Source organism: Amblyomma maculatum, chromosome 1, assembly GCF_055883805.1.
Source record: "Amblyomma maculatum isolate TAMU_Amacu chromosome 1, ASM5588380v1, whole genome shotgun sequence".
Lineage (NCBI taxonomy): Eukaryota > Metazoa > Arthropoda > Arachnida > Ixodida > Ixodidae > Amblyomma > Amblyomma maculatum.
The window spans coordinates 382,817,222-383,105,579 of record NC_139344.1 but is presented as its reverse complement, the minus strand read 5'-3'; the positions used below and the strand labels follow the sequence as shown (position 1 = coordinate 383,105,579).

The 288,358-nt window shown below is 45.1% G+C and overlaps 1 protein-coding gene across 1 annotated transcript; it reads right to left on the bottom strand.

Annotated features, from left to right (window-relative positions):
* Positions 1-58,937: 58,937 nt before the first annotated feature.
* jeb (low-density lipoprotein receptor domain-containing jelly belly protein) lies at positions 58,938-216,049 on the bottom strand. Its single transcript, XM_084587268.1, has 3 exons — positions 215,704-216,049; positions 84,482-84,642; positions 58,938-59,000 (listed from the first exon to the last, which is right to left on the bottom strand). The coding sequence occupies exons 1-3, from the start codon at positions 216,047-216,049 to the stop codon at positions 58,938-58,940; spliced, it is 570 nt and encodes a 189-aa protein (XP_084443394.1).
* Positions 216,050-288,358: the final 72,309 nt, after the last annotated feature.

Genomic DNA, 288,358 nt, shown 5'->3' with positions numbered 1-288,358 from the left:
CCCTTGCCCTGCCCAGGAAGGGGGTTCTATCCAGACAGGGGTCGCATCCGCAGCTTTTGCAAGGCAGAGGTGAATTTCTGCCAGTGCCGCTGCGCATAGACCTGTTGTGTTCAAGGGCCCGCTTATTGAAGCACCGACCTGTTTGGCCGATACAGTTGTCATGCCTTATTATCATTGTCTATCTCTTAATATCAAAAAAGTAGCAGGCAGATGTGGGATCCGTGTTGTATTTTCGGCACCTGTAAAGCTGAAAAAAGTTTGCCCATTGCTTTCAAGAGAAAATGAACGAAGAGACACAGAGCACAGCGCGTGCAGGATAAACAATCAGACCTAGTTCACCAGGTGTGCCTCTGGGGTTATCTACTTGATACCTCTATCTTGCTTCCGGGTATACATCGCCAAACAGGCCGGTGCTTCTATGAGCGGGCCCTTGAACACAATAGGTCTATGTGCACCGGCACAGGCAGCAACTTTCCCCTGCATTGAAAAAGCTGCGGATGCGACCCCTGTCTGGATAGAACCACCTTCCTCGGTAGGGCAAGGGACAAGACTGAAAGGGAGGTCATAGAGGACTTCCTAATCGCCAAAAAAGGTAACGACTGCGTCAGTTCGCCGTCAGTATCGCTATCGAGACAGGATATAGAGTATCTAGAAGGGCATGTTCGGATTCCACAGTCGTTTTGATTCTGCCATAATGTGAAGTTGCAACTGTCGAGCGGTTTTCGCGTAGTGTATTTGTTTTGTTGAGAGGCTATATAAGCCAGCTGTTTCGTGAATAAAGCTAGTTGGAAGTCTGCGCCTTGTTTGTGCCTGTGCGTTTCTTACGTCCCGTCTTTTTCGCGCAGTTTTACTCGTTCAATTTTACAGTTTTATGATATCATGTGATCCCAGTGAACATTAACAATGGGGGTACTTGTCAGTTACTTGCAACCGTTTGTCGCGCCACCGATGATGCACAGAAGCGGTAAGGGCCGCTCCTGCCCGAATCCGGTGCGCGGATACCTCCGCCTTCTGAGTGAGAAAACGGGGGAGAGGCTAGAACACGGAGAAATTAGAGCACGTGTTCGCTGGTGCGAAGCTTGTGTCTTGGTAACATGGGGCAGGAAGGGATTAAGGGAATAGGGGAAAGGGGGAGGGGGTGATTGATATGTAAGGGTGTGTCATCGTATCCACATGAATATTATGCGGATCGTGAGCTGGGGCCGCGAATTCAGCGTATAGGCACATGGCTGGGGTATTTTGACCGGGCGTTGTAGCTTCTCGTTCCTCCATTACCTTTTGTGTAATGTTTCGTTAAATTTTCCTAGTTGACTCATAATTACAGTTGGTACCCAAGAAAACCGGCCGTGCAGGCTAATGCTGCCACAATGGCGTGACACCTGAGAATCATTGAGCTGTAGTTTTGTTTTCTTCCACGTATAATTGTATTTACAGGAGCCTGCCTCTACACTTATACAATATCATGCGTGCAAGCCTCAAAATGGAGCAGTACAGATTACCTGTGTAGCACGTGTATGAAAGGGTGGAAAGGCTTGCCATCGGGCACTTTTTGTTCTTTCTCTTCGTAACCTGAAACAGAAAACACTTTGAGCATGATTAAGGGAAAATGTGCTGAGGTTTATCGCTCATAAACCTCTACAGAGCGGCAAGCAAACTTTGTTAAATGATCAGACGAGTCGTGACGACGTCAACGAAGAGTTTACGCACTCGGTCCGGTGTGCGCCCAGTCCAAGGCGGGACTGCCGGAGAAACCGCCGGCGACGCAACTGTCATTTTACCCTTTCCTGGTCACGTGGTATTACAGGGATGGAGCTGGTGAACGCGAAGCGAAGCAACTGTTATAACTTCTCCTTGTCGCGTACGATCACAGTGGCGGAGCAGGGCGAGCGCGCACAGCTGCGCCTATCCATAGAGGGTTTGGCAGGTGGGCGAAGAAGGAGCGCCGCTGGCTCCGCGCGCCGCACCTACGGTGAAGGTAAAACGCTTGCCAAAGTTGATCTTGCCAAACATGGAGTCGTTGAGTTTTCTCCCTGAACATAGCACTTTCAGGAAAAATTACGAGGGACTTCAGCGACTAAAGTAGTGACAGGCGAAAGCCTGAGTGACGCATTCTGCTGCGCAACTGGCACTAAGTAGTAATAAATTAATCCGTCAATTAGGTAATGGAATAATTAGTCACTGGGTACGTGATCAACTAATTAACTAATTACTTAATTATTAATGATTAATTAGTCAATAATTGGTTTAGTCAATAATTAGTCATTAATCCGTGATAGCTAATTGATTGCCCTATGATCTTATAAGGCACGCATTCGCGCATACACTGGTGGTGCTCCGTGATTGGTCGAGACCTCTATGACGTCAACCAGGATCGGCCAAGCAGAGCCGCCGCAAAAGCGGGACAGAATTTGTCCTCGACAGCATGAGCCAATAAAGGTTTCCCCTCAATACGGCGGAGTCTAGGCTGCGAAATAACTCAGCTTGACAGAAAGCGAAGTACGCTTCGCAATTCACGAACTCAACAGTAACTCTGCAGCCGGCCCCGATGGTATCACAAATCTGGCTCTCCGGAGGACGACTCGGTCACGTTCCTAACGCAACAAATCAATGAAGTCTGGAAAACTGGCCAACTACCTGCAGAGTGAAAACATGCCAATACGGTCCTCATCCCAAAACGGGGCAAGCCGCTGGGCGTACCCAACCTAACGCCGATCTCACTGACGTCCTGCCCAGGAAAGCTAGCCGAACACGTCATCCTGAATAGACTATCGGAATACGTAGAAGAAAAGGAGTGCTTCCCTTACAATATGATTGGCTACAGGTCAGGTCTCTCAACGCAAGAAGCGTATGCTACGAATCAAGAAAAGTCTGTTGGATCGCCTCACACGAGACACCAAGGCGCTACTGGGACTCTACGTGGAGCAAGCTTTTGACAAAATCTAACATCAAGCCATTCTCAAAGCCATATCTGACCACAATCTCGGAACACGCTTCTACCACTACGCCAAGGCGTTTCTGGAGGACCGAACGGCCGCTCTCCGGATAGGCGAGCACGTCTCGGAGAGCTCTAATCTGAGCGATAAGGGAACCCCACAAGGCTCAGTACTTTCACCATTCTTATTTACCTTGGCGATGACAAAGCTTTCTCGCGCACTAGGTGAAATTGCTGATGTGGAACACACCATATACGCAGACGATGTTACCATCTGGAGCACCGGTGGCAGCGATGCGGAATTGGAAGCGCGCATTCAAGAAGCCATCATGGTTACCGAGGCCCATCTTGCCCCAATGGGACTTCGCTGCTCTTCTAGAAAATCCGAGCTACTCATCTACCACCCCCCAAGACCAGGGCGCCCGTCCAACGACTGGCGCCGACACCACACACTATGCATAGAGTTACACGACAGGGATGGAAATCGCATACCCACGGTCGACAAAATACGAATTCTAAGATTAATCATTCAAAGCAACATCCTGCAGTTACCTAAAGTCGTGCGAGAAGCAATCAAAGTGTCCCCTTTCCCAAGAAACGTACACCCAATCCACAATCGAGGAAGAAGGCTCGCTCGCTCCAAAGCCCTCGCTGCGGACGCGGCACAGTTTCCCGACCAGACAACTTTCGTGGTTGCAGCGTACATATCGGGAAAGCATGCCTACTCGGAAGCAGTAGTCGACGGACACGGGCGTACGCTCAACTCCCTCACACTTTACACCAAGAAGCCAGAGGTAGCTGAACAGGCAGCGATAGCACTAGCTCTAAAAGACTCGAACTTCACAACTGTATACAGCGACTCTAGAGCAGCCACTCGAGCTTTCGCCAAGGGCGGGATAGACAAGACGACGCTACGGATCTTAGGCGGAAGTAACATCACCGATCACTCCATCGTATGGTTCCCGGCACACATGGGCCCCTTAGGGGGCGGCCTGCGGAATCTCAATGAGATCGCACACGAGGCGGCGCGAGGACTCATCGACCGCGTCCCTCCGGTTTCCCCTGCTACTCCACATATCGAGTACAGAGATCAATTATTCACGTACAACGAGCTCACTGAGCACTTTTATCTAGGCAGACGAGCATTTCCCCTCCCGGATAAGAAATTAACCCTCAGCCACTCAGTCACGTTACGCTTGCTCCAAACTAACTCATACCCCAATCCCTGGCGTATGAAGCACATCGACCCAGACTACGATGGACAAAATGTGTGTGAACGGTGCAGTGACCGTGTAGACTTAAACCATATGCTGTGTGGTTGTGCATCGAGCGACGCCTACGCCAAGAACAAGGAACATTGGGACAAAGTGTTAAAAAGTGCTTCACTACATGATCAGCTTCGGGCTGCCCAGGAGGCCCGCGCGGCGGCGGAGAGCTTCGGGCTCTCTGTGCCGACGTGGGAGCTGCCCTCTACACCTGGCGCCTAGCCGAGTGTCCTTCAGGACCCCTACTGTGGGAAATAAAGTTTTACCAAACCAAAAATTATGCCTATGCACTTGCTTTGGCGCCGTGGGTAAGCCGTTGGGAATGTGTTTTGGTTAAGTGGTATTAAAGGGAGTGTCAGAGTAGTCGGGTAATTTTACCAGTTATGATGAGCGACCTAGGGATGTAGAGTAGGCGTGTCATACGTATATATACCATGATGGCGTCATCCGAGGGACATGCTTAGAGACAGGAATTGGCGACCTCTTGTTAAAAGTAGATGGTTAGAGGGGTGGGATGGCACTCGGATGGCTTCCCTGACCTGCACGTTATTCAATGAGGGAAGCTGTGCGTGGCGTCACTATCTTTGGAACGATCAGCGTGGCAGGCCGCCATAACGTCACCAATGACATAAGTGCGCTGGGGCCAATATGCTCCCTTTTAGCTCTCCTTCACCATTTATTCATGCCATCCTTTCATATCACGCATATATCTATGCCGCAAAATCATGCAACTTTGCCTCAGCAGCTGTCGCGCCATAGCTGCAGCCCCCCCCCCCCCCCCCTCCCCCTTCCTCCCTTCCCTCCCTCTCCCACGCCCCTCTGCCCGCCGCTGCCAGCTTTTTGCTCCGTGACTGTTTTTTGTTCATCCGCTAAAAACGTAGCTTCATATTCGCGGTATAAAGATTACAACCGCTAAATCAAAATCAGAAAGCGTTACTGTATCACTCGTCGCTTTGAACATTCGTTTAGCGAGCAAATGAGCACTCAGGATTATTAAAACAGATGCTTTTGTTAGCGGAGCAACGGCTCAGCTAACGCGGCTCATGTGATGAACAACAGTGCCCATAATTCTGGCGTCTAGCGGCTGACTCGAGCTGGCGAGAATTTCTTCTCACGTACGGCCTTCGATGCAGTATAGCCGCTTGCCTCCACACCACGATATTTACTTCCTTCACGGCAGAGCAGCATCGGCTCAGAACGATTTGAATAAAAGATACTTCCTCGCCGAGACTCGAATTACTGAAATCACGTCTGTCACAAACAGTTATTTAAAAGCGCGCGTTGTTCTTGCTGACCGCCATCTGACTTGTGCATGAAGAGGAAAGAGGTGTTAGAAAGTGGCCGAAAGCGCGAGCTATAACAAACGCGGCTATATTTGGCCGTTTTGAGTCTCGTAAAATCTGCCCATGATATTAAATTATATTTGGAAACAAGCGCTGCACGTAGATCGAAAAACGATAACATTGAAAGGATGAAACTGAAATCGTTGGGCAAGAAGCATCTTTTCACGTAGCGCAATAATTATTACGGCGTCCAAATATTTTTTCATTCCTGTGACTCAGGCGACTAATGCAATTGTAGAGAGGTGCGTCAGCCGAAGCTGCATTTTGATGCACCTGAAAAATTGAAGGGAAATTCTAACCGTGTCCATGCGGCCAAAATTATTCCGAAATCATTCACTACGGTGCCTTTCAAAACTTTCATTCATCCCTTTTCTCGCCGCTCCTGGCAGCTGCCTACATAAAGTTCGCCGATTACGCGTTTGCTTTCTTCGGAAAAGAATTGCGTATTGTTCATTACTACTCCGTCTCGACAGATTGTGCCCGGTTTATATAATTGTCGCCTATTGCAGCACGACATGAAAATGCAGGGCTTACACGCGAAATAATTAATGAAATTGCTTCAATAAGTCAGTTTTTTTGTCGTAACGAAATGAACAAGACGCCATTAAAGACATAACAGCAACTGCGAGTCACAGGCGTTGCTTTGCCGATTTCGCTACGCCTTTTAGAAGAACTTGTTTTGACATAATTAGTGCATGACGTTTTTCTTGACAACGCGTAGCGCGCGCAGAAAAAAAGCAGCCACAGCTAGAGAACAACAAGGATAGAAATTACGCTCTTTCTTTCCACGTCGTTTTCTTCTGTGCGCTAAACTCGTGATTAGGAAAAACTCTGCGCCTTGGAAGAACTAGGAAAGCAGGGTGGGCTCACAATGCTGCTTTTGATGCCATCGAAGCGGTGATGAAGCCCCCGAGTGTCCCAAATGCAGAGACAGTTTCTAAACCTGCCCAAAATACCAAAGCGTATCCTAGGGTCTTGCCCCAGGCCAACGAGCTTTATAAGGAGCAGATGCTACCATTTTTACGAAATCAAAATTTCGCAATGACTTTATTATCTTCTGGCGTATGCTTCTTTCACTTCGAAGTGACTTCTGTTACCAGCTCAATGTCTATTGTAGCCGGCTATGCCACCTGTCACAGCGAGTATCATTCTTGGCTGTTACCCGTTGAGCCTGTCACAATAATGAGTGAGACGTGATTTCGAGACATCCTGGAGCAGGTGCACAAATGTGAAATAAGGAAAATGAAAAGTTGCTTTAATTTACGACAGGTTAAGTGGCACACTGTAGTGGCCTGATTCAAAGAGGATAGCATTAAGAGCTATTTATCCATATAAATTTCGTAGAACCTTCAAATTATCTGTAATGGTCTAGCTCGCACCGTTTATCTAGAGTTACCTACGCTAAGCCCAGTTCCTATCGACGACTGAATTTAGCAGCATTCGTTAGTAAGTTCTGCGATTGAAGAATGTTGCCGTCCTGTGTTGTCTTCTTGTCTCTGGCCGGTCATTTCTGCGGGTTTGTTCATTACGATGTCCCAGCAACCGGCATACAGCCACGCTCTACTAACTTCTTGTGATACTGAAGCCACGACTTATCGCAGGTTACCATGCACTTACCACCCTAGTTTTCTAACGGCGGTCTTGTTTCTTCGGCTACATGCATATGAGTACCATATGGCTGCATCCAAATTTAACTGCGCGGGATTGAGCTATCGGGAATATCTGGAAAAGTATTCGGTGGTGATGTCAGCTTTTGTTAGCTGTAATGGGCACAGGGATTATGTATGTATGTATGTATGTATGTATGTATGTATGTATGTATGTATGTATGTATGTATGTATGTATGTATGTATGTATGTATGTATGTATGTATGTATGTATGTATGTATGTATGTATGTATGTATGTATGTATGTATGTATGTATGTATGTATGTATGTATGTATGTATGTATGTATGTATGTATGTATGTATGTATGTATGTATGTATGTATGTATGTATGTATGTATGTATGTATGTATGTATGTATGTATGTATGTATGTATGTATGTATGTATGTACGTATGTATGTATGTACGCACGCACGCACGCACGCACGCACGCACGCACGCACGTACGTACGTACGTACGTACGTATGTATGTATGTATGTATGTATGTATGTATGTATGTATGTATGTATGTATGTATGTATGTATGTATGTATGTATGTATGTATGTATGTATGTATGTATGTATGTATGTATGTATGTATGTATGTATGTATGTATGTATGTATGTATGTACGTATGTATGTACGTATGTATGTATGTATGTATGTATGTATGTATGTATGTATGTATGTATGTATGTATGTATGTATGTATGTATGTATGTATGTATGTATGTATGTATGTATGTATGTATGTATGTATGTATGTATGTAATTTCTTCATACTTCCGTGTTTCGGAACTTGGGAAAGGTCTATGGCAAACTATTTACAAGCAAGAAATATCTACGACGTGTTTACAGGCTTGCAGTGCAGAAACTTTCTGGCCGCCCCTGAACTCTGCGCGGTTACTCGAGCCCACATAGCTCTAGACAAGTCGACAATAAAAAAATTGTGTGGTGGCACTCAAATAGAAAAATATCTCTTACTTTCTGTGTATATAAAAGTAAAATATACACAAGAGCTCTCTGTCGTATCAGTTTGGAGATTCGCAATTCGTCCAAAACGATGTCAAGACTTTTTCCCCCTTCGTATTTGCTTAACGTCGCGTAGCACACACACACAATAGTAACTGTGCGAACATAATTGTACACTCACCTCTGGATTGCACAACATCGCTTTGCCGACAGCCATGGGTCAGGCGAGTGGTGGGGAAAGTTGAGGTGCATCAAAACAGATCGGATGACAGATGCCAGCGCGAAAAGATTTGAAGCCACGCTCGCTGGCCGATGCAACCGTTCAATTACCATGCGCCACCGTTAAAAAACCTAGGCCATCTCGCTGACCACGACAGAAGAACGCTTTACATTTCCGCGTAGCAAAACATGAGTCTGGTTTTCTGTTCTGCTCGCGGACAGTTTCACAATAGAGGATAAGACACATAAAAAAAGAAGAAAACAAGGCACCGAACGTTACAGGCAGGTCACCACAATACAAGGGGCGTCGTTGTTCTGACGCCTGTGCAACATATCACCTCCCAGCTGGCAAGAGCTGCCTACCAGCTGCCTTGCTTCGTACATCGAAGAGCCGTTTATCACGGGTGAAAAGTAGAAAACGAGAGAGGGAGAAAATTTTCGTTACATTTTGCAAAGAAGAGGTCACAGACGCGAGAGACTAGAATATTGGCAATACTCGAACATATATTCAGAATGATCGCCCCTATTTCTCAATAAAAAAAAAAGAATTAGGTTCAAAATGCATAAAAACATTTCGCAATCACAACTTTATTTGCTGCCACAAACTAGTCGTCACACTTAGTACACACACCTTAAATACGTTGTTAACGCATACCTCGATCGCCTCATGAATCGTGGTCGTTTTTTGTGAATATCTTTTCTTTTTTGCGCAAAGGCCTCACATAGTAGGGGTAGTAGCTTAGAAACGATGTTGAAGTTAAGACACTGTAAAGCACGAAATAAAGAAAGGTGCCTCAGGCAGTGAAGGGTTACCGTGCCTCGTGCATAGAAGCTGCAGGGTAGGGTCCCTTGAACGGACTTTACAAACGTAGGGTCGACAAGTCGACATCCCTGGAAGAGAACACGAGCAGCACCTTGCATACGATGATCGATATGACTCATTATTTGAGAGAAAGGTGTCACTGGAATGACATAATTAGTGAAAGCTACGCTCTAAACTACTACAGAATGCGACAGTTAATATTACAATAAAAATTTAAGTAGACAGAGGTTAAGCAGAAGTCTATGGCCCACTTACTCAATGTACAAAAGACTTTAGCGATTTAAGCACATATTATCACGTTAACATTGTCTAACCAACTTCTATTATTGATCCCTGTAAAAAGCTGTAGTCTGTCTAATTGTGGGCAATTCCTGATGAATTTTCACGGAGAGCAAATGAGCACGCGAGTTTCTTCGTCGTAACATGATCGCTAAAAGCACAACTGCTCAACAGAATACGGTGAATAATTAACGAAGCTATTTTTATGCATCGCGATATGCGGGCTAGCCCATTGTAAAATGTTAGTTTTTCCAGCTGCTCTATATCGAGGAAGTGAAACAGAGAAGCGGCTGTTTTGAACACTCACTTTAATCTCCATCGCGATATTCCATTCGTCAACCTTTACGTTTCCGTTTAATTTCCATTAGCTCCTCATGTTAAGCTAGCTGCCGAGTATTCACTGCATGGCTTCATAAAATGTTAAGTGTATGCTTGCACGTGGAAGACACCTGATATCTCTAATTTCTGCTTATTGATAGCCCCATCTGCCTATGTTTCTGAGTTTGATAATTACACGCGAAGGCAGCACTGCAGAGTACCAGGTTTCACAGGGATCAAATTTCAGTCCAAGGGAACTCTCCTTCTAAGCGAAGGTTTCATATTGATTGCAATCAGTTATTCTTTGCCGTTGAAGTAAACACTAGCACGAAACTCTTCGCGCGTCGACGCCGTCTCAGTACGCCGGTCCTTGCAGGGTTCCCGCCCTTGACACCTTGCTCTAAAGGAAAACACCATATCTAGGTAAGCAAGGCCTTACCAAATCTTACCCCTATCCCTATTCTCCAAGAGTTTGCACAGATAAATACGTTGACAGAATTATTTGACAAGGGATATGAAGCGAAAGAACGTTATGCCCATAGCATCCTTGTACAACGAAGTGGCAGTTCAAACATCACCAATGGCTGATTCTGACCCCCCTCCGTGGGAATTCACCACTATTACGACTATTACGCCCCCTTTTGATGCCCGCACCGCTGTTCCCATCTTAGCATCCTCTTTAAGGAAAAGTAAACGTGCCCTCATTCCCCCGTGCACATTCCCACTCCCTCGTAACTTAACGAGATCGGTGGAGGTTTCCCTTAGAAGGATAAGAGCTGGGGCGGCCCTTATCCCGTCGGTAACATGCCCGATGGGAATCTCAAGCAGACATCGGACCATGTCCGAAGCGTTCCACACCAGCTGCAGAAGTGGATGTTCGCCTCCTGCTGTGGACTTGTGCAGGGACAAGGGCATCAAGGACACAGGTGCTGCGCGAAGTGGGACTAACCACAACAAGGGAAGAGGACTTCTCTAAATGGTTCACCGACAACGACAAGAGTGGGAGCCTGCTCCGGTTCCTTAGGGAAAATAATTTACATTGTAAGAAAGAAGATGATACAGCACCGACACTAACGACGATGAAGACGCCGATCAGCTGGCGCGCGCACTGAGAGCTCGGACTGCCTTGTTCGGACGATATTGTGCCTCGCTCTACGATCGCCGTCTCCAGTCCTCCGAATAACTCCCAATAATCCCCTCTTCATCTGGTGGAGGTGCGGGACACGACCCTTAAACGGTCACCGTGGAGCTCCGCAGCCGTACGATACCTATGGCTACAAACGAGGTAGGCCGACAGCCAGTGGCAGCTCCTTCACAGTCCATCTTATGCTCCGGTACCATTCGGCAGCGAGATCCCGAAGTTTTCAGCGGGCAGGGCGACCAGGACGTTGAAGATTCGTTGGTCTCGTACGAGCGGGTGAGTCGTCATAACAACTGGGATGACCTCATGAAGCTCAACAACGTCATCTTCTACCTGAGTGACGTTGCTAACCTCTGGTATCGAAATCATGAGGCAGACATGCCAACTTGGCCCAACTTCAAGGCAAAGTTCACGGACCTTTTCGGTCGACCCACAGTGCGGAAACTACGCGCTGAAGAAGCCTTGCGGGTACGAGTTCAGCATGAAGGGGAAACATTCACGAGCTACATTGAAGACGTCGTGGATTTATGTAAGCGTGTCGACCCGTCTATGGATGAGGCTACCAAGATAAAGTACATAATGAAGGGCATTGATGTAGATGCATTTCACATTCTGTGGGCAAAGAGCTCAACCACAGTGGCTTCAGTATACAACATTTGCCAGAGTTTCGATGAAATGCTCAAGCAACGCCTCTGCACTCGTCGCTCTCCCGCACCTGCTACGTCCATATCTGACCTGGCTGTGAGCAGTGACCTTTTGGCTCACGTCAAATATTTGGTTCGAGATGAGGTCTCCCGACAGCTTGGGCTTTTGTCCACGCCCGTCGTCTACAGCCCACCTACTTACCCCTGCGATCCGACGAACCATCACGCAGGAGGTTGCCGATCAGATGGCGCCAGTGAAGACGCCGATCAGCTGGCGCGCGTACTGAGAGCTCGGACTGTCTTGTTCGGACGATATTGTGCCTCGCTCTACGATCGTCTTGTGTCACCGGTCGCCGTCTCCAGTCCTCCGAATAACTCCCAATAATCCCCTCTTCAACATGAGTTTCTATAATACGCCTTATGGCAAGCTTGCGTAAAAAAAAAAAAAAAAGTACGGTGGTGTTTTCTTTTGGGTAAAATGTGGCACTGAAGCTACAAATGAATGAATGAATGAATGAATGAATGAATGAACGAATGAATGAATGAATGAATGAATGAAGTTAGCAGATTTTGCTGATGTATAAATTATTCTCTTTTTTCATTTGACGTGACAGCTTCTGGCATCACCTCCTAGAACTTCACAGGGCATGCATGTTTCAACAGCGTACGTCATGACTACAGGAAGCGTGCCTTGAGGGAACAGTGAATGAAGCTGCGTGATCCTATCTTGGATGGATGGCTGGAATGAAATATAGGAGTGTAACCTTTGAAACGGGGTGGTAGCAGTAGCTATCATGCTCATTTTTCTCCCTATATCTTAATTATTGATTTAGGTTGGTCCACTAAACCATCATTCTATTTATTAAATTTTTGTTTCTACAGTACTAACATTATGCCACTTTTCTGATTTTAAGCCATCAATCTTCCAGTCGTTTTTTCCTAGTTTCCACCGCCGGTTTATTCACCCGGCCACTGGTATCTCTAAACCCCAGAGTTTCAGGAACAGTGACTGCGCCTGCATCAACTTCCGGATGGATACCATTACATTTGAGTATGATATGGTCAATTGTTTCACTGGAGTTACCACCTACAGAACATGCGTCATCTTCTTGTTAAATTTGTTTTTGTAGCTGCGTGTTCTAACGCACCCTGATCTAGCTTCAAAAAGTAGGGCACTGCCTCTTGAGTTATCAAAGAAAGCTTCCTTCCTGATCTGCATTTTCCACTTTCGGCATAATTCTACACTCTGTTTCTTTTCCATCAAATTTATCCATTTATTTGTAGTTTTGCCATGGGCACCTAGTGCTAATCGTTCGACGGATCTCTGATTTATTGGCAATGTCGACTGTACCTCTGATTTTAGGCACAAAACCGAATTTCCGAAAGTAAGCCCGGGCACCATAATTCCTTTCCAAATACCCCTCAAAACCTCATACCTGTTGTATCCCCACAATGCCCTATGCTTCATTATCCCGGCATTCCTTCGCCCTTTGGCCTTAAGTAATTGCTCATGCTTTCCAATGTATGCCAATCCTTCGTTTACCTATACCCCCAGATATTTGTATTCTGCTACTCTGGGTATTTCATGGACTTGTATTTTAAGACCCTGATCAGTTGAGCCGTTGAAAATCATCAGACCCGACTTAACTGCGCTAAAACTGAAGCCTAGAGCGTTCCCTTCATCTCCGCAATAGTTAACTAGAATTTGCAATTCTTCCAGACTCTCAGCTAGCAGCACAATATCGTCTGCATACATCAAACAGGGGAGGCGCTGCTCTACCGCCTTTCCACCTAATCTATATGACAGGTTAAAACCCAGGTTACTGTCTTGTATCCTCCGTTCCAGGTTTATCACATAAAGCATGAACAGCAGCGGTGATAGAGGACAGCCTTGTCTTAATCCTTTGCATACTTTAACATCTTCCGTACTTCTTATCCCTTCCCATGTAATTTCTACTTTGTTATCCCGGTATATTTCCTGTAGGAACTCTATTATCTCATAACCGATACCTTCTTCTTTTAATATGTTCCACAGGAGTTCCCTGTTTACGTTGTCGTACGCCCCGTTTATGTCCAGGAAGGCCAAATACAAGGTCTATTTTCCACTCTAGATATTTCGATGCATTGGGTTCGCACGAACAGGCTATCATCTAAGCGCCTACCATTTCTAAAGCCGTTCTGAAGTTCTCCGCGTATCTTATTACTTTCTACCCATGCTTGCACCTTTAATTTCACCGCCTGCGTGGACAACCTGTACATAACAGATGTTATGGTAATCGGCCTGTAGAATTTTATGTTCATCCTTTCTCCTTTCCCTTTATAAATCAAATTCATTTTACTCTGCCGCCAGCTGTCCGGAATTTGCCTTTTCGTTATGACTGTTTCCAGAGCTTTTAACAACGTTTCCTTACTTTTTGGACCAAGTTCATTAATCAGCTTGATCGAAATTCCATCTATTCCCGTAGATGTGTTTTTAGAAATATTTTTGCGAAAGAGGGTGGGGCATCGGCCCTGTGAAGTTCTTGGTGGCGACGCACCCGGAGAATGCAAAATAATTCGTCTACTACATAGAACATCAGTTGAAAACAAGCTCACAGGGCGCTGCAGGACTGATCCGCTTCCACGAGTTGGTAGATTCGCACGCGACGTGCCAAGTGTGTGCAAAGGGATGTGTGCTTGCAGAGGTCGCAGTCTGTCGCCGATACGAACTGCGTGTATGCGGTACAAGCAAATGGTTTTCTTTTGAGAGTTTAACTTGCTTTTAAGCCTAACCTGCAAGGTTCAGTTAAGGGCGGATGGAGAGAACCACTCATGGGCGCAGCGACCGTTTGAAAAGACGGATTCAGTGCTGTAACTATACAATGTCATACGTTACAGCGATGGCGCGTCTTTGGCCATGAAGCCTTTAGAAGTATGCCGCGGGGTACCATGTGAGTTCTGAACTATGGATGTTCAGCAGAACGCAAAACCAAGTAATAGTTGTTGCAATGTTGCGAGCACAACGCTGACTTCATGTGCATAAATGTTCTTCGTGACATAATCGCTATAGAGCCGCATTTGTCTCCCAGTTAAAATTCCATAACCTCGTATATATTCCATACTTGCTTTTCGGCAGTAATATTTGCTCGTCACAAATAACACCATCACCTGGTGCCTCACGTTTTCTGCCTTAAGGTGCCCTCTCCGCCATTAAATCCGGAGCCCTATATACTATATGCCAACAAGCATACGGTGCACAAAGTATGTTCGACCGGTTTATTGAATGGGTTACTTATCCCGCAGCTCTATGTCCGTTACATATATTTCTTTTTGTTTCACATCTTTTTTTTTAATCCTGAGTTAGCGGCCTACTTATGCACCGTGAACGCAGACACCTATCGAATAAGTAAGCCACCTATTGTGTCTCTTTTCTGTGCCTGCTTCGCTTCCTCCTGAGCCCATCATTTATCGTCTCGGGCCCCCAGCGGCAAGATAACCAATAACAGTTATATGTTTCCAGTACTTCTTCACGATATTAAGCAACAGTGATCCTAACTAAATGAGGCTGAACAACCATAGGAGAACAGAGCCACGTCATATAAGTCGGCCAAGCCATCTCAGAGGTGGACCCGGGGCACAGTAATTCAGAAAGCCCCACGCGGCGTCGAGGCGACCAAGGTATAGGCGGCCGCCACTACTTGTTGCTAATGCATGTCGGTAGAGGTTCGGCGACCCGCTCGGCGCGTTGCAGGCGCGTCGGGGACCGAGTTCCTCGGGGTGCAGTGAGCTCGGCGCAGGTCGCAGTTCCTGGTCTACGCGCGTTAATATTCATAAGAGCGTGCACAATATATGGACTGCATCCGGCGCGTGCCAAGATAGCCGCAGTATACTATAGTATGAATAATGCGCCCGTTGAAGCCCGCCCTCGCTCCCTTCACCCCTGCACGCTGTTGCTTCTGCCCGGCCTCGCTGCGTTGCGACGCAAGGCAAACGAGCGCGAATTGCTCTGCCTGCCGGGTCAGGGCTGAAGTGTTCTCGAAACCCGCGAAGCTTGGGAGCTAGCGGGCAGGCTTTTTAGCCTGAGTCGGGCAAAACTTTGTCAAGGGCGCGGGGAAAAAGTACAGAAAAAAAAAAAAAAAAGAAATCGATTCAGGAAACGGATGCAAAATGCTGAGGAAATTTTTCGTCTTTCCTTGTTTTCGGGACCTTTCACAAGTACCGAGTTTTCTGAGGTTTGAGTATGCATACGACCCTTTTGGGGACACGCAGCGTACATCTGTTATAGGCACGCGGTATATAGAGTAACGGAGATACCAGATATGATTCTTTCCCTATTTCTTTGCATAACTTCAAAATATCCTGAAACATTATTTCTGAAGAAGTTTTGATGCAAGAATGTCTTTTTCGTTGGCCAGTAAATGTCAAGGGCGTAACCGTTTTTCTTCAGGTTGTTTTTAATATTCGGCATTACATGGATGCTGTGCATTGCGTTCATTTTTGGCACATCCCTAATAAATTATTCGCAACTTTCGGTTGTCGTCAAGGGATATATTTTGCAGTTACAACTTCTGATGCATATTTCTGGAGGCGATCTGCAAACTGCGAGGTGCACTTGGCGACACCAGGAAACCGGTTGAAATTTATTCGGTGCAACAGTTCGCAGATGGAACATTGCCAGCGTCGAATGCGTTTTGAAGTAGTGCAGTTCGGGGTTTCAAAAGATTTAAGAAATATAAATTCAGATGCAGAGGGCTATGGAAAGAAAAATGGTAGGGAAGATAGGAAGCGTGCAGAGTGGGTCAGAGAAATAACTCAAGTTGCTGACATTCTAGTGGAACTTAAGAAGAAGAAATGGGCATGGGCATGACATGTGCGAAGAGAGGATAACCGATGGTCGCTTAGAGTAACAAACTGGATTCCAAGGGAAGGAGAGCGTAGCAGGGGGCGGCAGAAAGAACTCCTTAACCTCATCCGCGGATGAGGTTAAGGAGTTCGCAGAAGTCAAGTGGCTGCAGCTAGCACAGGACCGGGTTAATTGGAGTAATATAAGAGAGGTCTTCGCCCTGCAGCGGGTATAGCCAGGCTGATGATGATGAAATTCAGGTGAGATTTGTGTTTTTTTTTCTACTTCACTGGAATAGCACAGTTCCACCAAACGAATTGCCTTTGAGAATACGGTTCTCTCGAGCCTAGAAAACAATTAGAAGAGTTCAATGCTGCTGAATCGAATATTGAGCGAAAGCAATAGCTGCGGGTGACCGAGCATTCTTCCAATTATTCTTCTTTCCCAGCCCACACACAAAGCCCCGCTTTAACCAAGCCGTATGAATCTACCTTAGTGGCCTAGAGGGGTAACGAAATGCCAAGGTCCTGGCAGGTTGATTCTAACATAAGCGTCCTAGGTGAAACGAGAGACCCAAGTTGGCAGCTCATGCCAGCCCACATATAAAGCCCTTCTTTAACCAAGTCGTATGAACGTGTCTTATTGGGCTCTAGGAATAACGTGAATGCCAGGGTCCTGGCAGGCTGATTCTGACCTAACCGTCCCATGTGAAACGAGAGACTCAAGTTGGCAGCTCCTGCCAGCTTGGGGTCGTCTACGGGGGTCGTCTAAAGGTCAAAGATCAATGGTGGTCACCGCAGGGTCACGCTGACGGCTCAAATTGCGAGCAGTATTGCTTTCGCAATAGAAATATCAATTGTCTTATCATTTCCCAAGATTGGCACTGGTACGAGGTTCTACAGTGACTCCCTATCGTTTTCTACACTGTAATACGCTAGAGGTGAGGAGTCCAGCCTTCTAATGAAAATATACAGACCAGTGATAATACCTGGACTTCCGGGATGAGTTATGCAAAGAAACCCCTGCCATGGATTATGAGTGACCATTGAAAAATTGCGAGGGAGACTTTAGCTCTGTGTAAGGGCATATCACGACAGTGTTATAGGTTCTCGAACCAGGATCTCATTCACGAAAATGCTCTTTACATGTCACCTAATATGTTCGCAATGTTCCACTACCATGTCTCACATATATTCACTAGCGTGCGGTTGTAAGTGACACTCACACACACGCTAAACGACCTGCTTGGTCGCTAGATGTATGCACAGGTAAAAAATGCTGCATACTGCTTCTAGTTGAATTTTTATCTTGAAATCGAGATATTTAGAGATATCGCGTTAAAAGGCGGGTTTGGTTAGAGGAGAATTTCTTAAACAAGAGTAATCGAATAATTGCTATCGGAGACAAACGTCTCTGAAACGCGCGTCTCGAGGTTTTGGACTAAAAGCGCGATGTGAATTATTAATTGCGCTGTTTCTCTTGCGCACGTGAGAGAATTAAAGTCCAAGTTTCACATCCACAAGTACGGTCCGAAACTATTTAACATAAACGCTCGGCACTTTGGTTTGCCTTTGTCGTGTTTAAGGGACTTCTTCCGCCATAGTACGTATATATAGTTCAACTTAAATTCATTTGATAAGCACGTCGTCGTAGAGGTAGCAACGTAGTGGCACAAGGATGATTTTTCTTTCATTGGGTTTGTCTCCTTCAATGAATCCCAAATATCATGAGTGAATAGAGTATTGCAGCAATGGTTGAATGTTTGTTTATGCTTCCTTAGGCTGTCAAGAATTAGGGATCGGATATGGGTTTTAACAGAATGACAAGGCGGACAAGTTCGCTACTGTTGTGAAAAAAAGAGTTGTAGAAGAGCACGAGCCCTCTGCGGAGTAGCTAGGTTGGTCGCTTTAGAATATTAGAATTGAATATGATTGAATAAGCTTCGTGCGCCTTCCGAACCACAAGAATCTTGACTACATGCGTTGGCGATGTCAAGCAGTGATCGCCTTAGAAAACTAGCGCGTGATGTCCAGACGGAATTAGGTTAGGGATGAGTGATGCCCTGGTATTTGGTGCCGATAATGCGAATAAATGTTTATTTTGCAGCCGATTACTTGACATAGTGCATAAAGCAGTTTTTGTCAATTCCAGCTTACGGGGACATCATATTACTTTTGAGACAGCTGTAGCATAAGGTTTGATTACTATTATACAAATGTAGGGGAAGCAACAATTGTTAAGCTTCCGATTCATGAATAAAACTTGCTTTTAAAGTTTTATTTGCGTTTTAAGCAACTAATTAACACTGTCATAAAAGATCCGGTGAGGTGCTCTTTTCAGAATAAATAGCAAAAAAGATATACGCTTCTGCCGAGGGAGGATGTGCGATATATTGATTTGATGTCGGGCATTTATACAATACTTAAAGACTTTCCTTTAGAAACTCTTTCCTAGAATTTTCACAATTACTGGGCATAAACGACGTTGCCAAAAGAAATAAAAACAAAACTGCCCAATGAGGCAATATTGATTGCTATAGCGGATAGAGTATGTTATTGTCTACCTACAAAGCTCACGTGCAAGTGCGCCACAGGTGGCATCGGCCGACGTGACGTGGGTCAGAGCTCCCCAAAAGAAGTCGATGAGTGTTTTGATACGAAGCTGTGCGCACGTGCGGTCGCCATCTACTCGGGGTGAAGAACGCACCAGCATGTGCACGCGAATGCCAAAGAATCGTTTTTTCACGACTCTCCGCGACGCGTCCATCAAGTAACAGTAGCGACGCGTCACGCAAGGCCCCTCGTTACTTTTTTGTATTTTAGAGATATACTTGTATGACGCACTCTCTTCGGCACGTGCTTCGGCAGTCTCAACACAAAGCCTATGGGCCCTGTAGCCGGGCAAGTGGTTCAGTTGTGTGTCATCAATTATTATTGTGGCAGCTGCGGGAAGAAGGGGAAACAAATTGGAGCTCTAGCTAGTGGAAAGGAAGGTGAGCAAACTTCGGTCCGGTTTCGACGTTCGGATATGTCACGTGGTGGTGACAAGGTCGATGACACAAATGAAGAGTCGGTGATTGCGCTGAAGAAATTCCTTATGGGCTGACTTGTGACCGCAAAAGAACTAAGCAACTCGGCGGCGGCGATAGCAACAAACGTGCTTGTCGATCGTCGAACAAAGAATGCCCGTCGCGCTCGTCAGCGCTTAATTCAAAGGCTGCTCAGAACAATCTAGATAACGTCGCAAACAGCTACCAGCACAAGCTGGAACATTGTAGAAACATACGCAAGTGATCGGAATCTTCGAGACAGATCTCGGTGCATCTTGCGCTACAGCGAAACTGATAAAGGTGCGACTCGCGACATCGAGTATTAACAAACAAAGAATACAGAACCGATACGCGATCCAGAATCAGAGTGATACGGCCGCTTGCCGGCGGCTGCCAAAAAACAACAAATAAAGTTTTGAAGGTTCCGCGGCATAAAATGAGATTGTGCCGAAAAAAAAAATATTAGCAATGTTTTATTTATTATTGCGTGAGCAATACTACGCCAGGCTTCAGCCCATCGCGTAAACACGGACAGTAGCCACGTTTTTAACCCTTAGTGCGACCATGTATGGGGCCCCTCTTTCAAGCCGTCGGGCAAACCCGGTCGGTAGCCACGCCGCGCCGCAGAAGGCGCATCGTTGCCATAGCAACAAGAGCGACCGCAGATGGGCCACCTCTTCAAGTCGTCGGGAAAACCCGGTCGGTAGAGCCACGCCGCGCCGCTGCCTAAACATATCGCACCACACTTGACTACACTACATGCTGAACTTGCGCGTAGCCATGCAGCATTGCATAGTTATGCAATCTACCGGGTTTAACTAAAGCTAAACCCCAGCTAAGTTTTTTTTTTAATTTCATACATACTGCCCACTGCCCTTTGCCAGTCAAGGCAGGAGTAGAAACAGTTCAAGAGAATTGCAAAGTAGCAACACCAAAATAACAGCAACAGTGTGAGGACAAAAATTTATGGCGACCAAGCGGAGCAAAGATAATTGAGGCAAACCATCGGACGTCACCCGCACTGAGTGAACAGAATAAAAAGAAAGAAACCGATGTGCAATATACACTACACCCACATTACTCCAATTAACCCGGTCCTGTGCTAGCTTCGTGCCTCATTGAGCTTAACGCAGAACATAGGCCTTTTTCATATACGCTTCTAATAACCCTGCTTTTCAAGAGTGGTGGTCGCCTTATCCTCATAGACCTCCTGTGATTATGGATACGTAAGTCGTTTTGGCCTCCGAACGGCCTCTCCTTCACAGCTCACGGCACCATTTTTATTTACGTTTTCTACTCCTTGCATGCGGGATAGAGCTCACATAAAGGAACTGGGGGTGCTAGTGCAAGATGCTTGCTTTTCTGTCAAATGGTTGATCCATATTCAGAACGTGCAAGCAACACTAAATAAGAACTTCCATAACCGGGACACATATTTTTTCATGCGTACCCATAGAAGCTTGTTTCCTCCATCCCGCTTGAAGTTAATGGCTGAGCCAGAACAAGCACCTCAGGAAATTACCTTTCAACTGCGTATGCGCAGAGCAAGAAATAGCAGCAGTTGCCTTGGATAACTGCCCGAAATAGTTTATACGGTCTTAGGTTTTTGCTGTGTTATTGCTTGCTTATTAGTGCAATGTTAAATAAAACTGACTGTACAAGCCTTGTTATGGTCAGAAGAAGACGTCATCCAAACTCACCCCTCCTGCTTCTTTTATTTTATCGGAATAGCAAGCATAGTTTCTTAGCATAGAATTTTTTTTGCGCGCAGAAGCCGAGAGGAAGGAGCATGAGGCTCATTTTAGTAGAATGTTCCGCTTTTACTTGAACCAGCTCATTTTTGTTAATGCTAAAAAAAAAAAAGTAGCAGCAGGAGTGCTGTTGACGACGGGTTTCCTCTTAAAACTCATTAAATTCTGCTAGTGGGATCTTGTACCATTCTAAACGCTAAACAATAATAATAATAAAAAAAAAAACGCTTACATGACTTTCGCACTGCCCAGCACGCTACTTAGGTTCTGCCTCTATCCTTCCACCACCACTTCAGCAGTTTTCATGTCATTCGACATTGAAATGTATCATATTGCATTCCAAACTGCAGCTGCAAAACTGAAGCAGCTGGTAACAAGAGTAGGGCGGGTGTCTCTTTTTTTTTGTATTTTCAGCGCTCGAAGTACTTTTCAAGTGAAATTCAGGCTCGCCTAGAAAATGGCCAAACCTAAAAATTGTCCTTTTTATCACATAAATTTATATCACATAATAACCTGTAGTTAGAGCTTTCAACATTACTAAACTCGTTTGGTGATAGAAAAGTACTGGCACACAGTTGTAAAGAAAACAAACAAAAAAATTGCCGGCGATTACATTACTTCCTAATGCGAAATTTGAGCACAGCTCATCAGCTGTTTCACCTTTTCGGTAGATTAGGCAAAAATTTCAGTAAGACACGCATGTACAATTACAGAGTTTCTTTTTTAATTTTTCACACGTATTTCTTAAAGAAACACTCCACTAACAGTTCTTGGCTGTCATGAAAAAAACTTTGTGGTCGGAGAAATGAAGAGAGCAATTAAGCTATCAGGAGGTTGCGGGAGGTAGCGCGTGGGCTCATAGAAACGTTGCGCGACGAACAGATAGCAGCAACTGAGTGATGCCGCTGACGTCGCTTGCGAGTGAAGCAAGTGAGAACAGGATGCACGCACCGTGATCAGCCGGCGTTTCGGTAACCGGAGAGCACCTTCGCCGCCACGCAGGAAAATGGGGGGGGGGGGGACCCCCTTCTCCTCTTTCTGCATGGCGGCGACGGTGTTCTACGCAGTCGGGTTGCCTTGACTCGCTAGCGGCGTCGGCGGCATCAGTCAGTCGCTGCTAGCGCTGCCTCCGGCGCACCCCCCCCCCCCCCCCCCCTTCCTTTCCTCGTGTTCTCCGGTTGCTGCGCGCGCTCCTGCCCCCATCGTTCACCGCTGAGTGGACCCCCCCCCCCCCTCTTCCTGCGAGGCTCCGGTTGCCGAAGCGCCGGCTCGAACTGGGGGTATGAAAGGGGGGCGCAGCCGGTTACGAGGCCGACGACACCGACGACGACGCGAAACCCAGGAACGGGCGCCAGAGCTGCGCTTAAAAAGCGCTTGCATTTACGCAGGCTCTCTGTTCAACAACAAAGGATAGCATCTAAATGGTAGACGGAGTAGCGCAGAGTATGGAGAAAGAAGTGAACCTGCTCTCTGCCCCATTTGTTAATCTTGAAGATGAAATACGTCCTATGCCTTCTTCTAATGAACGAATCAGAGGAAATAGAAGTAAGAAAAGAAAGTAACATTGAGGAACAAAAAATCAAGAAGGCAGGAAGAAAAGAAAGATAGGCAGAAGAGAGAAAACAAAATAAAATCTAAAGCAAATTATTTACGCGAAAGCACACAACGGATGCATCCTGTACTGAATCCATAAAAATGTCTGTTTTAAACTACTGGCAATAGGGAGAACTTGCTTTGAGAAAATGTTTTTTTTCCCTCACATACAGAACAGGGCCCGCTTGCACAAAACAATCTTAAGACTGTCTTAGCTAAGTCCAGACTTAACTGGAGCCTAAAGAATGGGCCACTTGGCCGCTTAAGACTGGAGTCAAGACTGGGCTTCAGTCCTGACTTAAATAAGTCGCTTGTATGATTACGACTCTAGTGCTGTCTTGGTTAAGACACAAGGACGCCAGGTGTCTAAGTAGAGAAATTAGGGAAATACAGGGATGCGCTGTCAGTGTCCCTGCTGTAAGATGTACACATTCCGTCAACGTTGCGTTGTGTAAAATCCGTGCCATTGCTTTTTGCGGCTTAAGATTGTGTTACGAGGAAAAATGCCCCAAGTGGTTGCTGAGGCCGTTCTGGGAAGCCACTCTGGTGAACATGAACCCTAAGCGTTCGACGTTCGGAACACGAGCCGTCTTAAACAAGCTTGGTCTTTCTAAAGTCTGGCCTTAGCTCGGACTTTATCGTGCAAGCCGGCCCAGGTTTTTTCGACAAGAGAGCAGTCACTAAAGGTGCCCTTAATCGTTGGAGTTATGTCATGCCGTTTACATATGCGCCGTAAAAGATAATAATAATAATAATAATAATAATAATAATAATAATAATAATAATAATAATAATAATAATAATAATAATAATAATAATAATAATAATAATAATAATAATAATAATAATAATAATAATAATAATAATAATAATAATTATTATTATTATTATTATTATTATTATTATTGCGAGGCGCTTCAGCGACTAAAGTAGTGAAAGGCGAAAGCCTGAGATTCACATTTTGCTACGTAACTGGTACTAACTAGTAATTAATTTCAATTTGTCATTAGTAGTGAATAAATTAGGCATTAAGCAGGTAAATAATTATTTTTAATAATAAGTTAATTAATGCACTAATCATTCATCCAATAATAATTTATTAATGATTTATAATTAGTAATTGGTCATTGATTGACATATGGCCATATAAGGCACGCATTCGCGCATACTGTGGTGGTGCTCCGTGACTAGTCGAGTCCTCCATGACGTCATCTCGCCTCGGCCAATCAGGGCCGCCACAAAAGCGGAACGCATTTTGTCCACGACAGCACGAGCCATTAAAGGCTTTTGCCTTATAACAAAATTGGAGTCATTCCTTCGCTTGAAGCAATTAATTGTCTCTTGCATAATTATGGCGCGATTTTTTTCGATAAAGTTCTTTGCTCTTGCCACTTCTCCGACTTCAGCTTGCTGCTTTCTCGCAATTTTCGCACCAAGTGAGTTGCGCCGACGTACTAATCTTGAGCCGTTGAAGTTTGACATCTGATAGTTTGTTTCGTAGGCAGACCGTGGAACAAACTCGTATCCTAGGCGGGTAACGCAGAAAAAGTACTAAAGAAAGCGGGAATGAATAGAATAGAACACATGAGGATCGAAAGAAGGAAAGAAAGCAAACGGAACAACAAAGAAAAGGAGGACAAAATAATAACAGAGAAAGAAAAATTGGAAAGAATGGATAGAAAAGTGAAGGGAGGGAACCGAGGTGTAGAAAGAAATAATGCACGTATAGGGACGCGTTAGGGAAAAAGGGGAAGCTATAAAGACTTACTGTCGCGCGACTCGGCGGGAGTAAACAAAGCGGAATGACGGCGAGACCGCCCACAGACGTTGCCCTGCGAAACAGTGTGCGGGAGCAACAGGATACGCGGGAAGAAAGGAAGCAGGGAAGAAAAAGAGGGAAAGAAGAGGGCTAGGATCAGAAAAAGAGGGGCCTGCGTGTATGCTTGCAGAGAAGCGAAAGGCCTCAGCGGCAGTTTGAGTTCCTTAGTCCGGCAAACCAAATTACAGGAACGCCTTTGTTTGACTCAATTAAGTGGGACGCCATTTATTTTTGTCCTCATGTCCCTTCTGTTTCTAACGCCGCGTTTTCGCAACGTCTGCCTTTCTATATACCTCTCGCTTCTCTGGTAGGAGCGCTGCGTACTTCCCTTTTACCTCTACTTGTCCTCGGCTACAGCCATAGTTCTTTTTTTCCTTTTTTCTTTTCACTTTACCTTCATGCTGTCGTTCCAGGTTGTCCTCGGCGCGAGCTTTGCTGACCTTATCGTTGGCTTGTTCTTTCAATTTGCTGTGGCCCGCAGCTTTGCGGTGCTATAGAGGTGAGGACCTTCTGCTGGAAGCGCTTAATACGGTCTGAAAGACTGCGGTGATCTGGAGAAACGAAGAGAGAAAAGAGGGTGAGAAAGGTAGCGGACGGGCACGAATAACAGGTGCTTGGCAACAAGTCGGGCAAACCTTGCTGACTTTGAGAGCACTCGTTAAAACACTTGTTCTGCCAGCTCGTTTCCTTTTTTTTTTTCCTGGGGGACGAAAGGGGGGGGGGGAGGAGTTCTTTTCTGATTGCACTTTTTTGGCGCGTTTCTTCATCATTCAGGTCACTTCGGCCTTACTGTCGAGCACTTGACACCGGCGGTCGCTTCAAACACGGGTGGGTCGGAATCGACAAACAAGCGAGCGGTCTGGTGGCTTTGATGTTTCGTCTTTGTCTTTTTTTTTACCACTTGAAGGAAATTAAAGAACGCGAATGACTCTCCTCTCTTTGATGAACAAATTAAGATATTCTGTGACCGTTCTGGGGGAAAATTAAGACCGAATGGCTCAGGCAAGGCGAAAATGAACGCGTTCGGTAATTGAATAATCAAAGGAATTTTGCAACAATGCATAGTAAATTCCGAAAAAATTATTGAAAGAAGAAAGAAAATGATGGAGTTATTTTCGGACTCACCTACCAGCATATCCTGTCGAATTGTGTACAAGGATCCAATGACGGAGTTTCTGTAGCATAGCCAGCAGAAAACTAATTTCAAGGGCTGTACGAATTAGTCTATGACCTTTCGTGTTGACACTCAGCCCTGATGCTGAAGGGCGCAACAAAGTCGAATACATAAGCTTTTCGTGAGGTACCCTCGAATTTGGCATTGGTCGTACATAAAAAAGGAAATGAATATGTTACATGCGTCTGCTTCGCAAACGTTCATGAATATATATATATATACATATATATATATATATATATATATATATATATATATATTAAATTTCGGTAGCTCCGCTTAAACTATAGAGCACTCGTCATGAAATATTTCACTTGGTGGGATTATGTATGAAAGCACGTTGCGTACGTAGGTGGATACATTCGTCGTAAGCTTGCCTGATAAGAGAGGAAACATGAAATGCTAAGAGGATTTCTTTTTCTACCTATTCGAAAAAGCACCCCCACAAGATCCGCGATGCTCCCCGTGTTTTCAACTGTGGATGCGAAAGAAGCGCTGACACCGGGTGTGGAGCCGTGTCATCCCTGCCGCTCGCTCCCTTACCTCATTTCCCGAGTCATCTATCATTGAGAGAATGTATGCATGATGCAGCCCCGCAGCACAGAAGGGTGACTCCATTTGATTTAAAAGTGGCTCCCTCTAGTGAGCGGCCTTAGCTCGGAATTGAAGCTCACGTCCCTGAGGAAGTTCTCCATCGCTCTTTCTCGTGTTATAGTTTCGATACATCCTGGTTATGGGAAATGCGCAGCAAAAGCAGCGGGAATCGAAGCTCACAGTGGCAACCGTAAAGGCACGTAGCAACACGCATACCTTCTTAGGATCCCCTTTATATGTCGGAATTTCTTGAAAATCGGGTTGCCATCCGCCCGAATGGGGCCGATGTTGCATTTCAATTTGAGCCGCATCGGACTGAGAGAAATGTACCGCGATGCACAACTGCCATAGTGATATATCAACGTCTTGCGTTTGGAAAAGTAAAATCCAGAATGTTTTTTCCTTCTCTGTATACAGTTAAAATTTCTGTGCGATAGTTGAAATTACTCGAAGACATTGCTGCTAAATCATAAGCCCGAACGACTAATCTGCAAAAGTACTGACTTCCACAGGGAACATTTTCTTTAGGCTGTGAGATTTCATGTATTCTGCGAGACAACAGGTTTGGATTCTTCTGTGCGCTGTGCCCTGTGCTTTAGTGAGAACTGGATGGGGTGGAGGAAAGACTTTCCTTCCTTCCCTGCAACCTTTGGTTATCTCACTATATGCTTTCGAGATTTGGGTCTAATCTTTTTTGGAAGGTAGGGGAGGGGGAACAGGTTAAATTGAATGCAGTCGCCCTGTTTGGATAGGCCTGGAGGTAGCCTATGAGCCTCCTTATTACCAAATCTCCCAATTCGCGACTTTATTACTGAACTGAAAAATACAAAGCCTTAATTGTGCCTTTGCAAGCTTGTTTCTTTCTTTAAATTAGTGGCTGGTTTTTGTGAAAGAACAGGCTTATAATTGGATCCCAGCTGAAGATAGGCACTATTAAAAAAAGAAATCACAGTCTGTTAGTCCTGACTAACCAAAGGCTGTTCAGTGCCGCGTAGACTAGTGTATATAGTTTAGGTCGCTTACGTACATCGCATTGAACATCCTTGAAGCGCAGTTCAACCGCCATCTTACTTTCTTTTTTTTTTCGAATATTTTGAAGTGATACAATATTTTACATGAAAAGAGGAGGATTTTGTTTGATCTGTAAATGTAAGCCAATTTGTCGCAGCCTCCGCCCGAGTTACTCATACTGATGTATAAAGAGGGCGATACGCTGGCTGCTTTAAGTAGGTAAGAGGATTGCATTTCGCCGCAGTGTACTTTGAGCTGGGAAGGTATTTCTATCCCAAAATGCAACCCTCTGGCGATTTACTGAGAGCAATGGCTGGAAAAAAATTTGATTTGGCGTAAGCCTAAAGGAGGGAACGCTAGCAAGCCGTTGTAGTCTCCGCTGCTTGTCTTTCACAAGAGCGAAGTTGAAGGCTTGTGGTTATCGAAAAGTCAGCCACTTTAACTTTGATACAGTTCAAATATTTCTCATGACGTAGCATCGGTGGGGGGATATTTCCATCCCGGCATGGGTAAATATGACGGTTTGTTGTGGGCGATACTAGAATTACCTCTTTAGGACGAAGTCTGAATGAGAGAAGGCTGAAAAGCCTAGAAGCCTTTGTCCACTCCGCTGCTCTACTTCAAACAGGGATGTTTTTAACGCAGTGGCCACGGTTATTCACCGCGAGATCGACCTGGAGGTGCGCCACCGTCACTCCGGTAGTGTGGATCGGCAGCCGGCGGAGCTCGCAGAAACGCACGCTGCGTAGGTCAGCTTCCGAGATTACGGTGGGTTTGTTGGCGATTAAAACGTGTCTTCTGCAGTATTTCTGCAATATTGCAGAAATAAATCCAAGGATTTCGCTAATGCAGCCGAAGAAGAGCGGATTTTAGGAAAACAAAGCACGCAACCACCTGTCTTCTAGACTTACTTTGCACGTTTCTTGCGCTGTACCGCGCTCACGCGTCTAATGCTTGGGCTTGCCTAATGACAGCTTTGTTTTTCTTATCGATTTTTAAACAGTTTGCACGTGTCTCATGCAAGTGAGACCGGCGCATTTAGTGTCAAGCCCACGCAGATACAAGGTTCATGCTCTGACCTTGAATCGAAGCAGCCTGATTCATTATATCGTACTTAACTCGAGGATTAAGCAGGTTAAATGTAGCATTGGCAGTGCACTGCATGGCGAGTTGCTTTAGACTGAGTGCACATAAACTCTGGCCCAGACAACCACGCACAAGTATTCCCCAAAAGAGATCACGCCGACACTATACAGGAAACCTCGCCGCACAGGAAAGCTGATTGTTCACGTGTACAGCGCTGAGTGGATTGAATTTGCCGATATGCTTTTTGCGGCCACTGTCATAGAATGCGATGGTGTATTAATGCATGCGCCACTAACTGTAAATGATTTCCTGAAACCGAGGAAAGTATAAGGGATTTCTGATGTGTGTGATGTTAATATATAACGGTAAATTAGTAGTGTAATTATTTAGTTTTGCAATGCGAATAAATTTCACCCTGTGAGAGAACTTTTACACACTTGACAAAATTTACAATAATCAGCGATTAAGTTTCAGTAACTTTAAAGTGCAAGCTACGAATTACTCGCTGCGAATACATCGTTATAAACTGCGCATGGGCACTGTCATGTTCTGGGAAGCAATGTTACAGGCTGAAAATTTCTTTATCACTAATTATTTAGCAGTGACTAAATCTTATGCGAAGTAAAATATTAGGGTTGCTTCCAAAACAGATGCCGGATATAAAACTATTCCGAAAGAAATGGAGGACATCTTATCATGCGACTATAAAAATGTATTTATTCCCGAACTAAACACTGATATTTAAGCCCACATGAAGCTGTTTTACTCCCCTTGTCAGAAACGACGAGTTTTGTCGGAAGACAGCACTGGGACGAAAAGGGATTATAATGATTATAATAGGCTACCAGTAAAGTACCTTGATCTAGGTGTATTATGTAATATTTAGGGTAACAATTAGGTGCAGGGAATATGTTTCCCAAACATTCGAGCGTTTCTCTAAAGCAAAATGTGCTCACTAAAACTTTTACGGATGCACAGAAGCCTTCAACAACAAAAGAAAAGAAAAGAAATGCATATTGGCCCGGGTTTAACGCATGAAAGCGGCATCGGGTATGACGGATGATTGCACAGGCTGGTTTTGGTGTCGTTTTTTTTTTTTTTTTTCATTATTAACACCACATTTACCACGTGGGATTGTTTACTGTGCAGTCAAATCCCCCAGCAGAGGAACGCCTTTCGAAACGGTTGTAATTGAATCCCCCGTTCTCGAAATCAGCAGTCGAGCGCCGTTACCATTGAGACACCGCGACAGAGGTTTAAAAGAAAAAAAAAAAATAAAATAAAAATAAATAAATAAAAATAAAAAAAGAAACAAAAAGTACTCATACAACTCTATCGTGCATACAGACGGCATAGCAGGCATAGAGTCGTCTGTTCAAACTGGATTCTGCTGTATGAAGCAGTCTGCGGTGGCATATGTTTTAGTAGCTGCGGTATTCCAAACAGAAACGGGAATATGCGATTTCTGAGCGTTTGCATTACCTTTTATTGACGGCAACGACCTTTTTTGCTTTGACACGGCGGTAACGACAGTACCAGTTCGTTTGAGACATTGCATGTCAAAGGATCTCAAGCGCCAAAGACCGCGATGGATGATGTCCATATACAAGCATGACATGCTCGATACGGACAAGTATATATTTTTTTAATGAAGCGTGGGGTTATAGACTTCATATTTATTTTGCAAGAGGCATATAGGTAAGCAAAAACTCACAAGAACTGCGAAACAAACAAAAACACTCCTGTACACGCCGCATGCGCGCGCGTAAATCACTGCGGGCTGGCACGCGACGCGAAAACGCATCCACACTGAGTAGGTTTCGCCGCTGAGCCGCAAGGTGGCGACTCTGCTCGATCTCGAGGCCAATAGAAAAGCTAGCAAGTTAAGATTTCAGACATGTACAGTACTTAACCAAACTGAGCGCGAGCGTCAGGATATGTAAAGAAGCATTTAGGTTGTCTATCCTACATGGTTCTCGCAATGGCGAGGGGTCACGCGAAGGAACCTTCGTATTCCAATAACTTCAGCTGAAATCTTGCCTCGAGATGCTTAGAACAACGCCCAGAAGAAAGCACTGGTAATCGATGATGGCTACGTTTCCCTGAGCCATTTAGAGGCAGGGTTCCGAAGAAGCGTTGTACTTCCTCCACTTTCTTCGCAGCTCTTTCCCATGTCCAGTGACTTTTCACATGAGTACGTACTGCCGATTTGTCTGTCGAAAACACCGGTACAAAAGATGACTAACCACCTTTGCTCGTGTTTGTGCGTTAGAGTCCGGTGAGGTTTCAAATCAGACCATTAAGGTGTATTTTACATCAGAGAATAACTCCTGTGACATTATCCTTTATTCGTCCGAATTAGATTCCGTAAAAAGCCAGCTGCTTAATGAATCAGGGCTCACTTATAACAAAAACCCGTCTTTCGTTCAAATTATTGCCTGTGAAGACACATTAAAGTGGCGTAAGCAGTACTTCACTGAGACTTTTCACCTCATGTTTGTATCAGCATATTGCGCTGCTTTTCGAGTTCTGGCCTCCCTCTTGCGAAAGCAAGCATGCTGGTTCTTGATTATTATTGCGACAGCAATACTGCGCCAGGTTTCGTGCGGTCGCGTGGCTCTGGCGAAGGCCACGCTTGATCTTTAACAGCCGAGGAGGAGGAGGAGGAGGAGGAGCAGCAGCAGCAGATGAAGAAAAAGAAGAAGACTGGTAACTTACCTTCTTGCATCATACTCTTAACAATGAGTTTAACTGTCCCCAATAACGTAGCACCTTACACTGATAGGGAGTGATAGGGGAATAACGCAGCAGGCAAAAGAAGCTTCCGCCGTTGCTATCGCAAATCAACTAGGGTTAAACAGCGTTGAACGACAACTAATTTTCATCCTAGACATGCGCTTTATTCCTTACTTGTTGGCGGCGTAAAATCTCTAGCATGCTTTTTCTTTTTTTTTTTTTTTTTTTTTTAGCTCTGGAAACGATGTCTCCGTAGGAAGGCAACAGCTCGGGTGCTTGTCAGCGCATAACTGTCCTGCCAAACGATTGTTCTCTGCAGTTTCTATATACGACAACCGTCCCCACTTCAATTCCGTGAATAACATTCCTTCACTCTGTGATGCCATTCCGTAGCCGATGCTGTTACACACCGCAAGAGAGAGTGGCGTTAAATGAAGCGGCTTTGAGCTCGCTGTCAACGCGCAATGACAGCGAGCATCGGGTTCCGACGCGGCGGCAATCTGCGAGGCTGCGACGCGAAGCGAAGCTTGCAACGGTACAGTAGTAATGCCCGCATAGAGAATAGAAAGGCGCATTTGCCTCGGCTGACGTTAGAAATGTGCCGAAAAGCGGAGGCCACAGCTATCTACGCCAGATGCGGATGCATCATCTTCCCTACGACGGGAAGGTGCCTACCAGGGTCCGTATTTCGAGTATGCGTCGTTATCGAAAGTGTCGCTATCGTCCCGACCTCGAGTCCCTCGATTCGTGGAAACGCCGGAACCGGAATTGGTGGCAGTTAAACTTACATCCAGTTCCAATGTTTCCACCAATCCGATGACTCGACGTCAAGCAGATAGCGACACTATAACGATGGAAACTCGCAGTCCGGACCTAGGGTGACGTACATATTTAAGCTGGTAACACCGACTACAAATTTCTTCATCGAATTATTTTTCTCTGGAAAAGCGTTTAGAAGGAGAGCTCTGACGCTGTAAATACTTCAGGTACTCTGTGCATACATTAAAGACTAGAAAAGTGAATTAACTTTTCTAATTTGCAGAAATAAAAAGTGCCGACCCTCACTTGGTGCGCGCCCTAATCACCGGAATAGCACCAGGGCTAAAATAATGCAGAGCAAGTTACCTGTTGCGAGGCGTACTTCCGCATCCGCGAAAGTGCGAACCAGACGCCACGCCTTCAGCGGACAAAGAACCCCGAGGCGAGAGTACAGGAGCGTTGTTCGCGTTTATCGAACTCCCGCTCAGCAGACATTCGATATATCAACTGTGCTTCGTGCCCCTGAAAGAGCCGGTGCTCCTAACAGCCCTCCGACGGACACTTAGTCTCTTCAAAGTGGCTTTCGGCCCGGCGTGTTTTTTTTCCTTCTTTTTATTATTGTTATCTTTTTACCGCGATACCGTTGTTTTGCGTGGAAGCAGCAGTTCGACCCTCCGGGTGCCTTGCGGTGAAGCCGGCCCAGCTGACTGAAGACGCTTCCTATCTCTCCTTTCATAGGGCTCCATTAATCGGCTTAAGCACTGTGGCGGTGACGGCAGTGCATGGCAGAACGATCAAGAAGCGTACGGGGCCACGAAGAGGGGCTGACCTGACAAAAATGTGAGGCAGCGCGTTCGAGTGCTCCCCAAGTGGGATTAGGAGGGAAATGCCATGAGCTGACGCCGCAACACTGTAATGGGCTTGACTCCAAATTCCCGAATGCGGTTTGAACGACTTCCGCAAAACCGTTCGAGTCGGATAGTGTTTTACGCGTTAGTGTGGTAGGTGCTGGGTGACATCTTTGAGAAAACAGCGGAAACCTCAGAGAGCAGAGAACTAGTCTCGGGAAATCTCGTTCAATCACAATTGTCATGTGCCAATACCCGGATGAAGAGAATAAAGTGGCCAGATTAAGAAAAAATGGCGCCCGAATGAAGGAGAATCAGTGCTGGGATGTTCACTCTCGGTGTGTGCTCGACGCACTTTGAGGTCGCTGACAACGGGACCTAAAGGCATCTCATGCTTGAAAATTCGAAGATTGCTTCCCACACGCGGAGAGTGAGTAAGCATGTCAAATTTGGCGAGGGGAGGGGGGGGGGGGTGACACATAAATTATAAATGGCAACGTTCGATTGTCCACAGTCAAATGAGTGTGGACCTTAATTTTGGTCAGACTATAAAGAAGTACAAGGTAGAGGGTTTGGTCGGCCAGCTTAAGGGGGGGTGGGGGGAAGCATCTATTTGAAAGGCAGTACTAAGTTGGCCTTAATAAAGTAGGCTGACAGCCAATTTTGGTTAAGTTCGGTCGAAGTCAAATTCTGAAGGTCCAGTGGGACAAATTGACAAATTTTGCGTTCGGCTCCCTAGATTTGAAATGACACTACTGAGCTCGTAATAGCGGAATAAGGTTGGACACCCCTGCTAGGGTGGTGCAGTGGTTACGGCACTCGACTACTGTTCCCAAGGATGCGAGACTGAATCCCAACCTCGGCGGCCGCTTTTCGGCAGGGCGAAAAGCAAGGCGCCCATGTGCTGTGCGATACCAATGCATGAACCCCAGGTGATCGAAATTTCCGCTGAAAAAAAAAAAAAAGGGAAAAAGGGAAAAGAAAGAATTTTGTCCCAGAGCTGGAAAACGGGCTCTTTGAAGCAGTCTTGAGGATACTGAGGACAAGCCAATCAGAAGAACAGAAACTTGAAAGAAGACACGACATCGTGGGAGCACCGCTCAAAAATACGCAATGAGTAGGAGAGAAGAGTTTCTCTACTCAAGCACCGACAGCCTGACAGATACGATGGAACCGCAAAACTCAAAACGAGAACGTAAAAAGAAGAAGACCAAGAAAACTACCAAACAAAGAAGAAGGGACACCTCTTCATATCAAGAGGAAAAGGATCAAGAAAGGACAACATCAAGTATTGAACAACGGAAAAAAGAAAAAAAAGAGAGCCAACAACTCGCAAAAAACTCAAACGAAGAGGACAACGAGCCAAACGAAGAGGATAATGAGGAACAGAACGACCAACAATGGAGGTCTGGAGAAGACGAGCAGCCACTGAATCAAGAAAAGCTACATGAGCCTCCCAACAACTCACCAATTCGAGCCGAAACTCCTGGGAGAAGTAATGCAAGCGTCGCAAGCGGCGCAAGCGACAAAGAAGATCCATCAATTACCCCATGGAGAGAAGACATAAAGTCCATTACAAAAAAAATGGCAAAAAGTGATCAATCCATCATGAGAGCCCTCTGTAGGATTTCGGTCATATCAGAGGGAGATGAGACAGCAGCAAGCCTACTCGATGTTGTCTTGACAGAAGTATCAAAACTGAAGCCTATGTTGCTTGAAGCAACACATGAAAACCAATTTCTAAAAGGACAGATTGCAGGGCTTCAACGACCAACTTCCCCTCAGAGTTATGCAGAGGCCATACAAAAACCCGTGGAAAAGCCAGAAATGAAAAGGCAAGAAACAACGGCAGTAATCGTCACGTCGAAAACCTTGACGAAGGAAAAAATCATGGACGTTCTAAAGAAGGAAATCGATCCAACGGAGCTAAAGATAAAGGACACCACATTGCGGCCAGGCAAAGAAGGAGTGATCATCACATCAACAGATGCCGATTCCATTGATCGGTTGAAAAGCTACATCGAAGAAAAAGAAAAGTTAAAGAATTTGGACATAAAGAAGCCCAAGGGTCGCCGACTTGAACTTAAGCTCGTTGGCATCGACAAAGACTTACCACAGGAAGAAGTCGTAGACAAACTCATCTTTCAGAATGACCTCAAGTGCAACCCTGAAGACATCGAACTGAAAGAGCAGTACCAGGGTCGCAACGGCACTACGGTCATTCTAGCGGTAAATAAGAATGGATACGAAGAACTCCGAGACAGGCGCACATTGAATCTGGGCTGGGTTAGAACACCTGTTTTTGACAACATCATCGTTAACAGGTGTCTTAAATGTGCAACGTACAATCATGGATCATTTGGATGTCAAGAAGACCCAAGATGCAACAACTGTGGGCAACACGGGCATCAGAGCCGAGAATGTGAACTCCAGGCATTTTGTCCAGTGTGTCACAAGGCAGGAGTGCCGGCAGAAAAGGTCCACCACTCTATGCTTTCATACGCATGTCCGGTATACCTGAAGAAAAAGGAAGAAGAGAAAGCAAGAATAATTCAGAGACTTGCATAAAACTCTCGTCAACAACATGGCACAGAATACATCGGTAGCAGGCTACTCTAATACTAAAAACACATCACAACAAACTCAACTATCAAATAAAACAGTGCAAGTAACAAATGACAGCAATATGCTAAAAATTATACAGGTTAATCTAGCACGTGCATTCAAGGCAAATCAAGCACTTAAAGATTTTAATGATGAAAATCAGCACAATATTTCAGTAATTCAAGAGCCATATCATTACAATAACCAAATAATACCATTACCCATCAAACACAAAATTATAGCATCCACAGATAATCCGAAAACTGCAATAATTATTCATGATGAGAATGTACAAATCTTTCCAATCAAAATCACCAGTAACATAATAATAGCTAGAATCACAAAAGGGAATAAATCAATTATAATATTCAATTGCTATTGCCCACCGAATGACGACATAATTCCAGTTATTAATACTTTGGAGACAGAAATAGTGAAATTCCAGCAAGAAAACATAATCATCATGGGCGATTTTAATGCAAAAAATACAGTATGGGGTAGCAGAGAAAATGATAATAAAGGCGAAGAAATATTGGAATTCATTATCAGGAACAGCCTCGTCATATTAAATGAAAGAGATTCACCACCAACTTTCAAAACATCGAGAGCAAAAGGTTGGATTGATATAACAATAGTTAACGAACAGTTTCAAACAGAAGTAAGTAAATGGGAAGTATTGAAAGAGATAAATTATAGTGATCACCGTTATATACAAACAACAATTTCGAATGTTAATCAACCTGAAAAATATCACTTAACCTTAAAAGCAAATCAAAAAATTCTTGAACACTTAAGCAAAGATAAATGGTTTAACAAAACATTTGAACTCGAAACCCCAGAAGAAATTGATAATAACGTCGAAGAATTATACGAAAAAATTGAAACACTACAAAATAAATATAAAACGAAACTAAAAGACAGTAAGCATAAACTAAATTCATGGTGGTCAGTTGACCTCGAAGTAGAAAGGAAAAGAATAAGAGCCATGAGGAGAAGATATCAGAGAACAAAAGGTGAACTGAGGCAAATTTTAAAAAAAGAATACTATAGAGAACACACAGTGTATAATAATATGTTACAAGATGCGAAAGATAAAAGTTGGGACAGACTTTGTCAAAAAATTGAGAAAAACCCGTTTACACTCCCGTATAAAATAGCGAGAAAACAATTGAAAATTCCACTTCAGATTCAAAGTCTAGTAAAACCAGATGGACAAAAAACAAACACTTTTACGGAAACAATTGAATACATTTTGGATGCTTTATTTGAAACAGGAAGAAACGAAAAGAACCAGACAGAAGATCACGCAGATGGAACGGATGACTTAGACTGCAACAATTTGATAGATGACAAAGAGTTCACTGCAACAGAGATAGAAGGTGTAATAAAAAACCTAAGAACTAACGTGACTCCAGGTCCTGATAAAATCAACACTACCTTCGTACAAACATTATATAAAACACAAAGCAAATACTTTAATAACCTATTTAATTCCTGCTTAAAGCTAGGATACTTTCCTAAGAAATGGAGAACGTCCAAAATTGTATTAATACCAAAAGGAGATTTCCAAAAAAGAATAGGAATAGAGAAATATCGCGCTATAGTAATAAATTCAATTCTAGGCAAAGTATTCGAAAAGCTGATTAAAGACAGAATTTATCATTACCTTCATAAAAATCATCTATTTGAAAAATACCAATATGGATTTAAACATACAACATCAACCACAACAGCATTAAAGGAAATCAAAAAGAAAATAACTGAAGCAAAACTCGATCACCTCGGCATAGCAATAGTTTCTTTAGACATTAAAAACGCATTTAACTCTATCAGACCAACAATTGTAACAGGAAAGCTAAAATTACTGAAATGCAATAACAATTTAATAAAAGTAACTGATAGTATGTTAAGACAACGGAAAATTATATACGAAACCGAAACTGGAAACATAGAACGAGATTTAGATACAGGATCACCTCAGGGTTCTCCATTAAGTCCCCTTTATTGGAATTTAACTCTTAATGGTATATTCCATATACAAAAACCACCGGAAACACATCTGCAAGCTTTTGCAGATGACATTATTGTTACAATCAAATACAAATCAAGAAGAGACTTAGAAAAGAAAGCAAATGATATCTTAGAGAGAATACATGAGTATGGAACTACGCATTACTTGAAATTTAATCCGGAAAAATCAAAGGTACTCACAATAGGTAAAGATTATGGCACACATCCACCAAATATAAAAATGGATGATGCAAAACTCAAAGTAGTAACGGAACTCAAAATATTGGGGGCAATATTTGACAGGAAAATGTCATTTTTACCACACTTAAAATATATACAAGATAAAGTTCAAACCTTAACAAAAAATTTAAGTAGGTTCACAGGAGTGAGAAAAGGAATCAAAAAAGAGATATTACGGAAAATTTATTTACAAGCAATTGAGCGACAAATAGTATATGCATCCCCAGTTTGGTATGATGGGAGAGTTTATAACAAAAGAAAACTAGGCGTCATTCAAAGAATTCCATTAATCCTAATAACAAAGGCCTATCGAACAACTCCAAATGTAGCTCTTAATATACTAGCAGGAATTCCTCCCGTTACCTTAAAAATAGAACAAGAAAACGAACTATATTCAATCATGCAGACGGAGAAACTGTTCAAATGGGCAACAATGGAAATAGCAAGTGAAGAAATTGGAGATAAGCATGATATATGGGAATATCACCCATCAGAAAGACCGAAATTTGAATTCCAAGAAGAAATTACTGAAACAGATATCAACATTTTTACAGATGGATCTCAAACTCAAAACAAAGATGCAGAAGGAAACGTAATGGAAGTAAAAAATGGTGCAGCATTCGTAGTATTTGATAAATCAGGGATAATGTTAGAGTACAAACAATTTAAACTCCCCAGTTATAGTAACAACTTTGTAGCAGAGACAGTTGCAATCAAAGAGGCAGTACAGTATATCAACAATAAAAATGATGGAAAAACTTACCAAATAATAACAGATAGCCTCAGTACTCTAAAATCACTCAATAATCCAAATAGTAACAATCCTTTTGTTCAAGAAATAAAGCAACAATTACTAAAAAACAAAACATCAAAGATATTTTTGACATACATAAGAGGACATAGTGGAAATGAAGGTAACGACAAAGCAGACGAACTAGCAAAAGGAGCTTGGGATAAGGGGGATGAAATAGCTGTCCCCATCACAAAGCAATTCATCAAAAAACAACTTAAAAAAGAAATACTAGAAAAATGGAATATCATATGGAACAAAGATGGTAAAGATACATATACTTATGATTGGATCAAAAATGTTAAACATATTCCGGGACATTTTCCAACTGATCACTACCAATCTCAAGCATTAACAGGACATGGTAGATTTCCATTTTATTTAGCCAGATTTAATATAAGCGATAACACCAGATGTTCATGTGGCAAAATACCTACAAATTTTGATCATTATTTAGAAGACTGTTCACTGACAGAGGAACAAAGGAAAAAATTAGAGAAACTCGTAGGGAAAAATCCAGTGAAACGAAAACCAGAAATATTAAAAACAGAAAACAACATGAATGTTATCAACGAAATGGTAGAGATAATATTGGAAAAATCATATGATTAGGCACAGTTTTGGCACCAGAAGTTACCCCTGCGGCCTTTGGCGAGGGGCGAGCATGCTTCGGAGGTGGCAAAACCTATACAAACAACACAAACAACAGAATAACTATAGAACAATAAACAGACAACAAAAGAAGTTATCGAAAGAAGTCAAAGATGACAAAGTCCGAAAACACAACGTAGAAGAGGAATGTTGTAATGAGAACAACTGAACAGAAGCAAAGAAGAAAAGCACGAGATCAAGAAGAAAGAAAACAAGACAGGAAGACGTGAAGATTAGGAAAAGACCGTCTTCGAAAGGGAAATACAAGATCAGAAGAAACAAGACAATGAAGAAAAGAGAAAAAAAAAGGAAAAAAAAAAAATTTTTTTTTCTTATATTTGAATAAATGCCCGCTGATCCCTGTTCGTTCCCTTGGCCGTGGACGTTAGATGGTGCCACCTCACATTTCCTCCTCACAATCCCAATCTTTCCTACATTTATTTTAATTTATTTCCTTTTGACAATCTGTCATTTATTTATTTTTGTATCCTATTTTTCTCACCTTTCTCTCTACCCGCGATACATTAGTGGTGCGGGGAGTCTACTCCAATTAGACTCAACTACACTCTGTAATGCTTACCCAAAAGTTGGGAAAGTCTTCATCAGTCAATCAGAACGATATCTTCTGTCCACAATGTGTGAGTGAATTTCGAATGGACGAACACGCGAATGCGTTCTAAGCAGTCCAGGTGTTATCATTACAGGGCACGCTTCAACGATGAAAGTGATTTCTAGCCTTTTCTATGAAGATTTTAGAGTTAATGCATATATCAGCGCAAATCAGTTGTCCTATAGTCACTGGAACATTTTAAGTTGTCGTTTTCCTCAGTACCCCCTAGTAATATTACGCCAAACTAGGCGAATTACTGACTCGTTCTAAGAAGTCGGCAAAGTTTATTGTCACCATTTTTAAAATGGCGTCTTCGAATTTATTATGCACCAAACACAGACGCAATGTGGGCATTTGATGATTTAGAAGTTGATTCAGGCGACAATACCACGCCCGGGCGACGCCTTCCTATAAATGCGCAACGAGTTAGATTTCTCGAACGAATAATTTAGATATGATGCGCTCAGCCAATGCCGATTAAAAAAAAAAAATTAAAAAGTGGACCTACATTTAGCGCTGGCGGCTTTCATTTTTGATATATAATATAAGACCAAAAATACGAACATTATATAATTTTAGTAACTTTCCCCTCTAATCCCTGAGTTCTATATTATATGCAATGTCCGGCTTGTCGTTTATCTGAACGATACGTCGATACGAATCGGCGTATCTTTTATAGCTTTTGAAAGAAAATTTGGTATTTGATGATTCTGAATGCCCTTTACAACCGCGCGTTCTGGTTTGATAACATTGCTTATGTGAAGAGCAAGTAGGTGAGACGAGAAAAGCTGTTTTTCCTCAATGAGGCTTTCGCCGATTGGCGTTTATTCCTGCCCCCGCTTACCAGAAAGCGCGACATGGTTACTTTTATAGACAAAAATGCCATCCAAGCTTAATGCAATACGGTTATATGAATGCTATCCTGCTTTAGGGTCCCTAAATATTGCCGTATAAATGCACAAGTACGATAAACTCAGCGAAATTAGCAAAGGAGTTACTTATCTTCGTAGATCAAAGCTAACTGATCATTTTTGTTTGATGTAAAAAGTGGCAGTCATTTCGAAAGAGGAAAGAAAAAGCGCATAAAAAAGGAATTAAGTCGGTGCATGTGCTGTGCTTCAGATATGAGTCTCACGAGATGCATAAAAACGACCTGAACTAGCACGGGTAGGCGAGATCAAAGACAGAGCAGCTACTGTAACCCACTTCATGTCGATTTCGGGTGGCGTTATTTAGCCTGCAGTGTTGGTACAAAGGCATTCCGCTCAAAGGCCCGGTAGGGCGAATTCTGTTTTATTCACAGTTCACAATTTATGCGAAAGTTTGTAGGTACCTGGCTCGCCAACACTGCCGTGCATGGATACGATTCTTTACCAGAGGGAATCTGAACGTCGGAAGAGGACGTTCGTCGGTCCCGATCAATGGTAGTGGGAAAGTTGGCGATCGAAGAAGCGCGGGATCTATTTTTAACCCTTTCGCGATCGCCTATTGCAATCCGATGCCTGGTGGGCACCTGTAACAGAAACACACTTTCGCTTTCAAATGTATCGCTACTCACACGGAAGCAGTTTCCGTCGGTACGTTTAAAACGCCATTGGGACGAACCCCTCGGCTGATAGGAGCTGGTACAGGATGGCCTCAGAGACAATTCCACTGCGAGCACGCTATTCGGTACGTTCAGGGATTCACGTAAGTCAATATTAATGCATTTTGATATTTCGTAGCATTCAAACAATCAAAGGGGCTATATTTAGTATAGCTGTTTGCACGCGTAATGACGAACGGTGATAGCTGACCTGTTCGATCGGAAAGCAGAGACAGTGAATTACACAGCACAAGTTGGGAAGGCTGCATGTTCTTCGATATATTGAACGCTGTGTTTGTTTCTTGACGACAGGAATTCGTGTCGAATTGGTTGCACATAATTTTTAGGTGGCCGCGCCTTTCTGCGTTGTCCACAGAAACTTCAAGGCGTCGTTACAGCCACTCGCGTACTTAAGAGGAGGCATGCTAGGCAACCTGTAGACGTCGTGTTTGGAGGAATAATTGTTGAGACAGTGTCACGAAATCAGCGCTTCGACAACATTGGCGATGACTCGCTTTTCGCGCATTGAGAGTGCGTAACTTGGCATTATCTTCTTCCTGTCACTCGGAGGCAGCGGTGACTGATTCACCGGAGGAGAAGACGCTAGTAGTTCCAGACATTTCCGCCGCGCCTGACCAATCTGTCGCCTGTTCCGCCGCGTCTGTGGTGTAATCAAGGCAACCACAATGCATGCCACAGATGCGCAAGGAAGTGGCACCATTCTTCGGGATGGCAATAGCGTGACTCTCAAGACGTCGGTCTGCGGTAGTGCCCGATAAACAGTTTGGTGCCTATTTGTTCCGGCTCTCTCGTGTATTGTTCATTGTTGTTAAGCCTCTCAGTGTTTGTTAGTATTAGAGTCTCTTTAGTTGCACATTCTGAATTAAGGAGTCTCTTTGGTTGCACATTTTGAATTGGTTTTTCGGACTCTTGTGTATTTTGTGTTGTCTGTTGACTCTGACTCCGACCCTTTTTCTGGCTTTAATGGGTTAAAGGTGGGCGTCAAACGGTCACCCCCTTTTATCTCTACAGGTAGCTGACTTCCGGCTGAACTTCTGATGCAATTCGAGGTCATCTCCTTTGTAACCAGAGAAGCTGTCCAATAGACTATAAGTGTGTCTGGGAGTGTGCACACTAATGAGTGGCGCATCATTAATAAATTATAGTTTTTTACAGGTGACACAGTGGACCTAGTAACCAGGCTGCACGGATTGCTCCTTAGCACTGTAGTCCAGTGTTCATGGAACATCGCACAGTCTTAATAACTTGTACGGGAAGAAACATACTCACCCTTTTCCCGGAAGAGCTTTTTTTTTCTCTTTTGGGAGAGATCAAGTGATTTAAACATGGCTCAGAAGCAAGCGCTGAAGTCTGGTTGCTTTTGGCGAAAACGGTACATTCATAGCGTATCTCAGCTATCTTGGCTTCAGTATATAGATACTTGTGACCTACCATTTATTATTTGTGCATCAGCACTGATGTGGGCGGCAGGCCAGGAGTGGCGCTTCAAGGAAATCACACAAGACACAGTAGTACTGCTTTGGATGGTTGAAGGCATAAACCCATTTATTTTGTCGTCATAGAATTTTTTTTTTTTACAATATACACACCTAATTTAGGTTACTCGGCTATGTGTGTCTGCGTGAACATCTTCGGGAAATTCAGCAGGATCAACTACTCGGAGACCTTAGTGGAAATAAACGAAGATAAAACAAAATTGATGCTAAGTAGCCGAATAAACATCGCGTTCGAGTATTTTAATGCTTTCTTCATAACATCTTAGACAAACATTTCACCGGGTAACACACAGTGAAAAAAGAGCAAGAGTGTTACAAAAATTACGGGGGAAACACTCAACACAGCATCAATTTCTTCTATGGAGGCACAGCAAAAAGCAGCAGCTTTTGTTGTGCCCAGCACTCAGCGACAACCCATTCGTCAATCTCGCTTTGCATCGCATTAATACACCATAGAATCAAGACTGCCCCAAGGTCGTTTGGTTTACGTTCAAGACTGTTCGAGCACGAAAATATGACAAGCCTCTAGCGCAATGCCACGGTCCACTCTGACTTCTGCCATGATTCGTGGCACGCTTTTTTTTATAACAAAATGTCGACAGCGAACTATTTTGGATTTCACATTCGGAAAAGTGCAATGCTTGCCAAGCAAGATATTATTGTCAGCTAAGCAACTGACGTAGCATTCATTTTATAGTGTAAAACAGATCGAATTTAAATCACAGCTTGCGTCCGCACTATGCCGAATTCAACGAGATATGACCGCTCTCAAGGTCAGCAAGGCAGGGCACACTTCGACAAGACAAGGGTTTCACATAAAAGACATGGTTTTCTGGAAATATGAACAGCGATAAAAAGAAGACTAACACTCTTGAATTAGAATGCGAGCTAGACACAACCGTTGCATGATCGATTGTACAAGTATCGATCATGTATCTGTTTAGAACCTTTAAAACATTCGAGACAGCCCGAAAAACCTGAAAGGAGGAACTCGACGCAAGCATCGCACGGACCCTGTGCGAATCGCTTGTTAAGACGTTTGGTGCGAGTACCTGTAAGCGCGAGTGTCCAGCAGGGGCGGTGACGGTGGTTCCTTGCAAATTGAGTGCTCCTTGAGGTAGTTCTTATGTCAACAAAGGTGCGGCATGAAAGAAACAGTCATGCTTATGCTGAAAACACGACTGCGGGCTTTGGCAAGATACGCACACTTGTCCGGAGAAACTGAACAACATTGGTGCCATTGTGCACTTTCTGTATGACTAAATGACCAATGCCTGGGCGTGCCAAATTTTCACTGAGATTAAAATACGCCTTGGGATGGCGTCATCATCTTTCTCGCTTAGCTGAACTTACGACCAAGTAGCTCTCAACGCGTGCACTCTACCCAGTACGGCTCTGAAGTTGTTCGTAAACAACTAACGCTGAAGCCCTTGTAGAAACTAAATAAATTCATTTGAGATGCAGCAAGAGTAATTTTTTCACTCGTTATTTGGCTTTCGGGTCGAAAAATGACCAACAAAATGTGGTACTAATTTAATTTATTTTGAGCCTCTTGAACTCAAAAACAAGGTGCGCTATGACGCCAGTCGGAGATTATGAGTCATAAGAGAAAGGTCAAAATGTGGAAAATAAATATTAAGTCATATTTTTCATTATCAGAAAGTCCGCCTACGCAAAAATTATAAAGCTCTATCAATAAAGGAGCGATCAACGCGGCATCAAAATCGAAATATTCGTTTGTCGCCAATTAAAATGTTGGGGAGAAGTATCTGCCCCAGAAATAGAGGAAATCAATCCAGCAGCAGAGGACTAACGCTCGTAATATACTCCGATTAGAAAAGAAAGCTCAACAAAAGTTGTATGGGTAAGTCTTGCTAGACAAAAAAAAAAAAAAAAAAAAAAAAAGAAAATGCTAGTAGGAAAGAGGAGGGGAGGGGGGTTGAACGTATTACGAAGTCAGGCGCGCAGATAACGAAAAAAGAAAGAAACCTGCGCTGGAGGTTCTTCCTCCACTTGCTCATTAAAAGTGGACGGCGCACAGTGGATAAAAGAGGGCCGAACTCAAGAGTGAGTTGAGGTGATGACGCGACTGACTTTGTGATGAGTGCTGATTCCCTTCGCGTGATGAGGAAGGCACATGGCAGACATGCCCCAAGTTCTGGCGCACGCATGGACGAGCGCTCTCGGCAGCTCTGCCTCGACGAGAGGGGCATGAAGTAGCAGAGGTGAAGAATTACTTGATGTTGCTCGTCTAACACCTTTCGGCAGGAGGATGTCAAGTGTCAAGAGTTGCGTTTAACCATTACGTTAGAGTGACTCGTGTGGAGCGGTGGCGGCCTTGTGGAAGAGTATCCGCCTTGCATTCGGGAGGTATCGGGATCGATATCCGGTGCCGGACTGGTATCCATTGGGTACAAAATTTCCCCCGCCGGGATAATCGGCTCTTCTAGGGTGAAATGCTTGAGGAAGGGGGCCACGCGCCAGAAATGTTTGTTCAGAAAAAAAAAAACATTGCCTCATAATTGGTTTCTGCAGTACGAGGCGATGTTATGGTTGGCGATGGCGGAACGAATCACTGGCCCATCAGCGCAACATAACGTAACAAAATTGGCTAAAAACGAAGTATAACCAGCGATTCCATCAGTTGCATAGTCCTGCGGTGTTGTCCCGGACGAAGTCTATCTTTTATTTATTCCTGTTTTGGAAGTGCAATTTTTGACTTCAGATTTATGGACCGTTTGCGTATCTCAAATTCATCATTTCGAATTGTTTTAATGCGTGGTTAAAAATAGTTTTGTGCATAGTTGGAAACTTTCAGCTCGAATTTACGATTTCACTCCGCTATCCATCACAACTGTATTGCTGGACAGCTAGTTAAAAAAGAACGAAATCATTATAATTCAAAATTTGATTCAACTACATTACGTTGGTAACTTGGACGCATCGCTGCATTAGAGCTGCGATAGGACTCTGTTTCATGTGCTTCAACAACAATTAGCGTAGTGCTGTGAGTGAGGTCGTGCCAGACGCGGCACGAAACACGGTGTTAAAAGGGGATGCCAGAGTTGGTAATTACCAAGGTAGAACAATGCCTGAACTGCATCAAGCCGGATAACTGATGCCATAGACATTTCGTAAATGGGATGTTCAGAACAAGACCCTTACAGGTGATGGAAATGGAGCCAGGGCTTTCATAGTGTCTGAAAACTAACTCTCTCTGTTCGTAACTCACTAAACCCGGTGATGCGGAGAGAGCGGGGGAAGTTTTAAATGAACTCGACAAAAGAAAAAGGTCATCCCGGTTGACCCGACACCCACCTACCGAGGAAAATCGGGACGCGCAAATGGACCCGTGTATCCAAGGAGGACAGATTAACATAATTCCCGGGCGCCTTCCCCGAAGCCGGAGCGGTCAACCGACTCTCGTACCTTCACGGCAGAGTGCGGGCTCGCGGCCCTTGTCAAAGCATTGTCGCACCGTGAAGGAGACCTGCACGAAATAAGTATCCACCTATTTGAGGAACTTTTTCATTCTACGTCGGATCCGCTCTCCTTTGAGCAGGCTGCGTAAGGCGGCTCAACTGGAATTAAGGGCCGAAATTTATCCGAACCAGCTGACACTGCTTTATTGAAGCCAATTTGCTTGCAGAAGGAGCACCCCTTATAGCAGCAGCTTGGTCGTACACGTACGGTTTCGAGTTTTTCTTACTCTACAGCCATATTATACGCCTGAAGCGCAAGTAAAAGTAAGCTGAATTTTTTTGAATTTTTCTTAGTTTATTCCGGAAGGCCCTCTAGGACTTAGCGAAGACTATATCCATTTTGTTTTCTTTCCCTGTCTTGTTTGTCTGGAGAAGCAGCTTGAAAGGACGCATTTTAAAGCACCCGTCGGGAAGAACGGGCCGCATTACGGAATTTAATTATGGCGTTAGATGGGTTGTCACGGAAGAAAAGAATTGGTTTTTACCAAGCAAAGACGGTGCACCGGTGCATTTGCTTTTCTTTTTCTATTTTCAGAGCGAGTATTTCCGAGAGTACAAGATTCTCTGGAGGGTTTGGTGAGTGAAAAGAGGCCCACATTTTAACACAGGCGTGAAAATTAAATTTACAATGCTCGCGTTCTTGACGTCGTCACTATGCAGAAGCAAAAAATTAGGAATTACAAAGTAAGCAACGTTGGAAGCTTGGAGGACTGAACCAAGTGGCAGCTAGAGATCTCTTATTTTATTCAACAATGATTTGCTGCGCACAAAACAGAAACATACCAATAGAAAAGCAACTGAAAATTTTTACAAATTTTCAAGCCGGCACTTCAAGCTGGTTCGATATAGGAATGAAATTGATGGCGTTAATAACAGGCAACCGCAACATTGTTTGTCTGCGCCAATTTAGTAAAGTAAATCACGCAGGATGAAAAGCTAGCGAGACAAAAATTAATGCTATGTATGACCATCAGATGTATGAGCTGTCTAAATGAAATAATTTGGCATTATAGAAGCTATAGAGCCAAATAATGTACGGCCGAACGTAGAACACTATTCGCGTAAAGTGTACATTGTATCGCTCCCTTTAGACGGGTACCTACCGGTCAGCCGTTGACTTTTGTGAACTACTAAGCAAACTAGACCTCCATTTAGTTGATATAAATTATAGCTGTCCAATAGCATCAGGTTAAAGCTACCTTCCTCGTCCAGTGCGTAGCGAAAGGTCTTCCAGTATGAATATATGTACGGACGAGGAAGACCGAACGCCGAAGAAAAAGAGACAATGGGGGAGAAAGCACTCAGAGGTAAACGGGCAATTGCGACACCGCAGAAAGAGTTTCCTTCGGAAGTAAGAAATGACAAACAAAGGAATGCGGCCGAGATGGAGAGAGAAGCCTTGACGATATGTAGTTGGAAATTCACCTAAAAAGATTTCATGCAAAAATCAAGCGAAAGCTTCGTGCACAACAGAAACGCAGTGCTGGTGAGGAGGAAACCCTGCAGCACTGAATGACACTGGCAACTTGAAAACATGTAAAGAAAAAAAGAAAGAAAGGAATGTAGCACTAAAAAAAAAATTAACGTTGGAAAGAAAGGAAGGACAGAGTACGCGGGAAGCGCGAAGCGTGCTGCGAAAATAAAAAGGGTAGCAAAATATAATAATTCCCGGGGACCGCTTTGAAGAAGCCGCGACGAGAGGCGACGCGTTCCTTGCTGTGATTGTCTGGGATGCAATTGTCTGAAGCGGTGCGCGCGTGCCGTCCTTAGGAGGCCGTCGCACCGAGCTGTCGCGTTGCGCTAACGCTGCACTGTTTCGAGCCCTTCTCCCCCACCGTGGGTCGTGAAAGGAGCCTAGGGAGCGCCGCGAACCTAGAGGGAAAAAAAAAAAAAGAAAACTCGAAAGGGGAAACAGCACCGTTCTTAGCGGTTATGAGGCGCACATATCTCAAGACACCGGCGCTTTTCGTTGTCTCAGCAAACAAGCTTATACGTACTCTCTCGTTTCGAGTTGTTGAGCTTTCTCCGTGCTTTCTCTACTGCTCGTCGTTTGAAAATGTGTAGGTTGCGGAATGATGGTGAAGCAGAAATTTTGAAATCGCTGGGAAAAGGAATTCGTTCTACGGAGTCCCCGTCGACAGTGGGGCGCCTTTTCCTTTTCCTGCTAGCAGCATATACACTGCAGTTCTGCGTTTCGAACGCCTCTCCGATTTGACGAATTTCTTGTCTCTGTGGCGACAACTTTGTATAGTGTCGCCACGTAGCGGTTGTTTCTCGAAGAACAACGTATCTACTTGTTCGTGTGTATATACGCCTGCTGCCACTCGAATTAGCGTTTCGCTTCCCCATTGCACTTATGCTAGCGACCCTCTATATAATGCGAAACTGGGAAGGTGGCCGCTGTTTGGACGTTCAGGCGAGGGCATTCGCATAACCTGTCAATCAGAGATATGCGAGCAGTTACCCTAAGACCGGCGAGCAAATAATTCTTGCAAAAAAACAAACAAACAAACGAACGAACGAACGAACGAACAAACAAACAAACAAACAAACAAACAAACAAACAAACAAACAAACAAACAAACAAACAGAAGGAGGTGTACGAGGATGGCCCGCTTTATCCTCAAGCATGTTGCGAACATCTACGTGTTTCTGCCGCGTCCGAATGGATCTCACTCATCATCGGAAATGGTTTAGTTTACGCTTCACTGCCCTCAGAAGGAGAGAAAAATGAATTACGACGGCTTGTCTTTTCCCGCTAATCGGGCACAGCTGTTGGAAAGAATCGTGTTCATGGCCTTGAAGTCAAAGAAAGGGATGGCGTCGCTGTTCCAAGGGAGAAAGGAAGAAAGGGGACTTTGAAATCGCGTCCTGTGAAGTGTTTACTCGCAAAGAGGAGATCATGTCGGAGCGGGTGGTCGGGGCTGAGCGCTGGGACTCGGTGAGGTGGTCTCAACGGGTGTGCGGCTTCTACCGTGCTCCGCGGTTCCGGCCGGGTGTTTGCTCTGTGGTATTTGCGCTCTTGACGAAGAAGATGATGTAGAGAATCGGTTTATTTGGTTTGCCCTCGCGGTATTCCTTGGCGCGGATACTGTCGCGCTGTTTTTGTTTTTCTTTTTTCATCTGGTTGCTAGCCATAGCAACGCGCCTTTTCTTTTTCACTGATGAAGTTGTAACTGCTTGTGCTCTCGTGAATGGGGCCTTTTTTTACGTCTCATATTGCAAGAGTAGGAAGAAGCTTCAGTCATGAATAACCACGAGGACACTAAAACGATGCGGTATGGACAGACATCAACGCTGCTTTCAACTATTTTTGTGGTTGTTTTTGGGAGCGCTGTTTTCCTGTAATTGCTCTCATAATCAAGTAGACCAGCGACGTGTTTTAGGCGACGTGCTACACAGCACAGCTCATTTAGAACCCTGATCAAGATTCAGACGCTTGAGGCTTTCGCGGAACTGGCCACCAGCACGGAACAGGGTTTTAGGGCAAATAGTTTCTGCAGTTGAACGCCACAGCGGCATTCGGTTGCAACTCTAGGGCCAAGAAACTTATAGGGGTGCGGTTTTCATTATTATACCTTCTCGGTGGCTCACGACCCATATGACTAAAATATTTCCTTGCTACGATATTCACTGGTTTTATAATGTCTGACGAACTGGAGCGTTATCTATAATGCAGCTAGAGCTTTCCTACTTTTACGGGCGGATTTGGTACGCGCAAAACACGGAAAATATAAGTGACCCTGGGAACTTTCTGGATGTAACAACACGATATAGCCCATTGCTTTTGTCAAGAGCTTCCGACCTTAATTAACAAGATTTCAGGAGTTAGAAGCTGGCTGGTCATATGACCTCTTTTTAATGTTTAAAATCCCGCTATATGCTCAAAAGTCCAACGCACGAGAAAACAATAATGATGTTTGTCCCTTGTGAGCGTCAACGCCTGTCCATCGTTACTTAACTTTTTTTTTTTAAAAAACACTTTAAATCCGACAAATTTTGTTCACGCGAGCTCGATGAGCGGATACATTATGCGGTTTTCGAATACCGGTGCTGAGAAGCGCTGCACCGCTCACCAAGCGATATACACTGAAAAGGACATTCCTCCATATTTATGGAGCTTTCAGACTTTTTTTTTTTTTTTTTTTAACGTTTCGAGAATTCTCGCAACAAGGTTTTGACTGAAGGCATGGTACGATTTCTCCCATTATCCATCTCAAGTTTGGCTGCTGGTATGTCTAAGGCGTTCTTTTGGAAAGCGAGAAGTTGGCAATGCAGAGATCTCTGCGTGAGTCTTCTGTCTGCGTAGTTATTTAGCCAGGATTATGCGTCCCGTGACATTCTTTCATGAGAAAGGGAAATACTAGCAGACTTGCGCCTATAGAAGACTTGTCCGCGAGGTTGAAGGAAAGGACTTAAGAGAAAGTGTTGGAAGAAGGGTCGAGCGCGAAGAGTGAGAGACGAGGTAAGGAAATGTCCTGCTTACTGAGTGACGAGCCATGATTTGCACTTGTACATCAGGGGTGCTCTAATGTCGGTGAGGGAAGCGACCGCGCCTTGAAAGAACCGCTCTCGAAGAGGCGCGTGCCTTGAACGCAAAAATACAAGTGATGACGGTGAGCGTGTGACGCAAGAAATAATAGCTGGTGTGATGAGCGCGCATGATAGGGTAAGAAAAGTTGAAAAGAAATATGGAATAAAGAAAAGTGAAGTCGTAACAGGGGACGCAGTGAAAAGAGCACGAACAGTAGTGAGTGATCAGGGCACCGATTTGGGCGCATTTAAAACTGTAGGGAAATTGGGCGAACTTTTGTTTCGGTTGTGCTTTACAGGCGAACGCATTTTTTGTAGTGTCCGCTTGTACATTCCGCCAAAGAAACATATTATAGGTGACTGCGAGGAAGAAAAAAAATCAGCATTCATTCTTCACGGACGCAGGTTTTTCTGCGCTTGGCTGCCTGCTAGTTAGATAACATCGGTTTAATCAATGCTAGCAGCACCTTGACAATCTGACCTTTATCTTCTACGAAGTGCTGGGGACATATGCAAAGTAAATAGGAAAATCAGAAAGCATTCTTCACGAATAGCGTCTGTTTAATCAGTGCCAGCAGCACCTTGACAATCTGACCTTTACCTTCTACAAAGTGGTGATGATATAAGCAAAGTAAATAGGAAAATGTATTGCGCAAAATTTTATTGCTTTAGTTCTCAAACCTTCGCGCTTTAGTCGCCAGGCTCATCCCTGATTCGTTCGTGATATAATGAATTGTTTTATCGATTATGCGAGGGGTAGAGCGAATGCTTATCGCGCATCAGTTTTCGAAAGTCGCCGCCACTCAATTCTCGCGAATTCGGTTACATCATAAAATACGCATTTAAGAAGGGCCGTGCTGCCTCGTTAGACGCATTTGTATGAACGTTTCAGCATAATAGTGCAATCATTAGTATCAGTGGCTGTCGTTTTGAAAGCATGCTGTTTGACCACTGCGAAAAAATTTCAACATAGTTGTTTTTCTATTACTTTGTTTTCGTCTCTTGCCAGATGACGACACCATCCCACAGCGCTGAAGAGCAAAGATGACACGAGTATTGCCCTCAGACAAGTTAGCTAACTTTCGCGCAGCACATTACCCATCACAAGAACATTCGGCAACACTTCTTTGAGACATATCTAGAGTGCGCCAAACGAAAAAGCATGTTGCGGAATAGAGAGCACAGCAGCGAAGAAAACGAAACAAATAACAAAGCACCGTGAAGCGCTCCCAGTTTGAATTTACCACTACAGAATGGACTATCGCCTTTTCGTGAAGCGATGGGAGAACAGGACTGAGCATTCAAAACACAGCACATGATTTGATCTTCATTTAGCTCTTTCTACAACAGTTTTCGCTGACAAGGACAGATTGAGGCGAGACTTGCAAGCTATTCGCAGCTCGTTGGAATACAGTCCACTTGGCTAAAGGCCAATTAATTACGCAATAGTTCATTCAACATGAACTCAGCTCGTTAAACAATCAAAAGGTTAAAGACATTTGATGGTTCTTAACAGTTTGTAAAACCAACTTTAAAGACGGTGATGTCGTTTCAGGCAGAAGGGAAAAAAATGCAGAAATGACATAGCAAGCCATACCATGATCACTTGTGAATATCTGCAGTTCAGTTCCGTTCAGGCGTTCAGTCGTGTCCGACTCTTCTGCAGTACCTTCACATAAACACAATATTAAACAGTGCTTTCAGAAGGCTTCGTTTGTGTGATACGCGAGCACGTCTATAGGCGTACATCAACCACCAGCATAAGTGTACACCCGGGGACAAAAGTCTTCAAACCAAAATTCCTGTTTAAACGCTGTGCGTCTTTGCGCCCAGGATATAAAGCTTAATAACATCTAGCAGAATTGCAACGTCCGAGTTTCGCATCAATAGCAGGTTTGGTCGTGAGGCCTATCCCGGTGTTGAAATCTATCAATTTTTGTTGTTCGCTCCTAGATACATACTTCGGCTGGTTACGATCTGGCGACGTTTATCCCCGGGCGTGTACAGTCAATTTGAATTTCAGTAATAGTAAGTTGAAAGCATGTTGAAAGCATGTTGAAAGCATGTTGAAAGCGTGTTGAAAGCTTGTTGAAACCATGTTGAAAGCATTTCACTAAAGCAGATTGAGCACCGATTTAACGAAAGCACCGTCCAAGTTTGTTGACTAGCTATTAAGCTTAAACAATTGCACGAATATGTGTGCGCAACTCTTCCTTGGAAGCAGGCGTGCAGAAGCACACTAGATTAACACCGTAAGCAAAATAGAGAATCTAAAAAGAACGCCAGCAATAGGTCAAGCGCATATAATGTTTTGAGTCGCGGATTTCTATTCTGTGGTTTCCACTGGCTCAGATCGTGCAAGCAACCTGCACCAATGTTTGAGTTCTTCCGGGAAGTTTGCGTAAACTATGGAGAAACCACGGGTCCACGTTTTCCGCTAACGATTGAAATTAAAGAACCCGTCACGCACGCCTTGCAGGAGAGCACGCCATGGAGGCTAGAGTCTTTCGATCGATTTGGAACGTGTTAGAACGTGCGTCTTCGGAACGTGTGTCTTTGGTTCTACGTGAGCTTCCCGGCCACCAAAACACGTACGGTGACATTTGTTCGAGTCTTCAATGGCGCAGTACCACTTCTACCGAGAACGGCGGCCGAAAGACACGTCATTTGAGTCGTGGCCGATTATTAGACCCTGCAACGTATGTAACGCATTCGCAGACAGCTCCGCCGCACGCAAGCGAGCAATCGTTGGGTTTCCCGTTATACCCCCGTTGTACCAAATCCAACGCCTCCTGGCGATTCAAAGCTGCCCGGCGGAGTGCGAGACATGACGTGACTGACGGCTTTTTGGATGGGACAAAGTGTTGGGACAGGTGGAATTTGAAGCTTCGTCTTCTGCGGTACCTTGCGTGGGTTTCGTATTCCTTCCGAACCTAGCAGGCCTGTTTGATGCGATCGCTAGAGGGTGCCCCAGGTGGCTCAAGAGTAAGATAATGTTAGTGACGCGGAAATCAACTTGGAGAGTGCTCGACTCACAATCACGGAGGCCTGCTACAAGCGCTGCGAAAAGCTCTTTCTCTCTCAATAATAAGCCGATGAAAGACAAAGAATCTGCAAGTCTTGGTTGCGCACAATCACAACGTTTCAGAACGCGGAATTCGCAAACTTCCGCCATTGCGTAGTTTTGTGCGCTGTATGCAGAACGAAAGGTCAGGCTTGCTTCATTGAGCAGGTTCATGACATCGCTCACTTTTAAACAATATAAACCCATTGTTTCTCATTAAGTTTTTTTTTTTTTTTTTTTTTTTTTCACGTAGTATGGCTGTATTACCCAGGCATTCTACATTATGGCGCTTAACGATTTTATACGGAAGGTTACTATGATGGCAACCACAACTGCGTTATTTACGATTTTGAACAGAATGGACCACGTGGACATGAAGCCTTTGTGCGTATTAGGAGATGGAAACGAAAATAATAAGAATAATTTGATTTTGCCTCTCAGTTTCAGCACCGCTTGCCTTAGCGCGTGCCAAAGCACTAGTTTGACTAAAGAACTTACAGTTAGAGTAAGCACCCCCCCCCCCCCCCCCCTTGTTTGATTTGGTCTCTTTTTGGAGGCATTTTAAGGGGAAAAATCTACATCTACATGTACAGACGTCCTGTTCATAACTACGAAGTGACCCGCCGCTATAGACTATTCGACACTGGGAGTTCAAGTTATAGTGTACACCATAAGAAAATAGCTCTTTCTGCGTCGCCCCCTGGACGTTACGAAAGAACATTTCGCGCGCCGCGGACAACACACACCTACTGTCGCTGCTTCCTTTCCCTTGTGTCGAGGAGAAACACATGCTAAGTCTCTTCATCTCAGAATGGGACGGGGTTGTGGAACACGCTGAAGATAGAAAACAAAAACAAAAAAAAGAGGGCAGCTCGGTCGAACATGGAACGCACGTTACGCATCCTATACGCGTCCGAGAAGCAGTAACTCTTGAACACAGTTGTGGACACAGTTTTTTTTTTTTTTTAGTTCTCGGCCCATCTTTTTGTGCCAGAGGACCAAAGCCGCACGAGCTTGTAGCAGCGAACGACAGACACCGCTTCGAGGCAGAAGCTATCTTTTCCCTATTACAAGCTCGGCAGAGCGGTGTGCGTGATGTAAAATATATTATGTATATATGCCGTGCCTTTGAAAGATTGGCGCGGTTTTGTTTTCTTTCTGTTCGTCACCGCGGCACCCGGTGCTCAGAGCGTCCGAGGTTATTCAGTTAAAGCGAAATCTATAGAGAGCAGCCTAGAACGAAACGTGGTTATCCACACACGCACACACTTTCTTTTGTCGCAAGTAGCTGCAGGCGAGCTAACTCTTCGTGTTTGTCTTTTTAATTTCGCAAGTCCCTGGAACTTCTGAGCGAGTTCACTCATTTACTGTGTTTGGCGACGAAAACATATCTTTCTGAAGTTAAACTAAACGTGTGTGACTTCGGGCTTCTCTGTCTTTCCTACCCCCGCTGCCTGTAGAGAAAGAATAGAAATCGTTTCCATGGTGCGTTACATTTGCATATTAAACGGCATTCTCGATAACGGGACCAATATGTAGGACCTGCAACCAGTGGTTGCATAAAGAAAGGCTGGATTCACACTCCGCTTCTGTAAACGTTATGCGTCTTATTTTCGATCGCTCGACGCAGCTTTTAACGCACAGGAGCCCACAGTGCTGCCGTATACTTTGTCTTGATTGTGTCGGCAATTTTAAAGTTGTAGACACGCTTGTCTGAAATTACGGCCTCTTAGTAATTGTATCACATTTGTTACGGCCACACACGTTCTGGTTTGGTCTTCTAAACAGAAAAAAAAAAGCGTCATTACTGTGATTAAGGGAGAGGAATATCTCACGATGGAACTGCGTTCGGCACCCGTCGAGGCGTGGCGCGAAACGAGCGACCTAATGCGCGCAGATGAAGCTGCCGGTCTTTTTTTAACGGAACGATAAAGTTGTCACCAGATGGGGCCACTTATCACTCTTTATAAAGCGCCGTTTTTCTTTTTTGCTCTCGCTCGTAACAGTGTGAGTGGTGCGCCCGCCTTAGGTCAACTGTGTGGGACGTAAGTATGTATACATATAATTTATCTATATATATTTATACGTGTATATATATATAGACTCATCTGTGTACAGACATGTACAAGAGCGTAGTTTGCACAACCCGCATGTATTGCATACGTATTTACATGTAAGACGGACCAACCTAAAGACGAGATGGAGGCGTATATCTTCGAAGGGGAGGAGGGAAAACGCAGATGAGGGATATACGCCAAGGAATAAAAGCTTTTATACGATATTTTATCGACCGGAAAGAGTTCACGCATCACTGAAGAAATTGTCAACATTTTGAACGACGGAAAGCTGTCTGGTGGTCTGCGGAGACAGATACAGAACGCAGTACTTCTTTTAGGATTCCTTACCTAGTCATAGTGGATAAAAAGGCAAGGTATACAGGCTGAACACCTTTAGTTGCCAACATGCTTGAAAGGCTTCACTCCTGCTTCCGATCAGTACTTATAATTTTCCACTTTCACATACAACGGGACGATTCAGAGAGAGAGAAAGAGAAACCTTCCAACTGACCTGTACAAAACTTGGAGAGACATGCGAGAACCAGGAAGTGTAACTGCCCCTGCGTTATGCCGACAAGCAATCCTCGCCTTATTTTCGCAAGTTTAACTGAAGGACGCAGACATCGAAGATTTGCATTACTCTAAGGTCTGCGATACCCAATAACGAATGCCCGTCGGTTCACACATCTGGTCCTAACTACGGCAAAAGCGCTCACGGGAAACAAGATTCGTGCTAGGCAGAGAGAGTTGCATGTGTCGGAGAGAACGGCACACGGATTTGAGACAAATGAGATAAAAAAAAAAAAAAAAAAAAAAAAAAAAAACGCTCCAAAGGACGGGCCGTCATATCTAGCTATGGAAAGCTCGGTGCATGGGCCGTGGCGGATATGAGGAGTTGAACACATGGGGGCTTCCGCGAAACGACTGTACGGGACTGTCATTTCGAGTGTTGGGGGACAGAGAACGTCTGAAGATGACTTGGGGGGTCTTCTGTGGGAGGAGCTGTTCTTAAAGCAGTCGAGAGAGTCACCGAGCCCAGAAACTGGACCAAGGTATCTGCTATTTTGACCGTATTGTATCAGGTCCTAACGAACATTTATATTTTATCAGCGGGGTAGACAGTGTCGATTTCCACAACGACTGAATCCCCGAAAATTTTGCGCGTTGCGTTCTGCCGAACCTAACTCCATCTGCATAAGACGGAGTAACTCCATTTCCAGATTTCCCTGTTCATTATGAGAATTCGAAACCACTACTACCATTTCGTGAAATGAAAAAAAAAACAAAAAACAAAACAAAACAAAAATGTCGAGCATGGAGGAAGGAAACAACTTAGGAGAGGCCCTGACGTCATTTTTTTGAAGCCGGCGCGGCCGCGCCGCGACCGGAAGCTGCAACGCCTCTCCTCCCCCTTTACCCTTTCTCCGCGACGCTCACGTACCTAGGGCCCTTAGCAACGCTGTTGCTAGTGGCCCGAGTTTCCATAGCAACAGCGTCGCCGTTGCTAATGGCCCGACTTGGCTAACCCTAAATTTTGACGTCACTTCCGCCACACTTTCTCCAATGCATTGGGAATGGCAAGGGCCTCTCCTAAGTTGCTTCCTTCCTCCATGATGTCGAGGTTATCGGCTAAGGGTTCTCTGTTCCCGGTGACTCCCGCTCTAGGTTGGGGAGTAAGGTGACTACCTCATTTTCTTTCCCATTGAGAGAGTGCTTTTGTTATTCTTTCTCTTCTTTCATTTCACGCAGACGGGGTAACACACGCCACCAGAGTAGAAAAATAAGCTCAACCACGCACGAGACAAAGAAACGGAGCACAGAACAGCGGCGGCGGCGCAGCGCGGATTGTCGACGACGAGTTCATCTGTCGCTCTCTTTCCCGGGTGTCGGAGGGAAGATAGGGAATAAACGAGGGAGTTTCATATGCGCTGGAACTTGGTATACAGAACTCGAGCAGCTTTGGAATGCCTAGAATAACCGTTGCCTCGCTCCTTCTTCGCTCCGATCACTTGTAGCGGGAAGGGACGCACGGAGGATGGGGAGAGTGCGAGCTGCCAGCGAAAAGGCAGCGCTTAGCGAGCAGCGTTGGAGCCAGGTGGCAGCCTCAGTATCTCTACTCCACATGAGGTGGTGGCCCAGACGATCCGGAATTCTTCACTTGGGACCTAATGACATATTACGGCGTTTTACTTTTAACTGTTTCTCTCTTCCTCCTCCTCCTTTTATTTAATGGGATTAGCCACTTCAGCGTGATCGCCCTGCTTGGAGAAATAAGATCCTCGTTCCGAGGCTAAATCCAGTGATTTAGTCCGATCGTGGGGTTATTTTACGAACAGTGCCCGGACGTAGCACTTAAACTTTGGCTTTTTGATTGTGTCCTCTTACGGACAAGCGAGTAAATTTTCCACAACTGTTCATGTCCCCTAGATTTATAAGCAGGACTTGGTAAGGAAGTGAGGGAATAGACTCTTAAAAATCACCCTAATAGCAAGGAAACAAATAAATGATGGCATCTGCAGTAAGTAGCCATCAGGAATGAAATAGGAGGATCCCAAGGGTGCAGCTCAACCTCTGTTAGCGACGATCACACGCACATACTCCCGACACCCTTGTTGTCGTCTCGAATCGAGGGCATTTACACAGGAGACAGAGAGAGAGACCAGTGGAGGGTGCTGCATGGTTCCTTCGCGGCTCGCGAAGTAGTGGAGCTCCGATGTCTTCTCCCGGACGTCGCAGCTGGGTCAGGACGTTGTTCTCCGGACTAGTGACGAAACATTTGGCGGCGAACTTGAGTGACCGCAATTTTTCGCACTTGTGCGGTTGTGGCGAAAAGCTCGAATCCGTAGAGGCGACGAGGAAGCGAAGCTCCCATGCTCTGTGGCCTCTCCGGACTCGACCTTGACCAGCCAGGCGTTGACCTTTTGTCGGTGTGGGGTGCCCCGTCGTAGGTGAGGGGCCGTGTTCAGTAGCGGCCTCGGGCCCACCTTAGGAGCGCGTCGGCTAGCACGTCCAGGTGAGCCTTTGTCTGCGAAGGGTCGGGGCCAAGGAGGTAGAGGAATAAAAAGAAAAGACAAATTTAGTGCAAGCAAACCTCAGTCTGCTATATTGCATCAGTCAGCAAAACGCTGTCAAATACCATCGGGCTCAATTTATCACTGCAGTTGGTTAAGTGAACGTATACCTCAGGGGCACAGCGTAATAGAAGGGTAGTGTTTTGCAATTAGTTTCACGCCCTGTCATTTAAGAAAAACAGTCTTGACATTTGTAGACGTATATGAAGAACACGTACGAAACAGCTCAGCAATTCTGCAATGCTATCGCTCTTTCGCTACGAAGTAATCTAAACTCGGTTGTTTAATGCGTCTGAATGGAAGAAAACGTCTTTTCGAAGGAAAAATGAATATATTGTCCAAGGCGAAGGGAGAGATTATTAGAGAGCGAGTTGATATTAATATATACATGAGAACCTTCCCGGCTACGATACCATAAAACTCGTCCAACCAGCAGCATATTGGAGGAGGAAAAAAAACTTACAACAGGGGTACTTTGCATTACGTCGTTATGTAAATGTTCTCCGAACATTCACTTTATGAATGCTTCGAACAAATGGCCCATACATTTTAATTTCAACATCCGCTTTGTCGAGGTCTAAATGATGATAAACTGTGTCAGTACCGAGCAGGCGGTGTAGGTTGCGTTGGGGCTTTTGCTTTCATTTTTTCATGGGTGTGCCTTGAGAGTCCCTAAAGACGACAGAGCAGCGCTCTAAGGAGCCGGTAATGAATTGAAACGGCGTACATAGGCGCTCAAAAATATTTTTTTTTTTTTTGAAGAAGGCTTCAAAGCGATGAAGATTTTCGCCGAGCAGAAAGAATTATTTTCCGTTGCCTTGGCAATGAGATGATTGGAAAACGAACTGCTCGATTATACTCGCGCATAAAGGAGTGCAACTATTTTTCCTTGTTCGAAAAGGAGAAGCTTGCCTGGCCAGTATGCTTGCTGATCAGTCGGAAATATTGGTTTACAAGGTCGCCTGTTTCGAAAACCGAAGTTACAAAAGAAGGGACTGAATTTAAAAAGGTATAATAGTTAAACTAAGCATTAAGGAAGCACTAACGAGCTGACTTCCTAGCCCATCCACATGCCAGCCTAATAACTCTCACTCACTCACTCACTCACTCACTCACTCACTCACTCACTCACTCACTCACTCACTCACTCACTCACTCACTCACTCACTCACTCACTCACTCACTCACTCACTCACTCACTCACTCACTCACTCACTCACTCACTCACTCACTCACTCACTCACTCACTCACTCACTCACTCACTCACTCACTCACTCACTCACTCACTCACTCACTCACTCACTCACTCACTCACTCACTCACTCACTCACTCACTCAATTAGTGATTCTTAGTTACCTCTTGCTCATCAACAAGTAAATTATTCCATGCATATGCCACACTCGTAAGTTTCCGAAGTCCTTGGCGTTGCCAGGTGCAGCATACCGTCAAGCTTGGAGAAGACAAAAATAATTTGCACACAGTACCGAGTCGCTAGTACAGATTGAGTATATTTTTCCAACAGCTGGAGTCCCGTAAGAGACGCGGCGTTCCAGTGAATCTGCCTTGTGCTTCGTACCGCCCATTCTCTTGAGGCGCGGGGAGTGAGTTCCGTTTTCAATGTTAATTTGCTACCGCCATAAGAGAATGCCGCGTCTCCAGGGAACGAGATGAAAGTGAAAGACTAGCATCTGCAGCGCCAAGGAAACGGTATCGATGAGTGATGCGGCCTCTCCTGTTTTCTCCTTTTCGCATTTCTCTTTCTCCTTGGAGAGTTGATTCAACGGGACGGAGCTCGCAGAAAGAGAATGGATTTGTTTACGCCCTGCAAATAACTGTCAGGTTTGGAGCAACCCTCCTTTACCGTTTTATTTTCCTTCTTTCGTTTTTTGACAATTATTCTGCTTTCTTTTCAGCAAGAACGTAAGGTTGCCGAGTGAAATGTCATTGCGCATGGTGTTCTGTCGCTTAATAATTGCGTTGGGAACAACACACGTTCATGATTTGGGACTAAGAATTTCATAATAACCTAGAAAAGCAGAAAAGGAAGTGGAAAAAGCACATAATTATCCCCAATGTCAGCTGGAATTTATCAGAGGAAAAAAACTGAGGAAAGAGCGTAAAATATTGGGAAGAGGTAATAAATAACATAGTGGGGCATGCCACCTGTGCCTCATCGTAACGTGAAACATCCGTAAGAGCAGCGCTATTTCTTATTGAGATGTGCTTGCATGTAATGTCCAAGGTGAATCGGGAATCAGCGAATCAGAGCTCAATGTTAAAGTCGTTCTGGCATTGGAATGGCTCGTAATTGGATTGCTCTTAAGGTGTCACAAGTGACGCTGGCCAATAGTGCAGTAATCATGACTGCGGCCTATCGCGCGTCGAGAAAGTTTCTGATTTCAGGTACTGTATGGCTTGCTGTTCTCCGCTGTTCGCTCCCATACGGTGCGTGTTGTGACTTCAGCATTGCAATTGAGATGGGCAGCTTAAGTACCATGGCGTGTGCTTTTTGGTTCGTTTTATGTACCTGAGAGGGGTTTCCCATTTGGCAACCGCTAGCGGTGCGCTCGTTTTTGTACTTTAGGGCCCGGTGCCGTGACCGGAAATGTGTGATCACTCATTACCAGAGTTCAGACGAAGAAAATTGGGTGTAGCACTGATGCTTCGAAGGCATGCAGCAGTCGTGAACTATTGCTAAGTGTGCGGCTGCACAGCTCTCCGCTGAAGCTTTTGGAGAAGACACGAATGCAAAATGGGATCATCGTAGGGCGACGAGTTAAGAAAGTAAACTGCTACCTATGAATACAAATCGACGCAACCAAATTAAAAAAAAAATAAGCACGGAGATAGCATTGCTTAGCGTCAATCAGATAACAAATTTTGTTTCTTACGGTGCGGGTAGTTTGCACGAGGCGGTCGATTAGATGTCACAGCTCACGGTTTAAATAATGTTTGAAGGTTCGTCGGTTGATAAAATACCCATTAGAGATGCGCCTTGTTGAAATAAAGAGAGCGCAACCTAACTCAGCGCTAGTTTGCCACGCCTCATGACGTAATAAACGTTTATTTCACAATGACGACCGAACTACTCGCAGGCGTGTCCGTAGCAAGTTAGCCAAACAGTACGTGTTTGCTAGGTGTCGCCCACCGTTCTGGCTGTAAATTCGTTTACCTCGATTTTTCGTGCCCTTTGCGATGGCGGTTGGTTGACGCCGGCGCATCGAAGGCGAGATCTGGGTTTGCCGCTATCGGCCCCGTTTCCTGCGCGATATGCACTTAGCGCTCCTCGTTCATGCGAATTACCGCATATGTCCCGCTGGTCATTCGTAAAAATGAACAAATGTCGCTACATCAAAGCAGGGAACCAAATAGTGCCTATGAAATGCGTGATATGCCGCAGTGGCTCAATGGTGAGGTCGCTCGGTTGCTGAACCCGGATTCAATACCGGCCGTGTTTTGGTGGAGGCAAAATGCAAAACGCCCGTATGCTCTGCAATACGAGTGCAAGGTAAGGAAGCTCAGGTGGTCGAAATTGCCCGGCGCCCATGCATTAAGGCGCTTATAGCCTGAGACGCTTCGAGACTCCATAGACCCCGGAAACGAAAACAAATCCGTGACCTTAGTAAGCAAGTATGTGGCCTTATAATAATAACTCTAGACAATTTGTATGCGCCGCGTAGTTTTCTCTTATTTTAATCGCGATATTTATTTCGTTCGCGCTCTACATTTGTTGAAACAGATTGATGGTAACATATATCTTTTATTCATTTTGCCTTTCGCGACCCCTCAAGCTTGCCCAGTTCTCGTGATTTGAGGGTGCGTCTCAAGCATTTTTCATATGATTGAGGGTGATAACGTTTAATTGAAAGAAAAAAGTGACCAAATAGTGCGACTGGAAGCCACGTAGGCTATTCAGATATGCTAAAATAAAAAAAATCAAAGAACGCTTAGTTTTTCAACTTCAACTTCAACCCCGCTATTCGTATTTCTTCTCGGCGCGCATATGCATAGGTAGTAATAAGATTCAGCTATATATATTTATATATCAGACAACTTTATATTTATTGGAACCTCATTACAAGCGCGACGGCAATAAATTCAAAATGCGGAAACCGTAAGCTCCGCGCTGTTTGTATTTATTTTTATGGCTATAGTCTCTAAAATATTCCAGGCAGTATGCGAGAAGCATCCACTTCTAAGACACCGAACACATGATGGTTTTCCAGCAAGCAGCATCATTTCCTCATGCCGAAAATACTCGTCCAGAACATCCACAGATGTTAAACCGCATTGTGAGGCCGCGACGTCGCGGGCTCGCGCTTTCTGGGTGGATGCTTGCTAGTGAATAAAAACAAATCCGGCCCGAATTGATGCACTCGCGATGAAGCGTCAAAGAGGATTGTAACATCACTAGCACAGCCCGGAGCAACGATTGAAAGACACGCCAGAACAGCGCCGACGCTCGTGGAGCGGCTGCTTGATCGGCGGCTCCTCCGTTGGTGGCGCGTATGTCAGTGCGCTGGTGGCGCCGCCCGACGATTGCAGGTTCCCTACTGGCGCCTCGTATGTATGTATGTATGTATGTATGTATGTATGTATGTATGTATGTATGTATGTATGTATGTATGTATGTATGTATGTATGTATGTATGTATGTATGTATGTATGTATGTATGTATGTATGTATGTATGCGTGTGTGGTTATGTATGTATGTATGTATGTATGTATGTATGTATGTATGTATGTATGTATGTATGTATGTATGTATGTATGTATGTATGTATGTATGTATGTATGTATGTATGTATGTATGTATGTATGTATGTATGTATGTACGTACGTACATACATACATACATACATACATACATACATACATACATACGTAAGTGCGTATGCCGGTCATATTGTAAGAATTAGTTAAAACGCTTGCTACTATTAAATTATATACCTTACGGATATACTCATAATTTTATCCGCCATAGCGAGAACTTCCGGTAGGGTTAACAGACGTGCCTATTCTTGAATTAGGGAATACTGGGGCAAGAAGGAGTTGTAAACTTTGGTGTTTAAGTGAGCGGTGTAACTTTTTTTAAAAAATCTGTATGATCCAAATTTTACCATTATAATTATTCTTGATACTGGGCAGAAGTTTTATTTTTCGTTTTCCTCCGTTCACTTGATGTAAACACACACACACACGCACGCACGCACACACACGCACACACACGCACACGAACGCACACGCACGCACGCAGGCACGCACGCACGCACGCACGCACGCACGCACACACACACACACACACACACACACACACACACACACACGCACACACACACACACACACACACACACACACACACACACACACACACACACACACACACACACACACACACACACACACACACACACACACACACACACACACACACACACACACACGCACGCACGCACGCACACACACACACACACACACACGCACACACACACAAAGGATTTGAAGAGAGAGCAACAAAGCGACCTTTTTGTGAACGCCGAAACTGGCGTCAACAAACACAAAGGCAAACTCAAAAGTGCGTCAGAACGAACAAAGCGGCACGAGAAAGCAGAGGTCGCTTCCTTGCGTGCAAAGCCGCGAGATTTTCTTGAAAGATTGAAAGGTGTGTGCAAACAGGGAGCTGAGAACGAGGCTCTGACAGTGTGGCTGTGGGTAAACAAGGAAGTAAGGTTGGGACGAAGGAACTGTGAGTGCAGAAACAAAATAAAAATTTTTATGCATGGCAACAGACGATTCTAAGTGAAGCAAAAGGCATGAGCCGTTTGTTGCAGTTTTATCAGGAACACTCTGCTCGTGAGTGGAAGGAAACTGACTGCGGGAAGGTATGAACACCTTATACAAAAAAAGTATTTTGCAAGTTTGAACACAGGTCGTAGTAAAAGAATGAAACACGCATGAAATTCACAGCGTCTTTTAATGTTGGTGTTATATCAGATACAAAGAAAAAAAAATATATATATATATATATATATATATATATATATATATATATATATATATATATATATATATATATATATATATATATATATATATATATATATATATATATATATATATATATATATATATATAGCCCGCTGCAGGTTGAAACGACGAGTACAATAATATGTTTCTTTAAATGAAGCGTACACTTCGCTCTATAATTTTTTAAAGCGGCCGAATACGGTAAATGTTCTCGCATATATATATATATATATATATATATATATATATATATATATATATATATATATATATATATATATATATATATATATGCGTGTTATGTTATTGTGTAACAGATATGCATATATACATGTTAAAGATCTAGATATATAAGCTGTCGACGTGTCTATCTACCTAAAATACATTTGCGTCAAACGAAAAGTAACTTGTAGCAAGGTGGAAAGTCGGGCCAGGTATAATCTGATTCACAATGTGGTTTACACTAAAAAGGAAGGCCAAGGTTGTGGTGTGAGGATCAAGGACGTGTTGTGTCTCTCTCCCAACTTGGTCCTGCTTTTTGGAGCAAAGTATAAAATGAATCAAAACTGAAATTTGCAATTTAATATTTGTTTGGTATGTTGGCACTCGTGGGATCACAATTTTCGGAAGTAATCAGGCTCGCATGTGTGGGAAACAATATTGAATTGCCATTTCGACTACATGCGGCAATAAATCTCTGGACTTTTTGTGCATCCTTCACGCGTTGTCACAAATAAACTGGCTAGGATTTGACCGCCAAATTGCGAAAGTGTGCCTCACAAATGTACACGGTTGCAAATATTTCTTAAACTCAATAAATGCCTCGTTAGGGATGAATTACTTAACGAAATATTTGGTATGTTGACAGAGAGTGAACGCCCTCGAGTCAGTTTTAAGATTTGCGAGATGCTGCCCGCATTTTGTTTGCTGTCATTTTGTTTGCTGTCATCAGCCTGACTATACCCACTGTAGGGCGAAGGCCTCTCCCATATTTCTCCAATTTATTTATTTATTGACAAGGTACCGCAAGGTACCTTGTCAATAAATAAATCAGGCAACTTTCTGATCGGTGGCCGAAACCCCGCTCGGCAAGAACTGTAGACTTGTTCAAGTACGTGCCAGGAATGGCGACAAATGGCTTTTTCGTTCTAGACAACTGGCTTAACGCGTTGCTTTCGGCTTCCTCCTCCTGAGGCACGTTGACGCCACGAAAAAGCAAGCGCCCGAGTGTGTGCAGCCCAGACATGTGGATGAAATAGTAATGCCTGCAGGCTGCATCTAGTCTCTCAGAGTGGGAGAACCGTTTATTCTGGAGTTTTCACAATTTCCTCGACTTTCATCTCATTTATAAGCTGCGGCCTCTTCAAGGCTTGGAAAGACGTATTACTGCCTTCCCTGGTGCGTCAACAAAACCCTGTGATTCGTTTCAGAAACCTAAATACAAGATGCGCCGGAGTGAATCCTGGCGCAGTCCCACGGAAAAAAGAGCGATCGAAAGACAAGAAAACAAAGAGTGCTTGAAGTAGCAGTAATCTGTTGACGACCTCAACGATCCTGAAATCAAATTGACCACCTCCGTATGGACGTTTGCTTTGCCACAGCACTCAATACGTTAGCAGTGAAAACTTTCAAGCTTTGATAACCAACAAAATAAAAGACTGGTGCAGGTTTTTATTGCTCTCGTTCACAGGTGGGCGCCTTTGACAGAGAGCACATGGCACCTTGTGGTGCACCCATGTTGCCAAAGTGGAAGCAACAGCCGCTGCTGTTTAGATTTTGCGTACATGCTTGGAAGCTGGGTAGCGCGGTGTAGCGCAAATATATTCCCCTTTTTTGTGTTCTGACGGAGCTGTTCGTGCATCGTAGCACGTGCAGGCGCTTTCGTTTTGCCTACATTATCGGCGAAAGTTCTGACAGGATTACAAAACTGAAGAAGTTGAATAGGAGATGAGACTTGAAACGCAGATTTTTTCCGTGTGCGTGCATATGTTTGCGTGTAGGTGTATGTATGTATGTATGTATGTATGTATGTATGTATGTATGTATGTATGTATGTATGTATGTATGTATGTATGTATGTATGTATGTATGTATGTATGTATGTATGTATGTATGTATGTATGTATGCATGCATGCATGTATGTATGTATGCATGTATGTATGTATGTATGTATGTATGTATGTATGTATGTATGTATGTATGTATGTATGTATGTATGTATGTATGTATGTATGTATGTATGTATGTATGTATGTATGTATGTATGTATGTATGTATGTATGTATGTATGTATGTATGTATGTATGTATGTATGTATGTATGTATGTATGTATGTATGTATGTATGTATGTATGTATGTATGTATGTATGTATGTATGTATGTATGTATGTATGTATGTATGTATGTATGTATGAGGACACTTGGTAATCATCTCAATGCACTAAAATGACGGTTAACAAGATCAACCTTTGCTTCTACTATGTGCGTTTTGTGATAATTACAGACGAGGTTTCTTAGGCTTGGTGCGGATAACTTGAAGGGTTTGTCACCGCGATTTATATACATCTGTGAAAAACACCTGCCTTCCGTGTCTATATTTCATTTCGTGCGGCGAACATGAGTGTTAAACTCAAAACACGAACATTCCTAATAGTCTAGGACCGTAAAATTTCAATATTGCGTGGTGTGTCCAGAGACAAAGAATACTGGGGACGATTGCGATTCTCTGTGCGGAATTCGAGCGTAGGGATTAAGCGTTCTTTTTGTGATAATGAGGCGAGAATTTTGAGACGTGTGTATGTTTAGCTACAATTCCACTATTAATTTTTCTCACAAGCCAAAGAGGATTTCTCAGAAGAAGAGAAAAAATAGCCATGAGTCACGGTATGGACGATAAACGTTGTATGTAGAGACCTGACTGCAAGGTGAATAAAAATCCTACATGAAATGCGTAATGTGTGCCGTTTTAAGCGAAAGGCTTGTTTGTGTTATGCAACACAACTTGGGCTCTGAAGCTCACCTTGAAATTACTCCTAAATACAATGTATTAATGATGGAGTCGGTAGATTCCCTTAGCAATGTGGGATATCTCAGTGTTTTTACGAGCGGATTGGCAAGAATCTTAGAAATTTCGTGAATGTTGCGCTGACACGCATGTTCACGGCGAAGCACCGATTCGTGTTTCACCCTTGGTGAGCCGTAAAGTGATGTGCGCTTGTTAGTAAAACAACGTATGAACATGCCTTGTGAGAGACAACGAAGGGTTACATATAAAAAGGAATAAAGTTCTGAAAAGTAGATGGGTTAGTATATATAAAAATAAGTGCCTTTTCAAAAAAAAAAAAAAAAAAAAAAAACAAATCCCATGGACGAAACGCTTCAAATGAAATGTGCACTGCCAGTGATGGCTGAGTTCCTGCGGTGAGCATTGCATTGCTGAAATTGCTGCATTGATCACCTGTTTGGTAAAAAAAAATAAAGAAATGCGAATGAAAAGTGTAAGAGGAGAATAGAGATGAAAATGACCGCAAGTTTCGATGTGCGTCCCTTGTTCAACGAACAGGAGAAAAAAAAAAAAAGGAAAGAGAAGGGGGGGGGGGGGGGGAGGGTTGAGGCGAAAAATTAAATGTGAGGAAATTTTCCATTTTTGGATGTCTGCGCAAATTGACCGTCAGCTGTCCGAAAGCTGTGCATACACTGGTGCCATCGGCTCAGGGGTAATTCGATTTAGGCGAAGGTTTTTTGAGATCACGTGAATACAGATGGAATGAAAATGTTCTATTATTTTTTTTTTGCACAAAAATGAATACTCCTTCTTGCCTCGCTCTTTACGCGTTTCAGAGAAGCCATCGCTTTTATAGGCTTAAAAAAATAAAAACAAGCAGCAAATTGCGATACCACACGGAATTGCCGACATTTCTTGCGGAAAGCCCGCTGCTACCAGTCATAAGTGGCCATTGAAATGGATGTAGAAAACGAGCAAAATCAATAATGACTTTCCTAGAGCAGTTGTGAATACGCTGAGTGTTAGGGGTAATGTTTTACTGCAATTCGTGCATGACACACCGTTTCTTTTTCATTTGCATGGTTATTCTAGAAGTAAGGACGAAATGTCCTTGCTTGGTGATGTACGTCAGGAGAGGAACATTTTTCAGCAAGTTCTGGTGAGGCCTTGCAGCTTTGTATTTTGCTCCGTATGCGTTAAAAATGCAGTCTTCCTCATATGCCTGCATAGGTGAGCGGGGTTAGAGTGACTCTGATGTTTTGAGTAACTTCGAGCGAGCTTCCTGGCCTTTTATGAATACCTTGACGGCATGAAACGGTATACCGCCAAATCCGTACCGACAGTTGATGCGGCATCTATCAAGTGATTTGCATTTACATACAAAATGTGGCAAAATATCTTTTCTAACTTGCTTGCAGAATTTACGGCACATTTAGGATATTTAGTACCCGAAACCACGCCACTGACTTAGATAGCCTTCATCAAACATTTGTCTAAAGCAATGCTAAAGCGGGCAATTAGTCGGCAATGTAACAAAAAGCGGTTTTTGCCTTTCGTCCACCGCTATTACAGCGTCAACCTGAACTAAATTATCATCGGTATGGCTCGACCAGTTAGTCTAAATGATATTTGTTAATATAAGCAATTGCGGTTGCGCCTGCGACTGAAGGTTCCATCATCAATATGTAAAATGCACAAAGGAAGAGCACAAACACACGCACCAAGAAGTCTGTCCTTTTTTGACGTCCAAAAAGCCACCTACTCTTGCCACACCAGAAAGACTTCAATTGAAAATGAGTCCAAATGTATACGACTTCCTTGTTTCCGTAAATTGGTAATCCTTGATAACTTTTTATTTCTGTCCGCAAAGAAAAGGGACACACCGTTTATTCTCTGTTTTACGTACTCGTGATATTCCTTTTATAAAGAAAGCATTTCTATTGTTGCAAGATTAGCCTGCAGCTATAGTTAGGTGGGTGAAAATTTTAATAATCTTCTTGTCGAAGAGAAGCGTAGTAGCACAATGCTTTATGACGCAAAAAAAGAGGGAGGAAAAGAACAAAGAAAAAAATGCGAATGTCGGTAACGAAAAAGGATTCGAGAGAGTCATTTTGAGTGCCGCCAGGAGATGACCCTGACCGTGCGCCCTTAAGAGATTGCGACGCGGGTCGCTATAAGGCCGTGTTAAATGGTTGCCACGGAGAATTGGTCCTCAGCGAGAATAAAAGGTAGTAAAAGGAAAATGAATGGGGATATGTGACAACAACGTCCAGGCTGCGCTGAGTTAACTCGAGTGCCGGCATCAGAGACGAGCAGCGGAAAGCCATGCGCCCGCGCTTTCGTGTTAAAAAATGAAATCAAGAAATATAGAAGCCTGGAAGAGTAGAAAGGAGGGTGCGCATCAAAATGCAAAAGAAGATCAAGACAGAAATATGGAGGCATCCATTAAAAGGAGTCTCGCACTGTTGCTTAAGCGGAGCTGACAACTTCCCCAGAAACGCCTTCTTATATCCATCCAGTTGCCTTCGAGAGGAGAGGGTAGGGGGAACGGTGGCCCCCGTGGCGTGCACGCGAAAGCACACGGACCCTTCCTAACGACGTTCCCTGCTCTCGCAGCAACACGGGTGGGTAAAACAAAATGGTGTAGAAGTGTCGGATGAAGTTTGGAGCAGAAGATCAAGAAAGGCTGAGAAACGCGAAAGGGGGGAGGGGGGGGGAGGAAAGAAGTGGGCAAAGATGCATTTTATAGATGCTTTACTGCAACTACCCATCATCCCTGTCGCTAGCGCTCTCACTTGTCTCTTTCTAATGCACGCTCAAGCGCACTTTCCTTGGGCGACGATAACCGAGCTTCTTTTTAGCCTCTTCGGGTGCTCGCTGCCACTGCTGTTGCACGTTTTCCGTTGGGCACATAGTTGCGAAGCGTCGAATATATATGTGCGCAAAACCATCCGGGCAGGGATGAGCTAAAAGAAAAAGAAAAGAAAGCCACTCCGAAGCGTTTCTGCTTTCCTTTTGAGAGGAGCGCCAAGAGAAAAAAGAATAGCGAGCGACACTAATTTCACTTTTAAAACACAGGCGTTGCGAAAGAATAGCGCGATGTCATGATTTGAGCCATTTTCTTTTTTTTTTTTTCACGTGAGAAATTAATTTGGACTAATTGCGAGCGAACAGCGAAGGCTAGAGAAAAACGAGCCAGCGTACAAACAAGAAAAGCGAGCGTTTCGTATAACTGCACAAAAGGAAACACTTTGTAGAAGGGCATGGTGAAATGAGCTCATATTTGCAAATGTTGCTCCGTGCTGACTGTTGCGCCATCCTTGAACTTAACAAGCCCCCTCGACACCATCACAGGGAGCTTATTTTTGCTTTTCTTATTCGGAGAGCGAGGACGGTGTGTCTCTGGAACGGTTTATTTACAGGAGGCATGGAGGTTGCAGTTCTGCTGGTCGGTGAACATCAAGGGATTCTGAGTAAATTTCGAGCGCGGGCCGGTCGTTGCGTAAAGCATCGTTCTAGGCTTGTCTTCCGAGATATAATGTGGGCGAAACTGTGCTGTTTGCTGGAACACACTCCATGACATCGTATTGCTAACCCTGTGATTGTGGTGATTTGTTTGGGAAATATGCATGAGAAAGGCTGCTTTTGTTTTTTTATTGCAGCAAGGAAAGTCCCTTTCCGCCCCGCATCAGTTCACTCGTCCTAGTTTTGAGTCTTCCGGGGGATGAAGAAAAGGGGAGAGTAGGGAAGAGTGAACTATTACGAGTAAACCTGAATACAAGTTCTCAAGAAAAACTACCTAAAAGCCATCATTGTTCAGACCAGCTTTTACACGAATGTTTAAATGTACTATGATCTATGTTAATAGCTTACGGTGACTATTATTCTCTTACCCGTGTAGCACTTCCCTTTTTCATAGCAGGCCTTAAGTTACGAAGCTAATCCTCAGATCTTACTAGTGCGAAGTGATCTTAGGACCAGTGGGCACTGCACAATGATGAAATTGAATTTATGTTGACCATTTCTTTTTGTGCTATCCTCCTAGCTGCACTTAAAGGAACGCAAGGACGTCACACGAGTAGCTGTGCAAGCAATAAGGAAAAAAAGAAGGAAAGTAGATTTATGTGCTCATATCGGCTACATATAAAACAGGTAAATTAATTGAACTCAGTAGAAATCATATACTCAGCCGAGGCCAGTAATTTGAGCATCGCATTCAAACGTCAAGAAACAACAAAAAAAGCTGTGTTTTTCACTGGTGTTACTGTTTTAACTGCAGGCACACAGCCGAAGAAAAGCAAACAACCCAGAAAGGTTTCTATTTCGAGACGAGTTTTCGAAACGTTTCTTTCGCATTTCGCTGCATTAACGTGCTGAAAGAAAAGATCCGGCCCATAGCCTGTGCGCATTAAGAAAAAGATGAATCAGGCACAAAAATAACCACACTTTTTTAAAATATACTTTCGGGACTAAGTTTTGCATCAGCTGTAAAGTATGGAGTATTGTAGGAGCGTTCCATTCCGGTTAAAACCCGACTTAAATGCAGAGAAACTGGATTTCTGTGCATAAAATTGGGGGAAGCAATTAAGCTCTGCGCTCGAGGGTATGACACGGCAACATCAAAGGCTCCAGTTGACTGCTCCGCTTGCGGATGCCCGTTCGATTACATGCAAGTTCGGTGTTCACTTAATGATTCCTTCCCTAATTTGGGCTTCTATTTTCTCGCACATACTCATTAGCATCCCATTGTAAGATACCCCATTATGTGAAAGAGCAATCGACATAGATATAAATCATTCCTTTAACGAATCCGTACGGATACGCCTCTGTTGTCTAGGGGTAGCCAGATCCACGTATTTCTCAAAGGAATAAATGACACTGCTCGGTCTAGTCACGTACCAACTATAACCTGACAGAGGAGTGCCTGTGATTTTTTTTCCCCTTACAATGGCGAAACTTGGTTTTCTCGAGAAGGGTGTCTTTAACGCTGTCACTTTAAAACGCGTTGTCAATTAGGCATAGTTCTGTAGTGCATAAGACTGGTTTGGTTTGGTTTGTGGTATTTAAAGTCCAAAAGTGACTCAGGCTATGAGAGACGCCGTAGTGGAGAACTCCGAAATTTCGACCACCTGGGGCTCTTTAACGTGCACTGATATCGCACAGCACACGGGCGCCTTGCCTTTCGCCTCCACCGAAAAGCGGCCGCCGAGGCCGGGATTCCATCCCGCGTCCTTGGGAACAGTAGTCGAGCGCCGTAACCACTGCGCCATCCCGGTGGGGCGAGTGCACAAAACTGAAGGTACCGCCCGTAGTTTAGCGGATACATTGAGCTTATTGGTCAGTGGCGTTTGCTGTAAAACCTGATAGTTTTAAGCCTCCTTTAACTTTTACTAACTAGGATTCGTCGCATTTGAGGACGAGCTACCTGAGTGCGTTTTAGATGCGACAGGTGGACATAAGGTTTCAGAGCAGAGGGTGTGAAAACAGGTTGAGTGTCCGCAGGGTGCCTTTAGTCAACCCTGTGGATTCTGGGCGCCCTTGCGCAACGCTTTGCAGCATCATTATCCAATTGTTTGCTTTGTTCCAAGCTTTTGAATGCCATTATGACAGTGATGCGCAGCTTCGTTGGCTGTTTATTTCTGACCATGTGTAACGTCTCCGCCTTTTAAAGTATGTCGCCACTCTTCTATGTGTGGCGGTGCTGTTGTCTGGAAGAATATTTTTCCATTCATTCTGTCGACGTCACAATCCCGTGAATCCTCCTTCACCGAAATGTATTTGTGTCCTCGTTGCCAGCAGCTTCATAGGCTAGTCGTTATAGACGTCATCACCATCATCACTCGCTCGACTCGAGCACCTCCCCATCAGCTTCAAGTAAGCCGTCAGCAATGTGTAACAGTGACCAGAAGTAGCCTTCATTGCTGAGGGGGCTCATCATTCCAGAGGTTTTGCTATTTCGAATATTTCTCTCTTTCTCTCTGCGTAGCCGGTTACTCACTTGGCATGATTCATCTACCGGAAGTGGCACTCAGGGGAACAGGAAATGGCGTCACGGCGCCCCGAGGCGCGCACGAACTTTCTCTCATTGTGGCAGCAGTAACCGGGTCTCGCTGGTCAGAGAAAGCAGCGCTCTCTGAGACGCCTCCGCATTCTTGCCGGTGGCCGGGGCAGAGAAGAAAGCGAAAGGAGTCACCCTTTCTTTTTCTTCAGACCTCCCTTCAGTTGCTGCGAGCCGGGATTTGCGGTGATTGATGGCTCGGATTTCCGCAGATATTCTTGCGCGGCCCACCAACGCCGGCCTGCTGCCGTTGCTGACGGCTGAGCTGACGAGCACGGCGTGATGACGCGTCCCTTTCGTCATTTTGCACCCTCTACAGTCGCGTCGAGGTCTTGGTAGCCGGCGGATTATTAGCCCTTGCACAAGTTTGCCACTGCAGTGGCCGCTGTAGGCGTCGTCACCGGGCTGCGCCTTTGTTCGTGGACGCTTTGAGACCAAGCGACATGGTCTGAAAACCTGTCTTCTCCGCCGGTTGCCTCTTTTCGTCTTTCTTCTGTCAAGAACCCCTAGCCCGTTATACTATGTGGCACGGGCAGAGGCTCTTTATTTTTCTTTCCTTTTCATGCCTCAACATAATATATGTCAAGAACCCCTGTCGAAGCGCTGTAAGGCTCTTTCTTGTGTGGCTTTGAAAAGAACAAACATGGAACCTTGCTTAACAAATGGTGGGTCTGTAAGTTTGTTGACAGGTTGCTTTGAGAGACAGATAGTGCGAATAATATTCGAAAGAGGAGCGCTTCGCGTCATTGTTCCATGGTTGGAGGAGGACCGGAGTTCCTAGGCCTGCCTGTGTGTCTGATTGTTGTAATTTAGAAAAAACATAAATCTACTGACAGCACCTGGCGCATTCTTTGGGTCACCTTTTTAAAACTAAGCTCTAAATACGCTGCTGTTCTAACGCCATAGCGCCAAGGATGCCGGGTCGCCGAAAAGTTGGCATCAGCTCCGTTGGTCGTGAGCAAAACATCTTGATTTGCCGGAAATGTTGACGAAACACGGCATGAGCGTGCTTGGATGCTTCATGCTCTCCACAGCACTCACATTAAACATGACGCCAGGCATAGAAAATGTATTCAGGGCATGACTCGTTAGCCAGATAAAGGCGAGCGAGCATTACCGAGCAGCTCATAACGCGAATAAAAATTTTCAAGAATTTTCGTTTTTAAAGTGCGAAGTGGAAGCGGAAGTTATACTGTATTACTGCACGCTAATTTAAACGTGTGTATTTTTTGCCAGAGACCATTATTATTTCATACCCTCAACGCGGAGCCTATATAACTGCCCACCCATTTTTTTTTTTGTAGTAAATATACATAATATACATTATGTTATAAGAACCTTGTTCCACATTATAAAGCTATGGCGTTAACTGCGAAAATTTTTACGAATCGTACGTTTAAAAAAACAATGATGCTTGCTAGTGTTCAAATATTCGTTTTATTTTAAAGGACATCTCATTATTAGCTCTATTTAAGAAAAACTGAGTACTCTTTGGTATGTGTGCAAATACCTCCGGCGTGAAAGGAAATAACCTGATTTCCTAAAGAGACGATTGCTTTCGTTGTGTTTCTGTGCTAAAGTTGAAGATGATTTTCCGACAGTATAGGTCAGATGGAAAGCTAGTTATAAAAGGAAACATTGGGCTTATCAAACCTAATATTATGAATGACATAACTCGCTAGCCGAATGTCTTAGACATAATTCTGGGCAAGAGAATTGTATCTGTACACCCTGCCGTGCCCCTAGGGCCCTTCGCTAGGCGACATTACCGTTTTTCTGCAAGTGCCACCATGAAATGAGGTGTCCAGGGCTCTTACAAAAATTCGTCACGATTAAATCGAAAAGGCAGACAGGTAGGGCGGTGGGGTGGTGACGGGGTGGGAAAGGTGCGGGTGGAAGGTGCGGGTGGAGTTGTGCTAGCGATTCTCGACACCGGGCGAAAGAAAGGCGAAGCCTCGGGACATGCGAATTAAAATGAATGAGGGAATAAGGGGCGTCGAACGAGCGAGGAGTAAAGTCGTTGAATGAAGGCGATGTGCGCTTTACGAGCGTGGCTCGAGGCATAAAAGGGAAGGCAACTGGAAAGGAGGAAGCTGGCGTAATACAACTACCAGTTGAGCCGAGCCTTCTATACGAAACTCGAGGCGTGCGCTGAGGACAGTGGGAGGTGGGTGTGTTTGGGAGTATAAGGGAAAAGGGGTAGCGCAAAGTGGTCCGACTGACCAAGACGACGTGGGAGAAGCCGCTCCTGGTTTTACGCCGGAGCCTACTCGTCGCGCGCATGGTCTGGCAGTTCTTAAATGCCGTCCCAGCTCGCTCGTGTTCTCCCCAGCGACGCAAAGTGCTCCTCGGATAGGGGGAACTTCTGTCGCGGAAGCGATTCGCTGAGCGGCTGTTCCTTAATTGATGCTTGCGCCTTGCCGCCTTGCTTCCCTCTTCACCTCAACCTCGTCTGGAGCTTTGCCAACCGAAGATCCGGCCCTTGTTTGAAGTCGCCGCTCACCGTACTAAACACGCAAAGGTCACGGACGTGGCCGATTTAGGACAAAGATCTACTCGAGAAAAGGGGCTAGCAGTAGGACGTGAGAATAACGAGGAGTTCTGTAGAACGCGGGCTGTAATTTATGCATTTCGAAAAAAAGTAAAAAAAAAAGACATTAAGTACAAATGACCTGCAATAGTTGGCGTGATCACTGCATTTTTATTAAGCACTGTCTCGTATAGAAGAAAAATTTCAGCACTAATTTGAATATCCTCACTCCCCTGTTTTGCTTTCTTCCTGTCGCCCTTGAATATTGCACTGATTTTTGCGCCAGCTAATTACCTCAAGCACGAAAACCTTCGGGGAGTTCAAATTACCGACCCACTTTATATGAATCACGCGTGACATTTTTGTCGGACTGCAAAAGCTAATTTAAAGTTTTATTTCCTTGGGAACCTCTCACATTTATTTTGCGGAAATAAATGCCAGGTGCTTCCAGAAGCGCACGGAAAATTTTGACGTCTCTTTGTTTCTCTTCCTTATTTCTGTCGCTTTTTTCCAATCTGCGAGACAAGATTGGCTTGGACCACAGCAGTCCTAACAAGCGAAAAGAAGTGCCACTAGCTTTTCCCCTGGGCGAAGAGAGTTGAATTCGATAAACTTTCTTGAATGGCGGAATGCACCTATTATGCCTGGGACCCAGCTTCAGCGGCCCGGTGGTAATACGAAGGTGACTCGCTAATCAACTTATCGCAGTTTTCCGGCTCTTAACGGGACTTATAATCCGATACTCTGAATCGGCAAAAAGAAATAAAGAAGAAAAAAAAGCGCTGAAACTAGCGATAACCCCTTTAGAACTTATTATACCTCCCCTTCGTCTCTGCTGCGCGTGCCTTAAACGTGACACGTAAATGCGGCTATGGCTCTACGTTCACGGAGAAGGGGTGAGCCCATACAAGCTCGGCGCACGCCTGTCGGGCACGCGTCGCGACTGCCGACGCAAACTCTCCCTCGGTGCCGACCCAACCACGATGCTCTGCCGAATCGAGCGTGGGCCGTCGCCAAAACGGCTCCTTAAGCCTCGAGGAAATCCGACGAAAATCTCCCTGCGGGCCTGATGCAGCCTCCGTCGCGCCAAGGTGTGCGGGTCTCCTGCAGGGCCAACCATCGGCTGGGCGTAATTGACAGGCAAACACAGCCTCACCGTGCCGCGGCACATATTACTCGCGCTGCGAAGGCGGTGGCGGCGGCGCCGGGCTTGGCGCTGTTATTGGCTCGCACTATAGCGCGCGCCAAGACTCGCTAAAGCTTCCTCCACAACCCAAGACCGTGCAGTCGTTCGGCGCAACCTTAGCCGGGGGAGGAAGCCGAAGACATGGAGAGGGGGTTGCGGAGTGCATCGCGGGGTTCTTTCGATCAATAGGTTCACCAAGAAACGACTATATCGTGCTGGCAACTACCGTGTTCTCGCTTGTCTCGCTGGAGTTCCTGTTTTCCTTAACGAGTGCGCGCTGCGCTGGCCTTTGGCTGGGCCTCTTCCCCCCCCCCCCCCCCCCCTCTCCGCTCTTCAATGCGCCTGGTCGAGTTGCCGTTCCTACTAACCGTTCTCCTGTGGTGGCAAGGAAGTCCCCCTGGATTTTTGGGGGGAAGTAGGGAGGAGGGAGCGCAGGAGGGTTATCTTGCCGACGATAGGTCAAGGCTAAGTCGGCTGCTTTTCCGCCTCAGTTAACAGCGCTTTTTTCGCGCCCCCAGGTCGTGGGACACCTCTGCGGGTACAATAATTAGCGTCTCGCGGCAGAACCGAGTTTCGTAATACGTCGGCGCTTGTGCTGCCTCCTAGTAAGCAATGTGAAATTGAATTAAGGATAATTAGGAAGCTCCAAATAAGTCGATGCAGAGTATATACTTTTGTTTTCGCAGAGGAAGAACATTAAATAGACGAAGGCGCCTAGTTACAACAGACTCAGTGACAAAATTTTTATATTTTAGGACACTGGCTCTCAGTGATGATGTATGCTATTAGTGTGAAATACATTGCTTCTCTGCGGTGCTACGGATAATCTCAAGCTGTTTCGTGAGCCTACTCGCACTTTGGTTTTTAAATAACATTTAGATTTTACAGCATATAGGTGACTTGTTCGTTGCAATACTTTGCACTTACCCAATATATCTACATAGGTGCAGAAACGCGACCTGGAGCAAGAAAAACACAACACAAAAGGCACGACGAACAAGTTTCGTCTTTGTTTTCTGGCGCTAGTTTTCAGCTTGTACTCCTGCGGCGATGTGATATCAAACAAGTAGTATGGATCAGCCTTTTTTTCTGGAACATAGTGTTCCATCAGTTGTATATCGTTAGGCTTTGGTAGCTGCCCTTTCTTAATCTTTGCTTGCCGTGCTTCACAATGGGCTGCAGTATATGGAATTTTTTTTTTGAAAGTGAAAGTGAAAGATTATTAAATGGAACATATTTACAAAGTGCATAAAAATACAGACGGGGGTCCCATAGTCAAAAGACTGCACCGGGACCCTCGATAGATAACTACAACAAAATAATAACTGCGAATTGAAATGAAAGTGAAATGACAGACGCTCTACGCACAGTTCATACTTATAGTTACCGCGAAAAGGCCCCTTCGTCGCTATCACAATAAAGAGAAAAAAAATCCTGTGAGCCTCAGCTTTTTTTTAGGGAGAAAAAAAAATATCACGATACTAAAATTTTACTCCATTCTCTTCACTTTATTTTCCCGCCAAAATACAGCACACGCACGCAATCTTATACTGACCGCGTTTGCTTTAACAGAATAATCACACGTGGTCAGCATTCCAAAATGGCTCCAGATGAAATTCGGATGAACAGCATTCTTGAATGGCGCAATGTTAACGATGTGGGTTTTGATGACGAGTGTTTTTCGCGTTTATGTCGGTTCCGTGACATGCTTCTAACATGCTCAGTAACATGCTTTTCTGGCCGCCAGCTAATATTACAAACAGCGCACTAGACAAAAATTTATTTCATTTTTTTCTTTAAAAGGGCACAAAAGTGAGTTTTTAAGCTCAAGCGCCAGGAGACCTCGTGGTCATTGTCTGCATTGGGGGACTTCGTTACTGGACAAAGTCGAATGAACGATGAGAATCAGACTTCAAGATCGAAAAAAAGTTTACATGATCACCTTTAGGAATCTAACGCGCAGCAGAAAGTTTACCCTTAGAGATTCACGCAAGGAAACTGGTCTGGGCCTCATAGAAATTTGCTGGCGAAAACAGCCGCTGGTGGCAACGCGCGTGTTGCATTTTTTAGAGTCCCTTCTAGCTTTCCAAACTCAGTTTCCAGGGTATATAACTTCTCTTAGAAGGCACTAACCTTTAGACATAGGTCAACTTAATCGTCCCTAAAAAAAATTAGTTTGTCAAAGTCTTTCTCCACTGCACCTCTCCCCCCCTCCCCCCTCCCCCCCCCCCCCATTCCCCATCCATCCCATCTTTTTCCTCTTGTACGCAGCCATTCAGTGCTGAATATTGTGTTACATTACGCGACTGATCCCGGGGAGTTTTTACCCTAAGTATGATCTAGCGATAACGTTTTTACACATCGTGTTACCCTTGCATCCCCCTCCTTCTCCTCCGGCTCCGCATCTCATCTGCTTCTAGACGCGCTGGCATTCGCGCAAACGTCGAGAAAGCGGTGCGTGTCCTCGCAAAGGCGGCCGACATGGGCCAATAAGCGATGCAGATAACCGAATCGATCAATCTTTCTCGCCAACGTGCGTCAGCGGGTGACCAGGGGTGCCCCAGGAGGGTTCCAGAATACCGGCCGGTGATCGAACTGCACGGATGCTCGCACGCAGTCCAAAGGGACCGCTGCTCCTAAAGCATGAGGGCATCAAGAGGCCACACGCGAGAGACGCGGTTCTAAGTAGCGACGCCGCTCGCCTGTGGCGCTGCAAGCAGAACTGAGCCTAGGAAGTTCCCGATAAATGCGAGTGCACGCACACAAGTAAGCGCGCACGCTACCGCACACTACCCAGTGCAAGGTATGCAGATAGCACGTTTATTTCCAACAGTCGTATGTATGCAGGGCTTGCCAGTCTGTATACTTTAAGCGCGTAGATTTCAACACACACACACACACACACACACACACACACACACACACACACACACACACACACACACACACACACACACACACACACACACACACACACACACACACACACACACACACACACACACACACACACACACACACACACACACACACACACACACACACACACACACACACACACACACACACACACACACACACACACACACACACACACACACACACACACACACACACACACACACACACACACACACACACACACACACACACACACACACACACGCACGCACGCACGCACGCACGCACGCACGCACGCACACACACACACACACACACACACACACACACACACACACACACACACACACACACACACACACACACACACACACACACACACACACACACACACACACACACACACACACACACACACACACACAGCTCCATGGTTACTCGCGTGTGGCTGTATACGTATTATTGGGAAATTTAGCATAATATGATCATTTATCGCGGAGAGTTACATTTTCTGCCTGCTGGCCTTTGCACTGTCGTCAAGCGTATTGCCGGTGTTCGCAGCGTGCAAGTGTGGAACGGGAAGAACGCTTGGATAGTGCCATCATCGGAACAAACGAACATGGAGTAACCTTTTTGCAGCCCTCTGTATACACTTGCCGAGTAGGCATCTCGAGAACCTTTGAGCGGGGCGGTGTCGTTGCATTTCTAAATGAAGGATTGGTTGTTTCTTGTGACTGCTTCATGATGGACGCAACTGCCCTCTGTATTTTGGAGAGCAGCGGCTCTGGAGGGCGCCATGGGAAGCTAGACAACTACGTAGAAGAGCCATCCCGATTTTGTCCTACTCGGATCAACCCAGCAAAGGCTGGAGGTCACTGAATAGTCCAAGGTATTTCGTTTCTGCCACTTGAAACGGGCATTCGGCAAATAATACACGTAGCCCGGGTTAAAAATTACTCGCATTCGAGTGTTCCATCTCTTTGGCGGGAGTATATGGAAATATTAAAATTGTAATAAAGAGTTTTCTTTATCGTCTTCCTGATCAAACGTCAAGTACGTGTAATCTACTATAAAAAGGGGCCTGTAGTTACGGACGCTTGGGTGTTGTTTCGTTTGAACAAACGTAAAACATATGAACGTACTCTGAATAATGTGGCTGCTATGTACTGGCGTTCTGCGGAATTGGTCTCGACTGAATGTAGAGAAAATGCAGAGCAAAGGACGTCAATCTCAAAGCTTGAGTGCTGGCCGTCACGTAACCAAACGCGATTCAGCGTCGGAGCGCCCGCGCATACCCGTTTTTCGAAAGAAAAAAAAAAAGAACGAACGGAAACAATAAGCGCACAGTGGGGCCGGAGCGGCCTCTCGCACACGCGTCATCCTAGCCTCTGCGTGTCTCGGGACCATTTCTACAGGCATGGACGTGGCGCAGTACATACAGCACTCTATCGATACTCAGCTGTTGTGTGCAGCGTGGTGGTAGTCGCGGTTCATCTAATCAGGAAAGTGAACCACGTCAACTAGTGCAGGCTGATTTTTGGCATCTCACGTTGCTTTCTTTTAGAGCACAGTCATCATGTGGCTGTTGAGCTGCTTCGCCGTTGGTGTCGCTGCCTGTGTAATCGAGAGAAAGAGAGTTTCGAGCAATTTCTCGGCAGAAGAGAAACAAGAACCCCGAGCTCTGTACCACTCTATAGTCGCTCGTTCGTGGCTCTTCTTTCTGTTTTTCTGAGAAATTGTCATTTGCTCGTGAGAAAAATAAAGTGCTTTGTATCTCTACATACATAAATACATACATTCCTTGAATTCTTTGTCTCAATATCTCTAAAAAAAAACAAACAAAAAAAAAGAACTCCTAAATAGCTGCCCTCAAATTTCAACGCAGATATTTCAGCGGGTTGGTGTGGATACACAGATGACATGAGAGCCCTAACACGGACAAAGAGATAATAACAGGACACTACAAGCGCTTCCTGGAGTTAAAAAGAAGTTGAAGTGAGCGCTTGTTATGTCTTTATATTCTCTCTGTTTCCGTGTTTACGCGCTCGTGTTAGCTGCGCACTGAAATTTACCGTAGGGAGTATCGTAATCGTCCGTAGTTTTTTTTTTTTTTTTTTTCTCACAGAAACTCAAGTAAACTCGTGAAATTATTCTAACTACGTGCTTTATAGAAATCCTCACTAACAGAGATCTGATATGTTATGCCAGGAAGCACTGAGCACCTCGGTTATCATCTTTGTCAGTCTCTGGGTCAGCATAACAGCAATCGTTTTTTGTCGTATGAGTTCACTATAGGTACTTGTTCTGGAGCTCGAATGCTGCAGGATAGCGATTACAAAGCACTGTCAGAAAAATCGTCTGTCCGAAAAAAAAAAAAAAAGACTTCCTAGTGGTAAAAATTATCGCGAGAGAGAAAAAGTATTCAATCTTCCGCGCGACTAGCTTTCGCTGTAGTGCACCGAATTAGGCAGGGCGCGGATATCCTGCCTCCGCACTGGAAGAGCCAGGCGCACAGTCTCGTTCGGTCTCAGGCCCATCTTTGCTGCCGGGCCTAAACGGCGCTCCGGCCTTGACGTCAGGCGGGACACTCTGGAAGAATTGTGGCATGCTTTGTTCTTGCTTTTCCATCTTTTTCACTGCTTTCTTTGAAAAGTGTTCTGTCTTGAACCGTCTACTGGCGGCCGAAGCACTCCGCCGAGCTCACGTTCGGGATATAAGATTGCCAATGCGTTCTCGTGATATTGCTATTCTTTTGTCTTGGAAAAGACGTAAACACACTGGGGAGCCTGAAGGCAGCTGGCGAGCACACGTCTGTGTGGCTGTTTGTTTTTTGATTCAGATGGAGGTGACGGGAGGGAGCGTGTTTCACGCACCAGGTCAGATGTCACTGAAATAGGATGCCCCGTGAACTGGGTTCTATTCTTGGAAGCTGTTATTAGATGTAGAGGCCCACTCAAAAAGAAAGAAAAGAAACGTGTGGAACGGAACATCCCAAGAGTGGTTCCGATCAGTGATTACACAAAGGGGGGCAAGATGGAATGCCCTACTCTGTGCCTTGTATGACATGAACCTCGTCCTTTTGCTGGGAACAATAATGTGAACTGTTTTGATGGATATACCGCTCTCACTCACTCACTCACTCACTCACTCACTCACTCACTCACTCACTCACTCACTCACTCACTCACTCACTCACTCACTCACTCACTCACTCACTCACTCACTCACTCACTCACTCACTCACTCACTCACTCACTCACTCACTCACTCACTCACTCACCAATCAATCAATCAATCAATCAATCAATCAATCAATCAATCAATCAATCAATCAATCAATCAATCAATCAATCAATCAGTCAGTCAGTCAGTCAGTCAGTCAGTCAGTCAGTCAGTCAGTCAGTCAGTCACTCAGTCAGTCAGTCAGTCACTCAGTCAGTCAGTCAGTCAGTCAGTCAGTCAGTCAGTCAGTCAGTCAGTCAGTCAGTCGCTCCTCTGAAATCAATGCAATAACGCTTTTTAAATCAATAACAGCATCGCGAGCCTGAGAAATTCACCTGTGGTGTTTACTTTCCGACCGGATTCCTGAAACAATTTGTAAAAAATTAACGCAAGAGAGCGTTCAACACATTATATTCGTGCAAGCACAGGCGTGGGAAGTCGCTGTAAGCCCATGCCCTCGTTGCTCGGCAGCGATTGCTGGTTCCTGTTTGTGGTACTTACCGTCTTGTAGAACATGCAGGACATCCGGTCCTCGTCCTCGCCCTGCGGGCAGTCTATGAATCCATCGCACAGGACGTGGTCGTCGATGCACCGGTACCGTCCCATCCGGTCCGGAGATGGACACGCGAACCGCTCCATTCCGTCCTCCGCGCTGGGACACTCTGCACAGGAAACGAGATGCGGGGAATCGTCACTTCCGGCGGCGCAGGGGCGTCGCTCTTGCTACTGCTTGTCTCCTCAGTGATCTCGAATCTCGTGTCTATGCTCGACATGAGATCGCAACGCAAAGATTGTCGGCAGTGGGCCGATAGAAACCAGCAGTCGTACGAGCTTTAGGTCGGTGCGTATAGAATGCATCAAAGCGAATGGGCATCTTTTTGAAACTACAAGTCGTAGGAAAATTGGGAAGACATTTTGGGGTTTAAAGATGCAAAAAACAGAATTTCTGGTTCTATACTGTGTTTTTACGCCACGTCGCTTGTTGCAAGGATCGGGAATAATGCATCAATCATGAGGCCCAGATGCTTTAGCGAATTTCGTAATATATATTCTTCTTGCGAAACTCGAGACGCAGTAGTGCTGCTGAAAGTTATTTCTTTCAAACAGCAGTGTGATAAATAAAAAAGTTACCTGTCCATCGAACGCCGCATACCTGAAAGCATTTGTCCGAATGCATAATAATAAGCAGAGAAGAAATCAATATATCAGCAAAATGAGGTTAATGTGCGTATGAGCTTCAACTATCTCATGATGAGCAAATACCACATTAACTAGTGAGTACGTTACGCTTACTTAGTTTTACATGCTTCCTTTGATGCTTTTCTGCGCACAGAGCGTGGTCGTCGCTGGGTGTTCCTTGAAGAACATTGGCTATGTAACTCAAGCAAATACTTTTTGCGTGATGGCTTCATATTTCTGTAGTGCGCATGATAAAAATTTATTTTAGGAAATAATAATTTTTCCTGCAGAAAAACGGTAGAAGTTTCACGAGGAATCTATTAGAAATTATGGCGCCAGCAGCTATAGGATTTCATATTAAAGCGAATGAGGCTGAAATATCATCTATTCCCGCTCCCGTAATCAAACATTAGAATTGCGAAAACAGCAACCAAATTTGCGAGGCGGTAAAGTATCATTGTTCTTATCTTTTAGGAAATGCAATGCCATTTTCCTAATAGATTCCTTTTTATGGGCTTGTCAGCCTCGTTTTAAATTTAAGCCCGTTTCGATACAGCGATATCACATTTCTCCTATTATTCTTGCTTATACCCTTAATCGAGATTTCGTGTTTCTGAGTCGTGTTCAGGATTCGTAATTGTAGGTGGATGATTACAGGGTATCATTTTGCTTTCGTGCACTCCCCAACAGAAACTGACGAAACATTAGAGCAGACATCGGAGAGGCGACGTTTCATGACACGCATCGAAGGTCATGACAATGATCAGAGCTGAATGCCCGGAAAACGCTACGCCTCGGTGCACAACACTGATGAAGCCCCGCTGTTGTAAGCGTTAACAGCAACGCCCCCATCCGCGTCTTCTTCGGCCGTCAGAGCACCTGGCGTCTTCCATCAGCGCCCGCGAAGCAGCCGCACTGCGGCCAGCCGCGGTGCTAAGGAGAATAATAATGGAATATAAAGAGGAACGGTGGTTCTAAAATGAATAATGAGGCCACGTCGTGCTCCAAGAAAGCCCGCAGAACTCCGCTCATTTGCTACTGAGGTGGCTCGGCCAACCAGGTGTTTTCTTTTTCGGTGTCTTTCGCTTCTTCATTACCTCTTTATTTGTTCCCTCGTTTCTCAATGCTTGGCTAGCCGGTGGACAGGTATCGTTCCGTGCTTCATCTTCTTTTACTGGGGCTACCCTTCCCCTTCTTCTTTACTTTCCCCCTTTCATTCTAACGCCGGCGCTCATGAATAATTCTCGGCGTGTCGAAAATCAGCTCGCCCGCGGGGCCAGGTGCGGAACACACATAACGCACGGCTTCGGAAACAGTGGCCAAAGTGAAGATAGTGGCTATAAAAGGAAGGGCGAAAATACGATGTATATCGAAATGGAAGGAGCAGAAGGACGCGTCGATAAATGGACGTGGTAGTATCCTACCTACTTTGGGCTTACTTCCGTATATAGCTTTATTGTTAACATTTTTCTGACTGCATCTTTTTTACGAAAGAGCCCAGAAACGATTCAGACTGTTTTTTTTTTTTCTTCTAGCGAATAAAAAGTTACGAGACTAGTGAGGAGGCTGGAAATTTCGAAATCCCCTGTCCTTGGGTCTCGCTACTTATTATGGCTTGAAGGGGGGCTGAACACGTATGAAAGTTTGATCACTATTCTGGCTATTGAGATGAAGAAATGAATAGCTTTCTCTCGCGAAAATCGATGGGACAAGCTAGTCGACAAAAAGAAAAGCCGAATAGGTGGTCTGTGACAGCCACTTGTTTATCAAAAACGAAAGGAAGAAGAAAAGGTGTTTTTTTTTTGTTTTTTTTTAAACGAGGGTAACAAACAGGTCCCCTAGGTAAGATACAAGAACAGTGTACTACAAGCTCAATTACGATGTGCACTTGTTAGCGCAAATTGTTTTTTTTTTTATTTGCATCTCTGCTTAGCGCTAAGCAAGAAATTTCATAAAGTTAGATCTAGGTTAGATGCTTAATCCTCCTTTAGTCTTGATAACCTGCTAACAGTTTTTTCTTATTCGAGTATTAACCTAGGGAGCTGTTTGCCGCTCGTGTGTTCTAGTTTATGCGAACGGCTTCGGCATAATTTTTTCCCTTTGTTCTCGAAAGAAATTACTTTGCGCGCAGCTTTTTCTTTATTTTTATTTTTTTTTTTTTTTTTGGTAGTCTCGTCACTGCACGACAAGAGGTGCTTTAGATAGATTAGGCTACTGAAAAGAGGGGACAAGAGTACGTGGGTCTAAGTCATCAAGACCGCTCATTCTTTTCGGAGCGTTTCGTTTCTATACGAGCAAACAAGTAAGACCTCTTTACTTGGGCAAAGTGTGTAAAATAGTTATCTCGAGAAATGCAAGGAGAGGAGCGTGAAATTTGGTTCGGTTTGGTTTATGAGGTTTAACGCCCCAAAGCGACTCATGCTATGAGAGACGCCACAGAACTTGGCTGTTATAACGCCGGAGGTCTGAAACCTATGCAGGATGTCACAGTTTCCTCCTTAGAGAAGCAGCTGGAGCGTATGCGCTGTGAAACAGGCTCGCGTAAACTTATTCGATAACGAAATACAACTATAAAAAGTGAATGCGTGAGGATTAACGTCACCACTTCCTCGCACGAGGGGGGGAGCAGCTTGATTATCAGCACCAGCGCAGGTCAGCCGCTGGAACGTCTCAGGTATTCACTACCCACGGGACACCAAATACTCCCGGCATCCCATTTACCAGACATCAGTAACCTTTTACAAACTGTGTCTATCCCCAGCAACCTGCAGCGTGCGTACCAAACCGAAGGAAAGAAAGCCTCAGCCAAGGCACAGGATCGTATCGACAGCCAATTTCCATAATTCCCTTACATTCACGCGGGTCATTACACCGACAGAAAAGCTGCCACTATTAGCATACTTGACCAAATGCTTGATCCGATCCGGACCACATCAGTGAAAACAGACAAAGCTACCCTCAGAATAAAGGAAGCAGACATAACGCTAGCCATCATCTCTAGACCACCGATTACCACTATACACGTCATCACATAGCACCAGGCAGTTCTATCTGTAAACAAGTCTGCTCCAGCATCAACACTTCAGCAGGCAAATCTATCGACCTGAAGAAAGAACTGTATCTGTAATGATTCCTGAAGGAATAGTTCCTTCCTCTTTCTTCCCACTTGGAAGGAGACAAATTAGGTGATAGGTAAATCAGGTTGAAGTTATATAACTACAGAAGCTTGAAGTTTTTACCAGGTTATATATAGGGAAACACATTATATATTTATGTAGGCTGGTAAGAAGAGCGCAAAACCGAGGAAATTAACCACCTGGTTATAGCATTCCCGCCTTCGTTCTTGTGTACTTTCTTCCGCGCAGAGAACGAAAGAGGCAAACGAAATTGTCGCTATGTGCTCTTAGACTGGTTGTGCAACTTTGCAATCGTTGGCGAGCTGCATGCTGACAAAAGCTTCTTGTACGCAGCTGTTTGCCAAATGTGTTGAATATGTTGGGCGATGGATGTAGCAGATTCATACCCGCTCGATGCAGGCTGTATATCAAGATTGAAGCTTGTGAGTGGGCGGCAGGGGGTGAGCTTATGTAGACTACCGACGGCTGGCTCTTTAAAGAATAACAAAAACCCAGAAAAGAGGTGGTAGACGCCGGTTTCTGATTAGAAACAAAGTGCACAGAGGATAGCAACAGCTCAACTTTCACATAGCGCGCACCGAGCAATCAGTAAGAGTGTTCTTTGTATTTTTATGCTTCCTTAGTGTGTCCCTCAATCCGCGCCACGACATCGTGGGCGTTATGGGAAAGGTGGGGGGTAGTGTAAGGGGAGGGGGGGGGGGGGGGGGGGGGGGACTAGAGCATCCGCCGTTTCGCCATCGCCGGCAGGCTTCTGTGTACTTTTATCGCCAGATGTGCCAATGTCGTCCCACAGCTTGCCGCTTTTTCTCTTCCCGGCACCTCCTTCTCTGCACCTCGGCTTGGAGATACATATATTCCCACGCTAAGGGGCGGAAGAGTAAACCGACTCCATTTGCTTCACTCAGAAAAAGCGAAAACAAAATTCCATACGAATTTCACTAGAGTTTGCAGATATATATGGCGAAGGATGAAGAGAAAAGGCCGAAAGCAACAGCCTCCTTCGTCTGAGCCAGCATTTCGCTCGTCTTCCCACGCCAGGGCCTGTGCCGCGAATGAAGGCGATGGAGGTGCGCGCGAGCCGCCGGAGATGAAAGCCTCTCGCGCGCTGATAGGTAACACGTATCGGCGGCTGGTGACTAGCTTCGCCATTCGCTCTTGGCGCACTGCTACTGAAGTAGCGGCCGGTCCTATAGGGCTGCACAAGTAGAGTCGAGGAAGGTGAACGCATGGCTTGCCATGCGTGCGTCACGCACAAGTCGTTAACGAACCGATTACCGGCGACAGCAGAAGTGGATCGCCCTCAAAAGGTTCCCGTATAATCTGCGCTCTCTCTCTCTCTCCAGGCTGCTTTAAATCGATGCGAAAGTAGCTTGATTCCATGGCCATATAAGCGTGCCGCAAGGGTGGTCCGCTATCCGAGGATGATCACTTAGGTCCTCTGACGCCACTTGGCTCGCGCCGGTGCCGTTTGTAGGGTGCTCTTTTATTGTGTCTGGTGTTGCTGAAGAATGTGAATGGCGATGAAGTATCTCTTACCTTGTTCTTTCAAACAGCCGTTGTACTTTATGGGACTGAAGAATTAGAACTGTCTGCCTGCACTGAGCGCGAGTAACATTGTGAACGTGCTGCACGAAAGATTCTTTAAACTTTTTGCAGGGGAAGATCTCATACAAGATGATTGGCCATGCAACTATTTATTACACTATATAATCTACAGCGTCAGAAGTAAAGCCTTAATAATACTTAGTGATTAGCTGCCTCCTACCGTGGTGGGAATATATTTATTTAAAAGACACCAATCTAAATTAAACTCAATTCAATTCAATTGCTGATTGCCGCGTCTTCTTATTCATTTTGTACTCGTAGTCGAACAAACGCAATGTCCCTCAAGCTTGAATAAAAATGCACAGCTGTATGTAAGCTGGAGCTTACTTTCACATATCGTGGGTTGAGTTCGCGAATAGGGTTCACGATGAAAGCTCGCCGTGATTGGCAAGTTTACTGATACCCAAATGGCAGCTTCCTTCGTGAATGGTTGCGTAAAGTTCGAAGCCAATTACGAGCCGTGCTTAGGTGTGTACGCCTTGCTAATGCTAATCGTGAACACCTTGCTAATGGTTAACACTCTCAAGGTTCGTATACAGACAACATTAATACCCAAGAAAGTAGCAGGTGGGAGAGCGGCCGATGTAGCTCAGTTGGAAGAACACCGGACGCAATATTCGGAGGTCGTGGGTTCGGTCTCCACCATCAGCACGTTGTTTTTCCTTCTACTTTGTGTTTATCTTTCCCCTAGACAGATTACATTACTAATTTATGTGATTACCGAAGTAAAAATTAAAAAAATACATAAAGTACAACCCCCAATGCTTTCCTTGGCCTCGCCGATTGTTGGCTTCTTTCCTTTATACATACATACATATACATATATATATATATATATATATATATATATATATACATATAATGTTTTATAATATAATTTTTTTTAGTAAGAGCAAAAGTACAAATAGAGTGGAGAACCAGTTGTCTCCCCCTTCGCCGCGACCTACCGGGTTTAGCTAAACCCCAGCTAATTGTGTTATTGATCTCTGGAGACATGAGATGTTTGCTGCATTCTTTCGCTCTAACACATCTTTCTCATGTCTGATAATTATATGCACTAGTGTCCTTTTCCTGTCGTTCCTCATATTTCAAGAAAGGCACGTTCTGTTTGGTAACTTATTTTCACTGACCGTAGTCATATGCAATGCTAGAGCTCGTATAGCAATGTCGATGATATCGCAACCATCTAACGCAGACCTGTGGTTTGGGCATTTGCATCTAACGGAACAGATCCACCTTGCGATCAGAATGAAACAATTTAAGCTGCAATATTGCACTTATCACTCAAAACTTACTAAGGTTTTGCTACAACATTCTCAACTCTGTAGCACAGTACATCCGGCAAGTCAATCTAACTATATAGTGAAATTAACTTCGAGCGTAGTTAGCTGTTCTTGTATAGATGTACTTATTTGTTAGGTATTGCTAGCGTGGACCTGCAGCGTAGCCACGCCTAATTATAAAACGTTAGTTCATATTTTGCGCGCATTTCCAAGAATCGATATGAGTTGAAGCCAGCAGTTAGACCTTTTCAGCAGCGCCTTTTTCCCATTTCACTGAAATAAGAATGGCTTTCTGATTGTGGATCTCTACGTATCTACACCCTTGTGCTGGAAATAAACCAAAGCATCAGTTCCTATATTTAACGGGAAATCGCACTGGAAAAACGAACGGCTACACGTGTCTTTTAGTTGCGCAAGACAGGGCTGCATGTCTAATGAAAAGCTGATATTACGGCCGCATACCCCAGCACTACTCTGTTAAAATATTCATTGCCTGATATGGGGCTGTCTTCGTTCCCAGGCGATTTTTGAATGCCCGCTAGAGTCGTTCGCTGCACTTACATTGTTTGTAAGATATTCGTTATTACCTTTGAAGATGTACAAAATGACCTTCTATAGTCAGCATGCGATACGTAGATTCGAAGGTAACTACGTTTTCAATCTTCCTTGCGAAAAGGAAAATGTTTTGTTCATGCTGCGAAAATAGCGTTCGTGCGCCATCTCCTGTCGAAAACATGCCGATGAATTGAAGTTTATGTACCAGGCGTGGGCGGGTGCTCTAAGCATTGTCGAAACTGTACTTGTAGACGTCTAATGGGGTGCGTTCTTTATGAAAGCAGGTGCCAGGTTTCTAAGCTACTGAAACGGAGCGGTTCAAAAAAAGCCCCATATGTGCATGCCCTTGTGGTAGTCTACTTCGTTGTTCTATATTGGGGAAGAATATTATTGGGAAGCATAGGACGGCAGCAAAAGCTGAGCATAGAATACACATATAGATTTGTCAGATCAGTCAGATCATAGTGTTGAGTTGCGAATTCACAGTAAAACAGCCGTCAGGGTGCAGAACGCCGACAGATTTGTAATTTTTTGAACTGGTGGTAACGCGTAAATATGAAATCATTGAATTTTACCCCCCGTAAGAGTATTCTTCCTGAGCGAAATACATATTAGCGTTATTGGTCAGATACTAAAGAAGCGAAACTCATCTAGGCGGTTAGATAACCGCCCATCATCATACTAAGCAATTGAGCACCGGCAGACGTTACTGTTATTCATTTCTTTTTTTAGTTAATACCTCAGGCATGTTTGCTTTTGTTTCTCGCTGTCATTTTAATACGCTCTTAGCAGTTGGAAGGAAACGAGTAGAAACTGACCCTGCAGATATTTTTAGCCAACTGAAGCTGGTTTCACCACTGCCGTGCCTAATGAGCCTTCATCGACCTATAAAGCAAAGCCTAAAAGACTGCAAAAGATGCAAGTTCATATTATTTTTGCTCTTTTTCTCAGAGAGATCGAGTAAAAACAGAGTGGATACTCGCGGTTGTTTTAATATACCAGACATAAATAGCAGAAAAAAAGAATTTCTTGTGGACAAAACTACACCTGCAGCGTTGATGGTTCGTTTCGCCTAATCTTCGTTATTTTTGAAGAACCAGCCAATGAAGCCGCAGCCGCAAGCGTTGCTTAGGATACGAAACAAATGCATCTGAATTATGCCTGATTGGTACTGATCTATCAGATGGCCTCCAAGGCATCGGACAGCTGGCAAACAAGAGCGCGCAAGAACACGAACCAAGAACTTTATTGCCCAGCACATAGAAGAGGAAATACGTACCTTATCCTAATAATCCTTGATTCCTAATTTCCAAGTCGACGGGCTGAAGCAAGACAATGGTGTCCCTTAGAGTGCACCGTCTTTGTCTAATGTAATGAGCCAAAAAATAAGACGGAAGCTTTTTTTTTTTTTTTTTGTAATACCTTTAGCTGTTTTCTGCTTCAGGGGGATGTGCGTGTTAAGAAAGCAAATATATTTGTGCGGTGAGAGGCTACTTATTGTTTTCTTCTGACTTAGTGGTCTGCACCGAAGAGTAGCATTTTAAAACGTAGAAAACAATACGCGAATAAGGAACCGTGCAGGACACTTCTATAAGTGAACCAGCATACCATATTAACATGCCTTTCTGACCCCCTGCCGGCGTGTATCCAGACGAAAGTCGCAAGAAAATAACAAAGGGAGGTCACATAAAATTAGTTGAAAACAAGAGCGTGTCTCTCCTGCTTTATGCGTCGGCTATAGTATCAAAGCCTGGGAAGCAAGGCAGCAGGATGCTGGCCAGAAGGAACTGTTACCAATAGCAATAACATGTCAGCACATATAAAATCGATGAAAAAACCAAAGCAGAGCGAATCATGAATAAACGCACAAACGAACATGGTGTAGAGGGACCTCGTTGCCAGAGCCATCTGTCTCGTACGCGATAAGAGAAAGGGGCGCTAAGGGCAAAAAAACGGAACGAAAGATTACCGAAGAACGCACATAGGCACTGTGGTCAGAAATAGGACCTCACGATGCCAAACTTTCCCTTTTAGAGAACACAGGAACAAGAAACCATTTGTGTCGCAAAACAAAATAGACAGATAAGAGCACGTTTCAAAACCATTCTTCGTGTTCAAAGCACAAAAAAAGTAAAATAAGCCAGGACTCTTGAAAAACGAAACGTCACATCAGGCTTGCATAGAGGGACGCGAAAATTGAAACCATAAACGCTTTTCTTAATGGCAAAATCTGCAGTCAGCTTGGGCGAGGTTGTCTTACCGTGCATAAAAATCTACGATGCGTGAGAACCGGGCACCCGAATCATGCCTCATAACGGAATGTGCAGAGAAGCACGAGACAAGCTTTTATTTCCTTCGTGTTTCGCCCCAGTGCCATATGAAGAGAAAAAAAAAATACATAAAAGAGAACCGCAGGATGGATGAACGGTCCTGTCGGCTGTGCCCAGAGTTCAAAACACTGTTTCAACGAAAGCCATAAACAGCAGCGCCCAGGGGGCCTCTCCCGCGTTTATTTTGGGAACGGTCGCCCCGTAGTGCGTCGGTGTAGTGATGTCCACGTGGTCGTGCGGTTAGAAGAGAACACGTTCGCTTTGCGACTGCGGACGGTGACGGAGGGGGGGGGGGGGGGGAGGAAGCCAAAGAGGTGCATAGGGAGACGTAAGAGAAAATCTGTGGGGAAAGAGGGGCGTACGGCGAGAGAAACACAAGCGAGTGAAAGGGCTTTGGTCTCTGTTTTTGGTGAGTGCGGCTCGACGTGCCGGTCCCGACCGGTCATCTATTACGGGATCGGCGACCGCAAATCACGCAGCGGAACGCAGAAACAAAGACGTGAAAAAAGCGAGGGAAGTGAACAAAATGAGCCCGGGGTCCAGCGTATAGTTAAACCTATGCATGGCGAGTGCCATAAAAGAACAAAGAATGTATTTTTTGCGGTTGTTACTCTTTGAGTTTTCTTGCAACGGTTCAGAAAATACGCAGATTGACGACAAGCAGAAAGACGGTTGGAAGGAACTGTCTGCGTGCACTGATTTTATGTTTTTTGTTTATTCGTTTGTCGCATTATCATGGTTGCATTATTTTGCACGATGGTTGTATAAATTGTACTTATTCAATTTGTGCAATCGTGCAAGAAGAGTAGAACATAAATATTTATTGTAGCCGGCAAGTTCTGTAATTGAAAATGGTTATGTCAGACGTTTTAAAAGTGCCCACAATACACGGCACAGCCTAGGAAGATTATATTTTGGGAATAACACATCTTTAGAATGCTATTGGTTTATTCTGAGAATTGCATACACTTACTATTCCGAAAAATTCGTAAGTGGCTGCGAATTGCACTCAGGTTTCAAAGACTTAACGCACCGTTACTGCCGAATACCGGGAGTCCTAATAAGAAGTGTAAATTTGGCGTCGCCATAAAAAAATGACAGGCTGACTTGAACCTGCAGAGGTAGTACATTGCTCGTCTTTACAGAAAAAAGTATACATGCGTACTAGGTCGGGTTAAGACTTGTCACTTGTGTTAGTATGTAAAGAAATGTACGCGTGTGCCTTCTTTTATATCGTCTCCATTGTGACACATGCACTGCCGGTTATAGTTTACTATAGTCATTATCATGTATCCCGGATGGACTTTGTATACGTATGCAGGCTTTGTAGAAATACCCTCTCACACTTCAAGCCCGTTTTATGCCCTAATGAGCGAATACATGTGGAGATCTTTCTGTTATAGGTACTCCACGTTTATATGATTACAAGAGGAGATAATGTGTCTTGCAACGCTACTGACGCGCTGCCTCATCCTATCTGTATGTAAAGGTTGTTTCATTGCACTGCGTTATATGCTAAGGCAGAGCACGCTTTACAGGATGAAGTAAATGGTGGGTAGTAAGAACTGGCAAGCGTTAACGCAAATACTAAACGGCAATTTGATAAGTAAGCAGAAGAAAAATGACCAATTAATGTAAAGGTACCTCGGAGATCTATCTGTTATAGGTACGCCACGTTTATATGACTACAGGAGGAGATAACGTGTCTTGCAACGCTACTGACGCACTGCCTCATCCTATCTGTATGTAAAGGTTGTTTCTTTGCACTACGTTGTTTGCTAAGGCAGAGCACGCTTTACAGGGTGAAGCAAATGGTGGGTAGTTAGAACTGGTAAGCGTTAATGCAAATACTAAAAGGCCATTTGATAAGTAAGCAGAAGAGAACTGAACGATTAATGTACAGGTACCTCTTCATTGGTCACAAAAGTTGATCAGCTGATAATATATTCATTGCGGAAGGGCAATGAAGGCCTGTTTAAGTACTTTGGTAATTGTGTAGTAAAGAGCAGAAACATGAAAAGGGCAAAATCTCAACACGGTCGCTTCGGAGGGTCGAGAAAGGTTATTCGCACTGACAAAAGCTTAAAAGCGTCCATAAACGCCTTTTTTTTTTCGGTCAAATGAAAAAAAGAGCGCCCCCGCTGCGTTAGTGGAAAGTTTCGTCATCGTAACCTCACTTACGTTGTGTTAAATACCGCTTTCATTCCAGCGTAGATGTGGCGAACATTGTCACATAATGAAACTGCCACGTCGCGATAGTTTGCGCACATAATGTTTGTTTATTAGAACTTTTCTAACGGGCTGGGAAGGCTGTGGCTTTAACCATATGGGCTTAACATCGCCAAATACATCTATCCAATTTACTTTAACGAGAATGGTAAACGATTAATCTCTGTATGAAAATGAGTGGCATCTCGCAGGAATGTGCGCTCAAGCTATTCAACACACTCGAAGGAAAGACGATAATAAAACTCAGTACAGAGGAGGCCAGACCCTAATGCATTGCCATTAACCAGTGCATCTGTTGTTAAGAGCTTTCAATATTCAACGTGAGGCAATCCATTATTACCGTCCAAATGGCAGGCATGCTGTGACCTTTCCACCCGTCACTGTCTATCTTCTGTTCGTGGGAGGTGCCTTCCGCTGAATAATTAAGCGAGCGAAGCTTCGAGAGGACTTCGGTTGCCAAGACACGGATGACAGGTGCTCGTCAAAAGCAGAATGAAACTAGCAGAAAAGGAAAAAAATATCCAAGCTAATGGCTCGTGTCGGACACTTCGTTACCCTGAGTGCGCAGTTTCATTAAACCGCAGCCACTGTTTGACATGAATCTCGTGCATGAGAGTGAATAGACGTGGCGCGAACTCGTATCCGGTATTACGAGGTTTGGTCACACTTTCTTCTGTGCGGTTGCAGCCGGTTCCTTCTACAGTACTTTAAAAAACAATCGCTTTAGATGCGTGGTATTTAGCCTGATGCGCGAAGCCGCTCGGGTCTCGTGCGCCTTCCGATGGTCTTGTGAACAGCATTTCATTTTCCACGCCGTTTGCCCAGCTTGGTACTTGTATTCCTAGTAATATTTTTGAGTGAAAAAATTTCGCGAAGAGAGGGTATTTATATAGTGCCTTCAAGAACTTACTCCCACCAAAGACATCAAACAGGCGTTTTTACCAAAGGCATTGTCCGGAGCGGATTGTTGTGAAATTTTAACTCTTTTTCGTTATTAACTACAGCCGACGTAAATCTCGTTTCGCTGGCTGCTGGTTATAATTTTGGCACAACAATATTCCTTCGCGCTGAGTGCAACGCTACATTAAACGAAGCAACGATGTGACAATAAAGGCTCTTGGTGCGTAACCACAATAGAGCCTGCTTTTAGGTCGTGGAACAACAAAACCGGTTCACTTAGGACATCTATAAACTAGCCGTACGGTAAATTATGATGTGAATAAAGCGACTTAGATTACGTGGCATTACATGATTGGCTGAGCGTGTTAAATGGAAGTATTCAGCCGGGAACATTAACCTCCGATATTAGTTGCCAAGGGATGAAACATCATTCAAAAACCTTGCGGAAGGGTCCTACGCGTTGCCTTGGCAGCGAGTAGTGTGTTTTTGCAGTTATTTACGGATCTTTCCCGTTTTACAGCTAATGTTCGTTTCTTATCTCACAGCGCGATTCGTGGTTCCAGAGACAGAGGACCACCACGCCTTTCCTTTCTTCGCAACCTGCTACTCCTCCTCTCCAGCTGACTACAGGAAAGCAGCGCTGCCGAGCTGCGGACTATTCAAAACTTGCTGCGATGCCTTCTGACAGTTTTCACTTCCGCGACACTGCTGATGAGAATCTTGCAAGTAACCTAATCCAACGGCTAACGCTCGTTTAGAGAGTAACCAAAGGCGCAAAGACTGACGGCAGGACGCGCGAGAGTCCTTCGCCTCCTGTTCACACTTGCGTTCCTTCACTGAACAGCGTTTGCACAGCGTTCGCGCCGGGACACCGGGCGGAGTTCTATTAGGAGCGAGGCAGTTACGTGTTGCGCCTTTGGCGCGGCGGCTGCTGCTAGGGAGCGGCTCGGGTCACGTTTCCAGCTGCTTCCTGTGCAGCTTTGCCGCCTCACGTATAGCCCGACCCATATAGCGCTCGCGAAGAGGCGCGCCGCACCGCTGCTGCCTGACACTGGCATCGACAGCACCATTACCGCCTGCTGGGAGAGGGGGTGAGAGCGGGAGGAGACCGTTCAGCGTCGTCAAGCCTCCTCCTATTCGTGGCCGGCGGCCCAGCCTGCCGCGTTATCATAACAGGGCGGCCTTTTGTGTCCCGTGGAAACACGGGCGCATGTTTATGAAACTCCGGCCAAGCGTGTTCGAGCTCTCTTTGTTTTGTTTTCTGGGCCCGATGAAGAAGGGAGAGAGAGTGAGAAGGAGCCTTTGGTGGATGAGGGCGTGATTGACGTCAGGTATGAGACACTAACAGCACTGGTCAGATAGATGCGGGTGGAACTAGCGAACGCTGAAGAGGGGGAGGCGAAGTACGGAAGGACGAACTACTGCTGTGGTGCCGTCTCGTCGACATGCCACACTGGTTGCCATCGCACGTGTTCTGGTAGCACGAAGGCAACGCTTGCTCAAGCTCATGCGCGCATTGTCGATGATGTGTCACGTGCGAAATGGAAACGAAGACAATGCGAGCGACGGCTGGTCGACGGTCGCCGCGGGGGTTTGGCTTTGCTGCAACGCCGCTACGGGAGGCAGAACGACACCAGTCCTGGACAGCCTAGAGGTTAAAACGGGAAAAAGGGCCAAACTGCACGACTGGGATTAGATATTTTAGATGCATTTAGTTTCTAAGTGAGTAATAATTTTTTTCAGTGTCCGGCATGGTTTGACTTTTGTTTAGAAATTTTCGGCTGCTTGTGCAAATTCTCAACAATGGCGTGGTCGGGCATTGTACGTACAGGTGGCAATAATTTGGCTGCCCCTAACTGTGCGACAATTTTCGACGAAACATCACTTGTATCTTGTTTGGTTACGATTTTTGTCGATAGCAATGCGTAACTTTATCCTTGTGTCAACCACGTGAGACGAGACCAGTCTTCTTTCGAACGAATGTAAACGTAAGCAACATTTTTTTTTACATCAGATATTGATGTTTGTTCCAGGCACATCATGTCACGTCACAGCCGCCTACAAGCGAGCTAATGCCCGTAGCGGTGGAAACCAATTTTTTCTACAACTACAAAGCGTATTTGTGCTGTCACCATCACCGGATGCAAAAAATTACGAGGAACTTTAACAACTAAAGTAAGGAAAGGCGAAAGCCTGAGTGCCCCATTCTGCTTCGCAACTGGTACTAATTGATAATTAGTTATTATTTAACTCTATAACTGATTACTAATTAAGCAGACAATTATTACGTAACTCATTAACCAATAATTAGCAATTTATTGATTATTTATTCAGTCACGAATTGCTAATTAATTTATTCAATAATTATTATTGATCATTGACATATGGCCATATAAGGCAAGCATTCGCGCATACTGCGGTGGTGCTCTGTGATAGGTCGAGACCTCTATGACGTCATCCCGCCTCGACCAATCAGAACGCCGCAAACGCGGGACACATTTTGTCCACGACAACATGAACCATTAAAGGCTTTTGCCCTAATACTTCTGAGGCGCAGCCTCACTCTTATTAAAGACTTCTGAGTTTGACGCAAGTCTGCCATGCCTCCTTGCCGTTCCTTCTGATGCCACTACCGCGTGATGGTTTACCCCGCGGTCGAATGCACCGACTACAGGAGGTCAGGGCCACGTAAATTTATCGTGAAATTGGGGACACGCAGTAAGCAGCAATGCACAAGGAAAGATAATTACAGCAGGGCTCTGTATTTCACTGAGACGTTGATAGTTCGGTCATGGCTTTGCTTTATTATAATGTCTTGGACGCAGCGAGTACAACCAAAAGTCAAGTTGATAACCTGCACCTTTGGTCTCAAAGGTAAATGCCCACGTGCAATATTTAACCACATTGAAGGATAACGTTTCTTTCGCTCTACCAATATAGAGAACAACAGCATTAGGCAATGAGTTGAATGAACACCGAATGGAAACTTTCGTCGTTTTGAACTGATAAGGGAAGCATTTGCGTTGTAGTTAGCACTGCTTAGAAATGTTGCCAGTTACATTGATCTTTTTTTTTTCCCCTTGGAATCGACTGACATATTGGCCTGGTATTTTATGTGTCTTTTTCATGGCGTTTTTTTCCTGTTCCTTTTCGCCAAACTCGAAGCGCTTACTTTATTTGAAAGAGGACCAAACGCTGGCCTAGTTGCACAACTGACATTGACTGAAGACCAAGTCTTTCTAATAGCTGAAACCCTCACTGCTGCATTTTCGCCATTAACGATTATTTAGGTACAGTAGAGAGGCCTGCGCCATATATCGCCGTTCAGGCCTCACTTTCAGTACTTTGCTGTTCCCGTCTCCTTGCAATGACCCCAAAGTATAGGCTCAGAGCCTGGTGCGGAGACGACGCAACGGAGTTAAAAATAAGCCACTTGTGTGACAAAAGCGGGCCTGCAGGCGAGCGCTGAGCGTTCGCACTTCGGAGAACACAATTAAGGAGTGAAAATACACACAAAACGAAACCCTCGTTGCATGCATAATTCTCGGCGCTGTAAGTTCTTAGCGCGTGGAGGGCACTGGGACTCACGAGAGAGCGGCCGCATTGAAATTCATTGAAGCTGCGCAATACGAAGGGGCTTTCCGATAGAATATTAGGTACGTACCTCGAACAACGTGCTCATTTATGCATGCTTCGTATCCAGTGTCTCGGAAGAATTGGTTTCCAATAAGCTCGCTGTCTTTAGGCCTCAGTATATCTCGTTATGTACGCCCATGAGCCGAACGTTCATGCTGCAGACCGCCCCCCCCCCCCCCCCCCCTTTCTTTGTCGTCATAGAAACAGTGCGGTTGGATTTCTAGAAAAGGTCCGAAGGAGAGGAGAAGAGAGAGAGAGAGAAAAGCTTGTGATGAATTTTAGTAAAAGTGCCCAGTCTTGGCCGTTGGATTAGCAATGCACGTTGAAGCTTTAGCTCGGGAAGGTGTTAAGGTTGCCCAAGATATAGCTAACTTGTGGTCCCCAAGAACAAACTCGAGGGATTGTGCAATCATCTGATGCATGGCCGACAGCGATATATGTTCTGGTAAAAGTTTTCTTTAAAAAGATAATCTTGGCAAATGCTAAAGAAACCTTTTTTTCTTTGCAAGCGTGGCGACAGAAACCACTTTGACAATAGCAGGAACCTTAATGCAGCAAGCATGTTTACTGCGCTTAGTTGGACAATAAATGGTCAGAGAACAACGTCGGGGAGTGTGTAGGCTCCGAGTACCGCCAGTTTTTATGCACTTGTATCGGCAGACTTAAGATAACAAATATAAACCATTGTTACATGATTACTACTATACCTGCGCCGAATGCAATAACTTCTACGCAGTAATAAATAATAGCGATATTTCATGCGTATTGAGTTCCATTACTTATCTAATTGTCAAACTAATTTTCTTACCAGAATTGCAGGGCTCGAAGGTGCCAGATAGCGTCGCCTTGTCCCATATGTAAATTGACCTTTTGAAGAATTTTTTCTCTACTTTTCAGCCAACTACTGCAAAAGTGCTGAGTGCACGGAGATTGAACTGCCCCCTTTATTGGAGCTTAATAAGCAGTATATTTAGTCTCTGTAGCAATCGGTGGCGAAGCCACTAGTCTGCGCATCACTTCTTCGAATTCGGCCTATTCTAATTATATCGCTGCATTTTCGCTTGGGTAATGCGCCAAATCAATGAAGCACTCTTGGTTCAGTCATTGCAAGTACCTGTCGGCAGGAACCTCGGCCCAGAGCGACCGCAAGGCCTCTTCGAGCAAGCGCCACTTCAGCTTATGCAGTATGCAGCTGAGCTTAGTTAGCTCTTTTCTGTGCCCCGTGCCTAAAGCTTCGAGAACTGCTTTGTATCAGCTGCACTGTAGGAGAGCCCCTGTCAATGCTTCTCCACTCGCTTTGGCATCCGCAGGCTGTTTGTGCTTCGCTTAGAGGTTCGAGAGTTTTAGAGGGCGTCCTCCTTTTTCGAGGTCTTTAAGGCCGGCAGGTTATAGAGAGCTGCAGAGTGGAGTTTATTAGCAACCCTTAGGGGTTTTTGCTTTGTGGACAGTAGCAGTACGCCTTGCCTTAAGCAAACAGATCTACTGACAGATGCTTCTCGCGGGATACGTAATTCAAGTACTCTCCTAAATTTAGGACGAGGAGAATGCGAAAATATCGGAATGTAATTACCGCTCTGCGTGCTTTCCACCTCTCTTGTGATTACTTCAGCTTTAGGAATGGCGTGCGCGAACCTCTTTTGCCAACTAATTTTTGTTTTGTTTTTTCCAAATACGAAGTCTGACACATTTAAATTAAGCTTTGCTCATGTGTCAGTTCCTCCAACATTTGCGACTCCTTCTAGGTTTGGGGGACTAAACATCAAGAAGGCAACGTTTTCACCGAGATTTGTCACTTTAAAGGGGCAACTATTATAGCTAGCAGAAAATAATCACTAAGCGCTAGGTAAAGCTACCTTCGCTTTGTAACGAAATTGTGTTAGAGGCTCCCGTTCGCCGTAAGTTTGGCGTCGGCGCCGTCTTTTACGTTGTGAGTAAAAAACCACGAGAATGGATCTGACAGGCATATCTGGCAGCTGATATGACCGTGCACTAACTAGATGTAGGGCTAGCTGACGTTGCGTTTGGCAGCAGTTGCCAACTCTGGCTTCGTTTCATATAGGAGGGTGATATCAGAATCAACCTACCAGGACAATTGCATTCAGGTTACCCTATAGGCCATTGCATACCCGTTCATACGGCCTGCTTAAAACGGGTCTTCATATGTGGGCTCGTAGCCTACGCTATCGCGTCATACCCTTAAAGGCGGAACTTAAGTGTTCACCATAACTTTTTGTGTTTTCCGGTTGACTCCTTTTCATGTGGGATAGAGATGCAGACATAAGTTTGTAGCTTAAGGGCGATAATTGACTATCTCATTTTACATTATTCGCACCGTACCTGAATGCACTCGAGTCAAGCACATACAGCTTTTGTCGAGAGCGGTTGATCCACTGTCGTTATTTTTTATTGTATTTTATTTGAGGCATTCTTTCAGACACAATTGGTCTTGGATGACAGGGCAAAAGGCAGATAATCTCTGCCTGACGAGGGCCCTGTCATCCACACAGAGGACGGCAAGCACAAGTGGTGGATTAAATGGTTATACAAGTGCTAATGAAAACACGAAACACAATTACACAAGTTTTCTCCCACGTATACATTTGTGGCATTTTAAGACGACGGAAAATACTCACGGCATTGAAAGCGATAGCATGTAAGTTTTGAAGGACTTTTTAAAGCTACTGATTCTAGTAGTACGTAGCCCCATTACGTTTTGATACCAATCCTTAAGTTTTGACCAGTTCATGTTAATCATTCTGCAAGCAAACCTCGCGTAAAAATTTAGAGAACGTTCTATCATATCTCACCCACTGTATCGCCGCGACCACAACCGCAGCAACGTATGGCATGCTGTACGGCCTGCATGAACTCTGATGCGGCTACGGAGCACTTACTGGGCGGAGTCAGTTTGGCCCTGGTCGCCGCACAGTGCGTGTGTGGGAGCCACAGAACAATGAAGTGCGCGCGGTCGCTTCATCACACGGACCCAAATAAATCCGAGTGGCACTGCCTCCGCCCACGAGTAATATATGCCGGGCCGCGAGTGGGTTGCTGAGCAAGGCCACTGGCACCTTTCGCGTTCCGCGGACACCGCTTCGTCGGCATTGCCTTGGGCGCTGCCTTGAGACGCCGCTTTGATGTGGCTAAAAGAGATATGCGAGGGCGTGGTGACCCAAGGGCCCGAGCCCCTAAAAACAAGATGGCGTTCCTCTGGTCCGAGGTAAGGACGCATCCGCGCGGAGGCGAATTTACTCTACTAGTACAAATGTCGATCCATTTGTGATCCTTTCTTGCCGCAGACAAGACAAAATTGGTACATGCACTGATTGCGCCAACCCAGCATATTTGCAGTACATTTTTGTACAATTATATTAGCAGCAAAGCACAAAAAAGCAAGCTTTGTTGGGGATATCCAACACAGTTTATTTTTTTATTTTTTTTGCTGAAGGATAGAGTGTTTGGAATTGTATATTTAAACTGTTTGTTTCCTGATTAATTTCTTTTGCTCCTCAGCCACTTGAAGCTTTCGCCTGGGAAGTCAAGGATCAATCCTTTCTTACATTGTCAGACGCTGGCTCTGCTGATAAAAGCACAGTAGACCAAAAATAGGAAGTGCAAAATGATTGTGCGAAAGACTAGCTCCCTCATACATCCACCCATCATACTCTTCTGAGATAAGTCCCTCGAAAGTATGGCACCTGATTTCGTTTTCCACGCGCACCTTCGAGCATGGAGTAGTATGGACGTATTTATCAGTCTTAGAACGCAAACGAGATCAAATGTAGTGTGATGAGGACAATATGAATAATGTGGGCGGTGAGTAGTTTTGAGCTTGCTCAATAAATAATGAAACAAAAAAGCGGAGTGTTTGATCTACTTGCGAATAAATGCCGTGTTTTTAATGCTGCTTTCAGAAATGTGAAGGCTTCTACTTCTTTGTTAAATACATTTCAGTCGCAGTTTCAACGTCTTAGTGCCATTTCCAATGCGTAGTTTGCTTGACACTCCATAGGCACAAAATATAGAGAAAATTGTATAATTGTTTTGTGTCAAAGACTGCCGAAATCTGGCTCCGAAAGTGATATTTCCCCAACGCTGATTGTATATTTAAAGCGACAACCTGGAATCACATACTAAAGAAAATGCTTGGCATGATCACATGCGTAGCTAAACGCCTTCACTGGCATCAGGGTTACTTGCGGAAAACGTTATTGCACACATTTTGCATCCAAAATGATCGCGGAAAAGGAGAATTCGGAACAATGCTTCGCTTCTTTCGAGTTTATTTACTTCCTTTCTGTGTTCCCGACTAGCATTTTGGGGGGAAAGATTACAAAACTAAAATTTCTGCTCCGCCCACCCCCCTCCTATGTAAAGTAAAGAAAAGTAAAGAAATCGGAGGCGGTGAGAAAAATTCAGGAGGAGGGTAATCAGAGATGGACAGATGGCGACTAAATATCTTGAGCCAGTGCCCCTGTTTACAGTGCTTCTCTTCCTTGAAAGTACAAGTGGTTAGAGCGCCCGTCGCGGCAGCGGGAGGTGGTCAGTTCGAAACCCACCGTCAGACACCCAACTGTAAAAATGGCTTGAAAGTACAAGGCTTGTAAAGGCTTGAAAGTACAAGGAAGAGAAGCACTGTAAACAGGGGCACTGGCTCAAGATATTTAGTCGCCATCTGTCCATCTCTGATTACCCTCCTCCTGAATTTTTCTCACCGCCTCACTGATTTTTCTCACTGATCACATCACGCAAGAGCTGTGATGTGATCAGGCCGAAACAAATGATGATGCAAAACTGCCGTAGCAATAAACAATATACTGAGAAACCAACTGATAAATTGAAGGAACGAATAAATGGATTAATGAGTGAATGAATGAATGGATGAAAGAATGAATAAATGAATGAATGAATTAATTAAATTATGAATGAAATAATTAATGAATGAATTAGCAGAATTATGTTGAAGAAAGATTTATCAGGAACATCCGATCAACAGCATGACAGCTGCTGGAGAGCGGCAAAGCATCAGCATCAGCTGCTCATGCCTTTCCTTTCGTCAGTGTCAACACGTTGAAGAAATGAGAGCTTTCTTAGCTGCCCAGCACTGTGTACGTTCACATAGAGCGGCGCCGCTTCCTCCTCCGTTGAGCAAACAAAAAACGCTTTCAAACCTGTCGTGCTTGTATGTCAGTGCCAACGACCATGCACGGGTAAACTAAAGGGTCAAACAAGAAGATAAGATATAAAACCAGGGACAGGAGAACGAAGGATGCAGACACGCCCGGACGATTACGCCATCTACCCGCTTTCATATCCTTCCGAGATGGCACCACTCGGACTAGAATTACGGGATATCACGCAGGGCCTTCAGAACGACCCCTGTCTAAAGAAAGAAAGGCAGCGGAAAGAATGAAAAGGAGAAAAGGTGCTGCGATCGCTGCTCTCTGGGACTAAAACGGCGGCGGACAAACCTTGGGACCAAGACCTCACGTTTGAGCACTAGGCTTTGCTTCACTTAGTACCGTGCAGTGTGGTGGAAGCTGCAGCTCGCATCAGTGGGTTGGAGATCGATTTATTAAAGCCGTTTGCATTCTGATTGGCCACTAGCTCGATTATTGTACAGCACATTATTGTCTTTGGAGAGCGGATAGATGTGCTCATCAGTGCCGACCAGTGTTAACGCGCCGGCAGGTTGGCGAACTGAGCCCCATATTAGCTCCCGTATGCGGTAGCTTCCAAAAGCCCACGATGGTTCTAGAAAAAAAAACGAAAATAAATAAACATCATTGAATCCACTTGCAAAAACGTCTCCCGGGCGCATTTTCGACTCTTTTTATTAAAAAAAAAAATTCCTACATGCTAGAGCGACGCAAAATAGAGCAGAAATAGCTTTGTTCTTGCTATTTCTGGAACTGTTCTTCAGACAGTACGCATACGTGCACGAGTGCTTTGGATCATGCGTGCTCACTCGCCATTGCATGAATACTCGGGTGATTCAAGGCTGCCTGATGGCAGAGAGCAGAAGAGGAGGACGAAATGACGTCTCCACTTAGGGAAGTGTGGCAAAGCTTCGGAAAAAGGCATTAAAGCGCTGTGCGTGTTTTGAGATCTGATGGTGTCGCGCATCGTCTTCGGATGAGCAGTTTGGATTCTAGAACACCTAGTTCGTTTTTTTGTAATTGTTATCGCTTAAAGCCACGACTTAAACAAATGCTAGAGAATCATGCTGCTGCAAATATATTTAGTATCCTCTAATGGAGAGGGCTCCTGGACTAAGGGGTCCTCCTTGGAGTGCTCATATTATTTTATTTAAATAAAGTTTTTCCTCCTCCTCCACCTCCTCTGATGGCCCGAATCCTTTAAGGAATATGCCGCGCAAACACTATAATTTGAGCAGAGATTTATAATGATGATGAAATAGAGAGAAAGAGAGAGAAGTTAGGCCTTGGAATTAGATAAAAGAGGGATAAACACAGCATTGGAGGTGAGATGCTATTAAAAATGAATTACCCACAATTCCGCCATTCACCATCTGCTTGAAGGAAGCGAACAAGACAAGATGCACAAAGTTACTTTTTTTTTTCCCCTTTTACCGCTGGAAGGCTTCAAACAGTATCTGGAGGAGACGACGACGCGCCTGCGTTGTGTACTGAATCGATAAAAAAAAATAAAAAAATGTGAGGGTAAAAAATAATCAAAACAAGAAACGGAGTAGAATCTCGAGGTTTCTCTCCAGCCGACTGGGCAATCGGACACCCCCATCTCTCAAACACGCGCAAAAACGAAGATAGAAACACGAAGCCTGTCTTGGACAAACACCTCTTCACGGCTTCTCGGGTGTGTTGACGACGACAGGTCCTGTCTTCTTAAGCCCCCCTCCCCCAAATCAATTTTTTTTTAATTGGATGGAGCAACACTTCAAGTCTCGTTGCTGAAGGAGTTATCTCCTACGTTCACAAGGTCTTAGCAAAAACAGCAGCATAAAAAAAGGCAAGAAATTACCTGTTTTATAATTTTTTGTGGGCGCAGATAGGATAAAAATGCGTCGGAAAGCAAAGTGTTGTGGATAAGTAGCTTATTTACAAAAATACTTTGTAGGCTAAGTATAATCAAGGCAAGCATATGTAGCTGAATAACTGAATTTCAGTCTGTGTGCTGATATGGGTTATGAACCGTTAGCTCAGTTTATCCCCAAGCAAGTCGGATGTGACTTAGTATAATAGGGCTGCGGGACAGATTATATCAGAGTAACTTCTTTGAATATAAAGGTAATAAATAAAATGAAAAGGCAATAAGGTAAGGTAATTCCCAACTAGTCAGTTTCGATCCGGAAGAAACAAGCTTTGAAAACGCCTTTTTCGCCAATAGCAATTGAGAGTGGTCACTTCGCATGGGCAGAGGCAAGGCAAATACTAGATTGGTGCTGTAATGTGCAAACGAAGTGACATAGTGTCCCTCGTATGTTTACTCCGCCTCGTAACGAACAATATTTCGTACCGTTATTTCGCCTCTTATTCACTTGTCTAAATGCGACGGCTTCCCGCCCCGTTGACCTGAACAAACATTTGATTGAAGAATACACAGCAACAAGTGTTGAATGTCGAAACTGCTAAAAATGCTGTATTGCTTTCCTTGATGGGATTGAAATGATGGCGCTGGCTTTTAGATAAGAACATTGGAGTGTGAGCGCTAGCTATCATTAAGCGAGATACAAGTCGATCGTTCGCAAGGGTCGGATACGTTGCGAAACTGCCACACGGTTCGCAAAACAATTGTCGTCCAACCCAACTGGAATAGAAAGAATTGATTTGTTTTGCTCCTACCATCACCTTTCAGCTCTTCCTTTGTCTTCCACTTTTTTGTATAGCTATTTTCTGCCTCTCTTCGTCGTTCGCTCATGCAGTACCGAATGAGTGCTCTTTACACCAATACTCTTTTGGTTTAAGGCTGTCCGCCTCAAAAACCTACCTACAATTTTCTAAAAACTTTACCGACTTTGTCAGACTCGCCTCATTTCTGACGCCTTCAGTGTTTAAAGCAACTGTCATATTCATGCGTAATAGCTAGCTGGATCCTATTCATTTTTAACATTCCCTAGTTTCTACTTCCCTTCTGTCGCTCTCGTTTCGATTTTCATTTTAGGAGCGGGTAAAATCCCACACGAGCAGACAGACAAGTATTTGAGGAAAGCATTTTCTCTTGCTTCCTCCGTCAACACTGCGAAGAACAAAGCCGTCTCTAGTAAGCTACAAAAACAAAAAACAAATCCCAGAAAGTTCTTCCACATTAAACTATCGACAAAAGCTGTCTTTATAACGGTTTTGTCGAAAGCAAGGTATACTTTGAAACCTGCCTTCATATAAAGTACTCTTCGTGTACAGTGATATGGAAGCAATTTTAAGTTGTCCGAAACGATACTGTTGCTTGCGGTACTTTTTTGATAACATGATGGCCCTGGCGTCATTGTGCTCTCCGACGCCGGATACAAACCAACAGAACGTCACCGCAAACCAATGAATAATAACGAACTTTTTTCATTCTTACTGCTGCCCGGAGTCAACTTGTTCGCTATTCCTGACTGTTCCGGCCAGTCTTAGTTTCATGTTTTATGTTTAAAAGGTTCATTATTCCTTCCATCAGCAACAATAAATAAACACGAGGCCAGTGCTCCTTTCTTACACGTGTAGCCGAAAAACACCTCTCCTGACTAAGAGGGTTATGCACTAGCAGCTCTCACGGAGGAAAAAGATGTTATCGGCCTCAAATAAAGAGTCCATCTAGCGACAGCAAAAAAGAGAATCGGAAAGAACACGCGTGAGCAAGCAAAAGCAAATGATTTAAAAGCGGCGCACAAGTTTGGTTTATTTCTCTGTCCAAAAGGAGAGGAAAGAATCAAGAACGCGGAGTGTAGCCAGTAATATCTCTCTCGCCCTTAAGGTTGCCAGCCGTTTCCAGTAACAATGGAACCACGTTTCCGAGTCGTCGGTTTTTGCGGAGCGTGCCTCAAACACCATTACGCTCGGTGATGTTGCGCGGGGCTGTCTCTCCATTGTTGTTTTCTTTCCGAGCCACGACCAATAGGCGATGTTCAGCCGGCGGCACAGCGAACCTAGTCGATGCGAGCTTCCTTTCCAGACACTTCTTTGAGATTCGCTTGGACAGGGAATGAAAGCAGCGAGAGGAAGTGGCTTTTTCTTTTTTTTTTTTTTTTTTTTTTTCAGCGAGGCGACGGAAGATATACCACAAAAAAAAAAAAAGAACAAGCATTCTTAATCGCCAGCACCGGCGATAACAACTATGGGCCTTTTTCACCCCGCACCCCGCTCACCCCCCTCGCCCCTACTCCGCTCTCTACGTTGCTTTCGTACAGCCTGCACCATTCTAAAGCTTGAACAATGGTTTCCACTGACACGGATCAGCACTCAGCTTTTGTGAATCGCGCACTCTCACCAGAGCTTCCGCAGGAATGAAAGCGTCGCTTAAGTGTGCGCGGAGGTCTTCTTCGGCCGAGGGTAGATGTGGATGAGATTTTATTTGCACTTGGCAAATTTTTTTCGCTCCTGCTCGTAAATAAAACAAGAGCGCCGTTAAGAGCGACGTGACAGGGGCGCAAAGGAGACAAGACTCCGCTTGTCAATCGCGGAAACTGTTGTTATTCTTGTAGCGGACTGTGCGTGTGTGTGTGTGTGTGGGGGGGGGGGGGGTGCTTCGCGTTTGCTACTCGTGATTTTTCTTTCGCTGGTTTTTCTCTTCTTGTTTGTACCCACATCTCAATGTTTTTCAGCCTTTTTGATTGACTGTTTCTGCGCAACATCTGTCAGAGACACATGCTCGTTAGCGCTAATGAAGCCTGAAGGTTTTCGTTGTGTACCAGTAAGCAAAAAGCCGAGCAAGAGAGCAAGCGAATGACAGTAAGTTCATGAGTGAGTGAGTGAGTGAGTGAGTGAGTGAGTGATTGAGTGAGTGAGTGAGTGAGTGAGTGAGTGAGTGAGTGAGTGAGTGAGTGAGTGAGTGAGTGAGTGAGTGAGTGAGTGAGTGAGTGAGTGAGTGAGTGAGTGAGTGAGTGAGTGAGTGAGTGAGTGAGTGAGTGAGTGAGTGAGTGAGTGAGTGAGCGAGCGAGCGAGCGAGCGAGCGAGCGATTTACTAAAAGAACTAATGAATGAGTAATTTCTTAAGTAAATGAGCTAGTCAGTAAGCGAGTAAGCGAGTGAGTGAGTAACGGGTGAATGAGGTACTCAGTGAGTAAATGAATACGCGAGTGATCTCGTAGGTGAACGAAAGATTGAGTCAGTGAAGGAGTCTGCTGGGATAAGAATTTAGTTGCTTCTTGTAGAAATTTACGTCACCAAGTTCTGAAGTCGATAGTCCATCACTTCAACGCTGATGCTTTGCAGTAAGTTGCCGGTGATTGACTGCCATTACCATTTCTTTACGCGAATAAAATCGGATGAAGCAGTTATCTCTTCCATGGGATGAAGTTTGCCAACGACTATCATACCATGCATGCAAATGTTTGAGCCCAACACATCATTCCTTTAACAGTATTTGATCGATCACAGTTCGTTCACATCAGACTGAACTGTACAATCGAAATGTAAAAAAAAGAAAAAGAATAATGCCCGTTCTGACGGATTTCTTAAGATATTTGCGTTTTTGGAAAACCCTTTTGCGAAAGAAAACTTGCGCACTTCCAAAGTAGCGAACCCCACCGGGAATAGTTATATTTAATCTCAAATAATTGTCGTTACTTTAAATAGGTTACCTTGACGTTGCTAGAAGATTCGCCAAACGTGAAAAATAAGTAATATTAAAAGAAGAAACTCAGCACCTGTAGAAAGGGTAAAAACAAAGCCAGATTAAAGGTTTCTTTGTGAGAAGGTCAGCCGCAAATTCCGCGCCAGCGAGTGACATTCGTTCCGATACTGCTGAAAACTCATGCTGGAGGGCCCAGCTGGCGAGCGGTTGTGAAATTCCTCTCATGACAAAATGCCCTGGTGATGGAATGACAGTGGTATGTGCAAAACGCTAGCATGCAGAAAACAATGCGTCAAGGAGAGGATCGATCCCACACACTGCTGAATTCTTTCACAAGCGAAAAGGTCGACGACTTCGTATTAAAATCGGTGAAATTTCCTTACCTCCAGTGTGGCGCCTGCTTTGTGTGTGTGCGTGCGTCGGCTTGAAATTTTTAGTTCGCGTAGCAGTGCCTATTTTCGGACCTTCACTTGAGGGATTGCTTGTTCTTAGGGTCAGTGGCACCAGGCTGGTGAATTATTTGCCGGAGCCCCCCCCCCCCCCCCCCCCCCTTTCTTCCAATCGAAACGCTTCGATGCTGTCATGGTCTGGAGCAAGACATTGCACGGGATGCGGAATATTCGGACGCACTTCGGACGGTCGCATTTCGCGTGCAATGACCCAAAAATACTCCTTTCCATTGCAGTTCACAGCCACTAATGAATAGCAATGGTGCAATTTTGGTTTCTGACCTGTTAATTAAGATCATTGCTAACCAAATTGAAGGATTAATTTTCTAGACTGCCTTTCCTGGTGGGCTGCTCGTTTTTCTTTCTTTATTTCCGGCCCTTAATATTTTGCCGGTCGCAGTAAAAAATGTTTAGTGATTTTCTTAAATATTGCTTCGTTTATACACCAGGTCAATATTTTTGTTTACTGTTGACAGGTTTACGTTTTAAAGATTAGAATTAGTGTTCCTCATTTGCGACTCATCTATAAACTATCTTCTCTCAGCCTTGACCCATTAATCTTACCTTGGATTAAATGCTTCCTCACCGACCGCTTTCATTTCACCATCATAGGAGGACATTCTTCAGCTTCAACCAAGGTTTTTTCTGGCGTTTCACTAGACTCAGTTCCTGGGCCGCTTCTTTTTCTCGCCTATATTAACGACCTCCCCTGTGGCATTTCATCATCAATACGCCTCTTCGCAGATGACTGTGTCCTATATCACCGCGTATCATCTCATATTGACCAGACCATGCTTCTGGATGACAACTTTAATAGAGGACTGATGTGATAAGTGGCTGATGCAGCCTAATATTTCAAAATGCAAGTTTATTCAAGTTTCGCGCAAACGCCCTAACATTACACACGCTTAAACTTTAATCTCAGTTAATATTCTACAAGCTCTAACGTATCGTTACCTCGGTGTATTATTCTCTGAACAGATATATAAAATAGTCGCTGAGAGCTCTAAAACACTGGGATTTATTAGGAGAACATTATCATTGTCCTCCCCGTCCGTCCGTAAACTGGCATATGAAACCTTCGTACGACCCAAACTCGAATACGCATGCGCAATCTGGTGTCCACATCAGATTTACCTCAACAATTATTTGCAATCAGTGCTGAAACGCGCCGCTCGTTTTATATGTTCAAAGTACGACTACAAAATCAGTATTAGAAGAATAAAATCGTCACTGGATATCCCCCTATTGATCTTCCGCCGCAAGATATCACGCCTATGCCCCTTCCGCAAGATATTCTATCATTTCACGCATCTACGCCAATCTCTTCTTCACCCACCAGTATGTTCCTCAAATGCTTAAGTGTACAGCGCCTACATGGATCAACACCTGCTTTTATAAATCATTTTTGCCAACAGCAATACAGGAATGGAATGATTTGCCAGATCCTACTGTCATGAAAAGTGACCCTATCAAATTCAAAGAATGGTTACTGTCTGGCTTTGAACATTACATTTGTCTACAATTTATTTTCCCATCGATAGTTTGATTGATTCACTTGCTCTCCTTGATCGCATTTTTTTTTATTTTAATGGTTATATTCGTTGTATTTCTTACTCTCATTGTATGCTAATATATATATATATATATATATATATATATATATATATATATATATATATATATATATATATATATATATATATATATGTTTTACAAGATTTTTGTTGTTTTAACATCTTTGACTTTCCTCATGTACTGTTTTATAATGCAAGTGGCTCCCCCCCCCCCCCCCCCAACCCTTCCCTCCTTTATGTAATACTCTGTAAAGGGTCCTTAAGGGTTCAGTAAATGAAGATGATAATGACCAATTTCTTTCTTATAAATGTTATCGATCTGTGGACACGTTCTGCGGTTACATTCCGCTGATGCACACTTTTGCGCCCTATGATCCTTTCTTGTGGATTAAACCACGAAAGGCATCTCGGTGCTGTCTAGGAAAGCGAGTTGTAAAGCAAGGCGCTCAATAAATACTTTACGGAGTCTAATAAAAACATAAAGAAATAATTAAAAGTGGCCAATAAAGTCTGTCATTTCAACTTTAAGGGCCAATATTTCACTGGCAAATTAAAAGACGTCAGCATCTAGGCAGAGTTCTCGTTTCAAATTTTCTTAACGGCAGTATGGCTCGGAATATCGGAAATGTCGTTGAACTGGCTTTCACACAATGCACATTTATGAAATCACATTGCTACTCTTGGTATTAGCCTCAAAATCACGTCAAATTCTTCTATATCTTCAAATACACGGTCATTATGCGTATTTTATGAGTATAACATGCATACGATGTCATTTTAAATATATGCAATGCGTCAAAACCAACTCAAAGTATTTTCGCGTGGCTATTTTTTACGTTTTGGTATTTCGAGCCGCCTACTGTTTAAATGTTTTTCTACGCAAGTGAAATCTATGTGTAGTTCTCCGCACATAACGGACACATTGTGTTTGAACGGCTGTAGAGGTCAGTAGACTATATTCTATTATTTTAAAGCAACTTGGCTCTCGTCTCAGAAGTGTGCAGCAATTGCTATTTTCAATGCATGATCTTTCGCGTTAGGAGCAAAGTGTTGCTAAAACTCGAATGCCTTATGCTACGAGCCAACAACTTCGAGCTTACAGCATTTCACGAACATCTCTTGAAATATGTACATGTCATCAGTTTACAGTCAAAGCCTGCTCGTATGCATCATTTCTTCGTATACCCTCGACAGCCGGAAGAGTCTGCTCTACAGATTGCGCTTACTGTGAAGCGCTTTGAGAAGGCCTTCTATGTTATATTCTCCCTGCTCTTCTTGATTTCTTGCTGACAAGCATAACACTGCTCGATTCCATGGAAGCTGACACCTTCATGGTCTACCTCAGTACACCGAAGGACACCTTCACAGTCGATACTTCTGCAGCAGGCAGACGTCTCTCTCTCTCTCAGTGCAGCTAACACAGGAGCTGCTTCGTGAACAAGTGCGATTTGTGGCGGGTAAACTTAATAATCTGCCGGCAGCTTAGAACATGGTCGAATTCCCCAGCCTACTGTCGAGCAATACCAGCGCGCTCTCAAATCTTCGCTCCTGACTGTGATGTACGTGTACTTTTCGAGCAAAATTTTAGCCTTGAGTACGGCTTCATAACAGGAGAGGGTTTACATGTATGCTATGTGGTCAGCTAACTTTGAAGCAGAACTCACGAAGATACATTATTGCTTTCACGTTTATTAGTCGTAAATGCCCCCTACCCCTCCCCCATCCCCCGAGTTTAACCTGATGTGAGGCAAGGACTCTGGTGTTTCCCCATTGTGGCATCCAGACTCTATCACTGCTGCTGGGCTTCAACTAAAAATCTCCATATTTCTAATATTACCGCTTTCCAATTGATTTCCTCATACTCCACACTCTACCCCTTAGAAGTGACATGCTACCGGTGATATATTGAGATGTTAAGCACGTTCTGGTGCATTTGAAATGATTTAGTTTAGTTTACAAGGTTTAATGTTTCAAACTTACTCCGGCTATGAGAGACGCCATTGTGGAAGGCTCCAGAAATTTCAACCATCTGGTGTTCTTAACGTCCACTGACATCGACAGCCCAAGGGTGCCTTGATTTTCGCCTCTATTGAAAAGCTGCCGCGGCGGCTAGGATTCGATCCTGCGTCCTTGATTCAGCAGTCCAGCCGCTTAGCTCCTGAGCCACTGCGGCAGGGCGCATTTGAAATTGTGAAAGCGGCACATAATAAATATTGCGATATTGACCTGGCACTGAGAGGCTTCAGATTACGCCATAAATTCAGCCTCGAACAAAGCTCGCCTCCTATCGTTACGTGAGTGGCTCAACTGTCTATCCCTAGTATTGATTTCTACCTACCTTGGATTGCGCGGAATGAAATTAGATATTCCTGAAATGGCAAGGTATTCCAAAGTTTGTTCTCAGAACCCATCGCTTACTTACTGTTCGGATGTCGCGTGATATACAAAAAGCACCCCCTTCCCTTACACCATGCCGCAATGAAAGGTTCTTGCTCCCCACATACAGCCTACTATTTACTTGCTTTGACACACTCACTTATCTACACGCCCAGCATGCGGCCTGAAACATTTCATCTAGAGGCAATATTATAACCATACACAAATACAGGTCAGCATACGCTATCTATTGAAACAAGAGCACGAACGAAGTCATTTCAGAGAACATGCGGTGCAATTTGTCCGGCATTCACGGGCCTAGTGTTTGAAAGGAGATTTTGATTAATTTTTATGTGCTCATATTTTCCCTCTATCTTTTCTCCGTGTTTGCGTTTGCCCCGAGTGTTGTAGCAGCCACGCGCCGCCTGAATTGCCTGCACGTCTCAAAATCAATATTCACAGGTGTGGTGCTGCCTGGAGTACACATTATAGACTTTCCAGAGTTCGATCACTGGCTGTAGTCCAGAGTCCTTCCCTCGATAGAGCTGGAGTAGCGTATGGCCGAAAGAAACGAAGCCCATGAAAATGTGAATAAATATTGGCATGTAATTACACAGTAGAGGATGTCATCATATTTGCAAACTCTTTTCTTTTCGAGGAAAACGCAGTGGCTAGTGTTTCAGTTAGCTTTTGATGTGCGTGACAGGAGCCACCTAGAAATGGCCCACCTCTCTTGTTCCATGAGTGTCGGGAAGAGAAAGTAGGCGATTACACGGCTTGTGTATATATATATATATATATATATATATATATATATATATATATATATATATATATATATATATAATTAAAAGGAGCGAGCAGTCTGTGAGTCTAAGGCAAACTTTGGGGGTATTTTCTTTTTATGTTTTGTTTTTGATATTGACAAGAATTAGTCTTATGATCATTTTAGGGATAATAGCCAGACCCTCATATTCCCTTCAACTGTATGCTATAAATATATATATATATATATATATATATATATATATATATATATATATATATATATATATATATAGAGAGAGAGAGAGAGAGAGAGAGAGAGAGAGAGAGAGAGAGAGGGAGGAAGGGAGGGGAAAGGACATCGGACAGAAAGACGGAACCATGATGAAAGATGCGAATAAATCTGTTTCGGCGATGTATCTCTGTATAAACAGCCAAATGTCAATCAACCCTGTTTCAGTGACACGCGTGCCTGTGCGCTTGTCTCTCTGTGTGTAAGACAGGCTCGATTAACAGCTTAGGCCTTGTTGCGATAAAAGGAATCTGAACGAGCCGTGAAGAGTTTCTTCGCATTTTCGAACGCAGTGATTGCTACATAGACATGTGGTACGGATTACATTCCTTTCACGTATGAATGCTGTTACAAAACAAAGGCGTCAAGATGTCTTTGCCGCGTTAGATTTCACGGCGGCTGTTGCATTCAGGCTTGTTGGAAAAGAAGACGGTGTATTTTCGTCACGCAAAAGAAAAAAAAAAACGAGCGAACGGGGAATGCGTTGTCAGGAACAATGCATTTGTCACCTTTACACCACGCAGGTCACGTCGGTGGTGCAGTTTTCGAGCACTGTATCTTCTTTTTTTTTCTAGTCAATGGAGCCTTCAAATAAATAGGAGCAACACTGGAGATAAGCGGTAGAGAGGAACTTGGAAACTCAGAGCTCCGTGTTAGAAGGCTAAGCAGGTCGCGAACAGTATAAATTCATAGGATGTACCTCGGACGTACTTCGGCACCAGTGTGTGAAGTCCTAGTCGGGATATTTGCGGGCAATAGGTGAGAAAGCAATCATCATGAGATGATGGGAGGCAGGAGTGTAACAGAAGAAAGGCAGGATGATCAACGAGTCAGAAGGAAAAAGCAGAAGAGGTAGTGAAGTCCTCCATCTAAACCATCTAAAAATAAAAAAAAAAGAGGCAGCGATGGTTGAGGCAATCGCAAGCAACAAATCGACACTCGCGTTGCGTACGCGATGAATTGTGGCACCTCAGTTTCCAACGGGCGTGGGCTCCCTCATCTCGAGCGCTTCATTTGTTCATCGGGCAGCCGTTGTCAGCGGGCGGGGTGCACCACGGCCGGGGTGAGCAAACATGGCGAAGACGTGACCCGCTCAGAGCCACGGGCTTTTCTTGGAGCCGTTATAGTTCCCTTATTTCTTTATTTTCTTACTTCTTGCATTTAGTTTTTTTTTTTTTTTTCATGTGTTCGCTGCATTCGTCTGTGCTGTATTCACTTGCTTTCGCCTGCTCCTGATTACGCCGTCGAACTTTCTCATACCCTCTTCAGAAAATTCTTACTTCGCCGCAATCGTATTTGCAAAGTGCGAGTCTAGAGCCAATGTCCGAATCAATAAGACATCAATAAATGCAGCGAAGTCATGACACACGTGCAAAAGCGATGGGATGGCGAAAGAGGGCAAGTAACGGGAGAAAACGGCAGAAGAAGTTCGAATTTGAGGGTATTGCGAAATAGGAACCATGTACGACGAAAAAAGTTTCAAGCTGCCAAAGTTAGACGTACCACTCTTCACGTCCGCACTCTCAAGCTCCATATAGAAACTCGTTTTTCGATTGTAAGCGTCCTCGCTGCCGGCGAAGTTGGCCTTCGATTGTGAAAATCGCCTGTGCACTAGAGACATGTCGAGGGCGGTTTAGCAGTACTCTGGTTAGCATTAGACCACGTGTGCCACAACTTTGATCACAGGTTATTGAAGAGGCAAGGGGAGGAAAAGAGGAATGTTTGAAAGTGCTTTTTATACACTTTATTCTTGTCCGCAATAGAGCCCGTGAATTTCGTCTTATTAGGTTCTTTTTTTCTTTTTCTTGACAAGCACATAAATCAAGTTACCCCTGTCATGTTTCGACTTAGAAAACTATGCTATAAATGCTAAGCGTAGAAGCTATGAATATCTTTTTACAAAGGCCAGTAATAAATAATGAAAATGTTATCCGTTGAAGAAAATGATTCTAATTAGTGGCAGAAATGACTTGTGCACAGAGGGATAACAAATACTTTAAAATAAATTCAATTCCTGTGGGAGCATAAATGAATCGGTCACAAAGTATGAGACAGAGATCCATACTTTGTTCCCTATTGTTTGGAAGATGTATCTAATCAGCGCTCGTATGCAAGCGTACCTCCTTGTACCTGCGCAAAACCCACCCACTGACTCGAATGATAAAAAGAAAATAGACGCACTCGTTTGTGGGAGATGATATCGGGGAATGGTTATTGAACACTCGTCTAGGCGGGCACTCGCATACAAATGATACAGGCTACGATCACATTTGCCTATACGTCTTTAGCTACCGAAACGTTGCTTCGCAAAGTTGGACCTCCCAACGCTGCCGGAACGTATGCGGAACGCAGGCTTGCGTTAAACAAGGCCAGTGCCGTTGCTCTTTGATGCCGCAGCGAAGGAGCACGAGGCATAGCGAGCTTGGGCAAACGCGACCAGAGAGAAAAGAAGTCGCGGCGGCCCTAACTGGATCAGCATGGTTCGCCAGCGACTGAACACACGCACGCAAGCACGCGTCTCCCGAAATGTGGCGGCGAAGAGGGGCCAACACCAGCCGCCTCGTTCGACGTGACGTGCTTCTCTCTCTGTGGTTGCGGCTCGCTTATTTGCCGGCTTCTCAACCTCCGAGTCAGCCGTTGGTCTAACGAACACTTCCGAGCGCCACGCATTTTCGGTTCTGTGACCGAAACTACAACCCTCTCTCTTTCCATTCTTTATAGACGCGTACCATCACCCATTTTTTTCTTGATTTGAGGAGGCAGTAAGAGCACAAGCGAGAGGGAGCAACGAGAGAGAGAAAGCAATGCCCCGAAGAACGGAGCAAGAAAAGGGAAAGAGTGGTTGTGGATGTTTTCGTGACTCCAGGGCATCGGTGGAGTTGATCGCTGAATCCTCTTCCCCCTTTACCGCTCCTTCGTCTTCTGGAGCTGCTGCTGCTGCTGCTGCTGCTGCTGCTGTTGCCGCTGTACTGTTGACGGTCTTGTTAGCTCGCTCGGGCTAGCTAGACAGTTCGATCGGGAAACAAATCGAAGGCTTTTCTTTTTTTTTTTTTTCAGTTGTGGAAACGATGTCAGTGGCCCGCTGACCATGGCTAATTCGAGCGTTGCGTCTTGTTGAACTCTCTTGGCTAGCCTCTACGTTTCAGCCCCATAGGTGAGTGCAGGTAAAATGCAACTGTTGTATACTTTCCTCTTGAGCAATACCGGTAGGCTGCTAACCATATTCTGCTAGCCATAACCTGGTATAGTAGGTGCTAACAAGCAGCTCCCATAGAGCAGTCATTGTCAACATTATTTAAAGGACAATGATAAAAAGTTTAACAATTTCTTCTTTCCCCAGTGCTATTGTTCCCCAGCAGCTAAAAGTTGCTCTTTCGCACAACAATTGCTTGTTTTACTATATTTCCCCAGGGCTGAAGGCGAGACACTGATACTTTTTCATGTGGAAGCATAGAACAGTTCGACCCTTCACTGACATCGGATTCCTCAAGCCTAGTTAATTTGTGTTCCCAGAGTTATTGGCGCATTATTGTTGTCTATAATAGGTGCCGACCTATGGCTCATTCGGAGTCAGCGACGACACCACTTGACTTGTCTGGTAGTTCCTGAAGCTGAAGGTGCTATCTTGGATGCCTACATACAGAATCACCTTTTCCCCTTCTTCACAGGGGCGTCATCGCGCTGTTTCTTTCCCTGAAGCATTCTCAAAGTCAAGATAATTCTTTCTGAGTCTTTGTACGAGAAAATTGTACATCATTGTGCGTGTGCGTGCGATAGTTGTAATTACAATATTGAGACGCTACCGTCTCCTTATTTTTACATTCGTTAAGAGAAAACGCGTTCGACGTTGGTTGTTGTGTGGCACAACCCGTAGACATTTTATCTTGTACTATTTGTTTTTAATGCAAAAAGTCCATGAACATCGAGTTGGGCACACGCAGTTTCTTGATACTGAAGCGTGAAACAGGAAACAGAGCAGGTGAATAATGAACGAGGCTTAGAATGTCCTGGTACTGTCATCGTCGCGACACATTCGTAACCCACACTTCATTGTCCCTTCATTTCAAAAAGAAATTTTTAGCAGAATTAGACAACGAACAAAGCGTCAAAAATCGAAAACAGGAAAATGAAAAAAAAAAAAAAAACCCTGCATACTTCATTTTCTAAAGAAGCTATGCGAGTCTTAAATCTCGACAAATCGTTGTCGGGTGTTTGGATCAGGAAGGGTAATAAATTGAAGACGCGACATATATTGATAATAAAATACAAACAAATGAGGAAGAAAATTGTACCATAAAGTAGAAAGAAGGTAGAGGTGGTGTAAAAAACAAGTAAAACGAAAGCTATCTTTCGGGGACTTTCTGAGCCTGCGTTGCTTTTAGCCCATTCCTTTAAAGAGGATCGGGACACAAGGAAAGAAAACATCCGAATGGCTGGCGCGGTGCTACTAGCCGGAAAGAGGATTGGGGAAGGTGGGAGGAGGAGGGGAGTTTCTATTTTGGGTCAAGAGAGCTCGAGATACGCCTCACGCGCGCAGTCGCAGGCTCCTTCGCCCCAAGGCTGATCGCCCTTACTAGCCGACCCTTGAGCGCAGTGCGATTGCATTCCCCCTTTCTCTTTGTTTGCGCATTCTTCATCCCATCTTCTTGCCATTCACGTTTGGGCACTTGGCTCCCACAGTTTGATAACGATTCATTTCTCGTTTTCTGTGTCTATTTTTCAGACCCCCCCCCCCTCCCCCTCTCCTCCACTGCCCCTTCCCGTCTCCTACATCTCGCCATCGACGGAATTTCTTTTCTTTTTCCTAACGATATCATCTGGGTCCATTACTGCAAACAAGAAATAAAGACCCAAAGAATAATGGTAGTGAGACAGGCTATGCGAAAACACGCTCGTGGTAGAAAAGTACGAGAGAGCACAAACAAAGCAGCCGCGAAGCGTTGCGTGCCGCAGGGTCTTTTGCGAACGCTGCTAGGAGAGAAAGCGGGCCTTAAAGAAACTGACCGGGAGAAGCGGTTCTGAAAGCGGAATGGCTTGGGACGTGCTAGAGACCGCTGCTGAAAATACGTCGAATACTAAGGCGGTCGTTTTACTGTACGTTTTCGCTGCCTTCCCTGAAAAAAAAAAAAAAAGAATTGCCTGCGCTGCTTTTAGAAGGAGGTATCAATGCATGCTCTATTTCAAACGTGGTCAATAATGTATCGCCCCATCTAGTGCTACCTAAATTGGTGCTGAGTTTGAATTGCAAACAGGAGAGCCTTATAAAAAGCATTATGTACAAGCGTGGAGGACACTGCGCCTACAATTTTACGCTGTTAACCTCATTAGAGAAACTCGACTACAGGATAGTATTTAGTCCTGTTTTCGGTGCCTTATTACTTTTGGACTATGGACTGGTTCCACGGTTTGGTGCGAGACTCACGCATATATAGTGAACGCCAGCAAACCATGCACAAAACTAGGCAAACTTGTTTTTCTCCTTCAGAATGATCCAGGCAACACCGGAAAATATGATGTCACAGATTCCCCGTTCCTGAAGAACGAAGTGCAGACAACTAGCCCCAAAATGATGTTATTATTTATAACCTCGCTCACGGCTTATTAAAGAACCTAATTCTAGATGTTTAGCATGTTTTCTCCGGTGGGATGATTTGGCGCTAGTCATTTCGCTATTTTAAGATTAATTAGTTTTTATCGAATGGCTTGCACCCGTGAGAATTGTGTCTTATTTAGAGGTTAAATCCAAAATAAGCTGCGTATATATATAAAACTGCAATCGATAGCTGAGAAACTGCGCGCGGGGCTTACAGTTGCGGTAACTTTGTTCTAACAAGTTGTCTACAATACGGACCTTGCTCGACTGCGTATGATGCAAGCTTAGAATCTGCGCCATATCGAGAAACCGAAAACCGCCCTTGCAGGGAAGGGCGGCGGTGGAGCAATGTGTCGTCTGCACAGACGCATACGTTTGCGGGTTTCCATCGATCGCTACTGAACCAGGTAAGTAAGCAACACTGTTAAACGTATTGACGATAGAAATGTCACCGCAATATGCGAGCTCCATGCTCGGCTTCACCGCAAATGAACCACCGAGTAAGGCGAAAACGTTTTGTGCATTAGGTGCACTAATTGTCTGACGCGAATTTCGAAAGACCGTTAGTTGGGCATGTATAAACTGAGAAAAATAGATGGAAGCGAAGTAGTCTGTAGTCATGTAGCTTAGTGCCATGGCCAGTGATATATTTATTTTGCCCGTGTGTGTGTGACCTCCTCACAGCGCTTCATGCGCCAATGATGAATTAAGCTGGACTCTTGTCGATCGTTGCTGCGTGAAGCTTCTTCAAAGGTCAGATTCCAATAAAATTGTCATATGTATACGTATGTATTTAGCCCACTGACTGAATGACACGCGAAGCTGCAATTATTTGCGATGTCAATCTTTGCGTGATTATCCGTCCACCTAGTGCTTGCTCAAAAGTGAACATCCCTCGCTAATGCCCACAACATCACGGCTGACGCCAATTGTTTGATTCCTTTAGCCGAATCATCTGTGAAAAACTGGCTGGAAACGCCTGACTTGGCTTTCACTATTCGCTTTCTGTTTCCTGAAGGTGTCCGCATGAGCACACCAGCACAAAATTGTAATAAAAAAAATAAGGTCGAGTTCATCCTAAAGAGCACCATTCTTGATGCCCTTCAGGCAAGGCAAAGCGGGGAAACACATCACTAATCAAATTTATCTCTTAACGCAATAAGTGTTGCTTATCTTCTAGTGATGCTTTCTTGGGGTGGTTCGCACACTATGAACAGTGTCTTGGGCTCATTTTGTACCCAGTCGTGACTGAAGGCTCAAATAATGTCGCATGTAGGTCATAGAAGCTATATTTACGGAAGTAAGAATTTCTGAGTACTTCTAGGTTTGTCTGTTCGGTGCCGCAACTCGTTTCATAGGAGGTTAGTGATTCCTCCTCGATTCTTTCTCGATTGGCATATGGCCACATAAGGCATGCATTCGCGCATACTGTGGTGGTGCTCTGTGATTGGTCGAGACCTCCATGACGTCATCCCGTCTCGGCCAATCAGAGCAACCGCAACAGCGTGACACTTTTGCTGACGACAACTATGAGAAAATAAAGGCACGATAATGAATTGCAGGCCGCTAGTCCTTGGAGCCGCTGTTGATGCCGGTCCGAGGAGAAAATTTGATGAAAAGTTTACGCACGAGCTTGATAAGGTATAGCATGTTCTCCACCTACGCTTAAATAGGAGAAAATCTCATACGCGTTCATTCGGCAAGATGTAAAGTAAGGTCATTTGATATTCTAACTTTCTTGAGTGGAAGGTTCAGCTCTCTTTGTGAATTTGTTGGCACAGCATGTTCCATGGAATGAAGCAGGAAGACCCTACGTCATGTTTTCTTCCCAGTTCGAAAGCCGAGAGTAAATTGAATTAAGTAGCAACAATACCCTTCGTGTATTGACAGAACTACAATAAATTGAAAATTAGAACCACGCAAAAACTGACGAATATCCATGAAGCAAGTACAGCCGGTCTTTGATACTGCACACGAAGGAAACCTCTGACCTTATTCCTTCTCCAGAGGTGTCGATAAGCATGATTAAGGCGTACGCTGCCTTGTTTCAAATACGGGAAAAACGGCTTATCTTTGAACTCACGGTGAGGGTAATAAGGCTCCCGCGCTGTGTAAAACGCGAGTCTCCTTTGTTATAGCTTAAGCGGAGGCAAGTCGTCTCCGCACAATACCGAAAAGGGGGAAAGGCTGAAAGCAAGCACCCGTAAGTTGCGTCTTTGAACGAGCCCCGCTAACTACCGTGTGTGTGTATTAGGTTCGCTTGTATTGTTTAAACTTGTCAGGTACGTGTCGATATCAGTGTTTCAGTCGTGCGTGCACAGCGTCGCGTAGCAGGCATTGAAAATGTTTGATAAATTAGCGCCTTTAGTGACTTTTCTAAAGAAATAAGAGCCTTATCTTTGCCTGTCGCTTTCAAATGCTTCTGAGAATCAAGCTTTGTCGGTTGCCGAGGTTCAACAGTACGTTCCCTTAGCATTTTCTTGGGAAAATTGTTTCGTTGAGAAAGGCACGACTTTCAGCTTTCTTCATAATATGGCGGCGTCGTCGATCAGACGGTCATTGAACACTTCATGAATGACCGTGAACGCACTTGATTACGAGAACACGCCCACAGCGCTTTTTAGTTGCAGCGTCGTCTGCTCGGCTGTTATGCTGACATTGCGCTGTCCCTGCTGCTTGGCTCTGTTAGAGCACTAGAGCTTCTTTAAATTACCCGAAAGGGAGAATGGTGCCACTGTCTGTGCGGGTTTCTTAAGAGGAACTAACTACTTCGCCCGCGGAGAGAATTCCTCGAAGACGCGGTTTCACATTTGGCTAGGCTACTGCATGGCCGAAAACCTGAATTACGTTAGGCGTGCCGCGATATGCTGACAAAGTCTAGCCACCTTGGTCGGCTGTCTTTCGCTCTGTGCAGATGAAATTCTATTATCCCTATCACTTTATTTTAATAATAATAGAAAAATTAGGGCTTAATCCCCGTATCAAATTGTCAAATACTTTTTTAAAGAATCGCCTCCACACACACACACACACACACACACACACACACACACACACACACACACACACACACACACACACACACACACACACACACACACACACACACACACACACACACACACACACACACACACACACACACACACACACACACACACACACACACACACACACACACACACACACACACACACACACACACACACACACACACACACACACACACACACACACACACACACACACACACACACACACACACACACACACACACACACACACACACACACACACACACACACACACACACACACACACACACACACACACACACACACACACACACACACACACACACACACACACACACACACACACACACACACACACACACACACACACACACACACACACACACACACACACACACACACACACACACACACACACACACACACACACACACACACACACACACACACACACACACACACACACACACACACACGCACGCACGCACGCACGCACGCACGCACGCACGCACGCACACAAACACACACAAAAGCATTTTTACGCTTGCGTACAATTTTCCGACCCAAGATAAGCGACAGGCCATGCGAAACCACTTCCCGGTATTTCCCCTGCATATGAATTGCCCTATGGCCATCCTGTAGGTATGTATGAAAAGCTCTATGGCTCAAGAAAACTAGTTGCGTGGTTTGCACCATGTCAACTACTCAGCAATCGAGCAGACGAAGTAGCAGCTAGTAGTTCTTTGTGCGCATGTTCTTCGTTTGGTCCGGGTCGATGTTGCCATGACGTCACTAGAAACCTGATAAGCTCTACTTCTCGAACCTTAGCGAGGCCAGCGTTTAAACGAGTCATTAGGTTTATCGCGCAATGACGTAAGTACCGGAGGGAATAAAATATCGCTTCACACTTATCTAGCTCCATCCCCTCAATCTTCCCGGTTGTTTTACTGTTTTGCGGAAGGTATACTGAGCCGTAGCTTTTAAGAGCTAATTCCAGTTAATCCTGAAAATTGGCAACCTGAGTTTAAAGTAATGATTTAAGCCATCGATAACCGCTTTTGAATGATTGCTTCGTGTCCTAAGTTAGTTCTTTGAAGGCTACATATATTGTTGATGACCAGTAATCGTTCACCTACTCCATTAACCTAAACAGCTTCTGCGATTAGAGAAATTGTCTTTTTTTGCAGTTTTACTCTGAGCAGCTTGTATAACTATTGCGTTAGGCACATGGTATCAAGCGACAAGCTTAAAAGCAAAACAGAAAGCAGCGGTTAAATTGGTGATTTAGGCTCATAACCTGAGTTAGCTGCACTTAAAATATTTATAACCCCCAGTACCTTCCCTTCTTTCTTTTTTTTTTCTCGCGATATAAATCCCGCATGGAACAATTCTCTAAAAAGCATCGTGGTGAATATCGAACAGAGCTTATTTTATGCCGCAGGTTAAGTTAGTTTCCGCGATGTGATTAGAAATAACTTCTTTCGTCCAATGAAGCGATGCGATGTTAGTGATGGTTTCAGGTCGCAGCACACTGAATACAGAGCGATAGCAATTGCTTCGTGCTAGAGGATGACCATGTATATCTGCAGCCATGGTCGGAGCTGGTCAATGGCGTAGCGGGTCATTTCCAGACTTCACGGGCCAGATGAGGGCAGAAAGAGCGGGAAACACCGGACATTGCATGCACTGCGAGCCTAGCAGGGCGTGCCATCACGGCGGCACCAGTCACGGTACATTTCTCGCGCGTCACACCTCTCAACTGTACGACAACACAGACGCCAGAAATAACCATGGGTCCGAAAGCAGCTGCCAGCCCAGGGCCGCTGACGTACGCATGGGGTGTGCTCTCTAAGTGTGAGAGGACCTAGGATACAAACAGCGATAGCGAGGGCGCGAAAAAAAGTAAAACAACGCGACGTAAGTGAAGAGCGGCATTCATAATCGACGTAAGGCTGTAATTGCGAACGGGCAATTACGCAAACTACGTCGCAGCTGCATCGTAATTTTTTTATCCTCTTGCTCGGAAAACACTCGGAATTGTTCGTTTTATTTTTCTTGTGTGTTTTTGCCGGCAAGATGAATTAGCAGGCTTCCCGGAAAAAGTGCTTGCGTAGGTAATTCATTTGGAGGCTGCCGGACCGTGTCTATCTCTCGGTGGCTCCTGTGTCGGCTGCGCCACTCATGTGCTCCATTTATTCACTTATCCCGTCTCTTGCCTACTCTCCCATATGCAGTTGCTTCGTCCGTGAACCATATCGTTCATTACGAATCAACTAAAATACAATTTAAGTTAAGCCCATCATCGAACAAAGCCCCATTTTTATGCTCATTTATACGTTTGCTTTCGTGCTGTAGTAGCTTCCTCTAAATATCCACTCCTTTCTTCATGTCGAAACTAGTTTAGCGTGATCTGACTGCCGTTCAGTCAAATAAGTAACTGTAAAATGTTGCGCCTTTAGCAGCGAACAATGCAGATTTTATTCATTACAGCTATATGACGCTTTAGAGAGAAGGAAGGCGACATCGATACGTTATTCCTTTTTTTTTCTTCATTATATGTAACAAGGACGATGGAGGTTGAGGCTCTTGCTTGTCATGTTCCTAATGCTACTGAAAGAACTCAATGAATGAATGAATGAATGAATGAATGAATGAATGAATGAATGAATGAATGAATGAATGAATGAATGAATGAATGAATGAATGGTTGAATGAATGAATGAATGAACTACAAAGTTGGCCACTGGTTTCTGGCTGTCTTTATGCCTACTTATCTCTTGTGGCTCACATAATTTCTTACAAATAAAATTTACATATCTTCTGAGTCGGTCATCAAGCTTATTCTTTCGTTCTATGTGTCATCTTTCTGCCTTCGCTGAAATTTTTCGGGAATCAATGCTAAAAATACATACGGGTAATTAGCTCTCGCTTTATAAATAGCTTTGCGTGCTTTCCAGAAATAGCCTGCATGAATGTTTTCGAGAACTTGTAAGAGGGAGTATTAATTTCCCGCAATTTGCGTGTGCTCTATACTCCTCTGTTTTTTTTCTAAATATTTATTAGCTTTTGTGCAGCATTTAGCAGTTTTTAGGATATACACAAGGCAGTTAGCTTTTTGTTTTATCAGTAATTTCTACTTATTTCTTTTAAAGTTACATAGTCATTAGCTTCCATTACTTTGACCTGCGCGCTTTTTTTTTCTCCGCCCACTGGCATGTTCTGTTGGCGCACCATTAATATCGAAACACGCAGGCTCTTTGAATAGCAAATGTCAAAGGCGGTGCATGCCAAATAAGTCCTAGAATCTCGTCTTTGTGCCCAGATGACGAGATAGCTCAAGAAACGCCGCCGTGCAGAGAAACCGCGCCGAAGCGGGCCATATAAAAGAGGCGTATCCAGGGGGCGCTCTAGAGATCGAGATCGCAAAAGAGCTACACGGACCAAACAGCGACACAGCGTCGTTCACCACGGGGCCGGGGCGAACGTGCAGAGAACGAGGGGAAAAACACAAACGAGGCCCAAGTAGGAGGAAGGTCGCTATGACGAGAGAGGAGGACGAGCAGAGACAGGGGGGCGGGAGGATTTCCTTTTGCGTAGCCTCGGTACGACGTGTGCAGAATTTATTTGCCAATATCGGTAATGGATGGCCACCATCGCCCGGGGGACACAGCCACTGCGGTGGCAGGGAGGCGCGCACTTTTTCTAATGGCACGCTGAATTGTTTACGACCGACTCTTCTCAACCCCTTCTTACCGTCTCACTCCACCGTGTCTATACACGATGAGGCTGCCTCATCGGCAACGGTACTTCGCAGAAACCACAACAAGCGGCGGCGCTCCGCAAGCACTAATCCCGCTCCGCGGTGAGAGGTCGCACGACAGTCCGCCCCATCACGGCCGCCCCTCGGCGTCGGGAGTCGGTATTGGGCCTGCGTCTGACGGTGGCCTTAATGTAAGGCGAGCTGGATAGCCCGATCCTTTCTTGAAGCCGTTGTTGACGAAGAGCGATGGGCAATGAAAGGAGACTATCCGAGACAAGATGTTTGGTTGGCTTCTATGAGTGGGACATGGATATAGCCAGGTGGGCGTTGTTCAAGACGGCGTTGGCTTACTCCGTGTGGGTTGAGAAGGAAGACCCCCGAAGTCGGATGCGACCTCTTTTCGAGCGTTTCTTCCAGATGAGGAATTAAATGAAGTATAAATGAAGGGTGATGAGAAAACAAGCGATATGCCTCGAGATTGCATTTTTTAGTTTGCTTAGAGAACGGGACATATTTTGTGTTGGCATCAGTGCGAGCGCACGCACGCACATATTTTTTCTAGGTTGTTACTGAATTAATGACACTGGACTATATGTGCTGTGACACAAGCCGTTGTAAATGTGCTACAATGTACTAAGTATTGTGCTGTGGGTATTAGGTTCTATTATTTATGGCCTAATCAGTCGGCTTGTCTAACGCGCGTTGCTTACTGCGAGATCAGTGGCAGTAGCTGGCGTGACCTAGAAAAACGGATAGCTAAATGAATGAACTTTACAGCACCTTTTTCAAGGTAACCACCTATCTGGGCGACTAACCCGCTCGCGCTATGACAGCTTATTGGATAAAAAAAAAAAAAAAGGAGAGGAACTTATCCATCCCTCTCTTTCCCCGATTCTTCCCTGCGCCACTATTGCATCGAAGGTAAGAAAGTAAACCATGTGTTGGGAGGACACTTAGTCGACGATTAAATCTTGCAGTGCGATAACCTGAAGCCTCGTAAACAAAAATGGCGGTTTTTCTCTGCAGCAGCCTCTGAGAGTAAAGCTCCAACTTTTAGAAGCACCCTCCCAATGACATCCCCCTCGGTTGCCCTTCAATGCATAACATGTTTCGACCTACCACCCCATCTCATTTACGGCCTTCTTCATCCGCCAGATGTGTCATCTTCCTGTTCAGCTCTGCCCTGAAGAAGTGCTCTATCTCTCTCTCTCTTCTCTTTGCCTAAATTCACCATCCGGAGAATTTCTGGTGCATGGGTGAAGACTCGGATTAGAATACAAATGCTCATTACATTATTCCAATGAAAGTTGTCACCAAACTGCTGTCTCAGGATTGTCTCTTCAGGTGTCAGATTGCTAGTAATTTTTCTATCAGCTTGCACTGCTAACACTGTTCCAGTCGCCCAGGCTTGCATTTGGTGACGAAGCGACAACCGTCAGCGCCAAAAAGAAAAAAAAGAAAAGAAAGAAGACGTTAGGAACCTCAGCGCAGAGTGCGTATTTGATGTCTTACACGAAGTGCTGTGACGCGAATGCTCAAAATAAAGTGAGCGTATACTCCGTTTTATACCTCAAGTGAAGCACGGTCAAAGATAGAGCCCTTGTTTGCGTTCCCGGCGTCCGTGATGAAAAATAGTGCCTGCTCTTGACGAGAGGAAATAATAGTTGCTTTGTCTGCATTTGCCATCAACTCCACAAAAAGTGCCTTTTTTAAGGAGAAAAGATCGGATTCGGCGAGTTTGTATGTTTTGTTTATCGTTTTCATTCGTGTCACGTTTTCGCTGCTCCGCGTTTTCGTTCGTGTCGCGTTTTCGCTGCCCCGCCACCCTGCCAGCAGTGCCCTCCACGCAGCGCAACGCGGCGATCTCGACTGCCTCTTCGGAGCGGATTTTTTTTTCTATAAGATTTGCACTGCGAAGATGTCCAGGCACGCGAAGCAAGTTATTGCAAACGTGTATGCTCAGAATAGAGCCCGTTTCCGCAGAAACCACTCGGCCACGAAGCGAGAGCGTAGTGATACGCTTCTTTTTCTTTTCTTGCGGACTACTTGCGTAGCTTTCGCTGCGTTGCACATCATGTATGAAACAGAGTATAGTAGCATGATCTTTACCAAAAAAAAAAAAAAGAGAAGCGAAATAAGTGCCTTCTATTACCGCTGCACAATTCATTTCTGCAGCGGCAGTCGTAAGGATGCGTGCTTTAACGATACCTGGTTGCATGCAAAAAAAATCTCCAATTCCACAGAAGACAACGAAAGTTTAAGCCAAGAGAGTAAGTAAGCGTAGTCGGCAAGAAGGTTATGCCGCTGGTTCAAGCTATGCCTAGTCCACCATAAAAATGTACCAAAAATTGATTCCTGGTTTCTTTGCAGAACAGCATTGCTGCAAGAACTCGGATAGAAGGAAAAAAATAAAATAGAACAAAACGCATTTTCCTACTTAACTTATGATTCGAATTTAAAAAAGTGTGAGAAGGTGAAAGAGGCAAAAAAAATATTTGCGAAAACGTAATCTTAGATTAGACACAAGTCATCTGCATGTTTTAAGAAAATCTTAACATGCCGTTATCATCTGACGACCCTGAAATACTTCCAAACATCACTTCAACTATTCCGGGTGAGCTGAACTAGCGAGTAGTGTAATGAGCGTCTGCTAAGTGTTATCGATGACTAACTTGAAGATCTGCTTGCATGCAGGTGACCTAAATAGAGAGCTGACAATGCTGGCTCGCGAAGGATGCACCATATCGTACTACACTTACCTGCGAGCTGCTCGCAGGCACACTTGCTATTATAGCGAGGGACAATTTATGATGAGATCTTGGCTTGCGCACATCCATTAACTTAAGGCCAGCGAGATTTTCATCCCTATACGTCCGGACCATGACTTTTGTCACTGCGTTTGCCCCTTTCTTGCCGCGCTTCTACAGTAGCCATATCTCTGAGGACCTTGTACTAGGCGTCTGTAGGAACAGAAGTTCTTCAGGCGGCGCGGATGCTTGCACGTTTTTTTGCGCCTCCAGAGCCTTCCCTCCCTGCTGTGAGTTAGGCGACCCAAAAAGGTTGTTGCATATGTCCCTGTATCTCCTGTATCCTCATCGCCGCCATCATACCCATCTTTGCTTTATTATCAGTCCTTGTGTGGGGCACCAGTTCAGATGATGAGCCGTCAGAATGACCTCTCTCCTTTTCTCTTAGGTACACCTCTCTCCCTCTTGTACTTGATGAATTCTGTTGCACAGGCTCATTAATGACTTGCGAAGGAGCAACTCTTCCTATTTTACGGCGTGGGTCTTAACCACGTACTAACCATCGACAAAGCCGGCCTATAGTTACGGTTAACGTTTGGTTGTTTATCACACACCGCTCTATCAAGTAACCAGCTAGCTTCGAAGCCTTTTGCGGTCTTGCGAATAATGCTAACAAAGAGACAGAAAAAAGCAATACAGTGCTGATACACTACTGGAAGACAATTCTTCGGGGCAAATGCTTTGCGACGCGGTTGTTTGTGTTCGTTGCACTAAACCCTCCTTCATCATATCACCACAGAATATGTTTTATTTTTAGTCTCATGCTTTTGTTCGCCTTCTTTGCCTGTCTGCCGGTATGGCAGCGTCGCACCTGTTTTTCTCGAGGTGGAGTATCGATTAGAAAGCGAAACAATACACGACGCTCGTCCTTACGAGATCGATGCTATCCCGCAACAGGCGAGTGTACCGTGTACTGGCTACATTTCGATTCTTGTACCTGGAAAGGCCACGGTGCAAACTGGCTCGAGGGTCTGCTTCCTGAAAGCGCAGGCCGCATTGAAAAAGCAATTTAGGTGCGGGTATACATTTCCTCGGTGTTTTGCTGCATCACTCGCTTCGTAGATTGACGTGCCGCTAATAATGCTGCCGTTCCTCTGTCTCACTGGCACAACGACTTATCGAAGCGATTAACTCTTGGTAAAGGTTGCCTCTTTTGTTCTGAGCGAAGCGCGCGTTGCGAAGCTACTGTATAGATGTTTGTTTCTCCACATGATTGAAGTCATTGCTGCAAATTCGTTTGCCAGTTTTCACGACATATGTCAGCACTTGTTGGTCCCTCGATGTTTAGCTTGCCTGTTTCGCTCACTTTAACAATGTAAACGATTTGCTTGGACCATATTTTTGAGCCGCCAGCTGCTTGTAAACTACCTTTTCACCGTAGCTGGCCCGACTTGCAGTCTTTCTCTGCTACTTTTCAAATACATTATGCAGGCTAAATAACAACGAAGACAGAAGGCGGCACAGTACATGTGGCACCATCTTTTCATCAGTATAACTAGCCGCAATCGTTTGCCGGCCTATAGAAGATGGCCCACGTCCTACCTGTTTAATTAACAGTTCCTAATGACGGGGTATGTTGCAAACAAAGCCACGGTTATCATCGTCTAACAATGAAACTATAAACAATAGCTTCTACCCTCTATGCCTAACTGTTCAGGCACAGTTCGCACTCTTCTTGTTTCCCCCTTATTACGCTTGATGTTCCGCGATTTCGCCACGCGATGAAAGAGTTGGAGCGCGTGATCGGAATAGAAGAATGCCCTCCTGGTACTGGCATCCACTCCTCGACGCTTTTCCATGCCTAGCACGTTTCCACCACCTTGAATAGGGAGACACTGGCTAGTCCGGCGCCCGGCCGTGATAAACAGTCGGTAAACGACCCAATTTATTACTCGGTCACGACTCGCAAAGCCTTCGCTGCTGTTACTGCGGACAGAAAGTCGCACGTGGTGGCGGTCCCTACAGCAGTGCACTGTCACAACCGAAGTTAAAGCCGGATGTAGATCCGCGAAGCCATAGCCTTAACCGAGCGTTACGTAAATAAGCCCACGAGCAGCAAATTCCAGACAGTTTCCCAAGAGTGTTTGCGTACTCCCAATTACGAGAGAGTTCTTTAATATCATGACCGAAAAGAAACCCGCGCTAAGCGGGCCTGAATGTTTAATGAGCTGTTAGCTCTCACGCGGGTTACTGGAAACAACCAGGAAGCCGCGGTTGTTTTAATTTCGTTGAGTAAAAACAAGCCGGTTTTCTCCTTAACAAGCTCTTACGATGCTAACTTGTTTGGAAACGCGTGAGCGCATCAGAGGGACGACACGAAACTGCAAAAAGCAGCTACAATAAAAAATTGGAATCGATACTGAATTGCAGCATGTCTTCACAGACGAAAAAACCTGGATGCAAACGAGGAATGGCATATCGCTTCTGTGTATCTGCTATTCTTATTTTAAATACATGAACGTACCTCCTTTCAGTGTACACAAGACTGTTTTCCTGGCGACAAGATGACCTTATTGCCCGCAAAATATTAAACTTGTAGACATAATCCACCACCAAAACAATAAAGAGAGAAAGAAAAAAGGTTACGATCTCTAATGCTTTGCGTGGATTCAGTGATTGCTATTAATCATAATTATAGTTATACTTCTTAATGGCGGGATCAATCCGTGGCTTTGATTAAGAATAGACTTCTCAAATTTAGTCATCTCCTCCTGTTAGAGGCAGTGTTGCTTGTAATGATTAGCGGTGGCTGCTATTCCGTCGGTGACATGGCGGTGGGGCTCCCAAATAGATGCACTACCGCGCACATTCCCTAAATTCTCTACGCTGGCCCCTGCGGTGGGTGTTAGTCGTCAATGATTAAGGTGTGCAAGAATGCAAACCTCAATAACAGTGAAGTTCGGTTACAGCCTGGAGTGAAGCCTCTCCTTGCGGATAACGACAGTGCTTAGTGCTGGAGCCTGCTAGGGCTTCTGGAAGATAATACATTTCGCGACCTACTCTAGCTTATCCGCAACCTCGCTTCTTTGAAATGAGGAAAGAAAAAAAAATCATAATCGATCAGCACAAGAGGGGAAGCAGATGGTACAGTACATGCGCATAATCGTTTTCGTCGACTATCCTGGCGCGGTCGCCTATTACCTTTGAGCAAATTGTCTCCCACTTTCTTCTATTGTAGCCGTATGGCTGTGCTAGGCTGGCAGTTATTGAGTAATTACTGACTTATTGCGAATCCTGCTCTACCTTGCACGACCCCTCTAAAACATTGCACACAATCTAGGGCGTTAGTCAGGGCGACTTCCGTGCAAGCCGACCGGAAGTGACGATGCAGTAGGGAGAATGCCGCTTCTGGATGCAAATGAAGACGTGCAGTGCACTGCGTGGGATGCTTGTCCCGTCCCATCTCCGCTTCTGAGCGATGGCTGATTATAAAGCGAACATTGTCCCTCGGCTGTCGTTTCCGAAAAAGCACAAAGCGCTAGCCCGAGCGTCTCATTGTCGTTGCGGTAGTATCCGGCTTTACGCCCGTCAGTGCTATTTTATTTTGACAAGAATTATCCCAGCTATTTCACAACTGAAAGTATCTCCTATACGTCTGCTCTTCCGATAGACAATTTACTCTGGTGCACCTTGCAGGCGTCTGGACAATATGTCAGCCCTACCTAGATTTGTCTAGTAAGAGTTGCCTTATTTTTATTCGTTGCTGCAAAAAAAAAAAAGTGTTTTATAAAAACTGAGACAAAACTGTTATTCACTGACGTAATAGAGGGCGAGATTAATGAAGCATGAAAACTAAAAAAAAAAAACGCATTAGGCTTAATTTATTTTGGAGAGCCGAAGATTAATGTAAATCGCATAAACTTCCTCTACCTTTTGTTTAGTTCAGGCCCCTTCTAATAGTGAGCTCATTTTATCTGACGCTTTATTCTTCGTTTCTGCTGTTGAATTTTTACCTGCCATGTGGAGTAAAAGGATTAGCCTGCCGGCTTGGGCGCCATTTAATTGTATTGTACAGCACTTACGAAAGTAAACCGTTTTTCTTATTATTTTCCACTTGTAGTCGGTTGAGCGCACGTGCTGAGGAAAGCGTTCTCTGTTTTTTTTTCTTGTTTTTACCCTTTTAGGGCCTCATTCAGAAAATGCTGCTTTATTTATTTTGTTGCATTTATGCTATATATCTCACTGATTTTAGGAAATTTAAGAGGTTAAGAAATGTGCTCGCTCTTCATTTTGGCTTAGAGCGAAACTGTCATTGCGAAGGTGGAGTCACAAGTACAAAATTTGTAATGAGCCCGACATAACTCGGAGTTCAGCTGAAGATATTGCCACGCTACTGGCGACGATGAAGGATTGGGATGGTGTGGCAGAAGAAGAAGAAGAAGAAGAAGAAGAAGAAGAAGAAGAAGAAGAAGAAGAAGAAGAAGAAGAAGAAGAAGAAGAAGAAGAAGAAGAAGAAGAAGAAGAAGAAGAAGAAGAAGAAGAAGAAGAAGAAGAAGAAGAAGAAGAAGAAGAAGAAGAAGAAGAAGAAGAAGAAGAAGAAGAAGAAGAAGAAGAAGAAGAAGAAGAAGAAGAAGAAGAAGAAGAAGAAGCGTTGGTTTCTGGGGGATAGTAGGCTTCAACTCGCCCCGCGGCCACAGCACTGTAAATATACACCCCATTTTTTATTTCAGCGTAACAACTTGGTGGAAAGTGCTCCGTTCGATCCCTACCTACGGCGCAGCAAGACCAACTCGAGTTTCGACGTAGTCGCTGTCATTCCTGGACTGCCGCCGCTCCCAACAATCATTGACCACACCGACTCTAACCGTGCAAGCCGCGACGCTGCAAGCCAGGATGGCGACAGGCCTGCCCCCCTCGAGCCCTATTCCGTCCCAGCCTTACCGGGAACCACGGCCGTTTGCAGGAGAAATTGAGGACGTTGAAAAGTGGCTGCTTCATTATCAACAAGTTAGTCGGTACAACCGGTGAGACCCTGTCAACATGCTTACAAATGTCGCTTTCTTCCTAACTCACACGGCGATGACCTGGTTTGAGTCCTTGGATGGAAATTGCTAGATTGTAATCTGCGTGGACTATCTCACGCGTTACTGTGAAACCGCCGCTCTTCCATCTGCTACGGCGCATCAGGTGTCGCTTTTCTTGCTGCACTCAGTCATCTTACGATACGGGCCGCCACGAATCAACATCACTGATCGGGGCCGACAACTAACCGCTGATGCTGTTGAAGAGCTCATGCGTTTATACGCCGTAACTTCCCGGCACTCGACTCCATACCATCCCCAGACAAATGGCTCGACTAAGCGCGTCAGCAGAACGCTTATAAACATGCTAGCCATGTATGTGGATGCAGGGCTTAAGAACTGGGACACCATACCACCCTTCCTCTTGTATGGGTTTAATACCGCCACGCATGAGACGACTGGGTACAGTCCATTCTTCCTGCTGTACGCCAGACCGCCACGCTACTCCCTGGATACTATCCTGCCCTTCTCAAGCCGTGAAGATCTCTGTCTGGCTGAGACCCTCTGTCTTGCCGAAGAAGCTCGGAGAATCACCCGCTTACGGTCTCGTGCTTCACAAGAACGTTCTAAAGTACGATACGATGCCAGTCACCAGCGTGCCACGTACTCTATAGACGATTTAGTCTGGCTGTGGCGTCCAATTCGGCGCCGCGGCCTAAATCAAACTGGTGGCCCACTATGACGGCCCATATGTGGTTTTAAAACGCATCAGTGAGTTAACGTATGCAATAGCCTGCCTGACAGCATCGGGTCGTCAGTCTGCCAAAACCGAACTATGTCATGTTGCCCGCTTGAAGCTGTGTCAGCCTCGCACGATTGACGAACACGCCCAGAAGGCTACTGCTGAGTAGAAGGGAAATGTCCCACTACTGACGACGATGAAGGATTGTGATGGTGTGGCAGAAGAAGAGGAAGAAGCGTTGGTTTCTGGGAGCTAGTAATATTCACCTTGTCCCGCGGCCACAGCACAGCAAATAAACACCTCCTTTTTAATTTAACCGTAACAGTACGTTTCAAGAAAGAGATTGCTGCACTGAGAGTACCTAAAAACTGAGATATTGCTGGTGGTGGCGAACAGTTATGAATGATGATTAAAGGAAGAGGTTGTATCATTAAATTTTGTTAAGAAAGCGATTTTTGAAATAAAGAAAAATTATGAATTTTCGAAGTGCTTATAAGACCTTGTCCATTGATCGAATGTAGCCAGACTGCTAGTCATAATATTGGGCGGAGTACATGTATAAACAACGCTTGTTGCGAGATAAAAACCTGCTTCGGCCTTCTCCTTTCCACTTTCACTCCCACCTTCATCCCTTCTCTTACGGCGCGGTTCAGGTGTCCACATAGCAAGTGTGACAGATACTGCGCCTTTCCCTTCCTGTGAAACAATTATTGTTATTATTATTATTATTATTATTATTATTATTATTATTATTATTATTATTATTATTATTATTATTATTATTATTATTATTATTATTATTATTATTATTATTATTATTATTATTATTATTATTATTATCGCCCAGCACGCGCTGTCTTGCATATGACGTGAACAAGCGCACAAATACACAGAGATTTTTTAAATCTTTTGTATAGACGCTGCTTGTATAGTAAAAGCATTTCCATGTATCACATCGAATCGGCTGAGCTTTTTGGACACATGCCTTTTAAAGGTAATTTTCGCTGCCTGAATGGTGCTTCGAGCTTCGAGCAGTCTGCGGCGCTGGACAGATCGTGTAAAAAAAGTACACTGCCATTTGCCTTAACCTTTGTGCCAGTCCGTACGTCTGCAAATTGTTTCGCCATAGAAAGTTCGACACTACAATAAAACTTCCCAGCAACGTCGAACGATACATGGGGAACAACATTATTGGAAAGCGCACAGGAACGGTTGCCAAACGCATTAAATTATAGAGCATATTCCTGTAACTAAGTGAAAACTTCAACGAACGATCTCCGCGATTTTATTTTTGTTCATGTATCGCTTACGCAATAATATATATTTTTTTTAACTTCTCCCGTTGCACTCTACTTCCTGTGTAGCGAATCGATTTCCCTTCTATAGAAATAGATGTGAAATGGTAAACAGCTTGTACAGAGTTTTGTGGATCATATTTATCAATGCGCCTCAGTGTCGATTCTGCTACGCCCTCAAGAGGCGTTTTTTTAAGCAATGAAATGCCACTTAGGCTAATTACGTCCCTGGAGTTGTCAACAAGCATACAACTGTGCGACAAGTTGCCTAGTTTTTCGTTCTGGGCTCGCGAGGATACATAAAACCGGCCAGTGATTTTGTAAACAAGAATAGAGTTTACGGAGTTCCCTGGAAGTTTTCTAAAAAGTCAATGTCTATAAAGCGTAGGTGTACGAGTTCTTTGACTTAAGTTCGTACGCTGTGAGCTTTGAAGAGGCTTAGGCCCTGCATTTCTATTTCAGGAGCTACCTGTGGTACTCAAAATTGTTTACACCGTTCATGGTGGCCAAAATCTTCCCAAGACCAACAAGAAGACGTGATGGGTCCGGCTTAAAGGTCTATGGCTTGAACTTATAAATTGAATTGAATTGATTAAGGTAATTTTTGAAGCCTCTTTTAAGATGTGTTTTTGTTCATGCAATTCTCATGGCCGTGGAGTATACCACGCCTTTCCGATAGCGTTGGAGGACGTTTCTACGTTATTTCAGTTGGACTGGGTAAAGAATCGGACCAAAATGCTGTAAACAGAATCTCGAGCTCTCTCGTGGCCACGTAGAATCACCTGCTACATTTTAAGCCCGCGAAAGCAAACCCTATATTTAGGTAAGAAAGCAGGTGTCGGGATCTCAAAGCCGTTTAGAGATTCCTAAATCCTTTCAGCGATCAACAGAGCGGTGACAGACAGACACACACACACCCACACATGCGCGCACGTATGCACCTACACCCCCCCCCCCCACACACACACACGCACAGAAAGAGAGAGAGAGAGAGAGAAGCCCCTGTTTCTTTTAGCATGACGTCATTGATAATCTCGTCGGGGTTCGCATCCCGTTTGGCTTTAGGACGCCGATCCAGGAGGAATGGGGTTGTGAGGTGTTTCCAGTTCCTTGTTTCTTCACTCAGTTTATGTGCAGCCGGAATACACTACTATGATTCATCACTTCTGCGTGGAAGATTTTATTATGTGCAGCCGTGTCTTAAAGTTCCGTGACTTTTGAGTCGAAATGTGGCGGAAGGTTAAGTGAAAAAAAAAAAAAAGGAGGCCTATGAAGTCTATTCATGAAGGTATAACACAGCAGCGTCATGTGGCTCCCCTCCGCGGATCCCTTTGCGGATCATCGCACACGTACAGTAGATGTGCTCGACGTACATTAGCATACATTGGTAAGCTACCAAACTTTATACAAGACCACCTGCATAGACAAAAAATCCCACTCTAACGAAGCCGTCCGAAGCTGCCTGCTGACGTATGAGTAATGTGTCGGAATCGGGACCGAAGTGTCCCTAGAGCTCGATTCCCATATCAGCCGCTTATATCGAAGGAGCTAACCGAGTTGGCAGCTCTTACCAACCGAGCCATAACAGCGGTCTAATGACGTCACACAAGCCACTGAGCAACCAATGCCCGTCCTTGTCACCTTTCGACTACCACCTGTCAACTACCACCGGCCAGAGGTATGCTCGTATTTTTTTCATCACTGCATCATACACATAGACCGACTTTTCTTTTTTAGTGCGTAGCACTACTAGCCGCAATCACTGATTTCGCCGATATCTGTCCGAAGCTGCTCACTCTCTGTCTTTTCGTGAGCTTCACGTGGAGAAAGAGAAGGCGGCGACGCGCGCATTGCGCGGCTCAGCAGTAAGGAAGTGGAGCGGCCGCAAAGCTGCAGCAGAAGCCGCTCTCTGTCCATCCGTCTCTCCGTGAACTTGAAGAGGAGGAAGGGAAAGTGTAGACGCCCGCATCACGCGACTTAACATATGAGTGGGATAAACGGTCGCATAAATACACTCAGTGAAAGAGTAAGAAAGTGAGAGGGGAGCCTGTCAGTAGCGGATTTGGCGGCCGTCACTGGGCAGCGTTGCACAAGCGCGTGTTACTCCGGAGTGAGCAGTCGTGTGTCGCTCGCGCGTCCTTACCTTCGGCATCTCCGCCTGCATCAGTCACTCCTCAGCCTCACGGACAGCAGACTTGTACGCGCGGTGCTCTTTGGTCCTCGGCTCCGAGCTGCTCGCCGCGTGGAGAAGCATCTTGTGCTTACCTCCGCGCCTAAGCAGTGCAACGCACCTAATTCGCATTTCAGTTACTATGCAAATCGACCGTAATTTTTCTTTCTTTTTTTTTTTTGCGAACGGCGCCCTTAAAGTTGTTGGAACTAAAATGACTCAAACATTGTGCTCTGTCACCTGTTCACTACGCATAAAGGTTTGATATTGTTACGGACGACAACGAAGAAGAAGCAGGCAGTGGCGCGGGCAGGAGCGCTCGCGCTAGGCCTGCCGCGAACATTCATTAAACGTCATCTACCATCGTCATCGGTCATGTTCTGTTTCCTGTCTTCATCGGCTTGCCGCTTCGTAACATTTGGTTGGAGGTGCGGCGTACGACATCCCCATCCTCGCCTTGGAGCATCGAGGCCATCTTCAAGCCGGGACCATCACCGAGGGCCCAGGGACATCGCCGAGCAGCTTCGCCCCAGCCCTTCAAGCCCAGACCTGAACAACTACCACCGCCTAGCCCCCAGCCCGGACCTGAAGACAAGGAGAACAGACCAATCAGAACCGAGATGAAGGACCCGAAAGACCCGAATGGCCCGAAGGAACCGATGGACACGAACACGCAACCCCCGCCCATGCTGCCCGACGTGACCTCGAGCCATCGTTCCCATGGACTCTGGTGACGGATGGTTGACAGCTCCAAGGGAGGCGGATCACCCACGCATCAGACATCGTACCGGCAAGCCATTCTATTCTTCCTTCTTCCTCTTTTTCTTCAAGCATCCGGACACGCCCATCACCACGCCATAAAATCATTAACATCGCTAAACTTCCTCGTCCACGATCGGGACGATCGCTCGGTGGCCCCGGGTCATGTTACGGACGACAACGAAGAAGAAGCAGGCAGTGGCGCAAGCAGGAGCGCTCGCGCTAGGCCCGCCGCGAACATTCATTAAACGTCATCTACCATCGTCATCGGTCATGTTCTGTTTCCTGTCTTCATCGGCTTGCCGCTTCGTAACAATATGCCGCGCAGTAAACAAGCGGTTAAATGAATGGGCAGTTATAATAACCAACACGAGGAAGAGTGACAACATCGGTGGTTAAAACGTCGCGTGATTGGCACACATGTTACTCCTGACTACCCGGTTATGCTTGTGAAATTTCAAGCTTTTCTTGCGAAAGCAATATTGCGCCGGGTTTCAGCTCGTCGCGCATGCCGTGGCCGCGAGAAGAAGAAGAAGAAGAAGAATGCTCGGTCACCCGCAAGTAATGCTTTATGTCCACATTCGCTTCAGCAGCGTTGAACCCTTCTCATTTTGTTTTTCTGAAATTGTGAATTTTTGTGAGATGTGTTTATAAACAGAAAGAAAATTTCCCGCACATGTTCGACGGAGACACAAAGGAAGAACCTGTATTTGACGTTACTCACAGCGTATGTTGCATGTGTGTGATCTTGGCGTACCTATGATATCTCAAAATAACAGCTTGAGGGGCTAGTTGGTGCTGCATAATAACCAGAAATGCGGCGCAACAAACACAAACACATGCGAAGAGACACAACACACGCGCACCGCAGTGCGCGTGTGTTGTGTCTCTTCGCATGTGTTTGTGTTTGTTGCGCCACATTTCTGGGGTATTACCTATGATATGTATACCGAAAGTGATATACTTGTGTTGGAACTTTGTAAGAATGAGACCACTATTATAGCCTGTGGTATGCTGTTGGTTTGGTTTGGTTTGTGAGGTTTAACGCTCCAATGCAACTAAGGATACCAGAGATGCCGTAGTGGAGGACTCCGGAAATTTATACTACCAGAGGTTCTTTAGCTTGCACTGACATCGCACAGCACATGGGCGCTTTGTTTATCGCCTCCATCGAATAGCGGCCGCCGAGACCGTGATTCGATCCCGCATCCTTTGACACTGTTGTCAAGCGCCGTAACCACTGTGCCACCCACCGATATACATTGCTTTTGACTACGTTTCTTTAGAGCCTTATTAAATTAAAAAAAAAATCCACTTATTTCCTTACGCACGTGAATCACCAATGTGAGGGTGATTCCTTTTAGTTAGTTTTCTTTTTTATTTTTGTATAAACTACACGAACTCTTTCAGTTTACCAGACATCAAGAACGATCCATTATTAACCACGTGTTTGAGAAACCGAGGAGAAATATCGTGCCCCTCACACACCTTTTACCTGAGGCTGCTACAGCTCACTTACGCCTGCATTTTCGGAAAGAATCGTTCGACCTTACCCGCGGCAGATATTAAGTGTATGGCACCGAGGATTATCTTACTTTTCCTTTCCTCCCTGTCCCTCCGATTGTCTTCCATTTTCGGGAAGCCGTAATGACCTTTTCTCACAAGCGACTCACGTATTGCTGAGTGTGTTATGGGGCGCCTTATACGCACTTGTCTCTGCCGGGAACATTTGGAACCGCCGTTCCCTTTGGGACCCATCACGGCCAAAACCGTCGACGCACTTCTGGCGAGACGAACGGGCGCGCAAAAGCGGCAGCGCCAAATTAAAAAAAAAAAAAAAAGAAAGACAAAACAAAAATAAAACAAAGGAAATTATTTGTTTGCAAATACAAAGAAATGGAGAATAGAGGCAGCCAAATTCGCCTTGGGCATGTTTTTAGCTTTCATGAACTTTCTTCATATCAGAGAAATAAAAGATGTAACTAAAGTGGAAAGAAAAAAGAAAAAAAAAAGAACGAAAGGAAGAAAGAAAAAAAGAAAGACTGGATGGAAAATAAGCTGGAAAAGAAGCACGGACGGGAGGAGGAAAGAATGAAGGAAGGAAGAAAGGAAGGGAAACAAAGAGGAGAGAGAGATAGAGGAAAGGAGACAAATGAAAAGAGAAGGAAAAGGAAGACGGAAGTAGACGATGAAGGAAAGAATGAGAGGAATAAGGGAAGAAAGGAAAAGAAGTAAAGAACGCATTCGTGGGAGATGAGAAGAGTGAGCGGTTAACTCGATTTCTGCAGCGCTCGATTCTACTTGCAAGAGCGGGGCCAGCTCGAAACTGGGTCGCCGCAGTGCCCAACAGATAGACGCGTGCATCCAGGGCGCTTGCCTCGAAAAGGCAAGGCATCGCAGCCCCACGTAGTTGTGCCGGGATGTGAGAGCGGTTGTGAAAGATAAGAAAACCCTGAAACAGGACAATATGGAACACTTTTAACAGCCGTGCAATATAAGGGCCGAAAAAAAAAAAAAGATTCAGAGAGTGTAAAAAAAAAAAGAAAAGAAAAGAAGCCAAAGAGCCAAATGAACCCGGAATAACACCACCGACCAACGCGTTGGTCACGTTGTGAGAAGAAGCTCAACTTTGAGGAGTGGTGCCGCTTAGCCATCTTTACTTGAGTAGATCTCTATGTTTAGTGGGAAACTGGTCTCTTCGCGCACCCGCCACCGTTGTAGCCCCAGCTGACGTCAGCAGCATGCTTCCGATGAACCTGTCCGTACGCGTTCGGCATGTACGCTACTCGCTTTATAAACATCCGTGCCGAGCGCATAGGCACAAAAAGACTTTCCTTTGGATACGTAGGACAGAGTAGGGTACAGCACGACTCGTAGTGACGCGAGAATGCCAAGAAGTAATAGAAGGCGGCTGTCGTCGACGTTTCAAATGCGCTATTCGTGTTACTCGTCTCGCCAGAAGTGGGATACATTGCTCGGGGACTCTTGGCACGAGGCGGCAGGGTGGGCTCCTAAATGGATCACTTGGCATTGACGTTGCGGAAATGTAGGTAAAACTATGGCAGATAAACGGAACTCTTTCTAAGAGCCTTGTAAACACTGCGAACTATTTTTTCTTGCTGAAGTCTAGCAGTCCGGGTGCGTGGAATGCGTTAAGAGAGAAAGTGGTTCCGCGTCATCGGGTGCTGTTGGAAGAAATGTTGCTGGCTCGAGCAATGAGGAGAGACCCGCACGCGATTATTCGATACGTGTGGAAGTGAGGCCAGTCTTTTAGTTAGCCATTTTATCGATTATTTTAGAAGAGGCTGGCCATGCATGCGGTCCTCAAGCGCAGGAAATAAGATCCACAGAAGATCAGTGACTTGAATATAGCACATACATGTTGGCTTTAGTTTTCGACAACGCCCTACATGAAGTACGTTATTGGCTATTAAAATATGACATGGGCAGGAAGCTTCTGGTAAATAGCGTTGACTAGACGGCACACCAATGTATCGAGATGACAGTCAGCTGCTGCTTTCGATTCCTTTTTTGCCCTCTTTCTTATCAAAGCGTTCCTCACATTAGCCATTTTCCCTCCCCGATCACCACCTTTTCACTGATGCAACCTTAGCCTCCTTTTTTCCCCTCTCACTTGCTGCCTCTTTCCGCACGTTATCTTTCGCGGCGTTTCCTCTCCACATGACAGCTTTATAAGCTTCCCCCGCAGAACCGACTCGAATGCCGGAGAACTTCTTTTTCCAGAAGGGGTGGTTCCAGATGCCACCAGCGAGTACATCTTTCAACTCAATCATGTGACGTGCTTACATGACTTCACGCATCCCATCGACCAGTTAACGCTCGGCCACCTCACATGAGTCACTGGCATAATCGAAACAACAGCGAGGTGTCGTACAACGAACGACGACGCTTGCCATTTTTTTTCCCGAAGTAAGGATTATAAGGCTAATGCGCTACAATCGGGGGAGGGGAGGGGGGCAGACTTAAGCTTCGTTTATAAGAGACTGACGCGCCAGCATTAATGGCTCCGTTTGCCGACTTCTCTTCCAGACCCTTTTTTGCGTAAATGTGCACTTGCTCGTTAGCACACACACACACACACACACACACACACACACACACACACACACACACACACACACACACACACACACACACACACACACACACACACACACACACACACACACACACACACACACACACACACACACACACACACACACACACACACACACACACACACACACACACACACACACACACACACACACACACACACACACACACACACACACACACACACACACACACACACACACACACACACACACACACACACACACACACACACACACACACACACACACACACACACACACACACACACACACACACACACACACACACACACACACACACACACACACACACACACACACACACACACACACACACACACACACACACACACACACACACACACACACACACACATATATATATATATATATATATATATATATATATATATAAATCCTCGCTTTAGCCAAGCCTTAAGAATGTATCTGTGCGGCTTAGGGCAGCGTGTATAATAAGGTGTACAATGGTGTTGAATGGCTGGATGCTGATTTCACACTCCCATCTTAAAAGCGGAACTGGAATTGGCAGGGCCTTCGAATTCGGGTTTGCCATTGTTATCTTCCCAGGCAACACAAACCACAGGTCCTGTATTGGCAATGCCCGACACTCCAATATTGAGCCGATGGCTGGTGCTGTCTGGGTTGTGACGTCACACAACCCGATGACCAGGCAATGCACGGTCTTGAAACCTGCCAGAGCTTTTATCACTGCCATGACCTGTCAGAGTCATGGCAGTGATTTGGTAATTAAAGAACAACTGCAAAGAGCGGAAACAACCGTTTAGAATCATGCACGAGCATGTGGACTAACCTGTTCTCCCAAAAAATGTGAACTCCTAGTCATCCTCCAGAACAAACATCAGGCCACCATCGACATCCACGTTGACAACTCACCCATCAGGGAAGTTCAGACCCTCAAGATACTGGGTCTGTACATAAATGACAAGGCCAACAGCCTCCTCGACATCCAGAGACTCCTCCTTGTCAGCGAGAAAGTCGCTAGGATGATCGCCAGGATAACGACGTGGAAAGCAGGGATGCGAGAAAAATATAATCTCCGACTGTTGTAGGCTTTCGTTGTGAGCCGCATTGTCTATGCAGCAAGGCACACCTCACTACACAGGTGGTACGGCTCTCCACGACTCGGACTGGCCGACCAGTCTTGAACAGTTTGAACATCAGTTGCCCCAGGCAGCTAGGCCCTAAAAGCGACATCCCAGCCTCATGGAGAGTGGACGGACTAATATTTCCCAGCCAAGGCACGCTGGTTGCGGAAAAATTGGATATTGCCCTGGCTGCGACCAGCACTACCTCAGGATACATTCTCACATATTCATAGACAACATATTACAATTACCTTAAGGGCAGGACTGCACCGCTAGCAGCTAAAATCCTGCAAGCTAGTAACATTCGTGGCTACCCCCCCCCCCCCCCCCCGCCCCATAAATACCTAGTATGGGTATTAGGTCAACAGGGCATTCCAGAGAACGAGAGTGCATGCCTCAGCTCGAGAATTTCTTCCCCGTACACCCAGTACGGATCTCGTGGATCCTCCTACCCTATTGCTAACTTACACTGAAATACTTCAGCACGTATGATTATCTCGCCGGGTCTACCCTACACCGTTCAAGGGGAGGAGGAGGAGGAGGAAATGCAGCGAGGCTAACCCGTAAAAGAGAAAGGGGAGGAGCTATACCTCCTCAAGCTACAGAACAACTATTTAAACAATGCACGAAGACTACACGCAATCGATCCAGAATCATTTGACTCACAATGGAAATTCTGTGGAGAGAAGGCGGACCTGTACGATATGGTGTGGGCCTGCCAACAGAATCAGACTATCGTTATTAATAACCAGCCAACGCAGGCGGGATGGGAGGCAGCGTTGACCAGCTCGGACGCAAAGAGTCAAAAAGAACTCGTCGAATGAGCGCGGACAGCAGCCTGCGCCAATGGGGTTCACGACTGAGGACTCCAACCGCCGAAATATTTTCATTAAAATATTTTCCCTACCACACACTCACAAAGTCCATCAGCACCGACGCAAGATTTTCCGAAGAAAGAGACCATTAACGTCGTCTCGTTAAAAATACCACTTTAACCCCGAGATGGCATTCAAGTCTTTGATTTCGTCCCTCAGGACCGCGGAACGTACATAACCATTCCCACTAGCATTGAAGCGTCAGCAATGGGCGACAGCTATTGGCATGAAAGGATGAAGGGGCATGTAAGGGCTCTGACAAACAAAAGGCACCGTCGAAGCTGTTCACAGCATTTTGCAATGCACTCCAATTTTGCCAACCTGGTAAAGACGTTCAGCAGATCCCACGGTATTCCGTAGAGCAGGTCATCGATCATCAGATTCGATATGAAGTCGGAGAGGTGTAGGATGGTACATAGTTGTGCCGAGTATTGCGTACGACTGCCTTCTCATCGCACGCTGTGGTGAGTGGAGCACGGAAAGAGCGTTCTGGAAATACTCAATATAAGACTACGACCAACGATGTTGTCCTTATTATTAGATTAAGAGCGCTGTTGAATATGTGCCCGTATTTCGTCAGGGACGATGCTTGCGGAGTTTGCCCAGGATTTGCCTGCGGGCGTTGAAACAGAAAGTACAGGGAATTCAATGCGTGTGTGCTCATGGCGCCGTAGTCGAACCGTACAATTGGAAGCTACGAATTGTTTGCAGTGCTAGCTTATGATGATATAGGGTTTTTCAGAGAACATATTAGTCGGTCGCTACGCAGGCGGAAATATTTCTCGTTTCTCGAGCAGAACAGCCTGGAAGAGGTTGTTCTCGGCTTCGCAGCGTAAATATTAAACTATTAAACTGACACTAGGCCGGAACTTCAGTACAACGATAGCGATCGATTCACATATCCGGCAGGTTTAACAACAAAATTTCAGCCTGTTGGCATTATCTGCAACCTGAGCCTATGTTTGGCCCTTATTGTTGTAAATCAGGAACAAATTTTCTATTCATACAATAACTTTGTCTTGAAAAATAACTTTAATCTCGTCAATGCAGGGGCTCGTTTGTGGTGGTAAGCATGTATTGTTTGAAAGAGTGTGCGCTTCGATGTTTCATAAATTTCTTAACTTTAAGAGCATCATATTTCTTTTTTGAGCTTTACTTCTTTCTTTCTTTACTTCTTTCTTTCTTTCTTTCTTTCTTTCTTTCTTTCTTTCTTTCTTTCTTTCTTTCTTTCTTTCTTTCTTTCTTTCTTTCTTTCTTTCTTTCTTTCTTTCTTTCTTTCTTTCTTTCTTTCTTTCTTTCTTTCTTTCTTTCTTTCTTTCTTTCTTTCTTTCTTTCTTTCTTTCTTTCTTTCTTTCTTTCTTTCTTTCTTTCTTTCTTGAAGGACTTCAGTCTTCCCCTGGTAAGTATGAATAATGTGTCCGATGGTCATGCACTCGCTAAATCCATGCAAAAATGGTCTATGCGCTTCAAATAAAAAGTTTATGGTCAGCTATGTCTATCTATGCAATTTTTTATAGTCAGCCATAAAGTGCCATAGAAGTCTCTATAGGCAGCTATAGAAATTTCTATACCCCTTTGTCTATAGCTTCTGAACCATACAGAATACTTTAGCTGGCTATAGAAAAGTGTATGCTTTTAAAGCTATAGACTAGCAGACATGCAGTTATTTTTAGCCTTCTATAGAAATGTCAATGCCTCTAAAACTACATACTACAAGACAAATAAGCTGCTTTAACTCGCATATAGAAAAGTGTATGCTCCTAAAGCTGTAAACTAATTGTCGTACAGTTTTCTTTAGCTGTCTATAAAATTGTCAATGCCTCTAAATCTACAGACTGCAAGCCATATAAGCTGCTTTAGCTGGCTATAGAAAAGTGTATGCTCCTGAAGCTATAGACTAGCAGTCATTTCCCCTTTATCAAGGTACAATGTATCGTCGGTTCGAATCCCTCCTGCGACTCGTCCTCTAGCTTGATTAAGAGTTCTGTGCTGTATGCAACGAGAAACCATATAACATCAACCGCAATGCTGTACGACAAATCCAGTGCGTCGCAATCTTGGTTTAACTGTTGGGGGCACTGTGGCTGCATCGAAGTCCACCCAAGGTGTGTATCTCGGACACACGGTGCTTTGAGGCGTGGAGACTGCTGGCCAATTTTCAGTTATTTTCGGGTCGAATTGAAAACAAACGTCCGGTGATGTAGAACATCACACACATGCACGTGTACACATTCGCATGCACGCACGCTCATACATACACACACACATATATACATGCGTCTGCGAATTTCCTATAGCTGACAATACAAAGTACTAAGACGGCAATGCATTACGATGCCAAAATTACTCCATAGGTTATAGATTTCTATAGCAAGGTATATATTTTGGCCCAACTGTCTACAGCCGACAATACATGGGACTTTTTATAGCTGAGCAGAAAATTTTGTACGCCATCACAGAAAAGTCTAAATACTACAGTACATAGGCAACTACAAGTCTATAGAAACGATTACACACTTCTATAGCACAGACTACACCAAAACCTAAAGAATACCATAGGAACGGCTATAGCTTTTTGGGCCGAATATCTATAGCTGACCATACAAAGGTTTTTGTATGGCTGACCATAGGAAATTTTTGTATGGGAAGGTAGGTAATAATTTATTTACCCCTCTTTTATTGAAGTTTATAAAATAACGTGGACAGAAATTTTAAGCATTTTTTTTTTATGCTTGCAAAGCGCTTGCCTTTTGTCAAATTTAAGTGCCGAGCAAGAATCCATCCGAATGGGAGGGACGTATCTCGAAATGTGTCCGTACATTCTTGGGGTCGATATGTTTTCATAATTCAATCAAAGTAATACAGCAGAACGCTTCACGACATTGGAACAATGGCAATGTATTGTTTATGTCCGGGAGGCCCACTTTCGTCGCAGTTCGAGCGCCGGGCAGCGGCGAGCCATGAAGGCGCCTCTACGGACGCCCTCCTCGAAGTTTCTTACATCTCGGCGCTTCGAATCCTTTTCTGAAATTCAAATTGCTCGGAACGTATTCGAAGACGACGAAGCCTTCCGTAGAGGGAACAAAAGATGCCGGAAAAGGCGACAATAGATGGGTTGATGAAAGAAAGTATGCCGAAAAGGAGGCGGAAGCTTTTAAAACAAAAAAGAAAGCGTGAATACACAAAATCAAGACCTATGATCAGCAAATTCAGATTCATAATGTGAACTTCCCTCTGAGACCTGCGAACGAAAATGTGTACACTGAAACCTTTCGGCCACAATGACAGCTCCCTTTTATTTTGACAACGTCGACGATTAACCTTCATTGTTGTAGTCTCCGGTAGATGGAGGCGTAGCATCCTAGCCGGTATACATTTACGCCGTTTACGCCGAGTTTGCATACAGTGTCTGTGCCTTGAGGTTATTTTTGGCTTACAATTCGCTTTCGCTTTTACCGCGACTGCGAACTACTAGCGTGGCGTATTCTTTGCGCTGCTATCTTCTGCTATGACACCCCTAGCGGAAGACACACCGTTCATTCTGGTGCGTTGAAGCTGGCCCAGCGTTTTTAGTATGCGGCAGACACTTGAGCCGCTCAGTTCGAATTTTGCTGCGCTTCATTTATACACGTTGCGTTTCGTTTGTTTTTCTTCCCCGGAAAGCTCGGAAGGTTGTGGCAGTCAGCCGTGTCGAGAGCAGCGAATCCGGCCTGCGGAAGAGTCCCAGATTTCTCGATAAAGCGAAACACCTAAGTATTTTTCTCGGTCGGTGCCTCCTCTAACCGCGGAGTATTCATGGGCCCATAAGGCAGACTCTTACTCCTATTCTTCCACATCGTAAAAGAAGCTTTGGCGTGCCGTTTTTCCTCCTCGCTAAGCCGGACGCAGATCATCCTTCACTGATGCTCAGTTTCAAGACAGCTGAAAAGACAAGAAAAAAAAAATATATACGAGTGGCCATAGGAGAACACGCGAGCTGCGCACCGCGCGGTGCATTTTTTTTTCTTTTCCGCGATGACAAGCACTGATCGGCTACGTACGTAGGTGCCGGCACATGGCTGGTGCACTTTATTGTCTTTCGCGTTTTTAGCGGCGTCCGCTTCCGTTTCCGGAGTTCGGCATCCGGTTCGGCGCGTGCCATCCCGTGGCTTCTCGCGCGGCTTCAATCCTTCGTTGTTTATGTGGGGCAGCGGCCGCATTCTTGGTCAGTGCCGCCACTTTTACGTTTTTGTTCTCTGTTAGGTAGCACTGGGCCTGTGCTTAGTTCTTGTTTAGGATCGAATTTCGGGAACCGCGCTAGAAAAGTTCCCGTACTCGCAGAAGCATTTTATTTTCAGCCTGTACGCGGTTGCTCATGCGGGGCGCGGGGGGGGGGGGGGGGGGGGGGGGGAAGGGGGCGTTGATGTAAGGTGCAAATTTTAGTTTCGGAATTTCGTCGACATCTACCATCTTAATGTCACTAGTTCAAAAATCACAATGAGAAATTTATGGGTGGAGGAAAAGTGCGCCTGTTTTAATGAGTTCCTGTTTACTGGGCAAATACTGTAATCGACGCTAAATTAAACTCGCCTGCGAGAAACTTTGAAATATTTTATTTCTACCAGTGGGAGGGGAGGGGGGGAGGGGGCAGTGGTTTCTCGCATCAACGGCTTTATAGGTGGATGTATTTGGCGTGTACTCACGACAGCTGACAGCTAGCGCCAAAGAGTCAAGGGCAGGGTGCACTGATGACTGCTGAACGGTTAGGTTATTCCCTCCCGTCTCAAGCGTTGTTTACAAATGCTTGCGGCGCATTGAACAGTTCTGGAATGTGTTCTTTTCGTCGCTGAAGACACGCTTGTAAATGGGAGGAAATGCTGGCACTGCGAATCAACAGACATTTAGCCGTTGAAATATGACAGCCACGGACGCCGATGACAATTTCACTCTACTGAATATCATTAAATACTGACTCAAAAACCCTTTTTGATAGCGAGTGATATTATAATAATCTTGTATCTTTTTCTGCTTGTTTAGGCAACCTTTCTGCCGGCGGTCACGCCAATGTCAGGGCCGCAACAAATGGTACAGCTCAAGGCCTTAATAGTACGTTCCGTCGGTAGTACTGCCGACCTATAATTTGAAACTTGAGGTCAGTAGCCTACAAATATCTGCAGCTCACGCTCACGGCAGATTTCTCCCAGAGGTGTGGTACTCGCCACAATGGGAATTGCGCTTGCTTCCTGGCAGCCAATTCAGCTGGCTCGACCTGAGCGTTACACGGGTCGCCCTGTAGCCAACACCAATACGCCACTGACCGTAGGTTTGTCGGCACTGGACATCATTTCAACGGGCTTAGTTCGACCCGTGTACATTCTATGACTCTATGACGCAGTCAGAGAGCCCCGTTGACATATGCCTGATAAGGGAGGTAATGAGTATTGCGGCCGGCAGTCCTGACGGCACGCTCCAGTATTATCTGATGCGACCCCGTCGTCCGGCACAGCTCTCCTGTCTTTGACACAACTACAATGGTGCCGAGGTGATAGCGACTGGCCACTCGTAGGTAGACGGGTTACGCGCGCACACACGTAAACTTGCACGCACACACGCATTGGTGCTCATCTCTTTCAAATTTCGAAACATTCGGTTATAAATAACGGAAAAGAAAAAGCGCACACAAAAGAGACTCGCACCGCGCGCTTGCGCAGTCCAGGCGGCGGACAACAGTACACAAGAGGCGTGCGCAAACAGTGAGCGAGCGAGCGCAGCCTGTTGTTGTAACCTCCGCAGCTCAGCTCATGCGCCGCCCCCTGCCAGCAATATTCACAAATGCGCAGAAGTGCAACGTGGAAAAGGAGTGGATGAGGGGAAAGGGGGCTTGGTCCACGCGCCGTCTCCGCCGCACGCATCGTTCATCGGCGCCAGAACGCACTGTTTACCAGGCGCTCGCTTGCCTCGGTTAGGTTTTTTTTTGTGTGTGTGTCTGTGGGGCCTGAGTACGACCCCTTCCGCTCTCGGCAGGCCTGTTGTGCTTGCATTCGCGAGGGGGCGTTTGAGAGAAATTGTGGAGTATTGAAGGGCACAAGTGATGACCGTGGCAAAGGCGCGAGGAAGTTTTCTAGGATGGAAATCTGAGGGCTGTCGGCAGTTCGGGCCGAAAAGACCCTCACGAAGCGCACGCGTGGGGAAGAGAGATGGGAAAGAGAAAGAGAGATGGGGATTGTTCCATAATTTCAAAGTCCCAGCGAACGACGTGTATGGATAAGCATGTAAGCTTTTTCTTCCGTCCGCGTCGTTTCTTGTCGTAAGCACTCGTGCATATCTGAGGTTTTTCGAGCCCGTTTCGCTGTTTACGGTAAACAAAACGCCCCGATAGGTACAACGTCCGAGGCGTTTCTAAAGAAAATGAAATCAAGGGCAGCAAGAGGAATATTTGTGAATGCACACATGCCGAGCACGAAAGCTCATTATGCAAGTTTGAAGATGCGACTTTCCGAACAAAAACACAGTTTTTTTTTTATGCATTACTTATTAATCCTCTTTATTTCAGCATACTCATTTATTTAACCAGGATTATACGTTTTTTCCTTTTCTGCTCGTAAGAGTGTCAGAGAAGAGAACAGTTACTTTCTATGCCACTCTAACATTATTTTATATTGTCCTTTGAGCAGCTTTTCAATCGAGTCGAAAAGCAAGACGCCCGTGTACTCTGCGATGTCAGTACACGTTAAAGAACCCCAGGTGGCACAAGCATCTAGAGTCCACCACTACGGCGTTCCTCACAGCCTTTGTAGCCTTGGGGCGTTTTACTCCACAAGCCAAACCACTTCAAACAAGATCAGTCGAAACCAATTCAAACTAGTCCAGACTAACCATACCTAACCTATGCCAAACCGCATCGAACCGTAACCAACAGAATCGAAAAGAAACGAAATGAAACAAAATAATAGCCAACCAAATCAAATAAAATCAAAACGAACCAACCAAACTCACATGAAAGCAAACCTTTAAGACAGAATCTCTTTAAACTATATACCACAAGAATAAGACGAAAAATACTATCAGTGCGCATCTGAGCTATAGCCTTGATCAGAATTTGTATCTAAGCCGTCTCAGTTAACCATTCCGGTTAAGAAGGCCTGTTTGCAAATCTTTGTGTACAATCAAGTAAGTGTACAACCTTTCTGCGTTCAAGGAAGGGCAAGGTGACCAGCGCAAGCAGATGAACCAGAAATGAGGAAACCCAAACCATTACTTCGATCTTTGATGTGAGAGCGCTAAATATTTTCTCGTGCCTATAATGCCTGTAAAGCTAAAGCATCATTTGGCGCAAAGTGATTGGTCAGCATATTTGGGCTTGTGCTGTAACATCAAGAGACTGTTCGAATAACTTCGCCCAACATCATCCGACGATCTACGAGCAGTCGTCGCTGGCCTGTCTTTCCGCTAGCTTTAGCGCGGGCTCAATGATTAGCACTAGTTAATAATTAATAATTGGTTCACAGGAAGGGAAAAGCGCAGTATCTGTCACACTTGCTCTGTGGACACCTGAACCGCGCCGTAAGGGAAGGGATAAAGGTGGAAGTGAAAGTGGACAGAGAGAAAGGGGAGCCGTAGTGGAGGGCTACGGAGTAATTTCGACCACCTGGGGATCTTTAACGGGCGCTGACATCGCACAGCACACAGACGCCTCTTCGTTTCGCCTCCATCGAAACTCAGCCGCCGAGGTCGGGTTCGAACCCTGGCACTCCGGACAGTAGTCGGGCGTCTTACCACTGCACCACCCCGGCGGGGCAAATTTAGGAAATGCTGTAAAAGCAAATACTCCTATATTTGCTTGTACAGCGCTTCCTAATTGAACCAGTGCTAATAATTGAGCTAGCGCAAGAACAAGCTTTCCGTACTTTCGATGAATTTGCATGTTACAGCGAGCAAGAAAAAAATCTAGGTGGTGGGGCACGACAGCTGGGGAGGAAAAAAAAACAGCAGTTTTATTTCTGCAGGTAGATTATGAAGTAACTCGGTGAACTTTCCCGGCGGCTTACAAGGAATAATCAGCTTACGGCACGCATTCTGTACCCCAAATTAAGGTAAAAAAAAGTCGCGCTAGAGGCAATCCTGTTTGGCAAATGGCGGAACAGGTCGCTCCAGAGAAAGGCGTCCCGGTTAGTCGCTAAAGCTGCTTTCGAGAAAAACAACACGTAAGACAGTCTTGTCACTTGAAGCATTGTCGAGCAATAGCTGGGCGTAACAAAAATGCCTAAAATAGCTCCCCTGACGACTGCTTCGTAAGAAAAGAAAGTCAAAAAGAAGCAAAAGACCAGTACTGATAATGCGCTCTGCCTATATTGTTGTCGTCCATGTCTACCCGGTTATATATCTTGCAGCATATTCAGGGACGGAGAGGTAAATGCGGGCAATCTCCGCACAAATGAGGAACCGTCACAGTTCATCCGCGGTATTGTTAAATTGTCGCTACGTCAGCGGGCAGACTTGGTTACGCTGGCGAATGAACGGTCTGTAGTGCTGAAAATAAAAAGAAATAGGATGGGAGTCACGGCAGCTCGCATGTTGTGTCGGTGCAAAAATGAATGGGGATTATTTTTAATAGCGGTAAACAGCTCATTCAGTTACGACATCATGAGTGCGCTTGCTTAATGCCACGGCCTGTTCGTTTACGACATGCTTGTCGGCGCTCTTGTTTTCCTGCGCACCACTTTCGGAACTGCGAAAATATTTGCTTTGCCACGAAATCGCTATTGGTCCAAAAAAGCGCGCGTCATTTGAAAGAAAAAAAATAGGAAGAAAACTTTGGCGGCCACATGTGACAGTTGCATAATTAACCCATGACATTTAGCGTCACGAGCACGTGAGCACCCTTCGCATTCGTCCAGGTTTTAGGCCCCCTGAGCGTTTTGGTGCCGACATGTGTGCATGAAACAGAGCTGACAGGCAACTAGCAAGGCTTCAGTTAACGGTAATGTTGTGTAAGTAAATGTATCAATCAATCAATCAATCAATCAATCAATCAATCAATCAATCAATCAATCAATCAATCAATCAATCAATCAATCAATCAATTAATCAATCAATCAATCAATCAATCAATCAATCAATCAATCAATCAATCAATCAAACAGTCAATCGTCGATGTCCAGATAGTCGCACTTTCAGTCAATACCGGATCTTGTATCCAACGCCGTGTCGTTCCATATATATGGAATGAATTCATTAGGATTGCCAACTGATTCTATTCTCGTCAACACGGGCCTCGTCGATGAAAAAAGATTGCATAGTGTTACTACGAGGTGAGATCAAAACTTTATTAATACGCCTGCATATGGTTTACTTAATGCTGAGCACCTGCCGCTTGGATTTCTGGATACTGATGCATTGCAGTACAAGCACACAAGCAGTTAGCCGTCACCATACTGTTTTGTTCGTGAATTCTCCCAAACTTTACGTATTTGGTTGTTGCGCAGGAGTTTTACACCGGCTACCTCGTGAACGGCCAAAACCTGTTGTCAGGAAGGCACTGCATCCTGGTTGGCATGCTTGAAGCAGTCGTATCAGAGGATTGGGATGAGATCTTCGGCATTGTGAGGACCTGCACCACCGATTGAGCATAGGCAACCATGTATCCAATGTGTACAGCCCAAATATATGTTTTCATTTGTTACTTATTGTATTTTAACATATCATTTTCTGGTCTTCGTAACACCCCCAAGTCGCCATACATGTACGCTAGGACTTCTTATTCTGTATTTACTACTGCGCGTTGTCTACGCATGTTTAGCTAAATATGAATAAACTGGCTGTGAAACTTGCTGCAGTGATTACATTCTCAACTCCGCGCTGTCGATATTATTCAAGTACTGCCTATTGCGCAGTTAATCTGTTTCGTTGAAAATATATCAACGCCGCATATCTGTGTTCCCGAAAGTAAAAAGCTCCATCATGTGAGCAGCTCATCGTGGAAAGAAAAAGAACCACATGGGATAGCAATGAAGAAATACTAACAGGATAGAAAAAAATCATGGTCGCACTTCGTCTTCAGTCAAACTAGAGCAGTAACAAAAAATTGCGAGGGACTTTAGCGACTAAAGTAGTGAAAGGCGAAAACCTGAGTTCCGCGTTCAGCTACGCAACTTGCACAAATTAGTGTGTAGTTAATTAATTAGTGATTAATTAAACAAATTTTTATTTGGTTAATTACCTAAACTGTCAATAAGTAGTTAATTAGTGAATTACGTATTTAGTCTACAATTTTCTAAATCATTGACCAATAATTAGTAATTGATCATTCATTGGCCTATAGCCATATAAGGTACGCATTCGTGCATACTGTGGTGGTGCTCTGCGATTGGTTGATAACTCTATGACGTCATCCCGCCTCGGTCAATCAGAGTCGTCGCAAAAGCGGGACACATTCTGTCCATGCATAACAGCATGAGCCATTGAAGGCTTTCGCTTTAAAAACAGCTGCCCTACAATGCATCACACCCGATCTTTCCCCAATGGCGGCATGAAAACTTGGACTAGTCGGTTGCTTCGCGTCATAAAAATCAAAAATAACTTCGTCTCTAACGCTATTTCTAGTTATGATGTTTTCATAGAAATCACATGACAGAATTTACAAGCTAGGTAAAGTTCTCTGTTTCTGTGTTGGCGCAACTCAGAGGCAACACAGTCCTGGATCCCAGTATGTTTAGCCAGACGACGAACGGGAAGTTTATAACTTTATCGCTATCGACGTTTACATGCTCAGCGCTATCGGCAAAACACGACGTGTCGTGCCGATAGTGCTAGCAAATGAGAGCATTGGCCGTTGAGAACGTTTCCGCCTGAGCTATCCATTAAAAACTCCCACACTTTCTTTAGCTCAATTCATAGGGAAGAATCCAAAGCCATTCGTATCCGGATTTATCAAAGCAACATCAGAAGTGCATCCGAGGCATCCGGCCTATTAGTACCGCACTCTGTTCAAGGTCACTTGATAATTGTTACTACGTGGCCGCTGAATGGTAGTGCACCATTTATGTATTTATATTGCAGCAGTAATTCTGATTATATTGCAAATTTACGGCGGCAACACAAAATTTACTTCTATGCATTTCTGTGGCGTCCATGCTCACTATAGTCTTTTCTGCAGATAAAAATCGCACAACCCTAAACTTCGACTTACGATTGGTTAGAACAAAGAGCGTCCTCTGAGGCAAAGTGACTTCCTGACCGGTAAAGCTTATTTCAGGGCCGTTCTTAATGGATAAAAAAGTAGGTAAGCTGTATGCTAACTTTGCTGCTAGTTCGAGACGAAATGTTTTGCGATGTCCGCCCCGAGCCCTCGTTTATTCACGAAGTGTGTGCGTAAACACGTTCCTCGCCCCGGCAGACGCATGGGGAAAATATTCCGCGAAGTCCAGCTGCGCTTCTGGCGGAGCTGGCATACAGCGGGGCTAACCCTAATTTCGCTTGCACTTCCTAGGGTGGGCTTTGGCACGCTGACATTATTTAAGGGAGGTAAGAGGATGAATAATTCATGCCCCGCACGTCACAGAACAGGGGACGAGTGAAACGCGTGTTGGCTCGCGCGAAGCCATGCATCGAGTTCCAGAACCCCAAGCACGATCGTGTGGGTGTTCTGCATGAACTGGCAAAGAGCAGGGAGGGATAGGCGCGGCTTACAAAAGAGAATGCTTAGCTTGACATCTGCAAATCTTGCCGCACAGACGCAGCGCTGGGTAACACAACCTTACCTCGGAGTGGAATCCTTGCTGCATACTTCCCAGAGCAAGGATATTTCTGAGATGCGAAGACAAAACAAACAACTGTGCCAATAGAACACTCAGCGGAATGCGTTTCCGTGCAGTTGGTTCATGACAATTGTAATGTACGTTGCATACACACAAAAAAGACAATCACAACAGAAGGCAGGACGAGCCGAGCGCAAACTTTGAACTGAGGTTAATTCGAAAGGAAAGCAGCCATTCATAGTTTTATCAGCTGAGTCTCAAAATGGTGTAAGTAAGCAGATATGTGGAAAAGCAACAGGGGTGGGGAGCGAAAAGGGAAGGGAGAGGAGGAAAGTCAAAGCAGCAACATTTTTTTAAAAAGGTCATTACACTTTTTTAAAATCTTGACTGACCTTTCCCTGATGCAGATTGTACCTCTTTTGATGCAATGTGCTCCTAGAAGTTATCGTGCACTTGCGAGGCATCATAGTTTCATTTTGTAAAGACCTACTATCGTGTGCCAGGCAATGTTTTGGCATGTGACGTGGTTTAGGTGCTTGAATCTGCCTTTAATGCATTCCCAGCAATGAGGCCGTCGAGTGCTACCTTCTTGGATTACATTTTTATACATCATACATTTCCATAAAAGCAACGTGCATGACCCACGGTCTACGCAAATAAAAGATATCAGCAATATTGCAATACATTTACTTGTCGCTTATCTGGTTGTGTGGCACAGGATCCTACCAGATGTCATTTTCGTTCTAAAAAAAAAAAATATTTTATCACCTGTACAGTGTATATTTTGGTCGAGGTAAAGACAATGTGTCAGTTTTATAACGTGAAAAAACATTTACAAACATGTATAAAGTAATGTAGAAAGCGCCATTGGTGAAAATTGCCAGTCAAAATGTCACGATTTTTCAAGAAAACACACGAAGGATGTTGGGATCAGTTTCTATATTAAAAATGTATAAAGTTGAACATGGGGGATTAAATCACGTGATGTCATCACTGCTGAAAAAAAAAACTGTTTTTATAACAATGGTGGAAAACGCACTATTTCATCTAATTATGAAATGTTACCTACGTATACTATATGTGGCATAAAAGGAAAGAAAATCATCTTATTCGTCATACGTAGAAATTCGACTACAGCAGTCACTAGAGAGTTCCGCACCCCCTCGAACGAAGCTGCAAGTTAGTTTTGTAGCTCATTCTGCATAAAACGTCTAAAAAGCAAGCAGATGTACATGTGTACTTCACAGCCGGAAAAGTCAAAATTAATGCTATTCGCTGAGAAACGACAAACAGGGAACGAGAAATGTCTCACACACCGTCGTAAATAAGCCAAGCTATTGCCTGCATTGTCGACAGCACTGATTCCTACTAGCAATCAGAAATTAATAAGTCTTTGTTTTGACAACACATACTGGATGTGTATTTCAATATTCAGTAAACAGATACACTACCTAATACCAGAGCCTCCCCGCCCCTCCTCCCTCTCGCCGTGCATGTTCTTCAACCTGTGCTCGAAATTCAACACGTGGTATTTTTCGCATCCGTTTACGTTCGAAGCGATTGGCTACTTTCACAGGTTTCTTCGAAGACTAACTCTTCGAGCCATTTCGCAGCTCACAACTTCACTGATTCGATCCGTATCCAACGCACAGTAATTTTTTATTTGTAATTATTTCTTGTGTTGATGTGCGGCTTCGGGGGGCAATGACTTCGCAATAATCGGAATTATGAAAGAGGCGTAAAAACAAGCGCATTTTTATCAGCTTGAGTTTCACCACACAAAAAAGAAAGGTGCGCGAGGTTGCAAACGCTTCCGAATGATTTTCGCAAACTTGTAGCATCATTTGAGAAGCCAAGCCGGTGCCTTCCACGCAAATAAAAAGAAGTTCAATTCCACTATGCTTCAATCTTTCAATGTTTACGCCGTGGCCACTTGTGATGAGGTTGAGTAGTACATTTTCATTTTTTCATTCCGCGTTCGATTTCTTCTTCTATTCTCTCTATATATGTTTTAGAACCAAGCGTGCAGACACACTTTATTGATCGCGAGACGAGGGGGGCTGAAAAACCGAGCTTTGATTTTGTCGGAGCAAACCGCATTCGGAAGGATTTTAGCATTGATATGACTCCCTCCTACGTACAGAGTAATGACCGCCTTGCAGCGCCTGAAATTAGTTTCAATCTTTCGTTTCATTCTCTAAGAAGTGGCAATACTTGCGGTTGGGAGCATTAAGACGCTCAAATGTGCTGTCAATGACCGAGGGCCAGTGATTGCTATTAGTATTCTTTCAGCGATATGCTTATTTCTTCACTGAAAAGTAATATTTCGGAGCCCAGGAGAACCCGAAATAGTTCTTGGCACTTGATTAGCAGTGTCGATCGGCACCCGGAAAGTTTTCGTGTCCGTTGGGAACTTAAAAACTGTAGCTTAATAAGATTATGAAGTCGTGTGTATCAGGCCGTCATAGCAACAGATCTCAAATACGGAAATTCTATTCATAGTAAGAGTGATCGTTAAAAGTTCTACTTTCAATTAACTTTTGCTTCTCAGCGTAAATATCGGAGAGAAATCCACAAGACCTTGACGTCTGAATTAATTAAATACGAGCACATTCAGATTCCGGGGACTGCTTGCTCTAGGGGTAGGAAAAAAAAGGCGAAGAACTTTATAACTGTAAGTAATCGCAAGTATTGCCAAGTTTCAAGGAAGCCTAACTTACCGTTCGAGAGGGGCAATATGCTAGAAACACTCGTATTTATTGCTCTGTCCATTGTTACAAAAACGTCGGATTGCTCCTCTCCTTTGGTTGATCTGTAGGAGTCCAACGTGTATCTCGGTGTCCTGAGCTCAGATTGGAGGGTGCTGGATCATTTATGCCATAACCATGCTTCAATTCTCATCTGCCTAACATGTCTGTCTTGTGCACCAGCTTCTTGTGTGTCAGTGTGTATCAGTTAACTTTGATAAAGAGAAGGATGGGCATAAAGTTACTGCATCCCTTGTTAAACCTCTGTTTTTCCGTTTTCCCGCTTATCCTACTCTTGTGCAGATGCACTTAGTGCACTTCATTTTGGTTCTTACATAGTGGATTCTTCAGGCTTATACATACTTTGACAAAGAAGCTAAATAACAAATGATGCTTGTTTTTCACAAGATATTTGACCCTAAAGCGTCAATAAGCACGTGCCACAACACATAAAAGTTCGGCGTTGTTGAGAGGTTGTCAGAAATAATAATTTGAGATTTTGGAAACAAAATTAAAACAGCGGGGAATGGTCCAAATGCACTAAAATTCGGCAAGAACGTTTCTGTGATGAGGAACATTAGTATAAGAAAATGGTGTAGTTACCGGCTGTTGGCGTAAGCAGGCTAGAAGAGGGCTTATATATTTCGTTATGGCGTGTGTACATGTGACGTAGTTGCAGATGTACCAGTGCTGCAGGGGTTTATAATAAAGGAGAAAAATAAGAGAAGGAGGAAAATGGGCTGCCGTGTTTAATTTCTAAACCGTAGCTTAAGCGCCGTCCAAGTTTTTACTATTGTTGTTGAGACAGGACAGTACTCATTGATAAGATAAACGTACTGCAGCTAGAATGCAGCTCTTGCAGGTTAACAGAAAAAAATACATGCTAATAACGTTGTCATACGTTTCGCGCCATCCTTGTAATAAATGTCACTGGCTACACCGCTAACGGTTTCGAGTGCCCAGTGAAATTGCGGATGAAAACTATGCTCGTTATTGTTTCGATGTTTTCAATTTAGAAGTTTATTTAATGAATCACCACTGATATTTATGCGGTAGCAATTCTTTCCTTTACTGTACAGGCATTCCTTTTAACAGCGTCGGAATCCTCGCGTCTAAACCTTCCAATATTCATAGACTGTGTAGCTTGAATATAATTTGTGTCTTGGTTATCCCACTGTTTGCCTATGAGTTGAAACTTCACTCACAGTCCAACGTTATGACATATAATTTACACTGTTTTACAGCTATCTGCATTCAGCGCTGTGCTTGGGATGCTCTTTAGAGCATCACAAGCACAGCATCACACATCAGCAAGCATCACATATATTAGGCGGCGTAACGGGAGAGTGGTTGCCATGGGAACAACGGGAGGCTAGTTACTATGGAAGGGAGAAGGTGTGACGAGTGCGAAGGAATGCCTAACCGGAGGTATGTTACAACGAGAACCAGCCGGAAGAGTGTATGCCCAGACGAAAGTGAGCATGAAGAGGAACAGCGCAAGGTGGTTTCGGCAGGAGAGGAGAGGGGGGGGGGGGGGGAGGAAAACAAGAGAGTGAGAGTGTGCAACATGGAGGTGGTTGCCGTGCAAGTAGGAAGGTATGGTAAGTGCGACACATGAGCTAAGGCAACCATCTGAGCAGTAGGTTTTGTGAAAGCAGGAGGATGTGCATATCCATAGCGAATTAACACGGCATGGTCCGTTTGCGTCGACTGTTATGAAACGCGCTGCCCGCGAAGAGATTCAGTGGTCTTGGCGCCACCTCACGGGCGGCGCTGCACTCCTTGACCGGCGGACTGGAGCGGAGCGATCTAGTCGAAGTCCGAGCACATCAGAAAAGAGAAACATAACACTCTATAACGTTACTTATATGCTTGCCGCTTCATGTTTCTTATCACAGTATGATATGAAGTAAAATTTCTCACCAACATTCGCTAAATGTGTCAGACAGTAATAACATAATGTGAGTTTTCATTTAACAGATAACAAATAACAAAGTATATCAGGCAACGAAATCAAAGTACTTAGGAAAAAAGAAAAAGGGAAGAAACTGAGAACCACTATTGTTCCAGTTTCAGTAAGCAAAAAATATATTTGTTTTAGAATAAATGGTGGTAAAAGCTCCTTAGAAAGATGGAGAAAATCCGTGCGCTAATTTTGAAATGGTAGAAAAACATCACAATGGCATGATGGGGCTTGGAGTAAGGATTCTTAGAACATCTTAAGCGAAATGCCGACGCCGAGGAGATATTAGCGTGGACGGCAACATATCTCCAGCCTCTGTCTTAATTCTCCGTGGAGTTCGCAAAAAAAAAAAAAAAAAAAGAACAAGGGCTCCATTGTTTCGAAACTCGCGGCCAGAATTTTGTCGCCGTGCATCCAACGCTTGCCAGTCAAAATGTTGTCGGCAAAATGGAAAAGAAGAGCTCTATAGATGCAAATAATATTCAGAACGAAGACTTTCATTACACTGATTGCGATCTCCTGCGAAGTTCCAATTACACCAATGTACTGATCGCTTATAAAGGCATTACAGAACCCAGTTTTAATATCTGCCTTGCTAGGCGCGCTCATTACGCCAGAAGTTCTAAAAGCCGAGCACTGGTGGTCGGCCGCCTATTGTGCGGTATATATGAGAAATTATCCAAAGAGGCAATCGTATATAGTAGAAAAGAAAACACGTAGCGGTAACGTGACACATTGGAGTATAATATTGTCACGGTGTGAAGTCTCTGATCAGAAGTCACCGCGGGACACAGGAGTAACAGAAGTCACAGTGCGGCAGGAAACTAGCAGGCCCGCTTCGACAGACGAACTTCAGTTTCTTCGCCTCGAGGAGACGAACGTCGGTTTCTTCGCCTCGAGGAGGCACACGCTCGCGATCAGCACAGAGGAAAAATAAAGAATGCAGCGTGTCATTGCCCCCCGGGTACAAGAAGCATCGTCCCGATGCTGGGAGTGTGGGTAGAGATAAAGAAAAAACCATTGCACGAAGGGCAGTTGCTCGCGCACAGAAAGAGTCAACACTATCGGTCGTAATACGGTTTCAGGCGGACCACGTGGACCACGTCCGGGAGCGTGGAGCGTCGGGACGTTTTAAATCCATCAGGAACAACCTCATAGTTTAGGTCCCCAACTTGGCTTACCACTTTGTACGGGCCAAAGTAACGACACAGCAGTTTCTCGCTGAGGCCTCGTCGACGTACAGGAAACCAAACCCAGACGCGGTCTCCAGCTGTGTACCGGGCGTCACGGTGTCGGAGGTTGTATCGCTGGGCATCGCGGCGTTGCTGATTCTGAATTCGCAGCCTGGCCAGCTGACGGGCTTCTTCGGCGAGGTGCAGAAAGGTGTGAACATCTGGTTGTTGGTTGCCGTCGTCTAGATGTGGTAACATGGCATCAAGCATTGTGGTCACTTCGCGGCCATGGACCAGACGGAAAGGTGTCATGTTCGTTGTTTCCTGGACCGCTGTATTGTATGCAAAGGTAACGTACGGGAGCACTTCATCCCACGTTTTGTGCTCTACGTCGACGTACATTGAGAGCATGTCAGCGAGTGTTTTGTTCAAGCGTTCGGTCAAGCCGTTCGTTTGAGGATGGTAAGGTGTTGCTTTCCTGTGTTCAGTATGACTGTGAATTAAAATCTGCTGCAGCAATTCGGCTGTAAATGCGGCTCCTCTGTCAGTAATCAAAATCTCCGGTGCGCCATGGCGCAGGACAACGCAATTGATGAAAAACTTTGCAACCTCTAAGGCAGTACCGTTGGGTAGAGCGGAGGTTTCCGCGTATCGTGTAAGGTAATCCGTGGCAATAATGACCCACCGGTTACCGGAGTGTGAACGGGGAAATGGTCCCAGCGTGTCCATGCCAATCTGCTGGAAAGGCCTCGACGGTGGGTCTATTGGCTTCAAGAGTCCGGTGGGCTTAGTCGGCGGCACCTTACGACGCTGACAGTTGCGACACGTTTTCACATAGTGTGAAACGTCTGAGTTAAGTCGAGGCCAGTAGTACTTTTCCTTGAGCCTTGCAAGCGTGCGCGTGACTCCCAAATGTCCAGAGGTTGGTTCATCGTGGCAAGCTTGTAAGGTTTCATCACGTAGACACATAGGTACAACAATCAGGTACGGCGTTTGGCTGGCGGAAAAGTTTTTCTTCATGAGGACACCATTGCGCACACATAACGATGACAGAGCACGCTTGAAAGCTCTCGGAGCGGTTGTACATGCACCGTTTAGATAGTCCATGATGTGACGAAGTTCGGGATCTGCAGATTGTCTTTCAGCGAGGCACTCTGTGCTGATGGCATTTAGCAGTATGGCCTCATCAGGAATTTCATCTGCGGGGGGATCTACAGGGGCCCGTGAGAGGCAGTCTGCGTCCGAATGCTGACGGCCAGATTTGTATGTGACAGTTATGTCGAATTCCTGTAATCGTAGACTCCATCTTACAAGACGGGTTGAAGGGTCCTTTAGGGTTGCAAGCCAGCATAGGGCATGGTGGTCAGTTACTAACTTGAATGGTTTCCCGTAAAGGTATGGCCGGAACTTCGACGTCGCCCACACAATGGCTAGACATTCTTTCTCTGTTGCGGAATAGTTCGCTTCCGCTTTAGATAGACAGCGACTGGCGTAAGCGATTACACGTTCTTGGCCGCCCTGGATTTGAACTAGAACGGCGCCCAGGCCTATGTTGCTTGCATCGGTGTGAAGCTCCGTGTCGGCGTTTTCGTCGAAGTGAGCCAATATGGGAGATGTTTGTAGGCGGCGTTGAAGCTCTTTGAATGCTTGTTCCTGTGGTGCGTTCCAAGTGAAAGGCGTGTCTGTCTTTGTCAGACGTGTTAGGGGCTCGGCGAGTCGAGCGAAATCTTTGACGTAGCGCCGGTAGTAGGCACATAAGCCAAGAAATCATCGAACAGCTTACTGGTCTTTGGGCGGAGGGAAGTTGGCAATAGCTGTCGTTTTCTCTGGATCCGGCAGGACACCAGCGTGGCTTACGACGTGCCCCAAGAACTTGAGCTCCGTATAAGCAAAATGACATTTCTCGTTCTTTAACGTAAGGCCAGAGGATGTTATGGCTTGCAAAACAGTTTCAAGGCGCCGAAGGTGCTCCTCGAACGTTGGAGCGAAGACCACAACGTCGTCAAGGTAAACGAGACATGTCTGCCACTTGAGATCTGCAAGTACGGTGTCCATAAGCCGTTGGAAAGTAGCCGGAGCAGAGCAGAGACCAAAGGGCATAGCCTTGAACTCGTAGAGCCCATCCGGAGTAATAAACGCCGTTTTCTCGCGGTCCCTCTCATCTACCTCTATTTGCCAGTATCCGGATTTCAAGTCCATTGAAGAGAAATATTTCGCGGAGCAGAGACGATCCAAAGCATCGTCGATACGTGGCAGGGGATAGACGTCTTTCTTTGTAACTTTGTTTAGCCGGCGGTAATCCACACAAAACCTCAGCGTACCATCCTTTTTCTTCACGAGAACGACAGGTGCAGCCCATGGACTCCGCGAGGGCTGGATGACATCGTCGCGAAGCATCTCTTTCACTTGGCGGGTGATAGCGGCGCGTTCAGTCGGAGACACTCGGTAAGGTGACTGTCTGAGAGGTGGCACGGTATCATCCGTAATAATGCGATGCTTGGCGAGATCGGTTCTGCCAACACGTGAAGAGTTGGAGAAGGTCGCCCGATAGCGCTGGAGGAGCTGGTTCACTTGGCGATGCTGCAGTTGAGAAAGTGCAGGGTTAATGTCGAAGTGTAAATCGGTGGTAGGCCTCTCCATTTCGGTAAATGACAGCGTCGCAAGTCCAGAGGCTTTTAGAACATGCGTGATACCGCAAATATGGGCCACTACAGTCCCACTGCTTAAATGCTGGTGCTCACCGCCAAAATTTGTGAGTAGGACGTCTGCTTTGCCGTCTTCGAGGCGAACGACTCCTCTGGCTACAGCAAGACTGCGTTCGAAAAGTAAGATCTGTTTACTCTCCACGACACCTTCAAAGTTCCGCAGTGTATTCGCAGCCACAGACGTCATCACGCTGGAACGGGGCGGAATAGTGACGTGATCATCAAGGATGTGCAGTGCTGTCGGTCGCTCTGAAGCACTGTGTATTGCGTTCTCAGTCGATAAGGTCACTGACTTAGTCTGCAGGTCGATAACGGCTCCATTCTCTGCTAAGAAATCCATGCCAAGGATGACGTCGCGGGAACACTGGACAAGTACGACGAAGGTTGCTAAGTACGTTTCTTCTTGCACAGTTACCCTAGAAGTGCAGGTACCGGTCGGCGTTATCAAGTGGCCTCCGGCGGTACGAATTTGTGGGCCTGTCCAGGGTGTAGTCACCTTTTTCAGAGTGACGGCGAAAGGCCCACTCATCACAGAATAATCGGCGCCGGTATCCACAAGCGCTGTCACGTCGGTTCCGTCCACTGAAATGTTCAGGTCGGCGGTTACGGCTGTGGTGTTGCCGGAACGTCGCGGGGTCCGGTCACGGCTGCGGTGTGGTACTAGCTGATTTCGTGTCGTCGGAGAACTGGAGCGCCGAGGCAGCGGATCATTGTGGGGCGCGTTGTGTCGTCGTAAAACGGAGTGGCCATCCGGTTGCAGCGGTGGAGGAGCTTGAGAATTTCGTCGATGAGCAACCTTCCCTCCAAAGGTTGCCGCGTCTAGTTTTCCCGATGGGGGCTAGGGGAGCGGACCCGCGTCAGGCCGGCATTACCACGTGTCTGCGAGGAGTATTGGCCCGGTGAAGGCGACCGCGAGTAGTCATAGGGCGTTCCGGATGATTCAGCCAGGTACGCGTCAATGGCAGGGGGTCGTTCACCACGCTGCGACTTTCGCGCGTCGGCGCTAAATCCCGGCAGACCCATTCGTCGGTAATAGCAATCGCGGAACAGGTGACCAGCTTCGCCACAGTGGAAGCACAGCGGGCGATTATCGCGAGTGCGCCAGACGTCGCTTTTGCGTGGACGCACCTGAGAAATTCGAGCGGGAGGTGCTTGACGAGTGTATGCAGGGGCTGCTTGGCGCTGACTTGGAGGTGGATGCTGACTGGGAGGTGGACAGGCACGACGAGTGACTGCGGCGTAGGTCATGGCCTGCTGTGGTGGCATTGTCGGGAGTGGCTCGGGTGGGTTGAGTGCCTGGTTGACCTCTTCCCGAACCATCTGAGAAAGGCTGGATACTTGAGGGGGTGCTGCCGTCGAAAATAGTTTTTGCAGCTCCTCGCGTACGATGGCCCGTATGGTCTCACGGAGCACGTCAGTGCTACCAGTGTCCGCGATGGCGGCAGCAATAGGGATGGACGGCCACTCGTAGTGCTTAGATCGCATCTCTAGAGTCCTCTCAATGGTAGTGGCCTCGGATACAAATTCCCCGATGGTCTTGGGGGGACATCGCACTAATCCAACGAAGATCTGTTCCTTAATTCCCTTCATAAGATATCGAAGTTTTTTTTTCTTCGGACATGTTTGGATCAGCGCGACGGAATAGCCTCGTCATGTCCTCGAAGTAAACGAGGACGCTCTCGTTAGGGAGCTGAACTCTCGTCTGTAGGAGCAGCTCGGCGCGTTCTTTCCGAAAAACGGTGGTGAAAGCTTGCAGAAACTGGTCCTTGAAGGAACTCCACGTTGGGATAGTAGTCTCATGATTTTCAAACCATGTGCGAGCTGAACCGTCAAGCGAAAAAAATACATGTTGCAGTTTCTGGTCGTCGCCCCAGCGATTGTACTGGGCTACTCGCTCAAATTTATCCAGCCAGTCTTCCGGGTCGTCGCCGGGAAAGGCTTGGAAGATGGGTATCTCCCGCGGCTGCTGCGACACGAAGGAGGGGGCAGTGGTGTCTACCTGCGTCATTACGGGTGGTTGTGTTGTCTCCGAAGGTGGTGCTGGAGAAGATGGTGGCGGCCTCGCAGTACGAGAAAATTGTAGAGGCGCGAATTCAGGATCAAGCCCTCGAAGCCGTCGGCTACTCTGATGGGTAGGCGTAATCTCGATGGTAGGAGATCCTTGAGGGCTGGAGTCTCGGCTGGTTGGAGGTGTTCGGAGCATGGGTTGCGTTACCCAGCAGCTCCACCAGATGTCACGGTGTGAAGTCTCTGATCAGAAGTCACCGCGGGACACAGGAGTAACAGAAGTCACAGTGCGGCAGGAAACTAGCAGGCCCGCTTCGACAGACGAACTTCAGTTTCTTCGCCTCGAGGAGACGAACGTCGGTTTCTTCGCCTCGAGGAGGCACACGCTCGCGATCAGCACAGAGGGAAAATAAAGAATGCAGCGTGTCAATATATAATTCGAACCGCACGCAGAAAAAGCCATGCATGAGTTAGAGAGCCTTGTTTTTTATCGCCATTAACGTTAATTAAGATTTGACAATTTTGGCTACATGGTATCCCATGACATCTGTAGTTTGAAATGGCGATACAGGCTATATTTAATACATCTGTGGGAAACCTGGTTCTTTATAACTAGTGTTTATAACTAGTCCTTGCAGAAAAGGCCAAGACTGTCTGAGCCACCGTGCCGAGGTTAGATCATTTGCCTGCGCCTCAAATGTTGTGAGACTGCAAGTTCACGGTCATTTGCTGCTCTCGTGGACGTTCCTGCGGTTACAGGTTCTCGCTTCTTTTTTATTTCGGTATTGAATGCTTCGTCTCGTCAGTACCATTTTAATGAATCTACTTACGTCTCTCAAATTATGACCTCCCGCTACTTTGTATCTCCCCGCAAGAAGACACTCATTTCCAAACTATAAGCGATTTTTTTTCCTTTTCATACTTTATCGCTGAGCCGAGGCTAGAGTAGCTGCGCAGGCCTTAATGAAGACACAGAGGGGGTTCGTTGCCGAAATCCTACGTATACACTCACACAAACGAATAGTACACACGAAATCCCATGCAAGGGCATAAATGGTAAGCCAGGCGGTCAACTGGCTAGTGCGGTCTGGCAAGTTTACGCGGTCGTCCGCTAGAATATACGCTCGTACGGCGCGAAATCACCTCAGCGTCGTCACAAAAAAGAATCGCTTCGCTTTTCAGGCGCCACTCCTCCGATCGTGGTGGCAGGTTTTACCGAGGTCCGCGACTTTTCTGTCGCCCACTTGCGAGCGATCGCGCACAACCATGGGATTCCACGGCGGCGTCTTTGGAGAAGTCCCAGAACCTCCTTGATTTCCCGCGAAAGTGGCTCCTATGCGCACTGCCCGTATAGCCAGTGCCGCATTTTACGGCAGCGTCGGCGGCGCGTTCCCGGCGTTACGACAGCCTCCACTTGGGTGCGCCTGTAAGCGCGGTAGTAGGTCTGTGCGTCGACTTGTTGTTCGAGGATCGGCTGCGGCTGCGTGCTTTCCGTGAAATGCCCTCGTAAAAATGCCTTTAAGGAGAAGCTGGTTTCGCCTCGAGCGGATATTTTCGGTGTTCTTCTTTTTAGTTGGGAGCAGCGGCGCCGGAAGCGTGAAGGAGTTTATGTTTGTGGCCTAACTCAATGTGGGATGCGAAATCGAAAACGTGGGCCGGCGAGAACAACGCGACTCAGTATCGACGCGATCTGGGTAACACGTGGTTATTTTTATCTCACAGAGATTCCCGCTTCGCGTTGTTTCTTCGTTTTGTGTATATGTAGTATGTGCATTGCATCAACATCGAGATTATTAGTCCTTATTGGTGAGAAAACATTTCTTATTTAATTCTAGGCAGAGTTATTGAAGGAAGAGTACCTGTAAATTGATGTCAAGCTCTACGTTTCATTGTTATTTAAATGTCTCTTCAAATTTATGGCTAGCACCCCTCTTTCTTTGTTGATATTGTTTTTTTTTGTTTTTTTTAGTGCATAAGCATGTTTTTATCAACACAAGCTAATTCCGCTGTCAACGCGACGTGTCTCGAGAATTATTACATGAGCTTTCACGAAACCTGGGATGTTGCTGCAAATCTTGTATATACTGATTTTATCAAATAAAGGTCATTAGGCATACCTAAATAACTCCAAATAACATTGCTGTTTTCATTATTTTACTTAGTGATATTGATAAATGCAGGTTTTCGGAAAGAGACCTGAAGAACACACACTTGTGTATCACTGGAATACAAATAAGAGAGTAAGACGAGGCCATTACGAGACCATCACGGGTGGAGAGAAAACACAAGCCTCTCGAAAGCGCCTCAGCGCAACGTACCGATAATGCCATTCAAGGAGTGTTCTGCCCCTCTTGCAAAGGGTCCTCGTAGAACCCTGGCTCAATCTTGCGATCAACTGGGCGCGATAAGAAGCGGAAGAGAAGCAAATAGGGAGGAAGTGCACTCAATGAAAGAAAGGTTAATCGATAGAGATAACAGAACTGATAGGAAGGGGGAGTAACAGAAAAGAACAAATCGCCAATGAAAAGCAAAAATGAAAACGAAATGCACATGCGCAAAATAAAGAAGGTAAAGGAAGAGAGGGTTTCAAGAGCAAATAAACCTCCAGCGATAAGGATCATGGAGGAAGGGACTCGAAGAAGGGACGACGGTTGGAACAGCGCAGGATGAAGCGCGAAGGAACTGGTCCGGAAGACAGGGGAGAAGGATATGAGTGTAACAAGAAAATGGAAAGGGCCCTGCAACGGCGCAACCGCCCACAGAAAATCCTGGCGAGGATTAGTGTGACCGAAGTTGTTCCAGGCACCCTCGTGAGTGGGAAGAAGGCTCCTCCCCGCCATCCTCGCCACACACGTCGTCTCTGACGGCGTCTGCGCATCTTCATCTGGGGGCGCGTATGTCCACCGACGACCCTAGTAATCTGTTTTCCGTCAAGCGTTCTCGGTTAATTAGCTGCATTTGCGTTCCGGATAATCGGGCGACGCCGGCCCTCCACTCCTCTCACTTGGCCCAGAGACAAGCCTCCCGGGCGCAGTGGGACGCGTGTAAACTGCAGGTAAAAAAAAAAAAAAAAAGTAAAGTAGAACGTTATCGTGGTCTAGCTTATTAATGGCCTACCAAAGCCAAGAGAGCACGGGAGGCTATTAGAAACGTCAGAGCGGCCTCTGGTACGGGAGTGGTAATTTGCTAGCTCCACGTGTATTCTACAAATAGGAAGGGGGAGGGGGGGGGGGGGGGGGGGGGAGGAGGAGAGTCTGTAATCGTGGAATTCTCTCACTTCTATTATTATTGTAAGAAAATGAAAAAGGCTTTCTTACTTTGTTTACTAAATATGTGTGTTGATGGAGTACAGAACTGAAGCATCTTTATTTTGGTATCTGCATTAGCTATATTCTAAAGGCAACATATGAAAAAAAAAGCAGACTTCATTTTGTGCTTCTTTTTCTCATAAAATAGCTTTACTCATATTTTCATGCTCTCTTCGCTCAGTGACAATATCGTTCATCTGTCGCGGCGTGAATTTAGGCATTCGCAAAGAGGGCTTTCTCGCACTGAGGCCGTTACTGCGGCAAAGTATGCTTTACAGACATAATACAAAAATTGGTCGGGAGTTTTTTTTTTTTGTATTATCGTGAAAACCGATTAAAACCTGGTGATAACGATATTGATAGAACACAAAATTTCATCATAGTAGACAACGTTTATCGTAGCCGCTTGTAATTTTTGTTACATGCATAGATATTAGCAAGGTATCATTTAACAGCATTTCCTTTATATGGCAGGTTTCTTGGTGCATGATGTGATAAGATTAAATACATGCTTTTTTAGCAGCCGTTAAGAAGAGTTAATTTTACTTTGGACTATAAAGTGTTAGTTTACTAAATGCAATTTTTCTTGAGCAAGATACGTGTGCAATACCTGTATGTACTCTATATTTCGAAGCAGTAAACATGAAGATTCAATTAAGCGGGTACTGTTGGACAACTCGAACTAAGCGAGATATCTCAAGACAAATTTAATGTAGAAAGCGATCAAAAATGAAAACGAAATGATTGATAGCTGTTTCAGGCAACCGATTTCTTGCAATAATGCGCAGTATTTCGAATGCGTGATGTCGCCATAGGTATTGGATTTTAAATAAGTAGTGTATTTAAGTTTTGCTTTGTTTCTTATACTTTCATAATGTGCGCTAAGCATGGAAATGATGCAGGGGTCATCAATAAATTTTGATGGACTGATGAATGCGCTGGTGTGTGTTTATACCGAGGGAATAACTTTACGGTTACGCTCCCTGCCTATATTCAGCAATAAAAAAAATGCCGCAATCTTCCTCGTCACCCCCCCACTAAAAAAAAAAAAAAAGAAAAAGAAAAAAAGCCTGCTTGGTAAGGAGTATGGACTTCAGTGCTGGTTGCTAAGTTCTTTAGGCTTTCAAGGCAGGTAAGTTATTGCGTTTGATAGGATCCGCTTGCGATTATTCAAACGTCGCTTGTTTTCAGTGCATTTCGTTATTGGTCTTGGGTGCGCTAACAAGGCAAAACTCACCATCCATAGCAGGCACACCAATCCTGTTCAGCTCGTTACTCTAAATATGTTTGCATGCTGAATCTTGATCAGACATATTGTTAATATAGCAGAATGTTGTAAAAACGTACCAATGAAAGTTGTATTTCCGGCGTACACATTAAATAAAAGACTAATTTTTCTTATTGGGTTGAAATTGAGGCCAGCAAGTGTGCTTAGGAATGGCAAAGTAATGTGCGCTGGCGTTTTCTCCTGGATCTGAACTGATCCATTTAATAAAATTTTATCGTGGTTCATTACTACGAGGAGAAATTGGGTAGATCACTATCGCACCAAATTGTAGCCGTTATTGAGCGGTTGCGGTGGGGGGCCGTTGTCCGCGCGAACAGCGCGCACCACCGCCACTGAAGTCTGGCCGTGATCAGACTAGAAACTTGATAACTGTTTCGTTTCCGGATGCGCTGGTCATATGCGGAAATAGATGTTATGCTTTAACAGTGTAAAGAAGCTTATCTACTAAAAGTTACCAAACCTGATCTGGTTCACGTGTGATTGCAAACCATCTCAAAATGCCCTTTCCATGGAACTACTTTGCAGCCACGGGCACAAGGGGTTCAACAAAAATTAATTTCAATCTTTCCAAGGACGTGAAAAAACGCACTTCATCTCCATTTGTTCCGCCTTTACTAGCTTGACACCTAGTATATTTACAGTCAGGGACAAACGTTTTAGGAACGTGAGTTTATGGTAAAATATTTATTCCTGCGTGACTCGGCAAACATAGTGATTGTAATGTGCTGAATCCCGAGAGGACATGGATGCTCCATTCAGAGAAGAAATATCACAGAAAAGCCTAGCGACGCAACGAAGAAATAAACATTTTTTTGTCATTATTCCATATCCCGCAAAATTCTGTCCCTGACTATACAGCCTGCAACTTGTTAGTGGACGGTCACAGTGTTGTCGAACCTTTAAAGAAAAAATAAAATCAAACTGTGCGAAAGCCTACCATTTTCACTGACAGCTAGACAAACAGCTCTAACTTTTTATCACTGCCAGACTGCAAGAGCTCTGTGACAGAAGCGCACGGCGTATTTTTTATATTGGACTTCGAACTTCTCGCATACACACATGACCATTATTAATTGTTTTCAGTTGTCTTGATAGCACTCAGTCGACTGTAGCGTTCCGCCGAAGAGCCTGAAGCAAAATGACGTGAATCGTTTGTTTAGGCGCCAACATTGAACTCGCGCGAGAGGCACTTAAAGGGAGCCTTGCCAGATGAACATAAAGACTGGCCCACGACAGCACTCCTCTAGCCAATGCATTGCCTCAGCACACACATCAGCTCCGCTGCCTTACAAACCATTCGCGTGCTCCCACGCCGCCTGTAAACATTCCGGCGTCCCGCTTCTCGAACGGGACGGTGGCGCCTCATCCCTCCTTCCTACTCCTACGCGCCGTCAGCTGTGCGTCAGCGCCCATTGACGGCTGGCCAAGACACGTGACACTCAACGCTGCAGTGCCACTCAAGGACACCGTATACTACGCGGTAGTGCTCCGTACAGTGATGCGAGCGCCTTGCCATCATATACCCTTGTTTGTCGATCTTGTTTCCCAGCATTGCATTTGGTCATTCATATTTGTATGCTGTGCTATCTCCTTTCACGTGCCTCAAGGGGCGAAGCAGTCTGCCCCCTTCCACATCGCCCTCACTGCCCCCATCGCTGTAATAAAAGAGCAAAAGGAGGGAGAAGAGTGCGACCGAGAAGCAGCCTAAAGTATACGGCAATTATCAAGCAAAAAGTGGCGATCAGCATCGAATAAACATGGGCTGAGCAGAAAACCGGGGCTCACGGATCACTTATTGCTTTCAGTCAAACCCAGCTCAGGCACGATTTGCTGTTGGTGTTTTGCTCGTCTCGACACGATGTCTCGGTTGGTCCCACACGCGTAAGAACGACTTCCGCGTTTGCTTTCCTTCCTTCCCTTCATTCCAGCGCCTCCGTATTTTTTTCTCTAGTCTCCTACCGTATCTTCCCTTCTTCATTTCCCCTTCTTCCCGCTTTCTCGGCAAGGACGAGACTCCGCGGTACCACGGCCGCACCACGCTGGTCGTGCGTGGGCGGAAAGACGGGACGGCGCCATTGAACGTCGCCCCAGTCGTGCGCGGGCCACCCATTTGAGCCGACTCGCTCGCATCGTTTTTCAGCATTTTGGGCAGCGTCCAGCACGCCGGCGTGCTCCCTTTGCCATCCTTCTTCCCCTCTAACGTGCTTTCCCGGCGCCGCTTCTATTGTCGTATCTCGAGTTGTTATTCAAGCTAGCGGGGCGGCGGCGTACGAGCTCTGTCGTTGCGAACGGCGGCAAGAATGATCGGCCCCAGGAGAATAAAATAAAAAAGAATAAACCATGATAGCTACTTCTCTCCTTTCGGAGTGGTACATGAATGTGTTCTCGCCCACACTCCTTGAGTAAGTGTGTACGAGGAAATCTTTCTCTACCCTGCCTCCCCCCCCCCCCCCCCCCCTCTTCTTCCTTCCGCAGCTACTTCTTCCTGCTCCCTTCCCTTTTCTTCGTGCTCGGCTTTTTTTCGGTCGGGCGCGTCTTCATCGCTCGAGTAAGTTTACGATATGAATGCAACGTGGGTGGAGTTGTGATGGGCTGTGATTCCTGGCGGCCGATTCAAATTAGAGCCATTTGCTTTCTGGCGAGCATTACTCAACATGCGAGTCTCCGTCCGACCGTTAATTTCTTGGTTTATTATTTCTTTTTCTTGCCTTTTGAGCTTTCGTACACTACTTGCGTGTCGTCTCTTCTCGACTGTCTCGTCTCAAGTTTTGCATTCCGTTTGGAAAAGTGCCCGAATCCTTGTATGTTTTTTTATAAACCTCAAGTGCTTTCGCTTAGATGCTGCTCATCTGAGGCTCTAGATTCAGCAACAAAATGTTGGTCAGTGTATCTCGAGAAAATGGGGGCTCCTATTTTGGGAACAAACTGGATTGCTGACGCAAACAGAAAGAAGACGAGCCGAAGGTTTATTTTGAGAAGCAATAAAAAAAGTGAGGGAATGAGCGTCACAACAATGACGCGAACATGTTATTGATAGCTCGGCTGCGACTGGCGTAGCTTTATGGCCCGTGACAACTCAAACTGTTTAGACTCAGGCCTCCCTCGCCGTTTCTTTCTCTTTCTAGAGCAATATATATATATAGAACACGAAGTTAAAAGTACTTGGCTGCTAGAGGTATATTTAGGTGCAGAAATGTTTCATACTGATCCCCTGGTTTTATTTCGACTCGACCCCGTTGCAGCGGCCGATATGTCTGCGGCGATTTCTTCGTCCGCTTCAGATAGTCGGCTCACATAGCGGTGCAAGTCGCATCGAGCTCATCGGGCTGGCTGCAACCATCGCCAACGTATCAGCATACCACTGGAACTGTCTGTCGAGTCACACGCGCAGCTAATTTTGTTCCCTCAAACCACGATTCAGAGCACAACAATCGTGGCGCACGAACGCGGCAGTAAGGTGATATTTTTCCTATTTAGCGGGCTCTTTTTAGAGCTTGAAAAAAAAAAACATATTCCTGTGGCTTTCTCTCTTGCAAATAAATAATATGGGGGTTTCAGAAAGTGCTCTCCAACTTTGCAAATCACATTTAATGTCTAAAAGCAATCCTTAGTAAAATAGAAAAATTATCCTAACTACTAGTTAGATAATTTTACAATTAAAATGTGTGTGTGTGTGTGTGTGTGTGTGTGTGTGTGTGTGTGTGTGTGTGTGTGTGTGTGTGTGTGTGTGTGTGTGTGTGTGTGTGTGTGTGTGTGTGTGTGTGTGTGTGTGTGTGTGTGTGTGTGTGTGTGTGTGTGTGTGTGTGTGTGTGTGTGTGTGTGTGTGTGTGTGTGTGTGTGTGTGTGTGTGTGTTTGTGCGTGCGTGTGTGTGTGCGTGCGCAAACAAAAATGAAAGCAGCCTATATTATCGCAAAGAGTTGACCCTGTAATGCACTAGATGCGAATATGTGAAACTTGGTAGACTTGTAAACGTTCGTCTTTTTTCGCTAATGATCGCCGCATTTCAAACCTATAAAAAGAAGAATATGGTGGAGTGGCTGGGTAGGATACAAGTATCAAAAATCAAATGCGTGAATTGTGGCAATTTCTAGATGCTCAAAGATAACATAAGCACTCAATAATACTGAAGTGCATACCGTAAACCATTATCAGTATTTAAAAAATGCACCGTCGTCTGCCCAGTGCAGTAGCATGAAAAAAAATTTCAATCGTCATCATGGGTTTCTTGATACCTGACAGTTTAATCTTTTTTTTCATGTTTTTGAAAATATTTGCAGAAAAAAAAAAAAAACCTTAAGCAGTAATTTTCGAAAACCATTGTACGCTTGACGGTAAATGAACTCAACCTCTTCGCATCGTATTTGAGGTATGTAGTGTACTTGATAAGACAGTATTATAAGGTTAGGGTTATGTTCTGTAGCTGAACTGAACCAACCAACTCTTGTAACTTAACCAACACAGAAATTAGACCATGGAGTGAGAACCGCATGGTGTGAAGATAACACTGACAGGTTAAACGAGAAATTTTCCGATCAGTGAGGGCAGTCGGCGTATCGGGAGGTCTCTGCAAAACCGAGTATTTAAAGTACGCAGATAAGGTCGCTTTCTCACAAAACGAATTTTAAATGATGCGCGAAAAATATTCTCACTGTTGCTATTAGCTCGAATCGTCCTCTTTTATCGCACAGGAACCCAGAACTAAAACGCCTATATTGCAATCACGTTCGGGTACCTGGGCAAGCACGTAGCAGATAAGGCGTCAGCGGGGCACAAAAATATCGTAGCTATTCCCCATTAGGTGAGGGAATATACATAGCGCGCTCGTTTTGCGAAGCTGAAATCTGGGAAGAGTTCCAGAAACAAGATTATTCTCGCAAAAAAGAGCAAAAATGCTTGCGCGTGCACTTGGACGCGGAAACGAGCGCGTACATCTCGACAAGCAAGCTTCCTTGCAAACGCTTTCAGGCTCGGTAACAAGCTCGCTTCACACAACCTTGAAGAAGTGAAAAAAAAAAAAAAAAAAAAAAAAAGGCGTTCTGCTTGGTGCATTTACTCTTATTTGTTATTTGTTCCACAGTTTAGGTTTTTCTGCCGGCTTTTAGGGGCTCGCTTTTTTTCCGCTTTCGCAGATGCAACTCCATACGCCTCCAGGCGTAGGATGAAATCTGGTAGGCGTCGAATCTTTCAAGCCCGCACCGCGCGACTGCCTTGGTAATAGGCGTGCGCATACAAGCGCGGCTCGGATTCGTGTTTCAGGTCGAAAATTGAAAGTTTCCCGTCACGGCAACAGGAAGCCAACGGATACCCCGAGAAAAAGGAGAGGCTAGAATCAACGGCGCTGGTATCTTCTTAGCCCTCGTCCGTATCGAAGCTAGCGCGAAACCTCGATATCATTCTCGCGAAATACGGATACGTCTTTACACGCGGGCAAGATTTTCGCAATTCGCTAAGCCTGTTAGCGAGCCGTGCTACCCACGGCGAATGGCTTGCCCTACGAGGAGCGAGGCTCCAATCGGGTAGACATGACAGGAAATCTGGGCGTTCAAACTTGAACACGCGAGAAAGAAAAAAAAAAAAAAACGCTCGAATAGCGAAGGCAAAAAGGATAGTGCAGTCGCTATAACATATATTAAAAATGATTAAAAGAAAGAAACAAACAGGGAACACGCAACAGAACCGTTCACCGCGTTATACTGTCTCGTCGTCCACCACTCACAAGACCAACGTTGGGTTGGCCAATAGCACATGCTGCGTCGATCGAACAGAGACTTACTGCACGCGTTAGAACTGCACTGCTCCACCGAGGCAGAACAAAGGGAAACAAAGTGAAAGACAAAAAAAAAATGCGGGCTTGCGGTTGGTTCCTAATTTGGAGCCGTACCAGCGAGAGTTGTTGCTTCTTATTCTTAACGGGATTGAGTGCTTGTTGGAAACGGTGGCGGGAAGGAGAGGCAGGAACAACTGCACGACGGCCACAAACTTTGTTAGCGGGGTTCCCTTCCTCGGGTGTACTGTATACACATTGTGCACGCCAATCCCTCGAGTGGTGTAAGCACCCCTCCAATGCCGCTGTTACGAGCCCCGGGGCACGGGGCGGTAAAAATACATCACTGACAGCAACAAGAACGCCAAGAACTGTGGCTGTACGCACGGAACACAGAAAGCGCTTGCGTGGACGCGCATTACGACATCGCCGCCTCTACTATATATGGCGCGGACGCATCAAATGTGGCCGGCTTTGCCTTCTGCGCTTCCTCTCCTCCGCGCCCCCCACGCGCTCTCGTAACGCGTTGCTAACAGTAATGTTATGCTTGCTCTCTGCCGATGGCGAAGGTGCAAGCTCCGAACTGCATTTCTTAATCGGCACGTTCCCGCTATCGCGAGCGCGTAAGTGGTCTTGCTAATCATGTGGATTTAGGCGAGGCACGAGTCGGATATGAATAACGCGCGCAATTAGAGAGAAAAAAACATATGTTTATTGATTACACGGCATGTGAGCAATTGCTCCATTCCAGGGATTAACCTCCGGTCTCCGTATTATTGTGCATTACAAAACGCGGAAGAAAGCCTTACCACCAGAGTCTAATAATTTCTTTTAGTGTAAAGTAATTTGGTTGTTTAAAATACTCAAACATATTAAACATGAAGAACGAGAAGGTTTTGTTGGAATAAAAATGTTAATGTTCGCCAGATACTCCATTGGGCATCTATGTGGCTGTAACCACGCACTGCATCAGAGAAATAGACAACAGACGAGCAGAATGCGCCTCTGTTCGAGACACCAGAAAAAGCGCAGAAAGGATGTCAGCACAATGCCTTGCTTTGTTAGCCCACACAAAAACTGCGGAGATACGTAACGAGAAAGTGGGATGCCCGGTTTCTGAAGCGGCGGCAGATGCTACTGTTGCAGCGACTGTGAAAGGCGGGCCGAAGAAAAACAAATGAAACATTTGATGCCCCCTGCCTCCTGTTTGCAGGCCTTTTCAGGCTCCAGGTGCTTCGTTAACATAAAAAAAAAGAAAAAAGCACGGGAAGAAAGAAAGGCAGACAGGAAGGAAAGCATTGCCCTGACCGGCCTGTGTTTATAAGCATCTCCACTGTTAACTCACAATAATGCTTCGCGAACTCAATTACTGTATGCACACACCAGCTTTCAGAAGGCGCGAGAATCCCTTGCATTCACTTGCGTTTTTTGCACGCCTGTTGACGTAACCAGTGGATGAGTCTCCGGCGGACAAAAACCTTTCTTTCGGACGGCTAGCATGAAAGGCGGATTGCGCAATAACAGCGTATAATAGCCCGCCTCTTCTAGCTCTGTAGTGTATTTGGAAAGACGGGGGGGGGGGGGGGGGAGGCGTTTTTCTTGTGGCTAGGAAATCTACCTCAGTAATACTAAGCATTGGTATGCCAATTATGTTTTTTTTTTTTTTTGCTTTGTATTTCTAATAGTAATTTCACCGTGTCTCTCACAGCTCATTGTGCACCACGTGTTGTGCTTTGTGTGCGCGGCACCAATTGCACTGGTTTCCCAAAGGCGCGTTATTGTTTCGTTTGCTGGGCGGGGGACATATATTATGCTGAGGCATGCAAAAGGAAAGAAAAATAAAGAGCCTCTGCCCGTGCCACAAAGTATAACGGGCTTGGGGGGACAGAGCAGTCACAAAGGCATATGCGGAATGTGTATGCTGCTTACGGCGCCTGTATGGTTGAAAGTCTTTGTGCAACTTGTAACAGATGCCAGCAGCAGCGAGGAAAAAAGACGCCCGTTGAGGGCTAGGGTACGAACGCTGCGCAAAATCTATTAGGCTTAACTGTTCCGCTCACGACTGTTGTAGTTTAACCAAAGGATTCTGGTTTCGCGCACCAAAGTATAGACATATTCACTATTTCGCAAGTGGGGCTTCTCGCCATGATTACCGCTACTGTAACCATGTCGTGCATGTCAGTAATTAGGATTCCTCGCAAGATTGATGGTATTGGCCTTAGGAGTACACAATATTGCGTATTCAGCTCTTTAGCTGGTGTTTGTTAACCAGCATTACCACTGAGAAACACTGAACATTGAAACGTGTGTATTTCATTAGTGACAGCTTTCTATTTGTTGAACCCAAGTTAAATTAAAGAAATAAGTAGCCCCCGACATAGAAAAGGATCATTTTACCAGTCCGTTTTTGTCTTTGAAAACGCGGGCGGCTGAATGTTGCCGTTGTCTTTGAAGACTGAAGTAATAATGGACAACCAGCGGATTGTAGTTCACACACACACACACACACACACACACACACACACACACACACACACACACACACACACACACACACACACACACACACACACACACACACACACACACACACACACACACACACACACACACACACACACACACACACACACACACACACACACACACACACACACACACACACACACACACACACACACACACACACACACACACACACACACACACACACACACACACACACACACACACACACACACACACACACACACACACACACACACACACACACACACACACACACACACACACACACACACACACACACACACACACACACACACACACACACACACACACACACACACACACGTGTGTGTGCGTGCGTGCGTGCGTGTGCGCGTGTGCGCGTGTGCGTGTGTGTGTGTGCGTGTGTGTGTGTGTGTGTGTGTGCGTGCGTGCGTGTGTGTGTGTGTGTGTGTGTGTGTGTGTGTGTGTGTGTGTGTGTGTGTGTGTGTGTGTGTGTGTGTGTGTGTGTGTGTGTGTGTGTGTGTGTGTGTGTGTGTGTGTGTGTGTGTGTGTGTGTGTGTGTGTGTGTGGTGCAGTTCTAATTTCGCATGGAGGAGTCAACTGGCAGTGGAGAAAGGCAGCAGTCCAAGGTTTTTTTGAACGACAGCATTTCTCCGTGCGTTTAAATCATAAATTTACCTGCGATTGCGTTTCAAAGCGTTCACATTTTCTGCTTCCATAAACAGTAGTTGTTCCGCAAGCCGAACAATCCGTCGAGTCGAATGGCGGCAGAATTCAGACATAGAAGCAACACAGTAGTTCTGAAGATAACACAGCGAAAAAGGAAAGAGACAATGCAGCACCGATTTATATCAACACACTTCCACTAATGACCAATCGTTTATCGCCGTTCTAAATTATTTCTGTGGCCTCGGATACTGACGCTACACGATTAAAGCGACACTACCGATATATGTCATGCCACCTTCATTACTGCCCTCGTCACGCGTAAATATCCCGTCTTTGGAAGAATCTTAGACCTACAGGGCTGCCCTTTCTATATGTTTACTTGGTGACGCATCTGAGGACGATTATTTCAATCCACAAAGCTTCTCGCTTCTTTTGAGTTCTCTTCTGCCGAATGGATGATTTAAGACTCGCCAGAGCCCAGAATTGGATGTATTCGACACGTCCTTACAGCAAACGTGTTGCGAAGATGTTGTGTGTCTTGTTTGGGCATCATTAGTCCTGAGAAGAAGTTTACATTAAAGCAACAGGAAAATCGGAACTCACTGTTCAAATGCAGAGCGGCCATCTCACATTCGTGTGAAACAACAGAGATCACCGTTGTTCTGGGAACTGGGAGTGTTTGGTGTTAAAAACAAAATGTTGGTTGTGTGCATCGATAAATACAGCTTAACCGAGACTTCTTCTTTGCATGCGAGTACAGCAGAGAGCGTGCGTCTTGTGAAAATCACTACCTTTTATCACTGAGGAAGTGTTACGGCGAACGGGATCTTGGATTAGTAATGCCACACTTCACGTTTACAAATTTCTATGGTTCTGTGGGGCTAATATATGTTCTGCTATCGGATACTGTATTGATGAACTTATTGAACAGCGCTTTCTAATTTGCTAGCGTCGCCAAGGTGTTTAGAGCGCACTTCAATTTTATTTTTTTATTTTATATTTCATCCCATTTAGCGCATGCACTCGTGCTGCGTGTTTATTATTTTTTCTTGGTTTTCTTTTACCGCTTTCCTTCAGTACAGTAAAGGCAAGCATTGTTCGTTCGCAATGGCAGTATTATTTAAAGCAGACTTTTTATTCTTATGCTTTTGATATGGCAAGTAAAAATAAATTTTGCATACCAGAAGATACTAAGCTAGTTACTTTTCACTCGAACACCATTGCTTCCACTGGTTTAGGTTAGCTCCCGTATTCATGGCGTTCCACACAAAGCTTTTCTAAATGCAAAACATCTATTGGAAATTCCGAGTGAGCTGTAGCTTAACAAACGCGAGAGCTTCACAGAAACAAGAAAAAGTGAATTAAAAAAGTATAATGCCACCGGGGTGATGACATTGGAGGCGGTCATTCGTGCAGAGGAATCAGCTCATCTCTGTAGGCAAGACAGTCAAAAACGAGGAAAACCTACACAAGGCCGCAGTGGCAGGCCCTGAATTGGAGCGAGCTCTGCGGAGAAAATATCATTTTTTTTTTTTTTTTTTTTGCAGAAATAAAGGGAGTGAATGCGCCGGCATGAAACGAAAGCACCCGACAGAGTGGGCTGCTGTGAAGAGGGCTATGGAGCGGCGGGCCGGACTCAATGGAGAGGAGGGAGAGTGCCAGAGACGAAGACCTATAATAGGAGAATCCACGAATCGCTGTTAATCTAGGCGCGTTTCAGAAAAGCCCCCGTCTGGTGATCCTCGTCCTTTTCCCCGCCGTTTCCGAGCCCAACAGCGAGAACATAAAAACAGATCCCGTGGCTGAGTATGTTTGTTTTTGGCTGCAGCGCGGGCTGCCACTTTCGCTGATCTCGCTCCTGAGGGTCGGGGCCGAGTAAGACGTCGCCACGAAGAGCCCGAAATCCGCCCAAGTTTGTGTTATGTGCGTATTTGTGTTTACTTTCATCCCTTCTATTCCCTGTTGAGGCCTTCCCAGCCATCCCGGGTGTGTTTGTGCGCTGTTTCATCTCGTTATTATTAGAAGGTTTCTACCTCTGTATGATATTTTACGGCAGATGTTGCTTCGTCTAAAGGAAGTCTTCACTGAGGATAGCTACTTATTCCTTGACAAACAGCAGCAATCTCCTGAAGACAGGTTGGTTAGCTAAAAATATACAAACAAAACCAATCGGGGGTGTTGGTCGCGTGAGAAGGGCTTCGAGTTCTTCCGCGTTTCATTGTTGCATTTTGTTTACTGCTTGCAACGAATCTTTTCAACTCCGCTTGCAGAAAACGTAAACAAGTAGTTTTGCAGGCACCATTTTTATTCCAGGGAGTCGCAGTGTTCAGATTGTTTTTATTTTTGTGGCCACTCTGAGGTTGCTTTTTTATTATCCCCTGTACAATGCTCCACCTGTCTTCAAGAAACTGTCGTCGTTCTTGTGTTTTTTGTTTTTTTTTTCATGCTTCCTACTCATCGCTTTGTTTCTCTAAGCCGTGATTTGAATATCAAGTAAATAACTAGTCTTTATCTTACCCGTATTTATTAACGTTACTACATCGCAAATAGGTAGTAACAAAGGGTGAAAACGTGGTTTCAGAACGTGATTTTTTTATACATTCTAATCTCCTTTGTACAGTGGACAATTTTAAGCACCGAAAGCTTTTCATTCTCTGCCCTCTAGCTCTCGGAAATTCACAAAAGAGCAGAGTATAAAAGATATGAAATGCCAAATCAAGCAAGCTTCACTCAGATTCGTCAAAGAAGGGTGCGTGGGTTCGTTGTCGGCGGAGTCGGACAAATATCGTACTAATGATATGAGCCCTGGTACGGTCAAGGGGACGATATTTGTCTTATTTTACTAGGCAGAGCAGCGATAGACCGGGAATAAGCCCTACTTGAGCAAGGAGCTTAAAGAACGCCTCAGTGCGAGAGCCAACATTTAGACAAGAGTAATATTTGCCTAGACAAGCACGGTTGTCGTCAGTAGGAGCTGCAGAGCCCCCTCATTCTGGCAAAGAGTAACTGGAACGTAAGGGGGAGGAGAGAAAGGAAAAACGTGTGGAGCGAAGAGGGGTTAATGGGTGACTCGTTGCCCAGTGGCTTGTCTCCAGCAACTGCTCTCCTTAAAATTGCTCATATCTGGTGCTCTCGGCATTGTAAAACAAGTTGAACTTTCCGTTTCGTTGCATTGGAATACTTCGTAAAAGTTAATTATATATATATATATATATATATATATATATATATATATATATATATATATATATATATATATATATATATATATATATATATATGCGCTTTCAAATCAGCGCTCTGAGTTGTGAGATCAATAGCGACAGATATATATATATATATATATATCTGTCGCTATTGATCTCACAACTCAGAGCGCTGATTTGAAAGCGCATATATATATATATATATATATATATATATATATATATATATATATATATATATATATATATATATATATATCTGTCGCTATTGATCTCACAACTCAGAGCGCTGATTTGAAAGCGCATATATATATATATATATATATATATATATATATATATATATATATATATATATATATATATATATATATATATATATATATATATACATAGATAGATGGATAGGTATAGTACTTCGAAATAAAAGGATAGAGAAGCGTGGGTGACCTAATCAACAAGGCTTAATAACATGCCATGCCGAAGTAAACAAGAGAAACATTGGGTGAGATGGACAGATAACTCATGGTCCATTAGAGCTGATGAAGAGGTTCTTATTTAGAAATGGAAAACTTAATCGACAGTTGCAGAAATGGATGTGCGTAGATGAGATAAAGAAACCTACCGTGGTAGTGTATACATGACTGGCGTGCCAGGAAGAGTGAATTAATTAGGATGTTGATGATGCTGTTGTCGGTAACAGTGTTGTTGAGGTATTGAAGCGTTATATCTCTTAGCACCAGCTGTCTGCTTGTGCAAAACCATGACAGGACTGTCGACGAGCCCAGTGACTTCGTAGATTTTGCTGCTCCCATTATTCAGAACGCCTCACTTACATGTCGCTGTGCGACTCCGCACCTATACTAGAGATCAAAAAATTTTTTTCTCAGTTTGTTCTATAATAAGCGCTATTTCCTCAGTTCCACACTCTCACTCAGACATTCCTGCTTTGCGCAGTTACCGTTAAAGCTAGCGTTGCTTCCAATGTGCAGTTCTGTTCGAAACGAAGCCCTTCAACGTAGATCAATATCGCAAGCAGTGAAGCAAGGTCGACGCTTGGCCGTTCAACCCTGAACCTTATTACGTAACTCACATCGAATGCCTGCGAACGTGCTTACAGTTGCCTCAAACACTTATTCCGTGTGGCTCCCCCCTTCCTCTTTCCCCCTCAGATACTCAAAGTTACCGGCGCGGTATTTCATTATGTCTCAACAAGTGTGGGCCTTGAGTCGAACAGCGCCAGAACTCACACGAACGAAGCCCCTCAGCCAAGGCGTAAAGTACTAACTTTAGACAGCCGGTGCACTTTTCGCTCTAAAGAACAAGGTGGACGAATAACTTCGCGGTGACGACGGCTTGCACAACTCCCCGCTCGGGGGTTTTGAACTCCGGGGCTGGACCTCCATGAGCTATTTATTATTAAACCCGCATAACCTGAGCGCTGCCAAGGTGGTAGTCGCTCCGTTTCGCTGTTATCTCAAGCCCACGGGTTGAAGGCGGAGGAGGAGACGGGAGAGGAGGGAGCAACCTTTTGACTTGCCTGTTGAAGAACAAAAGGCTCTCTTTGGACGCAGCAAGAGTGACGGGGACCCTTTGTCGGCACGTCCCGCATCTCGGAGGCTTCTTCTCGCGGAGACCTCATTGTGATTCGGGAGCACGCCTCCGAGAGCCTTGGTGACCCGGACCTGACCACATACGCACGCGTCGCAAGGGTCACGCGCGGCTGCCCAGTCCGGTGCACTTCGCAAGGGCTTCTTCATCTGTCGCTCCCGTAGCAAGGCATTCATCTGCAAGCACAAAGAGCCGCCCACAGAGTGCACGTTGTGTGCGCCTATATCGACGTCCTGGACGGTGCCTCGCGACGTGTGACGTGTCCTGATGTCTCGGCGGCGGAACCCGATAAAAGAATGCTTGGCTTCCAATGACATCGTATCCCCATTGCTGCAACCCAGGCGGCATTCGACCACGCTCGCATTTTGCTGGAGGTCGCCAGAGAAGGCCGGCAAACATGGTACTCTATTGTTTGCCCCAAGAATATTTATATACTCGCTGAACGTGGTCGCCGAAGTCGCAAATTGCGTGCAGCACGAAAAGATTGAAACAACCAATTTTTGTTCCTCTTGCGAGACAGGTGTGAACCTGAACAGAAGGATCTTCACCCGACCGGGGTTGTTGTAAAGAGCTTTCTTGCATGGACTTTCACAGTAGTACTACTACTGATGATAATATATGTCTGATTTGCATCATTATTTCACTGTCGAGCGTCTTCCTTCAATTATACTGTTAATGAAACCTAGCTTCAATGCAGAGAGCTTTTTGGTTCCTCTTGAAGTGAATGTTTGCTGCCTATATATATATAAAAAAGGCTATAATCAGTGACAGCCTACAATATAAGCTGTTTTGCAAAAACCTAAAGAACATATTAGCCCCCTAACGTTTGAATGAACCGTGTTAATAGCAGCAAAGCATTACGCCTTTTTAAGAGCACATTTAGTTGTATTCGGAGCACACCTTGAAGTAATAATAGTTGTGAAAAACCTTTTGCTATGGTTCTGTCAGTTAGTCCATTTCGTTGACTTTTTTTATTGTCTCTTTCGGCGTTGTTTTGTAGCTAACAATTGTATACACTTCGAAACTGCCTCAGCATTTTTCGTCGTAATGCCTTTTTTCAAATGCGCATAGCATGGCACAAGAAGCTGATAACTACAGCCGTTTTGCCATTACCCAACTTAAGTTTAACAAACCCCGTATTTTGTTAAACGGAACATATCCTGAAGCTAGTTTTGAATTAGAGACGTCGCATTCGATAATGTTCCGCATGTTTAGCTGATACCAAGTGCATTGCATTATATTGAAAACACATTTCGTCGTTTTCAATCAGATGCCAAAAGGGGCAACGTGCAGGTCGGCAAATCATGCATAGACAAATACCCCCAAAGTTTCCCCCCTACGTTTCCCCCGACATTTCCCCCAAGGTCAGTCACGTCCAGCCGTACTGCATGCATTGCGCCACATCGCCAAAAGACACAACGCATTTGGTCACTCCGCTGCTTGAAGACACGCACGTAGAGTGTACAATGGCACTCTGACACCGTGCAGACTCCTGATGAGATGCGGCTCGTCTAGCATCCATTTGTGCGAGTGGTTTGCACAAACAGCATTTGCGATTGCCATAACTAAGATTCCTCCTCGCTTTTCGAGTACAAAGGAGAAGTATGTTCGATTTATGTTGCATTAGAAGCCCAGTTATTGCGGCTACACACGCGATGGCACTTAGTCAGACGACGTCAAAGACCTCCTCCGTCCACTACAGTGCGCTCAGTTTAGCCGTGTATGCACACATCATTTGCGTGTCCTCTGCCCGAGCGATTGGGAGAGTGGTCAATGCTACCTTGCACTGCTCATGTTGGCTTTTTATATGAACATTCGCGTGCATGTATTTGCAAAAGACGCGATTGTGTGCTCCTCTTGTGTAGCGCGGTTTTCCAAACACTACCTGTTTATAGCACGTAGGAAAACGCACTCAAGTGAAACCAACTTCTTGTTCCATTTCAGGCCGTGTACGTGAATCCTGTTCTAGGAACGAAGAAAGTTCTTAGGCCTTCGAGCGTTGTCTTGCATTGCAAAGAGGAGGGTACACGCGGCTAAAGCGCGCATTGTCTACTTATTATACGCCTGTTTCTATTTCCACTGCTTCCCGCTTATAACACAAATAAGGACTCGTGTTATTTGAGATGGGCGATTTTGTGCCATAGACACTCATGTTATTGGATCCTATTTCGAGACAGAGTTGCAGGATTGGAAATAGCTCTTATTGTTCGACTAAGTTGATTGTCTGGTGTACAGAAAGGTGTCCTCTGCGTGACAACTAACAGTATGAGTCGTTTTTTCAGCGCGAACAAACAAACAAACAAAACAAAACCGCACTGACAGTGGGAAAATCGGGCACAGCAGAATCCTGGTGTTCGTGACGCACTTTTTTGTTATTACACTGAAAGTAATACGATTCGTGGTGTTACAGCCAACCAGCTAGCCGAGCTGTCTGCGGCCAGTGACAACAATGAAGAAAGTATCTAATGTCGAAGTAACGTCTTTTTATCTAATTATTTCTTTCATGAAACCTCTACTGTAAATTCATTTGGTATTGTTTTGATGTAAAGGGACTTAAAACGAATTACAAACCGAGGTAAATCCTGCCGAAGTGATGACAATCAAAATAAGTGCAAGGAAAAAATGTGAGAATGAACGTTTGTGTGTTGGGAGAAAGCATTGTTTCCAGCATAAGGTTTCTTCGTCCTTTTTCTCATGTAGCAGGATGCGGCCGGATGATGACAGGATCGGACGGGGCCATGATCCACGACCATCACGGGTTACGACATTGGGTCGCGCGCATCAGTTATGCACGAAGCGGAGAAGACGAGGAAAAGCGCTGATTCTCAGGGAGCTGTGCCGAATGGCGCGTGCTATCTCACGAAGTATGCCGTGCCCCCCCCCCCCCTGCTGATCGGCTAACGGAGAAGAAGATGGATGTGCAACTCTGACTCTGAGTCAGGGAAGCCGCTCGACCTGTGCTGTTTCTCAATCCGTGAGGGACCCTTGTTCGGCGGCTCATCTTACTTCGCGGTACTTGGCAGTGACTCCAACAAGTCGGTCCCTGAGGGACATGTGAGAACGAACTAAGTTTCTTGTTTTTCTTTTTTGAGAGATTTTAACCCCTTCTCAGCGCCGAAAATAAATGTCGCTAGCAAGAAAAAGGAACACTCATAAATTTCAAAAGGTTTTGCTATATTCTAACATGAGTTGAGGTATTAAGACCATTTTCATCGTAACGGAAACGAAACGCCGGGTTCCAGCAATGCAAGACTAACTTACAGCGCAGCCATGGGAAATAATTTACAGCGGTCAACAATCGTTCCCATCATATTTAAACTGCTTCTGCGGCAATTTTATTTGATTTCCAAGAAATAAGGAATAGTTGAGCTTGTTTTTTGCTTCTCAAAGAGACTTGTATAACTGTTTCTCGATGGAACTTTGTGTAAGGCTTTGTGCACCCTTTACTTATACTGTTATTCACACGCTTGCTTCTTAGAACAAAGCCTTTGCCTAAGTACAGAACTACTTTTTCTTATGTCTCTATATAAGCGCTTGTTTATAAGGTAGGTGCGCAGGAGCATTTCCTATCGCGATCTTATATGATCGCACGAAGCATACGTGAAATCATTTAGAGGATCATTCCACTAAGGAGCGAAATGTCTCAGATGTTTGAACATTATATACATATATTCACAACCGCACGAGGCAATTTGACGCTTGAGTAACGCACGAAGCTACGGCGACCACTCCGTCCCTGGTAGTGCAGACGCATGCAGACCAGAGCACATTACTGGTGCCCTCCTCGCTTGTTCTTTCTTTCTTGCACACTAGCCGCAGTGGAGATCGCCCTAATTAGCGATTTAGGACTACACCAAGACGGCACACTGCAACTGCGGACCCTCCGCCCCCCCCCCCTCCCTTCTCCCTTCTCATCCGCGCAGCGCAACAGGCTTCATTCAGGCCAGAGCCGGCGGACCGGCTTATTTCCCCGGCCAAACGAGCCTGCACAGTTCGCCATTGTAGAGTTCGTTCTGGACACCATGGCCAAGCGCGAGACAATCCCACTTTGCGAGACGGAATAAAAGGCCAAGTAGGCCGATAAGGAATCCCAGTGAAAGGGGAATCCAGATGGTCGGTAAGGGCCCGAGTGGGAAGGCAAAAAAGAAAAAGAAAACGCCACTAACGCGCAACTTAGATTCGACCAGTGCGCAGGCGTAAGTGTGGTGTGCGTAGAGAGGAAGAAGCGCGTGCTGCCTGCCATTGAAGAACAAAGAACACGAGTGGGCAGAGGATCCACGCGCCGAGGGCAAGAAGGCGAATCCCCGCGATTGTGCGCGCGGACTCGCAAGCAGAGAGATCGGTCGGTTTTCGATCAACGCAGTACGGAATGACAACGCTAATGTAGACGCTGGTGCTGCTGATGCCGCTCCTTCCACGGTCCCACTTATCTATTTATTTATTTACTTTCGTTCGGTGTTTCTTGTATCCTTGCTCTCCTCGAACCCTTCCTTCCCTCTGGATCTTTCTCTGGCTCCCAAGAGAAGAGCAGAGTCTGCGTGTCTGTGCCAAGATCTTCTTATCGGCCGTTTCGGTGAGACGCTCTCAACGCGTGGCAACTGCCGGAGACACCTGAGCTCGATTGCGTGCTCCATCTTTAACGCTGGCCTTTCTCTTCTTCTTCCTCACGCCGCTCCTCGCGAAGCTCTACTCATTGGCCTACGTGAAACGAATGAGAGAGCTACTCGTTGTGGTCGCCTCGTTCTTTATTTACCTGCCTTTTCTCTCCCGCTATACTGCGGCTCGCTACGGCGTATAGCGAATGGAACCAATCTCGCGTTGGAGCCCACTCTCTGTAGCGCGAACCCGCTACACAGAGGAACGCTCCGCATTCATTCTTTCGGTATTTTTTTTTTATTTTTTTTTTCTGGAATGAATATACGCCGGGCGTCTTTATCTACCTCGATCTCGCCCCAGAGTCAACGCATTGCCAACTGTGTCTCTGTCTGCCCCTCTCTTCGCCACGCTATCTCGTCTCGCGCCAAAAAAAAGAAAAAGTATCATTTTTCTTCTCGCTATGCAGCCATGCCAAGGTATACTCTCGATGCGCCGCTCTTTCTTCACACGCTTTGATTGCCTCCATCTTTTGTTTGCTGGCCTCTTTCTCCTCTCCCCTTTCCCCAGCTCCCGCGGCTACCCTGTCGGACTGTTTCGTTCTCTTCCGAAGCGCCTGCGTCTCCACTCAGCGTCTTCACTTCCCGCAATGCGGGTCCTGATTTAAACATGGAGAGGGGATTCCTCTCCCTAGGCGACGATGCCGCTGCCGTGGCTCGTTTCTCCTTGTTTGTTCAAATTAACGGATGCCTCGAAAGCGGCGGCTGCCCGCGATGCAGATTTATGCATGAAGTGCGTCCCCTTCATGTGTGCGGGCGCGCGAAATCGGGGGGAAGGAATCTCTCTAAGCGGACGGGCGTTTTGCGCGCGTGCAGGACTCGGCCATATACTGCGGCTGTTCGCTGCATTGCGGAACTGCTGCTATTGCCGCTGCTTTTAGGGAACGCTGGGAACGCTTAACGGTGCGGGAAAGCACCGAGGCGGTGCTCTTGGCGTGTCAAGCGCTGACTGGCCTCGCTCTGGATCGAGGGAGACTGTCAGTTGAAGTAAGGCAGTGTTGAGAAAATGTAGATATAACGTCCGCCATTGAGTAGACTGACATCAAAATTACGTTCGTACGTTGCCGTTATTCAAGATTAAGCGATGTCCTAGGTGTCTCGCTGTACATTACTTCAATGACCCAGGCGTCGTATTCAGAAGGAAGCTCTCTTTAAACGGATGAACTTAGTGAACTCGGTGAACTCGGTTCTGTGTAGCTGATTTTAGATTTAGCTTGTACAGTATCGCGCACTCCGAGGGAGATCAAGTATATGAAGGCATATAAAACTTCACAACCACTTATGAACAGGATGTGAGTTCAGAAGCACGGAGGGCGCTGTCGGAACACGCATAACGAGATACGTGTACAGCTAACCGAAGGCTGCTGTAAACAAGGCTTCAGCGGTCACGGTTCTGCACCATATGGACAACTACACAAACAATGAAGTCTAAAAGGAAATTTCCACCGTACTTCAAAGCCGGGGAATTCACGTATCCCTGTTTAGCGCAATAGAGTAACATCCCTGTTTCGTAGAATGTCCGTCATCGGCGTCGGAGTTGCTGACGTTGCGAATGAAGAATCAGGCAGCTGGTGATTGGCAGGTGACGTGGCGGGAAGCATACTTGTCGACGTAATACGTGATGTTGCAAAATCACGTGACATGGCTGAACTGACCCGGAGCTGACACTAGTGGATCTAATTTTTAAGATGGGGAGGTGAGAGGCATGTGTCTAACCTCCAGGGAATTTCGGATATTGAGTCAGCCACGCTTGTCCTAGACCACGTAGGCACATTCATGCGGCTGGATTTAAGCGAGGATGTATACGTATGTCGCGCAGTCTTTAACGTAATGTGACAGTTTAAAACTCTGTGCTAACGAGTATGTGTGAAATAAGAGAGGCGCAAATTGAGGCATTAGTGAAAATATACGCGAACTATGATTCAGATGGAGACCAATACAGCTAGGTGATCACACCCATAAAAGCGGAACTCAAGGGTGACCCATATTTTTGTTTCACCGCATACCACCTAGCTAGACAGCTCTAAACATATTTGGTATGAATTGTGCGCCCGTTGTCACCTACCGGAGCACGCCAGGATATTTTATTGACACGAAAATGTTGCCATACTAGCTTGCTAGAGAGTTCTAAAGATATCTGGCATAACTTGTGCAACTGTTGTCACATGCTGGAGCACTCCAGGATATTTTATTGACCCGAGAGTGTCGATATTAAAGTACAGAAATTGTCCAATTTAAACGTTGGCGTATTTACGGCGATCTTTTCTCCTATATTGCTTCATGATAGACATACGTCGTAGTGTGTTAAGCGTCGTAACCCATCACCGAACTGAAACCAATCAATCAGGATACTGAACATAAGGTCTGATAGGGTTGAAATTTTTTAAGCTCTTTCGGAAATTTATGCCGCCTACAGATAAAAGACCAAGTGATCAACGCAGCAGCTTGTCTTGCCACACTTCCAAAACCCAAAAGTGCCAGAAGTCAATAAGTATCCCCAATAGCACAGTGATGTGGGAGTTTAATCGATTTCTGTACCAAGCTTCGAGAAGGTCAATACAAGTGAACCGTTTCGTGGAAACATTGCGAAAAGTCTCGTGCGCCATTCTGTTTTGCGTTATTTCGTTGGATGGGGGTTTTTCGCCCTTGTCATATAAACGGCAGCGCCAATGTGAGCGTGTCCTCAGCCGTTCCGTGAGCACTGTCGACCCCTTGAGTCCAGAAGATTGAGATATATTTCACGCAGGTCTGCAACCTGACATTCAAACCTACACCAGGCAATAGTTTAGGCTACATTTATTCAGGGACTGCATTGCCTTTTACATTTGTTTTTAAACCACTAGTTATCACATTTATTGACTGTCCAGTACTATCACTTCCATAAAGACCACATGGACTAAAGTCATGTGAGTTGAGGCCTGAGCCCCTTGTAACTAACATTGTCTCCTGATTTTGGTCAAAGATGAGGGTGAGCAGTGAGGCGTAAGGAAAATAATCTAGGAAAGGTGACGGACTATTTTGCGTAAATCTGCATTTCAGTGCGATAAAGAATCAGCTTAGACATGAAGGAGTGCAGTTGGCGTCGGTTGTAAAATTCTGTAAGCCCCGAACTCATTCTGGCCCCGGTGATGAAAGCATTCACTACTCTCAAGTGACACTGTGTGCGCACGACTGTTTGTGTGATTGTGCGTACACTTTTGTGACGAGAGGAGGCACAAGAATACCCGCAGAAGTTTAAGTGTAATTATTCTTTCAAATTAGTCTTGACGAGTCCTCCTTAATGCATAGCCGACAGGGTTATTTGTTCTGATAACGTATGGTGCAATAGCCCAATTTTCGCTATACTTAATTGAGGCGCCAAGGTTCAATAAAAACATCATAGTCTAAAAGAGATCTTTATTAGAATAAAGAGAAACGCCGAAGTTGTTGAGGTTATCTCCTTATTGAAGTTAAACAACAAGGCAAAAAAAATGAACTGAGTGGGTGTCTTCTTTTGCGTCTATGCTAATTTAAAACGAGGATATTACGGGTGGGTAATTAGGAGCAAATATTCCAGCGGAGATCGACGCGTTATCGAAACCTCGTTGGACCTAATTATTGGAAGCGCTCAGAAAACGTCAGAACTGGCCCTGCTCTTGAGTCCAGAAGTAGTTCGATTACTTTTTGACATCGTGATTTGTGCTTGTCAACGCGGGTGAAAGGGTACGGTGTTTGCTCAGTAATTGATGAAGGGAAGAAGACTGAGGTCATCCCACGTGTGGCTAGCGAGCGCAAAAAACATCGAAAGCAGCTGGGACATTAACAAGAATGTTCTTGCGCCCTTAGCACGTAAGCTTGGTGGGCAGCAGGCGCTGGCTCTTGCTTTGCTTTGGAAGGGTGGGAACAGGACGGGTGACCTACACTCGTATGAAGCAGGAAGCCTATTTCTTGTAGCGCACTAGACTAAATGTCATTGTTAATATAAACAGCGCGAACAGGAAGACACAGGACAAGATAAAAGGAAGCCACATGACAAGCGCTGACTCACAAAAGCTTTTACTCCAAAGCCCAGATAAAAACAAATATGGCGAAAACGAAGCATTCACGTGAGACAGCCCCTGGGTTCACTTGCTACACAAAACGTCACTCAAAAAAGACATCTCTTTGCTTGAAGAGCAAGAGAAGTGTTGCTGACGCACTTAATGTCCCTTGAAATAAAATATGCTTCAACTAGTTTTCTCGTCACAAAGAAAAGTTGACGAGAGAACTAGTTAAAGTATATTTTATTTCAAGGGACATTAGGTGCGTCAGCAACACTTCTCTTGCTCTTCAAGCAAAAAGATGTCTTTTTTGAGTGACTTTTGTGCAGCAGGTGAACCCAGGGGTTGTTTCACGTGAATGCTTAGTTTTCGCCATATTTATGTTTATCTGGGCCTTGGAGTAAAGGCTTTGGCTGAGTTGTGAGTCAGCGCTTGTCCTGTGGCTTCCTTTTATCTTGTCCTGTGCCTTCCAGTTCGCGCTGTTTATATTAACAATGGATGTTTACCAACTCGCCCAACAAAGTATCTTGGTAGACTAAATGACAGTTCTCTAGCTCAGTAAATGCCTTCATGAGCTACAGTGTGGTCGCAAACTTGATATTGTTACGCGGTGACAAGCAAAGAGACGGCACAACATGGCGGCAGGATGAACGATGATTTAATATCTGGCCTAGCGCGAGGGCTCCTCTGGCGCCACTGCCGATCTTCTTTTTCGCAAGACTTCCCGGGCCACCGAACGTTGTGTTGTGTTGTGTTGAGTTTTTTGGCGCATGAGCAACTAAGGCTATCATGAGCCAAGAGCAAGGTTAATTTGTTCTGTGAAAAAAAGGGGGAAAACGGGTGTGTTTAAACTACAGTTTGTTTAGAAAGTCTCGTTTTAAGAAACGGGTTGCGTTGGTTTTTATGGCGCATAAGCTGATAACGCAATGATGTGGAAAGCATGACGTTTTAATTTGTTTACTGATTCACACTTGATTTATTCTATAGTTTGTGTAAAACATTTGCTTCCCTTAGAAAACTGAAAACACCCGACAAATCTACAATTCCACCTTCGCCTAAAAGCAGTTTTGGGTGAAAAGGAATGTGTTGTTTGTAAAATGGGGTAAAATATTTTTTTCTTAGTGTTTCGAGAACTGGCGCATGAGAATAAAACGTGGTTAATAGTTAGTTGTTCTCCACATTCTTCGTTTGAGGCTTTTTTCTTTTTTTTGTCAGCAGAAAATTATGTGTTAGGTGTGTCTGTTCAATGCGGAGGCGGCATAGTATTACTTCTATGAAACGTTCCTGATGCCGGCACGACCTCCATTCTCCAAAAATGGGTTTTACTAAGTGTAATTTGTTATACACTTTACTATTCCAGGACGACTGCCATTTTTCTTTTTGTCTGCGATGTACAAGTTTCATACAGTCTTTGTAGGGTATGTTTATACTCTTCATTTGCTTGTCATGGGCTTTCGCAGCACGTGTGTCTGCTCTCTCGTTTCCTTTAATGCCCACGTGACTCGGGACCTAGCAGAATTTTATTTTATATCCTCGAGCAATGACTGTTGCTATATTGTGTATTATGTCTCCGAGTGTTTGTAACATTCTCTTTTATTATTTTCTCTATGGCAACAGAAATGGCGCGTGGAATTCAGCAGTGAAAATAGATGCACAGTGTGGAAGTATTATTATTTCCTCGGAATCTCCTCGCACAATTGCACTTTCCGTGTACACAGCTGTTTGCGATCCATCGCTAGAAAACTCTGTGAAGCTTCTGTAGTCCTCCTGAAGTTTAAGGAATTCCTGAATAATGTGTTCTTGTGGGGTTTTAGTCTTTGGAAACTGTGTGAGAGTGAGATCACAGATTGTGGAAAGATTCTACCATGGCGGTAGAGGGTTCTTGTTTTGAGCGATATGCGGTAATGTGTCCAGAATATGGAGTTTGCAACATATCTCTTCGAACTGCATTATCAACGGCCTCGTTGACTGAGGTCTATTTGTGAAAATGACTCTGGAGGGGCAAGTTGTGACTATTGAATAGAGCAAGTTTTTTTTTTTTTTTGTGACTTTATTTTGAGGACATATGCGCATGTCAGTAAAGCTCGTCTATCTTTCAGTAAAGGCTCGTTAGTTTACACATAGAGGCTATTCACAGTAGACGTTCTCTATGCACCACAAGCAAGGCGGAGGTCAAAGTTATGCACTGGGTCTAGTTTCTTTAAATATGATTGCCTAGCTGATCCATATACTATGCTTCTATAGTTCAAGCAGGAAAGCACAACAGAGCGATATATATGCAAAAGGCATGCCCTATCAGATCCCAATGTTTACGTGAAAGGACCTTCAGGATGTTTAGGGATTTGGAGGCTTTCTTCATTAGGGCTTGTATGTGGGGGAGAGAAGTGAGTTTTTTGTCAAATATAATGCCTAAGAATTTGTGGTTATTATTTACGGGCAATTTGATTTCATTTAGGTGTAAGGTAGGGTTGGGCTGTATGCCTCGTTTGAGCGAGAACATAACTGCCACTCTCTTCTGCGGATAAAATTTAAACCCGTTATCACTGGCCCATTTCGTTAGCTTATTTATTGTTAATCGGACTTGTCTCTCACATGTGGACATGTTGCACGATGTGTAGGCTATTTGAAAGTCGTCCGCATAGAGTGAATACATTATGGAATTTGGCATTACTTTGCTAATCGTATTCGTTTATCCAACGAAAAGTGTTGTGCTTAAAATGCACCCCCCTTGGGGTACACCATTCTCTTGAAGAATGGTTCTTGACAAGGTGGTCCCAAGACGTACTTGAAACGAACGATGTGACAGAAAGTCACTAAAAACCTTTAGCATTCTGACACGTATGCCTAAATCTGCCAGGTTGCGCAATATGCCAAAACCTCCAAGTTGTGTCATATGCCTTCTCAAGGTCAAAGAAAACGGCTAGACAATGCTGCCGCTATATAAAAGCCCATCTGATAGTGTTTTCGAGACGCACGAGATGGTCAGTGGTTGAGCATCCTTTTTCAAAACCGCGTTGGTGAATATTTAAAAGTTCGTGAGATTCTAAAACAAAAATTAGTCTCATGTTTAAAATACTTTCAAATTATTTTGCTAAAACGCTGGTGAGAGCAGTAGGCCTATAACTACCAAAAGATATCGGCTGCTTTCCAGGTTCCAAAAATGGTACGACAACAGCTTTTTTCCACGTCTCTGGCAATTTTCCTATGACCCACATTTTGTTAAAAAATTTAAAAAGTGCCTCTATAGCAGGTTCGGTTAGGTGAGCGAGCATTTCATAGTGAATTTTGTCAGGACCAGGTGCAGTCTGCTTATCGGCAGCTAGGACGTTTATTATTTCTTTTAGTGTAATAAGCCATTATATGGTTCTTTTGTACCACCACCTGTTGGGAGCTTTTGTATCTCGGCTGTGTTTTTGTATTTCAGGAATGTTTGAGTGTAGTGTGATGAACTGGAAACTGCAGAAAAATATTCCCCTAAAATGTCGGCCTGTTCCTGTTTAGTCGTCTGAACTCCGGGGGCTGTTAGAAGGAGAATGGGGAATGGAGAGTAGCTGCCATTTAGCTTTCGAACCTGTTCCCATATTTGTTTTGATGTTGTTGAGCAGTTTATTGATGTTACGTAATTCTGCCAGAAGGTTTTTTTCGGTGCGGCGGTGGATGTATCGGGTTTTGACTCTTGCTTTTTAAACTTTACGAAATTGTCCTGTGTTGGGTACCTGGGAAAAATTCCCCATGCTTTGTTTTGTTCCTTTTTTGCTTCTTTACATTCTTTTGAATACCAGACTTTGTGATTTTGTTTCACCACTCCGGAGAACTGAGGAATTGCTTGTGCGCTGCAGTAAGGATGCAATTTGTGTAAGCATCATTTAGTTTACCTATATTATATTTATCTGAAGTAATTTTTTCTAGGCTGGGCCTTCTCTTGGAACAGTGCCCAATCGGCTAAGTGCAGCTTGCAGCGTCGCGGCTTGGATGGGATGATTTGTGGTGAAAATGTTAAGCTGATTAGTACAGGTAAGTGATCACTTCTGTATGGGATATCTAAAACATCCCATTTAAAATCTGTAAAAATGGAGAGTGAGCTGAGAGATAACTCAGTACAGCTCGTTTTTTTCTGAACTAGATGAACAGTAGGTTGGTTTCCCGGTGTTAAGGAGGCATATATTATTACACAGTATAAAATCCTCTATGATTTCGTCTCTCGTATCGGTTATTTTACTGTCCCAAAGGATGGAATGTGCATTAAAATCCCCTGCTAATAAATATGGCTCTGGAGGCTGCTTTAAAAGATCTTCTAATTCATGAATACTAAATTGAAGGTGTGGCTCTAAGTATATGCAGCTCACAGTTACGTTTTTAAAAGCCTGTAAGGTCACCGCTATAGCTTCAAACTTAGTTCTAAGTTTGTGTTCTCGAACTGCTGCTCCATTTTTTACTATGATGGCAACGCTACCTGAGAGCCTGAGAGCCTGCGACGGAAGACGGTATAGTTTTTGAATATGTTCTTTTGTTTGGGACCTAAATTTGTTTCTTGCAAACACAAGGCTAGTGGTGAGTGAGTGGCTAATAAGTATTCTATGTTATTCATTATAGTTAAAAGTCCTCTGCAGTTGCATTGTGTAAAAGCCATTTTGTATTGAATGAGTACAGAAGGCTAAGTTTTGCTTTCGGGTCCCCTGATTCGGGGCTTATCTCTTTTTTGTCTATCCAAGGAGCAGCTGCGCCGCCCGCCCGACGTAGACGGCACAGGACTGCCTTGGCTTTTGTCCATCGCGTCTTCTGACACGCTGGACGCCCGTGCACACCGCACAGGTATGTTTGTGTTTGCCCTCACCGCGTTGTGAGAGGCCTTGAGGCCGGCGGACCTGGGGGTCTGCGCAGCCTGTTTTTCTGGTGGTGGCGCAGTGCTGGCCGCAGCCACCAAGGGCACGGTTCACTGTGCTCCCGGTTCACTGTGTGAAACCTGGGTAGGTGCCAGAGTCTGTTGTGGCTCAGTGCCCTGTTGCGCCACAAAATAATAGGCAGGTTTATTTGACAGAACACGATTTCGATCTTCCCGGAAAGTTATGATTTTTTTTCCTTGATGGTAATGATTTCCTTTTCTTGTTTCCGTATTGAACATATGCGTGAATAGGCAGGATGACTGCCCTCACAGCTGGTACACAAATGTGGCTTAATCTCACATTTCTGGGAATCATGTTCACGGGAAGCACATTTTGCACATCTCTGCTGGTCGCGGCAGGTCTGAGAGCCGTGACCATAGCGTTGGCATTTGAAGCAGCGACGAGGATTATATTTCCTGAATTTAAGTTTCACATAGCCTATTTCGACTGATTCGGGGAGGATGCTTTGTGCAAATGTCAGGACTAGGCGCTTGGTTGGATTCTCTGTCATCACGCCTCATTTTTATCCTATACACATTTGTTACGTTTTGTTCTTTTTGGCCCTCTGGCAGTTCCTCTTCAGTCATGTATCTGAGGTCGCCGTCAAAGATAACTCCGCGGGAAGTGTTCAGAGAACAATGGGGACTGATGGTCACTGGGCAGCCATAAGGGCCGCCTTAATGAAAACGTTCAGATTTTCATTAAGGCGGCCCTTACGGCTGTTCAGAAAATACAAGCCTTGCGGTGCTAGACCTTGCCAGCTGGGCGTGCGACTACAAATGCTGAGAACCATCGATTTCCCCATAATATATGCATGTGCCTTAAAAGGAGGACAGCCATTTCAATCAGGCAAAGAGGGCTTCTACATCCGACTGCATTTGGGGAAAATTCCCATTGAGCCCGCAACAAAAGTAGATCGATGATATTTTTATTTCCCGCTCAATACAGTCGCTATGCACCTATTGTCCAGCCCACAGAAGGTGCGCTCCTCATTTTTTATTTTGTCTTTATTTTATTTGAGTTTCATTTTTCCGCCTTCATTTACTTTTATTCTCCAGTGGAACGCAGTGAAAATAAGTGCATCGGTCGTTTCACCGCCGGAGAAGCGAGAGCGGACACAATCGACGGCATATTTAGGACTCGGAGCACTCAGAGAGTGCCTGTTGTGTGAATGAAAATTCGCGTTGCCCATGATGTGTGGGCGTCGCCGCATTCGATCGTTTCTTTCGTCACTGTAATTTGAAGTTAAAATCTCCCAGCTCCGAAATCATATAACCACTTCTACTGGTAGTTCGTATGGCTGCCACCATGAGCCGCGTGGCTCTGGATCACAATTACCTCGTGAATTTGGAATTTTCTGTAGATCCCTTGTATTTTTTTATGATCGTGGAAAATTTATTCACTCCGAGATGCTGCCAATCTCAAATGAGATAGGCATTTCATAAGTCTCCATTTGTAGCGATGGCAATGGGCCGGCATGTTTATTGCGGTATGGTATTTACCGTGTTCGCGCATAACCTCTCGAAGCACCTCTAAATTCACAAAACTTGGGTGCTTGAATTGTCCCCTTAGAATTACACGATGTTTGCCACTGGCGGCCTACTGACGGTACTCGTATCTTAGCATCCTGGAGAGCAGACCAAAAATTAAAAAAAAAAAAGCTTTATGTTTACTCCGCCTGCTGGAACCTGCTGGGACCTTCCCTAATTGACACATCTTAAGCAAAATGCTCTCCAACCAATACAGAGACGCTTTTTTCATGGTGCGGTGCTATACCCATCCTATATCACATCACTTGGGAATTCGACAGAAACGAAGCTTTGCAAAATCTAGAAAATCTGAGTGCGGAACAGTAGGAGAGTATGATCTCCAGCGGCAAACCAATCCTCCAAAGAGGTCTGGTCATCCATTGCCGGCGAGCAGCAAAACTCAGTGGTGCCCTGATATAGGGGCGCCAACCTGTGAGACAGAGCCGAGCCAGCGACGAAAAGATGGAAGAACTCTGTCGGCAATAATATCTGTAAACTAGAACAATAAATTTTATCCTATCCTATCCTATCCTATCCTATCATATTCTATCCCACCCTATCCTATCCTATCCTATCCTATCCTATCCTATCCTATCCTATCCTATCCTATCCTATCCTATCCTATCCTATCCTATCCTATCCTATCCTATCCTATCCTATCCTATCCTATCCTATCATGCTTTCTTCTCGTTCTCTCTTTTACCGCATTCTGTAAACTATTTTGTAACGTTGGTAACAATATTAGGCGTCTGCCAACAATGGCGTGCCTGTCCTTGTCTCTTCCTTGGGAGAACGTAACACGAACGCTTATTCCCCAGAGTAATGCCAACAGCCCCGACGTAAAATCCGAAAGAAGTGTGCCTGAACCGAGAAAAAGCAAAACGCGACTTCACTGCCATCGCAATGTGCCAAGTTCATTGGCGTGAGGCGCAATGACCACGGCCGTCCGCTCTGTTCTCCTGTGCGGCTCCCTGCCGAGCGATTCCCGCTATTAATCCCAGGGTGCGTCGGAGACACGTCGTTACGGCGGCTGCACAAAGAACTTGATGGGAACGACACTTCGGGGACGGGTATCGGTGGACCCAGCGATGCCATTGGCGAAGCGCTGTCGTTGCCGGGTCCGAAGCTTCGGAGCGCGCCGTGGCAGAACTCGCGATGCATGAAATACGCGGACTTGACGCTAGGGCGCTGCAGTCGTCGTTTCCAGTGGACGGAATTGAGGCTGAGATGCAGCTAATTACGTTCGCCTTTTGGGGATGCAATGACGTCGCAACTTGCTTAACTGTACGAGGCGAGTTTGGGGCGTAATTTTCAATTTGTCCAGGATTAACGAAACTACGGAAGCGTTCGGGCTAAAGCGTTGAGACGTGCGTCGATTTGGAAAAGCCCGCATTAGCTTCTGGCTTGGCAGGGTAGAGAAATGTGACATTGGGGAACTTTTTTACGGCTAATACGAAAGAATAACAGATGTATGCGTGGGTGAAACATATAAAGCCTTTTAGTAAAAGACCAGGTGAGGGTTAAGTAGTGTTCGGCCTGTGTTCTCGACAACAATAAGAACGTATATCTGGAAAGTCATTCAGTTATAATAAAGTGGCGTACGTCAGTAGAAAAATGATAATTACAACCCGTGGTGAGTTGGCAAGCATTGATAATTATGGAAATATAATCACTTTTGTGTTCTTTGTATAAGGAGCGTAAAATAAAGAAACAACGCTAGAGAAATAAAAATTTCGTTCTGCTGTTCATTTTTGTCAACTTAGATTACTGCTACTCATAAACACTGAAGGAATTATAAATTCGTCCCTTACCGTATATTAAACAGAAGTGGGATATGTCTTGGGTTACGAAAAAATGTTATACATGCGTATAAGAAAGGCTTGTATATTGTGCAGATTATTGGCCCAAAGTGGTCGCCAAGAGCCACAATATATATTTTCAGTGGGACTAAGTGGACAGCAAATTTGATAATGTACACCCGTACAAGTTTGTTCAATGGAAATCCCCTGAAATCTAGGCAGTGCAGCTAAGAAAATAAACTGGAACGTTGGATAGGAGAAAACAAGTATGCTGACGTAAGCTTTTAAGAAAGTCGCTCCAATATGCAGCTCCCGAAACGCGCAGACGGGTAACTCTAAACGGGCATGTCACCTGCAAAAGTTTCAAACAATGCCGAGGTGTACCTAATACCCTCCTTTCAAACTGAATAGTTTCGACCGGATGTTGCGGCTCGCTTTTCGTGATTTGTTGAAAAAAAAAAAAAAAAAAAAACCCAATGCCCGCCGTCACTGCGAGCTTCCTGCAGTGTGACTTGGTTTGGACGTAAAAGTAGGCTTTCAAAACATTCAAGCATTCAGAGTATACAGGTTATTTTCTCCTCGACTGAACGCTTCTCTTTCATTTCGAAAGTGTTTAGGCCAAGCTATACAGGCGCCTTTGCCATTGATGTTTTCGTTAAAGTGCGTACCAAAACAAGTGAAGTGTTAATTTCCTGTTCATAGGCGTCAACACAAAGCGTTCTCGTTTAGAACACACAAAAAATAAAATGAAGTGCTAACTTGAATATTTTATATTCTTCGCACCAACTGCTGCCACTAAACAATTTATTTCCCAGCAGAAATAAGCACATCATTAGCCTTTTTTCCTCTGATTATCTCTCACGTTCGTACGATTGCAGAGGCGGGGTTTATGCACTCTTCTCGCGTTGTTATATGTCAAATAAAGGACTCGGAAAATTCGCAGAACAAGAAAAACGAGGCACACGACGGCACGGGAAATGTTTAGAACCTGTTTAGTCCTACTATTCTGCACTTCTATTTGTATGTGTAATTTGTATTATTCCTTTTTATTTTTTCCCTACGTTCGATTCCTAAGCGGTAGAACGCTAATGACCGTGAGGCTCAAGTGATACTCGGAAGTCACGCGAAAGCAGGACGGACCTCGAGCTTGTTGGGTATTTGGAGCGCCTAAAACGACGCCAGACAAACATACTGGATTGTTGTGAATGGTATCACGTACTGTGAGCGTTTTTAGGGTGACAGTGAACGCTTGTTCTCATGAAAATGGTCCCAACAACCTTTAGACATTGCGTGCACAGCCTTCCTTAATATTTCTTTTTTTTTTCAGAAGTGCTGGAACGAACGACTGATTGGAATCACCAGAGCGATCATTCTAGATAGCTTTGGCTAATCTTATACTTTGAACCAAAATTTCATTTGTGCTCAGGTTTTTCAAGGTAACCTGTGGGTGTATGAAGTAATTGGTTTCTCTATGTATGCTTAACCATGCCTTATCCGTGTTTCATAATGCACCAAGATGTGTGATTAAGCCCTTTTATAAGCTACGACCACATGTGTTCCCTTTTACTGTAACCAGCTTTTTTTTTTTTTTTTTTTTTTTTTTTTTTTTTTTTTTTTTTTAATGCGACAGCGTCTTCCTACCATACCTCCATGCACGCTGCGCCCATGTTTGAAATTGAACGATATTCAGTTTCATTATTACATTTTTTCAGCCTTCTTCTAACATTTTTTCTTGTGCCAAATGATAACGCATCAGTGTTACTCCAAGCGTGTTGCTTTTTCTTAAAGCAATATACCAGCACGTGTATAAAGGGCGCCTTGGCATGAACTGCGGAGCTTCGAAAACGCTAGTTTTAGCTTCATTGCTGCTTCATGGCTTCATTACGCTTGACCTGATCCTTGATCGCGTTTCCGGCTCCAGGTGGGGTTAGTTCAGGTAAGGTTACAGCAGCAAATCATTTCTTGACATCCGACACACGGCCGAGGAAACTCGTTCTAGGAAAGGGCTCCAGGCCGTCGTGTCGGCGGGTAGATTGACGCCTGCCCTGTATCTGTTGGAAATTAAAGTTTTTACCACCACCACCCGGAAATGCACAATGTGGACAGGCGTGGGAAGGTTCGGGAAGGAAGGTCCTCCGGGAACCTCTTAGGCTTGTTGCAGATTTCCTTGAATGATTTGCGACGGGTACATTATGGTATGAGTAAAAAAAAAAGGAGGGGGAGGGGGTGGGGGTGGGGGGAACAGGCTTACGCGTGTGAGCTTGTAAAGCGCAGCGCAGTCGATTTTGGCCGGCGTGAAAGCCGATCTTCTAAGCTCACCTTCCGGACAATATCCGTAAGTCAGCCACGTGGAAAGTTAGGCTCGAATCTTTCTTCCGCGTGTAAACCTTTCGATGGCTTCAACTTTTCTCGTTCTGAACACCTACAGCAGTTTACCGCGGGTGTATAACCGGTCAGGCGAGTGTCACCGCCGAAGGGTGTCAACGTGGAAAACAAGATTGGATATTTTCAAGAATGGCTCGTGGGCTTAAGTCAACACTCGTAATAGCATGTGCAGATGCTCACGACGTTCGAGAGAGAACAATATCCCCTCCGTGTAGTTTTCCTAGCACCTCCTTGCTCAGCGAACAGGATCCGCGACAGAGCGATGCGAGAACGCCAGAGCCATCTGCCGCGTTGCGCTACGCTTCACTCCACATCTTTTTTGAAGTTATATTTTTTTTGAGTGAGGGAAAAAAAAAGGCAGGAGAGTTGGGGGAGAGAGACAGCGTGGTCAGGCGAAGCGTTGGTTCGTTGTTTTTTTGCTAAGCGGATACGTCCATTCACGAACGGGAAAGAATAATGGGGAAAGAATGACAGAACAGGGAACAAAAGGGCGAGGAGGCGGAGAACTGGGCGAGAGAAGAGCGGTTCTCAATAGGACTGTTGCTACTGCGGCGCGATCAATAATTTGTCGTCCTAATGGCTCCCGACTCGGGTCTGTTTCCTTTTCTGGTACCCTGCCGTCGCTTGAATGGGAAGGAAAAGAAGTCATCGATGCAAAAAGTTAGAAACAGGCCTCGATACAAGCGCCGGTCATTATTATTGCGATCGTTTTCGGTTCGTTTTTAGGGTATACCCTCTGATCTTCGCTGATATTACAGCGTTTCTGCCGCATCCTTGTCTGAAGTGTTCGTGGACCGTTGTTTTGAAATTATATGTTATTGTTTCTTTTCGCAATGCCGATGACGTCTTGTCACTGGAAAGAGCATTTGGCGCATATGAAAGAGAATTGCCTTCTGTTATCTCGCAACGTGCGACTGTGTGCTCTATTTGCGTGTCGATTGAAGATGTCGACTTAATGGCTCATATGTAAATCGGATGCGTTTTGTGTCCTTGGCTCGATTAAGTAAAGGACAGTATATCATTGAGACGATACGAACTTTATTCGTGGAGACTGGTTCACAAGTGACGAGTGCAGTGTAAACTTTGTCGCAGATATAGAAGCAATCTCGAGATATCAGGATAAAACTCTAATACGCAGACAAAAGTCATTATTCTCTTAAACACTGATATCGTGGCAAAATAAAATAACCAGTCCTTCACTTTGATTCGGGTTATAGAGCCGTAGAGTCCAGAGTGACTCAGGATGTGAGGACGCCGCAGTGAAGGGCTCCGGGAAATTAGATAACCTATGAGCTGGGATTCTTTAACTTGCACCGACGTTATACAGAACACGGATTCCTTGCTTTTCGCCTCCATCGAAGAGGGGCCACCGCGGCCGAGATTTGATCTCGCGTTCTAGGGCAGCGGTCAAACGCCAACCCACTGCGCCACCGCGGCGGAAAATATCCTATTATTTTTTTATATTCTATGGCTCCAGGCACTGCCATTTTGGGCGAGTGTTTGCTGCAGATTCTGTAATGCTGAAATGTGGTGGATCAGTGGTTGTCTACGGTGCTTGGTTTTACTCTGCAGGTGTGTTACTTTGTTTCTTCTTCTTTCTTCGCTACGGAATAACCGAATTGTATTGCTCTACTTACTGCATCGTTTGCTGTGGTCTAAGAGCTCCGCTGTGGCCGATTCTGACCTTTCTGTTGCACAACGTTTCAACCACCCCTGCTCCTTATATATTTGTTCTGCCCTTCGTTAAACAGCACGCTACATGAGCTGACAGCAGTCACAGTCATCGCCATCGGCCCAATTACATCCATCACGTGAGCTCAGCTGCGATCACGTTATTCTCATCAACAGGCCTGCAAACACTCTCAAGCAACTATGTATTCCCATTCTTGTTTATATCCGACCTCTCTGGCAAGAAACGACATATTTCGTGCTTAATCTTCATGGCACAGTTTGCCCTTATATGTTGTACTCTGGAAATTAAATACGTCGCGAAGATAGTGGTGGCGATGACGGAGGTAGAGGAGGCGTTGGAGGTGGTCCAGGTTATTTTTTTATGGTACAAATAATGACGAAAATTAAGAGCTAGATGATCTCTTCAAAAGAGACTTACAATTAAACATTTTCACGGCCTTCACAACAAAATTCAAGCCGAATGTCCACTGAATCAAAGATTTTCCTTGAAGAGCACAGCTTTCGTTTCCTATATGCCTAGTGTACGGAAAGAGGCGCTGTCAGGACGGCCCATATCTTCCTGTACGAAAGCTGCAAAGGCTAGCTAGAGGGAAGGCGGTAAAAACAGAACCGTCGTGCCTTCGTCCCCGGCCCTGGTGACTTTCGCAACGCCTTTCGGACACCATGGTTTTCTTCGCCGGGCGGACTAGCCAGCCTTTGTGAGATCCGAGTCCGCGCACAGCGAGGAAAGGATTTGGTCACTGCAGTGGGAGCGCAATGCGGGCGAGCCTGTATGCGTGCGTAAGAATGCGCCATTCGCTTTTCTTGTTAGCGAACGAGAACCCCCCCCCCCCCCCCCCCCCCTCAAAAAAAAAAAAAAAAGAGAATAGCCTGTTGCCGCCCTCCGCCGCAGCTTGCCTCGAGAACAAAGACGTACTGTGATGTGTATCGAGGGAAAAGGCTCGGCGGTTCTTTCTTTCGACGGCCTCGAGCCTTGGACACTATGACGGGGCTCCCAAGTCGTTTCTAGGCCAATTTTCTCCGGTTTAGGCTTAGCCGCGTGCTTGACGTGCCTGTGGTACGCACCCTGAGGCAATGCGAAGAAAGGGAGTTTGATCCCGTGAGCTCAGCTGACCCTTTTTTTTTTTTTTTTTTTTTTTTTTTTTTTTTAAGTGAGGCAAAGTAATGAGCTATGTCTTGGGCACGCATTTCTTCTTGGGAAGCAGACAGTCTACCACGGAGTACAAATGATCAAAGTAATTTCGTTTTCGTTTGTGCAAGTTTGTGAAAGCGAGTCTATCGGAAACGTGTAAGTGACCAGAGGCAAGTCTGAACCTGTCTCGGGGCTCTCTTATGCGGGTTTGCTATTGCTATCAAAATAGGACGACCAGGTAGAACTTTTCTTCTATACTTTCGAAATTTTATTGAACACTGAGAGCTGTTGATGCAGTCATCGCAGAATGCTGTTTTCGCCTTCAAACTGGCCTGAAAACTTGCACATACGCGCCCTACAGTCACTCCAAGAGTTTGTTTTTTTAATTTTTTATCAGTTTCAAGTCAAAGCACTTAAAAAAAAACAAATAATATTGTAGGATTTTCATCGATGCAGAAGTTCGAAAATTGTAAACTCGAAAAAGTAGAAATATATTATTTTCATCATGGAAAATGAGTTTGGTACCACGCGGGAGTGGATGAGAAAAAGACAATAAATAAGTTTTCGTCCTCAATTGTAGTAACAGCAGAAACTCAAGGAACAACTCTAGGGAACGCAGTAATGCCTGCATTTATTCAAAGTACAGGGCCTAAATTTGGCAAAGTCAAGAAGTTCTCAAAAAAACTGCAACAAATCCCTCAATTAGAAGAATCACCAGGAAGAGTAAATTACTAAGCCGTTCAACTATGCATATCGTATGAAACTAAACAGCTCTTCTCTAAACCTGCTCTTCTTCTTTATTTCCTCGTTACTTTCCACAACTGGGAGAGCCCGCAATAATTTCGTGCTTCTTCTCGATTAGACACGCTGCTGAGACAAATGAAAGCCACCAGAGTTTAATGTCGACTCGTGGCCTTGTGGCAAATTAAGCCGTCCTTAACCAGGTCACGCTGACCCACTGCTCCGGATTCGGAACAGAGCCCTGGCAAGTCCCAGTTCCTCCTTTACTTCCACAACGGCCGCTGCACGTGGACACAGTATGGCTGGGCACAACAACTTATAATTACGGCCATGCAAATTTTCCTACGACTTATTGTCTTCGCGAGTTTTGGTGAGATTTCGCTGAGCGTAACAGCCCTCTAAAGTTTTCTTTATTTTTTTTTTTTTTGCTCCTTTAGCTTCCGGGTACAATATTCATTTTCTCTGCACCGTGTTAAAAAGAAAGCCGGCGGAATCATGTTTTTCTTCCGGTATGTTTAATTGTGTAGGTACTGCGCTCTTTGTCTTCGTGCATCACCCTCTGTAACATAAATCTCTGACAGAATCCTCGTTTTCGGCCCAACGCTAGCTAAGCTAAGAAGGATATTTCATCTTCACGGCATTCCATGGGTCGATGAAGCGCTCGATATAAAAACGCTCAGTGAGATGATGGCACCACTTTAATTATCTAGGTAATTTTTCAGAAGCGCCCATGACGTGGTAGTGGCTTCTGTGGGAAATTGCTGAGTGATTCTGTCCAACAACTGAGATATAGGTGCAATGTGACTACGTATACTTATTACAGCGATATTTCTCGAACATCTGGACACTTGTACAAAAGGCAGACCGTTATCAGTATATATATTAGAGGCCCATTTATATATGTAATACCGCTTACATTTTCGCAGACGGATTCAGGCACGCTTTGAATTGGTTTTTCACTGGCAGAAAGTTGAGTGCCTTTGCTTAAATTCTGCCACATAGTAAAAAACAACATGAGAGGAATGCCGTAATAATGTTCCCAAAGACAGTAATAATAATTGCCAACATTAAATTAGGATTAAGGGCAGGAAATTAGCATAGAAGCTTTAAAGATGATGGCGTTGGACGCTGGCAGTTTACCGCCTCGAAATTGTGAACTCGTATTGAGGGCTTGCTGAAGAGGTGCACCGAGTAAAAAGATTGAGTGGGCTTTTGGTGAATGTAGATTTGGAATGGGTATCTAACATAGGAATGGTTTTACTGCTATTGCTCCTTAAAGCAGCAAACGAAAAAAAAAAGAGTTTCATTTTATTATATTCAATGATGCGTATTTTTTTTATAAAATCATACCGCTGCATAGTCCTTTTTTGTGACATTTTTAATGCGAATGTGATGCTTCGCTGCGTTATCATCCATGTGATGGACTACAGCTGAGAGAGCTCTTAGCGCAACTGTCGGAAACATTATCCAAATACTGAATTTACCTGAGCAGCAACCAAGCGGCTTTTCTCTCTTATTTATTTGATTTGGTATGGAGTGTGGGAAACAAAGTACACAAGGACGTAATTGCACTGATCGATGAGGAAACCCTGAGCAGCTAACTAATTTGAAAATATTGCTGACCACCCACTCAAAATTTCACGCAGCTTAGGTTGCTTTAGTTTGCGTGGAAGCAATTTCTGGGCTTTATAATCTCAAAAGAATACTAACCCATGCCAATTTCTCCGGCTTTTTTTTTTTCTTCTTTATAACCCATCTCTATCTAGCCTCTCTATTTTTGCGATCTCAATCATTGAAGTCGAATCGTTTGTCATAGGACATGATGTGCGCAATATATTGAAGCCATGCTCGCAGAACGGAAGTTAGCTTCAGTAACCACCTAAAACTATGGGTTTCAATGTGTTCCTTTGGTGCATAACACGCTTAACATAGATAACGTAATACGAGCGACGAAGGTTGTTGGGCATCTGCTGCACCTTTCGACGCATATATCACGGCACTATAATACAACTTTGTTTCTTACTCGTAATCATCGTATACAGCCTTTACTGGATTCTCTGATTTCATTAAGGAGACATTTACAAACTTCACAAAGTATGCTTTCAACGGCCGGATACTTCAGAGGACAGCGGGTAAAGGTAATGGCGTTCGCAGGCTCATTAGCGATGTTTGCGACGTAAATAACGGTGCATATTTTGTGGTGCAGGGTTGTCACGAGTGACGGGAGATGACTATACTTCAAGAACAGGACGGAAATATTAAGCGGTGTTTTAAAAGATTATGGTTAAGCAGTTACAGGTGCATTGTATATATAATACTAGGTGATTCATTAGAGATGCGCTGCCTACAAACTCAAATGAATGAATTACATTATAAACTGGACATGTAGCAGATGAAATAAAAAAAGGAAATAAATCTGCTATCTAAGAATTTGTGTATCACACAAAATTGTCGACCGGAACTTTTTTTTTTTTTTGCGGTGTCAGTGCCATTTCCTTTTTCAGTGTTAATATATTTTTGTCAGTAAAACGTATTTTAGTCTCTGCAACAGTTCGTCACGTTTCTTCCTTTCTTTCCGGCAACAGCGCCGTAGGACGCAGGGAAAGTAACTTAGTCACCCCTTCTCCCTTCAGCTCTTTCTTGCTGCTTTTGGGTAGGCTTCTCCACATTCAAGAGGCATAGGTGAAAAAGCCTGATTTACGGTTCTTGACATTTTTGTCGTTTTCACGGGCGCAACCTCTAGTTGCAAGGTCGACGTACCTTCGACCCTCTTGGAACGTTAGCAGTTTTGTCTCTGTTGAGCGAGCGATTTCATGACTGAACGCGTCATTTTTGAAGTCCTCAGAAAAATTGCATTGCTGGCTGTTGCTCCAGAAAAGTAAATGCAGCAACGCACGAGCGACGGAAAACTTGCGATGTTTGTTCGAACCTAGCGGCATGCAATACTATATATATGCAAAAAATCGATCATGCTCTTGTGTTCACGTTACAAAACATTGTGAAGAAAATTTTGTCTTTTGTACATAAATGATCGATATGGTTCAGAATATAGGAACCTGGGGAATTACTGCAGAGCACATAATTCCATTGCACGTTTCTGCGACAAAATAGGCAGAACTTATTCTTTTCCGTGTCTTACGAAGAACCCATACCAGTAAACGTCATCACGCTCAAGTGTCGAGATTAATAAAGGGCTCAGATGGGTCGATGTCAGCCGCATGTCCAAGAAATTTGTGTTTTATTGATCCTAGCCTTATGCGATCTAGTCATTCTGAAAGAGTTTGCGTACGGTCGTATCTACAGATTACTCTGAATTTATTATAATTACCGGCAGATATGACGACACTTTCTTGCGCCAGACGGAACACAAATAGCTGCCTGCGCAGCTCCATAAAACTCGGGAATTGATTACTAGAGCTTTTGAAACAGTTGAAGCATAAACAGAGAAAAAGAAAAACGTGCTTCCGCTTTAATGAAAGTGAATAAAATGTCAACTTTTCTTTTGAAGCTTAATGAGGTAGGCATGAATTATATAATCCAAGTGCTCTCTGGCCAAAGTTCTTTTTTTTTTTTCTTTTTATACTCGAAGTGGCAACAGGTATTGCTATATGTTCAGTAATTAGATTCTCTTTGGCACATGCTGCAACAAGACATGCAGAACATATTACTAGTGCAAATTACCCTTGGTTTTAGAATTATCGTCAAGCTTAAGCAGATAAGAATGATCAGAGTTAACCTTTTAAAACATCGCTGATATTTCGTTTTGGTGCTGTCCGACATGCCTGTTGCTATCAAACAGCCAGCAGCTGACGCCACGCTTTGCTGCCGGCGTGGCATCGGCATAGCAGGTTATCCCACTCGCGATTATCAGTGGACCCGAACTGCACTCACCGATCTGCGGAACGTCGTACTGCCTGGCTCCCCGCGGTGACCTGACAGACTGCTGTGCCTTGGAGGAGGCTCCGGCATCGGTGTGAGCCACTTCGCCGGGCGCTTCAGGGTTGCCGGCCTTGGACCCGGCCTTGGCGGCCGAACCCGTCGACGAGGAACCGGGGCCAAGTGAGGACCCTGTCTTGGCCATGGCCATGGGACCCGCCGAAGAGCCCGCCCTCACCTGGCGCTCTAGCAGCGCTGGTCTCCACCACAGCGCCTGACGCATGGCCGACGGCGAACCGATCCTGGCCGCCTCGCAACTGCACAGCCACAGGGCTCCCAGGAGCATCAAGCAGAGACGCATGATGAGTATCCGTTCAGCAAACGGCGGCTACGCGACCACAGTTTTCAATGACACCGAGCAATTCGAACTCTCCGCTATAGCGACAGGTGGCCTTCGGTGACGATGCCTCTAGCAGAGTTCGGTTCAGTTCGCTGAGGGCGACGGCCGGTTCTGCTCCCGTTGACAAAGGTCGGGCAGCGTCCGTCACAAGAGCTTCTGCTGCTATCCTCTCACTGCGCAGCGGTGCTTCTCTTCGTCGTGAGTGCAGAATCCTCGTGTTCTCTACCGGCTGAAGAAGAGCGATCGTCGAACGGGACGGCCGAGAGTGGTGGCAAACTATGAGAGAGGGGGGCGGTGTGAAAAAACAAAATACACGCGCAGCCGCGAGCTAGTTAGGCGGCAGCGCGCAGAGCCGCAGCGCACCGAGTAAGCAGAGAGTAGCCGAATGGCTCCGGCGCGACGAGCATGGTGGCGGTGGGGTAGTCGGTTTCCCGCTCTCGAGTGTTTGGGAGGGACAGCACGCACACGCACTGCTCGCGGAGCGACACACACCGTGTGTGGTCGGCTGCGGCGCGGCTATTTCATTCTGGCTCGCGCCTACACATGGGAAAGAGAGAGGCCCGGGGCGCCCTAAGTCCTCTGCGCCTTTCTCCCGCGCGCGTCGAAGGGGCGGTCGGCAGTTGCGCGCCGCGCACTCTACGCATGCTCGCGCCCGGCCACTGGCCAATAAGGGCAGCCGGCGCCGATGACGTCCGCAGCGCCGAGCACGCGGACTTACTGCTCCCCTGTCGGGAGATGCTTTTTTTTCCCCTTTTTCCCTTTGCTCCCTCTTCTGTCTGTGATCCGGCGGCGCGCGCTACAGGAAGGGGGGTGTCTACGTCTGTGCGTTCCTGGCTCGGCGCGCGACTACGTCGGACTTCTTAGTCCGGCCACAATGGGTAGCTTGCTTCTTTCATTCTACCCTTTTTGAGATATATGCTCTTCCTCAGCGCACTCTTCACGGGATAGATTTTTTGGGAGACCGTGATGTCTTTGATCGTGTTCGAGGTTTGTCACGGTCTGCGTTTGTTTTTCTTCCGTTCGCATTTTTTTTTTTTTTTGCTGTTATACGCACAAACATTTTCCGGAAGGTTCGCGCCTCAAAGGCCTCGAGGGGGTTTCGGCTGCCCCAACATTTTTGCATCTCAGCCGGATGCTTTTACGCTGGACGGCGCCTGTTGGAAAGCGTTGCCCTTTATTTCCGTAAGTCCTTCACTCGCAAGTGATCCCGGGTTCGCCTTTCTGTCTTTTCTCAATGCGTGCACCGAAACAAGAAGTTACGCACAAATTCAGGGACGTGCACTGTCACTGTTTCGCACCACCCATGCAAAGGTAAACAAAAGGAGAATACGCGAGGACCGGGACGAGAATGCCGTAAAAGCTTCTATGCATTCTACCTCACGGACCACTGTCGCAGCCATTTGCCCTACCCGGAAGGGCTGCTCTCGATTTTTCCTCTTATTTTCTTATTGATATGTTAAGCTGCCGTTCGCGTCGGCATACAGATGAGACATTTGCACCGGCAGAAACATGCTACACGCTACGTGCCTCGTCTTTAAACGACTGGGAACTTATGCCGGTTATAACTTTTTACTTTTTTTTTTTCGAGAAAACGAAAGGTACCGCTTTTGACTGAAACGTAATCGCCATATAAAAGGCGTTCGCTAAGAGGCGATAGCGTGGCTTAGGGTTTTCGTTAAGCGAGAAGCCATTCTTTTCTCGCCTTGGGAGAAATGTTTTCAGGAAACAGTTTTGAATTCGGGGTTAGGGCGGAACGTGCCGAAGAGACGAAGGAAAGGAACCTAAAAGAAAACACTGTGCCTTTATACCTGACTTTGTCATTGGTGTCTCTGCTGTCGGTAATCGTCAAAATAAAAGCCGATTCGCGGCAGTTCATAGAAGTTGGCAGACCTCCACAACTGACTTGTATGAAAATCGTAAACGCAACATTTAAAAGGAAGAATATTGAAAGTCAACCATCTTTACCTTTGCTACAAGAGCCTAGGATATTTAGCAACCTCGAACTAACTTGAAAGGGCACATACGAAAGGATGGCCTTCACGAAACAACAATAAAGTGCCGGAACTACAGGGAAACGTTTTGACAAACTTTCTGCGCTATTAAAATGAAATTAATTTCATAAGAAATAGGTTCTTACAGGGTCATTTTTGACCTTCAGCCGCTGTCATATAATGACTCAAAAATGATTACATGTTGAGGAGTATATCTGGGTTAGTGGATCGAGAACCTTGAATATTTGACCATATTTAGCAACAAACTCTGGCTTGAAACATCCTTGCTGGTAAAGTACCTAGGTTCAGTTCTCTTATTGAAATTGATTGCATGTGTATGTACTACGTTGGGCGGCTCATGGCTAAGGTTCTTCTGATTATTTAGCATTAGCGAAGACAACTTTCTCTGTGCAAATGTCTTGCGTTTAACGTCAGAAGCACGGTGCACACGCGCACGGTTACGGCGGCAGATAACAGCCAAGCAACACTGTTTCAAGAGCAGGGTTAAGAGGGGAGTGGTAACTCTGCACATCGTGATCATGGCAGCTTAGCCTTGCCACTGAAAAATTCGTGGTTTGTGCTTACCAGGATGGAAGTATTTCCTGTTCAGCGGAAGTCCATCAGTGGCATATAGCAGCGGCACTCGGCATGACTAACCATTGTGCCCACTGCCACGGTGAGCGTGGGTGGGGCAAGCATGGCGCTCGGCTGTGACTATGAAGGTCGTTGGTGCGACTCACGCTGCGACGCGCGTACTTCTTGGAGGCAAGAATAACAGAAAGCCCGTCTGCTGCGATACGCCAGCGCGCGTAATAGAACCCCAGAAGGCCTACGTAGTTATGGGACCGTTCACAATGGCCTAACACATAAGTCAAAGTGTATCATCTCCCACCGTGGTGGAGCAGTGGTTCGGGCGCTCGACTACTGTGCACATGGACGTGGGATCGCATTCCGGCCGCGGCGGCCGGCTTTCGGTGGAGGCAAAAAACAAGATGCCTGTGTGCTGTGCGAAGCCAGTGCTTTTAAAGGACACCAGGCGGACGAAATTTCGAGAGCCCTCCAATATGGCGTCTCTCATAGCCTGAGTAACCCGCAAGCGAAACTAAGGGTAGCATCAAAATGTTTACCCCCACAGGCCATACAAAAAAATTACTGTCCAGTCGTATTGTGTCGCCGAATGGATTAGCATTAAACAAATAAGTACACTGAATTTAACTTTTTATGTTTGTTCATAATACCGCTGAAAACCTTTGGAATGTTGCAACTCCAGTATATATATACATATCCCCATCAAGCTTTAAATAACTTTGCGCGAAAGCATATACACATTGCTCGTCGAAAAGCCTTTAGCGCAACCCAAAAAGGATAAAAATGGGCCGAAAAGAAAAATACAAATGTAATTTCGTTTTAAATTTGGGACGCAACCGCATTTTGCGTAGCATTTATGTTGGCGCGACATCATTTTGCTTCACATTTAGCATGCACCTGCTAGCAAAGCTGGTGGCTTGTTTGCGACAAGAATTAGAACCAACGACGCATGTAGCTCCGATTGTGAGTAGTTACTTGTAAGTGTAGATGTTCATCGACAAGCGAGACACATACTCCGCATTGCTTTCAGCATAAACCAAACCTACTAAAGAAAAATTATGGTAGTGGTGGTGACTTTTTTTTTTTTTTTTGGTGCAGCTGTGAAATATTTGTTACAAAGGTGGTGCCCAGCAGGCTGTGCCTGACGGCGACCGTTCCGGCCCAGTCTACCAGGCTCCTTTGTGAGGCGGGTTCTGAGCTAGAGACTCCGGTCTCCGAACTCTCGTTACCTGTGAGGCCCCATTTGACCGGTGTTTGAAACTCTGGGCATATGAACATAATATGTTCGAATGTAGCCCTCGGGTTCCCGCAAAGGAACGTTCGGATTGATGACTAGATGGGGAGAAGAGTGCCAGCAGTGCGAGAGGGGCGGGGGGGGGGGGGGGGGGGGGCGAAAGGTGCTGGCTTGAAGTTTTATGTATCCATGATAAATGTTGTGGTTTAATTAGAGAGGGATATGATGGAGGGCTGTTAAGTCTTTCAGAGAAGTAGTGTAGCGTAATTTTGTACGTGGTCAGCTGATCTCCGGTGCTGCCTGAGTCCTCGGTATTTGTTCATACGACGACGCATGCTCGAGCAGCAGAATGGCCCGCTTTATTACTAGGGCTGCCCGAATGGGCTGGTACCCAGGCAAGTTCAGTAGGTCGGGGATGTTGAAAGTTTGTAGTTAGGATTTTGTATGACGCAATATGTCGCTGTCTTCAGATTAAATTTTGTATGGACATTTTAGAATCGCTAAAGGATAAGGGTGGCAGTTGAAGAGAATATTGCGTTGGCAACAGCGGAGTCTTCCGCTTCTAGGGACGTTCGGGCAATAATAGAGCCTGATGTGATATGTTCGAAGCGGCTGGATACCGCGCATATCGCATAAGCTGAGCGGCGTGGGTATTCAGCGGCGTCCACGTAAACCCTGTCGGGTTCATTCGCATGTGTTCTGCGTAGGGCACGTGCTCTCGCCTCCCGTCTGGCCTGGTTATGAAGTGAGGTATGCATGCCCAGTCTTTTGAACTGCATGAGTTCCTACTGGAGGGGCACCGAACTGACTAACTTGGAGAGAGCTGAAAATGTGCTGACTAGATGAGCGATAGAGAGCCGTCCTAGTTGGGCTATGCGGTGGGCTTCTGCCAGTTTTGTAAGCATTCATAAGCATGCTGCCAACTCCATGCTTATGAATCAAGAGGTTGGGGTGCGTTAGGTAAGCTGAGAGCTGCCTTAAAAGCCTGTCTGAGTAGAGAATCCACCTTGTCTGTCTTTGTGTTTATTAGATATAGGTACAGTAGCGAGTAGCCACTGCGGCGTATCATAAATGCCTGTACTAGGCATCTAAAGTTACGCTCGCGCTTTCCGCGGCGCTTGTTAGCTATACGTTTGATAACGCCGGTGATCTGATGTGTAGTGGTAGCGAGTCTGGAGAGTGTATCCGTGTTAAGCCAGTTGCCTTGCATAAACATATCTAGTATTAGAACCTAGTGAACCTGGGGTACTATGGGGCTTCAGTGGGCTGGGGTGGAGTATCAGGATCTCGGATTTGGTGGACGAACATGCAAAGCCTATTGAGGCTGCGCATCTCGACGCCATGTCTGCCTCCTCCTGAAGAGTTTCTTCTATGTTACCGATATTCCCCGGGGGGATTCACAGGAGGATATCATCTGCATATAGAGAATAGAAGAAGTCTGAGATCTGTGACAGTTTTTCAGCCATAGGAATGAGTATGATGTTAAATACACCACCCACTCCTCTACCACCCATTCCTCTCTATGACCCCTGGTTAACCCCCCCCCCCCCCCCCCCCCGAAGGCAGCACCCCATCACGGTTTCGAGGACCAAAAGTCATATCTGCGAATCTCTCGCGCATGTTAGGATTTAACTAGAAAAATAGTTCTGTGTGCCTTATGGTGTCAATTCCCCTGACACCACTCGAAATCCTGAATAGGCTTCATTCTATCAGTGATCCCGTAGTGGTAGTACACTACAGTGGTGGCGAAGAAATTATTTGCAATGCTGTAGTTTTGATGACATGACTTGGCTGCCATATTGAATCTGAAAGCGACGAAGACGCGGACAGGAAACCGGTAAACTAAATAATAATAGCTCGCGCTCTCAAACGCACAGAACACTGGAATTTAAGTATGGAATTATTTTCAGCGCATTGGAGAGATTGCTGTCTAAAATATACTAGTCCATAGCGGTTTTGGTAGAGACGCTGTAAGAACTTTTTACCGAGAATTTTCGATAAGTGCACGAGCCCGTTTTATGTAGCCCGATGCTGGAAACCATAAGCAGCAATCGCGATGACGACTGGCGGCCGGCAAAAAAGATTTACCGAAAACAAATATAAATTTCACTCGCCAGACAGTAATTAGACATTTTAGCGTCGGACAGCGTAACTTTCAGTTTACATACTCAAGGCTGTTATGGCACAATAACGTACGCCTCTCCGACGAAAGTTTCAGTAGGCACTGCCATCGTTTCATCCACGGAATTCAAAACTGTGGTTCCATCTAGTGACAAAGGCTGAAACCATGCCTCTTGCGATGCGAACGGAAGGGTGGTTTTTATTTAATGCTACCCTGAACAGAACGCAAGATATAATAAAATATGACAAGGACTCTTAGAAGAAAAAGTAGCAATTACGAAAATCAGCGATATTTTGCTTAGGTGTAGTCACGTGGGGTACTACAGTGAAAGTAATTGTGTTTATCCGCAAGATAGCGCCTCAGTTGTTTTTGTGCGATTTTGAATGGCAAATGAAAATTGTAAAGCCTCTTTTCTTTGGTATCGTAGTGCTCGATCTGTACTACATGAGGCGAGATCTTTTTATTTCCACCATAATGTCATGACGTATTTTGGCCAGCGTTCTGTCCATTTAAAAAAACTAAGAGAACCTTCATAGCATTTTTTTATGCCAGGGAGTGTAAGTTCATTCCACAAGGACAAAACTCCGTGAAATATGACTCTTGTATGTGCATGCCGTGGCTCTTGTATGTGTATGTCGTGGCCCTGAAAAAGGGTCATCTGGACAATGGAGCCTTCTGCATGATAATGCAAGGTCACGCATTGCCATAAGGTGGTAATATTTCTCGCAAAGCACAGCAAAACTGTACTTCCGCACACACCGCGCTCCTGTCTTTTTCCGTGCGATTTTTCTCCGTTTCCACGTGCGAAGAGAACCGTATAAGCAAGCGCTTCGCAGAATATGAATACCATTCAGAACACCTCAATGAAAAAGCTGGCTACTCCCCCCCCCCCCCCCCCCCTCCACATTCCTCTCCACCACCCCTCCCCCAGAAATAAAAAAAAAAAAAACAACGTCTTCCTGTTTCCGGGACGTCAGGAAGTGTTGGAAGCTGTGCATAAACTCCAAAGCAGACTGCAGTTTGCCTTTTACGTTTGCGAAGTAAGGTTATAATTTAATGTACTCAAATTTTATTTTCTTTCCTTGGTTAGCGAATACAAAAAAAAAATATTAAGGCACATGTGCTCTCCTGAAGCTGTGAAAACGGGAGGCTTCATTTCTGGAAGATTTAGTTGGGCTGCTCTTGGTTTCGTCTGCCACCTGTGATTTAAGAAGTTCTCCCTGATACGTTGCTTTATTAGTTTCTTGGGATGCAGGATTATTAAAACGGCATTCAGGTTGAACCTATATATTCTAGCCGCACTAATGTGGCCTCACTAATGTGACCGGACAAAATGCTTCGTTGCAGCACAAACGTTTCAGCTACTTGTCAACGACATAATGTAATGCAAGAACAAAAATGATCGGCAATTACGATACTGTTAACACAAAATTTGAACACAACTCTCGAGATAATTTAGTTTAGCAAGATGCTCAGACAAAGAATTTAAGAGACACGTCTTTGTATATATTAAGTTTTGTCTGTTCTTGTTGTCCCCGATAACGACCCTTCAACTGGTTGTTAATCCTTTGCCATTTCATGATTGTTATAAAGGATGAGCTTCCATGACACCTGCCCGCGCAGCTTTTGTGTTTCGACGACCTCGTGTCTAGCGGCGCGTTCCTCTTCTGTTCAAACATGTTTCACCTGAAAAATGTGCGCATTCCTGAAGCTCATTCATTAAGGGAACAATGAGATCGCGTTATTGGCTCCCGTCTCCGGCTCCCCTTTGCGATTTGCATTCCCTCGTTCACGCACTTTGCTATTCTCTAAATCTCTAATCAATAATTTTTTTTTTTAATTTTTATTACCCACGTCATCTCAACACACACGGCATACATCAAATATTGTGAGGCGACCAAAAGTAAAGTAGAATAATATGCCTCTGCCCATGCCACTAGGTATAAGAGGCTCACACGCTGCATACAGACGTCTTTGGTCACATTACTTAGAAGTCCATATGACGTAGATATAAAATCCCGCTTTAACCACGCCACCCTAGCGTCCTTTTCTGCCATAAGGGTTACATGTCTGGCTCGGGATCAAAGAATCCCGAGTTCGATTCCCATGCCCCACTCCCATCTGGCAGCTGCCTTGTTGGCTGCTGAAATCTTGTCCCGAACACTCACCATGAATAGCAGTGATCACGAGCATTTTTCTCCTTTCATAGGACTCGTGCACTTCCTCTGCTGCTATGAAGTGCAATAACTCGACCCGAGGTCACCTTTAACCCATGAGTTCTGAGTGTATTACGGGAGCAAACGTTCTCTTTTATTACATCGTTCGAAAACCACATACAGCTAGACTGCTTTTCTGCCCGTGTACTGTACGATATCAGTGCACCTTAAAGGTCCCAAGTGGTCGAAAGCATCTGGACGCCTCCACTACGGAGTCCCTCCCATCCCGAGTCACTTTGTTATGTTAAACCCCATAAATCAAGCCAAACTGCTGCTTCCTTCCGCTGATGCTCTTATCAGTAAGTTTTGTTCTTCCCGCACAACAGCAACAACAACAAAAAAAAAACAACGACAAAAGCTTAAATTCCCGCAGGTCGTACGTGTGTGTTTCGTGCGCTGGAACAATGTTTCACAATTGTACGCAAAATGCATTCAAAGTGATTGATTGATTGATTGATTGATTGATTGATTGATTGATTGATTGATTGGTTGATTGATTGATTGATTGATTGATTGATTGATTGATTGATTGATTGAAATTTCAATTTCCACCGGTTTGCTACTCCCCACCTCCCCCTCCTGGCACGCAAATCTGAGGAACGGGGTCTGGAATCTCCGCGACTAACTACTGGCGAATATACATATCGACACGTGGCGTGCAGCACAAAAACGTGGAAGCTGTACACGCGACTTAATTCTCACGCAGCCCCGCGCAAAACATAGATATACTTACTGGCACGCGGCTTCCGTGCACGCGCGCACTTTTAAGCAAATAACGCACGTTCACCCGCAGCCCCAGGTGTAAGACAAAGCGCAGACAGCCTTTCGCCCGTTTGTGCATTAGCGACGCGCTGCAAACATGCGAGAACGAAGGGGTGCGCGTTGATCGAGTTTAATGAAGCACGGAATAAACCCCGAGGTCGTTCTCTGTGCGCCGACTTCGGCGGCGCAGCGTTTGAACGAAGGAAAATAAACGGATCCCGTCGGAGCGGCAACATGTGACTGCGGCAGCATCGGCGGCGCTCGCAATCCTCGCGAATGCGGTAAATCTCCCCAACTTGACAAACAAATGCTGTTGCCGCACACTTGGTGTTTGATGCTTGCGTTGTGTAACGCTTAGTTTGCATCGTGCATGCTGCTGGGTGCGATTAATCGCACAGTCGACGAACTGCGCCCACACTGCACCAAAATAACCGACAAATACCGGCACTGAGTTGGTTTTTGTTAAGCTTACCTACTGTAAGGTGTTGAAAAAGCCAGACATCTCCTTTCTTTCTTTCTTTCTTTCTTTCTTTCTTTCTTTCTTTCTTTCTTTCTTTCTTTCTTTCTTTTTTTCTTTCTTTCTTTCTTTCTTTCTTTCTTTCTTTCTTTCTTTCTTTCTTTCTTTCTTTCTTTCTTTCTTTCTTTCTTTCTTTTTTTCTTTCTTTCATTCTTTCTTTCTTTCTTTCTTTCTTTCTTTCATTCTTTCTTTCTTTCTCGTGGTGAACTAAGGGCCACAACGGAACGATTTAAATTAGCGTGAAATGCCGAAACCGTTTTCGCGTTGAAGGTCGTTGTAAGTCTAGGAAACTCTACTTCGGCTGCCCCTAAAGCCTGTGAGCCGCTTCGAGAGACTAAATCCTGCATATCAACGTGACACACCATGCTTTCTTTCAAACAGTCTTGCCTTTCACTTTGCTTGTACCTTGCTCGCTTTCTTCCTCCCTGTCATTTGAATACAACAAACTGGCACATACCGACGACGTCGGCACGTTTGTCGAGCGCTGGAACAATGTTCTGAGAGACAGATGCAGTGAAAATTTCAGCACGCACGGGCAACTGTAGCGCTCTGCACTCGCCTGCCCACGTTGCTGAATGCCACTTTGTGCGAGCTGTTGTGCGAAATCAGCACGTTAGTGAAACAAAATGCACAATTCCAGGAAGTTTCGATGCATACATTCCTAGTAACACAGAAAGCCGTCTGAAGCAGGCATAAATACAATATGGTTTTGGACGTTACACGATAAAAGCCAGAGTAAACGAAACACAACAAAGCCAAGAGACGGAAGAATAGTCGGCTGGCGCAAACTCGCTCGCCCGTTGGAAATGCGTTGCTCTCGCCGCTCGAGAGAACGCGATAGCTCAAAACAAGTTTCGCCCCGCCGGGGTGGTGCAGTGGTAAGACGCCCGACTACTGTGCCGGAGTACCCGGCTTCGAACCCGACCTCGGCGGTTGCGTTTCGATAGAGTCAAAGCAAAGAGGCGTCCGCGTGCTGTGCGATGTTGTTGTTGTGGCTTGTTGTTGTAGGAAGAAGGAAAAGAAAATGCATGGGCCTGCTACTGGCTCTGTGGCTGAGCCACCTCCACTGCCTTCTGCAGACAGAAGAGAAAATAGAGAAGAAAGAAAAGAAAGACGGCGCGCCGCAACAACAGCCGTCGTCCACCACCGAAGCGGTGGCGGGTGCAATGACGACCTACAAAAGATAAAAATTCGGTGGCAGGCTAGACCCCGCCGCAAGCGGCGGTGACCTACCTCCGCCAGCCCCATCAAGGTTGTGCTTCTCTGTGCGATGTCAGCGAAAGGTAAAGATTCCCAGGTGGTCGAAATTACGCCGTAGACTTCCACTACAGCTCCTCTTTCTCTCTTTCCACTTTCACTCCCTCCCTCCTCTCTTCCCTTACGGCGCGGTTGAGGTGTCCACAGAAATCAAGTGAGACAGTTACGCGCCTATCGCTTCCTCTAAATAAATTAATAAATCAATCAAGTTTACGCGTCACCGCGGCAGAAATTGCTAATGTTTTCGCTTGCATGTGAAACAGGCTTACGGTTGCAATTTTCTTCCTTGTCGGTCACACCAGGGATTATATTTTAAATGCTATGAAATGTTATCGTTTACCATTTATCCCGCCGGGGTGGCGCAGCGGTTACGGCGCTCGAATACTGTTCCCAAGGCGCAGGATTGAATCCCGGCCTTGGCGGCAGCTTGTCGCTGGAGCCGAAAAGCAAGGTGCCCGTATGCTGTGCGATGTCAGTGCACGTTAAAGAACCCCAGGGGGTCGAAATTTCCGGAGTCTTCCACTACGGCGTCTCTCATAGCCCGAGTCGCTTTGGGACGTTAAACCTCACAAACCAAACCAAACCATTTACTATTTTCGAGCTATTTGGTCCTTTGACATTGGTTGTGTGCCGAAGCAGCGGATTTCATGAATCCGTGAGAAGCGACCGCCGCATCGCCTCAATAACGGATGCGCCTCAGTATAAGCTGCATGGTGGATAGATAACGCAAGCAGTGGTACCCGCTATCTTGGAATTCCTTTGACCGGGTGCTCACTGTTTTACCTTATGCTGCTACAATGTCGAGTTCCCAGAAAGTGGAATTGAAAATGGAAACGTCTGAAATGCGGCGCCAGATTAGGTTTCCCAAGCATCTCCAAACACACATATAAGATGTAACTACCGCACTTCGGATACTTCTTTTTTCTATTTTTATTCCTATTTCATGTATGTGGACGAATAGTAATTATGTTTGGTACTCTGAGAAGGATATCCATTCGTCATGCGACAATTCCTCGACAAGACTGAGAATTGAACTCTGAGACGGGAATGTACTTGTTCCAGTGTCTATTCTTCCGTCTCTTCGTCTTGTGTTGTCTTTTTTTTTCCTTTGGCTTTTTTTTTTTTAGCGTCCAAAGCAATATTGGCTATGAGGAGCGCTGTAGTGGAAGGCTGGGAAGGTATACGACCGCCTAGAAATTTTAATATGCGGACAAACACAGTGCTCGAGCGCCTTGCGTTTAGACTCCATCAAAACGTGGTCTCCACGGCCGTAATAGAATCCATGCTCGCGCGATTACCAGCTGTGGGTTCTAATACATGAGCCCTGAGACACCATGGCGGGGCTCCCCCCCCCCCCCCCCCTTCCCCCTTTGTCTTTCGCTGCAGGTGCTTTTGGGACAAAATTATCGAAGAATGTCATCACCAGCCTGATTATACCCACTGCAGGGCAAAGGCCTCTCCCATATTTCTCCACTTAACCCGGTTCTGTGCTAGCTGCATCCACTTGACCCCTGCGAACTTCTTAATCTCATCCGCCCACCTAACTTTCTGCCGCCCCCTGCTACGCTTTCCTTCCCTTGGAATCCAGTTTGTTACCCTCAGCGACCATCGGTTATCCTCTCTTCGCACTACATGTCCTGCCCAAGTCATGTAGTGCGAAGAGAGGATAACCGAAGAATGTGGCTTCTATCAAATCAGCATTTTTATTTAACCCTTTCAAGCCCGATTTATAGATATAAGGAATAATAAACTGATATATTTGTGTGCTTAGGAATTAGGACCATTTCTTAAAACGAAAACATTCCGGATCCGGGTTAATCCTTGTCTATACTAATTTTATACCACAGTGCAAACAAAATCAGTGGGACCTAGAGTAGTGAAAAACATAATGGGTTGACTTCATTGATAGAAAATACCCCCCCCCCCCCCCCCCCGAATAAAGATTAAAAACAACAATATCAATCAGTATAGATTTGGAGCTGTGTGCCGCACTTCTCGTGTCGTTGACGTGACTTTAACTGGCTGGCACCTATACTCAGTTTGCATATCTGTTTTCCTCATTCAGCGTTTTTGGCCTAAAGCTGACTCCGCTGGCAGGTGGGGCAAGGCAGGCAGGGCAACAACTTTTTTTTTTTTCAGCTCCCATATCTTGAAGAAAGCCTTTTCAATTTGCTTTCTCTACTGATAGTAGACAGCTTGCTGCGCGATATAAAATTTGTGAAACAATTTTTAAAATAATTTTCTGGAATATTACTGCGTTAAATGTGTTTCTCATGTGAGGGTTTACGTTGCTGTCTTTTCTCTTTGTAAGCAGATGTCATGCGTTTTCATTAAAGGTAGCGTTTCCCGACACTCTAGACGCCTTTGCCGTTGCGTCGACGAGAGTTAATTGCTGGAGTTCTGGACTGAGACCGCAGATGCCACCTTTTCCGGTCTCCTTTCTTGTGATGAAAGTTCTCTATTGCTCGGGCCCAAGAGGAGGGGTCTTCACATAAAAAGTCTATTTTCTATTGTGTCGATGTTTTCTATTGCGTGGGACGCCAACAAGAATGTAGGTTTCTCGCTTTCGCATTCTACTTTTTTTGTCGCATACTTGCGGAGCCCATCTCTTTTTCGCACTTTCGCTCACAACGCAGGCAACGCCGCATCTTCTACATAGAGGGGCATTTCATTATATCGCGTTAAATAAAAGCAATGCTTAGTTGCATTTCTGGGAAGCGACTCCACCGAAAACTGGTTTCATGGCGGCTCTTGGAAATAACATTTTGTATGTATCACTTTTACAGCAAGGTGTTGGAGACTCGAATGAAAAAGTGCATACGTAAAACGTGACGGGGGTGCAAACTCCGGCCAACACCCGCCGAACAGCATCCGGGAGCTCCGTGTACAAAATGTCGCCTCAAGGTGAAACAACACTCGCACGAGAACACAATAATGTCACCGGGCTTTGTCAGTACACCATTGATGAGCCGATTTCCCATCAGTATCGTCATAGTACTCGTTGGTGGCGCAAATTAAGCGTGCGCGTCTTGAGACCGAAGGGTCAGAAGCTTGATTCTATCAAATTGGCAATTAATTTCTACTTTTAAGTGTAATCGCTTACCCTTCCTCAAATAGACCATATAATAATGGTGCTTAACCGACAGTGTACCTTTTAATGACGTCCAAACCGGGCAGAAAGCGGTGAAGATTCGTGGGAGCTCTGACGTCATAGCTACGTCCCGTCATTCAGTGACTGTCGAGGTCATGAGAACTTTATGACGTCATCACTGTAGCGAAAAATCAGGAAATTTTGTCTCTGACACAGCCGGTGTTCGGAGTGACGGGAACTCTAATGCTGCCACGTTGGACCTAAACCATTCTCCCTTGTCTTTCTCGTTCTTTAGGTAACGACACTATACTCGTAGATTCTTTGGCAGCTTTCCGAGCATAAAAAAATATTTATTTTTAGCTAAGCCACTGGGCTCTGCCGTTCCATGTGACAAATACGACGGGATGATCAGATAGTGTTAAAAAAAAAAAAAACCTGAGCCTCCAAACGCAAATTCTCTTAATTTTGAAGGGTCAACAACCGTACAGCCATCGATGCGTAGCTAAAAGGTATGAGTTGAAGGAAAGAAAGGCTGGGCTGACTCGTTATGAAACGCAGTCAAGCCACTTTATGGCTTAATATGGTAAAAGGAATAGGAAGGCTAGGGTTGAAAAACAACTCAAATTTCTACATTTTATGCTGACGGCTAGCTTTAGCGACGTGCTTTTCATATGAGGCATGCTTTTTTTTTTTTCTTCGATCCAGTCTTAATGTGAGCCCGAAAGGCCACTGATCCGAGAAATCTGACATCGACGGCTGAGTCACGGCAATGGAGTTAATGAATTCTGGGCTCTCTTAAATCGTTTCTTTCCCCTTTATCTTTCCAGTCGAGTGGATTGTGATACTACTTCAGACTCAAGTCGGGGTGATGCTGCGCTTCTTTTTTTGTTTCGAGTTTTTCACGAAGTTGCAGGGAATAACGTACAGCGTCCTGGCTGCTGTAAAATGCCATGCAAGTCAGAAGTCGATGCCCGGGAGGGAGCGTCTTACTGGACACGATGGGAAAAGAAAAGTTGACAAATAAGCAGCCCTCAGCGGCTAATTGAATCAAATGCAACTTTTCGCTCGCCCGCTTTGCCCATGTCGCGGGGCTCACGAAGCGTTTCTATTGTCTGAAATTGTCGGTGCAATTTCCAGGTGTATGTACCCACATACTTGGTCATTGTTTGGTTAACAGAAGTTTAAAAACCTGTCGGCGTAATGCAACTGTCTGGTACTGGCGTCACCAGAGAGCTGGTGTCAGGAGAAAGACGGATGGACATTTTAGCTGATGTTTAACATACTGGGCGCAGCGCAAGGAGTATGAGACAATTAGCAGTGCATGGTTAATATAAACAGCGCGAACAGAAAGACGCAGGACAAGATAAAAGGACAAGCGCTGACTCACAACTCAGCCTGAGCCTTTACTCCAAGGCCCAGATAAAAACAGGGGAAAACATGTCCTGTGTCTTCCTGTTCGCGCTGTTTATATTAACTATGGATGTTTACCAACTCGCCCAACAAAGTATCTTGGTAAGGAGCAGTCGGCAGCCTGTGACTAACTTCTGCTACCTGGCTTCCTTGACGTGCACCTACACCAGGTAGAACACCGACGCTTTTAACGTTTCGTCCGCTTCGGAACGGTGATCGCCGGGGCCAAAAATTAGAATCCAGCGCCTTCTGCTCAGCTGATTTAAGGCTATTGTGCCATTTAGCCCCACCGTAGTATGTACGATAGAAATCTTGCGGTCGGAATTACGCGGCACCAATATTTATCGCCCAGATCTTCTTCTCGACATCTTTCTCTATCACACACACACACACACACACACACACACACACACACACACACACACACACACACACACACACACACACACACACACACACACACACACACACACACACACACACACACACACACGCACACGCACACACACACACACACACACACACACGCACACACACACACACACACACACACACACACACATCCTCACCACAGCTATAAAGCAATTGGCCTTAGCCAGAGGAGTTTTTGAACACCTTATATCAAACTATTGAGGCCTCCTGCTAAAGGACTAAAGCTCTAACTGTTGTATTATGCTGTTGCCAAATTACCGAAAACTAAGTCTCTAGAAAAATTAATTAGCTTGACTCTAACTATTCTACTTGCCGAACTGACAGCAGTGTAACAAAACCTAATGTAAGCAGAAAAAGGAGAAAAGTGCTGCTCACAACTTCTCGAAATGTGTTCTGCGTTCTGATCTGGAAACGGCAAAAGAATCTAGCTGGCTTGAATATACTTTAACTCGATGGGACAAAAGAATCTTGTTGGCAGCTTTGTGCATTCATCGTAATCCCCCTTTTGTAGTCTACAAAGATTTACTGCACTCACTTGAACACGCTAGTTATTCACACAGCAAGCACACAAGAACTTATTTTGCAGTGTTTTAAAACCCAAGGTACTGACTGGAACTTCATTCATTCTCAACACAATTAATTTATAGTTAGCAAATGCAGCCCGTTATTATATTTCTTAATCTAGTTCTGTGCTGGAATGTAATTTGTTTAAAAACTAGCGTTTATATTTCTGACAGTTCATTATTAGACTAACCCGCTAAATTCCTGACAACACTGATCTCTCGTCACCCCTTTTCCCACATATCGTAGCCTTCAGTCTTTACTCAACTTCGTATTAATTTAGATTGATTAATTAATTCCTCTTGCTTCCACGGGTCGCTTTTTGAGAGCATCAAGGATATCGACGTGCAGGCCAGCCAGTTCGCAGGTATAGTTCATTTTGTTACGCGCTGAAAGTTTTCTTACTATAGTCTTTATTCGAGTTTAATTAGGGAGCCTACAACAAGCTAAGAAGCTCTGGGCTTATTAGGTGGATCAGTGCCGCTGCTTGCACACTCTTCGAAAACGTCTGTACAAAAGAGGTCATGTCTCCTATATTGTCTTTGAATTAATTTATTTCGATCACCCAGATTATCTTTGGCGACACATTCGCATGGATTCCAATCAATATGACGAGTGTGGTCAGTTATTTGGCTCTTCGCTGGACTGAAACTCGGTATATCGCACGCATTTATGCTCCAACGTTTTGTTCTCTGCCTAAATCTACGCATTGCTACCCCATATGCCGTTGAGGCGATGCACCTGATTTTAAGCCGAATGCCTTTCATGACTCATAGTCAAAATTACGCGTGCGCAAGATCTATGCTCGAAATGTGTTCGCGAGATTCCGCGAGATGTATTCTCCTTGTCTTCTGTTACTGCCATCTGTGATCCTATACTTGATTGCGCGCCAAGGAACGCCACCAGACAGAAGCGACGGTCGAACTCACACTTGCCGGAGAAAATGTGGCAGATAGCGCATTTCGTTTCCTGTAAACCAGTCATAATTATACATAGAATTGCTAAGAATGCGTGCCAAGGAAAGGAAATTATTCCTGTACGGCACGAGCTCCAGCATTGTTAGCAAAAGCTCTACAAGGGGCGCGCGATATAGCGTGTGCAGCAGCAAAACTCAGGCTTTTGCATTTCTCCAGTGAAAATTCTGCAGTACTCTCGCATTGGATTGGTTTGGTAAAACGTTTATTCGGGGCCTGCAGTAGAACGCGCGCTCGCTCCGGACGGGGCCTATATACGTCGTCCTCTGGGCACCGGCCGCGCGGCCTGGGTCCCCGCTCGCCGTGGCCGGCTCGCTGGTTCCCTGCCGGGCCAGCGCCTTGATGACCTGCTGGACGGCCCAGAGTTGTTCCTCTTGATTGTCGCTCCCTGCGGCTGCTTCCAGTCGCGGCGGGATCCTCCCAGACTTAGCTTCTTCCTGGTACTTGGTACAATTCCACAGCATGTACCAGCCGTCTCCGTTCGGCAGACTCTGCATTTGTCTGTCGGGTGCGTCTCGGGATACATTCTATGCATCAGTGACGGGCTGGGGAGTGAGCCCGTCTGTAGCTGTCTGAATAAAACGGCTTGCTCTCGACTGAGCCCCGAGCAAGGGGGTGGAAGAGTTCTGCGAGCTAGGCGGAACACCTTGGTTATTTCGTTGTAGTCGGTCATTCGGTCTTTGGTGCTGAACCACAGCGGCCAGTCGACCGAGGCGCGGTCCGGTAGCGCGCGCGCCTCGGCGTGTGCCGTCTCGTTGTGGTTGGCGTTGCGGTCTGACGCCTCGCCCGCGTGCGCCGGGAACCACTTGATTCTCACTTGTCTGCTGCCATCGTCGTTTTTGGTTGCCTGCAGTATGCGCACAGCTTCTTTCGCTATCCTGCCTTTGGCGTAATTTCTCACCGCCTGCCTCGAGTCGCATAGCACTATGTGGCAGTCGCGGCCGGCGATGGCCAGGGCGATGGCCACCTCCTCCGCTTGCTCTGCCTTGGTGCATGCGAATGTTTTTTATGCGAAAAAGGCCCCATAATTTTTTTTTTTTTCAATTCAGGCAGCAAATTTTAAGTTTCCTGTTCCTGTATGTTATTTACATTCTAAGCGGAGTTTGTAAACATTCTGAATTTGCCAGGCTCAGAATGCTTTATTTTTTTATCTCAAACATATATAATACACCGGATCGCAATGGCTTGGTATCAATTTATTCTACTGCAGTGATTATTCATTTATCACTAGTTAGGTTTCAGCTCAACTTCTTTTTTTTTTTTTTTTGCCTCAGGGCATAATGGAATATGTAAAAAATAAAGAGGATATTAAATGAAAGGAAACAGGTTAGCTGTTTTAATAAAGTTCATGAGAGAGCGATGATTATAAGGCCCTTGAGTCCATGCATTGTATGAAGATGAGGGTTTTGGTGAAAGGCCCACTGCCGTCAGGTGCCGAATTCTCGTCGGCTTTACGCCGGGCAAACCCAAAACAAGTGGTGAATATCTGCCTCGTGATTTGGTGACTTGCAGACAGAGCATCCTGGACGTTGATATAAATATCGATATTCTTGGGTGAAGTAAAGGTTATTGTGTGTATTGTTATTTGAGGAAACTTTCAACGCCATTACCGACTGCTTTTCAAAGAGCGTCTACTCTCTGGCATAAAGGCTTCAATTATGACCCTACTAAGCCTATGTCTCCTTGATAGCTCGCACCTCGTCAGCCACAATAGGCAGATCTCATTTCTTTTCATTACAGGCAGTTGAGTTCCTGAGGTTTCTGAATTAGGGTCGCTTGTCTTGTCGATTTTAAAATAAACGACTTTTCATCCACTGTCAAGAACTCGTGTTTTCTGTATGGTGACGACATCAAAATGTTCAACATAATACTTTCTATTAAGGACTATTGATTTTTTAAATATCTGCTTTGTATTCTCGAGATTGCACTCAAAGATTGGGCTTATTATCTAATATTATAAAACAGGGCGGTGCCGTTTACACGCATTCCGCAGAGCCTTCGGCTCTGTTTTTGTGTGAAAAGTGCGCCGTTGTCAGTGATTGACGAAATTATTGACTTAATTTCAGTGAACTAGAATGAGATAGATTAGCGGGCGAGGCAAATAGAAGATGCCCAAATGCAAAGTCATTAAATCTGTAACCAAAAACGAATGGCATCATTACGGCGATCAAGTATTGGTTAACGGTTGCATTTTTCCGTCCGAATCAGCGGTTCTGTATCATAAGTAAATTGTGTCGTTCTTTTGCAGCTAGGCTCTCAGCACAACGCTTGTTATAGACTCTGTTGGGAACTAACTCGACAGTGCCATTGGAACGCATTCAAGAGTGGACGACTACAGCGCAACCTTTTTGTTCGCTCGTAGCGAAGTCAAGAATTCTGGCCGCGTGCTGCACTGTGTCTAACCCCGGAATGCTTTTCCATTTCACTGCCAGCTTGTACCACCGTGCACTGCGAGCGGACGTTGCCGTGTGACGGTATAAATTGAAGACATCTCGAGCATCGAGCGGTTCCTCCAGACTTCAACTTGCACTGTGATTTTATTTTACATTTCTGACTGGTGTGTTATCGTCTATCCCCTGTGTGCGTGTGCGTGTGAGTGCGCGTGCGTGCGTGTGTGTGCGTGCGTGCGTGTGTGTGTGTGTGTGTGTGTGTGTGTGTGTGTGTGTGTGTGTGTGTGTGTGTGTGTGTGTGTGTGTGTGTGTGTGTGTGTGTGTGTGTGCGTGCGCGTGCGCGTGCGTGCGTGCGTGCGTGCGTGCGTGCGTGCGTGCGTGCGTGCGTGCGCGTGCGCTTTCCTGGTGGAATGATATAACGGCGCGGAAGAAAAGGAAGCGCGGTGCTAGCGCGCGAGTCAAGTGCGGGAAGAGAAGAAGAAAAAGAAGAGAAGACCGGTTGGTTGGCGGCTTGTCGGCGTTTGCGCCCGTGTCTGTCCTTAGTGGCATCTTGCACCGTAATATTTTATGAAACTTGTTGTTTTGCGGGCGTTGCGCACTAATGGTTTCACCTACAGAGAGTTCCGGGCTTAATATACACTCGTCAGGGCTTACATGTCCGTGTTTTGTCTGCTGATCGGAATTGCGCTTGGAAACAAAATTCTGTAAAGAAAAAAAAAGTTATAGTGATAAGAAAACGTGTGCACGTTACTTTCATCATGTTTTACTTCCACAGCTTCTAGCTGTCGTTACAAACTTTATAATTTAAATAATTTCTCTCAACCGCCATCGTGCCCGGGCAGATATATAAGCAGGTGTTCAAGTTAAATGTAACAAGGATTTTAAAACACGCGCTGAGTCCAAGTATCGTGAATTCAACTGAAGGCTGCTGAGAGTCGCATGACATTGTTTGTTTGCAATATTTTTTTTTTTTTGTTCTCCAAATTTGATTGTTATTTAAAGTCTAAAACCTAACATTTAGTTATTGACTTCAAGAACAAGGTATCAATGCTGAAGTTGTCGATCGTCCTGAAAAAATGATGACTCATTTGTTTGCGCCAAGCTACTTTTTTCATGAAGCAGCTTGATTTTGTCTTACCGGCCTTAAAGCCATACCTTCCGATATAAAAAGGACTCAACGGGATAATGATGCCCTTTCAAAACTGCTAGACGCGTCGCTGTCAACAAGGTGCACGTTTTCTCGGTGTGCGCTTATATTTGGCTTCTATGGGCTAGGACGCTCGGTCTTTTTAAAACATTTATACATTTAGCTTGGAAGGCTGGAAAATAATTTTGAACTCCTCCAACACCATGTTCAAGGTTTTCAGCTCCCAATGGATATGCAATTTCGTGCCCGGGAGTGCTGATAATAATAGTTGGTTCACGGGAAGGGAAAGGCGCAGTATCTGTCACACTTCTTTCTGTGGACACCTGAACCGCGCCGTAAGGGAAGGAAGGAAGGTGGGAGTGAAAGTGGAAAGAGAAAAAGAGGAGCCGTAGTGGAGGGCTACGGAGTCATTTCGACCACCTGGGGATCTTTGACGTGCGCTGACAACGCACAGCATACGGACGCCTCGGCATTTCGCCGCCATCGAAACGCAGCCGCCGAGGCCGGGTTCGAACCCGGGCACTCCGGACGGTAGTCGGGCGTCTTACCACTGTACCACCCCGACGGGGCCTAGGGAGTGCTGACTGATTCAGAGTTTCAACTTGTACATACCGAAGCAGCAGCGCAGCGTACCCTTCTACCCTCCTCAAAAACAACAACAAAAATTCGATGTAAGCGCACGTTAAAGATAATAATAATAATAATAATAATAATAATAATAATAATAATAATAATAATAATAATAATAATAATAATAATAATAATAATAATAATAATAATAATAATAATAATAATAATAATAATAATATCTCCAGGTGGTCGAAATTACTCCGTAGCCCTCCACTACGGCTCCCCTTTCTCTCTTTTCACTTTCGCTCTTACCTTCATCCGTTCCCTTATGGCGCGGTTCAGGTATCCAGAGAAACAAGTGTGAGAGATATTGCGCCTTTCCCTTCCTGTAAACCAATAAAAAAAAAGACAAAATAAAATCCCTACAGCTCCATCAGGAGTTTGTATACGTGGCAGAGAGGTAGATGAGAACAACTAAATGCGATACCTCTGTCAATTGTAAGCGGTATGGGAAAATCCGGTTAGACAGCATCACAGTGCTGCTCACGGTTTATGCTCGTTGCGTGCACTTTGTAGCATCCAGCTCAACTCTTGTCTCGTTCTTCCTGGAAGAATGTTATGGGATAACCTTGGTTGAACAGCTATGGGTTTCGTATAGTAGCGCTACGTGCGCGGGCATTAACGATGGCGCTGCAGTGAGTAGAAAGCCGCTTGCAAAACGCCGCGATGTGATCAATACAGGCCTCGACGAGGAAATAGGTTTCGTTCGCGGTTAATCGTAAATGTGACAGTAGACTTTAGTATACAAAACGCGTTTCACGCGTTAATTCCCCTCGCAATGTCACTCATTCCCCTCGTGATATGGTTGGTTGGTTTGTGGGGTTTAACGTCCCAAAGCAACTCAGGCTATGAGAGACGCCGTAGTGGAGGACTCCGGTAATTTCGACCACCTGGGGTTCTTTAACGTGCACTGACATCGCACAGCACACGGGCGCCTTGCTTTTCGCCTCCATCGAAAAGCTGCCGCCGAGGCCGGGATTCGATCCCGCGTCCTTGGGAACAGTAGTCGAGCGCCGTAACCACTGCACCACCCCGGCGGGGTTACCCTCGTGATATGATGTCTGAAATGGTCTCACAGTAATAGCGATACATTAAATTACCTTTAAATCAAAATATGTTGCTTGTTAGGAGCTTAAAGTTCGTAACCATTTTGTATATGGCCTTCTTTTGTTCTTTCTTCGAATGACCTAATATATCTATTTCACCCATCTTTGGATATCAGTAGGTTTATCGAGTGTCTAATATTTAGGTTCAACCTAGGTTTTTAGAACTCAAGTAGCTTTCTTAGGTTTGCTAGGGTCATTATTGCCCCATATTTACTACTCTTTATCGCCAACAAATATTATTTCAAGTCTTTATGAGATATCTGAACATATAAAACGAAGTCAAATTGTAAAATATTGTTTATTACTTTTAATAGGTACAATGACAAGCTAATGGAATGACTGTTTACGAATGTTCCGTACGTTCATCTCGTGTTTTATGTTGGGCTGACAAAAGCGCAGTGATCAACATGTAGTGGGGGCGGAAGGTAATTGAATCACTTGGTATTCTTGCATCGTGATAAAGGCTGGCGCTTTCGACGGTGACTAACAAAGACGCACTGTTCCCTGTAACGCTGTGCTTTTTTATGAGGCTCACTACGCGTAAGTGTGCCTCTCACGTGTGTCACCCAGCAAAGAAACTTGACCGATCGCATGCTGCACGAAGCTGGAGGACACCTGGTCTAACTTAGACACGCTCCGAACACTCCTCAGGGTAAAGATAATGCCATAAATTCTATCTCTTTATTTATGCAGTAGCAAACAGCGTGGTCCGTATTCATCTTTCGTATTCTCATATAACGCAAATGCAGGCCAATCCACGTGAGAGCCTACTAGCTATGCGAGATCCTGAATAAGACATCGAAGGCCATGCTATATCCGGCACAATGATATCCGCATACGCCAATAGGCGGGCACCAAGACAGATCCCTGAATCAGCCCATTGTTAGCGGCCTCGGAAGGACCCAGCTTCTCGCTTCTCAGTGTATCCCCACGTGCCGCCAACCATTGCTGACCGGGACACAGAAAAGTCGCCAAGATGCAAAGATAGAAGCGCAGAGAGAGAGAGAGAGAAAAACAATAAAGCCATAAGGGGCTTATAGCGCGAGTTATGCTGCTCCCCTGCGACCACACGATGTTATGCCCCTCTTTTTGTTATTCTTTCATTTTCATGTCAAGTGCACGGGGGGCCAGCGGTCGGCACCAGCTTGGGGTATACCGGGGATGAGGTGAATGAACAAAAGAAACAATGCAGGGAGGAACGACCTAGTCGATAATAAAGGGCGAGTCCGTAAAAGCCAGCGGCGACAAAGACCGCTCCGAGAGATAGGAGCGCTTTTATCGCGCACGGCCTCCAAATCCCACGGGGAAGGTTTCGAGCTCAGTTGCGTGCTTCTCTCTATGTGTGCGCGCGCTCGTGCCTGTGTTTGTGCGCGCATGCTTGCGGGTATTCACGTGCGCCCGCATATGTGCGCGTTTGCTGGCCGCGTGGGAAACGGCGACGTTATTAGCCACCACAGGTGTGACAAGTCCAGAGATCTTGTAAGGCGCGATGAAGACAGGCGAAATGACTACCTGCATCACAACACTCAGCTACGAAAACAACTAGAAGGACACTCCGCGCACTTGAATCCTCTGAATAGATAGCAAAAAAAAAAAAAAAAAAAAACATTGTGCATTACCCTTCCGCTGCGTGCAAGTCTGTTGCGCAGAAGCCAAGGACGGCGTCCGCTTAGCAGTCTAAGCTTCTGTACCTTAGTCTTGTTGGGCAAGATGCTTTCCTGTTCAGCGTGTAGCCTCCGTGACGATATCAGTGCTTCAGTTTCTTTAGCTTTGAACTTGTTGCTTCATGCGCAACTTAAAAGGACAGCGCATGCGTCAGAGATTAGAAGAGTGGCCGACATCAGTAGAGCGAAGGACGGACTACAGGACACCGAAGTGTGCTTGCCTAAAATTGTTCTTTCATGCACAGTGTGCCCTGATGATAACGTATGCAAGCCTACTTTGCATATGAACTGCCGCGGATAACTGGTTTCGGAGAAGCATATGGCGAAATGATTTCCCATGCGCACGAAATATGCTTTTTTTTTTTTTCATAACTTCTTACTCAGAGTGCGTGGAGTGCTTATGTAAGGCCTCTCAAGAAATTTCGAGAAATGTTTCTCAACAGAAATAATGGCGGTGTAGATAATTGCATGTTGAAAACGGCTCAAATTTCGTTGTGGAAGAGAGGCGTCTCTTACTGATTAAAGCCGTCGCATTCATCAATGAGCAGCAATTTCGCTGAATCATAAACAAAACGCAAGCCGCATCTAGTTTCTTGCATCATTGCTGCTGACTCCGCGTTGATCCTGATGAAGCGTACAGATCAGCCCGAACTTGACACAGAGTTGCTTGTTTCGCCATACATTCCCCTGTTTTAGTGCAGAACACAAAATCAGTGGACTGGTGGTGCCGTGGATAGAGCGCTCGACTACTGTGCCCAAGTATGCGGGCTTGAATCCCTGCCGCTTTTCGATGGAAGTGCCCATGTGCTGTGCGACGTCAGTGCACGATAAAGAACCCGAGGTGGTCGAAATTTCTAGAGCCCTCCACTCCGGCTTCTCCCATAGCCTGAGCCGCTTTGGGACAATAAATCATCTAAAGCAAACCGAACCTGTTGATTTTATAGCAGCTATTTCGATATCCCGGTCACTAAAGTGGCATGGTACGTGTTCAGAACCCTACAATTAATTTTTTTTTCTTTTTTGGAAAAAAAAGGCCTATGCCTCTAATGTCTGACGAATGTACCGTCTGCTTTTAGGTTGGTTGCCAGTAAAACGAAGTTTGTTCTGAATTTATGATATCGATTTTACTTGCCTGAAGGTTGAAGTTTCACAGACAGAGCTTTGGACAAAGTGTGCGAGCTAGCTAGGCAGTGACAGCGTATGATAGAAACGGTGTCGGCGTCGGTGCTGTGAGGGAAAAATCGTGAGCATGGCGCTGGCAGGCGGTCGCTGACCACTTGTCGGAGACCATTGACGGGCACTGATTCTCCGATAGTTTGTGTGGCATAACTTGTTGGTGTGGAATATGATATGAGAAAGTTGTGAGGAGCCGCAAATTCGGGTTGCTCATTTTAGATGGGAAATTTGAATAAGAATCAACCTTCCAGTGCTCTTTGGTGCCGAGTCAGGCAAGCTACTCCTGAGCCACGAATGCACGATCAGACGGCTTCGTTATATCGAAACTTTATGTCGGGTGGTCTACGTTATCGCATCATACCATTAACGGCGGATCTTGCGTGCCCCGCATTTTTTTCGCAACGCTTGTACTACATCGGTGGCAACCAAAGTACGCTAGTTCCTTTTATGATTGTATCGTGAACGACCGTTGTGTTTCTCTATTTTTGTACTGCCTGTGGAAAAGCGCAAATAAAACAAACTCGAAAAGTGGGTTTCGTAGGCACCGTTCCGTTCGCATGTTTTTAATGCGGTCTTCACACTGTTCAGATTCGAGAAATTAAGTTCTGCAGCAGTGATGTCCGAAAATATAGTAATATGTCTCAAAGTACGGAAGTACGATTTCGCTGCTTTTCATTACCGCGTCTGTGGCACAGCGCGGTAGTCGTTCTATTCCTACAGATTCCTCTCTATTTTCCACGCATACTAGCCTTCTTTTAGCGCTGAGATGTGTTCTGCAAATACCTACGACACGTCAAGGTAAAATTCTTGGTAGATATGAAAATATCACATTCTCTCCGTTAGTGCACTATATCACTATATCGTATGGAGCACATAACAGAACGAAATTGGTTCTAAATTCTTCAAGGAGTTAATTAATCTAGAAAAGATTGCTCCGGTATGCACCAAACGTAGAAAAGTGCCTTGGGATAAAAAAATATGCAGAAGAACATGCGGACAACATGTGCTGCAAAATAAATTACCTAGAATGTTCAACTGGTTTGATAGTTTTAATATTGAATTTGACAGAATAACCTTCCAACAAATAGGTCGCTTTTTACAGTGCAACTTCACAGCACTTTATATTTTTGGGTAACTACAAGTTAAGTTAAATAGAATCCAATTTTCGATTATTTCTCCTGATTTCAGATAGCCCATTGAATTCTTTGATATAGCCATGTTATTAAGTAATTAAAGCATATGCAAATTTTCTTTTCGCGCTTATAATGTTCACTTGTATTTTATGGCTTATACTCACAATTGTATTTTGAGTGTAGTACAAGCCTAGTTTCCTCTTGTGAAAGATTCATATTTATGTTGTTTTATTTTTCTGTACTGACTGTATAGCCGCTGTTCATGATTGCTTACATATCAGTTCAGTGCCATGAGGCATTAGGCTGTCCCTTGTGACAGCGTTTTTCCTCGTGCCCCTTGAATCGCCTGCATTGGTAGTCAAACGTTCCCAGGCCTGTCTGAGTAGCCGGGGAGCCGCTACCGTCCGCTATCGAGGCGCTGCTATTAGAGCAAGCGCCGCGATAGCGGAGAGCAGCAGCTCCCCGGCTATTCAGCGTGGCCTGGAAACATTTCACCTGGAAATTTTAATTGAATTGGAGTTTATTTGCATCAAATACAATGTGCAGGGGCACATTGTATTTGATGCAAATAAACTCCAATTCAATTAAAATTATTATATTACGGCGTGTTTGAGCATAGCGCAGTACGAATTCCTTGAAGCGTACTTGTAGTGTCATTGTAGTCACAAACAGTTCTGTCACGATAAAATTCCACTCGTCGGGGCTCCCTGGTGACCTTAGATGTAGCGAGCACTGCAAAGTCCATTACTGTGAGATGCCTGGGGTTGGTGTGAAACGTTTACCAAGACAAAATAATTCTCACTGACGGCTTTCCAACGACCGCTCCTGAGTATTTTTGAATACGAAGCAAGACATCGAAATATTAAGAACGTAGAACGTATAAAGAAATCCCCTCCCCCCCCCCCCCCACGCTCCTCTCTCTTTTTTTTTTTTTTTTACCTGATAGCGTTTACGTTGGTCGACCCGACACCATCTTACTGCGGCGTCCCTTTTGTTCTGGAGCCCCATCTCTCTGTCTAGTTCTAGGCAGCAACTGCATATATTTTCCTTTTTGGGAAACCCGCGGCTTTAGTCGCTGCTGAAGTAATACTGGTGAAACGTTAACTCCGCTAAACACTGTTATAGGTTTGGCTGGTTACCTCCTTCCCGCACGCAGTTTATTCCAAAAGCAGTGATATAAAAAAAAAAGAAAAAAACAGGGTTCTTTCCCCACTTTTCACTCTCGGCTGCAGCATTCTGTTGATTATGGGGTGCACGGATAGCGCTTGTACCTAACTTACACTTCCTCTAACAGCCGTTAGCAAGTCCGCTCATTTCAGGTTTAAGGTGCCTTCGTCCGGCACAGCGGCAACGCCTAAAGGTTTATTATGTATGTGATTCGCCCCCTCCTCGTGTTTATTTATTTTTGCTTTGATATTGTGCGTGTCCGCCTTCATGTTAGCTGGAACTTTGTCAGCGAATGCATGATAACGATCGGTGCAGTGGTGGACACACAAAGCGTCTAACGCAACGGAGCGTCCGGGAACTCTGCGGTCAATATGCGCTACCCAGAAACTCCGTGCCGCTTCTCCGAGTGCAACTTTCCGTGCGACAATTCTGCTCAAGGCTGAAGTTACTGCGCCGCCTGCGCTAGACAGAAATCGTATGTAGGAGCGCGTGCAATGTCCTTCATGCATCTGTAGACACGATTACGACGTGAAGGTGATTAATGCAGCACCAATCGTAAGCAGTCCGCCAAAAAGTAGGGGCTTTTTAGGCAAATAGAGACGACATACTGTTTTTTTCTTTTGTCTCGCTTCAGCGAAGTGAGTACCATAGCCACAAAGCGAAAATTGCGTCGTCTATCTTTATGCCTAGACTACGTCGTGCGGTGTAAGCCGGGAAACATTATTTTTATTTCGTTTACACTTTCCCACACCAACGTCTGTATGCCTGTAGCCTACCCGCCGGTACAGACTGGTCACTTATTTTTTTTTTTTCGTTCTTTATCTCTGCCCACCCTAACATGTGTATGTGTAGCCTCAATTAAGGAAACCTGCACCCTCTTTGAGGACAACCCATCACTGTAGTCCACCAACCTGGCTAATGTGCGCTCGCCGCCCATCTACCAATACCCACAGCTCACCTCCTCGCCCCGAGCGCATTAACCCTCCAGCAATGTCGTCGACCGTTGCCCAGCCCTGCCCTCGAGAAAGGTCATGTTTCAACCGAGAGAAGCCCATGCAACAACGGGGCGAAAAGAGCGACAACGAATTCAAATTCAGTTATGCAGCAGAGAAGCCATTTTGCTTCCTAAAGCTTCACCGAACAAGCACCTTCCCATACCACGTTAGGGCTGCCCGGCCGCCCACTACACAGCGAAGTGCGTCCTTAACTTTGAGATCGTGAGCACCCGGTCTCGGTATCTGAAAACAACACGCTTTCTTCTGGCGTATACTTCGATGTACTCTTCAGTATCGGTACTGGTGTCTTCACAAGTGGGCGGAGTAAACTTGGGGGGAATAAAATTCGAAAATCCAATACGAGGTAAAATTGGTAAAGTATACACTAAAACAAACTATACAATAAGTGACCTATAGTAATTTATTCTTGGTCACGCGCATCCGCGCTATGCTAACAAAAATAAAAAAGGTATACAGCAGTATTTATTTTCTCCCTCGTAACTGCTCATCCAAATTTAATAGTCTTCACTGAAATCAGTAACATTTCAGATTAATTATATTGCAATGCTTCTTTCAGTGTGCGGTGCAGTAAAATGCGTTTCCGCCTGCGCCAGCCGTTTTTTAACGTCTTAGGCATATAAGATGCGGCCTGCACGGATAAATGGGAGGGTACCAATAGGGAAATGAAGTACAGGTAGTGACGCTCTCATGGCTGACGAGGGCCATATTTTCTCATCAGAGAGGAAATGTCTCTATGCTTGATATCTGTCGGTGTGATTTGGTTCACGGGTGCAAAAAATTAATAGCGATCAAAGAAGCAATTTATCAATGCAGCAAATTAAAGCAAGAACAGTTTTTACATTGTATTTTTTTTTTTCCGCGGTTGTTGTGACCGTTAATCTCCGTAAACTTCGCTGTGAACACGGCTCAAAATTCCTGAAGGGACTTCGTTGTCTCCAAGCACCAGAGGCGCCTTTCGAGTCCACTGCCTTTTCTATAGACGGCGACGAAACGCACACACATTCCTGAAAACGTTCTTTCCACTGTCTCTGCGTTCAGCGGACTGTGCAGACCGGAGACAAAGAAAAAAAGAAACAAAAATGCTTTTACTCCTGCAATACTTCAAACAATCCCGAAGTCTAGTCAGTTGTCGAATCGCTCGCCGCGTACAGTGGCCGAGGATAGCAAAAACAAACAGAGGGGACTATTTGCGAGTCGCCGTAGGCCCGGAAGCTGCGAATCAGGCTATTTGTATGCGGATGAGTGTAAAAGGCGATTGCAAAGCAAACGAATGGGGAGAAGAGAGAAGATGTTTGCCGTTATTTTAGTGCGCGGAGAGTCCATGAAATAGGTTTCGCCATTGCTCATAGTCAGTTCCATTCTCACATTTCAGAGTCAGCGAGGATCCGTAAGAAACTGTAGAGATACTAGATTGGCTACCTAGGTTCAGCAACGCTCTGAAAGGGTGTCTTCCTTCTTGTCCTAAGCGTCACCTGATTGCACTTTTATCTACGTTAGTTATCCAGCTCGTGACAATTTTTTAGTCATCCTCATAATGTTCATTTGTTAGGAGTAATGGAGCAATGTAATTGTTCTTAATTACAATGGCTTTCACGGTGTGAATCTTTATAACGGAGCGGGCTGTTGTGAGGGTTGCAAGGATGCAGGCAGAAAAGCGAAGATTTCTGAGCAAATAAGAACTAGTTAAAGAGATAATCAGAAAGAGGCAAATTTAATTTATTCAAGAAGTAATAGTAAGGAGAGGTCGTGCGCATTAGCATTAGGAAAAAAAAGTCGATCATCAACTTAGTTATGCAAAGATGTGGAGCATACTTTTTAAAGAGTGTACTTGAGTTTCAATGTTAATTAGAGTCGCTCATTAAGAAACTGCCATAAGGAATTTATCTCTCAGGTGAAAGTAAAATCAGGAAGTCTGAATTTACCTTGCAGTTATGGTCGTGCGCTGAATACGGAAGCAAATCATTGCCAGAGCGGTGACAGGCAGTCCATTAACGCACAGATTACAAGCAAAGTAGGTAAGCGTTGCGAAATAGGTATGATTCTCTCCAGCTCGCGGTGACTGCGGCGTCATTATCGTCTTCAATGAGCGGCCATTAGCGAAACACAAAGCTATTAGCATTATCATCGATCCTTACACCTGCACCGGCGTATGGAGCTTTGTATCTGTCTAGGGAAGAAGGTTTATCTGCGATGAATCGAACTTCCAACCAACGTTTGCAAGATGTAGAGTAAATGGATCTCTTTGTCCCGGCACCTTAGATGCATAGAGTTGGTATCCTTCATGTAGTGGTGACTTCTTCAATGAATAAACTATTCTTAGTGCCGTGATTTCTTCTCGTACCTTAGAAAATTAGCTACCCCTCATTGCTTCCTTCGAAAATCCTTGTCTTCTCATATTCACAAACTGTAATGACATTGCGAGGTTGGCACCTGATTGTATGTCCGAGTAGTATTTAATGAACTGGATGCGCCGAAATTATACTCGTTAGCCTCCGTACACGTATTTTAAAGATTGCGACAATGATTTTACAGTGCCTTTACAGTGATTTTACACGAAGGGTACTGCAAGTCACCTGCGGTGTCTCATTATGGGAATTATTCAAAAAAGATGGCGTAATGTACCACGGCTTTCTTGATTACTGTTGTAATTTTGAAGGTGGGCTCGTGGTTTATTTATTTATTTATTTATTTATTTATTTATTTATTTATTTATTTATTTATTTATTTATTTATTTATTTATTTATTTATTTATTTATTTATTTATTTATTTATTTATTTATTTATTTATTTATTTATTTATTTATTTATAAATACTGCCGACTGCCCTTTGGCGGTCAAGACAGGAGTGCACAAAGTTAAAAAAAAAAATCACAAAGCAGTAGCAAAAAAATAGCAGCAGCAAAGGACGGTAACAGTACGAGGACATAAATTGAACAAGACCAATGAAAAGCAAAGAAAATACAGGCAAAGGATCCGACGTCATCCAGACTGAGTCAACAGAATAAAAACAAAGAAACCGAAACACACTATGTACTAGATGCGCTACTGCGATACATGAGACGAAACAGCAGACAAGAAAGATTCTGAAGATACCAGGTTGGTAATATCGCTTGGCAGTCTGTTCCATTCGGAAATGATGCGTGGGAAGAAGGAACAAGAATATGCTTTTGTTCGGCATCGCGGCTATAATATGATTATAATATGACGACAGTGCGCATTATTCGGTTTGGCCACAATGTTAACTGGCCCTAAATCGCTCCGAGTAAGCTTGTTTGGGGTCACGAATATCTGTGCCATGAGCGTAATCGTTATTACAGTACATGCTGTCTGAACAGCAAATCGGTGCACTCGTTTTGTGATGATATTTATAGCGCTGGGGTTGGTTTCCGGAGTGAGGTTTCCCATTATGATTCAGGACGCCGACGTTCATATTACCGTTGGTGTTGGTCAATTCCTATCGAAGCATGTGACGCCGCACGATGGCTCAAGGCAGAACGAGGCATGTTTTGCGTGAAACGCTGGTCAAGTAGTGATGGTAGAGTACATGCGCCAGTCTATCCGTCGACGGAAAAGCGTGTTTAATTGGCGGACGGACGCCGAATACACTGAACAGGAAGAACAAAGGACCCGACGGGAGTGCCTTCATCCTGAAATACCGTCGACCGTTTCTATACCACTCTGCTAGGCTTTACGCGGGTCCGTGCGCCGTGTTATACGCAAGCTCTAAGTGGTGGGATACCTGGACCTTTCCGTAAATGGAGATTTCAAGGAACTGATGAATGGAACAGATACTAAAAAGAAAAAAAAAAAAGCCCTACATTGCGATTCGCTTCTAGTGAGTTTCGCGACGTAGCGGTAGCCCAATCAATTCTTCGGGATCGGATCCCTACGGATTCAACAACATATATGTACCACTTTTGATTACGATGACTTTAAATGTACCATGTCATCGGCTCACCCTACCGACAAAAGGAACAAAGGCTTTTATCTCTGCTGCTTCAGCACTGCAAGTGCGAACTAAGCTGCTTTTAAGGTTTTAAGAAAAATAGCATTAACTGTTTAGAAAAGGTGTTGAATGCTTCGTCTTCTCGTCATTTTAGTATTCGTAATTTTGACAGACTTTAAGCTCCAGCTAGTGAGTTAGGAAGATAGCTAATTAATTGGGAGGGGGTTAACGACGAAAGGACTTCGCTGATTACTTCGCTCGGCTTGACGGCTGAAACTAATTCCAGTTTCATTCATTACGCAGAAGAATAGTGCACCTGGCACCTTACCCTGACTAACAAACCAGCGGCGACGCTTGTTTTAAGCTCAAGCACAGAAAAAACGAAAGGCTTTCTTGAATGCAAGCGAAGGAAGCGCGTAAACAGGTCGAGAAAAATTAAATTACACCCCCAAGGTTTGTTGTGCAACACGTGTAGCTTTATCACGAAGAGAATCTCAACAGAGAGACAGGGTGTTATTGTGGGAAGTTTCAAGGAAAACAATGCCAGACGCTAATTACGCTACCTCATGGCATCCCGTGTTTATAAAGCTGGCAGTACAATCTTGAAAAACTAATTAGAGAATAAGTCCCAGTAAATTAAGAATCAGCTCTTAATTTGGCGCTGGTACTGCCGGAGTTTGTATGAGTTATGATTATCACATTTTAACTAAGACGAAGCTCATCATGAACTTGATGAATCCTGTGCGATACTGACAACTGTTCTGTACAAGCTCAAACACAAGCTTTGGAATTAAAAGTAGTTCTATTAATGAGCAATGAAATTATGTTCGATATCAAAGACTGGCCATCGTTTAATCTCTGATTTCCTTTCCTTGACTTCATTTTATCTTTTTGGCATCTGTACAGCTTTTCTGTTTATCTAACTTGCTTGCTTTTGTACGCCGCTCCTTTTGGATGCGCAGTGTTCAGATCGCAGTAGTTTCTGTCTCTTATTTGTTTCTCAATAAATGATTTCCCAGTCAAGTCAATGCGGACAGGATCGAAGTGCAAATTCCTGAATGCTATTGCTGCTTCGTTTTACCACCTGTAGTAGTAATCCATTGACTAAAAAAATTTGGCATAACCAGAATGACGGCTGCAATCGTTGCCGTTTCACGAAGCGGATTTAACAGGCGAATAAGCCATGGCAGCAAATCAATTACTGAAATAGAATTAGAGTAATTATTTTTTCTAGTAATCGGCAACAGAATGCATAACTTTTCCGGCCTACTAATTAAGTAATATAATTATTTAGTCGGAGCAGTAGTTTCACAGTGCTTTCACTAGTATTTTACCTACGCCCTACTGACTCTCTTTTATGACGCGCGGGGTGCCTCGAAAGTAGCTGCGACACGCGACAAGCCTCGTCTAGAGCAACAGCAGAAGTGCTCACGTCACAACACAGGCGCTCCAAAACCGACAGCGATGGCAAGCACTTCCCAAGCAGGAAGATGCAGGAAAGTGCTCCGTCTGTTAGGGGCAAACAGTCCTTTTGAACAGGACTATTCAAGACGAGCCAGGAATGCGGGCAGAGGAGCTTCCATGGTAGCATCGGCAACAGCAGAAGAGAGACACTGGCTGCAAGAAAGTCTGCTGCTCTCGAAAGAGACACCTGGTCCTTCTTCAGCCACCCCAGTAGGACCAGCGCGCTATAACGAAGCAAAGGAAGCCTGCATGTCTTCCGCGGTTTTCCAAGAACTCCATGAGTATTTGTCGCGTGCCTCGTGGAAAGAAGGGATGTTTTTGAGAGCATCGAGAAAGGCCGGTTAGCTGAAGATTTTGGGCGACGAACGACGGCGGGGTATGCTCGAGTAACAGCGGTAGCTGAATGGAACCTGTGCCGTGTCGACATGCACCGCCTTAACACAGAGGTTGCAACGCCATTGTAGATATATGCTAATAAATTCTATTTTCGGAAATTAGTGAGTGGTTCGTGTTTCCAAGAGGAGTGAGGAAGAAGAGGCTTTTTATTTAACTGTAAAGAATGCTTGGTGGACTAGAGTCTTGTGGGAATGGCTAGAGAATGGGCTCGTTGCGTTTGGTGGTAGAATCTGTGTTTCTCTTCTTTTACTCCACTTTCTTTTGGCAAGAAATGCAGTGCCTGTGTTAATGGTGCGGCGAAAAGCTCAGGGCAAGTACCTTTTGTTCTACATGGTAGCTAATGCGAGCCCGACGCTGCGGTTAACGCTGACTGTATAGGCGCCAAATTGCGAATATGAAATCACGGGGGCGTTCAGTATGACGCGTCAATAATCTATGAATGTTAACTAGGCACTCTTGCATGACGCATCGATCAACGAGTATGTGCACAGCCGTATGAAAGCGACGTCGGTGACTTGTCCCTTTTTTAATGGCGCTCAATGACGAAAATTTGTTCATGCAGAATATAGGGCTGCCCTTAATCGGCATCGGAAGAGCAGTTCAGCATGGCTAAGCGGATGCCTTCTATAACGTGCTTAAAATTTTTCGAAAGCCTGTTAGAAGCCCAGTAGGTCCTCCAGTGCAATGAATTAAAGACATCTGAAATGTTTGTACGTGGAAACAGGTATACAATCCCAAAGTAATACTCATACATTAGGGAAGTATTTGTAATAAATTCTGAATAATTGATGTGAGGAATAATTAGTAATGTTACTGCAAAACATTTACGCTAGTTTCTGGAATATCTTCAGTGTTGTTCATTATTATTTTATAGGTAATTTTGAGACATAAAATAATGCACTACAACGAATAAAGTTATAATCAATTATTATACAGGAATTCGATACAGCCTTAAAATTAAGCTAACGGCAACAGGTCTCATATTCTTGTTATATGTTTTAATTGCATTCACGTTCCTTTAGCTTTGTCTTTATTTAATTCGGAAATCAGTGGGGGGCGCTAAATGGGGTGAGACAAAGCTTGAGCTTTCTCGCCTGTTTTTTTTCGAATATCTGCTTCGTTCACCTCTTTATTATCCATCGCTTCGAAGTACGTTCTCGGTGTCCGCCCACTGTACGACTGCTGCCCCGTTTTCCGCATTACTGCTAAAAACTTCTTTATAATATACGCGCAAACGCCGCCCGAGAAACATTTTGAATCGTTTGGCGGCGCTTACGACTTCCCTAGGGGTTCAAGTGGTTCCTGCACAGGGTGGTGATTTGACCAAGCGGGAGAGCTATCGTATTTACACGTATATAAGACGCGGACACGCATACACGCGGAGGCAACACGAGCCATTGCAGCCACCCGCGGTTAGAGCACCGCTGAGTATGAGAGCTATGGTCACAGGGAGAGCACGACCTCTCGTTTTTGTCGTCACACTCACCAGGTTACGAATTTGTTGGACAACGTCGAGCGCAGAAAATCCTCCCACGCATTAACCGCCGCTACGAGCTTCGTGCCACCCAGTCCGTTTTCCAGCTCGCCTTTTTGAACACAGTAGCGTTAAAGGCCTCATTCTCCAGAAAACCCGGCGTTGGCTTTGTCGGCGTTGACGCTGCTTATTTCGGCATTGTGAGCCAGTTATCACGAATATTTTGACAGGAGCTCTCAACACGTGCAGCGGGGTGAGAAAGAAATGAAAATCACACGGCCCCATGAAACCCGAGTCAGGCAGCCATGCAGGCACCTTCTACGGTACTTACTGGGGCAAGGTTCGTATCGATAATCAGGTTGTCTTTCACACAGTGTGATCACGCAGGCATAGCGAAATAAGGGTGTAGATGAGCTACATGTGAAGGTACTGGAAGATTAGGGGCTGCACAGAAACCATTATTGTGCATAAAGAAAGCGATAAAGTTTCCATAAAGAAATGTGTTAGGCAAGGGGACAGGATCTCCTTAGTGCTATTCACAGCTTGCTTAGAGAAAATATTCAGATACTTGTAATGGGAGCAGTTAGAGAAAAGGGGTGATGGCGAATACCTCAGTAGCCTGCGATGCGGTGGTTATCTTGCCTTGCTGAGTGGCTAACTAGATGAACTGCAAAAAATAATTGATAGCTTCGACCGGAAAAAGCAGAAAGGTATACATGTATAGGCCCAAAATTAATATGCTGAAGACAAAGGTGATGTTCAACGGTCTTGGGATGGAATAGCACCTTACAATGCATAGCGAAGCACCGGAAACGGTAGGCGATTATGCCTACTTAGTATAGGTAGTAGCCGCATATTCGGACCATGAAAGGAAAATAACTAGGAGAATAAGATTAGGATGGAGCGCATTTGGAAATTATCCGCAGATTATGACTAACAGCTTGCAGTATCGCTCAAGATGAAAATATATAATAGTTCTGTCTAACCGGTTCTCACCTTTGGGACTGAAACTTTGAGGCTAGTGTAAGGGGTTCTAAAGTTTACGGCAACACAGACAGCTGTGGAACGATAAATGGTAGGTGTAACGTTAAGAGATAAGCGCGCAGAGATGGTAAGATAATTAACTAGCATTAGTGACATTCTAGTGGAAATCAAGAAGAATAAATGGGCATGGACAGGGCATGTAGTGCAAAGAGAGAATAACTGACGCTCGCCTTAGGTAAAAAATGGATTCCAAGGGAATGAAGGCGCAGCAGGAGTCAGCAGGAAGTCAGGGGAGTGGAAGAGGTTAAGAAGTTCGCAAGGGTCAGGTGGATGCAGCTAGCACAGGACAGGGTTAATTGGAGGAATGCGGGAGAGGCCTTTACCCTGCAGTGGGTAGTGATGATGATTATGATGACGATAGTAGCTTACGACTGCATGGCAATAATATGCGCTATACGATGTATTGACAAATGAAGCATTAGGCAATTAGGCAATTAGTAATTCAGTGAGTAGCAGAGTCCATGTACACGAACACGGATCCACAATAAGAGCCGCACGAGGGAGAAATTAACGCGATCGCATCACACTATAAAACACTGAGTTTAAGTGTCCCATCATTTTATTTTCCCTGTTCCACTGAACGCCTACTAAACGGACCACGACACCTCTTCCCGCGTTCATAGCCCCCCCCCCCCCCCCCCCCCCCCTCATTTACTTGTTCGAAGGGCTCTGCTGAAAAGCGGGCTTTGCCTGTCAGCTGCCGAGCTTAGTAAAGAAGCCAGCTGCATAAAATAAAAAAGTTATATTCGTACCTTGGTTCTGAACACAACATGAGCCGCATTCTGGAAACGATTACAGGAGTGACAAAAATAAAGCTGAAATTAAATTAGTGGAAACACAACGCGCGTGATCACTTGATTAGGAAGGAGTGGGTACTTTAGTCACGCGATCAGGAAGACTAGTGTCGCTGCCTGGGGGCGTAGCCGGTTCTGATTTCGCTCTCAAACGTTTCAAAATTGCTGCCTGCCTGATGATGACTGAGTGAAACAGGTCCTGTTTCACTCGCGGGAAAAAGAGGTCATTATGGAATAATATGGGCTTATGCTTCTACCCGCTATCATAAACTATTATGGGTGAGCTGTAATGGGCATATCTTCGATCCCTGCAAGGGGCATATAAATGCTGCTTTTGAGTTCATTACATTACAGTATATTCTTCTTCACAGTACTTGACGCACCGAATTCATGGCAGCACCGCTCTTCAGTATCTCTTAGTTGATTTAAAGAACATGTATGGAGTTCAAAAAACAAAGGGATCATGCTAAGAAAGTTTCTGTAGTTTGGTTCGCGTCCGCTCCCGTAAAGGTTTGGCTCATAAGGCGTTAGGCCTAGAGCATGGCTATCAAGAACGGTTCTTGTTTGGCTATTTTTATAAAGATATAATATTAACCTCAAGGCGTGTAAAAATACATTTTTTTTTCGTTTTTACGAGCGGTGGAGGGGGGGATGTCTGTAGACATTCAACGTCTTTTATATTTAGTCTGGATGGCCAATGTGAGTGCCTGTGTGGGTAGAGTGCGGAAGGGCGAGTTGGGGACGTACGCGTTCATGCGTGCTTGCAAGTGTCCTTGAAGCACCGGCGAGCATCCGGGCTGCATTCCAATGTATGACGCAAAGCCTCAACAGAGAAGACAGTGCAAAAAGAAAGAACGCGCCTTTAAACTACCTATTCTTGCAGGAGACCATGAACTTGTGACCTTTACACCATAGCCTTTCCGTCCGTGTGTCCTGTTCGGAAGGAGAGAGAAAAACATTCTCCACATTCTAGCGAATTCCACGGCTTCGCGGAATTCCATCGCGATCGCACTGCGCCGATAACCGGTCCCGCTCTAAGCTAGAAACCAAAAATGAAACGCGCTACAAAAAAGTCGGAGACATCCACCTACTTTTTTTCTTTTTGAGAACAAGTTGTCGAGAGAGATGTAAGGCAATTCTGACATCAAACAAAGAGGATGGCTCCTTTCCGCCCACCGCCTCCTTACGCACGACTCAACGAAGGAGCGTTCCGTTATATGTTTTAACTGTGTTTTTAGGCCTCATGAGTTTTCGGCCGGCGGAGCAGCCTTTTTGACCCAGTTCTGTTCCAGCGCAGGATTGTCAATGACCTCCTCATCCCGATTCTGAAGGTGTGCTCGCTGGACTGTCCCTGGGGGCTGATTAGCTGGTGGGAAGGAAAGGAGGGGACTGGAAGTGGGCACCGTGCGGCTGTCGTGCGGCGTGCTGCCCGTATTTGCCGAGACAAGCCAAATACGCTTGAAAGGGTGCAAGCGGCTGGAGCAGCCGTGGCGTCCGGCCGAGCTTTCAGCCGGCGCCCGATGCCGCTATTTGAATTGCTGATCGGTGACGAGCGGGGCGCGCGGCCGCCGTCACTGCTCACCGCACGTCGAGGATATGTTCCTCCGCCGCCAGCGTCCGTCTTACTGATAGCTTCTCGCCGTTCACTCTGTGAAGTTCTTCTAAAGCAAGGAAAACAGAAACCGCCAGTTTTAGACCTTTTTGTCGCCTCTCGAGTGCTCTTCTGCGCGGCAAACTTGATTCCATGCAAATCCCGGTACAGTTTCAAGGTTTTGTTGTTTAGGCAGCCCCGGACGTTAGATCTTTCGAAAATAGTTCGGTAGAGACCTTCAAATATTTCTGTTCGTTTCCATTGACAGTAAATACGACTAACAGGACTTGTCAGTCAGGAGGGTTTATCAGTGCTGGGGATGTTGTGAACACAACCGCGTTAGTGGCAGGTTGCGATGAAGCCGAATTTGATTCATCGGCGTGTTTTCCAGTCCATTCCAATTTGTTTAACAAAAATTTTGATGTTACAGCACGCTAAACATGAGGTGCAAATTAGGGCAGTGTATCGCATGATATTTTTTTCTCTTTCCCAACAAGTGAAAGGACAAGCGCGCGTTTGATAGTTAACAAGACCAGTGAGGTATAAGCACGAACTAACATCATAAAGCAATTTCAACCATCCTATCTTATGCCCCACTTGAAGAGCCAAACGATTAATATATTAGGTTGCTAATCAGTAGAGAGGGGTGCGCAATGCGACAACAGATCTTCCAGAGTTCCGCTGTCTTGTACAAAGTTGTGAAGCTAGTTTTTTTCTTATTATTTTTTTTTTTTTGCTTGAGGTTTGGAGAGAAACGAGAGTACATTATATGAAAATTGCACGTCAGATTAAATTACCATTGTTCTGTCGGTACATGACTGTTACCGTCCCCCAAGTACATTATATGCTGATTTATCTGTCTGCATAATAATAATAATAATAATAATAATAATAATAATAATAATAATAATAATAATAATAATAATAATAATAATAATAATAATAATAATAATAATAATAATAATAATAATAATAAAACTAGTAACAGGTGTTCGATTCGTCGTGCTGATGGTTAGATGTTTTCTCGAAGGAGTGACAAGATGTCGAAAAGGGCTCAAAGAAAATAGATTCAAACGTAAAGTTGTCACTTCCACTCTGCAGGTGTCACTTCCCGCGAGTATTCATCACATTTTATGACAGACAGCGCATTTTCCCACCGAGCTTTCTGATTCCATCGCACTAAAATGGACAGAATAAAAACAATTCGGAAGCACACTGAAGCGGATGCCTCAAGCCTGCCTGCTGTCACAGGTAGTCTATATTTAGCGCGAATGCCTCGATGAGTGGAAGCTGATGAACGCCAAAGGCCGATAATTGGCTGGAGTGGCACCTTGATGGAGTTACAATCCAGATAACAATCGCTCACGAGACCCTCCCTGACTTTGTCTGGGTGGGCCTAGCATGGCGCGCCAAGGGGCATTAAAAAATGGTGGAACTGACCAAATTGCATATATATGTTGGTGGCGTCTGTGCATCGCAGGTAAAAATTTTCCACGAGGCGCATCTCAGCACCGTCGACCCTATGTACTCGTTATTCCTGGTTTCGAAAATTGGAGGACGCCCAAGCTTCACCTTAACAGCAAAGACGCGATAGCGGGTTTTATCATTGTCTTTTCATTCCACGAATACTTTTATGTTTTTTGTTTAATTTGGTTTGGAGGGAAAGGAAGCGCGCAGTATCTGTTTTACTATAGGTTGACACTTACACTTGCTATTAAAAGCATGCAAATGCATGCGCTACATATAGCGTCCGTGCGAATCCCTATAGCAAACTAGCTTCTAGTATTCTAGCCAAATTCGAAAACGTTTGGTTGGGACCGATAATTTGCAAATAATTTTCAAAACGTGCTCCTGGCAACCGCTCGCAACCGATTGGGCGACACATCTCCGCACGCGCACCTCCCCTCTGACATCAGTGGAGCTGCTGGGCGCGCCCGCTCACTGGACGTCCCCAAGTTACGCGGGTGGGACGAGGTGTGGGTGGGGTGCCGTCGCGCTTTGTTTTCTTCTTCTTTCCTTTCTTGCGCGCCGGCTGTGGCGAGTTGAGGGAGGAGAGAAGGAGCATCATTTGCGATCCCCTATATGTTCGACGCTAATAAAGCCAACTTAAAAAAGAAATTAGCGGGAGTTTGGCTTTAGTCAGACTCTGTAGGTTGCACAAGCAAAGCCGACCTAGCTTATTCTTCTCTTTCTTCTTCTTCTTCTTCCTCCTCCTCCTCTTCCTCTTCTCTTCTCCTTCTACTTCTTCTTGCTTCTACTCCTCCTCTTCCTGTTCTTTTTCTGCTTCTTCTCCTGTTTTTTTTCTGCGACGCAGCATGGCTACTGACCAGGTTTACCCGAAGGCTTGAAGAGGGGCCCCATCTGCGATCGCTCTAAAGGTCAAACGTGGCTACCGGCCGGGTTTACGCAACGGGCTGAAACCTGGCTTAGTATTGCTTACGCAATAAAATGTTTGCGCGCCATAAAGAATTGACAGAATACTTATTGCTCTTGTGCGTTTTGTAACTTTAGTAAGCATAGAAAGGTAGATGAATTTATTGAAAGAAAAGGCAGAGAGGTTGGCCGGAGTGATTAAAATTTGGCCTGCTACTCAGCACTCCCAATCGGAAAAAACTACAGAAAATTTTCTGATGTTACGACAGAATTTCTGTGCGGTTTTTGACGGGAAACCTGTTGTGACAACAGAACATTCTGTAGTAACGTCAGAAATTTCTGTAGTTACAACATAAAAGTGCTACAGAACTACAGACAACAGAAATGTACTACAGAAAAACTACAGAACTACAGAAAAATCTTATGGTTACGACAGAACTACAGGATATTTTGTTGTATTTTTGACAAAGTTCTGTAGATTTTTTCGACTGGGCTGGATAAGAGAAAGGGGAGAAGAAAGAAGATCATGATAGGTGACTATGTGGCAGAAGGTATATGACATATATATACAGGCGCGGCAGCTTACAAGCGCGATTCAAGTCCAGGGGCGCGCAAATAAACGCCAAGGAGCCCGCACTGCCTGGACACCATTCCCCTTGTCCTGCCAAGCGCTCAGCAGCACTTCCTTTGACAGGGGCCTCTTGTCCAAACGCTTCAAGGAAGTGACTAGCACATTTCTTTCACACGCATATAATGGGCATACCAATTATGTATGGCCTACAGTCTCGGGAATGCCACAAGTTGAACATTCCGGGGAGTCCACCTGTTCAATTAAAGGTAAGTACCTACGCGTGAAAGCCACGTTTAAGCGAAGTCTATGTAGCAAGTATGCCTGATGACGCAGAATACCACTCGGAACATAAAATTCCAATGTTCGATCAAGTCTTCTTAGACGAATGCGTCGGGCGTCTGGCTGGGCCAAGTAAGCTGCTGTAGCATTCCTCATACAGTTCGTAAGAAGACACGTCGTATCCGCTCTTGAAAAAGGCACAGCTGTTTGCAGGCCATTGCTGAGTGCACCTTTCGCTTCAACATCGGCTTGTTTATTCCCATGGATCCCACACGGAGCAGGGATCCATTGAGACATTATTCTGTGGCCTTGCAGTTGGGCAGGTGTGAGGAGCTGCATAATGTTTAGTGTCAAGGACTGGTAGGCAGTGTGGCGTAAGAAAGTTTCCAAGATTTGCAATGTAGTCTTTGAATCCGTGAATATACACCATTTTTGATGTGGTTCCCTACATATGTAGCGAATAGATTCCTGAATAGCTACAAGTTTAGAAGCGGTTGATGTAGAAGTATGCCACAAAAGGAAATGTAGAGTCGTTTTCTGAGCTGGTATGACCACATGTCTCCAGCGGATGCCTGTGTTGACACAGATCCGTCGGCGTGTACGTGAATATAATTAGTTTATTCTGACCAGATGTGCGCCAGAGTAAGTTGTTTGAGGCCATTAAGTGGTACCATTAATTTGTTTAGTATCACAGGAACACGAAGGTGCATCAAAGGTTTATCTATCACCCATGGTGGTTGGGTGGGACGATATGGGAGGGCATTTCCTGTCGGTACTTGCGACTAATGGCAGCGGAGTGCACTTGTGAAACTACAGTCCAGCCGCTCATGCAGAATTTTGCTGAGTGGGTGAAAACTGCGTCTTGTAAGTGTTCGTAAATATACACGAAGTGGTTCAAGCGACAAGTATATGGATATTGGGCGAGAATGTGCCTCTTCAATTGTGCCTTTGTTAGAGGTGCCTCTGGGCAGTCCAAGGCCTGCGCTTGCACGCTCTCTAAAATCCGCAAGCAGGAAACTCTCTTATTAGGGAATAATGGGAGACTGCACCGGATGTAGCCAACAAACAGATTGTCGTAAAGCCGTAGTAAGGAGTGCTCAGTTGGACCCCATTTGATGCCAGCTTTCAAACGAAGTACACGGCAAAATTAGATTAGCCTTTTCATTACCATATTAATATGTTTTGACCAAGATAGTCGGTGGTCAATAATTATTCCCAAGAATCTGTGCCTGGAGACGTACGGTATTACGACTTCATGAAGAGTAATCGAAATCAAGTTTTTGCAATACGCATATAATATTACGGTATGCAGCACTCACCATGATCTTCTCACTCAAGAGGCCGCCCTTCAGTCAGCATTAGACGTAACCTCTGATTACGCATCCTCTATTGGCCTTCAACTTTCTGTGTGTAAAACTTCATACACGTCAGTCGCCAACCGCTGGGGACGCCGTAAACTTACAAATCCAATCCGTCTCTCTCTATCAGGCACCCCAATACAAGAAAGTTCGAGCCTGAAAATTCTGGGCTTAACAATTCACCAATCAGGATCAGCGACTGCTTGGCTTTCTCAGGCAAAAAAGCAAGCACCTAAAACTATGAGTTTAATAAGACGAATTGCACCTAAAACGGGTGGCGCTGGCTCGTCTGTTGCACGCCAGTTAGTGAGGGCGGTTCTGCAGCCACGTATTGTTGATCAGGCCCAGCATCTTACAAGAGCACAGTGGGATCTCCTTGAAGCCTTAAATCGAGAAACTATGAGGACCATAACATGCCTTCCACGATTCACACCGGTCGTAGCGTTACAGGAGAATGCCCAGCTCAACACCATCGATGAACTGGTGCAGCAGCGCCGTGATGCTCGCAGACTCAAGGCCCATTTGTCACATTCCACGCAAGCACTGAGGGCGTATGCAACGTCACACATCATTCTTCAGCCACCTGCGCCAGTTCTCCCTTCCTGGAAATTTACACAGTTAGGAGACAAGCCAACTGACATCCGCAGACCAACTTCTGCCAACTCAGCATCGTTGCTTTGCCAGAAATTTGAAGACCAAGATACTCACCTGCCTCAAGATTTCATAGTAGTGTACGTAGATGGAAGCCTGCAAGGCTGTGAAGCGAAAACGGCAATCTGCTGTCCACGGAGGCCTAGCCTGAATCAGACAACTACGTTTCAGCTTTCGGAACCACTTCCATCTTTCTGCGCTGAGCTCGTGGCAGTTCAGGAGGCACTCTGCTCCGTGGCTTCCATAACCATGCTCCCTACAGCCCACGTTGTCATCCGCACTGACGCACTTCAAGCAGTACGTCTGCTCCGACGTGTCAGCCGCTGCCCTAAAATTTGCCAAGACATTCACCAGCTTGCGGCGCGCATCCCACAATCAATACGCATTGAGTGGGTCCCACGGGATCTGCTGCCTTCCCAAAGTCAAGCTGATTTAGGAACCCGCCTCGTGAACCAAGACGCATCAATCCCACGGCTCCTCGATGTGGACGACGCTACCCTCATTTTGTCAAGAAAGGAGCACTTCCGGCGCCGCACACGTGCACTTATCCCTCCGTGTGCGATATCCCTTCCCCACGGTCTCACCCGTGCAGAGGAGGTTGCGCTTAGGAGGATCCGCGTCGGTGTTGCTCTTACACCAGCTGTCACTAGGACGTGGTCACACTTCCAACACTTATCTCCTTGCCCAGGATGCCCGATCTATAAAAACGAAGATGTCGAGGCCGACATCCACCACTTGCTGTGGGACTGCCCAGCACTCAAACCAACACGAATCCGGCACCTGAGCATAGCTGACCTTTCAGCAACCAATCCTGCCTCATACGTCACTTGGACGCAGGAACCTCATCATCGCTCACTTCTGGACTTCATAAAATTAGCCAACATTTTTCATTCATTCATTCATTCATTCATTCATTCATTCATTCATTCATTCATTCATTCATTCATTCATTCATTCATTCATTCATCTCATATCCTACTGATGCCCTGAGGCAATAAATACCGACTTAAAAAAATAAAAGAGTAATCGGGTAGCGGCTGACACATTTTCCCGTGAATGCGATCACTTCACACGTTTCTGCCGCTAAAAACAAACCTTGACGCCTTAAGTACATCGATGTCGATGACACTGCTCGTTGCAATTTCTCCCGTAGTTGTGGCCGCGTCGAACCAGAAGCCCAGATGCAGATTTTGTCAGCATATGCACTTATGTGTATGTTATTTGGCAGTTCACTCACAAGGCCAATTAGCGCAATGCTAAATAAAGTTGGGCTGAGTACTCCTCTCTGTGGAACTCCTCACCGATCTGGTAGCGGGTAGTTACTCTGCGAGGCGTAGTTATGTAAGCAGAGCGGCCATTGAGACAGCTCACAATCCACAAGCACAGCCGGCCACCAACTCCGACGTCGTCAAGTCCACCAAGAATAGCATCATGGAAGACGTTGTCGTAAGCTCCCTTTATATCTAAAAAGACAGCAGCTACTAGTCGGCGGTGACGCTTTTCGTGTTCTGCTGTCAACACAAGGTCGATGACGCTTTAGACGGATCAGCGTCCCCGGCGAAATCCATTCATCATATTCGGATAAAGATTATCACTCTCTAGAAACCACTCACGTCTTGCCAGCACCCCATTCGTTTCATACCTTTTCCAACACAACTTGCTAGGGCAACTAGTCGGTATGAGGTAAGTTCGAGAGGGGGCTTTTGAGGCTGCAAAAGAGCACCAGTGGCTTACAGGGATCCAGTGATGAGCAGAACTGTCTCCATTGTTGTCGTCCTAGCCTCTCCAGTTGGCCCAAAACTTGTCGTTGAGCTCGGCAAGAAAGTGCGAATATCCTCGTGTAGTTCACTACAGCGGATTTAGTTCTTCTCTACTTCCAGCCCGCCGACGGATCGCGCTAAGCTGCTCGAATTCCACGTCGATGCTGCACACTGGCGTCGGCTCACAAACATTGCGAGTGCTCTCACTGAGAGAGGAAGTAATGAGGCCCTCTATTTGAGATGGTGACTGGAGGTCCCCGCTGGGAGTCTCCACAGATGCCGTAAAGGCGGGCCAGTCTGTGTATTGCACACGAGGCGAAGTGGCAGGTGTGAACCACTTGATGCATGCCTACTTTGGTATGTGATCACTTCCATGTGTTCCCACATCACTACGCCAAGAAACAGAACGATGGAGGCTTCTGGAAACAAACGCCACATCCAAGCAGCTACTGTAGGTTCTGCGTCGAAACGCCGGTGAGCCGTCGTTTATACTGACGAGATCCTGCGTATTCATAAATTCTGCCAGGTCTCTTCCTCGATTGCTCATTATGACACTACCCCACTGAAGGTGGTGAGCATTATAGTCACCCACAATAATACGAGGAGCTGCACAACACTGTTGCTGAAAACAGATATGAGTTGTTCAAGCCATCTCTCGGTGAAATATCAGCGCCAATTGCAGAAAATGCTAGTCCTTTCAGAGTTAATGTCAAACTAATGCAGGAATTCGTGTTGTGGGGCTGTAGACCATGGCGGACGTGCGCAATGTCTAGGCGTACACAAACCAGCACTTTGCTTGTTTTGTCTGCTTCTCGAGACCATATCAGAACATATCCAGAAAGGCGGAAAGCAGCGGCACGTTGGGTTCGCAGATCACAATCACAGGAAAGCGGTACTTCTGTACCCGCTGTCGGAAGTCACTCGACGACCACACAGGCCTCGGGCATTCCGTTGCATCACTACACTGCCGAGAAAGTGCATCGCCACAGAGATGGCGTTAGTTTGTTGCGCCATTGTGAATTATTGCAATGCCGCCAAGAGTAGCTCAAATGCGTCCAAAAACTGAACAGCAAATCGTGCTGTTTGTGTGTTGATGCTTGAGAGCAGCACCCGCATTGAACTAACAAGCTGTTTAAGCATTTCTTTCACCTGCTGGCTGTCGGGATTCTCGGTATTTTCAGCACGTGTGACAAGCAAACTGGGATGAGGCATGGCGATGACCTTTGATGGTAGAGCAGGCCAATCAACATCAGAGAAGGCAGGTAATACGACAGCTTCTGATTCTTTCCCTGGGACATTGCCTGTGACATTGCAGCTAGAGTATTCTTGGCGAGATTAGGCTCAAGCTGCTGTGGCATCTGAGCTGACGTTAATTGCAAAGTTGACTTATCCAGGCTAGGCTTGCCTTCTGATTCCTTGTGTCGATGTCAGGAATGGTGCTTGCGGCGATGAATAGACGCATCCGCTTCTTGACGAGTCGAATTATCTCTCACCATCTTCTTTAGTATAAGTATGGCGTTCCGAATTTTCGAACATTCCTTAGCCGTCGCTTCATGGGCACCCGAGCAGTTAGCACACTTGACAGTCTCCGTCTGGCATGTGTCATGTGGGTGCGCACCACCGCATCGACGGCAGGATACCTCGTTTCGACAAATTGTATACTCACATGTCCGATCTTGTTGCATTTGTGGCACTGAACAGATCTTGGAACATACATCCGAACTGGATATCTCACATAGCCCACTTTGACGTGGAATGGGAGGGATTCAGTTTCAAAGACTAATTTAATGCACTTTGAATGGCCGAAACGATGAACATCTACAATGCGCGCCACAGATTTGATCAACGTGCAGAGATTGCTTTCACTTATCTCGGGGTCGACGTCGGTGATAACACCTGCAGTAGTCTTTTTCCCATGGCCAAGAAAGGAACGGACCAGCATGTTGCCAAACGCACCAGTTCCTTTCAGCTTGTCCACTGCAGCCTGGGATTTTGCATCTACGGTGAGGACATTCTTCCTGGGATCAATTCTGACCCCGTTAACATCACCAGGAACCAGCTGATCGAAGAACTGGGTCAGGTGCTGTCTGTTTATAACATTCAGATTAGCCGTCGCCGTTGTTGGTACGAAGGGCGCGGAAACGGTCCCTTGCTTCTCTGCATTCGGCTTTGGTGTCTCACTCGTTGTGGATGCTCAGCGTAGCTTCCTTTCCAGGCGGCGCGACTGTACATGCGTGTAACTGCTGTCGGAATCCATCTCAGTCTCTATGGATTCATCTGCCGAATCTGGAAGCGACACGTCCGCGACGTTGAGATGTCCCGTCGTGTATTCCGCAGCCTGTTCAACGGTGGCAGGTGGGCGCAATGGTCGCACGCCCGCCATTCCGAAGGATGACGAGATCACAGATAGCTCACAGAGATACAAAAATACAGAGAGGCACCTTTTCATTGGCCCTTACGTAATGTTAAGCGCCCGCCTAATTTAATATCAGTGTAGTAGAGCACTTTGGCTTTAAATCACTGTTAGGCAAGGATAACTTTTACCTTCACTTTTTTACAGTATTTTGTGCTTAGGTCAGCCGTAAGGGTTGTATTATGCAGCTCATAGGCAAATATCGTCGCCCGGTTACTTTTGATGACACGAAGAGAAGGGTCGCCCTGCAGTGAATAATAAGGCTGCCTCAATACAAGTGAATTTCAGTTAGCATAAGCGGGTTGGAGGGAGAATTCCTGCGCAGCTTAAAAGCTGTGATGTTTTTCTTGGGAAAATTGTCGTGCGTTGGAGGTGAAGTCTGCGCTGCGTAAAAACCTGGGGAGTATTTCATCCCGTGCCTGTTGTGAAAAAATGTGCTGATTATATGCGTAAAATATGCTGGGTTGCCTACTCACTGCAGAAAAAAAAAAAAAAGATAGCAACTGCTGCAATTCTAGGCTCGGTAGCATTCAGAAACGTAAGTTTGAGGATAAAAAAAAAATTCAAAATATGCCGGAATTACTCAAGTTGGTAAGCATAGGAAAATGTGAACCATGAATTTTTGTTCATTTGTTTATATACCGCAATAAACTTTTTTTTTTTTTTTTTTTTTTAGTGCAGCAGTCCCACTCATTGGTGAAAGAATGTTCGATCGAAATTGGTGGATTGGTGAGTGCGCAGAGGTTCCTATCAGACGCGAACCTTTTTTACTCCACGCGCCTGCGAAAAACGGCCCATTCTACCTCTAGAAAAGCCGCTGATAGCTCTGTATACCACTGTACTGCATCACTGTAGAGCAATGAAGTGCTAATGCGCAGGTCATTGTCAACTGCACTGAACAATCAGTAAGCATAGAAATCAAATTGTGCCATGAAACGGTTTTATTTCTGACTGGCCAGTACCGACACAGGCTTTTGAAGGTCTCGTCCAGGTTTAGGCATATCTGGTGTGTTGTGGCATACAATAACGCTTTACTCTACAAATAAACAACACAGCATAATTTTGAATAAGTAGAGCTCTGAGTTTGTGTAAGATCTGGCTTTGCTTCTTACACCGCGAACAGATTCCTGAACAGTTTGTTTATACTTCATTGCAACACGCTAAAGTGCGCTCATTAGAAAGCAATTCTTTAGTGCGAAAACCTGAAGACAGCGGTATAAAATCAGCGGATATTTTTCGAATCTTTCAGATTCCAAATAGAGGGCTTTTTGGCTCTCGCCATTCATTACGCTGCCTAATTTCAGTTTTAGAAAGGAGTGGTCAAACCACTACCTTCTAAAACTGAAATTAGCAGCACGGTACGAAACGTAGGAACAGAGACATCGCACTGCAACGTGTATATATATATATATATATATATATATATATATATATATATATATATATATATATATATACATACTCCTGCGTTTTAAATGTTCGCTGTGATGATGAATCAATATTTTCGCACTGTACAAAGACAAGCATTTCATGCATGGGCACACAATTTCTGTACAGGAGATGGTAATGCGCGAAACTAGTCATTTGTAATGAATGAGAAAAAGGAACTTGACTAATAGCTTTTTTTTTTGCACGCTCTTTTTTTTTTATGGGTCTGTGAAAGTGACCAACACGAAATAAAGCATTTTGCGTATTTTACAAAAACCAAGCGCCTGTTATAAAGTGCGTATTGCAGCAGAAAAAAGAGGTTATGAGTAAGAAGGAACTATGGAACCTTTTTCTTGATAACCCAATTTATGCCTGGATCGGAGTTCAAGAAATAATGCCTTGTTTGTACACTTTGAATTTGAAATAATATTAACGATAATAAAACGCGGAATTGAGAGGTTCGCTCTACGTGCCGTAATTAATTGCTTAAATGAGTGGAACAGGAAGATAGTGTGCTCATCCATAAGTCTTGCGGTTGTATACCGTGCACTAGGATAAATGAAAGAAGAGATATAAACGCGGAAGTGGAAAGAGTGTGATGAAGCAAAACTCAAGCAGCCAGGCAGCACGCATCTCCATGCTTCGTATATATGACAGCAACAACGTCTGCTGTTTCCTTCTAAGGTTGAACGACAACACTATAAGTATAGTTGCAGCCGACAAAATGTGAGGGGCGAAAAATACCCGTTTATAGTAACGAGTGCCAAGGCTAAAACCGAGCCGTAGATCTTTTGTTTGATCAGTCCGTGTCCCTGCTGAAGTCCATTATCGCATGGCTATTTAAGGTAAGCAGAAATGTTTTCAGTATGTTCGGGACGGTTCGAGTAAACGTGCTCCGCCGCCTAGCTCGGGGATTCAGGAGCCTTCACTTTACTTTTCCACGTCTGGACGGCGCCGAAACTTATCTCCAAATATTTACTAAATCCTATTCGTTTGTACCGTTGACACAGAACGCTGTCTTCTCTAGCAACATGTCTATACTTTACTTCAATTAATGATAAAAATCACATAGCTCATTAGATATATTTTGACTTTTGATTGATTGATTGATCTCAAGTATTTATCGTTTCTTAAACGCCACCAAAGTACAAAGTTTCCACACAAGAAAGTTAGCGAGACACTGGAAGTGAAATTTACTAGGAGTCCTCCACTGCGCTTTTCTTGATAGCTCAGAATATTGGTACACTGCTACTTTGGCGTTTAAAACGATAAATACTTTAGATAAATGAATCAATGAATCAATCATGGCCGTGGTGAAAGTAGGTGGTATAGAGTCTTTTATAGCTTCTGTGAGCCAATGGTATTCGCACCCAGGCTCAGAGCAGGAAAGCCACGTTAGCTTGTAAGCTTGGGTAACACTATATATATGCACATAACCGATCTGTCTCAAAAGTAGTGAAGTTTTGATGCGGTCGTGAGAACGATAAATGGCGTCCTAAACTAAGGACATCAAGCATGTGGCCCTATCCGGAACTTTAAACCATCTTATAATTGTCAGAGTTACGCAACCAGTTTCAACAAGCTTAGGAAATCGCTCCTATTCTCTGGCTTCTATTAGACATCTCGATTAGCGAAAATCGCTCGGTTGTGTTTCGGCTATGTCTTTAGACGCAACACTACTGTCTGTCTGTCAGTATTTTGTTTGCTTTACGACATCAGGCTGCGGCACTACAAAGGAACGGAATCGTATTTCAGATTGACGAAATGTTGCCAACCCACCTTTAATGGGACATAATTTTGTCACGTTATGAAAAGCAGGCAAGGTATACAAGGTGGTGCAAGCACCGAGGCCTTAATTCTTTTTATTTGTTTTTTGGCGCATAAAACTCATCAACCTGCATAAGTTGCAGGTTTCTTCTCGCCTAATGGGATGCCATGCAGAAAATTATTTGGATGAACTCCTAGTTTCTAGCTCTAACCTGAGAAATCCCACTTTAAATACAATTGTACAGCGGACGAAGCTAAAAATCCTTTTATTGAAATAGCTGGCGCAAGAAATAAAAGAAATACAATGCACCGTCATTACATAGATGCAGAAATCTATCCTTTGATATTACGCATATATATTAGTCTTTCTTTGCGTGGCCATGGCGAGATAGAAACACAATCATAAGACAAAAATTTCATCAAAAAATTGTATACTCTAGAGGTTACCTCCATGTATTCATGGGAACATTTAAGTGTTGTATATTCTAAAGGTTACCTCCATGTATTCATGGGAACATTTAGGTGTTGTATATTCTAGAGGTTACCTCCATGTATTCATGGGAGCATTTAAGACTAACCATGTAAGAGGCAGCGCAATGTTTCTCCTAATTATCGCAATGTTTCTCCTAATTATCCGACAAAGCTCGGGTACCTTAAAGCTACTCTGGGTCGCCAAAGTCCTGCATGAACTAATAGTATAAAAATCAACACAAAAACTCACAAAGTGGGAGGTAGAAAACTTCTTCGAGAAGTACAATGAGAATGCGAAAATATCTTACAGGAGGGCGCAATAACAAGAAAATCATTGGTATCGCGCATTTTCGTGAATTGCTACTACGATGTGACACACAACGTAACACAGCGTGAATCGCATATTCTGACTTCAAAGGAGCATCGTTTAAGGTGACAAAAATTGCCGTGTCTACGAACACCATGATACAGTGCGCTTCTGTTTTTAAAGTTGTATTCAGAGATTATTTCTAGAATGTCCTTACGCTTATATTGAAGCGTTATGCGCCGGTAAACACCTGCTTCAATAACCGCAAAATTGGTGAAGTTATTTTCCGAGAAATCGGCGCACCAGCTTTTTTTCTGCAATAAAGGACGACAATACAAAACATCTGTGCGCCAGAGCTGAAAACGTGAGCTGTTGTTTCTATATAGGGCGCAGTATCTGTTTGTCTCGAGACAACACAGTCGGGAACAAACTGGGACACAGTAAGGTTATAAAAGAACGGAAAATATTAGTGAAATGAAAGGCGGTGCTCGGGTGGAAATTCAAAATATATCCGTCAACAATAGATCGAGGAGCTGGTTACAAGGAAGGAAACGACTTCTGGTATTACCAAAACGCCACAAATAGAAGCAGTCTTGCAAACCACCGTCAAGCTTCAATGCGCCCACAAATCTCTGCTTATACAAACACGGAGAGCACGGCACGGGTAACCGCATGTTTTTCGCGCCATACAAGGCTGTAGAGTTTGTTTTCCAGATTCCGCTGAGGTTAAAGTTAGCACTGGCTGCTCTTGAGACGGCGGCGTTTAAGGCGCGTGATTTATTACTGCTGTGCCGAGACGACACTACGACTTTTCATGCCTAATCATGGCACGTGTATCTATGGACCATGCAAGTAATACTGAGAGCTACTGCGCACTGCGCCAAGGGGTCAGTTTATACGAAACGTATTCGGGCCATGTTCTATCTCGCCCGGGTTTCATTTATGTTGAATGGCAAAAAGAAAAAAAGTCTCTTTCATGTGTTGTTTCTTGATGATATTAGAAGTACAGTAAATTGTATATAAAAATATGTGTATCAAAGTTAGCTTCTGCTTCCCCCTTTTTTATTTCATGAATGAAGGGGTATATTCCTTTTCCATATATACCATTTTAATCGAAGGCGGGATTAACGTCTTGTATAACCCGCCCTAACGAGAACTGTCTATAACAAGCAACGTTGGCTAGACCGCCTTCATTAATCGCGTGAGCACAAATTACGCATTTCCTGCATCCCCTACGCAGCAACGGATGTGTAGCATTTTCTCAATTCTTATTGGCCAGCATTAATGAAGACAAAAAGTTTGCTCTTTTGCATGCTACAACACCTGCGCCAAAGTCACTGCGAATGTGATATCTCCACAGGAAAGCCTTCGTGCATCTATGGCTCCGAGGCGCCCCGAAAATATCTCCTCCTCACTTCGAGCAATCGCGCAGAACTTATTAGCCACAAGAATTAAAAGCGCTTATGAAAGAGTACTCATTTATTATTAGACGAATATGTAGTGATCTGTGTTTTGTTTTACAAAAAAAAAAAAAAACATCTTTTTCTTCAAGAAATAGAGCTCATATAAGAAAACGTGGTCTGCAAAGAAAATATTACAGAAGCTTCTATGCATGCAGTATATAGTTGGCTGTCTTCGAATGTAGACTTGAACAGGAGTTCTTTCATCATTACCGTTGAAAAGTTGACATTACTACTACACATGCGTTGCTAAAGATGTGGACGAAGTCACTAGCAATACCCGCCATGCGTTTAAAACGTTTTACCACACAGCGAAACACTACAATACTTAAAGAAAGCACCATTCGACCATATTCCGCAGATGTACAGTACCCATTCTGGCTATAACCGTCGCGCAGTGTTAACGGCCTGGGCAAGGCACCGGGCGAAATGTAGTGTTCGGCACCGCCGCAGTGGTTCGGGCGCTGAAGTGCTTTAATCAAGAGCGGGGAATCGAATACTGGCTGCGGTGGCCGCTTTTCAGTGGATGCGAAAACAAGGCGTCCGTGTGATGTGCTAGGTCAGTGCGCGTTAAAGAAACTCGTGGTGGTCGAAATTTCCGAAGCAATCTACTACAGCCCCTCCCACAACCTGAGTCGCTTTAGGACCTTAAACCCAATATGTGAAACTAAACCAAATGTACTGTTTCAATTCTTTATTTGTGGCAGTCTCGACCAGGAAGAAAAAAACAAACCCTATGCACAGGGGACCAAGAAAGTAAAAGGCGGAAAGAGATGCCTATGGAGCTCAGTGACTCAGTCGAGAATAGACGGGGCACGTCACGTATGTCATGCTTTCATATACGGTTGGGCTTGCAGGTCTCTGTTGTTGCTTTTGCTAGAATGTTTAAGAAAAAAGAACCTGTTAATAGACTGTTTTTCTTTCAGCCCGAATAGAGAACGAAATGAAAAAGCCGACATGTTGTTCGTCTACGCCTTTGAAACAAAACGGGGCTCGACCAGCTGCCTCCCTGTAAGTTATAAGGAGCGTGCACCAGCGTCCCAGTTGGCGTTATTTTGTGGTGCCGCTAGGACAGTGAAATGATGCAGGCATATCTATTCGAATTATTGTCGCCTGTATCTGCTTGTAATGCTGAAATTATGCTCAGCGCCAGAAAATGGCTCTCATGTTGTTACTTGAATAATTCATGAATTGTTTGCTTAATGAGTGCCGGCTTGGGGACTGAAAGCAAACGAAACTGTACTTGAAATTGATAAAATGTTTCCAAGCACTGACGAAGCGCGGCTATCTGAAGCAAATAATATAATGTTTCGAGTCATAATACCATAGAAGTAGGACCTTCTCTTTTTTTTTTTTTTTTTTTTTTTTGACCTACACCAGTAGTGTAACAAAACATCATTGCAGACATTGGAGTTTTGCTACACTTGTGTGGCTGGTGTCGGTTGAAAATGACCCTAATGTAGTGCAAGCAATGGTTTCGCAAAAGCATATCAACGAGGCCTGGAATTCCATTTGTTTTCTAGCTGTAAAAAATCATTACACTGCATAGACGTGCAGCTTGCCTCACCTATTGTGCTCCGACGAGAATTGTGTGTGGGAGCTCTGAAATTTTAGCTCTGAAAATGGGTAGCGCCGGACTTACAAAGCATTGGTTCCTCATAACAATTCAGCCATAATGCACTTCTATTACAGGTGAAGCTAATTACGCTATTATTCAGTACACTGGAGCTAGAGATGGAATAAGTGCAATGCATCGCCAATATACACATGCATAAGTATTTTTCGAAATTACGCGAACAAATAGCAGTCCTGCGTTGGTTGTCCGCGACGACACGGAAAAGCGATGACAAGTCATAAATTTCTGAAAATAAAAAATTATTTTTAGAATTTTTTGTTATTTATTCAAGAAAATTGTTAACTATTCCTGTAGAACGCAACGCCAATTATTCCTTCTAAATATTCTCCAAAGCGCCTTAATGTACCGGGGTCGTCAAAAGTTCCCAGGCCACATAGTCTTCTTCTGAGCAAGATAATTAGGCAGCTACGAAAGCCCCAAGTCTCAAAATATCAGTGCAGGGCACAAGAATTGTTATTCTAGCCTCCGAGAACGTTGATTCCTTTAACGGGATCTTAAGTGCCTGAATATGCCGATCAGAAGCAGAATCTGCGGCCTGGAAACTTTTGACTACCCCTGTACCTCTGGATCGCCAAGATCTTGCACGAAATAGCAGTAGCAGGCAAACTTCCTTCAGCGTAATTATACAGTTAAAGTTTCAACACAAATACCGAAGTGAAAGACTGGAAGGTAAGAATCTTTTTAAAACGCGGTATAAGCTTTTACGCGGTAAATTACTGCTTGAGTGTGGGCGAACAAATGTTAAAGCTGAATTGAAATAGAAATGCTTCGCGTTGTACAGCACATTTTAATGATTTGGCGATACATTCTGATCCACAATTCAAATTAGCGTGTACGACGCGTCCCGGCTCTAAATCATCATTTCTTGGGGGCATCACAAAGTCTGTCGACATTGTGCTAAGATGCGTCGCTACTTTTAAAGTTGTATACAAAAATGTGTGTCTGGTCCTTGTGCTGCTGTTAAGGTGTAGAAAGCGTTATGCGCCGCCTGAAAATAATTGATTCCATAACCACATAAAATCCAAAGAAAAACGGCGAGAATGGAACAAGGTTAAAAAGAACGTAAACCAACAGTACATGCACAAGACTGGGAACTGGCGTCGGGTTTACGTTCCCCCTTGTGCTTGTCCCATTCTCACTGTTTTTCTGTTTCAAACATGGCTACGAACCAACAAGCCCAAACCAAACTACTTCTATAACCATGATTTGTTCTTTCTTTTTTGCTTTAGTTTTTTTCAAAGAGATCCGCGTGCCTTCTTTTTCTGTCATAGAGGACGACTTACAAAACATGTACGCGGGAGAAATGAAAAAATGAGACGGCAGCTTTGCTCCCAAGTGAGGCACAGCATCAGTTTTCTTCGAAGCAGCGTATTCAGAAGTCAAGCTGGGACGCTGTAAGATTAAAAAAATAATGTAAAATATTTTGAAATGAAGGACGGGGCGCGAGTGGAAATTCTAAATATACACGGCAACAATTGATCGAAGAGCTGGTTATAAGGAAGCAAACCACCTCTGCTATGCAGCTGACCAGAGCGCCGCAAACGGAAGCAGTCTTGCGCACCACCCTCGAGCTTTAATGCACCCAGAAATCTCTGCATGTATAAACGCAGAGAGCAAGACACGGGTAACCGCAAGTTTTTCGCGCCATACAAGGCTGCGGAGTTTGTTTGCCACGCGCCACTGCGGTTCACGTTAGCGCGGGATTCTCCGGAAACTGTGGGATTTAACGCACGTGATTTACTACAGCTCTGCCGAGACGAAGGCACGACTTCTCATGATTATTCATAGCACGTGCGCCTATGGCCCGTGCGCGTAATGCTGAACACTACTGGGCGCACTACGTTAAGTGCTTAGTTTGTATCAGCGTGTTTGAGCATTCAGGTCGTGTTCGGGTATTTACCTCGTGTTTTATTCGTGTTGAATGGCAAAAATATATTTTTATATGTAGTTTCTCTTGTGTGTGTGTGTGTGTGTGTGTGTGTGTGTGTGTGTGTGTGTGTGTGTGTGTGTGTGTGTGTGTGTGTGTGTGTGTGTGTGTGTGTGTGTGTGTGTGTGTGTGTGTGTGTGTGTGTGTGTGTGTGTGTGTGTGTGTGTGTGTGTGTGTGTGTGTGTGTGTGTGTGTGTGTGTGTGTGTGTGTGTGTGTGTGTGTGTGTGTGTGTGTGTGTGGACGTGCGAGGCACAATAATTATATATAAAAGAACGGGTATCAGCATTAATATCTCTTTCTCTTTTTTTATTTCATTATTAGATCGATTTTTTTCATCAGCGTGCAATTTGAATCAATTCGATCACTATCCCATCCGCGTCTACATTGACGTGAGCGTTCTGCAATCAACGGCATTGGCTAGGACCACATAAATTGCTTGATCACGAAGACCGATTTCTAAGATTCCTGATAACCAAACTTATTCTGCGAAGAAAATATCACAGGGGTTTGTATGTATGCAGTAGCTCTCTATGAATGGGCAAAATTTGCGAAAAACAGTATTAGAATATTTTAGCTCGCTGTTATTATCTCAACATTGCCGTTACCCATCGTACGCTTGCATTTCTAAAGGCGTAGATGAAGTCGCTAGCACTGGTTAAATATATATAGCGTACCTATTCCCTTAAAGCGCTTTTTTATACAGCTAAACAACACAACGCTTAACGTAAAAACCATTCGACATGGTTCCTATGACGTGCAATATACATACTGACATTAAATCTATAGATCAACCTGAATGACATTAGCAGTAGGAAGAATGAAATGTATATATTTTTCATTCATGACACTATCTGCATCGCGAGCGATAGATATCCAGTACAGGAAACAAAGAAAGAAGATTAGGGCAAACGGAGATGCTTGAGGTACACAAAGGCACATCTAGGTATACGCTGGGAACGTTATACTTGTCATGTTTTCATTTAGGGTTGAACACTGTTTTTCTGGGAGCATGTGAAAGAAACAAACACAGCCTGTCATATGGTTGTTTTACTGTCATCGTGAATAGAACAAAAGAAAATAAGCTGGCGACACTTGTTGAAATGCAGTAAGCACCAGAGACCATTTGCAGTGCACTCCTGATTATGTAGCGAATTCGAAGGTTGAAGTACACAGAACCTGTTTCAAGCATTATTTTTTTTTTTTAAATTTTAAATCATGGCTTTACTCACGCTCGCCAGCTGTTGTCGCCCGAAAAAAGCGAAGACTTCTAACAACGTAGCACCACCACCAACCAGCCTATCTCCATTTTCTCTTTTTTATTGTGCCACTTTACCAGTAAGCTTTTATTGTTTACATGGTGCCTGTCACTGTAAATAATGCACCTTCGCGAAAGTCGTTGGTTATTCACAAAACTCAGCTACTCATAGCATTCAATAGAGGTGGTTTGTAGAAAAAAGAATGTAGAAAGAGAAACAGTCACGGCAACGTGACCGCCCATACCATCGCAACGCTGGCTTCACATTATGGCCTTTTCGGTGGTTGTGCCATGCTTACGGCAGGGAGGTCAGTGTGTACTGCTCCGTGTCCATTCGTTTTGCGCACAGGTTCTCTTCTTTGGAGTTACGCATAACGAATACTGCATTCGCTGTACATGTACTGGAAGAGTGGATATGCTGTTCTCAATCCGTAACTCGCTCGCGTGATAAAGGTGGCTCGCTAGAGGCGTTATTGCCAAGTCAGGTAGTTGTGTGCCTTTTTTTTTTCTTTGTTCTTGCGATTTAAAAAGACCCACAACTGTCTGGGGTGCTATGCAAACATGCATATTGGCAGCACTGAATAGGAGTGAAATGAATGTATTCCAACGCAGTGCAGTGCGTCTTTCTATCATATGTTGTAGTTAGCCAACATGGAAGCTCCGTCCGGCTCCTCGGGAAATAACAGCTATAATATGGGGACGAAGAGAGTAAAATAGCACGTGATGTGAAAATTAGTTTACTGCATTCGTATATCCCCAATATGAGTTGGCGATGAGATATTTTATTTTCCCTTACGATATTCCTGGGGTTGTGATGGAAGCTATATGTCTCGTCACTGACTTAACACGCGAATTTCAGCAGCTCATTATAATCTCATTTTCACACCTGTGTTCAACAAACTTCAAAACTCAGCCCAGCGACAGTTCGCAGTTCTCGATGAGCAGCTCAGGAATTGACCAGAGTTTAATCGCGTATACTCTGCGTTCTTCCATCAGGACCTCTGCAACTAAGCGAGTGTTATCTTAAGGTAAAAAAGGAGCACTTGTTCAGAGGATGTTGCAACTCCAGTACTGTTCCTTGAGTGAACAGCATCAAGGCATCGTTGCGGAACTTGGAATTGTAATAAAACAAAGCCTTCAGAGTACGTTTCAGCTCAGCTCCAAATAAGGTGTGTGCACCACAAAAGAAAGCGTGCTCTCTTTTCCGAAAAATATTTTTATTTTCAATAAATACCTAAAATGAGCTATTTCAAAAAATTACCTGGACTGATTTATCTTTTGTCGTCTTATTATATATCTGAATATATTATGTGACTCACATTTTAAAGTTACATTAAAGTGTAGTACCAGATTATAAGGAGTTACACAAGCTCTTTACCTTAGTCAAGTCAAAGCATTTACAGCAGACAATATCGGGCTCGCTATTTTCACTGTGCATATATTGTTTACGTCAGTCAAGGAAGCGTTGCAAGATCAATAAAATTTAAAGCCTCCTAGAATACTAATAACAAGTGAGTTTTCTTATAGCTCCCTTTTAGAGTTCTTTAAAATTTGTAGGTAATTCTTTTATTAAAAGCCAAACTATGCTCAAAATATTGCATTTGGGTACTTTATATATTTGGCGAAATATTCCAGCATGTTCATTTTTGAATCACACCAGCTGTTAAAAGAAGTGGAGAGTAGTTTCTTTTTTTTATAAAATTTTACTTTTACGATATCAGATGAGCTCTACGCAGAGTCTACTATGGCCGTAGGGATAACCCAAAAAGTCTGCAGTTCTTACTTACCAAGCCTGTTGGCGTTTTCGTCACAAGATCTGTTTTCCTCCGTCTCACCACTTAAAAATACGCGCGTATTGCGATTTTGTGCACCAATATTATATCCACCAGCAAAACAATGCTAGGTTGTAAGAAAGGATGCTACACGCACGTGCCGTCGGCAAACAGGCTGGGAGCGTCCCTGTCACTTCATATTTCCGTTCCACGCTTCCGACGCATAAATCATCGCTGTTGTGACTGCCTAGAATAGACGCGCACGGCCGCACTGGTAGTTGCATGCATGCGTGCTTTAGATAGTTAGCGAGTCCGCATGTTCCTGAATGCCGTTTGTACGTGTTTGTTTTAACAAATGCGAGCACGTTTACGCGCTGCCACGCTCGTGTTAGACATAACCGGAGTCGTCGAGTGGGGAGGGGGTGTTATTGGGGCATGTCGGACAACATTCAGGGGAACGACGCGACTGTGACGCTGGGACCAGTTTTATTGGGCTTTAGAGGGCACGCATATGCATCTCTCCCTATTAGTCATGTTCCGGACAGACAGCCTTATTCATTGACATGAAGCTCTCTCCGTCGTTGTCTTTTGGTTCAAGGAAATATAGGGAAGGAATGACGCTGCTGTCTTCTTTAATATTGCCACAACAAACATAGTTGTTTCTGTGCCGTTAGAGCAATTCTGGATCTACGCACAACCAGCTTTTGAAGCCACTTGACTGAAATAGCTATCAAGTGAAGAAAAAATAGTTCATGTCCCCAAACAAGGCTTGATGAAATCAATAGTTTCACTGTTTTTATTACAAAGAGTTCACAAACCACCTCGCAGTTTCGCCGCATGCCGGAAATTATTGATTTTCGTCACAAGACTGCGAAACGTCACACGTGTAAAACTAATGCGATTGTATGCGAGCCGAACTAAGCAAGGGGATAAAAATGTAAATCTTCACTTGAGCATGACTTTATTCGTACACTGCATATTCATTCCAGCGACTAGGGTGTTTGTCAGCTTGTCAGCACAGCTTTGTCATGGTGTGTAAGCGCTGCCATTGCGAGGACATGATGAAATGTTATTATATATTTGCCCTATCTCCTTGTGTGAGCCTTTCTTATGAGCTTCGTCATGGTCTGCAGGCTGCCGCTAGCCGTGCCGCGCATATCAAAGGCTACCTCCAAGTGTACAGAAGCCCTCAGACTGAACAGGAAGTGCAAAAGCGCGAGTCCGACTGCTGCAGGTATATCGGATAAGTGTACGACGAGCCCCGTGCTCTCGGTACGTATCCGGCGACTGACGAATGCTGGTGATGATGGTTAAAGACTTTTAATCACTCGAAATGAGTGTGCACAGGGATGCGTGATTGGGCCAACAAGCACTGGGCAGGGTTGGGTCCCTAGTACAGGATCCCCCAGTGGCGTAGGCCCCTGCCTGGGCGCGCTTGACCAAGGCCTTTTGTGTCTGTAGGTCAGAGCAGCTGAGAAGGATCGCCTTCCAGTCCTCCCGGGTGTGGTGGGTGTTTGGGGGATAGCAGGGTTGGATGGACAGGCCCACACCATGTGGTAGATGTCCGAAGACTTCTCCGCACAGTGCGGACAGCTGTCTGGGAAAGAAGGTTCGAAATGTTTGAGAGCTGCCGGAAACAGCTGATTCACAGCTCTCTTTGACTGTTCTTTCCGGTGTTTTAGATAGCCGCGTAGACAGCGTGCTCGTTGCGTACGCGTTTATTCAAGGCCTTTGCACCTTGGTTTTTCTGCGTTTTGCTCGGGATGCGGCCTCACTCACCTGGAAAATGCGTTGTAGTTTTCCGTATCGCGGGAACCCGAGATTGACCACAAGGCTGCCACAGCATGCGCACCTCGCCATTTTCGCTCGAAAGCTGCATATCTAGCAAAATATATTTTATGAGCAGTGTGATGCGCTTCCTTGCTAACACACACACACGCACGCACATACACGCACACACACGTATATATATATATATATATATAAATATATATATATATATATATGTGTGAAGGAAAGAAGCCAACAGTCGGCGAGGCCAAGGAAAGCGTTGGGGATGATACTTTACGTCTTTTTTTTTTTTTAAAGTTTACTTGGATAATTACAGATATTAGTAATGTTATCTGTTTAGGGGAAAGATAATTAAACACAAAGTAGAAGAAAAAACAACGTGCCGATGGTGGGAACCGAACCCACGAGCTCCGAATAACGCGTCCGGTGCTCTTCCAACTGAGCTACATCGGCCGCTGTCCCCCCAGCTACTTTCTTGGGTATTTATGTTGTCTGTATAAGAACCTTGAGAGTGTTCACCAGCGCCACCCTCATATATATATATATATAATGTCCCAAATAGTTGCGCCGATGTGGCAGCGATCCGTTCCGCAATCGGACAACAATAAGTCAACCTCGTGCGGCAAAAGCCCATATTGTGGCCTTTTTTTTTTTTTTTCTTGAACTAACATTTTGGTTCATGGCCCCTTTTCCCAAGCATTTCACCCCAGAAGAGCCGAGCACCAGGCCGGGGGAAATCTTGTACCCATTGGAAACCGGTGGGTACCCGGCGGTACTGGGGATCGAGCCCCGTACCTCCAGACTACGAGGGGATGCTCCACCACACACACACACACACACACACACACACACACACACACACACACACACACACACACACACACACACACACACACACACACACACACACACACACACACACACACACACACACACACACACACACACACACACACACACACACACACACACACACACACACACACACACACACACACACACACACACACACACACACACACACACACACACACACACACACACACACACACACACACACACACACACACACACACACACACACACACACACACACACACACACACACACACACACACACACACACACACACACACACACACACACACACACACACACACACACACACACACACACACACACACACACACACACACACACACACACACACACACACACACACACACACACACACACACACACACACACACACACACACACACACACACACACACACGCACGCACGCACACGCACACACGCACGCACGCACACGCACACACACGCGCGTGCGTGCGTGCGTGCGTGTGTGTGTGTGTGTGTGTTCGATAGGACATCTTTATAGCGCTTTAGAACTTAGAATCACCTTTTATTGGGGGAAATAGCATGTTTTTGAGCCTTTCTTTATTGATTCGCAGCCATTGCACAAACCTACAAGTCTATCTAAATGCCTTAAATATTTACTTTGTGCGCCAAAGTCAAATTTTTTACAACTCTCTGTATACCTCACGAAAACATGAGCGTCTTGTCTCTTCTGGCGGAGTCACAATACGGTCTATGTAGTGCCCAGAAAACTTTTTTCGTTTCCAGAAAAGACAGTTGAAAACTTCTGACCACGCAGCGGAAACCAAACGTGCACGATCGGTGCGAGATTTACATAACAAAAATCACGGCTTTATTTATACAACCCAGGACAATTCATGGTTTCTCAGATTAACATAATCAGTACCAAGGCAAGGAAAGTGTGGCAGCTGGCCGATATCAGACCACTGTCAGGTGGCCTCATGAGATTATGATGTTTTTGGGCACATGTGCGGTGGCAGCTGGTATTGGACAAGGATAACTGGCATATCATTGGGGTGTTAACAAAATGGATGATATTTTTATGACATCATGACTTTGCTGCTACGCAGGTATTCCTACAATCAATAATATCGCTATGTGTTGGTGACGCTGAGCCGGCAGTCAAGATGGTGACAGGATTTTTTAGTCTGCCGTGCGCCCACAATTAACTGGACCACTTGCCGGTGGCAGTCCTTGCGTTCCAACTTTCTGCTACTCAAGATCAATCATAATCCGCCAATTGTTTTCATTGGCTGTCACCCACATATCATGGTATTATAGCTGACACTACTATGTTGATTCTTTTTGTTACCTGTTTCAAAGCGCATTGTACATTGTATGCTTTATCATTGATTCATGGTCCCTCGCTGTCAGTTTCTAGGTTACCTCCACGACGGCCTCCGCAGACATGTAGCGCCATTACATGACGTTTCCCAGTCCCGACCATGTGCTGCGCGATATCGGTTCTCGTTGGAGCTCCCTAGGTAGCTCATGTCAATCAATGCTTCTTTATTACGATGTTCATCATAGCGCGTGTCGCTCTGCAACAATCCGAGATTTTCCATTCAGTCCTTGTTCAAATAATCTGGCATGCAAGACAGACATTTTTTAACATAATCCGAAGATTTCTACTAAGCACAGAGCGGCAGCAGTAAAGAGTTAAACAAGATATTCAGAAATGAAATAGCGGATGTAATAGGTAAACCGTCTGGTTAGTATTTGTACATGCCAGGTTTGCATCGATGGTCAACGTGTTCGTACTTAGCTTACCGTAACATGTTCTTTCTTTTTTTTTCTGCAGGTCAAAACTGTTAGCCCCTTTTCACTATTACGGAATCGCATGTCGAGTTGAAATTGGGTGCTAATGTTTTCGCGCGCAGAAAACACGGAACTCTTGCCACATATCCATGAAAACATTGCGCAATATAGGGCGGAACATAAGGAAGGAACACGCACATAAACACGCGAGCGCGAACTTACAACCACATTTTCAGAAACACAACACCGCCTTAAATCGAACACCGCAATGACGCGCATGCGTGGAAACCAGTGGGCCCAATGCGGTTATCAAAACAAGCATCAATGACAGGCGACAGGCACAAAATCAAGCCAGGCTAGAGGAAGCTCAGCATACCGAGGCGATATCCAACAACTACTACGGCGAAGCATTCGAGCAGCGGCAGTTTTTAATCACTAAGGTAATTTACTTCGTTCTTGAGAAGGGCCAATGAGGCAAGCTTACTCATGCAAGCTTTCGTTTCCCTTATCTTGAGCTTTCCCAGGCTGACCGTTCAGATGCGAGCCCGATAGCAGCCTTGGAGCGAAGAAGATGGCACTGTTATTTCTGTTTTTTACCTCTGTCGGTGTTGTGTTTCCATAAAGAGCTGCGCTCTAATAAGGCAACGTAACGACTGGATGGGCTGAAGACCCCAAGCAATGAGCTTGTTCTCTGAGCCTGCCATTGAAACAGCGCCCGGTCGGATCTATGCGCACAGTGCCACAGGTGAGTGGAATCTTATACACCACACCAGTAGTACAAGGAAGAAGCTTAGTTTAGTGTCACGTGTCACATGTCACGCATACGTTACTATTTCCGTCTTCGTTTTGGGCTGGCATCTGCTGGCTGTAGCGCGCAGACGAGGCAAATTCAAGAAGGCTGTATAAACAATGTCCGCGCCAAATTTGTTTGCGACGCTTTTGACATTGTGCGAACGTTTTTGCGCATTCGAAAGGATTTAAAACTGAATATCTATATTTTGCCTGCTTAAGAAAAGGAACATCAGCGGGCCTCTCAAGCCTTCGCATTTGTTTAAGCGCCTTCGCCTTAAACTGTCGAATGCGGATACCTAATGCGAAATTCAGAATGCATTCAAGCTGATGACCAAAAATGAATTTTACCCTGTGCCTTCAGGACTTTTGAAGGGCTTATTTTAAATAAGGAGACGCAATGCCACGTTTTAAGAGCTTTGAACTAGAAGAAGCCACTTGTAACAGAGCACTCTTCGAACGTGCATATGAGTCCAACAGAGGCGGTTGTCATTAGTATAAACGCCTCTTTAGAATGCATAATCTACAGAGCATTGCAGAAGTAGTCGGACACCGAGATATGCTTTCGCAAAAACAAACTGGCGCATAGTGCCAAGAGGTAAACAGAATGGGAAGAAGGTGACGATTTCATGCGACTGTTTTATCTGCCATCAAATTTCATCGGCTGCACTAGGTCAATTTTGTCTTGCTATTTGCTTCTTTTCCTTGAGTACGACAGAGTACTTGCTGTGGTGGAACTCATGTATTAGCGCACTATACTGTCCACAACATTTACTTTGTTAGATTTGCAGTCTTAGGACGAAACTGGTGAGGCGGCGGGTGGATTGAAACAGCTTAGGAATCGATTTCGAGTTTCTGAAATAAGTAAACTCGCAAGAGTTGCCCGGGAGTTCGAGTCTGCATCCACGAGGAAAGCGCTGAGAAACACCTACGTAAAGAGTGCGCTGTTTCTGTAGGCGCTGATCGCTGGGCACAGTCTAAAAAGTAGTCCAAGTAGTAGCGCGTCAGTCGCCTCAAACCTACCGAAAGTATTACCTCGCACTCAATGACAGTCGCTTCGCGACGCTGGCGGCAGTCTGAGCCCCGCTTCTCGTCATTCACGTTAAGACTGTGCGCGCCTTGCAGTCTTATGTGTTGTATGAAGATTCGTACGCTGCAATTAGCAATACTCTGTATACCACAGCTATACCAAAATGTCGTACTTGTTATGAATCTTTCCTGCCATACTGTGCCGTTAGCATGCCGAGAACACAGTAGAATGTTTACAGTATGCGACCAATCGTTCCGCTAGTGCACATGGTATTACCGATGTAATAAACTAGTTGGGACCTGTCTTCAAATTTCAGCAGCCTGATCTTTCTACTGTGAATGCCCTTGTTGGATTTGTTGCCTTACGTCGTGCAAAATGCAGTTGCTTCAGCAAAGCTCTCTATGGGCGACATTGAGTGTTTCCTGTAAAAGGTTTATACTTACATAACTTTTTAACAGGCAAGAGGTAAGCAACACTGCCGTGGTGGTGCAGTGATAAGGGGGTTCACTACTTTGCCCACGCAAGCGGGATCGAAAACGGCCCCGGTGGCCGCATTTCGATGGAGGCAAAACACAAGACGTCCGTGTGCTGTGTGATGTCAGTGCGTGTTAAGAAACCACCTGGTACGTACAAGAAAACAATACAATCGTGACATAGCATAGCGTTGGGTGCTGGATCGTTTTCGAACATACGCTAGTATTGACTAACCCGTTTGTCTTAAGCCGCGTTCAGACTACGTGCGCATCCGTCGTAAGTATCGTATTTATCGCAGTGCGCATAGTGGCTGGAACTACCGTTTACGTAGCTTGCGACCGCGCATGTTCACACTGGGCCGTTCGGTAAGATGCGTTCTTTACGACTGGCCAATCAGCGCTCTCAACATGGCGCCGGTTAGCAAGCGGCTGATAGCGGAGGTCTGGGCTCTTCAAGCTCAAAATGAGATGTGAAAGAAAAGACTGGACACACAAATAAAATACGAAAAAGAACAATGGGTATATTAACAATTAACAACTCGATTATAAATACACATCGTTTTACACACGCACGTTCGCACACAGTTTTCAAACGTCCGCTCACAGTGCTGACGCACCGATCACTCCTTCGCACATTTCTTTACGCGCCCGTTCTCATTGTCGATGTACCACGCACTCCTACTCGGTGTCCCGTGATCGCACTCTCTCGCATCAAACCAGGCGTACGGTCCGCCTGCATCCCTGCTTGCGATTTTACCAGTGCCCTGGAGAGATCTTGGAGACGGGCCGGGGCGGTCACTCAAAGGCCCTACTACTGACTCCAAACATTGAGCCGGGGCGCGCGGCAAACACGGAAACGTCCGCGGAACCTCGTCCCCCCTCAGAAAATGCTGTTTTCTTTTTCTCTTTTACGGTGAGCTTCTTTCAAACTTCGACGAGTCCGCACCAGCTCCGTTCTGCGGCCCGACCGCAACGTCACCCCGCATCGGCCTTTCGCTGCAGGCCAACTGTTTCCGCACTTGTCAACGGAGCCGATAGGCTGCGAGAATGCACGGGGATGAAGCGAGCATCCCCCGCCTCCATAACCTCACTTTACTAAACTAGAGGAAACATTTGCTTGTTGAGAGCTTGTTCGCGCATGAAAAAGAAAAAAAAAAAACGGATTGATAAACCACTTACTACTTTGACTCAGCGCACTGGCAATTTGCAGCCAGGCATCGTTTTGCACTTCTCTCTGTGCGATTTCAGCTACTCGTAGTAGAGAGCCGGCCCCTGCCGAACTTTTTTTATGAGAGGCTGATAATTCCACAGCGAAGATTCCGCACTGCACATGATCAAGCTGCGGACAGACACAATCACCGACACAACACCTTGTAACACCGGCGAGCCGAGACACTGCAGCAGAGTTGGATGATGTCGCCTACTAGTGGTGTGCGCGCGAAATCTGGGAGGACCGGAAGCCCCGTGACCGCAAAGGGAAAACCGAAACGGCTGTGCGCATTGGTCGCGCGTAACAGACGTATCTGTGCTAGTCGTAAAAGTCGCGGGTCCTCCGACATTTACGCCCACGCTGGCTGCGTACGTTGCGCATTTTACGCTCAATGCGACAGCAGTCTGAACAGACACGTTACGTTTTTTGCGCTTACGCTTACGATCCTTACGAACGATACGTGCGTTGCGCACGTAGTCTGAACGCGGCTTTAGACCCGGTTCGCAAGACCCAATTTCATGGCTTACTGTTTCTTCTACGTTTCGGTTTGCGTATGCAAAACCAGAGTCACCTCTTCTGTGAAGCAGGGGCAACGGATTAACGCGCTGTCCTATCGCGGACCGGATGGCAAATGCCGACACCATATTCAGCCCACGATTTTTTATACGGACTGCGTGTTTTTAAAGCCACAGCCGCTCCAGTCCGGTCATGGCTCAGTCAACAGGGGCTCGCTCATGTGGATAGTTAACCGGAATAAAGTCGCGTTTGTTCTGTGCAGGAGACTTGTTTTGGAGAAGCTTTCGCCGCATTTTCAGCTCGAGTGTAGTCTTATGCTTCATTCTTCTGGTGATTTTTTTTTTTTTTCAGAGCGTTGTTATGGGCTTGCGTTCGTGTGGGTGCTTGATTCGCTCTGTTCTTTTTGTTTGTGACAAGTGAACTGAAAAGAGCGCAGGGACGAAATGACTGCTATTTTAGCTCCAGTTGAGAGCGGCCAACCAATATGAAACATTGAACACGCTGACCGCATTGACTGGTGCTAAGAAGTAGGCTGTAGTATAAGATCAACACGGAAGTGCAACTGGGCCATTCCGAGCACCGTACACAGTCGACACGTACTGATTTTGCTTTTTTTTTTCTATACCAACGGATAAGGTGGCCGTTGAATGTTTTTTACCGTGTTGACATGTCGTACTACAGGGTACTAGGAGCGTTGTGTGTTCGTGGTGGCAATAATGGTATGCGGGGTTACGCTAATCCAGTTTTTCTTAAATGGGGGTCCGCGGACCCTAGGCGATTTTCGGGTTCCTCGAAACCCTCACACATGCAATCCGGACCAAGACGAATTTTTCTTTAATTACGAAGTTTCTGAGAAAGCTATATAACATTCTTTTGTAGCCGTATGGCTGCTCTTGGGTGGATGTCAATGAGTAATTACAAAGAAGAGAAAGGTCGCGCGATAACTCTGGCTTGTCTAGACATCGTTTTGCAATGTTAAAAGCACTCATGTTCAAAGCCAACTTCTCAGTGCGAAACAAACGCGAGCGGAGTGCGGAAACGGAGAACGAGGAAGAGCGCGTTTCTTGATGCCGGTTTCGGTGAAACTCGAGCTCTGGGCACTGATGTACGGGGCTGGCTCCAATGCAAAGCCTCTAGGGGGTCCAACGAGTGAGCGGCCCGGTGTTAGGAGTCGTCAAATCGCTTCTAGCGGCGTGCATACTGACGCGTCACCTGCACACTACGTCCTCTGCAGGCCGTGGCGCGCTGGCTTATCAAGTGGACTTTTTCGAAGTCTGTTAACCTTGACTCAAACCCATTTCCGAGACCTGCTTCAGCAAGTGTGGCAGCAGTCCGCACAAGATCGTCCCCTTTTCTCATAGGGTCCCCTACTAACTCCACCGGTCTACCAGGGGTTCCCGATGCATGTATGGCTGAGAAGCACCGGTGTCGTTCGGAGCTTTCTTGGAGGAACGTTGAAGCTAGCGTTCGGAGTTTTGTTGGAAATTTCCCGCGCCAAACGTTTTTGGAGCCGCATGAGCCATGCAACTATGCTTAGATGGAAAAAACGCGTAGACTGTACGTTCGGTTTATATGAATGTTGGTTGCCCGGATCGGCTGGTGGATGCGGGGTCGCGTGGGAGGTACGTCGGCCCGTCCACGAATCGATTCATTCGTCTGAACCCAACTTAAACGTCACGCTGTTATGTGTATCATTGGAACCGAAAAAAAAGCACGAAATGTTATATCGTCAAAGCAAAAGTTATATGCAGCTTTTAGTCGTGAACCTCCAGTGACGTCCGAGATTTGTTGATTAACATCACATTTTTTTCTGTAGTTACAACGGAAAAGTAGTGCGAGGTGGAGAAAAGTACTACAAAAAAAAAAAACTACAGGATTACAAAGATTGACTTCACGTCTGCAGAAACATTTGTTTTGACAACAAAACTACAATATTGTCTGTCGTATTTTTGACCCGGTTCTGTGATTTATTCGGCTGGAACTAGGTCTGTCTTAAGGCGACGGCTCAGTTTTGGAAGCGCTAACTAGGAACAGAGTTTCTATTCTTATTGCTTTCACAAATTGAGGCTGATGAAAAATATCTGGTATCGAATATCTGGATTCTTATTTGGTCATGTTCTTTTTATTGACGGTTGATGGAGAGTGCCCTCGTACTCAACTTTCTAGTAAAGGTTAAAGTTCCTGTAGCCTAAACGAAAGACGAGTATTGTCGAATACTTAGGTGTTTCGAAATTTAGCGCCTTAAAGCGTCACGTATTAGCTAATAGACGATTTCATTTCACGATGTTAACCAATACAAGCGGCAATCCACATTGTACTATAGTGAGCAAAATTAAGAGGTCCCTGCGAGTGCTTGCCGGGATCATTCTGAACTGCGTGCAGTCTCCATCTGACGAAACACTTCTGGTGTCGTTCGGCACGGAGTGCCGGCCTCGAAATCAGGGGCACTTCGTTAGACGTTGACCGTATGCAGTTCGGCATGATCCCGGCACACACTCGAAGGGACTCTTAATGCGCGCATTCCGCCTGCGAAACGAATTCTGTGTCGTGTGGTAAGCTCAAAACGTCTTCAATTTCCGGTATCTTTGTTTTTATTTAGCCAGAAATCCAGGCGTCATAGTTTTTCAGTTTTTCAGGTTTGTCTATTGCTTAACGCAGAAATAGCTGTTAGCCAGCTTTTCGTTTTCTTTTTTAAGGATTTTAGGCAAACTTGCTTGCTTGATACCTTGTTATTTTTCTGATCAACTAAGCCTGTCTCATGCGTTTGAGGAAATGCAATTTTCGCATAGGGCAATGCCAATAAGTGAATCAATCGTATATAATTAAATGAGATCTGTAAAGAAGTGTATTCGCAGAAGTCACAGAGGCCGCCCTTTCTGCCCCTAGAGCACATAAAGAAGGCTGCCGGTGTGTCTAAGCTTATTATTACCTCCTGCTCCAGCCAGCCTTGATGAAGTTACACTCTGGAAAACAGATTAGCTCCCTGGAGTTCATGCGAAAAACCCGTTGAGGGAGGAAAAATGGCTTAGAAATGGCTATTCGTTCCAAGTTAGAATGCGTGATAACCGGTGCGCTACAGCTACAGATAAGAAACACTCTC

Excerpts from the sequence above, each read along its gene's own strand:
- jeb (XM_084587268.1), bottom strand. The coding sequence starts at position 216,049 with ATGCGTCTCTGCTTGATGCTCCTGGGAGCCCTGTGGCTGTGCAGTTGC. Across the intron at positions 84,643-215,703 it reads GTACGACGTTCCGCAGATCG|AGTGTCCCAGCGCGGAGGAC; the intron begins GTGAGTGCAGTT and ends TTTCCTGTGCAG. Across the intron at positions 59,001-84,481 it reads CCTGCATGTTCTACAAGACG|ACAAAGGCTCACCTGGACGT; the intron begins GTAAGTACCACA and ends GACCCTTCGCAG.